Here is a 288,358-nt window from a genome sequence, read left to right as displayed (position 1 = left end):
GTACTTTATTAATGAACCATAAAGAGAAAATAATAAGGTAATTCAAGTCCTTAGTGAGCTGAAGTGTTACTGGGACTGTATGTCTCTCTTTTTTGTTTAATTTATTTATTTCTGGTTGTGCTGGATCTTTGTTGCTACATGGCTTTTTCTCTGGCTGCGGTGAGCTGGGGGCTACTCTTGGTTGCGGTGCACAAGCTTATCGCAGTGGCTGCTCTTGTTGTGGAGCACGGGCTCTAGGGCATTCCAGCTTCAGTAGCTGCGGCACATAGGCTCGCCATGTGCTGTAGAGCACAGGCTCGATACTTGTGGTTCACAGGCTTTGTTGCTTCACAGCATGTGGGATCTTCCCAGGTCAGGATCAAACCCGAGTCTCCTGCATTGGCAGGCGGATTCTTTACCCAGTGAGCCACCAGGAAAGCCCTGCATCTCTCTTAAATGAATCCAAGTAACCTTACTAGGACTGAAAAGACTTATATATATAAAATGAAGCCCTATAATGTGAAATACACCTAATTCCTTAGTCTCTTACTTCAAACTTGGGTACCTTTACCATGTTTATTGCAGCTTCAGCTTTTCTCTTTGTGATCTCAGCAGAATGGCCCGTGTTTTAGAGATAGCTTGTTAGGGATTGGTCCCTTTTATACTGTATTAATAAACTTAAAACTCTCTAGATGATAATTCAACATACAACCACAAATTCTTTACAAATAGTTATCAAACTTGACAGAATTTGTCAAAATATTTAGGATTTGAATTTAACAATGCAAGATTAATCATCAACCCAAGTTACCCTGTTAAGTAGACAAACAAATGATGTCTTTTAAATCTTGTGCTCTCCTTTACAAGTTCTCCCAATATTTAGTTGTGCTTGAGTTTTTTTATGTTTATTAAACTATAGGATAATCTTTGAGAAATGCAAAAATCACCTGTGCTAAAAGAGCTCAGGCCTTTTTAAGCTGAATAAAAAGTATCTTCCAATTTTTCTAGAATTTAAACAAAATCCCACAATTATATGCTATTTCTTAATTTCTTACTGGCATAGCAATATAAAAATGACATGCTACTAAAATGAAACAGTACAAGCAATATGTTTTAAACCTGTGTACTCTGGTAAAGAAAATCTAATCTTCCATAATGCTTCTTCAAAGTGGGGTCAGTCAGCTCTACACTTTGTATAATGTACAAGAATTTCTGTGTACCTTCACTGCGTTGTGAATTTCACATAGATGCTGTCACACATAAGGGTTGAATATGAACCACCTGGGAGGCTTCCTTTAAAGGAAGGAGTAATGGATAAACCACAAAGGGAACTCGGTTCTCACAGTGGGTATGTGGTGTTGCCTCTGAGTTAACAGACTACCATATACAGAAAACAGCAGGAGAAGTTGGCCAGGACCAAAGCTGACATCTCCAACTTGCCTTTGCCTTCCGTCAGCCTTTCAGAGCCCTGCATACTTTATCTTTGAAGGTCCTGTACCATCTGTTGAACCCTATTCCATTATTTAATATCAATGACTCTCAAGACTGATTTTGTTCATTAAAACTGTTACATTGGAACCAAATCTTTCGTACTACAGCTTATGGTTTTTCCTTGCAAAACAGAAATAAAATTTAAGCTCCATTACCTGTGTAACAATTCTTTGTACGGATGACTAAATTATTCAGTAACTTTTTCTTTCTGCCATTCAAATATTCCATCCCTTCAGCCTTAAAGAGCTTAATCTCCAAACCCCTGTGGTATCTTTGTCTCCTAGTAAACCTGCTCTTATGTTCCAAACCCTCAATAGAGCCTATTCAAAACACAATTTTGAGCAAGAACCTATTTTCAGCACATGGGATCTTTCCACATCTGTGATTTGTATGCCTCACAGTTCTGATGACTGATCCTTCCAGTGCCTTGGGGAGCAGACATTTGTCCCCAGATTTCCTTAGAAAGAGGAAGAGTTTCCCCAGATGAGCTTCAGAGGGGAAGTCCCCCTGTGTACAGTCTTCAGGTTCCTGGAGGGAGTTTTGTAGCAGACCAAACCAGCTTCCCAGGTGGCTCAGGTAGTAAGGAATCCGCCTGCCAGTGCAGGAGCCATAGGAGACTAGGATTCTATGCCTGGGTTAGGAAGATCCCCTGGAGGAGGAACCCACTCCAGGATTCTTCCCAGGATAATCCCATGAACAGAGAAGCCTGGTGGGCTACAGTCCATGGAGTCGCAGAGTCAGACATGACTGAGCAGGCAAGCAAAGCAAAGCAAACTGACAAGTATAACCCATATAAACAAAAGCCCTTCAGAGTCCTCAATAGTTTTGATGCACCTACAGATCCTGAGACCAAAAATTTTGAAAACTATAATAGCCTATTTTTAAATTAACTCCAGTGTCTCCTCAGCAGGAGCAAGGCAGGAAATGGGCAAATTTTTCTGGCCACATTGTAAGTTGCTGTATACACAATTTTGTTGATCATGGCCAAAGGCCTATTGTAGGAAGAAGTCTGTCCACACAGAGGCAGCAGTGTTTGCAAGTCTAGTAGACTATAAAACAAAGAGTTCCATTTAATTTTATATCTTATACTTTGTTAAAAAAAAAAAAAGAAATGATTGAGGTTGCATGTAACAGCTTTTGAAAGTTGTGTCCACATGAATGTAAACAAGTGATATTCTGTGACTGCCCCATGAGCACAGAAATTATTGTCACCTGTGATGGTCATATTTATGAGTCATTTTGTCCAGGCTGCAGTCTCGACTGATCAGATACTGTGTGGCTATGAAATGTTTTCGTAGATAGGTAGTGTCCATAATCGGCTGGCTTTAAAGTAAGTTATTCTAGATGAGCTGGGAAGGCTTAATTTAATCAGTTGAGAGTCTTTCCAAGCAGACATGAGACTTCCCAGGAGAAATTCTACCCATGGACAGCAACTTCAGCTCATGCCTCATGTCCTTCCTGATGGCCTTCCCTCTGGACTTCAGACTTACCTAGCCAGCCTCCACAATCACATCAGCCAGTGCCTTCTAATAAATCCTTGAATATGTATCTCCAATAGGTTTTGTTTCTCTGGTTGAACTCTTGATCCAGACTATCCTTGGAGAAACAAATGGGTGATACGGTTTATGCTACCACTTTTGAATACCATTGTAATGTTTCTAAAATATATATATACTCAAAACTGTTTAACTGTGACTTAAACATTTAAAGAATAAAGATTGCACCCCAAAGAAAGGATAGTTCATGAGTATCGTTGGCTCAGTAAGTGGACTCCCATGGACACATTTCAGGGATCGGCAAGGAGGTCCATTAAGGTGTGGAAAGAAGATATTGGAACTCATTCAGAGTGGAGGGTTTTTTATAAAAGATGAATTAAGTTTCCTCTTATTTAATATGCAGACCAACACCTTTATTCCCATCCATTTATATGGCCGTCACATGTCACCTATGTAAGTGAACATGAGAGCTACTCATGTTAAAAGGTAAAATAGTTGCGGTGAAGAATTTCATCCTTATAAGACACCGGCAGGGAGGAGCTGGTTTACTGAAGTCAGAGAAAAGGCCTGAAGCATCCGTTACGACATTGATTCTCCATGGAGAAAGGAAATTTTGAACACAACATGAGTTCTCAAAAGGAGTTAGTGAAATTCTGAAAGTTTTTAAGTACAAGTGAACTTTAAGGCTCTTTTAAATCCGGTAGTTAAATCACCATGGCATTTTCCATTTTAGATTTTCTTTCTGCCAAAATATTCAGTGCTAAGTTCCAGAATCTCTTTAGCCAAATGAATAATAAATACCAAAAAAGGGAGGCTGCTATTTCCTTTTCTAAAAAGTGAGTAAACATAGAATGCATCTATTTCTTTCTAAAAACATCAAGCAACTCAATGAATTCAGTAGAAAAGGCATTAAATGTTTGTTGTTGGGTGTGCAGTAAACTTTTGCTGTTGTTTTTTAGTTGCTCAGCCATGTCTAACTCTCTGTAGCCCCATGGACTGTAGCACGACAGGCCTCCCTGTCCGTCCCTATCTCCCAGAGTTTGCCCAAACTCATGTCCATTGAGTCGATGATGCCATCCGACCATCTCATCTTCTGTTGCCCCCTCCTCCTGCCCTCAGTCTTTCCCAACACCAGGGTTTTGCCAATGGTACAGTTAACAGTTGCAGAATGTAATTGGTTGGAATAACTGATAAACACTCTTCACCCTAGAGGAGAGTTGTGTGGGTTACCAAAGTCGGCAAACATCCTGTCTGATAAAGAGAACAAGCTGATGAACATTAAAATCATTTCACACTTTTCCTCTGCTTTTCCTGTGTGTTTCGTATTTAATAGTAAGATGTGCTGTTTGATTCTATTCTCTGATTGTGATATCAGAAACTGTTACACTATTACATAAGATTTATTGAAAATTGCCGAAAGCTATTTGTTTCTTCTGGACTCCTATGAGTCCAGCTGCCAAGAAAAGTGGTGCCTCTGCCCTGAAATCACAAGTCAACTACTTTGACAGTCAGTGGATCCCAGACATGAAGGAACAGTGAAACCTGCTCAGAAGACCACCATTCAGGATAACACACTATAGTGTTTCTCTCATACTAGATGAAATAATGGGTTATTTTCCTTTTCAGTTAGAGGCAAACTGGACCTTTAAAAAGCACTGATATTAAAAAAATAAAAAAGCACTGATATTCAGTAATAAGACAATCCAATTTTTAAATAGGCAAAGGGATTTTTAATAGACATGTTTTATTTCAAAATGAAGATACCAAAACCTTAATAAATCTAAAAGTTCTATAAAATTACTTTTAAAAATATGTATATTTCATATTGGCACAATATTATATCACTAACGGGGCTTCCCAGCTGATGCTAGGGGTAAGGAACCCACCTGTGAACACAGGCAGATGTAGAGACACGGAACTACAGCCATCATACTGTACATACTTATAACTGACAGTTTGTACAACTTGACCTGTATCTCCCCTCTGAGAAAAGTGGCCATAAGCACATGGAAAGATGATGAATGACATTAGTCACTAGGAAAATATAAAAACCATCAAAACCCTAATGAAGAGGTTGGGGGAGGGGAGAGGAATGAGTAAGCAGAGCACAGAGGACTTTGAGAGCGGTGAAACAATTCCATAGGACAACTACCACAGTGGATGCGTGTTATTTTACATCGTCTACACCACCAAGAGTGAAACCGAATATAAACTATGGACCCTGGGTGATAATGATGTGACAAAATAGGTTTCATCAATTGTAATAAATTGCAAGGTTACCACTCTGACATGTGATATTGATAAGTGGGAGAGTTGAGGTGGGGTAGACATGGATGGGAGTTTCCTGGGAACACTGTACTTTCTGCTCAACGTTGCTATGAACCTAAAAGGGCTCAAAAAATAAATAAATAAATCCTATGGGGGAAAAAAGACTCACACAAATAAATAAACCCTGTGGGGAAAAAAAAGAAACACATAATGAAGTACCATTTCACACCCACTGGGATGACTATAATCAAAACACAATGACAAGTTTGGGCACAGAAATGGAAAGTTGGAACTTGGACACACTGCTGGTGGGAATGTGAAGTGGCACAGTCTCTTTGGAAAACCGTTTGTCCATTTCTTAAAAAGTTAAACATAATACTTTCAGCTCTGCCACTCCTGTGTGTTTACTAAAAACAAAACACATGCATATGAAGACCTGCTTGTGGATAATTTGGCAGTTCTGCACATTGTTAAACATAGAGTTACCACATGACCCAGCAATTCCACTCCTAAGCATATTAGTCATCTAGGGCTTCCATAACAAAATACCACAGACTGGTTGCCTTAAAACACATACATTTATTTCTCACCGTTCTGGAGGCTAGAAGTTGGAAGATCAGGGTATCCTCCCACGGTCTCTCCTCTGTGTACATACACCCTGTGTGTGTGCATGTCATTCAGTCATGTCCGCCTCTTTGCAACCCCAAAGATTGTAGCCCACCAGGTTCCTCTGTCCATGGGATTCTCCAGGCAAAAATACTGGAGTGGGTTTTTATTTCCTTCTCCAGGGGATCTTCCCCACCCAGAGATTGAACCCGCATCTCCCACAGCTCCTGAATTTGTAGGCAGATTCTTTACCATTGAGCCAACTGGGAAACCCACTCATATACCCTTGGTGTCTCTCTTTATAAGAACACAAGTCATGTCGAATCATGGTCCCACCCTAAAACTTGTTCATGTCAGCATCATTTACAATACAGAAGTAGAAACAATACAAATACCTATCGAATGACAAATAGATAAACAAAATATTGTAAATATACAATGGAACATTATTTAGACTCAAGAAAAAAATCCCTGATACATACTATTAAAGGATGAATCTTGAAAACATTCTGAGTGAAAGAAACCAGTAGTAAAATACTATGTGCTTCTATTTATATGAAATGTCTGCTGCTGCTAAGTTACTTCAGTCGTGTCCGACTCTGTGTGACCCCATAGATGGCAGCCCACCAGGCTCCCCCATCCCTGGGATTCTCCAGGCAAGAACACTGGAGTGGGTTGCCATTTCCTTCTCCAATGCATGAAAGTGAAAAGTGAAAGTGAAGTCGCTCAGTTGTGTCCAACCCTCAGCGACCCCAAAGACTGCAGCCTTCCAGGCTCCTCCTTCATGGGATTTTCCAGGCAAGGGTACTGGAGTGAGGTGCCATTGTCTAGAATAGCCCAAATATAGAGTTAAAAAATTCATTACTGGTTGCCTAGGTCTGAGGGTGCTGGGGTATGTGGAGAGATTGCTAATAGTTATGAGGTTTCTTTATGGGAGGATGAAGATTCTAAGTTTTAAACTTAGATTGTAGTGATAGTTGCACAATTCTGTGAGTGTACTTTAAAAATTGAATAGTACACTTTAAATGGCTGGGTTTTATGGTGTGTGAATTTTACCTCAATAAAAATATTTTAAAACATTTTTTAACACAGCACAAGATTTTTTAAAAAGTCATTTGGCATGCAAAACCTTTGGCAGAGTGTATTCTCGATTAAAATGAGACAGATGGTCTTCAAAATATCAGGCACACATCGTCAAGAATATTGTACCAGGGGCCTGTGAATCTCATTGATATCTGGCAGCCACAGTTAAAATCGTGTGTGTGTGTGTATGTGTGCGTGTAGCATCTCAAATTGTTAGCTGTACTTGACACTCAAGTGAAGAGATAGCCTTGGGACTAGAATGGCTAACAAAGGCATAGAAAAAGTTCTTAGAAGTGAAATAAAGGTGGCTATTATCTTGCAAAATCTCTTTAACCCTCATGATAGTCTTATGTCGTTGTTTTAGTCCCTACATCATGTCCTACTCTTTTTGTAACCCCATGGAATATAGTCCGTCAGGCTCCCCTGTCCATGGGATTTCCCAGGCAAGAATACTGGAGTGGGTTGCCATTTCCTTCTCCAGGGGATCCTCCCAACCCAAGAATCAAACTCACATCTTGTCTCCTGTATTGCAGGCAGATTCTTTACCACTGAACCTGGGAAGCCCCATGATTTTCTTGGTAAAGCCCTAATCTGGTACACTTGCCAGTTTCTAATGAAAAATCAAATGGTCTTTCAACTCAGCTAATGACTATAAACCATGTAACCTCAAAGTAGTGTGTTCTTCCCATCTAAGAAATGCGACATAGTGCCAATGGCACTTGGCAGACATAGTGCCAAATGTTGAGCTGAACAATAGAAATGTAAGACTCAGCTAAAGGACTGCAATTGTGTTGTGAGCTATGGAATGAGCTATGAGCAACGGCATAAGCCAGGGATTCTCAACCTCAGCATTACTGACGTTTTGGACTGAATGATTCTTTCCTGGGCTGTCTCTCCTGTGCACAATAAGCTGTTTAGTCATATCTCTAGTCTCTACTCACTAGATGCTATTAGCCCACCCCACCCCCAAAATGGTGACAACCAAAAATGTTTCCAGACATAACCAAGTATCTCCTGGGGGTGCAAAATTTAGAACCACTGGCAAGTCTAGAAAGACTTATCATTTTCTATGGTAATAACATAGACCATATATTAAAAGGGAAATTCCATATATTGGACTTTTACTTCACTAGTATAAGCTCAGGTGGTTTGAAATATTCAGAATATTGTGTATGTAAGTGACCATATTCTTTGCCAAGTTTATTTGGAAGATTGTCATAGTTTGCTCTAAAATCTGATGCTGAAATGCCAACAGGGAGCCACAGGAAAAAAATTTATATTTGTATTATAGTAAAAGACTGCCCTTGGACACCTTTGGACACTTATAAATGGAAACATTTGAGAGCAATTGAAATGTAATTGTATAATCTACTTTGCTGTGTAGTAAAAGATTTGCTGTCCACTGGCAGAGAATTTGAAAATACACTCGATGTCTTTATCATTATGGGCACCAACTTGGCATAGAAGAAATCACCTTCATTGTCCTTCTAGCCTGTCAATAAGTCATCTAAGAAAAAAGGATATAATCATGTAAGTTCTGATACATTGTACTTCAAGAGATTTAAATGTGAATTTACTATGTTCTGAAACTATAGTATGGATGACATCTGCTCACACATTTAAATATGTCATATCAATGTACTATCACTGTGATGTTAGTTTTCCCACTAAAAAGTCTTCACCTACCTCAAGAAGATCATACATATACCTGATGTCTCTAGGGTTAAATGCTTCCTTTCTTTCCTTCCTCCTTTCCTTCTCCCTTCCTTCCCTCCTTCCTTCCTGCTTTCCTTCTTTCCTCCCTCTCTCCTTCCTTTTATGAGCATCACTGAGCCACTAAAGCTAACATCCTCACCCACTCTTCCAATTATTCTACAGGAAACCATGGACAAACTAGCCTCTCTTATAAGTAGAATGCAAGGCTTTACCAGGAACCTTCCCCAGAGTTCAAGTCCAAATTATTGGCTACAAATGTTCCCAAGTGGCTCAGTGATAAAAACTCTGCCTGCCAATGTAAGAGATGCAGGAGACCAGGGTTTGACCCCCGGGTCAGGAAGATCCACCAGAGCAGGAAATGACAACCCACTCCAGTATTCTTGCCTGGAAAATCCCATGGACAAAGGAGCCTGGCAGGCTACAGCCCCAGCATCACAAAAACGTCGGACCCAACTGAGTGACTGAGCATGCAAAGGAATACAAACTTACAGAAGGAAAGTGTTTTCCCCAAACTTTCAAAAAAACTACACGAAGTTGTTAATGGGAACTTTTGTTAACTAATGATATAAAATAAAGCTACTGGCTATTTTCTGTATCTCAGTAAATGGCACTCCATCTTTCCCTTACTCAAGCCAAAAATCTCAGAGTCATCCTAATCCCTTTCTCTGCTCTCATCCTTCACATCAGTCCACCTTCATCCTACATCTGGACTCCAACCACTTTTCAACACCTCCAAAGCTGCCACCAGCCCCACCGTACTTGCTCTTAACTAAGTTATTGACAGGTTCTTAGAAACTTTTCCCAACATTGCCACCAATGTGATCCTTTGAAGATAAATGACAGATAATGTCCCAGCTCCATGCAAAATTCTCTTGGTTATTCAAGTCACTCAGAAGGAAGCCTAATCATCATGAAGGCTGGCAGGCCCCATCCGATCTGTCCCCGCCGCCTCCCTGTTCTCGTCTCCCACACACCCTGTGAGTCTGTTTCATCCTCAGAGTGCTTTCTGTACCTGGAACATGCCAAGTGTGCTTTCTCGGGGCCTTTGAAATGGCTGTTCCCTCTGTCTGTGATGCTTCTCCTCCAGGTACTCGCATGGCCCTAGCTTCCCTGGTAGCTCAGACAGTAAAGAATCCACCTACAGTGTGGGAGAACTGGGTTCGATCTCTGGGTTGGGAAGATCCATTTGGAGGAGGGCATGGCAACCCACTCCAGTATTCTTGCCTGGTGAATCCCATGGACAGAGGAGCCTGGTGGGCTACAGTCCATGGAGTAGCAAAAGAGTTGGACACGACTGAAGCAACTTAGCACAGCACTCACATGGCCAACGGTCTCACTCCGAGAACTGCTGCTCAGTGTGTTCCATGCCTACAGAAACGCCTCAATGGTGTGTCTCCTTTTTAATTATAAAGACCTTAGGTTGGTCAGAATTATGATGTGGCAACTTTTCAGTGTTCTATGATGTTATATGATAAATTGAAATAGAAGAAAAGCTGCATTTGTCTGCCATCCACTTAAAAGGATCAACACATCACCATTGAATGAAACAAGTACCACTTCAAAGTGTCTGCGGAACCAACTTTAAATACAGTGTAAGAAGTAAAATAAGGATCTGTCACATGCCTCAGGGCAAATACATTTACCATTTAAATGTATGTTTCCCTGGAGAAACCCTGAGTGAATGTTAGTCTAGTTGTGTCAAAAAGCCATAATACAAGTGCCTTCAAAGCCCAGTAAAAAGAAAAAGGATGGCATTGGATCTTCAAACATACTTGCAAATTAGCTGTGCTGTAGTAATTTGTATAAAGCTTTCTCTTAAGATCAGCAGCTAAATAACACACACTACAGTAGATTATGTTTTGACCTGCAACATTGTTTTATGCAGAAATCAATGAAATCATCCCCGCTTCCAAAGATTTGATTCAGGTGGCAATTCCAAGATGTTTTTGTTGTTGTTGTTTTTACAAAGGATTTCCAGCTTTATTAATAGGGATTTATTTGAAATACATAAAAGTGGGGAGGAAGGTTCCTCCTTGTATAGATATCCTGGACTGAAAGGGCAATATGCCCCATTCTCTCCTCAGTGGTAGAGGCTACCACTTTAACAGGTGGAACCACGGCCCTCTGCAGAAGTCCAGTCATTTTATGGTCAACCAAGGACACATACCATGCATTGTTAAACTTCCTCCAAGTCAGTTAATGACTCGGAAAACAGGGAACAGATACATTTATTGTCTACATAAAAATATACTAAAGTCAATGTTAGTTTGATTGATTGAAAGTTAGAATTAACCTGTAAAAAATAAAGTGAGGGGAACAAATAAATATTCTTTTTTAATATCTGTTGGGACATTTCAAGCACCTTTCAGGTGCTATTATTACCGAGAAGACCTCTTTTCAACAAGCAGCATAGTAAATTCGGTTCTCTGGGTAGGAATTCACATTCTTTTGAAAAAGCCTGATCATTTAGTGATCTCAGTAGCATCTCAGAAATATCAGATGACAACTAATATTAACAAACTGCTTTCCAAACACTGCCTGGAGGAAAATATATATTTCTAGCTGCTCCATAATGCTTAGCATAAAATAATCATGCAAATAATTTAAAACACAAAGCTATTACCTGATGGTTCAGCAATAAAAGTATCTGTCCTCAATGCAGGAGACATAGGTGATGAGGGTTCGATCCCTGGGTTGGGAAGAACCCCTGGAGAAGGGAATGGCAATCCACTCCAGTATTCTTGCCTGGAGAATTCCGTGGGCAGAGGAGCCTGGCAGGCTACAGGCCATGAGGTCACAGAGTCGGACACAAATGAGCACAGCACTCACTTTGCAAAGTAGGTACTAAGCAGATACTTAAACTGAATTAGTGTTGCAAGCAACATGTTAGTTGTCTAATGGTGAATAACAAATTCACTTTAAGATTTAATGACTTTAAAAATTATAATTAACTTATAGCTCTCATGATTTCTGTGGATCATGAGTTTGGAAACCGCTCTCATGAGGTTGTGTTCTACGGGCTGTGGATACAGTCACTTTAAGGCACAGCTGATATGTACCCTGGACTTAATCTGTGGGATGGAATTGTTTGCTTTATTCCACTAAACTGTAGGTTTCATTCAGGATTTTTCTGTGGGGTGTTTTTTGTACTTTATTCCCAATATTTATAAAAATATTTGGCAGAACATCTTCAAACAATATTTGTTCGATGAATGATGTTATGTTTGGAAATTCTTCCCCGTTAACAAACAACATTTTTAGAACTTGATCAAATTTTTTGTTAAGAAAAAGGATGGTGTCTCATGAAACACACATCAGAGGCATTATTATTGAAGATGAATGAAAACAAACTATTATGATGCAAGATTTCTAACTTTCTCCTAAAGATAACTTTGATAATTCTTTGTAGATCCCTGTTTGTTTCCAAAGTGATATTTCAAGAAATCAGCTGTAAGGGTAATTGTTTTATAGTAGACTTAAATATATATATAATTATATATATTATATATACTTATATATTTATAGTAATATTTGTTATATATATATATATATATATTATATATATATATCTAGGCTATATGTTCTTCTTCAGCTTCAGACTGAACTTACTGAACCAGACACTAGAGCGGTGAGATGTAAAAACAAGACTCTCCTAAGACAACTACATTATCTCCCTTTGAATCTTTACTTTTGTTGTTGTTTTTAAGGACTGAGTAATGGATTCAGAGCAAGAAATCCAAGCTCCTGAATTCCTCAGCTGTGTGATATTAAACAAAGTTCTGGACTTTAACATTTCCTGAAAAATAGAAATAAAGATAATGATGTTACTTGATTTTATGCTCAGAATTGTGTCCGCATCAAAATTCGTATGTTGAGAGTCCTAACCCCCAGTATCTCAGAATGTGACCGTATTTGCAGACAGGATCCTTAGAGAGGTAATTTCGGTATAATGTCGCAAATAGACATGACTGAGCGACTGAACTGAAACTGAACTGAACTGAGGTCATATGTGTTGGTCATAATTCGATATGCTCAGCATCCTTAAAAGAAGAGGGATTGGGACACAGACACAAGCTTGCACAGAAGGAAAGCGAGGGAAGACACGGGGGAGACGTATCTGTAAGCTAAAGAGAAAGGCCTCAGAAGAAGTCAGCCTCGCTGACATGTTTATCTTGAAGTTCTAGTCTCCAAAACAGTGAGAAAATAAAATCACATTGTTTAATTTACCAGTCTGATCACAAATTCAGAGGCTTAAAATGATAGAAACAGGTTCTTTCCAGGCCTGGAAGCCAGAAGTTTGAAATCTGTCTCACTGGAGTAGAATCAAGATGGTGGTGGGGCTGCACCCCCTCGGGAAGCTCTTTGGGGATGTCCCTTCCTTGTCTCTCCCAGCTTCTGGGGCTCTGACATTCCTTGGCTTATGGCTGCGTCTCTCCAAGCTCTGCCTCCATGATCATGTCCTTTTACCTCTTTCTTCTGTCTGTGTCTTCCCTCTGCCTCTCATTTACATTGACACTTGTGATTGCATTCAGGGCCCACCAGGTTAATCCAGATAATCTTCCTCGTTGAGACCCTTCAGTTCAGTTCAGTTCATTTCAGTCGCTCAGTCGTGTCCGACTCTCACTCAACTCAAGTTCACTCAAACTCAAGTCCATCGAGTCGGTGATGCTATCCAGCCATCTCATCCTCTGTCGTCCCCTTCTCCTCTTGCCCCCAATCCCTCCAAGCATCAGAGTCTTTTCCAGTGAGTCAACTCTTCACATGAGGTGGCCAAAGTACTGGAGTTTTAGCTTCAGCATCATTCCTTCCAAAGAAATCCCAGGGCTGATCTCCTTCAGAATGGACTGGTTGGATCTCCTTGCAGTCCAAGGGAGTCTCAAGAGTCTTCTCCAACACCACAGTTCAAAAGCATCAATTCTTCGGTGCTCAGCCTTCTTCACAGTCCAACTCTCACATCCATACATGACCACAGGAAAAACCACAGCCTTGACTAGACAGACCTTTGTTGGCAAAGTAACGTCTCTGCTTTTGAATATGCTATCTAGATTGGTCATAACTTTTCTTTCAAGGAGTAAGCATCTTTTAATTTCCTGGCTGCAGTCACCATCTGCAGTGATTTTGGAGCCCAAAAAGATAAAGTCTGACCCTGTTTCCACTGTTTCCCCACCTATTTCCCATGAAGTGATGGGACCAGATGCCATGATCTTCGTTTTCTGAATGTTGAGCTTTAAGCCAACTTCTTCACTCTTCTCTTTCACTTTCATTAAGAGGCTTTTTAGTTCCTCTTCACTTTCTGCCATAAGGGTGGTGTCATCTGCATATCTGAGGTTATTGATATTTGTCCCGGCAATCTTGATTCCAGCTTGTGCTTCTTCCAGCCCACTTAGTCACTTTTATAAAGACCCTTTCCATATAAGCTACCAGTTACGGGTTCCAGGGATTAGCACCAGACATTGTTGGAAGCTGTGATTCAGCATGATTGGGGGATGCATTCAGATCCACACTGAGAGAACACAAGCTGCCTTCCTGTGATGCTGGCGTTAACAATGCTGAATGAACAAGACATTCAGTGTACCTGCTCATGTTGAGATCAGGGAGAGAAGAGGAGTGAAAAAGACAAGACTGAGACTGAAAATCCATCACAGAACATTTCTATAGGGACTTCCATTTTGAGCTTTAGCATCCTATTTTAAAGTTTTAGGGTTTACATTCTGGAGCGGAAATAAGCAATTTGGATGTAAAAGAAGGATATGGATCCAGCCAGTAAGTGTTGGCAGTCTTTAAGTGTTGTGCCCAATTTTGCCATTCACTGTAGAACTTCACGTGCCAGAATCCTGCTTTCTGCCCTCTGTCCATCCCTCCACCTGACAGAAATGACAGGTGACTGTGTAGCTGATGTTTGTGTGGGACAAGCACTTCTGACTTCTGAATCCCTGGTGGCCAAGGGCTCAGATAAGAAATGGCAACTCAGAGTCTCCTTTAACCCTTTTATGCCACTGGCGGCCTCTTCCTTTCATGGAAAATAAGAGGTGCATCTGTGTCCCCATTTTCCCAGCACATGAGCACTGCACCTTTGGCTCCTCGAATGCTACCTAAGATGAACCCTCTGCCACTTTCAAAATGAGGTCAAAAGTTGCTTACTCCTGGGGATGCTGCCAATAACGTCTGATAATAACAATGCCTCCTGGCTTCCCTGGTTGGCTCAGTGGTAAAGAATCGCCTGCTAATGCAGAAGACACAGGAGATAAAGGTTCAATCCCTGGGTCAGGAAGATCCCTGGAGAAGGGAATGGTAATCGCCTCCAGTATGCTTGCCTGGAGAACCCCATGGACAGAGGAGTCTGGCGGGCTACAGTCCATGGGGCCACAAAGAGTCAGACATGACAGTACACAGGGTTTCCCAAATGGGGCCTGCAGGTGAGTCTTAAACTCCCTGGAACCAAATTTAGAGAGCCCCCTGCTCTATACAGACCTCCCTGGTGGCTCAGACGGTAAAGTGTCTGTCTACAATGCGGGAGACCCAGGTTTGATCCCTGGGTCAGGAAGATCCCCTGGAGAAGGAAATGGCAATCCACTCCAGGACTATTGCCTGGAAAATCCCATGGACAGAGGAGCCTGGTAGGCTACAGTCCATGGGGTCGCAAAGAGTCGGACACGACTTCACTTTCACTTTCACTTTCTGCTCTATACAATCGCTCCTACTTTGTCCTGAAAAGCTCGCTGAAGCAGATGAAGCAAGATGCAGCTGAACCCAACTCTTGGAGAGACTGCCCAGACTCTTCTCCTTCAGGACGCAGCTCCCTGAGAGAAGCTGGTTCTGGAATTTACTCTGACACCCATCGCTTCTCACTGTGATTGGGATGGCAGCTTGAACTGGAATGAAAAGTAACCACTTATTTCCTTCCAAATGCATATGGGGAGGGCATTAGAGGGGTCAAAGGTGCTGAAATGTGAACTCCAAAAGGGGCTGAAGTCAGGGATGATCACAACTATAGGGAAGAAAATAGTCCAGAATAATGAAACTATAGCAGTTTATGAAAATGTGCAGTTTATGGTTCTGAACATCCCATGCTAGAAATAAACAGAAAAGCACCATGTCTCAAATTATCTGTTTCTGTTTTGAATTTTATTTATTTCATGCTTTAGATTTACTGGACTTAAAAAGAAAAAAAGGACATTAACAGAGGAAGATAGTGCCAGTAACAACTTTGCCTACTGCTAAAGACCTAGATATGTGGCAACTGAAAAAGAAACAAATAATCATTTCAGCGTAAACTGTCTCAGAAATCTGGGATATCATCAAGCCTTGGTCCCTTTGGGCTTTTCACTTGGAAAGAATGATGTGCCTTTTCTTAAAGTTGTCTTTATCCTCCAAGCCTTTTAAAATCTCATTCATAAGCTAAATGACTTTATCTTTGAACCAGATACCGAAGTGTTGCCTTGTTACAAGAGGCTTTATTATTTGTTCTGTTTTTTGTTTTGTTTTTACTGTAATTGCTATTTTTACTTTTCAAAAAATGTTCCATTTCTTTTTCAAGCATCTTTCTCAATTAAATATATTTGGGGTAAATAAAAATAGTGAGGGTTATTCAGTACTAAATGTCTTTAAGGAATAAATGTGAAGATCCCCGAATTAAAGGTCCAAAGCAAGAAAAGGTAAAAAGATGAAGAATAATGAAGCAAGAAGATGATGCTACAGGCTACAGCCCTGAGGGTTTTTGCCTTAAATTAGAGTCACAGACAAGAGGAGAAGAGGTGAACTAATTTGTCAACAAGATATGAGAATAAACCACTCATACTGAGAAATGCTTTGTGGCTTCATGAAACCACTGCCACCCTTATGATTCAAATTACTCATGTGGATAAATAATAAGTAAAAAAGATTATCATGTAAGATTTTAACACAATCTACTTAGCAACAATATCCCAATAATCCCCTGGAGGAGGAAATGGCAACCCACTCCAGTGTTCTTGCCTGGAAAATTCCATGGACAGAGGAGCCTGGCAGGCTACAATCCATGGGGTCAGAAAGAGTCAGATATGACTGAGCAGCTGAGCACAACACAACAACAACCTCAACAATACATCACGAGAAAGTCTTCAAACCCCGGTATCCTACGGAGCATAGGTCTTGCTGCCTGACAACTAGCCACTTAATGAGTCAGTAAAAGCAGCAGGAAGCAGCAGCCAGAAGATGCTGCTTGTCAAAGTTACCTTTCTAAAAATACTTAGATCACGTCATTTCCCTACTTAATACCTATTCCAGCTCCTTGTTGACAATGGAAATGTCCCAAACTCCTGAGTAGGGCACAACTGTCCTTTATTAGCTGGCCCAGCACTACATGTCTGTTCCCATCTCAGCCACTGCTGTGAACTGTATTGTTCCCCACTCCCCAAATTCATATGATGAACCCCCGGTGTGATGGAGTATGCCCTGATGGCTCAGTTGTTAAAGAACCTACCTGCAATGCAGGAGACCACCAGCAATGCAGGACACACAGGTTCAATCCCTGGGTAGGGAAGGTCCCCTGGAGGAGGTCGTGGCAATCCCCTCCAGTATTCTTGCCTGGAGAATCCCATGGACAAAGGAGCCTGGCAGGCTACAGTCCACAGGGTTGCAAAGAATCAGACGCAACTGAAGCAGCTTTCCGTACATGCACGTGGCAAAATGCCAGCTCACCAATGTCATTTTCATCCAGATGACTTAAAATATTTGTTGCTTATTGAAGGGGCTATACCACTTAAACTTGGGCAATATATTACAACATATGAGCATTTATCCATGCATTTCTTTGGAAACCTGGTCTTATATATGTCCACTTTTTACAGCTAGTCTCAGTTATAGTAAGCGTGTTGTTCTAAAAATTTCTCCTTTGGTTAACCTTTAACCAAAATTTCTGCATTCATTTTTCTTATTTTCAGGCCCCAACATAAGTCGTGCTTCATCTAAAAAGCCTTCACCCCTTCACCTGTGCTTCCTTGGGTTTTCTTTTGCACATTGATGATGGCACAGGGTATTATGAGCACTGTGGTATTTGGTCGGCTTACACAGCCGCCTCCAGGCTGCGTGGCTGTGCCAGGTGTACCTTTATATCCTATTCATTATTACAGAGTCCGACACAGTTGTTGTTCAATGTCTGATATCCTTAGAGCCAAGCTCCAGTCTAGTGAGATTTAACACTAGGCAGAGTTTGATCTTCCTCACTCATTCATGCATGCAACCAAAATTAACTGAGCACTTACCACAGGCCAGGTACCTATTTGTGGCAGAAGCTGAAAATACTGAGACTAAGACTTCGTCCCTTCTAGCTCTAGAATCCGGGAAACTTTGGTGGCATGTAAGAGAGGGTTTTCTAAGACACTCATGGAAATAGTTTGATGGAAAACAAAGACAAAATTTTCTGTACTTCTTCAGTACTCTTATACAGGCATAAAATCTCTGTTTCAGAGAGAAATGCCACATCTCATACATTCGGAACATAGAGTTTGACACTCAAAACATGAAAGTAGTTATTTAACCCTGTCTATGCGACTGGTAAACTGTACTTTAGATTTTGTGAGTACAAACATCAGACACAATACCTGTCTTTAAGTACACATTGCACTCTTCGATGATAAATACTTGTGTTAAAATAATTTTAGCAGTGTAGAGGTTTCTGTTAGCATACAACTTAAATTTAAGTTGCAAAAGGCTAAATGGTGTTTACAGATTAACAATGGTTCAATAAAAATCTACTTTCAATAACACTAATGAGACTGCAAAATATGTTTTATCATTCAGAAGGAACAGAGATAGAATTCCACTTAAGGTTTAAAAGCAGTTTATACTCTTCCTGGCATTCTGACACATGCTGCTTGTCTTTCTTTTTTTCTGTTCTTCTAATTATGGTGTTCACAGCCTGCAAAGCTGACTGGCCATTGTCAGCAAAACTTCCACAGTTTTTCATATTAGTTTGGAATCAGAAACATCAATTAGAAAGCAATTCTCTAATGTCCACTAACATGTCCTCGTTCTAACTGACATCTTATTACTGCTTAGTTGGTGACCCTTACTATACTGACTTTTCATTTCTTTGTTTTTGTACTTGTATTACAAGTGTCTTTCATTTGTCATTTGAAAAGGCGCTCCCATATTGCTTTTTGGAACACAGACAGTTTTGTACCCAAATTGGTATTATTATCTCCAGGCATTGATTTGACCAGATGGGTAAGTTATTCTGAATAATAATGATGTATACTTTATAGTACAAGTAAATACTATGTTCATAGAAAGAACAGCACTGAAAAGAGTACATTAAATTGAAATGTTAAATATTTTATTTTGATTTTCCCATAGAAACAATGTTACAATAGAGTTCCTAACCAGAAGCCCCATGCCCAAATTCTATAAATTATGTCAAATGTCATACTAAATAAAAATAAGTAGTATATCATTTGAACAGTGTCATTTTTCTAAAGTCCATATGGATCAATTAGAAAAATGCAAAAACTAACCATCAAGAGAAAATTACATTTCATATGACAGGCTAATTAGGTGAGAGGAACTTGTTGGTCTTTTGCTGAATTCCAAGTCAGGATTCACTTCTTCAAAAGCGATTGGACCTACATTTTGCTTATGTCTGCTCTTATCTAAAAGTACATGCGTGCGTGCTAAGTGTCTTCAGTTGTGTCCGATTCTTTGTGGCCCCATGGACTGTAGCCTGCCAGGCTCCTCTTTCCATGAGATTCTCCAGGTAAGAATACTGGACTGGGTAGTCATTCCCTTTTCCAGGGGATCTTCCTGACCCAGGGATCAAACCCGCATCTCTTATATCTCCTACGTTGGCGGATGGGTTCTTTACCACTAGCACCACCTGGGAAGCCCACTTATAAGTACATGCACATACAAAAGCTGCCTGAGCAGAAAGTTTGGCTCGCTTTTCATGTTTCTGGAGATTCCCATGCTGTATATTTTATACCGCCAAAATATAAGGTCCATAACAATCACAAACACAATGGTTGAGATTAGATTTGCTTGGTATTCTGCTATGAATTATATAATTGGTTAGTGAGTCACCAAGTGATGTCTGACTCTTTATGACCCCGTAGACTATAGCCACCCAGGCTTCTCTGTCCATGGGATTTCCCAGGCAAGAATACTGGAGTAGGTTGCCATTTCCTTCTCCCCAGGAATTTCCTGGATCAGGGACTGAACTCGTGTCTCCTGCATTGGCAGGCAGATTCTTTACCACTGAGCCACCAGAATTATAGCCGTGAATTATATAGACATACAGGCAAATGACTCATTTGAAAAGACCCTGATGCTGGGAATGATTGAAGGTGGGAGAAGGGGACGACAGAGGATGAGATGGTTGGATGGTATCACCAACTCAATGGACATGAGTTCGGGTAAACTCTGTGAGTTGGTGATGCACAGGGAGGCCTGGTGTGCTGCAGTCCATGGTCGCAAAGAGTCAGACACGACTGAGCAACTGAACTGAACTGACAGGCAAATGAGAAGAGCAAAGTCAGCGTAGACCACAAGTAAATTCATGTTTGTCAGCCCCGTCGTGAGGAGCCATGAAATCCAAACCACAGAACGCTGCAGGTCTCAGTGCCAGTAGTAGAAGGGCAGGATGCTCTGTCTTCCAGCATTAGTGTTTCAAACCTTTAGATTTTCTGTAGTTCTGTGATGCATTTGTTGAATATTGTAGAGGGAAGAAAGAACAGAAGAGAATTGCTCTGTTCTTTAACAGTTTTTTATTGAGGTGTACATTCACATAATAAACAGCACACAATTAAATTTTCAGCTTTATAAATTTTAACATCAAAATATCCTCATGAAACCATCACTACAGTCAAAACCATGAGCATCTCCATCATCACAAAAAGTTTTTTCATTTATTTTTGTCATCAATCCCACCCCCACCAAATCCCCTCAATAGATCTGCTTTCTGTCACTAGAGATTCATCACATTTTCTAGACTTCTGAATGAATGAAATCAAACAGAGTACACATTTTTTTTTGCCAGGCTTCTTCCCCTAAGCATAATTTTTTGAAGATTTATCCATTGTTACATGTATCAGTGACAGAGACAATCATAGTTCTCACCCTATCCATTTTTGTCTCAAAAGGATCTCTCTCCTGCATTGCCTGAGGTCTAGAAAACCATTGTTTTATATATTCAATTTTATCAAGGGCAGGATTTATGCTCCTGTTATGAAACAAACAAACAATAAAATTGAATCTGCAATGGCCAATGAACTAGCTACCTGCCACATGTAGCTATTGAATGCTTGAAATGTGGCTAATGTGACTTGGGAACAATATTTTTCATTTATTTTAGTATGGGTTAGTTTAAATTTAAAATAAACCTCCACATGTGCCTAGAGGTTGATGTATTGAGCAGTGCAGATCTGTCTCAAAGAAGTTTCCATTTCTCACCCATGAAAGTGAAGTCGTTAAGTCATGTCCAACTCTTTGCAATCCCATGGACTGTAGTCTACCAGGCTTCTCTGTCCATGGGATTTTCCAGGCAAGAGTACTGGAGTGGGTTGCCATTAGCATTTGTAAGATATTAATTCAAATCTATGAGAATCAAATAAAGGCTCCAGCTTCTCTCTAGGATTTCATTGTAGTCACTCTTTTTCCCCTTCCCCTCCAGACAGTATACACACACACACACACTCTCTCTCTCTCTCTCTCTCTCTTGCTGTTGCACTAGATGAATAGCTATTTCCTGAGTATATCTTGGGCTTCCGTGTTGCCCGGACTTTATAGCTGTGGTTTTACCTGCCTGGCATGCCCCTCCCCTTTGCCTTGCAAATGTCTCTTTCATTCTCAAAAAGTCATCTTCTCTTTCTTGCTCCCCTGGTTCCCGTGGACAGGGTCCCTGGTTCCAGTGTTGCTAGGTAAAGATGATATAAAATGGAGTATCTATCAAGTCATACACAGCGAACAGATGGAGTAGCAGGGAAAGAAACAGGAGGCAAGAATATCCAAATCCAAATCAATACCACAGAACTGCAGAGGGCATGAAGTGTCCCTAGTACCACATCAAACCTCTTTTCGAGATAAAGTTCAGCTCTGCCTCAGTTATCTGTAAGATGGTTTAGGGCATATTGCTGTTTTGAACAGGGTTGCTATAGTTCCTTCAGTTGAGAAATACAAGTTTGTGTCATAAATGTACCCCATCATCTCACGTGGAGCACAGAATTGCCAGTTTGGGGCTTTCCAGTAGAACATGATGGCTCCCCAGGACACTTGGATACGACTCTCCTGAAGGGTAGAGTTCAGGAGTCTTTACTCTGTTACTCTTCAATATGATCACGGTGTCCCTAGAGTTGGTAAGAATAGGGCAGACTACAAAAGAAACCTTTCAGGGCACTTTGGAAAGAGTGCTCTAAGTTACTTCTCATTACTAAAGGACAGCTGAGATGTGCCACTCACATACAAAGAACTTGCCCATCAAGCGGATGCAGTGAGCTAACATCCTGCAGCTTTGGTACCTTCGGGAACCTAGACAGCTCCCAGGCACTGCTTGGGCATGGCTTACAGGAGCCCTGCCATCTCTCTCCAATGCAGAGCTCCCCTTCAGTCAATCTTCCCACCACAGCTGCCTTTTGGGTTGGCCCAAAATAAAATGAAAACAGACTGATAGATGAGGGGAAAAAACAGGGGAGAGGAAGGTGGGAGAGGGCAAAATAGATGCAAGGGATAAGAGGCACAAACTTCCAGTTAGAAAATGAAGAAGCCACCAGGATGGAATATATAGCATAAGGAATATGGTCAATAGTATTTGAATAACTTCGTATGAGGACAGATGGTTACTAGAATTACTGTGGTGATCATTTCATAATGGACGCAAATGTCAAATCACCACACAGGACACCTGAAAAACAAACCTCATCAGTTTTTTCATAACCACCAAGAAGGTTGATTTAGAGAAAATTAACAGTCGAGTTGCAACCAAAAAGGCATAAAATCTGAATGTGCAGTTAACTGTTGGATCCTGTGGAAGCAAAAGCTAAAAAAAAAAAAAAAAATGGATTCTTTGGGTTTTTGTCAGTTTTTGATCTATTCTTTAGCATGCAGGGTACAGAGCCTCCCCGACAGGGGTCATTAAAGCCCTTACAGATTACAAAAGAAATCTTCTTGGCTTGCCCCACCCAAGCACACTTTTATGAACGTGTTGATCAAATAAATTTAGTTTATTTGACTAGAAACAACTGTTATCTTCTCAGACAGTGTTTCCAAAAGATAAGGTGGAAATTTTTGAGTTTTCAAGGCCATATGCAATAACATTTCCTTTTAATCAGAAACGAGATCTCAGCCAAAAGGCTGAGAAGTGATTCCCTTTCCAATCAGGAAGGAACATTACTAATGGGGTAGTTGTGACCTCTACTCAGTTATGTTCCTTATTGTCAAGTTCAATTCTTCAGCTGGGTTCAGAGTGTTACTTAAGAAAAAGTTGAGGATGTGGATCATTATTTATGACGAATTCAACATCAAACTTTTCATATCGTATTCATTTACTTCTTTTAGTCGGATTTTAGGCCTGTAATTATCCAGTAATTATCCTGTAATTATCCAGTTTGAAAACTGCTGAGTTATCCGTCACACAATGCCAGGTTTGATAGGCAAAACTCTACTAGTAACAAGAACAAATAAGAAAACAGACAAGTGCCACATCATATAGGAAGCTCTGTAATATCAGAAAGAGTTAAATCCAGTTTGGTGAGAGTAAGAAAGTAAGACAAAAACTGGAACCTGAAAAATGAGCACGGATTGGCAAGATTTCAGCAAGGTTTGGGGAAAAGGGAAAATGCTAAGTTAGAAAAAGTAGCATTTGCAAATTTCCCTGAAGCAAAAGAGACTGGATAGTGTTTAAGGTTAAGTATAGAGTTTGGAGGGCTTCTCTGGTTGCTCAGATGGTAAAGAATCTGTCTGCAATGCAGGAGACCCTTGTTTGATCCCTGGGTCAGGAAGATCCCCTAGAGAAGGGAACAGCTACACACCCCAGTATTCTTGCCTGGAAAATTCCATGGACAGAGGAGCCCTGTGGGCTACAATCCATGGATCACAGAGTTAGACACGACTAAGTGGCTGACATTACACTTTTCATAGCGTTTGGAAGAATGAGGGCAGGTGATGCTGAAAGGTAAGATTGGAGATGCAAATGGGACCAGGTCCACAAGGAAGGATGCGTTCATGGAGCCTTCACCTTTAAACTTCGTTGCTAAATCACAGGTATGCTGACTCCTCATTTATTCCCCATGACAAACACGCTTAGAAAGTGTATTGTCATTGTTATAAAAGAAATTAAATTGGCTCAGTGAAAAGTGATTTGCTACATTTATTTCATAAAGGTACTCTGTATTCTGGGCATGAGACAATCCCCTCGACATGAAAGTGACAGGTGGTCGAGGAAGGAATGTTGAGAGCCAGAAGGAATGTTGCCTTTCTTTCTGCAGCTCACAAGCTGTTCCCAAGCCACAGATTTCCACACCCTTCTGCACACCCCATTAGGAAATTCGTCCATGACTCTTGTAGGATTACACCTTAGACTGATTCCCAAGGGGGGTCTTTGGCCAAAATAAAAAGTGACTCATTCGACAGAATTAGGACCCTGAGAGTCTTGCTTCTATTTTTAAAGGTATTAGATCCAGAGAATCCAAGTTATAATGACAGACTTCATGGGTAAGTTAACTGAGTAAGAATGACAAACCAAAACTTCCCTGGAGTGTAAATTGCATAGTCACAACTACTTGGCAAGGCTAAGAACAAAGCTTGTACAGTACTTGAGTAATGTGGTGACCTGTCTGTCCTCTCCATAAAAGTACTGGTCACCAGGCTGACAGATGATAAGCTAAATCAAGATAAAAGGGTTTTAAGTAATATAAAATTAGCATTATTTTATATTGCACTTATTGCTCATTTTTCAAGGGTCCTTGCTAAGGTCCTTATAAAACAATGCCTAAAACATTGTATTAACAAATTAACATGTATTACTACATAATATGTAATAAATTAATACGTGGCAACAGCAGGATTTCTATTCTTTGAGCAAGTATAACCTTTGACTTTAGGTCTTCTCGATACCTTCAAGTTGGGAGGAATAAAACTGTTAAAAATAATGAATAAAATTATCTAGGAAACAAGTCCAGATATTTAGGTCTGTTGAGGTTTCTTATAGTTATCTGTACTCCATATCACAGTTCAACTATATCACAGTTCTGCTCTTAGCAAACTGGCAAGCTTCCCATTGGGGTTAGGGATGCAAAAAGAAATAAAAAGTATGTTCTCTCTTAAAACAAATATGACTGTGTGACTTTGCATTCCAATTAAAAATTAATGAGTATATTGGAACTTTCTCAAAATTAGGTTGGAAATCTATTGTAAACCACTTTAAGCTTTGGGGTGGAGGGGGCAGAATTTATTGCCTTAAGTAACCAGACAGGCCATTATGGGTCGGCTGTGAACAGGTTCAGGAGAACATGCACTGTCGTCAGGCTCTTTTCTCCACCTCAGCTGTGTTGCCCTCATTCCCAGGCTCTTTCAAAGGGCTGGCAAAGATGGCACCAAGCCACTCTAGACTCCATTTCCTTTATGGCTGTAGGTCCCAGTGAAAGAGAGCACCTCTCCTCTTGACAATTAGAATTCCTTGCCCACCCTTGAACTGTTTGCTGTGTGCAAGGGAGTGAAGGAGTCTTGACTGATCTGGCCTAGGTAGCTGCTACCTTGACCTTGGATGAATGAGGAGTGGGTAATGGGTTCGGTCTCCAGAGAAAAAAAAGTACAGAGTGAACAACAAAAAGAAAACAAAAAGAAAAAAATAGGTTGCAGATATCTTCTAGTTCAGTTCAGTTCAGTCGCTCAGTCGTGTCTGACTCTTTGCGACCCCATAGACTGTAGTACGCTAGGCTTCCGTGTCCATCACCTTCTAGACAGGCAATCAAATCAGAAGTTTCTTTATCAAGAGCTAAAATATATAAACATCTTTAGAAAATAATTTTCCACAGTTCTGTCCACACTTCACAAGAATATGTTATAATACTGTTTAGAAGGAAAAACTATTTGTCTGTTCTACCAAAAAGGATTATTTCAGATCACAAAAAATTTCCCAGGACACTATATTAAAACGTATTTTAAAATAGTGTATTTAAAGTCAAATGACTATCAATAGACATATTATTTGCAGTGGAAACAAAAACACTTTGCTCAAAATATGTCTTAATGGAAGTTAATTGGCTCACATACCAGGCAAAGAAAAAGAATCAGAATGACATTTTGGGAACTGACTAAAAGGTTGATCTACGTCTGAAACTTATTCATTGTGCTATACAACCAAAACCCACTAGCTTCTTGATGAAAATTCTTCAGTTCAGTTCAGTCACTCAGTCGTGTCCAATTCTTTGCGACCCCATGAATCGAGGCACACCAGGCCTCCCTGTCCATCACCAACTCCCAGAGTTCACCCAGACTCACGTCCATCGAGTCAGTGATGCCATCCAGCCATCTCATCCTCTGTCGTCCCCTTCTCCTCCTGCCCCCAATCCCTCCCAGCATCAGAGTCTTTTCCAGTGAGTCAACTCTTCGCATGAGGTGGCCAAAGTACTGGAGTTTCAGCTTTAGCATCATTCCTTCCAAAGAACACCCAGGACTGGTCTCCTTTAGAATGGACTGGTTGGATCTCCTTGCAGTCCAAGGGATTCTGTAAATCCTTAGGGTCTTCAAAACTTTCTTTGTATAAGATACATTAAATAAAATATTGACAAACATATCTTTATACATAACCTAGAGGGAGTGATCTTTATTCCATTACCGTTAAATAAAAGGATGCTTTGTTGCTGTTTAGTCGCTAAGTTATGTCTGACATTTTTGCGACCCCATGGACTGTAGCTCACCAGGCTCCTCTGCCCATGGGATTCTCCCAGCAAGTACACTGGAGTGGGTTGCCATTGCCATCTTCCTGAGCCAGGGATTGAACCTCTGCCTCCCACATTGGCAGGTGGATTATTCTTCACCTCTGAGCCACCAGGGAAGCCCTAAATAGATGCTTGCAAACATACTAAGTCACTTCATTCATGTCTGACTCTGCGACCCTATGGACTGTAGCTTACCAAGTTCCTCTGTCCATGGGATTCTCTAGGTTAAGAATACTGGAGTAGATAGCCTTTCCCTTCTCCAGGGGATCTTCCCAACCCAGGAATTGAACCGGGGTCTCCTACATTGCAGGCAGACTCTTTACCAACTGAGCTATGAGGGAAGCCCTGGAGTGGGTTGCCATTTCCTCCTCCCGGGGATCTTCTCAACCCAGGGATCGAACCTGTGTCTCTTACCTCTCCTGCATTGGCAGACAGGTTCTTTACCACTAGTGCCACCTGAGAAGCCCCAAATAGATGCCTACTCTTAATCTGTTGCTATTGAAGCCAATTTTGAGAGTGAAGACGGGAGAGAAGGAGGGGTGGAGTAGGGAGAGAGAAAAGGCTACAGAGAGAAAACAACCAATGTTTTATGTTAGACAGACAGACAGAGAGACAGAGAGAGAGAGAAAAGAAGAGAAGAAAAAACAAACCAAGAAAAAAATAAAAGAAAGATTGACTTGTGAAAAAGCTGGTACAGTATCAGACCATAAACAGAGCAGATTATACAAAAGGCATTTCACAAGTTAAACAATCCCCTAACCATCAAGGTTGTGAAAGACCAGAAACTAAAAAAGGAAGCAGTCTCTCCTCTCTCTGTATTGGTTAAGACAGAAATTCCTAGTGTCTTTGAGGCTGAATCTCAATCTCATCTTGAGTTTGATTCCCTGACATGCTCTCCAACCCCTCATTTCTTCTACAAGCGTGATATACTATCCATTCCTCATGAAATTAAAGCTAATTTTATTTTAAACACATTTTATTCCACCTTTTAATTTGCTTGGGCTACACTGTGAGCTCTTCCCAAACAGAAAGTGAGGATGTAGAGTTAGCAGATGAGAGCTGCCTGGGAAGGAGCTGACCTTTACAGGCATAGTGCGTGGTGGGCTTTTCCATCCACCCTCCCTTTCTCCACTGGGCACCTAACTATATTTAAGTATAATTTCACCCTGCATGAGCTTTTTCTAGGTAAAGACTGGTTTCTGGGTCAGAACTCTGCTCTGTGAATACTACTAAGGTCCATGTTTTGAACATACAGGCTTTGAAAATCACAATTTATCTTTTATTTTAACAGTTCTGAGCACAAGATGGTTAGGTGCTTAGATAAAAAAGAACCACAGTACCTCCTTCTCGGGCTTCCCTCCTAGCTCAGACAGTAAAGAGTCCACCTGCAATGCAGGAGATTTGGGTTTGATCCCTGGGTCAGGAAGATCCCCTGGAGAAGAGAACGGCTACCCATTCCAGTATTCTGACCTGGAGAATTCCATGGACAGAGGAGCCTGGCAGGCTACAGTCCATGGGGTCTCAAAGAGTCGGACATGACTGAGGACCTAACATACACACCTATACACCTCCTTCTCGCAGAGCAACTTATGGAATTATTACAAGCAATTTTCCCAGTGGTGGAGAAAGCAAGAAAATTAGTGCCTGGTAACCAGATGTCTGCACAAGCTGGTTTGTCTCGAATAATTATTACTAATGCCTCCTTTTACTCTCGAAAAAGTTCTGGTGTGGATGAAAAATATAAGATCACTCTACAAACAACCCTAGAGATATTTTTAAAGATACCCTTGCAGTCTGTGGACATGGATATATACTATGACACACACAAGAGTTCCTTGACAATAAGTTATTAAGGTAATTGCAATAATCAGAAGTCTGAAAACATATCACAGGCATTCACTTTATTGTCCTTTTACAGATACTGCATTTTTTTACAAACTGAAACTTTGTGGTGATGCAGTCCAAAGAAATAATGAGTGTGCTGCTCTGCGTGCAAAGTGGACTCTTGAGGAGAAAACTGCTCCTGGTGAAGATGTTGAGAAGATTGTTGAAATGACAACAAAGGATTTAAAATATTACATGAAATCAGTTGATAAAGGAGCATGGGGTTTGAGTGTGTGTGTGCTAAGTTGCTTCAGTTGTGTCTGATTCTTTGTGACCCTATGGACTGTAGCCCCACCAGGCTCCTCTGTCTATGGGATTCTCCAGGCAACAATACTGGAGAGGGTAGCCATTCCCTTCTCTGGAGGATCTTCCCAACCAAGGGATCGAAGATGCATCTCTTATGTCTCCTGCATTAGCAGGCAGGTTCTTGGAGAGGACTAATTATGAAAGAAACTCCACTATGGGAAAATGGTATCAAAGAACATTACCTGCAACAAAGACATCATTCATGAAAGCAGGAGTCACTCAATGTAACCAACTTCATTTTTTTTCTTATTTTAAGAAGTTGACATAGTCACTCCACGCTTCAGCAACCACCGCCTTGATCAGAAGCCATCAACACGGAGGTAAGATTCTTCAACAGTGAAAAGAATACAACCCACCAAAGGCAAAGATGATGGTTAGCAATAAAATATTTTTAAGTTAAAGTATGTATATTGTATCTTTAGACATAATGCTATTGCACATTTAACAGTGTAGTGTAAACATGACTTTTGTATACACTGGGAAACCAAAGCATTCTTGTGACTCACTTCATTGCCTATTCAATTAATGGTCTGGAACCAAACCTGCAATATCTCTGGGGTGTGCCTGTAAGCAATTAGTGATCCATTATCTTGTTCAGTTCTAGATTTTCCACTGAACCTGCCTGTCAGTCCTGCTGAGCCCTGAACAGTAGACAGTGAGCACATAGGCATGCAAAGAAGACAGGGCTGTCTGGGAAGCAGGGGAAAGGCTTGCACCACCCAGAAGAACTGGGAGAATATGAGCCCTGGGAAGGAACTCACGTGTTTTTAAGCGTGGAAGTCATTACAAAATGATGAGTCCGGAGGGGAGGGAAGGGGTGATAGGAAATCATATGTTGCCTCTGCCTGGTTCTGCTCCTGCCTATTTTATCTCACCTTGTGGCAAGGGGTGAGGAAGTTTTAAAAAAGCACTTAAGTTAAAAGCGCTTGTATTGCCACCGTCCAGTTTAGAATATACTCTGCCCAACATCACACCAACTGTCCAGGATGAACTGCCCCTCGTGGCCGCCCCCCACCCTCCCTGCATGTGTTTACTTCCAACTGTACAAGGGAAGTTACGGTGCAAGCATGAAGGTGACAACCGCTTGGGAGACAAGTTCCTGACAGAAGGATGGCATCGTCAGTGGTCTGTTCTGTTATCTAAACTGCAGTGGGGACACTCATAGTCGCAACTCAAACTGCGAGAACGTTTACAACCATAATCATCGCTGGAACTGCAGGGAGGAAAGAAAACCATGCGGTGAATAAACACTAGTCAGCTTAAAGAAAAGAATATTGCTCGGTATACACGCGAGTACTTTCTCCACAGCAGAAATGCCTAATTTTTAAATAAATAAATTGAAACTTATTCTTGGTTTTAAACAAACGGTTTCCTCTGGTGTTTGTTATATTGTAACACATTATGAAAGCAGATCAGCAAAGCAAGGATGTCTGCTTGGCATTACTCCTTGAGACTCTTCAGTTTTCACTGATGAAATAAGAGGAAAAAGTCACTTGTATTAGGACTCTCCAGAGAAACGAAACCAATAAGAGATATATTAAAATTTTTGTATAAAAATATATTAAAAGTTTATCTAATATAGATCATTATATATATAATTTACCATACAAATTAGACCTACATGTATATAGATATTTACATTATATATATTACCTCTTCTGTTTTTTATCTCTTCTGATATATATAAGAGAACAAGAGAGAGAGATTCATTTTAAGGAATTGCCTCATGCTGTTGTGGAGGCTGGCAAGTCCAAAATCTGCAAAGTAGGCTAGGAGGTGCAGACCTAGGCAGGAAATGCAGTTCAAGGCCACCGGCTCTCTGCTGGCTGAATTGCCTTTCTTTCTAAGAGGTCAGTCTTTTTCGATTAAAGCCTTCAACTTATTGGATGAGGCCTACTTACATTAAAGAGAGTAATCTGCTTTACCAAAGTCTACTGATTTAAATGTTATTCTCACTTAAAAAAATACACTCACAGAAATGTCTAGAATAATGTTTGACCAAGTGTCAGGATAGCGTATCCTCACCCAATGGACATATGAAATTAACCATCACAATCAGTGACCCCAGTGTGATGCTACCTTAGTCTTGGTCACACCTTCAAAGCCCACTTAATAGTCAAAGGGACTATATTTGTAACATAAATAAAAATAAGACACCTAATAGAAAATTATTTGCAATTAGTAACATGGAGCAGAGTTCTTTCCTAATTTAGTACGAAATTAATTCTCTTGATTTTGTCCAGGTTTCCTGAACTATTTTGTGAAGGATACCACCTCTAGACAAATGATCATACTGATTCAGTCTTTGCAACTGAGAAACATAATCATAAGATGTAGATAAATACAGAAGGCTACATTGACTCATTCAGACTTGCTGCTTCTGACCTGAATAAAAGAATATGCAGTGGATTTATCTCAGAACATTGTCAGGAAATCGTGTTTTTAACTTGGAAATGCAAAAGGTTTTTTTTAATAAAGCGTACTTGAAATGATATGGAAATGTGTTTCACCACCAGCACAGCCCTTCTATTTTTAATCAAGGGTAGTTTCCTAGTGTGCAGTAGTTACTCCGCACAGCCTCTAGGACAATCTTGGAATGGAGTGGTGACCCAACAGTGACTGTCCCAAGAGGTTCTCTAGATGCCAGAATACCTGAACCCCAAACAGAGGCCCCTGGGCTGACATGTGGGGCTGTCAATAGCACAGATACTTTAAATAGAAACTTGAAACTTGCTGTCCCAGAAAACCATCCCAGTGTTTATTTTTCTTTCAGAGAAAAGTAGGCTGTCAAAGAGATTTTTCAAAAATAGACTAAGACACTTACATAGTGAACTTAATATAAGTTATCTCCATATAAATGTAAGACATCACCCTGAGATGAACTGTTCTTTATAAAAGAAGTAACATTGATTCCTGGAAATGAGAACAAAATATTGTTTGTGGTGAATGATTTCTATTTGCATTTTATCCCTGGTAGTAAATAATTATTTTTACCACTTAAGATTTAGATTAATGAAAAGTGTGAAATAGTCAATGATCTTTTCTTCCTGTTATACTCTCTTGTTTTGGAGAATATTTTCTATAAAGATGATAGTTCATTCATTTTGCTCCTTCAACATATTTTGAAAGCTGTGTGCTGGCATTGTGAGATATGCCAGAGATCGGTCAAAGAGTAAGACTCAGCTCGTAACCTCAAAGAACTCCAGCGCTAGCAGGCTAGGGGAGCGGACAGGTGAGCACCATGGGTATGTGTCATGAAAACAGAGGAACAAAGACACAGGGCAGGAGGGATGAGCCTTATTCAGAGAGAAGAGGTTAATGACAGTGTCAGCCAATAAGAAATACGTAAATTCTCTAAATGTGTGCTATGTGCCCAGCACTAGATGTCATCACCTTCTTTTGCCTGCTGTTAATCCCTCAGCAATGGAGACCCTGAATCAAGTTGAAGCTGTGTTGACCTCATGGCTCTTCAAGTGGGCTTCATGGAACATGGGATCTGAAAGAGGGCCCTTCTCACAAAGCTTGATTACAAGTCAGAACAGAAGCTCCAATGAGAGGCTGCTGACTGAAGCACCATCTTTAGGAAACTCAGAGCACATCTTCCAACATCTGTCAAACATGAGGGCTATTACCCCCATTCTCCTGTCTTGACCATCCTCCATTTGAGAGGTGTGAAATAGTCTGTGTGTATTTACTTATCAACATTTATTGTTCATACCCTGCTGCCTACTTCCAGAAAGAATTTGGGAACGCTTCCTTTTGGTAAAGATATCCATATGACATGGCCATTGAAAAAATAAAACAATACATGGTAAGTAATTGAGGAGGTAGTGAGTATTTTAAGCAAGTTTGCTGCAAGTGAGCATTAAATTTACCTCTATTCGTACACTGATAGTCAAGGGGGGAAAAGGAAAGAAAGAAAGAAGGTGGGGAAGGGTGAACAAGATGGCACTCACGTAACTTTTATCATTAGATAGAAAAGAAAATTAGCAATTCAGAAAAGTCTTTACTCTTCCTCTAGGGCAAAATCCCTAAGAGAGGAATAGTGTAAAAATGTCTCTACAAAGGGAATTATGTAAGCAATATTTAGGCAAAGGATGCAGATACATGCTCTGTGTGTGGTGTGTGGGGGGGGTGTGTGTGTGTTTGTGTGTGTGGCAATATGTGTGTATAGCTGAAAGCAAATTGTTAAAGCTTCCAAAAGGTCCTTCTATAGGGAGCCAACATAATGATAATAGCTCGCATTTATTATATGTTGACACTGTACTAGAGCTTTATGTGTATTTTCTCTGATAATGTTGTAAGATAGATGCTGTTTCTCTGATAATGATGTAAGATTGATGTTCTTCCACAAGCTACTTAGAAAGGAACTTAGAGAGACCAAGGAATTTGGCTAAGTTGTAAAGCTAAGATATGGATCTGTCTCTGCCTGATCTAAAGTCTATGTTCTTTCCACTCTACCCACCAAAGCATGTAGAATTCTGTTGATTTGACGTGGAGACAGAAGTAGAACAACCTGGAAAGTGCTAATCATCATGTCCTTATATCTCCAATAACTATTGTCTAAATCCACTTTTGACACAGTCAGAAGACCAAACCATCTGAGTTTAAGATTGCTGACAAAAATCTGCAATGCTGGTATTTTGCAAAAGAAAATTTAAATGTTTTATACACCGGGACTCTAAGAAGCATAGCAGAGTTTCTTTTAAAGGAAGGTCTAGCCAGGTATATACTTTTCAAGGTGCGGACTAAATCCTATCTTCCTGCAAGGTTAGGCTGTGGGGCTGATTATGGTTAAGGCCAAAGCTTTTCTTCCTAGCCAGGTTAGCGGGCTGGATTCTACGCAATTAAGCTTAAAATAACATACGTCAGATAAGACTCTCACTTGAAAGTGACAGAAATCCGATTTGAATAAATATGGAAAAAGGATTAGTGATCTTACAAGATCAAAGGAGAGGTGAACATCCAACCACCTGAAAGGTAGAGATTGTGCCCAAGAGTCAAAAGAATTTCCCACCAGGTCTCTTTTCTCTCTCTCATTTGCTGTCTCTTTCTCTGTGCCAAGTTCTTGCACTGAGTTAGGCTTTCTCCATGTGGCAGGAAATATGATCACTCACAGTTCCCGAGTTTTACACAATTCCATCATAGGGTAGGGCTGTCTCATACAAACTACTTCTCCCTCCCCAAGAAACAAATAAACAACCCGAGGAGAACATCTTGGTTTGGTTGCCCAACTGTGGAGTACTCAACACTTTCAAGGGAACAGAGTTGATCAGAGAACTGCATGATTATAGTAGAAAGAAGAGCAATTTCCAGAGGAGTTGTTTTTCCAGAAGTCAGGAGGTGATTGGTAAAACAAACAGTAAGTACACTCCATAAGATTGTCTTGTGTCAGTGACTTTTAAAAACAGAGATTAGCAACAGTCAAGTATTTCTGTATAATAAAATAATATTTTTTAACTGATGGATTAAAATTTTCATTTGTTAATAATCTTATTGCAAAAGACATTCATGATCACTTAAAGGGATATATAAAATAAACCAGTTACCAATAATATATGACAGTAAGTCATAAACTACAAATTATATGAAAGTTGAAAAGTTAAACATGGAGGCAAAAGTAGAAGTAGAAATTAATTAGGTAAAGAGTGCAATCATACTGTTTATTTTGAGTTACAAATTTTGCTCTATAAAAGGGAATGATAAGACAATTCATGGTACCCATAAAACAAAAACAAATCTATTTCTCAAAATGACCAGGACTAGTCCTTATAGTAGGTCCAAAAGAGAAATGTTCCTGAGCTGCTTCATAAAGTAGAGAAAGTGCATTCCAATAACACAAGATCCAGAGGAGAATTAATAGAAAAATTCTCAATACAAACCCAGGGCTGCATACCCAGTACAATTCAAGAACAACAATTCTGCAGGGGATGTAACAGTCTGTTCTGGAAATACATCTCCTGGCCCTTAAGAGATTTAATCCAGTGATAGATTTCATACATTTACCCAGTGAACAAGCACTGTGGTGTGCCTACTAATTGCCAAACATGGATGTTGGAGATATAATGGGAACAAAATAGGACGGAAAAAGTGGAATGTGCGTCTTTCCTAAATCATTCTTGGACACTGCTTCTCTTAGTTGAGCTTTTAATAACAACAACAAAAAATAACCTGAATAACAAAGAATTAAAAAATGTACTCTCAGGCTTCCTGCGTGGCACGGTGGATGAGAATCCGTCGGCCAGCACAGGGGACATGGGTTCAATTCCTGGCCCAGGAAGATTTCACATTCTAGGGAGCAACTAAGCCCGTGTACAGCAACTACTGAAGCCTGAGTGCCTAGAGCCTGCAATAAGAGGAGACACCACAGTGAGAGAAGCCCATCCACCATAACTAAAGGGCAGGTCTCACTTGCAGCAGCTAGAGAAAGCAGGCGCATAGCAACAAAGATCACTGCAACCAAAAATTAATAAATAAATAAAAATTTTTTTAAATGTACTCTCTGGCAAGTGGCTGCTGCTGCTGCTAAGTCACTTCAGTCATGTCTGACTCCAGGTGGCTAGCAACATTCTATTTTGCCAATTAAGGACACAATCATATGGCTCCTGCAGGGAAGAGTGAGGGTTAGAATAGATAATTTGTGAAGAACAAAGAACTTAACAAAGACATTTTCCCTGAAACAATTCCACTTCCTCCTGGAGGTGGAGGAATTTTTGTAGGCAGAGCCAAGATCTTTCTTAGAAAATGATGACTGTCAAAAGGCTCCAACTTTCTCCACCAGATAATTTGACAATTATTTTAGTTGACCAAAAAAAAATCATAAGGCAGTATAAGTATATTTGAATGCCAATCTCAACATACTAAGATCCCTATAAAACACTCAAGAGCACCAAGTTTTTAACTACTCTCTGATATAGCCTCCAAGAGGGAATATTTGTCAAATATACATCCAGGTAAACAGACAAGACATCATACTACATTGAATATCAATAATAAAGACTGAGAGTTAGCCACCAAAAAATAACTCTGAAGTTCTATTTTGGGGGGCTCCCCTGGTAACTCAGCTGGTAAGGAATCCATCTGTAATGCAGGAGATCCCGGTTCAATTCCTGCATTGGGAATATCCACTGGAGAAGGGAATGGCTACCCATTCCAATATTCAGGCCTGGGTCCCAAAGAGTTGGAAATGACTGAGTGACTTTCACTTTCATTTCTTTTTTTTTTTTTTGGAAGGGAGGCAATAATTGAGTCAATTGCCTGTTAAAGGTCCTACATTATGTTTACAAAATTGTACCAGATATGTCTATAAAAGTACTTTCCAGAAATCTGTAGTACAGACCTGTGGACTAGCTCTCCCTTTTAAAAACTCAAGTATAGTTGATTAACAATATTGTGTTAGTTTCAGGTGTACAGCATAGTGATTCAATTAACAGATACAAATTACTATCCATAGGATAGATGTGCAACAAGGATTTACTGGACTAGTTCTTTTTTGAGCAGACTGTATCCAGATAGACCTGCCTGGTATCCGCAAAACAGGTATCCCAGATAACTCTCTATGTTGCTAATGTTAAATCATTCCTCAGAACAGAGTTACATAGCACTGACTATATATTATTATTACTATTATTATTATAATTTTAGCACCACCAGTCAATAGGTTAAGCTGATTTATGAAACTACTTTAATTCTATAAGGGTATAACTCTTACTACTTGACTTGTCAAGAGAGCATGCATCTAATTAATACAAACCGATTTATTGGCTCTGTTTATGAATGAAATTAACCTACCAGTTCTTATCTACTCTTATTTTTACAGGTAGTCTTGTGGTAAAGTGTCTAAATCTACATTGAAAGCCTGCTATTTATATTGAAATGATCAAGGTTGGCCCATGGATCTCTATTAAACCAAAAGAAGACAATAAATGATGCACAGGTATGATTTTTCAAAAGACACAGTCAAAGACATTTAAATAATAAGGAGGTTACATTTTCTGATACAAAGGACTTCATTTCCTGGCTACATACAATTTCTGAAGCATTTAGTCACTTAATATCTCAGAATGCCAGTTACCTCATGTGAAAAACAGAGATAAGAATAAGGCCTCCCAAATAAGTTGTCAGGAGAGTCAATCTAAAGGCTCTACTGAAAGTGTTCCTTGAACAGTAGTAGGGCATTGTGATAATTTTTCATGGTCAAGTTAGTAACACATGAATAAAATTCTCAAGAACAAACTTGACATTTGATTGCAACTTCTGTTGCTTGATAAAAATATTAATAGCCACAATTCTCAGGGGTTGCTAATATTCTCCAAAGGCAGATTGCAGATATTATGTGCCTTCTGGCTGCAGTATACTTATTCTTGGCAAGTATTCTTGCCAAAAAATAGAACTTGACTCTCATCAAGTGTCTAGATATAGTGACTGATGTACAGGAAATCTTTACAAAGCTGGAGGGCCATCAGTAAATTCTAGACTGAGGGAAACCCTCTAGGACAAATGACCTGGTTTCTTTAATAAAGAAACTTCAAGGAATAAAATAAAGAGAGGACAAAAAGATGGAGGAGGAAACTGGAGGTTTAAAGTGATTTAAGAGGCACACAAATCAATTGCAAATGTATGGCATAGCACCCAGTTTATTCAATAAATCCTTTTTAGGAGTTAAAAAGAGACAGGGAGAGCCCAGCATTTAAGGTAGACTTCATCAAAATCTGAAAATATATGTTACTCAAAAGACATCTTAAGGGAAGGAAAAGACATCAGCAAAACACATATAATAAAGGACTTTTATGTAGAATATAATATGAATTCTCAACACTTAAAAGAAATTAATTTGCAAGTGTCAGTTTAAAACATGGACAAATGAACAGATACTTCATCAAAACGACATGGGTGGCAAATAAGCAGATGAAAGATGCTCAATATCATTACTCACTAGGGAAATGTGAATTAAGACCATAATGAGATCCTACCATGTATCTATTAGAATGGCTAAAACTAAAAGAAAAAAAAAAAAAAACCTGACAATATCAAATACTGGGGCAGATGCAAAGCAATTGAAACGCTTATACACAGCTGCTGAGCCTGCAAAATGGTAATCCTAGAAAATAGTTTGGCAGTTTCTTACAAAGTTAAACTACACTTGTGAGTCAGCAGTCATACTCTTAGGTATTTAGCTAAATTTACTTAGAAATGTGTGTTCACACAAAAATCTGTATGTGAATGCTTATAGAGGCTTTAATCATATCAAAACTGAAAAAACCCACATATGGATGGTTAAACAAACTGTAGTGTGTCCATACAATGGAATGCTGCTGCTGATGCTGCTGCTAAGTCGCTTCAGTCGTGTCCGACTCTGTGCAACCCCATAGACAGCAGCCACCAGGCTCCTCTGTCCACGGGATTCTCCAGGCAAGAATACTGGAGTGGGTTGCCATTTCCTTCTCCCATACAATGGAATAGTACTCAGCAAAAAAATGGAGAAATTACTAATTACATAATCAACATAAATGAATCTCTCTACTTTAAATGTGTTTGAAATTTTCTCTAATACAGCATTAATGAAGATTGTTTTATTATAGCAACTAACCTAATAGTAAGTCTTAAAAATGCAGCATACTGTATATTGTTTAACATAAGTTAACATGCTTATTTAAACAAACTTTGGCCACCTGATGTGAAGAACTGACTCATTGGAAAAGACCTTGATGCTGGGAAAGATTGAAGGCTGGAGAAGAAGGGGACGACAGAGGTGGCTGGATGGCATCACCTACTCGATGGACCTGAGTTTGAATAGGTTCTGGAGTTGGTGATGGACAGGGAACTCCGGCGTGGTGCAGTCTCTGGTGTCGCAGAGTCAGACATGACTGAGCGACTGGACTGAACTGAACTGAAGTTGCACTACTTTTTGTAATGAAAGATTTTTACTAAATATTGAGTAACAATTTAATCCACCATCTTTATAGTTCTTACTATGGTCTTTTGGCCCGAACTCTGAGTACTGCTCCCTATAGTGAGAAGATTTAAAAAATAAAAATTGTGGACTCTTTTGCATGGAAACTTAGAGTTTGTTTTTTCTTGTAATAAGAACACTTGACAAGGGATCTACCCTTTAACAAATTTGTAAGTGCATAATACAATACTGTTAACCGTAGGCACAATATTGTAGAGCAGATTTCTGGAATTTATTCCTCCAGTATAACGGAAGCTTTATACGTGGTGAATAGCAGTTCCCACTTCCCCCTCCCCCAGACCCTGGCAACCATTTCTGGGTTTACATATTATACATCCAAAATAGTTAGAATCAGGATATTAAAGAGATATCAACATTCCCATGTTCATTATTACATTATTCATAATAGCCAAGATCTGGAAACAACCTAATGTCCATTGACAGGTGATTAGATTAAAAATGTGGTAGAAACATACAATGGGATATTTTTCAGCTTTAAAAAGAAGGAATTCTTGCCATGTGCAGCAACATGGATGAACCCAGAGGACATTATGTTAAGTGAAATGAGCCAGTTCCAGGGCAAGTATACAATTCCACTTATATGAGATATCGAGTGACACTTTTAAAAGAATGGACAATAATTAAAAAAATAGAACTCTTCACTCTATAAATTAAAATATATGTATATATAGAAAAATAAATCTCTGCCAGGGAAGTCAAGGCAAATATGGAAATTTAAAGTGTGAGTTGCTTTTTAAATTCCCAGATGGTACCAATCTTCACTGGAAATCCATCATGCCTGGCATCAGTTCTTATTTCCAGACACTTACTCCACCTTAAGCTAGTTGTAGTTTGATCCTAAGGTATGAAGTCCTGAGCTTCTGAGACATTATTATCACAGATTTGCCTCATAGTCTCACATTAACCTAAAATATTTTAGTGTTCAGTACAAACCATAGGCCTCTGTATATTTCTCTCATTGTTGCTGTCTGTTCTTAGAAATGTTCTCTGCTTTCTGGTTTTAGAGTGCTTTCTCTTCTAGTTAGAATGACTATAAGAGACGGGAAAGGCTACCCACTCTGGTGTTCTGGCGTAGAGAATTCCAAGGACAGTCGCAAAGAGTCGGACACAACTGAGCAACTTTCACTTTCACTTTTCATACCAATGGTACAAATTTTACTTCATGGAACCCTGCTTCAGACTCTGGAAAATGCAAATGTATTCATAGGGGAAGACAACAGACAGATATATAGGGTCTTATTACAGAGTACTCAATAGTTGGAGGAGGTCCTCTTATGATGGAGTCACTTCTGTTTTTAAAAAGTCCTCCCATTGTATATAGTCTTCAAGTCTTCAGTACGCCTCTGTTCTTCATTCCTAATGAAGTCACAGAGGACAAGAGTCAGAGCAGGAGAGTCAGGGCCACAGGCAGAGGAACACCACCAAACCCGTGGACCAAGGCCAGCCTGGCTCAGGCCAGAGCAGGAAGCAGCCAGCAGCAGCCAGGCCAGCAAGAACTTGGCATGGGTGTCCGGGTCATGCAGCCAGAGGTAAACAGGTTGGGGGAGGTCAGAGCCGAGCAGGGCCTCTCGGAGCTCACGGGACAGAAGGCTTGGCCCAGCCCTGCCTTTCCCCGTGACCAGGCATTTGTGAAGTGGTTGTATTTCAGGCACTGACTCGAGCTGCCTTGCTGTTCTCGCCTGTCTCCTGCACTTCTGAATGACAGTAAACTCCTTAGTTTTTGCCCCTTCAGCGGCTCATTCTGAATCTAAAGTTGCAGTAAATATTAATCAAATATTTAACTAATATTAATCAGGGCAAATTGCAGAAACTGTCAGTAAGCAATTTGGACTGTCAGACTTCTATGAGATATGTGGGTTATTTTTTTAAGTTTAAATGCCTCATTTCCAAACATGATATTTTTCTTGTATTAAAACATAGTATTTTTTTCCTGTGTGGTTTATAGTAGAACATTTTATGAAATACTTTATTTAAATGGAATTATGAATGAAACAAGACATTTAAATCTATGGTTCTCTAAATCACAAATATAACAAAACACTATTAGGATATAGATGACTTTTTGAGGTGTCTTTTAGTCTAAAATTAGAAACTAAACTACCTTTCTTTTTTTTTTTTTTTAACTTTACCATATTGTATTGGTTTTGCCATATATCGAAATGAATCCACCACAGGTATACATGTGTTCCCCATCCTGAACCCTCCTCCCTCCTCCCTCCCCATACCATCCCTCTGGGTCATCCCAGTGCACCAGCCCCAAGCATCCAGTATCGTGCATCGAACCTGGACTTGTGACTCGTTTCATATGTGATAACTGACTTCAATCTGGGCATCACTAAAAAAAAAAATATGAAGAAAGTGGTTTGTTTCCCTTCCAGGAGCTACTGATCCCCACAATCATAGGTATCTTTCTTGTTCCATTGAATTCCCTGGTCATTAACCCACAAATCCTTAATTCCGATAGAATGGATTCAGGACCTAGTTCCTAATCTTTTCACCACCAAAGCTTCCCAAATAGATAATTCCTTTTCTTCTTCTCTCCATGTATGCAGAAATAACACTATAAATGATAATTTCATTGCCACCCTGAGAAGGAATAATATCACTTACAAGTAAAGAAGCTCAATCTTTCCTTAGCCTCTGCAGTATATAATGTGTAGTGGCTATACCCAGATAGAGCATACCGGTGGCCTCATTAGGAATTGCTGGTTGTGAGGTGTACAACTACAGAAAGAAACCCTTATAAACACTCTGAAAAAGAAGGCATCAGTATGTTGCTCTTTTTAAGTGCGGCCTCAAAGTGGTACACGTGAACTTATTTACAAAACAGAAACAGAGTCACAGATGGAGAAAACAAACATGGTTACCAGAGGGGAAAGGGGAGGAGGGATAAATTGGGAGATTGGGATTGACATATACACACTGCAATATATAGAATAGATAATTAATAAGCTCTATATAGCATAGATCTCATCACTTCATGGGAAATAGATGGGGAAACAGTGGAAACAGGGTCAGACTTTATTTTTCTGGGCTCCAAAATCACTGCAGATGGTGACTGCAGCCATGAAATTAAAAGACGCTTACTCCTTGGAAGGAAAGTTATGACCAACCTAGATAGCATATTCAAAAGCAGAGACATTACTTTGCCAACAAAGGTCCGTCTAGTCAAGGCTATGGTTTTTCCTGTGGTCATGTATGGATGTGAGAGTTGGACTGTGAAAAAGGCTGAGCGCCAAAGAATTGGTGCTTTTGAACTGTGGTGTTGGAGAAGACTCTTGAGAGTCCCTTGGACTGCAAGGAGATCCAACCAGTCCATTCTGAAGGAGATCAGCCCTGGGATTTCTTTGGAAGGAATGATGCTAAAGCTGAAACTCCAGTACTTTGGCCACCTCATGTGAAGAGCTGACTCATTGGAAAAGACTCTGATGCTGGGAGGGATTGGGGGCAAGAGGAGAAGGGGACGACAGAGGATGAGATGGCTGGATGGCATCACTGACTCGATGGACGTGAGTCTGGGTGAACTCCGGGAGTTGGTGATGGACAGGGAGGCCTGGCGTGCTGCAATTCATGGGGTCGCAAAGAGTCGGACACGACTGAGCGACTGATCTGATCTGATCTGATCTGATATAGCATAGAGCTCTAATGGCCTATATGGGAAAAAAAATCTAAAAAGAGCAGGTATATGTAGATGCATAACTGGCTCACTTTGCTGTATACCTGAAACTAATAAGACATTGTAAATCAACATACTCCAATAAATTTTTTTTAAGTTTGTCAGACAATTAGTTTGCTGAGTTTCAGCTGTTCTGATTCTGCAGTTAACACCATGACCTTGTACAAGTATTCAGTGTCTGCTTTTAGTGTCTTTATTTATAAAACGATGGGTTAATCATCTCTAAGGTCAAACTTATTTGCTCATCTTATTCCTGAAAGAAGGAAAATACAAAACCAGTGGACCCCAGCTCTGCTTTCTGTTCTGTGGTTTTGTGTTGTGAGACCTGGAGGTCAAACTCACTTGCACGCTTCTTGCCCCTGTTTCCTCAAGTGCTAAGTAGGGATAGGTTGACTAACTCATGAGATCGATAGTGAAGTTACAATAATTGGTTATATAAACAGCTTGAAATAATTTATTATACTATAGTGTATTATACAAATGTAAGGAACCCTCCAGTTAAAATTGTGCTCAGTTGTTCAGTTGTGGCTGACTCTTTGCGACCCCATGGACTGTAGCCCGCCAATCTCCTCTGTCCATGGAATTCTTTAAGCAAGAATACTGGATGGAGCATGCACAGGGACCCATGGGGAATAAAGAGGATTTCTTTACCACTTCCCCCCTCAGTCAATTTTTTTTTACCATCCACCCGATCCGATTCCTGATCCTGAGGTCCTTATCTTTTCAGGCATCTAGGTCAAACTCAAGGATGCTTTAATGTTGCCCTTTATATCATCCCAAGTCAGGGGCCTTGTAAACCATGAGTTTGTACAACAGTTAGATTAGGTGCATTTACTTTGATGTACTTTGCATCAAGGCTAGTCCTGAAAAGTACTAGAGTAGTCCCTTGGTATCAGTGGGGCATTGGTTTCAGGACTCTGTGGATACCGAAAATTCGAGGATGCTCAAATTCTAGAGTTGGCATGCCATATATGGTAGCTCTCCATCTGCCCTAGATTAAACCAACCGACCCTATACTACTGTATTTGTTGAAAGAAAAACCTGCACACCGGTGGATCCATGCAATTTAAACCCATGTTGTTCAACAGTCAACTGTATTTTTCTCTTCTTTCCAAAGTCTGCTTTCCTCTATTTTACAAATGCATATGTTCTTTAACAAACATGAAAAGCATTTAACCAAATGTGGGAAGCAATTGAAAGTTATTCTAGTGCTGAGGCATCAGTCAGTTCTATTTCTATAATGTCCAGGAACATTATTGTGTGACCTCACTAGGAAGGGAAGAGATAATGTTGTTTATAATGTTTCTCTGCATAAAATATGCTGAGCAGTGAGTGAGCAGAATCAGGGTGTGGCTGGCTGCTTTAACTCTGGACACAGATTAGGCCCCCAGAAAAGATGACGAGGCATTTGAATTGTGGTGACATAGGCTTTAATGAATGACCTAAGTGGGTTCGCTCTAGACCTCTCCATTTCTGGTTGGAAATGAAATTAAGCTTCTGATAAGTAAACTGCAAGTCCATTTACGGTTAATTTAATTTTTTTATGTGTGTTTGTTTTCAATATCTTGTTAATTAAATCACAGTGTATGGTACTTAGGTCCTCGACTCGAATCCTGGATCACAAATTGATTTTGCTGTCCCTTCTACTCACAAATACGGATGATATGAAAATCCGTAATGCCTTGGATAACATAAAATGACAATGAAGTTAGTTCCAGGATTTCCACGAAAAGGATATTAAGGGGAATACACGTTGGCCTTCCTTTGTGTCCAAAAACTTCGTAAAACTTCTACATGGATCAAAACTTGCCCAGCACTATCAAGGAAAATTGACGAAGAGGATGTCAGAGTTGTAACCCATGCAATTCTGATTATACTACAACTTAGTGTACAAACTGGGGCTTCCCTGGTGGCTCAAACTGTAAAGAATCTGCTTGCCAATGCAGGAGACCTGGGTCCAACCCTTAGGTTGGGAAGATCCCCTGGAGAAGAAAATGGCAATCTACTCCAGTATTCTTGCCTGGGAAATCCCAGGGACAAAGGAGCCTGGTGAGCTACAGTCCAGGGGGTTGCAAGCTTAGGACATGACTTAGCAACTAAACCACCATCACTGTGCAGATTGTATGAAAACAATCAAACAGATGCAGACCTAGACCTGGGATCACTGAGACTCTCTCCAGAGTCCATCGGTGAAACAAAAAGGATATGGATATAAACTTCCAGAGCTAAATTTGGAAGCTTCCATTTCTCCTTTTAATCTTCTCACCATCCTGAGCCCCACATTTCAGATCTTCTTCAGACTTTCAACTGTCCATAATCCTTCTAAATAAAGTACTGCCTAGTCAAGGGTTATCTGTCTTTTAATAGGTGATCCTAGAAGACCTCATAGTCATCAAAGAAACACAGTGATAAATTGGTGTCCCACCCAGAGGACTTGTCTTTCACATAGCTGTGTAGACCTCAGATTTCCCAACCTTGAAGAAGACAAGACACATTCTCTGCTAGAATCTTGTTTTCTTCAAAGGAAAGTCGAGAGAGAAACCAGGAGGCCATTCCCCAGACAGTAGCTTCAGCTTAGTAAAGAATGGAGAAAGCTCTCACTCTTGAATCCTCTGAATTCTGGAGGAGAGAATTAGAAAGGCCCACTCTCATCTACACTCTGAAAGACACCTAATTTTTGTTTTACTGGGAAAACGCCCCTAAGTTCTCATTTTGGCTTTCAGTACTGATGTGACAGACCCTTTCCTATTGCAAGCCTTTCCTACATTCCTGCGGACCTGCTAGAATGATCGCTGGTATCAGCTAACACTTATTGGACCTCCCCAGTGGTCCAGTGGTTAAGACTTTGTGCTTCCACTGCAGGGGGCTTGGGTTCTACCCCTGGTTGGGGAAATAGGATCCCACATGCTGCATGGCCAGCCAAAAAAAAACACAAACAAACAAACTTCTTTCTTCCAGCCCCATCATCTATATTTTCCCTCCAGCCCCATCTTCTAAATTCTGAACACATACTGAACCGTTCGTCTACCTAGAGAGAAATGAAAGTGTGTGTGTAGGCATGCTAAGTTTCTTCGGTCGTGTCTGACTCTTTACAACCCTATGGATTGTAGACAACCAAGCTTTTCTGTCCACAGGATTCTCCAGGCAAGAATACTGCAGTGGGTTGCTGTGCCCTCCTCAGGGGATCTTCCCGATCCAGGGATCAAATCCACCATCTCTTACATCTCCTGCATTGGCAGGAGGGTCCTTTACCACTAGGGTCACCTGGGAAGCCCAGAAAAGACATGAAAGTAATGCTGGTTAATTGATTTATTCAGGAAACGCTCTGTCTAAGCAAGACAAACTAACCAGGCTTGTCACTTCAGCTATTTCACTGGGGTGGGAAACAACCCATTGATCCTGAAGATCAGCTTGCCTCTGCTCCTAGAAATATGCCAAGGTAACTGTGGGCAGGTGAAGGGCTAGCCTAATGTTATTATGCACTCTCTTTCTTTTATTCTCAACGTGTAAGGTCTTGCAAGAGAAAAGTCTGTGAAAACTTGCTGCCATCTCAAAGTACAAAATAATAATAATTTACTACTACTGGGGCAACACAAATGTCTTTTAACAAACATTTGTTTAACATCATCTGTATCATAATCCCCTGTGTTCTGGGGAAATAAGCAAAACAGACAATAAACCCTGACTCTAGGTCATTTGGGCTTACTAGATTGGTACTCCAAGGCTTAATAGAAGCATTGTTATAAATCTTGATGGTAGGACTCACCGCCTTTCACAGGCTCATCTCACAGGCTGCCTCAGTTGTGTCTGGGTTTTCCCAGGGAGTTCGACACATGTGCTCAAGAATAAACCCACTAATGATCTTCTGCACTGCCTCTTCTTCAAGGCCCAGTGCCTTCCATGAGGACATACTCTTACCCCTAGGTTTCCATAGGTAGCCCTGTCATTCTGTCAGGCTCTTCAGCAGTTTGTCCATGGTTGTACACAAATGGGAACAAATTTTCCTCTACTCAACACAATATCACAACTTGGCTTGAAGCAGCACAGAAATAGCTCTTCCAGCTTCTACTACTACATCTTCCTGGCTAAGATGCCTGACTTCACTTCTAGAATCTGCCTGAGGATAAGATGCCCAACATTACTGAGTGCTCATATGTGCCAGGCATTGTTCTAAGCACTTTATGTGGATGAACTCATTTAAACCTCACACTAGCCTATGTTAGGCGTAGGTGTGGGCTGTGCTATTACCTTTTCCACCTTAAAGATGGGGAAAATAAGGCATAGTATGTTAGTTATCTACTGGTACACAACAATTGACCACAAAGTTAGCGGTTTAAAACAATAGATACTTATGTCACATTTTCTATGGGTCACTGCATAACTTAATTGGTGCCTCTGCCTCAGGGTCTCTCATTTGGCTGCAATCAGAGTGTTGGCTAAGGTTCAGGTCTCATCTGAAGTCTTGACTGGGAAAGATCTGTTTCTGATCCCATGTATATAGCTATTGGCAAGAGTCACTTCCTCTGGGACGTTGAATTGAGGGCCTTAGTTCTTAGCTGGCGGTTGTCCTGTGGACACCCTCAGATCTCTGCCATGTGGGCCTTCCCAACCGGGTGAATTACTTCATCAAAGCAAGCAAGGGAAATAGTCTGGCAAGAAGATAAAAGTCACAGTATTTGTAGCCGAATTGTGGAAGTGATACCCCAACTCCTTTGACATATTCCATTGGTTAGAAACAAGTCACAGCTCCTGCCCACGCCCATAAGAAGAAGATTATGTAAGTGTCCATACATACAAGGAGACATGAGTCATTGGGGGCCATTTGCGGGTCTGTATGCCACATGCAGAGAGGTTAAGTAACTTACTCTCTTATCCCTTTGGGACAGCTATAACAAAATATCACAGATTAAAGTGACTTACAAATAACAGGCATTTATTTCTTCCAGTTCTGGAGACTGGAAAGTGCAAGACCATGGCACCAGCAGATTCAGTGCCTGGTAAGAGCCCTTCACTGTACCCTCACTTGGTGGAAGGAGCACAAAGACTGCTGTAGGGACTATTTTGTAAGAACACTAATTTTATTTATGAGAGCTCTGCCCCCATGACTTAATCACATCTTACAGGCCCTACCACCTAATGCCATCACCTAGGGGATTGGGTTTCAGGATATGAATTTGGGTAAGAGCCACAGACATTCCATCTACTGCACTTACCCAAGAATTAACAACTAATAGACAATTAAGTCAGCATTTGAGTCCAGGAAAACTAGCTCCAAAGGATAGTGAAGTTCAAATGGACTGTAAATTAGGCTACACTCAGAACAAGGATGTCCTCTTTTATCATCCTTGGAATGAGTCACTAAAGTAAAAGTTGCTGAAGATGGAGGCTTTTTTGTGGTTATTGATTTTTTCCCCCATACAGGTTTTCAAAAACATGAAAACAACACTATGTGACTTAAACACAATTATCTAGATTGCCCTGGGTTCACGGGTGCTCAGGAGTGTCCGACTCTGAGTGTCCACTAGACTCCTCCCTGGAATTTTCCAGGCAAGAATACTGGAGTGGGTTGCTATTTCCTCCTCCAGGGGATCTTCCGGACCCAGGGATCAAACCCATATAGCCTGCATTGCAGGTAGACTCTTTACCACTGTGCTACCCTGAAAACATACTTAGGCTGCCAGGAGCTTTAAAAAAAATAAACAGAAGATGTGGTAAGCCTGTTTCCTTCATTTTCAGGTTGCAACAACTATTGTCTACAGCTAAGTAACAACTTAGTAACAATATGCTTGTCTGATTCCAACAACTCCCTCTGAGCCCATTTCCTGTTACTAGCATGCCCTTTGACTGTAGGCATTTGATTTTGCTACCATTAAAATTGAAAAGAGGGCATAGTAGGCCTGAACACAGAATTAGTTCAGTTCAGTCGCTCAATCATGTCCGACTCTTTGCGACCCCATGAATCGCAGCACGCCAGGCCTCCCTGTCCATCTAGTCAAGGCTATGGTTTTTCTTGTGGCCATGTATGGATGTGAGAGTTGGACTGTGAAGAAGGCTGAGCGCCAAAGAATTGATGCTTTTGAACTGTGGTGTTGGAGAAGACTCTTGAGAGTCCACCAACTCCCGGAGTTCATTCAGACTCACGTCCATCGAGTCAGTGATGCCAGCCAGCCATCCTATCCTCTGTCTTCCCCTTCTCCTCCTGCCCCCAATCCCTCCCAGCATCAGAGTCTTTTCCAAAGAGTCAACTCTTCGCATGAGGTACCCAAAGTACTGGAGTTTCAGCTTTAGCATCATTCCTTCCAAAGAAATCCCAGGGCTGATCTCCTTCAGAATGGACTGGTTGGATCTCCTTGCAGTCCAAGGGACTCTCAAGAGTCTTCTCCAACACCACAGTTCAAAAGCATCAATTCTTTGGCGCTCAGCCTTCTTCACAGTCCAACTCTCACATCCATACATGACCACAGGAAAAACCATAGCCTTGACTAGATGGAACTTCGTTGGCAAAGTAATGTCTCTGCTTTTGAATATGCTATCTAGGTTGGTCATAACTTTCCTTCCAAGGAGTAAGCGTCTTTTAATTTCATGGCTGCAGTCACCATCTGCAGTGATTCTGCAGCCCAGAAAAATAAAGTCTGACACTGTTTCCACTGTTTCCCCATCTATTTCCCATGAAGTGATGGGACTGGATGCCATGATCTTCGTTTTCTGAATGTTGAGCTTTAAGCCAACTTTTTCACTCTCCTCTTTCACTTTCATCAAGAGGCTTTTGAGTTCCTTTTCACTTTCTGCCATAGGGTGGTGTCATCTGCATATCTGAGGTTATTGATATTTCTCTTGGCAATCTTGATTCCAGCTTGTGCTTCTTCCAGTCCAGCGTTTCTCATGATGTACTCTGCATATAAGTTAAACAAACAGGGTGACAATATACAGCCTTGACGTACTCCTTTTCCTATTTGGAACCAGACTGTTGTTCCATGTCCAGTTCTAACTGTTGCTTCCTGACCTGAATACAGGTTTCTCAAGAGGCAGGTCAGGTGGTCTGGTATTCCCATCTCTTGCAGAATTTTCCACAGTTTATTGTGATCCACACAGTCAAAGGCTTTGGCATAGTCAATAAAGCAGAAATAGATGTTTTTCTGGAACTCTCTTGCTTTTTCCATAATCCAGTGGATGTTGGCAATTTGATCTCTGGTTCCTCTGCCTTTTCTAAAACCAGCTTGAACATCAGGAAGTTCACGGTTCACATATTGCTGAAGCCTGGCTTGGAGAATTTTGAGCATTACCTTACTAGTGTGTGAGATGAGTGCAATTGTGTGGTAGTTTGAGCATTCTTTGGCATTGCCTTTCTTTGGGATTGGAATGAAAACTGACCTTTTCCAGTCCTGTGGCCACTGCTGAGTTTTCCAAATTTGCTGGCATATTGAGTGCAGCACTTTCACAGCATCATCTTTCAGCATTTGAAAGAGCTCAACTGGAATTCCATCACCTCCACTAGCTTTGTTCGTAGTGATGCTTTCTAAAGCCCACTTGACTTCACATTCCAGGATGTCTGGCTCTAGGTCAGTGATCACACCATCGTAATTATTTGGGTCGTGAAGATTTTTTTTGTACAGTTCTTCTGTGTATTCTTGCCACCTCTTCTTAATATCTTCTGCTTCTGTTAGGTCCATACCATTTCTGTCCTTTATCGAGCCCATCTTTGCATGAAATGTCCCCTTGATATCTCTAATTTTCTTGAAGAGATCTCTAGTCTTTCCCATTCTGTTGTTTTCCTCTATTTCTTTGATTGATCGCTGAGGAAGGCTTTCTTATCTCTTCTTGCTATTCTTTGGAACTCTGCATTCAGATGCTTATGTCTTTCCTTTTCTCCTTTGCTTTTCACTTCTCTTCTTTTCACGGCTATTTGTAAGGCCTCCCCAGACAGCCATTTTGCTTTTTTGCATTTCTTTTCCATGGGGATGGTCCTGATCCCTGTCTCCTGTACAATGTCACAAACCTCATTTCATAGTTCATCAGGCACTCTATCTATCAGATCTAGGCCTTTAAATCTATTTCTCACTTCCACTGTATAATCATAAGGGATTTGATTTAGGTCATACCTGAATGGTCTAGTGGTTTTCCCTACTTTCTTCAATTTAAGTCTGAATTTGGTAATAAGGTAATAAGGAACACTGAATAGTGAGCCTGTTTATGGGGTAACTTAAAATTGGTTTCTCCCTTATATCTAACCTATATCAAGTTTCTTTGAATAAGGCAGTGTTTATACACATAAATTAAATATCACCCTCAAGATGTGCTATCAGCTTAACAAAGTTACACATATTTATTTGTAGACCATTGATATAAGACAATGTCATTATTACCCTCACCTGCGAGAAGGCTACCTGCTTATCTGCTTATGCACAAACTATTCTACCTAGTGGTAGCTACCTGAAATATAAATGCAACACCTTAGAGGAACTCAAAAACCTTTTGGGAAATAGGATTATTCATTTGTTCCTTTATTTGATCAGTAGACATATATTCTGTACGCTAGGGCATGCTAAGTCACTTCAGTCATGTCCAACTCTTTGTTACCCTATGGTCTGTATGCTAGTAACTGTACTAATAGGCCTAATTATAATAACTAAAATTGTGAAACACTGAATGCAGATGATTGATAATATCAACAGTGTCCTATACCAAGTTTGTGGTATACAGGAACAATACCTGGGTCCTTGTTGTTCAGTTGCTCAGTCGTGTCTGACTCCTTGCGACTCCATGGACTGCAACATACCAGGCTTCCCTGTCCTTCACCATCTCCCAGAGCTTGCTGAAATTCATATCCATCAAGTCAGTGGTGCCATCGAACCATCTTGTCCTCTGTTGTCCCCTTTTCCTCATGTCCTCAATTTTTCTCAGCATCAGGTAGCCAAAGTATTGGAGCTTCAGCTTCAGCTTCAGCACCTGGGTCTTCTACTTTTCGCAAAATTCAAAGCTGCCTTGGTTCAAATCCCCTCAGTGGTAGTGGTTTAGTTGCCCAGTGGCATCCAAGTCTTGCGACCCCATGGACCGTAGCCCCCCAGGCTCCTCGGTCCATGGGATTTCCCAGGCAAGAGTACTGGAGTGGGTTGCCATTTCCCTCTCCAGGGGATCTTTCTGACCCAGGGATTGAACCCATGTGAAAAAGTGTCTCCCGCATTGCAGGCAGATTCTTTACCACTGTGTCACCTAGGAAGACTCAAATCCCCTTGATTATTTAAATAAAATGGCAAGGTTGATTTGGGGTTATGAACATTATCCTTGGCAAGCTGTTTCTAAATTACCATATAATTGTATGTTATTTGTCACATTATCCATACTTCAAATAAACTATATAAGAAATATAATTAAAGCTATTAGGTTCTAAAGTCTGGCAATTAGGTGATTCAAACTGGCTCTTTCTCTCTTCTAATTCCTTAGGCACATATCATAAAAGAGGAATGGTATCCCCCACCGCAGCCCCAGCTGGCAATTCTGATTGTCCCGTGATTTCACAGCTGCAAATCGGCCCCCACCCTTTCACACTTGTCTCAGGCCAGGGATGCTTTCTTTAATTAGTACATGACAAACTTGAGTCCTGATTTGTCTGTTGCTTTGGTCCCTGGGTTACCTGAGTGCAGGCTCGTCTAATTGGGAAAGAAAACCTACTTAACCAGTGATGCTATTTGCCTGACACTTAAAAAAGGGGAGAGTAATTTTTCTGGTTGTTGAGTTTGCTTTCTTTACTGCATTTGCACTCACTGGGAACTTCTCTCTCTTACAATTTAGTATCATGTCTAAGCTTTGTACCTACATTTCTGCTGTTATTTTCATTCTTATGGTTCTTAAACCTTCTCCAACTTGAAAATGGCCTCTTAAAAAAGCCACTAAGAGCTAAGCCTGTGAGAGACAGCCTGCAGAGTGTGATTTGAGGAGATGCAAGGCCCTCCTTTTTGAGGGCAGAGGTGAAGCAAACCAAATACTGCCCTTTCTTCCTTTTTTATTTTAAATTGTCAGGGTTGCTTAACCACTTCTCTCAGTGGTTAAGTCACATAGATGATAGCTTTGTTCTAGAAGTCCAAGTTGCGCACAGGTAGAGAAGAGAGCTTAGGTAAGGAAATCTGTGATTCCTGGCATTCTCTCTGCTTGAAACAAAAGTTTAAGACCTATTTTCTTAAAAAGTTACCAAGAGGTTTCCTGAGGAATGAGACCATAGGACAGAAAGTGAAAATGGGGATAGGATAAAATGAGAGAAGCATATGTTTTATTTGCTTTGGAAGTGACAAACAAACATTAAGCATCTATGCTATACAGGAGGTAGTCAAGGCTATGGTTTTCCAGTAGTCATGTATAGATGTGAGAGTTGGACTATAAAGAAAGCTGAGCGCCGAAGAATTGATGCTTTTGAACTGTGGTGTTGGAGAAGATTCTTGAGAGTCCCTTGGACTGCAAGGAGATCCAACCAGTCCATCCTAAAGGAGATCAGTCCTGGGTGTTCATTGGAAGGACTGATGTTGTAGCTGAAACTCCAATACTTGGGCTACCTGATACGAAGAGCTGACTTATTGGAAAAGACCTTGATGCTGGAAAAGATTGGGGGCAGGAGGAGAAGGGGACAACAGAGGATGAGATGGTTGGATGGCATCACCGACTCATTGGACATGAGTTTGGGCAGACTCCAGGAGTTGGTGATGGACAGAGAAGCCTGGCATGCTGCGATTCATGGGGTTGCAAAGAGTTAGACATGACTGAGCGACTGAACTGAATATTAGATACTGAGGGGAGATACGAAAACAATGCAAAACATGCTTCCGTGGGGCTGGAGATACTGCAGGCTGATACACACTGGTGAAGCAGGTGACAGTGGCATGAGGCAGAGGTCAAAGTGCTGCACACAGGCAGGCTGTACTACAGAAGTGCCTCACGGAGGACACGGGGTCAGAGCTTCACAGCTAAGAGGGAAGAAGTTCAGACACTATTATTACATGAGCATAGATGACTTGGAATTGGACTGTGTATAGTGTGTGATGGAGACAAGAAGGAAACTGATCAGGGTAGAATGAAAGATTTACCTCAGGCAGTTTAAGACAGGAACTGAGACTTACCCCATGAGCATTAGATAGTCATCATAGATATCTGAATAGAGAAATGACAAAATGAAATGGATGTCATAGGAAGAATGAAGTTGGTGGTGGTTTTGAGGTGGGAAGCACTGGAGGAGGAAAGACAGGTCAGGAAATAGCAGAAGTCCAAATGTGCTTAGGATGGTAACAGGAAGAAATGAACAGGATGGGAAGAAAGGATTTTTTTGTTTTTTAACGCCTGCACATAGGATATTATTGAGATGGAGGGGGCAAAGAAGACTGTGAGGTCTACCCCCTAAATGACTCAGCTTGAGAGGGGTTGAGAGTGACTCAGTGTCAGCTAGGTGACTTAGTAAAGGGGAAAACCCCAGATTTCAATAAGTATAAACACAGAATCAAGAGAATTTAAAGCTACAAAGGGCTTCAGAGATCATATATTCTAGCCCCTTCATTTGATAGGAGGTCAGCTGAGGCACAGGGCAGATGTGTCACTCAACCTAGGGCAGTGAGCAAATGTAGGGAAACCGAGGAGCAAAGGAGGGCCAGTGTAGCAGCCCATGCAGATGGCTGCCCACATCTTTTCCCACTGGGCCATCCTGCCTGCTTCACCATTCATTCTGTCTAGTTCTCAGGACAGTAGCTCTCAAACTCAGGACTAAGGACCAGGGCCCATCTACTGCCAACTTATTAATAGACAAAATAAAAATAGACTAACTTTTTCAAAAAGCTAAGTTCATTTATTTAAAGAACTAACCTTTATTAAGGGAGTATGTCCTTGTTTAATAGTTGCTGTTACAACCCCCTTTCATTTAGGAAATGAGGCACTGATATGCATGGTACAATTTTTCCTGTCTTTTTTAACACTAGCTTTTATATACTGTTAGTCATCATTTCTTTATCCTTCTCTTGCCTTGGGCAGGAGCCCTCAGGATGGACACTGGGGTAGAGGTAAGGGGAAGTGAAAGTGAAAGTTGCTCGGTCGTGTCGGACTCTTTGCAACTCTATGACTATACAGTCCATGGAATTCTCCAGGCCAGAATACTGGAGTGGGTAGCCTTTCCCTTCTCCAGGTTTCTTCCCAAACCAAGGATTGAACCCAGGTCTCCTGTATTGCAGGTGGATTCTTTGCCAGCTAGGCCACAAGAGAAGCCCATGAGGGGATATAAGGGATAACTACTACCGGGCACTTTTACTCCCTGTCCCTTGGCCTTGGACCAAGGCATGGCAGTAGTGGTGGGAAATGGACCCCAGTTCTTTGATATGGCTCTGTGATATTTCTTCAACCCTTGGTCATTTGCAAAGTAACCTGCAAAAGCAGTTTCTAGCTGCCTTTCCATTAGATCGCACTGTCTTTCCCACAAAGTCAACCTCACTGCTATGGTCTGTGTGGAGGATCATAGTCCCTCACAGAAGCAGACTTTGGTGGGCTGCTCCATCAGGGCTTCGAGACAGCTGCCTGAATCCTGCTGGGCTGAGCTTGGTCCCAGGGGAAGCAGAACTTACAAGAATCTGGACACCCCAAGAAAAAGAAATGCAAAAAGTCAAAATGGTTGTCTGAGGAGGCCTTGCAAATGACTGAAAAAAGAAGAGAAGTGAAAGGCAAAGGAGAAAAGGAAAGATAAACCCATTTGAATGCAGAGTTCCAAAGAATAGCAAGGAGAGATAAGAAAGACTTCCTAAGTGATCAATACAAAGAAATAGAGGAAAACAATAGAATGGGAAAGACTAGAGATCTCTTCAGGAAAATTAGAGATACCAAGGAAACATTTCATGCAAAGATGGGCACAATAAAGGACAGAAATGGTATGGACCTAACAGAAGCAGAAGATATTAAAAAGAGGTAGTAAGAATACACAGAAGAACTGTACAAAAAAGATCTTCATGACCCGGATAACCATGATGGTATGATCACTCATCTGGAGCCAAAGTCAAGTGAGCCTTAGGAAGCTTCACTACAAGCAAAGCTAGTGGAGGTGATGGAATTCCAGCTGAGATACTTCAAGTCCTAAAAGATGATGCTGTTAAAGTGCTGCACTCAATATGCTGGCAAATTAGGAAAACTCAGCAGTGGTCACAGGACTAGAAAAGGTCAGTTTTCATTCCAAACCCAAGAAAGGCAATGCCAGAGAATGTTCAAATTATTGCACAATTGCACTCATCTCACATGCTAGCAAAGTAATCCTCAAAATTCTCCAAGCTAAGTTTCAACAGTATGTGAACCGAGATCTTTCAGATGTCCTAAATTGCCAACATTTCAGAGATCAAATTGCCAACATCTGCTGGATCATCGAAAAAGCAAGAGAGTTCCAGAAAAACATCTACTTCTGCTTTATTGACTACACCAAAGCCTTTGACTGTGTGGATTACAACAAACTGTGGAAAATTCTTTAAGAAATGGGAGTACCAGACCACCTTACCTGCCTCCTGAGAAATCTGTATGCAGGTCAAGAGGCAACAAACAGTTAGAACCTGACATGGAACAACAGACTGGTTCCAAATTGGGAAAGGCTGTATATTGTAATCCTTCTTATTTAACCTATATGAGCCACCAGGGAAGCCCTAATATGCAGATTGCTGCTGCTGCTGCTAAGTCACTTCAGTCGTGTCCGACTCTGTGTGACCCCATAGACGGCAGCCCACCAGGCTTCCCCGTCCCTGGGATTCTCCAGGCAAGAACACTGGAGTGGGTTGCCATTTCCTTCTCCAATGCATGAAAGTGAAAAGTGAAAGTCAAGTCGCCCAGTCATGTCCGACTCTAGCGATCCCATGGACTGCAGCCTACCAGGCTCCTCCAGCCATGGGATTTTCCAGGCAAAAGTACTGGAGTGGGGTGCCATTGCCTTCTCCGAATATGCAGATTACATCATGTGAAATGCTGGGTTGGAGGAAGCACAAGCCGGAATCAAGATTGCCAGGTGAAATATCAACAATCTCAGGTATGCAGATGACACCACCCTTATGGCAGAAAACAAAGAGGAACTAAAGAGCCTACCAATGAAAGTGAAACAGGAGAGTGTAAAAGCTGGCTTAAAACTCAACATTTAAAGAATTAAGATCATAGCATCCGGTCCTATCACTTTATGGCAAATAGATGGGGAAACAGTGGAAAAAGTGAGAGACTATTTTCTTGGGCTCCAAAATCATTGCAGATGGTGACTGCAGCCATGAAATTAAAAGACGTTTGCTCCTCGGAAGAAAAGCTATGACCAGCCTAGACAGCATATTAAAAAGCAAAGACATTACTTTGTCAACAAAGCTCTGTAGAGTCAAAATTATGGCTTTTCCAGTAGTCATATATAGATGTGAGAATCACACTACATAGAAAGCAAAGCGCCGAAGAATTGATGCTTTTGAACTGTGGTGTTGGAAAAGACTCTTGAGAGTCCCTAGGACTGCAAGGAGATCCAACCAGTCCATCCTAAAGGAAATCAATCCAGAATATTCACTGGAAGGACTGATGCTGAAGCTGAAGTTCCAATACTTTGACCACTCGATGCAAAGAATTGACATTTGAAAAGACCTTGATGCTAGGAAAGATTGAAGGCAGAAGGTGCCGACAGGGGATGAGATGGTTGGATGGCCATCACCAACTCAATGGACATGAGTTTTAGTAAACTCCGGGAGTTAGTCATGGACAGGGAAGCCTTACGTGCTGCAGTCCATGAGGTCACAGAGTCGGGACACAAGTGGGTGACTGAACTGAACTGGGCCCTATATCACACAAGACTAGGGCACATTGGGTCAGCCGGCAGGAAGGCCTGCTCATCAAAGATTCAGTGACAGCTGCCGCATTTTCTAAATATGACGTAAGGGGAAGACTGCTGCACCCAGAATTAAGGTATTTGGGTTGCTTATCCTACAATTAAAAGTAGTCACTTTCAATTGGGTCTGTTTCCTGAATTCCAAAACTGCGTGCCTAGGATTCCGTTCAGGAATACAAGCTTCTAATATCGAACAGGATTCGGTAGACTTGCAGGGCAGAAGTCACGTGGAGTCCAGCTGGAACCACCCCCCCGCCGCAAGCTGAACGCGCGGAACCCAGCGAGTTCTGACTCCAGACCACACCCTCCTGCCACGTCCCTTCCGGGGAGGAGGGCGAGTGACAGTGGGAGCTCAGCGTGCGCGCCCCCGGCAGGCTCGGCGCGCGCGTCTCCGCCCGACTTGCCACAGATCCCGTCTGGGCTGGGTGGGCGGGGCACAGCGGAGAGGAGCGGAGCGGGGCGGGGCGCGCGGAGAGGACCGGCGCCCGGATAGGAGGCCGAGGAGGAGGAGTAGGGGAGAAAAGCCGGCGGCCCGGTGGGGCAGAGGGGCGAGCAGGAGGCCGGTTGCACGGGTGTGTGGGGCGCGGAGCGGCGCCGGGACAGCGGGGAGCAGCTGGGCACGGCGGCCGCGGCAGCCGGGATTTGGGCCGCGGTTCGGCCGGGCCGGCCGGTGAGTGTCGGGGGCAGTCTGCCCGGGAGGCTGGCGCGGCCCGGGCTGTGCCCGAGGGCAGAGGCGGCGGCCGAGCCGGAGGCGGCGTTGCGGCGGGCGGGCCCGGCCGGGCCTGGGGCGGAGTAAACACGGCCTCACAGGGATTCCGCGAGTCCCAGGCCGGGTCCTGGCGGCGAGAGGGCGGCGGCGGCTTGGCCTCTGCGCCCAGCCCGCTGCCCGGCCGGCCCTGGAGGCCGCCGGCAAATGGCGCCTCAGACCCCGCGGGCCGACCCCTCGGTGCCACCCGGGCTCGCGGGTCTGTGGGTGAGGGTAGGTGGGGAGAAGCCAGAGTTAAACTTAGGAAGCCCTAAGATCCTCGAAAACCCGGCTTCTCTTCCCTTTTGCAGATTAGAAACTTGCTTTGTTTGGGAACAGACGGGTGAAAGTAATGCTGAGAGGCATCGCAGACTGTCTCCACGGGATGAGTGAAGTTGGTAACTTTTCCATTCATGGAAGTGAGAGGATCTTAGTCTTAGCCTCAGTCCTTGTTTAAGAGGAATATCCTGATTTTATAGGTCTGAGGGATATGACCATTTCCAAGTTGTTTGTGTCCTGTCTCGTGGAAGTGCATTGCTGGGAAGGTAGCATAGCGTGCACGTTGAATTCAAAGTAATCTCCTTTGAGCGCGTTTTTTTACGCGTGTATTTAGAGAATAGAGCCAGAACAGCGTTTTGTTTATCATGGTTCTAGTACTCCATTCCCCGCTCTCCCTGTGTCTTGTTTTTCTTTCTGAGCCATGTCGTAAGTCTTGGATAAAAGATGCTTGGGAAGGAATTGACCTTTTATTCCATAATTACTTTGTTGACTCGGATCCAAGATGAAGTTATTTATGGGCATTCTGGTATCAGTGTAGATTAACTTAAAACTTTACATACAAAACCCCAAGCTTTCTAAGCTTTTAATTTCTGTTTGCTACATTTCAATCCATTTTTGTGTCCTTTAGAGTCCTAGAAATTCTATTAACAGATTTTGCATTTCCTCATACCTTTTAAGCTTTTCCAGAGTTGTTGACAGCCAAGAGGGAAGAGAGTAGCATAAAATGTAAGATGAGGGTTTTCCTAAGGGATCAGGTTTTCAGTTTACAGTTTTCGCTGAATCATGTTCTTTATGCTTAGTCACTGTTTCTTACTACAGAAGTTTAATCGGGGATAACATGATGTTTTGCTAACTTTTTAAGTTGCTCATTTGTTTTTATTTGGCATTTTAATGCGGTGACATAGCTCTTTTGTGTATGTGTGATTCTGGAATTGTTAGTGGGTGGAGTTTTGAGAGTGTTATCAGAGAACTGAAGTTTCCGATATAGGCAAACTTTTATGCATTCCAAGTGTACTAGGTATTTAATTTCAATCCAGTACTTTTGTATGGCTAGCATTGGAGACTTTTTTTTTTTTTTAATAAACAAAATGTCCTAATATGCTATTAAAGAAAAATAGTACATATTTTGGGATACTGTATATAGTTAGAGAGGTGCTTTAAGGTCACCAAAATAGGTCTTGTTTCATGTGTGTTTACTATTTGATAGGCTGTGTTACTAAAATGTGGCTTTTAATGGCATAAGCCTTATGCTATTTGGGGTGGTTTTGGTAACTCTTGTAACTAAGTTACCATGACTGCTTGTTTCATTAAAAGAAGTTAGCACATGCTTTGGAATGACATGGTATTTGTAGAATTTATTAATGTTCAAGTCTTCAGTCAAAAGGCTATAAAATATTATTTAATTTCAAATTTATTTTTGATGAAATAAGTGAGATTGGCTTTGGACTAGTGGTTTTTACACTATGGGTAGCTCAATAGTTAAATACAAGATAAGCATGCCTCAATTACAACCCAGTCTTTGGAAATCTTTTTCCAAAAAGGTTTGTCTTTTTTTTTTAAGAGTGGGTAATGTTAGCATTAGATCCTCATATGATTGTTTTTAATAAACTTTATAAGTATAAATGCCCTGATATAGAAATATATATATATAGATAAAGTTTTGTGCATGTGTGTGTGTCTGTTGTGTAAAGTGATCTGTCTTCTGAGCAATACTTGTTTGTGTCGTACTGGACACGCTAATAATTATAACCAACCTTTGTAGAGTACAAGGTGGTTTTCACAGTACAGTAATTACATCACGGTCACAAAGCTGAGTTCTTGGAAGCCCATTCCCCTGTTCCATGCTGCCCGTTGTAATAAGTTGAGTTCCACCATTCTGGTGGATTATTTTTATCTGAGTATCAACTCAAATAGGTTCTGGTATGAATATTAAATATTAATATTTGTTATTTTAATTTCTGATATAAGTCTGTAGTAATTTCTTTTGTTTATTTAGTGGAGAACAATTTCAAGTAGTTAGGATTTTCACTTTGAGATGTTACCTATGACCGTATTTAGAAATGCAAGATTTATGTTTTGATTATATCATAACTGGAAGGGTAAAAACTTGAAAACAAAATTCCACATAATTAGGTCATCATTCTATTAAAAAAAAAAGTCAGAACCAAAATTTAATAAAAGAATGTATACAGTGTAACCAGTTTAGCCATTTTGAACTCATCAGTAGGCCAGGTAGTTTGAGATGGGAGTTTAATGATCTTGGATTTTTCAGTCTTGGCTAGTCATCCCAGCCCCCCTTTTTATACCAATAAAGTAAAATATCCAATTGAGGTTATATTTTTATTATGGCCTTTCAAACTGAGTGCACCTATCAGTAAATCAGCAGCAATGTTTGTATTTATTGTGCAGTAGCACCTCTGACTATGCAGTAAGCATGGGACTTGCTCTGGAGGAGTTAAAACTGATTGCTAAATATGAAATTTCAGTCATAGACTTCCTGGTTAACTAATGAGCCAGTCTGTCTGTCTGTAGTTCCATTTCAGCCTTTCAGTGAAGCAACATTTTATTGTCTCAGTGGAATTTTTTTTTAATCTAATATCATTCAGTTTAGTCGCTCAGTCATGTCCGACTCTTTGCAATCCCATGGACTGCAGCACGCCAGGCTTCCCTGCCCATCACCAACTCCCAGAGCTTACTCAAACTCATATCCATCGAGTTGGTGATGCCATCCAACCGTCTCATCCTCTGTCATTCCCTTCTCCTCCTACCTTCAGTCTTGCCCAGCATCAGAGTCTTTTCCAATGAGTCAGTTCTTCACATCACGTGGCCAAAGTATTGGAACTTCAGCATCAGACCTTCCAATGAATATTCAGGACTGCTTTCCTTTAGGATGGACTGGGCTGATCTCCTTGCAGTCCAAGGGACTCTCAAGAGTCTTCTCCAACACCACAGTTCAAAAACATCAGTTCTTTGGTACTCAGCTTTCTTTACGGTCCAACTCTCGCATCCATACATGACTACTGGGAAAACCATAGCTTTAACTATACGGACCTTTGTCAGTAAAGGTCTAATATCATATTGTAATATTAAGGAAGTAGACTTATGACACTTCCTTTCCTCACCCTCTGCGTACTCAGTCACCTGCACACATGTGGAGACCTTGATTTCTGCTTTTCTTTTTGAATTGCATCCCTCTATAGTCAGTAAACTAACCAGACTGCAGGATTCATTAAAAAGTTAAAGAAAATATACAGTTAAACATTTCCTTCTGTGCCTTTTGTTATTATTTTTTAAACAATGGAAGATTGAAATTAATTTTCTTTATTTTTCCCTTTGATTTGCTTTTTTTGATGGACAGTTTAGCTTATTCCACATATAATGCCTGGAACATATGCCCTAGATGCTCAGTAAATATTTGAATACTTTTGACTTTTTGTAGAAGGTACAATGAAGTAATTTTTGATTTTGACTCAATCTGGTTGACTAATAATAGATTTATAAAGCATGTTTTTATGATGTATGTAGCTTTCCATGGATCAAGAATTGTTTTGGAATCCATTTGGTTATTTCTTGTACTATAATAATTTCACTCATATTAATAAACGAGGCTCTAATTAAGGCACAATCTTGAATACAAGGAACACTGGAGATCCCCTGGAGAAGGAAATGGAAACTCACTCCAGAATTCTTGCCTGGGAAATCCCATGGACAGAGGAGCGTGGCAGACTACAGTCCACGGGGTCATGAAAGAGTCAGGCATGACTTAGTGACTAAACAGCAAGAGCAACATGACTGGTATTACCAAGGAAAAATGCTGTGTGTGATGAACACATGAGTATATGGAATCTGTGTCTTACCTTGCCTTTGCGTATGTGGAAAAGTACCATTTAAGCTGATAAAGATTTGAGACAACAGGAAGGGGGGAGGAGAGAGAGAGAGTATGTGTGTGTGTGTCCGTATCTGTGTCTGTCTGTCTGTGAGTCAGAGGCAGACCTTAAGATCAGCCTGAGGCAGCAAGTTGTGTTGAATATTTGGATGACTTGATTTAGCATATTTTAAAATCAAGTTAATTTGCAGTTCTTTATTTATCTACGTATTGTAATGAATTTGGAAAAATAATTCTTTTTTGAAGGCAATATCTTTATGTCTAGAAATAGCCTTAAATAACAAGATCTCATTTCACTGTATGGGCAAATGCCATGTCTTAAAATTGTTTTTATGGATTACTTGTCAGCCACAGATTATGAGTTGGCCTAGAATTTCTGTTGGAGAAAATTGAAACTATTGTAAAGCATTTAATCATTTACAGTATTTTGCAGTCTAATGAAACTTTTTCCAGTCATTCAACTTTAAGTGTAAATAGATATGTTATTTGGAAGATTAAGATTCTGGTTTAGAGTTTTTTTAAAAAACTTAATATTGGGGAGTTTTAAATTAAGCTCATCTTGAGCTTGAAGCTCAGTTGTAACAATATGTTTTCTGCCGGACCTGCTGTGTCACTGTTCAACTGATAAATCAGGAATCAACATTTTAAACTTGTTTCATAGAATTCCTGAGCGATTGTGAAATACTTTTTGGAGGCATATTTAATTTGATAATAGCGATTTTGAAAGAGGATGGATCTGAAAGTTTTAAATTTTGAAAGAATACCTGAGAATACTCTTTGGGTATTGTCTAGTGCATTCTTAAAAATCTTATTTCTTAATATATTTAATTGTAAAATTGACTTAAACTTGATTGCTTCTTGGTATAACTGTTTTGTGTAAACAGCTCAGTTTACAAACAGTAAATTTGTACTGTTTTGTACATTTATATTGAGCATTACATATGTAAGTTTTTAAAAAAATAATTTAGTAAAACACTAATGTTCAAAGCAAAGTAATGTGCTATTATAATTAGAAAGGACCAAGAAGACTTTCTTGACCACAAGAGTGATTAAGTGCTGGGATAAACTACAAGCAAAGCAAAGTTGTGTAACCTCCATTCCTCAAATAACATCTTAAAATTGCATCACTGGTTACTGAAGTGCTGTCTTATTTTCTTAAACTTTTGTAAGTAAGCATATCTGTTTTTGTCCATATATATTGATCAGATATAGATTGCAGTCCTAGCTCTGCCACTTACTAGGTAGATGACCTTGGGTAAGTCACTTAGCCCTTCTGTACCTCAGTTTTCTCTGGGCTGTTACAAGGATTAAGTGACATTAACATGGTATATATTAATACCAAGAAGGATAGAGTACCTAGTTAATGTTCCTTTTTCCTTTAAGCCTACTTCAATAAATAATAAATGTTATGGACTTACCGCTGTGGATACTTGTTTTTATTATTTTTTTAAACATTTGTCCAAAGGAGGAATAGTGTGGAGGAGTCTATTTATTTTGAACCTTGAGAGCCTTCTACTTCAGCCTTTTAAAGTTGTTGCTGTTATGCATTAACTCAGTTGTTTGTAACAGTTGCTATTTTAAACACATCTGAATTAAGGGATGTTTTGAGATGTGTTCTGTCTGGTGTGGTCATGTGATGTGCATGTAACATAAAGTGTTCCTATTAGTTCTGAGAGCATTGGTCACTTCTGTTGGAACTGCTTGTATTTTTAGGTTTCTCTCTTAGTAACAGTCAAGTTTATAACCTTCAGCATGTGAGATGAACTCAGTCTAGTTGTTGCAAAATAAGAAAGCTGCAGCTGTTTTCACAATCTAATCATTCAGTAAAATTTGTCTTCTTATTAAAGTTTCTCTGCATAAGTTACAGATGTCATCAGTAGCCTGTCATTTGTTCTATTTTGACCCCTTTAGCAGTATATCTTTAATTTATAGGTCATTTCCTTGGCTTTAAATTTCATAGGGATAAACATTCAGAAGTATTCATAATTTGTAACTTTTAAAAACATTTTAAAATGTAGTTTTGTTGATAAATGTGTGCCTTGTTTTCTTCTGTCCCTGGCATCAGTACATACCATAATATCAACTCAGAACTTTGCTGCTTAATCAACAAAAACTCTGTCAAATAGCAAAAAAAAAAAAAACTTTTGCTATTTGAGTTTGAGGAAAATTAAGTCTGTCCTAGAGACAAAGAAATAGCTATCTGGGGAATAATTATTTTACATTAGCCACCTAGATGCAAGATTTGAATTTATGGAAAAAAATATTGAAAGAGCTAGCAATCTCGTATGCACTGAAGTGAAGAAAATAGGCTAAAAATTGGCTTCTTATCCAGGAAATTATTAATTTGGGGAATTTTGAGGTGAGTTACCTGTGCCATATGCAAGTGGAGGTATATAGTAAGTACGTAGCTGTAGAGATCTGAAGTTTGGACGAGGGATCTGGGCAGGAGGTACAGATAAGTTTTCAGCATATAAATGGCAATTGAAGCTTGTGAGAAATTGAGAGCACCCTGGGAGAATGTATAGATTGAACCAGAAAGAACATGGATCCTTGAAGAAGAGAAATATTTTAGAAGAAAAGATTAAGGAATAACCAGAAATAGGGGGAAAAGCAGGGAGAATGTATAGATTGAACCAGAAAGAACATGGATCCTTGAAGAAGAGAAATATTTTAGAAGAAAAGATTAAGGAATAACCAGAAATAGGGGGAAAAGCAGGGAAATGTGAGATCATAGAAACTAAAGAAAGATAGTAGTTCGGAAAGGAGGAGGAATTAGTCAACAAAGTGATGTAATGGCTAAAAAGATGAGGTCTGGAAAAAATGCCCTTTGAATTTAGCACTGGGAATCTTGATGCAGCGGTTTTAATGAGTGGTTGTAAAAATAAAGCCATGTTAGAGGGCTGAAGAGTACATGGGACGTTAACAGGCTTTGTTTATTTGTTGCTTTTCTTTTGAAAGCTTGAGTGAATAGGAACAACGTAGTAGCAAAAGCAAGATACTGCTTTATTACTTAGGGTTTAAAGAAGAAATAGTCTTCTAAGTTTTTGCTGCTAATAGGAACAAGCCATTAAAGAAGTTGAAGATTTACAGAAAAGAAGACATTGAATAGGCTTAGTAATTATAATTTAAATCGGTGTATTGTGGCATTGCTTTCTCTGTGTATAAAACTTTTCTTGATAAAAGCAGGGAAAACCATTAGTTATCTGTAATCCTTTCATGTTATTTTATGGCTGCTATTTATTTGCTTAAAATCCTCAGTGATTTCTAACTACTTGAAGTCTGAACGCTTTAGAATAACATACAGCACACTTTCCGTGATCTGTCTTATTCCTGTCTGGCCTCATCTCTCACAGGTACTTTGCATGTCACCTGTGAGCCAACAACACTGGGAGACTTGAGGGCCCCTCAGCATGTTTTGCCAGTTTTTGCGTTCTGTATTTGCATATGCTGTTACTTCAGCATTGAATACCCTTCTTCCTTTCTAACCCTACCCTCCTATGCTTAAGACTTCTCATCTTTCAAGACTGCTGTGAATTCTTCTCTACTCTCTTCTCGTATTGATTATTTTCTCTGTCGTGTTAATCATATTAAAAAGTGGCATGACTTTACTTTCATCTCTGATCTTGTGCTGTAGCTCCTTGAAAAGTGGCACTGTGTCTCCTAATCTTTATATTGCCATACCAAACACATGGTACATGGCAGTTAAGCAATAAATAAGTGTTGAGAATGGAAACCATGGCCCTCAGAAGTAAGTGATTTGCCCACTGTCACAGAACTGGAGCTAGAACTTATATTTTTTGGTTAAGTGCCCTCTATGTTTTATTAATAATAAGGCTTACTCTCTTGATTTGTTAGAGAATTTCTTAAGGCATATGTAGAAGGAGAGGTCAATAGCTGAAATCTGAATTTATGTATTTAGAAAGAATATAAAGAAAACTTCTAATCAGATTCTAGTTAAGTATTTTCATGAAATTTAGATTATTTTAGGAATATGATGAGGTCTGTGCAATGTGGGGTACATTATAATCAGTTTAATTAAGTAAAAAGATACAAGTGTTCTCTGAAATCTGGAAGTTAAATATGTATTAACTTGTTTTTGACATTAATTTATATACTAAACAATGTACTAGAATTTAAGTATTATATTTTGAAACGTTTGGCCTTTTGAGCAGATTGTTATGTGTTATGTAAAAATGAATTTTTGACTTCTTGAGTTGATTTCTTAAGTCGGTTCAAGATAGATCAATTATATGTAAAATAAACTCGTTAAATGTTTATTTTATATATTTCATTCCGTGTAAGCCAATATACCTTCATGATTTGATTTTTATTCTTAAAACATTGTTTTAAAAACCAACTGCTTTTTGCCTAACATCTTATTTCTTTTCCATCTCAATAACCAGAGCTGGACTGGCCATCATGGAGGAGGAGCTGCAGCATTCGCACTGCGTTAATTGTGTCAGTAGACGATGTATGACAAGACCAGAGCCTGGGATTTCCTGTGACTTGATTGGTTGTCCATTGGTTTGTGGAGCAGTTTTCCATGCATGTAAGGCTGATGAGCATCGACTTTTATGTCCATTTGAACGAGTGCCTTGCTTAAATAGTGACTTTGGATGTCCATTTACAATGGCTCGAAATAAAGTTGCTGAACATCTAGAAACGTGCCCTGCAAGTGTGGTGTGCTGTACCATGGAATGGAACCGATGGCCAGTTAGTTATGCAGACCGGAAATCATATGAAAATCTAAGCAGAGATGTTGATGAAGTGGCACAATTAGACATGGCCTTGGCCCTTCAAGACCAACGGATGCTCTTAGAATCTCTCAAAGTAGCCACCATGATGTCAAAAGCAACTGATAAAGTGTCAGAACCTAGAGAACAGATCTCAGTTAAACCAAGTGTCTCAGAAATACCACATACTAATGGTTTGGTGTCAGTTGATGAAGAATCTTATGGTGCACTTTATCAAGCTACTGTTGAAACAACCCGAAGTTTGGCTGCTGCTTTAGATATTCTGAATACTGCTACAAGAGACATTGGCATGCTAAGTACGAGTCTTTGTGCTTCCCTAAATGAAATGAATGAAGAGCAAAAAGCCAGGGAAGGCTTACAGAATAGAAACCAGAAAGACCAGGACCATCTTTATGAGGATGAGATGGGAGCAGTAGGTGGAATTGACCATAAGGACACGAGTCAGAATGCCCAGTTGGAACAAAATGGTTCAAGTGATTTATTATGTGACTTTAATGCCAGTTCTTATGGCACTTCTGCTCTTTGTAATGGCTTTCCTTTGGAAGATATATGTGCACAGGTCATTGAGCAGAACCAGGATTTACATACTGACTCAAAACAAAGTAACTTAACAAATGGAGAATGTGTAGCATCAGGTGGCTCTTCAGAACCTTCTAGTTCACTTTTAGTAGCAGCACAAGTTCGGGAAGTAATACCACCTAATGCTTTGCCTAATGGCACGGTTCAGCATATCCTCGTGCCAGATGATGATGAAGACTTGTGTTGGAAAAAAGTAGACTTAGGGGACCTACGGAATGTGGATGTCTTATCTTTCAGTCACCCTCCTTCATTCAAATTTCTTTCGAATTCATGTTGGTCTAAACCAAAGGAAGATAAAGCAGTAGATACATCAGATTTGGAAGTTGCGGAAGATCCAATGGGTCTCCAAGGAATAGATCTAATCACAGCAGCATTACTGTTTTGTCTAGGAGATTCTCCAGGTGGGAGGGGTATATCTGATAGTCGCATGGCTGATGTTTATCATGTTGACTTTGGGACTCAGACTTTTTCACTTCCATCTACCATTTTAGCTACAGATACAATGGTTGGGGAAATAGCTTCAGCTTCAGCTTGTGATCATGCCAACCCACAGCTTTCAAATCCAAGCCCTTTTCAGACACTGGGGCTGGACTTAGTATTGGAATGTGTCGCTAGGTACCAGCCCAAGCAGCGTCCAATGTTTACATTTGTTTGTGGACAATTATTTAGAAGAAAAGAATTTTCATCACATTTTAAGAACGTGCATGGTGACATTCATGCTGGACTCAATGGCTGGATGGAACAGAGGTGTCCTTTAGCATATTACGGTTGTACCTATTCACAGCGTAGATTTTGTCCATCAACACAAGGAGCAAAGATTATACATGACCACCATTTGCGGTCATTTGGAGTTCAGCCGTCTGTATCTACAGTGTTAGTAGAGCCTGCTAGAAACTGTGTGCTGGGTTTACATAGTGACCATCTAAGTAGTCTTCCTTTTGAAGTCCTGCAACATATTGCAGGATTTCTCGATGGCTTCAGCTTATGCCAGCTCTCATGTGTATCCAAGTTAATGAGGGATGTGTGTGGCAGTCTTCTCCAGTCTCGTGGAATGGTCATACTTCAGTGGGGGAAAAAGAAGTATCCAGAAGGAAATTCGTCATGGCAGATAAAAGAAAAGGTTGGTGTCATTTAATTGTATCAACCCCATATTTGACATATAATAGGCAGTTAATAATGTTGTTGCTGTGAAATTGATCATCCTTGTTGTGAAATTGCGTGCATGCATGCTAAGTTGCTTTAGTCATGTCCATCTCTTTGTGACCCTATGGACTGTAGCCCGCCAGGCTCCTCTGTCCATGGGATTCTTCAGGCAAGAGTACTGGAGTGGGTTACTGTGCCCTCCTCCAGGGGATCTTCTGACCCAGGGATCAAACCTGTGTCTCTTAATGTTTCCTGCACTGACACGCAGGTTCTTTACCACTAACGCCACCTGGGAAACCCATTGTGAAATTGACCATCCTTAAAAATAATTCAGTATGATGACAAACTTTTTTATAAAGATAATTAATAAAAATGTGAATACATTGTTAGAATTGTTAGTCATAATCACATATTTACTGCAGACATCCTAGAACTAGATTCTAATGTCATATGACAGAGGCCACTTGTAGTTCTTCAGTTGAGGGGTTCTGTTCCTACTTCTTCTGAAACAACTCCCTTTGCTTGAGTCCATATTAACCACCTTCTTTCTAATTTGGGCTCCATCTGAAACATTTGCACTGTAGGATGATGGAGGAATCAAGGAGAAGGTTTCTTTTTAATTGCTTGCAGTTGGCAGCTTCTGTACATTCTTAGCCCTTTCTTTCTTAGAATTTGGTTGTTACAAGTAAAACTTAAACAAGGAGACATGAAAAAAAAAAGTCTCCTACTAGCAGGTGACCAGTGGAGTATTTGGGGTATGTTGTTCAGTCCCTAAGTTGCATCTGACACATTGCAGCCCCATAGACTGCAGCAGGCCAGGCTTCCCTGTCCTTCACTATCTCCCAGGGTTTGCCCAAATTCATGTCCATTGAGTCTGTGATGCCATCCAACCATCTCATCCTCTGCTGCCCACTTCTCCTTTTGCCTTCAGTCTTTCCCAGCATCAGGATCTTTTCCAGTGAGTTGTCTCTTCACATCAAGTGGCCAAAGTATTGGGGCTTTGGCATCAGTCCTTCCAATGAGTATTCAGGGTTGATTTCCTTTAGGATTGACTAATTAGGTCTTCTTACAGTCAAAGGGACTCTTAAGAATCTTCTTCTGTATCACCACAGTTTGACAGTGTCAATTTGGGATATAGAAAACAAAATGGATGGATGTGGAGATGGCTTGCAGTGAAATAAAGGCAGTAGGATTTGTTGGTGGTGGTGGGGACTGTGGGTTTAGCACGGAACAAGGGTGTGTTGAAGATTGGAAGCTTGACCAGGAGATTTAGGCAGGTCTGGGAACAAAGCCTAGCTCCACCATTTTCCTTGTGTGATATCTTATTTTTGCCAGCTTCTGTTTGAGGCACTATCCAGTAGAAACTAGAAGGCATTACAACTGTCTTTGATTGAAAGTGTTTTTTCATTTTAGAGCATTTATAAAATGAAACTTTGATTTCATAAAGTACAAAAAACTTTAATAACCTTCATATTGGTTGAACAGGGGTCATATTTCTGGGTACTTTGTTTTTACCACCCTTAGGTTTTCTCTTATTTTTACTCATTGCTCCAGTTTTGTTTTGTTTTTTTTTCATTGCTCCAGTTTTTGAGAATTTTGCATCTGCTTCTGTGCTCTCCTGAAACTTTGACCAGTAACTGAGCACGTTAATTATTTTATGTAGAAAATTTTATAGTTGCTGTGTATATGTGAGCATGTGTTTGTCTTCATTTACTACATGATTTGGTGTATTTCTGCCGTTGGGCTGGGACACTCAGAGCATGGTCCCTTTTTGTCCTTGCCCACTAGTATTGATCTATGAGGTGAAATATTTTCTGAGGATTCTGTCACTACAGAAAATGTCATCTACTCGTGGAGTTTAAATTGCCATCATTTATACAGATTGCTTACATGTGTATATCCCTGGCCATTTTCTCCTCTGAATTCCAGGTCATTATATATAGGCACCTACTGGACATCTCCATTTGATTATCTTCAGTAAACTCAGCTTATCCAGCCTACTCCATTTCTCTACCCCTCTTAATCTCAGAAAGTTGCATTAGCATCTCTTAAGTGGCCTAAACTAGGAATTTGGGAGTTAAGGTTAGCCCCTTTCCCCCCTTTATTCCCTTCTCCTGGTATTCACACAGTTCTGCTGTCCCCCTTCTTGACGTCCCTCAGGTTCACTTCCCTTTTCTACTGCTGTTTCCCTGATTGGTCCTGCCTGCCGCTCTATTCTGGGTTACTATAGCAGCCACTTCCTTACTGGGCTTCTGTTTCCAACTGAGTCCCTCTCCAACATATTGCCTGTAGAAGACGTAGAGTGGTAAATAATTTCTTGAATACAGTTCTTACGCTGTAGTGCTTAAACACTTTTAAAATGTCTGTCCATTGCCCTGGGTTAGGGGCAGATTCCTTAATGAAACATTTAAGAGTTTTCATAATTTTGTCCTTAGTTGCCTCTTCAGTTTCCATTCCAGCCATGGAATTTACTAGTAGTTGTTGAATGTTTTCTTCTTGCTTTAAGGTGTTTGAGTACACTGTCCCTGAAACGTCCGTTTGAATGCTTGAAATGTGTAGATAGTGTGCACTTTTATTAGTTTATTTAATCTACTGTCCCTATTTATGGATTAAAAAAAACTGGTTAAGTAACTTGTCCTTGGATTCAGACCTGGGAACCTGTTTCTGGAGCTTGTGATCGTCATCTCCTTGGTATATCCTGCTTATTCTTCAGACCTTATCTTGTCAAGAAAGCCTTCTCCAAAAGTTCTTAGGTGCATTTTTTCCCAGAAATGCATTCTATAATGATATGGAATTAAGAACTGTTCATTTTACAAAAAGTTCTATAAAAATTTCCAAAAACATTGAAGTACTTGTATTCGTCAGTATTACTAAATGCCTTTACTATTTATACATAGTGAAGAGAAAGGTTCCTCTGCACAGTATCCTAGAGTGTTTTTTAGTATACTTCATATGGTGTAATGGACATTTTTTTGGAGAAAAAACACTTGTATTATCAATATCTCCTATATACATAGTCCTTTGGGTAGGATGAAAATCTAGTACAGTATATGTTATTTTAGGAAGTGACTCTAAATGTTCTATAGAAATTAAAACTTGCTTAATGAGCTAGGTTGGATATGATTTTTTAATGCTAAGTTTTTTTCTTTTTTGTTATTAGATTTCTTAAAGTCATAATGTCATAGAAGTTATCTTATAAATATTTAATAAAAAGATTTGTATCAAAACGAATTTTGTAGCAAGCCACCTGAAACTTATTTCTTATAACAGAAATGAATGTAGTTCGAGCAAGAAACATGTTTTAATTCTTATAAATTGGCTGGTTTAAATCTGAAGTAGAATTTTGTTCTAGGTATGGCGATTCAGTACTGCATTTTGTTCTGTCGATGAATGGAAGTTTGCTGACATCCTGAGCATGGCTGACCACCTGAAGAAGTGCAGTTACAACATTGTAGAGAAGCGGGAGGAAGCGATCCCACTGCCGTGTATGTGCGTGACACGAGAACTCACTAAAGAAGGACGTTCACTTCGCTCAGTTTTAAAACCTGTACTTTAAAAAGTCAAATTCCACTTGCACATACATGCAAGCTCCTAGTATAATTTCTTTGTAATATGTGACACCTTATTAATGTATTAAAGATTACAACTAGCTAAATTTATTGTCACTATGTATATAATGTTTTGAAGTGACATATATTTTTATAAAGTACTGATTAGTTGGGAAAAAGTTGCCTTAATATTTGAAATGTGTGAATTTTTTGGAACTTGCTGGACAGGGTGATTTAATTTTTGGCTACATAATTTTCAGAATTAGTATTTTTAATGGTGTGCATATTTTGGTTCTTACATTTTTTGCTTCTTAAACTAACAAGATCCTGACCAAACAATTTACTCCTCATTTTCTGTGGGTTACAACCCATGCATTCAAAAAGCAAAACTTTGATTCTGATTTTTACATCATAGGCTCTTCAGATAAAACATTCAGTTGCTTAAGCACTGCATAAAAACATTATAAAATTTTTATTTTCTAGTGTTCCCGTTACATAATTGTTGATATGGAAATGATCTGTAATGTAAACATAATATTTAAATCGTGAATGATGTTGATAATGCCATTTATCGTGTTTTAAAAATAATCCACAAAAATATTGTCTCCTTTTGTGTTTACACCTCTCATACAGAGAGTTACCATTTGCACCTTTTTTTGATTAGATGCCACATCCAAAGACTCATAGCAATATGTTACATGACAGGTTAAAGCAAAATCAAACCCAAAAAAAGCCTGTGAATTTAATTTGAAATTGTATATATTTGCTAGGAATTTGATATTTGGAGAGAAGAAAATACAGTCGACCCTTCATATCTGGATATCCATGGATTCAATCAAAGGATGGAAAATGTTTGGAAAAAAAAAATTCCATGAAATTCCAAAAAACACAACTTGAATTTGCCACTCATCTTCAACTATTTACATAGCACTTACATTATATTTGGGCTTTCCTGGTGGCTCAGACGGTAAAGTATCTGCCTGCAATGCAGGAGACATGGTTTGATCCATGGATCAGGAAGATCCCCTGGAGAAGGAAATGGCCACCCACTCCAGTATTCCTGCCTGAAGAATTCCATGGACAGAGGAGCCTGGCAAGCTACAGTACATGGGGTCGCAAAGAGTCAGACATGACTGAACAACTAACATTACACTACTACTACATTATATTTACAATTATTTACATGGTGTTTTCATTACATTCAGTTCAGTCGCTCAGTCTTGTCTGATTCTATGCGACCCTATAGACTGCAACGTGTGCCAGGCTTCCTGTCCATCACCAACTCCTGGAGCTTGCTAAAACTCATGTTCATCGAGTCGGTGATGCCATCTAACCATTTCATGCTCTGTCATCCCCTTCTCCTGCCTTCAGTCTTTGCATTAGGTACTATTAATAGTTTAGAGATGATATAAAGTGTATGGGAGGTGTGCATGGGTTATGTGCAGATACTGTGCCATTTTATATGAAGCAGTTGAACATCTGTGAATTTTGGTACTGCAGGGAGTCCTGGAACCAATCTTCTGCAGACACTGAGGGACAACTGACTGTATGCCCCATTTTAAGTTTGAGTTGGGCATGTTCTGTGAATAAATTTCAGATATTCACAGTGCAAAGGGCTTAACCTTTTTCAGAAGTGTTTAAAATTTTTGCCTTTTGGTGTTTATAAAAATCACAATTATGTTGTTTTAAGACATGTAAAAATGTGCCATTTGCTGTCCTTTTAAGATGACAATCATGAACTGCAGAGAAGCCTGTCTTGGTTGACAATCTCTTTAAAACATTTCCAGGTTAATATTCCATACACTTCTCTACCAAAAAAGTTAAGAATTGCACCTTTATGTAAAAATCAAAATTTAACAGAAATATCTTCAAGGACCTGTTCTTGAGGTATTTGATTATAGTTTTCAAATCGATTTATGCTATCATTAACCTGATATGGTCAGTTTAAAAAATGAATATATCAGTATTAAGAAATAAATGGCAAAGATGGGGACATGTACTTAAATAATTTAGGTAACTTCTGGCATTTGGTAGTCTGAAATGGTTACAAATTACATTGTTATATATAAAATTTCAAAACTCTGTTTTGTCTTCTCTTCCTACTTTTGTCCCTAAGAGTGCTCTATTGTTAACTAGATTCTTGATTCCCATATATGGCATTCGGGCTGGGAAGAGGCATTCTTTGGGCATTACAAAAGAATTCTGAATTGCTTAAAACCTGATTTGGTTGGATCAAGTCCTTATTACAGTTGAAAAATACAGCATTGAAGACTAATCAGTTGTTTTGCCTCACCTGTCATTTTAACTAGTAGAATACTTATTTCTCAGTACTTAAACTATCATTTTGAACTGTGAGATTTGAATTACATAAACAGTCTATTTCTGTGAAAAAGTCAGAAGTAAGATATCAAATACTGTAAAATATAATTCTGCCTCTTGAAGTTTTGCTGAAGAATATGTCTGGTTAGGATAGCACAAACATTAACTTTTTGTTTTATGGTTGTGCTTTTTAAAAATCCTTGTTCGTTTAAGTTTAGACTCCTTATTTTCACACTAGATCCAGAGATATTTACCATTTTTCACCTTTTATTTTCTTTTACACATCTTTGGCTGTTTTCTTTTTGTTTGTTATGCCACCATATTATTTTGTTAAAATGTTTTCTTTGTGTAGTATTTGTTCAAGTTCTAATAAAATTAATATTTTCCTTTATATGGCTCAGTAACTTGAAAAAAACCTACATTTAAAATATTCATCCTTGTTTGACAAAGTTGAGACACAGTCATACTGTTTCTATAGTGCGGTTTTCTGCATGTTATAGGAGTTGCTTGATGATTATCATTGCTCACCCATGTTTTAATGGTGAACATTATTACTATTTTTATTTAATACGGAAAACTCAATAGTTAGCTTTCTCTGCCCCTTCAGTGTCTTCTTTAAAGTAGCCCCACCTGGGGCTGTTGAATGGCTGAAGAGTTTCTGGCAATAGTATTTTTCTAAAACTTGTAGTGGGAACAATCTGTCTAGCCTTTTAAGCATGAAAAGGTTTGTGTGTTGGCCAAGTATGTTGTCATTTGAGGTCTTTATTGATTCCTTAGTCTTTGCTAGCCAGCAAGATAAAGGCAAGTATTAGGAAGGAAGGAAATACCTGAATTCACTTTTCTCCTCTGCCTTCATCCCCAGAACTGCCTATTAGCTTAATCTCAACCTTTCTTTTCCCCCTTCTCCCTCCGTCCTTGCCTCTTTCTCTCTCTCCCTCTCTTTCCCCCCTCTCTGTCCCTCTTTCCTTCTCTCTCCCTCACTCTAGCTTCTGAGGTTCACAGATCACTTAAGAGTAGTGTTTCCCAAAGTATGGTCCCTTGACCATCAGCATCACCTGGGAATTTGTTCAAAATGCAGATTTTTGGACCTTTTCACAGACTTACAGCATCTGAAACTCTGTGGTGGGAACCAGTAGTCTTGTAACAAAGGCCTCCCCAGAGGATTCTGATGCATGGTAACGTGAGAATTTAGAGGAAAGCCTGGGACATGCCCAGTTTTCTCGTGAGTAATACGTTGTTAGAACAGATACATGTGTGTATGTACCTACATGTATAGTCCCAAAATTAAGAGTAATAGTAATTTATTAGTATTACTTAAGTGATTAAATTTAATGATATATGTTGTCTTGATCTTACAGCCATATGACAAATATTAATACATTGGGTACCATGATTGTTGGACATTTTTTAAAAAGCTAGTATTTACTAGTATTTTAAATTTACTTATTACTAGTGTTTCACTAGTGTTTCTTCTGGTCGAAGTAAATTGCAGATTGTTTATTAGCACTAACAGTTAGCTTATCGTCATTCATTCTCTTGTTTAGTGATTGTAGACTCGTGAACATATTAGATTTCTAGGATAAATGGGGTAGATATAAAAAGATACTGGATTAAATTTGAAAAGAATTCTGTAGTAATTCTTTCAGTGCTATCAATAAGAGGTATTAAAGATTGGGTTTCTGATTTATCAGTAATACTGACTCTCTTTTGGTCTTTGACCCTGTGCTACATGTCCCAAGAATATTGTTACTATTATTAACTATCCTTTAACATTGAAGATTGGGATCCTTGCAGATTTGGTAGTTTATTCAACAACACTGCTAATAGATTTTTAATTTCTGGCAATTTGTATGTAGGTGTTGGTGTTTAGAAGCAAAACATGATTTCATGTTTTGCATCCCAGTCTAAAAAGACAGTTTATTTTTTAAATTTTCTAAGGGATAGTTTTGGAAACATTAAAAAATATATCATGCATGACACATCACACTGGAAAGTGATTAATTGGAACCTGTAGAGGTGAGTGTTAAGAATTACAGTAGAAAGAAATCCCTCATTCTTTCAAAAGGCTGGACAGAGCCTTCTGATGGAAATAATTTCTCTGATGTATATTTAGCTGGTTAACTAAATGTAGCTCTTTGCAGTTTTGACAAGCCTGTGAGGTCTTGGAAGCAAGAATGTGTAAGTCATGCCTTTAATCAGTTTATCAGTGACTCATCCATTGTGGTTAAAGTAATTCAGTGATATTTTTAAGATTTTGATATAAATCTGATTTCTGAACAAAAAAGTATAAGGTGTACAAAGTAAAGGCCAACTAGTAAAGTCCTTTTTAAGTAAAATAAAGGAAGAGGAAGAACAGTTTCCTTTAAAGTCATCTTTTACACTGTTTTTCCTTGATTTAAAAGCACTAAGTAAGTTCAAAAGGTAAGACCTTTCTTTTAAGTTAGCATTGTATGGATGAAAAAACCTAGGTACTGATGAGTGTATTAGAGTGAGAGCAATGTGTTCTGACACAGTTGTTTACAAATGCATAAAGAGAAGGGACATTCAGATGTAGGGAAATTATTTTGGAAAATATCGTTGCATAGAATATTTGATTCCTAACAAGTGTTTTAGAATGAGTTATTGGGTAATACCAAAAGGAAACAAAGTATTAATAGAAATCAAGTGCAGAATGCTGCTCTGAAAATCCTTTGCAAAAATATAGTCTTTTGCTGAGTTTTCAGGAGTATTTTGCTGCATCTGTGATTTGTAAAATTCTGTAAATGTATTGTCTATACATATATTTATTTGTATATGAAATCTCCATAAATCGGCCAAGTATATTTTAATAAACAACATGTTGAGATATACTAATGGAGATACATCTTGAAGTGCTGTTTTACCTTAGGACATTTCAAAACTGACGTTTTGTATTCAGAATGTTCGACATTCCAATGTGTTATGTGGGGAGTGATTTTAAATTAATTTAATAAACTACGTAGAAACGAGTTACATACAAGGATGATGCATGAACATGCTCTGTAGAAATACAATAAAATTCATTGATGAATCTCCTATTTTATAATTTTTTATTTTTGACATGCTGTACTGAAGCATCTTATTTACTATGAAGAAAAGCATTTTCTGAAGCAAACTGACAGCAGAAGTAATGGAAATCTGTTTCTTTTTCACTAACACCAGTAGAATTTTAAGCATCCCCCAATCGTATTATTAACCTGTTTGCTTGTAAATATGATAAGAAATGATCCTCCAGTACCTGAGTTGTAGTAGTGGTGTTTAATTGTTTGTTTGAAAGAAAGAAAACTGCATTTCTGTTGAACTCTTTTAAGACTAACTGACTAACCAGGTCAAATTGTCCTTTCTCAGTAAAAGCAAATTTATCAGGTTTAATTTTTCCCTTTTTCTAATACAAATTATTAGAATTTTTTACTCAGATCTTCAAACAGGTAAATAGGTAGATATATGTGTTGTTTCATCCTTGTGGTGGAGGAACTGACTAGAGTTAGATAGCTTTCTATACCCCTTCCAGTCAGAGAGTAACACTATTAAATTCTTATTCAGTGGTCTAATACAAGAACAGGAGCAATAATTTGTTCTCGTTCAAAAGATTAAAGTTGAAAAAAGAAGATCCTGCCTTTTGTTGTCCTAGATTTTTTTTTTTTCCCATTGAAGTCTTCTTTCCATATTAATTGCCATTGTTTCTTGTTTTATCCTATGACTTCAATTTTCTGATCAGGTGATCAAAAAACCCAGATTAAGCACATAGAGTTTTCAGAAACTTTTGCTGATCAGCCTATGTTTTGTCACTTGGTCAAGAAAGTTCAGATTTGATAAAGTAACTTAGTTTTTTTTAAAGTCTTCTTTTAAAGCTCACAAGTTTGTAGGGTTGAAGAATTATCAGTATTCAAGTTTCATCACATTATTTGATTAAAAGAAGTCAAGTCATAGAAATAGAAACAATAATGGGTTACTACATCTGTTCAAGAGTAAAATTACCCAGTGAATATTTAATTATGTCAACTGGATGTCTTTTATATCAACCAATAACTTTAAAAAGCTGTTAACCTATTAGAGATTTGAAATGAATAGTTTTGATTGCCTACAACATTCCAGTAGTCTAGGATTAAAAACTCTGACATATGAAATACGTTGCTTTAAATGATTACTAAATCAGTGGATATGAATTCTAAAGACTTTTATGCTGCATTTAAAGTGTTGAAGATGTATTGTTCATCGGAGCAGTGTTTAAGCACCAATCAATCCTGAAAACTTGAATTGCATTCTGAGAGGTAATTGCACTGACTTGTTAACTTACCTCAGATGTCATTTAGTTTCCAAAGTATCTTCTTTTCTTTCTGATTGACATAGTTTTCTTTATTTTAATTGCAAAAGGGTATGGTATTTCTTGAAAAACATGCTAAGCGAAAGAAGCTATACACAAAAGGCCCCATGTTGTAGGATTCAATTCCATTTATATGAAATAATCCAGAATAGGCAATTCCATTGAGAGAAATAAGATTAAGGGTTGTGCAGAGGGAATAGTAGGAAGTGACTGTCTGATTGGGTACTGGTTTCCTTTCAATAGTAAAAATATTCTAGGACAAAACATTGTGGATCACACAATGCTGTGAATGTACTGAATGCTACTAAATTGTTCATTTTTAAATGGTAAATTTATGTGTATTTTACCCCAGTGTTTTTAAAAAGAGGGAGTGTTTGCAAGTCATTACTAAAGCCAAAAAGTAAAGTGTTCTCAAGTGTGCATGCTCAAGCTGTGGTTTAGAATCAAATAACAGTGTTAGTAATGTAACACATTTATTCAGTTTAAAGTCCTGGTGAAATTCATGAATTCCATCACAGAAGTACTGCTGACAGCAGCAGAAATAAAATTGTAATTCATCTTAATTCTTCTTATATTTAAAGAACTGTTAACAGGGAGTATTGGCATCCATGTTCATTTTTCACCTTTTACATTTTCTATTGATTCTTTGCGGCACAAATCAATCACACTTTTTAAAGATCCGTATATAAAATCATGCTTTGAAAAAATGTGTATAATTTTCATGGTCATTTTTTATAGTTTTATATTTTGTGTTCCTTTTAAAGAGCAAATACACTGATGTATTAGATAAGACTAATAAATTGAACTGATGTGTATACATTTTGTATTTTGAATTGTCTTGTGGGAAAATACCTGAATCTTGGGATTAGTAGGGATTTTAATGATTTAATTTCTCACTTTGTGTTTGGAGAAATCGAACTGTTTGTCTGTGTTTGTTCATTAAACAAGAATTTCTTGAGTGCTGATGCCAGGCACTGTGTCGGCTGAATTCTGGAAGGTTATGACATGCCTCATGAATTAGTACTACCTGCTTCCTCCTCCTTCTCCTCCTATGACTACTGTGTATGTGGTAACTAAGCCAGATACACGGACAGGTGGATAAGTTCCAGAAAAGGAAAGACTTCAGGCACTTCTAAGTGTTCTTCATATATATCTTCCTCAAATTCGAAAGACATATTCTTTAGTACAGTAAAATACACATGATTCCAAAGAGTCTACTACTTGAGGAATGCATTTATTAACAGGTTTGTTTTCACGACTTTAGAAAGGAGGTATTTTTAGGTTACTTTAAGCCATTTACTTTCCATTGTGTTCTAAAGAGCTGACTCTGAAAAAGTGTTGATTAAAATTGATGTTAAAAAAGTTAAATTCACAAATAACTGTGCATCTCATGATTGGGGGTATATATGCCAACTAAGGCACAGGTGTGCTCCAACTTGAGCAATAAGTATAATTAAATGAGCTGAATAGACTGAAGCTGCCAGTATGATCTAAACTGTTAAGATAAATGGGGTAGACAAAAGGAGACTTACACCACAATAGGTCCACTTACACCCTGCAGTGAGGTCCACAGTCAAAGACTAGGAGGAAGGGAAATAATTGTGATAATTCATACTCAATTTGTTGTGATTTTTTACTTTCATGATTTATCAATTTTGTGATATTTCTACAATAGCTAGGACTTCTTATCAAAGAGGTTATTTGACCCAGATTTCCTTAATCATTACTTAATCATCATAATCTGTCTTCTTGTAGGCTACATTTCTGCACCATTTCTCAAACAGTTTATATCCTTTCACATCTCTGAGCCTTTACATATGCTTCTTTTGCCTACAATGAAAAGGGAAATTGTTAGTTGCTCGGTGTGTCTGGCTCTCTGACTCTTTGTGACCCCATGGACTCTATCCATAGAATTCTCCATTCCTTTCTCCAGAGGATCTTCCTGACCTAGGGATTGAACCCAGGTCTCCTGCACTGCAGGTAGATTTCTTTACTGTCTGAGACACCAAGGAAGTCTTGCCTAGGATGGCCTCCAAATTTTTTCGTAAACTTCAGATGCTTGGTAAGGATCCAGTTCTGATATCACCTGCTTTTTCATAGACCATCCCAAGCCAATGAGTTGCCCTCATCTATGTTCTCATCCACTTTTTAAAAAAATTGTATCTTTTTTTTCAGTATTCATTACACTGCACTGTCATTTGCTGATATCTACCCTCTAGGCAGAAACCATGTCTTAATTAGCTTTGAATCCCTGTGCCTAGCAGAAGGCCTTACACAAGGCATTCAGTAGTTGTCTGCTAAACTAATCATGAAAAACAATTGAATATTTTTAATGCTATTTCAGTTAGCTGTTAGTGGTAAAGAATCTGCCTTCCAATGCAGGAGACTCAAGAGACACAGATTCAATCCCTGCTTTGGGAAGATTCCCTGGAGGAGGAAATGGACTCAATCCCATGGACTGAGGAGCCTGGCAGGGTTCATGAGGCCACAAAAGTGTCACATACGACTGAGAACCTGTACTTACCTTTTGCTGCATAACATGCCACCCCAAAACTTCATGGCTTGAAACTAGTTTAATTAACTTATGATTAGTTGACTGGGTTTGATCTGGCCTGACTTAGCTGATCTCTATCTGGTTGGCTTATGCACCCACGGTCAGCTGATGGGTCAGCTAGAGGTTAGGTGATCTAAGACAGCATTACAGACATATCTGGCAGTTGCCAGGTTGTTGGCTGGAGTGGTGGGGATCATTAGGCCACATGTCTCTCATCATCCCTCAGGCTAGCCCAGGCTTATTCATGTGGCAGCAGCAAGAACACAAGAGAGTAAGCCCCAGTGTGCAAGCTACTGCTTGTCACCTCTGTGAATGCCCCATTTCCCAAAGCAGCTACATGCTAAGCCCAGATGCAAGGGATGGAGAAATAGATTCTGTATCTGGGTGGGAGAAGAAGCAAAGGCATGTTGCAAATGAGTGTGTGTATAGAAATGGGGAGAATCTGGCCATTTAAATCTACCACAAATGCCCAGGAAATTTCCAATCTGGTAGTCCTGCCTTTCCTCTTTAGATTTTTCTAGCAAAATCCCCTAAATATTACACACTATTCAAAAATTAAGAGCCAGTTCCAAAATGGAGGAGAGCATCATGATTTCTAAGGGCAGGGGGTGGGGCTGCACAGGTCAGAGAAGCAGCAGCAAGAGGGGAGCATTGTGGTAGAAAAGGGACTCCTTTTTATACTTTTAATGTTTACAGGATCTGTAGTCATCACCTATCTCTCATTGCTAATATTAGTAACTTGTAAGTTCTTTTTTGTTTTTCTTAACTACTTTTGGTAGGGCTTTATCTCTGAACTTTCTATCCTGTTGATTGGTCTATATGACCCCCACTCCTAGGCATATACCTGGAGAAAACCATAATTCAAAAGATACATGCAGCCTAATGTTCAATGCAGCACTGTTTACAGTAGGCAGGGCATGGAAGCAATCTAAATGGTGATCAATAGAGGAATGGATAAAGATGATGTGGTACATATATACAATGGAATACTATTCAGTCATAAAAAAGAACAAGACAATGCCATTGGCAGCAATATGGATGGACCTAGAGATGGTCATACTGAGTGAGCTAGAGAAAGACAAATATGATATCACATGAAATCTTAGAAAAGATGAGCTTGTTTACAAAACAGAAGTAGAGTCACTGATATAGAAAACAAACTTATGGTTACCAGGGAATAAGCGGTGGGAGGAGGAGAGAGAAATTGGGAGACTGGGATTAACATATGTACTGCTGCTGCTGCTATCGATTCAGTCGTGTCCGACTCTGTGTGACTCCATAGATGGCAGCCCACCAGGCTCCCCCGTCCCTGGGATTCTCCAGGCAAGAACACTGGAGTGGGTTGCCATTTCCTTCTCCAATGCAGGAAAGTTTAAAGTGAAAGTGAAGTCGCTTAGTCGTGTCCGACTCTATGCGACCCCATAGACGGCATCCCATTCCTGGGATTCTCCAGGCAAGCACAATGGAGTGGGTTGCCGTGAAAGTGAAAAGTGAAAATGAAGTCGTTCAGTCGTGTCCGACTCTTCTCGTCGCCATGGACTGCAGCCCACCAGACTCCTCAGTCCATGGGATTTTTCAGGCAAGAGTACTGGAGTGAGGTGCCATTGCCTTCTCTGGACATATGTACTACTACATATAAAATAGATAACTAATAAGGACATACTGTATAGTACAGGGAACTCTACTCAATAATTTGTAATGGCCTTCATGGGAAAAACAGTGGATATATGTATATGTATAACTGATTCTCTTGCTATATACCTGAATCTAACACAACATTATAAATCAACTATACTCCAATAAAAATTTTAAATAAAAAATTAAAAAATAATGCAAAAGATATATCCTGCAAGCAATAATCAGAAGAGTTGAGTGACTCTACTCATATCAGACAAAATAGACTTCAATAGAAATGTGTTACTAGATATGAAGAAAGATTTTATAATGATAAAATGAGCAACCCATCAAGAAGATATGACAACTATAAACCTGTGTGCATTTAATAAGGGAAACATAAGATATAAAACAAAACCTGTCAGAATTAAAAGGAAAACTAGACATTGAACAATAATAGTTAAACCTTCAATAATTCACATTCAATAATGGATAGAACAAGCATCCCAGAAAATCATCAAGGATATAGAAAACTTGATTAAATACTATTAATCAATTAGATCTAAGAGACACCTATGAAACATTCCATCTAACAATGGCAGAATACCTATTAAGTGCACATGGAGAATAATCCAATGAAGCCCATATTTTAGACATGAAACAATATATTTAAAAGGATTAAAATCACACATAATCTCTGACCACAAGGAATAAAATTGGATGTCAATAATAGAAGGAAATTTGGGAAAATCACAAATATGTGGAAACTAAGCATCACATGCCTAAATAACCAATGGATCAAATAGGAAATCACAAGGAAAATTAGAAAATAATTTGAGATGAATGAAAATAAAAACACAAAATACTGAAATAGGTTGAAGTTAAAGCAGTGCTACAAACACCTTTATAAATGTCTACATCAAAAAAAGAAACATCTCAAATATCTCAATCAATTAGCTAATCATCTACCTTAAGAACGTAAGAAAAAAAGAACAAACTAAACTCTAAGAACATAAGAAAAAAAGAACAAACTAAACTCCAAGCAAACAGAATGGAAATAATAAACTCTATAGAAGAAATAAAGGAAATGGAGAATAGAAAGTATCAACCAAACCATCAGTTAGTTTTTCAGAAAAATCAATAAAACTGACAAACCTTTCCCCAGACTGACCAAGCAAAAAAGAAAGAGGACCTAAGTTACCAGAACAAGAGATGAATGGGAGGACACTGCATCATTCCATTCGTACGAAATGTCCAGAATAGGCCAACTCATAGAGAAGGACTGAGACAAAAGGAATATATGGAGTTACTCTTTATAAGTTGGGGATTCTTCTTCAGGTAGTGAAAATATTTTGTAAAAATATACTTGAGGCTTCCCAGGTGGCTCAGTGATAAAGAATCTGCCTGGAAGGTGACACAGGAGATGCAGGTTTGATCCCTGGGTCAAAAAGATCCTCTGGAGGAGGAAATGGCAGCCCACTCCAGTATTCTTGCCTGGAAAATTCCATGGACAAGAGGAGCCTGGCAGGCTGCAGTCCATGGGGTTGGACATAGAGGTGGACATAACTGAGCATGCACATATACTACAGAGCAGTGAATTTTGCACCTAAAAAGGGTAATTTTGTGGCATAAGCTCTATCTCAATTTAAAATATCCACACACAGGATTTATTATCATTAAACTACATAGGGTATTGAAATTTTCACCTGTGCTTTATTTTGTCTGCTGTTAATTTGATCATCAAAATTGTTGTTACAAACAGAAATGTTCAGAGCATTAATCTCATTTGTGTGCTGCAAAGTAGATCTAACACTCATAATTTCCTCATTTATCTTTGCTTCCTTCTGCATTAAAAATGTATCCATGTGTAAAATTAAAAGTACAAACAACTGATTACAACATCACAACTGATAGGCACTTTGAATAATTGATAATCTAGCAACAGTAAAAGGTTCAACAGTGATAGTCACCCATTAATGAGTACAGCACAGAAAGGGACTTCAGTTATTTACCATTCTCTTCATGTTGACTCTAATATCCTCTCCTTTTTTTGCTACTCAACCAAACACTTCTGGAAAGCCAGTGAGTGGAAATGATGTTTACCTAGTGATGAACTTTAAACTGCACCATTGTCAAACTTTGGATCTTTGATACTAATAGCAAGTTAGTATGAGACACTGGAGTAGAGAACTTGAGGACAAACCCTAGTGCAAACCCCAGGCTACTGAATATTTACCTCTTAAAATAACCTCCTAAAAAATAGTTAATTCTTTATTGTATTACTGCATTCACATTGCTGCTCTCTACCATTATTCAGCTCCTTTTTCAACTCTGATCAATACTTTCTTAAGGAGGTATACTGTGAACCCTAGAAAATCCTGATATCAAAGGGTGTGTGGAAACTTTTAGTTCACTGTTCTCATTGAGGGTCAATGTCAAGAAAGTATTTTCTAAACAAAACACCAAAAGGCATGCGGAGCTACTCAGCCACTCTGCATTCCCTCAGGGTCTGGAACATCTCCATTCCTTCACTCTCAGTGGGGAAACTTGCTTGTAACATAACAGGAAACAGAAGATTCAATCAGACAGCCCAGCATGTTCCTCCCCATATTTATTCTAAATTGTTTTTTTGCATGTGTATTTATCTTTCTCTCCCCCTACCAACCTTTGTTCGTTAAAACACTCCTCCTAAGTGGTTTAAAAGGTTAATCTCTTATATTAGTGCTCTGGATCTCATCTTTCTCTCCATCCAGGGAAATACGCTCCATGCATTAGCATTTATTGCCCTGTACATTCAAATTCCATCTCCATATTAAATGTTCTCTCAGTTTGTAAATACAATTGCGTTCTTCATCTTAAGCAGAAACCTCCATGTGTGTTTCACTGCCCTCCTCCCTTTCCTCCATCCCATCATATCTCGTGGTTTATCAAGCCCCTTGAAAGAGTAGTTTACCCTCACTGTGTATTAGTTCATGTCTCATTCACTAGCCACCTTAAGCAATTTGCTTTCCCCTGCAGCAATGGCAAAGAAACCATTTTTAGTAAAGACTTTTTAATTGCCAATTCCATGAGAGTATTTTTCTGTCTTTATCTTATTTAAACACTGTGACACTTGAAACTCTTGCTTCCCTTGTCTTCTCTTAACTACTTCCTCCTATTTTCCTTTAATTTATTTTGGCTGCTCATAACTGGTCTTCTAAAGGGCATGGACTATGTCTTCTTTGTCTTTCCATTACCAAGCTCCTGCCAGGTAGAGCGGACACACAAGTAATTGTCAAATGAATGAGTAAGTGCTCCTTCTCTGTGTCAGGGCTCTTTGACACTGGGGCACACCAGAACTTCACCCTTGGCCCTTTATCCACTCATTGTAGCCAATTAACTGGGTAATTACCTTCACTTTTCACGTTCTGGCACTCCAGATTTGATACTTCCAAACAGACATGACTGAGGGACTGAACAACAACAGCAAAATCCAAACCTCCTTTAAACTCTATAGTGTTGACCTATTTGTCTTTCAGGTAACATCTCCTACATGGCCTGCAAGTACCACAGTTCAACATGGACAAAGCTTTCCTCATCTTCCTTTCCAAATCACTTCTTTAGATCTACATGAGCAAGCTCCGGGAAATAGTGAGGGACAGGGAAGCCTGGCGCGCTGCAGCCCACGGGGTCTTAAAGAGTCAGACACGACTAAGCAACTGAACAACAACAGATGTCTACATGAGTGGCTGTTAACAGCATGGATGCTGTGAGCAGACTACTTCTGTTCTCAATTAGCTAATTTCTGAGTGGAGAGTGCTTTGATTCCTTTAGTTTTCGAAAAGAAATATTCCTGAGACAGACAGTTTTCTTACTAATAGACTGTTTTTATAGCCCTCCAGTACTCTTGCCTGGAGAATCCCATGGATGGAGGAACCTGGTAGGCTGCAGTCCATGGGGTCGCTAAGAGTCGGACACGACTGAGCGACTTCACTTTCACTTTTCACTTTCATGCATTGGAGAAGGAAATGGCAACCCACTCCAGTGTTCTTGCCTGGAGAATCCCAGGGACAGGGGAGCCTCGTGGGCTGCCATCTGTGGGGTCGCACAGAGTTGGACACGACTGAAGTGACTTAGTAGCAGCAGCAGCAGCATAGCATAACCTATATGGGTCTTGGGCTTCCCTTGTGGCTCAGCTGGTAAAGAATCTGCCTGCAATGTGGGAGACGTGGGTTCAATCCCTGGGTTGGGAAGATCCCCTGGAGAAGGGAAAGGCTACCAACTCCAGTATTCTGGCCTGGAGAATTCCATGGACTGTATAGCTCATGGACTCGCAAAGAGTTGGACACAACTGAGCAACTTGCACTTTCATATGGGTCTCTGAATCTTTTCTATGCTTTGCCAAAGTCTAAAACTTCATTTTGGATTATTCTGTTTGGGGATGGACCAGAGCCTGAAGATATCACTGGGAAAAGTGTGTGTGTGTGCGTGTGCACACACGTGCAAATGTGTGTGTACACTGTTAGTGAAAAAAATTGAGAAAAGAAAAAATTCCATTTTGCCACATATATAATAAAATGTAAAAGTAAGTATCTTTTAAAATATTTTTCTATTTATCTAGAGATACAGATAGATATTGAGCATTAAAAATTTTGACCTTATCAAGCACAAATGTAATGCTTATTCCAATCGCATTGCTAGCTCCAGACAACTTGCTATGTAATTTCATCTTTTGAGTATATTTAACTACATGTCATCAGCCCATCTGCTTGTCTACAGTTTCCTCAGATACTGATTATAAATAATAACCACTTGTTTAATACTAATAACTCTAAAGATTTTACCACTTATGTAAGTAAAAAGCTAATTTGTTCATAATTTGTAGATTAAATATCCTCCTGTTATTTTTTCCCGAGGTGAACTCCTACTATCCCACTGTTCTTTTTTTAATATTATACTTCATTTTATTTTATTTATTTGGCTACACCAGGTCTTAGTTATGGCATGTGGATCTCTTTTTATGTCACGTGAACTTCATTGTTGCATGTAGGATCTAGTTCCCTGACGAGTGATTTAACCTGGGCCCCTTGCATTGGGAGTGCAGAGTCTTAGCCACTGGACCATCAGGGAAGTCCTATAGCTACTGTTCTTATCCATGTCCTTGTGATTTGGAGCTGCTCACGTCTCCTTCTTACCACAGCTAGGATGATCATTATTCTCCATCCCCAAGCCTATTAGTGCTCTTAAATACATACCCAGCCCACCCTCCCCCAACAGAGCCAAACTACACTGAAAGGTCATTATTTTTCTACCTCACTACTCTTATATTACCTCTGTTGGGCTTCCCTGGTGGCTCAGAGGTTAAAGCGTCTGCCTACAATGCGGGAGACGCGGGTTCAATCCCTGGGTGCCCTGGAGAAGGAAATGGTAACCCACTCCAGTATTCTTGCCTGGAGAATCCCATGGACAGAGAAGCCTGGTAGGCTACAGTCCACGGGGTTGCAAAGAGTAGGACACGACTGAGCGACTTCACTTGCTCACTCACTCTTATATTGCTTTCCTTTTCTTCTACTGTTGTTAGTCAGCACACACACGCACACATCCTAAATCTCTTAGGATTCGTGTTTAGGATTTTAGGATTGTGTTTTTGCTGTTTTATTAAAAAAGACTCACAAATTCTCTTTGGGATTTGTGAATCCCAAACCTCATGTATGATATTATAGTTTAATGAAATCTTTTATTCAAAATCAAATCTTAAGTGGTCAGGGATTTAAATGATATTCCTTTTGCAGAATCAGACAATTAAATTTATTTCTTTATAGTGTGCAGAAATTGAGAAAAATGCTACCTAACATCACTTTTTAAAATCATATAAGTTTCTCAGAAATCTATCATTCTTGATTTTGAGACACTAAGTTAGTAATACTGTCCAGAGTTAGTTTCATGTGTTATCTTTAGCTTAGCTAGCAATAAAAGAATCATATCTAGAAAGCTCACAAAAAAGTTACCTTGACATTTCTAATATTTTCTACTGAAGATGTGGCATGTATTACATTTGTGAACTTATATGTAATTTTACTGTTGAAAACTTTTCCCCTTAACCATAATAATTTATTTTGTATTTATCCTCAGTAAGGCCAAAGTTTAAAATAAACATGGTTTTTTATGACCTTTTTTTCTAATAAAGGATCACTTTACTGTGAAGAAAGAAAGAGAATGTGGTTCAGACATTTCAAAAGAAGTTGCTAGAAGTTACAAAGTAAGATCAATAAAATAAAAAAACATGAGTCAGAGGGCAATAAGATTAGAAAAAATAGTGATTTGACTCATGGAAATTAAGTGGAAATTAGATGGAAAGAATAAAATGGGAGAGAAAAAAAATGTATGCATAATAGGCAATGAGGAGAAGAACAATGAAAAAATATAATTTTCAAAGCTTCTATTTCAATTCATTTTGAAAAAGGTTTTACAGGGGCATTATTCCAATGATTTCAAGTTTTCTGCTTTAGAATAATATCAAACTTTGATGTTATTGCCCATCATGCATAATAATTTTTTTCTTTTTCATTTTATTCTTTCCATCTAATTTCCATAAGTTAATCACCACTTTTCTCTAATCTTCTTACCTTCTGGCCTACCTTCTTTTATTTATCTTAGCTTTAAAGTAAATTAAAATACAAAAATACAAGTGAGCTAAACATTTATCCACCAAAATGAATTTTTGTCATAACAAAAATTGGATAGACTTGAGAGGTAACCAGAAAACATATCTTACCTCTGTTAATTCGGGTATTAAATTCCTCCTACTTGATTATTTACATTATTCTGCTAATTAACACCTGTTTTCCCTAAATGACATTGTTTGACTTCCCAAGAAAGAATATGAAATTCAGTATTTATTTTAAAATAGAATTCTTTTATATTTCCTAGATTACATCAACCTCTTTAATGTATAAGTATTAAATAGTTGATTTTTTTAAATTTAGAAACATGTTTTCAAGGAAAGTGTAGATTGCTTTTTAAAGTAGTCCTCCCAAATCTCTACTTACCTCAAGTCTCAGTAATATGTTTGATGTCTCTATTAACTTAGTGTCATTTGACTGTAGCATTTATGTGGTAGCAAATAAAAGCAAAGCCTTACAAATATCTTATTAAAGAGGCCATGGGAGTCATACAGTTTTGGGTTCAAATATTGGGTCAACTCTTTCTAACTTGTAACGGAAGAATAATTTACTTAACTACTTGAGCTTCACTATCTTAGTCAACAAAATGGAATCATAATTTCTAGTTAAGAAAATTAAGGAGATTTTATTTTGTGATAAATAAAATTGTGAAAAGCAAAGGAGAAAAGGAAAGATATACCTATTTGAATGCAGAGTTCCAGAGAATAACAAGGAGAGATAAGAAAGCCTTCCTCAGCGATCAGTGCAAAGATATAGAGGAAAACTATAGAATGGGAAAGACGAGAGATCTCTTCAAGAAAATTAGAGATACCAAGGGAACATTTCATGCAAAGATGGGCTCAATAAAGGACAGAAATGGTATGGACCTAAGAGAAGCAGAAGATATTAAGAAGAGGTGGCAAGAATACACAGAAGAACTGTACAAAAAAGATCTTCATGACCCAGATAATCACGATGGTGTGATCACTGACCTAGAGCCAGACATCCTGGAATGTGAAGTCAGGTGGGCCTTAGGAAGCATCTCTATGAACAAAGCTAGTGGAGGTAATGGAATTCCAGTTAAGCTATTTCAAATCCTGAAAGATGATGCTGTGAAAGTGCTGCACTCAATATGCCAGCACATTTGGAAAACTCAGCAGTGGCCACAGAACTGGAAAAGGTCAGTTTTCACTCCAATCCCAAAGAAAGACAATGCCAAAGAATGCTCAGACTACCGCACAATTGCCCTCATCTCACACACTAGTAAAGTAATGCTCAAAATTCTCCAAGCCAGGCTTCAACAGTACGTGAACCATGAACTTCCAGATGTTCAAGCTGGTTTTAGAAAAGGCAGAGGAACCAGAGATCAAATTGCCAACATCCGCTGGATCATGGAAAAAGCAAGAGAGTTCCAAAAAAGCATCTATTTCTGCTTTATTGACTATGCCAAAGCCTTTGACTGTGTGGATCACAATAAACTGTGGAAAATTCTGCAAGAGATGGGAATACCAGACCACCTGACTTTCCTCTTGAGAAACCTGTATGCAGGTCAGGAAGCAACAGATAGAACTGGACATGGAACAACAGACTGGTTCCAAATAGGAAAAGGAGTACGTCAAGGCTGTATCTTGTCACACTGCTTATTTAACTTCTATGCAGAGTACATCATGAGAAACGCTGGACTGTAGAAAGCACAAGCTGGAATCAAGATTGCCAGGAGAAATATCAATAACCTTAGATAGGCAGATGATACCACCCTTATGGCAGAAAGTGAAGAAGAACTAAAGACCCTCCTGATGAAAGTGAAAGAGGAGAGTGAAAAAGTTGGCTTTAAAGCTGAACATTCAGAAAACAAAGATCATGGCATCTGGTCCCATCACTTCATGGGAAATAGATGGGGAAACAGTGGAAACAGTGGCTGACTTTATTTTTCTGGGCTCCAAAATCACTGTGGGTGGTGATTGCAGCCATGAAATTAAAAGACGCCTGCTCCTTGGAAGGAAAGTTATGACAAACCTAGATAGCATATTCAAAAGCATAGACATTACTTTGCCAACAAAGGTCTGTCTAGTCAAGGCTATGGTTTCTCCAGTAGTCATGTATGGATGTGAAAGTTGCACTATAAAGAAAGCTGAGCGCTGAAGAATTGATGCTTTTAAACTGTGGTGTTGGAGAAGACTCTTGAGAGTCCCTTGGACTGCAAGAAGATCCAACCAGTCCATCCTAAAGGAGGTCAGTCCTGGGTGTTCTTTGGAAGGACTGATGTTGAAGCTGAAACTCCAATACTTTAGCCACCTGATGCGGAGAGCTGACTCATTTGAAAACACCCTTTTGCTGGGAAAGATTGAGGGCAGGAGGAGAAGGGGACGACAGAGGATGAGATGGTTGGATGGCATCACCGACACAATGGACATTGGTTTGCGTGGACTCCAGGAGTTGGTGATGGACAGGGAGGCCTGGCGTACTGTGGTTCATGGGGTCGCAAACAGTCAGACATGACTGAGCGACTGAACTGAACTGAACTAAACTATTTTGTGATATAACTCAAGTTGCAGCTCAGTGACCACGACAAGGCAGCGCCTATTAAACGGCCACTTCTATTATTATTACCAAATTATTTGAGGAAATCCAAGTATTTGTGAAGGAATTTGACTTTTTCCCAAACATTTTACTTCTTTATTTGGCTATTTCACTATCTAAACAATGAGATGCATTATAGACTCTTCTATATAAACAAATATTAACCCTGTGAAATTTCTTTGTGCCTAAAATAGTTTTGAGTTGCGTATTTCTTCTTGCAAAAAAATGTCACACTTTCAATTTTTCAAGTAGAAATTGTCAAATGGATCCTATCCATAAAAGAACTGTTTTTTGAAGCCAGTAAATACAAGGGAAGTTAGCAAAATTCCCCCCATTTCACCTCCTTTCCTATCGTTACTCAGCAACCAGCTAATATTTTTGAAAAATCTCCTTTGAATACTAAATTACCATGAGATTTGTGTCTGTTGCCAAAAGGAAAATCAAATATGCAAACACAATTTCCCTAAAGGACACAGTTGAAATCTAGTTAGTATATTCTCGTTGCCTTTAAGAGACTGATGTTCTGCTCTTTCTGTTTAGGAATACCATTATGTGCTGTTACTTAAGCATAATAACTTCATAATAACATCCCTGAGACTGGGGTTGTAAATGGGAACATGTCATGGAGCCAACCCCTCCTCTTTAATACTTAATACGAGCCAGTCCTCCAGAAGCATTCCTTATTTGGTTTGAGAACACGCCACATTAAGTGTGATATGAATAAAGTACATTCTGGTTTGCCTAAGATGGATCTTGTTTAGATCTGTTCTAAGTCAGTTAGCACAGTTCATTATTTTAATACTTCTTTCCATCCTCAAAATTGACGTGCTTTGGACAATAAATTTCATAGTCATCCTAGATTTGAAAAATCGGGGGGTGGCCCAGAAGAGTCATGAAAATAATCAGAGCCATAGGAAATAAATTCTATGAAGAAATAACTAAAGGAATTCAGTTTATTTATTTGTTGAAGAAAAGAGAAAACAGGGAGGTTACACTCTTCAAGGAGAAAACACAGAAGCAGTTACTCTAAGAAGAATCAGAAATCTGTTTCTTCTTTCCCACCCAGGGCTGCATAGAATTAAAGTTCTCCCACTGGAGATATGCCATGTAGAAAGCAGAGGTTAGGAAGATGCTGCACACACTGAGTTGAATCCTAGTGAAGGTTACTTTTTCCTATTTTGGGTATTCTTTAAAGAACAAATAGAATATGAACATACTTTATGGTTTAGCAATTCGACTTTTAGTTACCTACTCCAGAGAAACTTTTGCATGTACACCAGGATGTAGATACCAGGCTGTAAACAGCTCCACTGTTTATAATAGGACCATACTAAAAATAATTTGCCTATCTATTGACAACAAAATTTATAAAATATGAAATATTCAAGCAATAAAATATACTGTACATAGACAAAAATTTAATTTCCATGACCCAATATGAATGTATCTCAAAAACACCATGTTGAACAAAAAGCTTAAGTTATAAAAGAATACATGTGCTATGGTTTCATTTACACAAAACTGAAAAAATAGGTGAAACAATTTTTTAGTATATCTGTCTTCAGAATCCTAAATCAAGGACTCAGCTCAAAAGTTAATTTGAAACTTATGAAACTACTGATATCTAATAACTATGACTTGCAAAAATGACAAATATGGTTCAATCCTATAGTTTATTTTGGGAAATAAAAATATTAGTAGCAGCAGGGAAATAGACAAGAAGTGGAAGCCGACAACATATGGTACTTTTCAAACCAGCTATTACCATGGATGACTAGAGCTTAGCCCCATCAGGGAACTCAGGGGAGCCAGAATTAACTTATTTTAGGGGCAAAGAAGTTAAGATATTTATACACCATTTCTTGTTAATTTTTATTGGAGAGCTGCTCCGGAGTTTGCAGAGATGCCAGACAGCACTGCTGACTACCTCCAACATCTCTAGTTTGATGGGAGCAGCTGAGACATATGCTACTAAAGGCATTGCCACTTGTACCGTACGCTGGAATTGCTGCAGAGACCTTTTTCTTCTGGGCTCGACCACAACTGGTAGTCTTCCAAGGGACCCAATGAACGGGCTGAGGGGATATTCTCCTGAGGTATATATTCTCCAAAATCCAAAGAGGCATAACAGAGTCTGTGTCTTTTTCTTAGTTGTAGGAATTGCAAGGTGGCAGTTCCTTACTTCCAAGGGAGTATGCTGGCACATCTCGGACTACTGACTCTCAAAACACTCTATTGGCTCCCCAAGAAGCAAGGTCAGTTGATGGCTTCACTTACCCTGTATTCTAAATAAAATCTAGCCTGCTCACCCCATTGTCTTTTTATCCCTTCCTTAATACTCCGCCTCGGCTTCCCTGGTGGCTCAGTCAGTAAAGAGTCTGCCTGCAACGTGGGAGAACTGGGTTTGATCCCTGGGTCGGGAAGATCCCCTGGAGAAGGAAATGGCCACCCACTCCAGTATTCTTGCCTGGAGAATTCCATAGACAGAGGAATCTGGTGGGCTACAGTCCATGGGCTACAGTCCATGGGGTCACAAAGAGTCAGACATGACTGAGTGACTAAATTTCTTAATACTCTGCCAAGGCAATTTCAACATTCACATCATGCACTATGCACTATCTTCCCCCCTTCCTACTCCCCACCACCCCAGATTTGAAGGAGCCATTCCTAGAATGTATTAGGACTGACTTCAGGAGTCCTTGCTAAAGATGATATATACTGAAGTACAGGAGAGGGCCTTCAAATAAATAACCCAATATCTTATCTAGCTTATATTCCACTCCCTCATTTTCAGGTATAGCTTGTCAATTTCTGCCTGTATGTTTTAGCCAGGCCCTGTAGCACATTTGATAAATGGTTTCCTCTCAGAGAAGAATAGTTCATTTCCTATCAGACTACATTGAGACTTAACCCTAGTAATTGCTAGGGAATATTAGTGGGATACTAGTAACCTCTGCCATACTATATGATGGTTATATATGTAGGAAATAAAACTATAAAGAGAAATGAGGAAATTATTATCACAAAATGAAAGTTTTCAATGTTCTTCAGTAGATATGAATGATTTAACTAGTTCTAAGAATGGTCTGGATTTGCACAGGTAGTTTTTACCTTGCCATCTCAAACTGCTGAAGCATTAGTATTATTAAAGACTAATTGAGACACATTACTGAATATCCAATTTACTAATGAACATATGCCAGCTAGGTGATCTGTGTAACCTAGCTAAGAAATAAAGCAAAATGACTTTTAAGCCCTTGCATTTTAAACATAGACTTCACTGCTTATTCTTAAGGTCAGGACTTATTCTTAAGGTTTACTTTAGCACATATTCCTGAATTCCGAAAATATCAGTCTTAAAATCCATATTGTTGACAGTTCTTTCCTTCCATTACTCTCATAACCTTTATTACAAAGGGAAAAATTAATGAGTTATTTTTACCCAGGAGGTTTGCCTGTGTGAACTAATTGTTCTTTCTTTTAATGAAAATGTAACATTCCAGATGTATATTATGTTCTTGCAAGCAACCAAATTCTTAACAATAGTGATGATGAGAATGATGGCAATAATATTTGCATAGTGTTTATTATCTGCCCAGCATTGTTCCAAGCACTTTCCCATATATGATATCTCATTTGATTTCTTCATCAACCCAGTGAAGCAGGTTCATTTTTCTTCTCCTTTTACAAGTGAAGAAAGTGAGACAGAGTTTGAGAGCTTAAACAAGATTACATAGTCGGGGATAATGAACACAAGAAACACAAGTTGAATCAGCTGACACCAAAAAAAAAGAGCAAAAAGGTACATAAAACCTAAGCACAGAAAGGCGGGAGAAGTGCTGACCTGAGAAAAAGGACTCATAGCCTTGAATAATGAGATGATTCTGTCTCTTGTCTTTGCTTCTCTTAGTGTGTCAGCTCCCTTCTCAGACTGTCCCCTTGAGGCTAGAACCTTTGATGCAGGTAGCTCTCAGCTTTAGTCTTAGAACTAATATTCAAAGAGTTTTCCTTCTCCGGTTGGGAAAGAAATCTTAATGGACCAGCTTAGATCACGTGCCATTCCTTCAACAAGGGTCAATAAACTGTATCCTGTACCTAGTTTTCTGCTGTTGCTAAGTCACTTCAGTTGTGTCCGACTCTGTGTGACCCCATAGATGGCAGCCCACCAGGCTCCCCGGTCCCTGGGATTCTCCAGGCAAGAACACTCGAGTGGGTTGCCATTTCCTTCTCCAATGCATGAAAGTGAAAAGTGAAAATGAAAAGTGAAAGTGAAGTCGCTCAGTGTGTCCGACTCTTAACAACCCCACGGACTGCAGCCTACTAGGCACCTCCATCCATGGGATTTTCCAGGCAAGAGTACTGGAGTGGGGTGCCATTGCCTTCTTCAACCTAGTTTTCTAATAAAGCTTTATTGGAACCCAACCACACTCATTATCTTACACATTGCCCATGGTGTATCTGTGTCGCAAGTTGAGTGTTGGAACAGAAACCGGGTAGTCCACAAAGCCTAAAATATTTGCTATCTGGCCCTTTACAGCAAGTTTGCTGACCTCTGCCTTGAGGCAATCACTGTGGCTGCTTGATATTAGGTCTTTATATTGTTGTCACTTCATTTCAACCATGTGTCTGGTTGTGACTACTTGTGACTGGTTTGCCCTCCAAAGTATCTTCAAAAAGTTTACAATATGATCCAGTCTAGAATCTGAAAACTTCATGTATACCAGAAAGGCAAGGAATCAGCAAAATATAAGTTTTATGCAATTGAAGAAAGAACTTATCATTAGTGAAAAGATCACAATTCCCTCTGTGTTCAGTTGCCTCAGTCGTGTCCAACTCTTTGAGACCCCATAGACTGTAGCCAGCCAGGCTCCTCTGTCCATGGGATTCTCTGGGCAAGAATACTGGAGTGGGTTGCCATTTCCTCCTTCAGGGGATCTTCCCAATCCAGAGATCGAACCCCCTTCTCCTATGTCTCCTGCACTGCAGGTAGATTCTTTACTGACTGAGCCACCTGGGAAATCCACTAAAAACTTCTAAATTTGTTTTATTCATATCTGGGTCAAAATTCTAGATGTCTATAAGGAGATTTTAATGTTAAACTTTTTCCTATTTTCATGCAAAGCAATATCCAAAAGTGCTTTTTGGGACCTGACAGAGATTGCCACAAGTAGATGAAGCAGAGTTGTTTTGTTACTAAGATACCTGCAAAAGTCTTGTTTATCACATGCCAAGTGATGCAACTAAAGGCAAGAGAGGTGCCATACCCCTTAGTATAATGGCACAATATGTAAAACTGTGACAGGCTCACGTGAACAACTGCCATCAAGGTATCAAACTTCAAATTTCAGAAGCTACTGCTTTAAACCAAAGGCGCCATGTGATTCTTTTGATAGAAAACAATGCAACTATAAGTTTAGTAAAAAGAAAAGTACCAGTATCAAAGCTTGTAGATTTGATTATCAGTGGCTTGTAAAGACATCTGAGAGACAACAGTAGAGACTTTAAGGCAATTCCATTTGTATGAAATCTCCAGAATAGGCTAATCCATAGCGATGCAAAGTTGAATGGGGATTACCAGAATATGGAGGAAGAGGGAAATTGAGACTGTTTAAGAATAGGTAAAGAACCCACCTGCCAATGCAGAAGATTCAAGACATACAGGTTCAATCCCTGGGTCGGGAAAATCCCCTTGAGAAGGAAATGGCAACCCACTCTAGTATTCTTGCCCAGAGAATCCCATGGACAGAGGAGACTTGTGGGCTACAGTCCATGATGTTGCAAAGAGGTGGACATGACTGAGCATGCACTTGCACACACATGAATATGTATGGGATCTTTTTTGGATTGATAAAAAGTTCTGGAATTAAGATTTTGGTGATAATTACACAACACAGTGAAAACATTATTATTCATCATGGATTGGGAATGTTCTGGTGAATGTATCAGTGACATGAGGTTACCAAATAGTCAGCCCTTCAGGAAAGGGAGTGAGAATAAGGAGGATAGAAATAAGAGGAAGTATGTCTCTAATAATCCTTCATGTTTTAGGAACCTAGATGTATAGGCAAAAACAAATGAATGGAAACTTAAAAAATGGTTTTATAAGCGCCTTAGTTTGCTTGTGTGTCACACAAAGAGGCTGGAATACGCAGGACCAGGAGGATCTTGAAAATCTGCAGTTCTAAATACAGTAGCTTGAATTTTTTAATTCAGGGCAATATGGTAAACTAACTATATTAAACTAATTAAATATTAAAGGCATTAATCTGGTGAAACAAATGAGTTTTTCTTTTATTCTATGGGTGAATTTCTAAATTGAATTATAGGATCAATTGCTACTCCACCTGGAACATACAGATGTAGTTAAACCACAGATTCTGTTTTTTTTTTCCTGCTGAATTTAGTGGCCCTGCAGTGACTATGTCAGAGCTGGACATTTATTGAAAATTAAAGACTCTGGAAAATCAATCCTTACCTCAAAGTGGTAATAAATCACACTTTCTAAAAAGAGTGTTGCTGCATCCCAAAGAGATTTACTTAAGAATGCACTATCAGTACCTAACCTAATACTTCAAAAAGTTTGATACCTAAATGAAATTATTAAATGTATATTAGCCTTTCCATGATTAATATTATTTGCCTGAGAGGCTTGAAGGTGATGCACTCACATATTCACTACGGAAGGTAATGAGCAAATAGCGTATTGAAATTTACCATGTGCTCATTTCTGCTGTTATACAGCAGAAAATAGCATAAATGAACTCATGTCTTTATATTGAACTAAGGTATGTGAAATGCTTCACCTCTTGATTTCAATAAGTTTCTTATTCTCTCGTTAGACATTAAACACCCAGGACATTTTCTTTTCTTTTTCATTTTCCACTTCTTTGCAATAGAATTTCCGTAACATACTTGTCTCTTTCAGAGAAGGCAATGGCAACCCACTCCAGTACTCTTGCTTGGAGAATCCAGTGGACGGAGGAGCCTGGTAGACTACAGTCCATGAGGTCGCTAAGAGTCGGACATGACTGAGTGACTTCACTTTCACTTTTCACCTTCATGCATTGGAGAAGGAAATGGCAACTCACTCCAGTGTTCTTGCTTGGAGAATCCCAGGGACAGAGGAGCCTGTTGGACTGCCGTCTATGGGGTCGCACAGAGTCGGACACGACTCATGCTACTTAGCAGCAGCAGCAGCAGCTTGTCTCTTTAACCATTGTTTTTTTTATTACAAATTGTGATATGTGGGGGCTTCCCTGGTGATCCAGTGGTTGAGACTTCACCTTCCAGCGCAGGGGGTACAGGTTCGATCCCTGGTCTACATGCCTTGTGACTAAAAAAGCAAAACAAAAAACAGAAGCAACATTGTCACACATTCAATAAAGACAGAAAAAAACCAAATTGTGGTATTTGAAACATGTGAAATAAAGTGCATGACTACTCTAAAATGTAACTGAGTGAGGCAAAATCCATGTCTGTTATATAATTATTTTAGAAAACCAACTTCCGGAATCCTTATCCTTTGCTCCTTTAAAATGCCTTTACCTTAAACATGCTTTGAGGTTTTCTGCGTCCGCTTTTGTGGGTGCAGTCCCCTGACTTGGGATATCTGTGTCCCCTTATCTCCATCTCTTGTTTGCTGTCTCTCCCAGGCTCTGCTTCCAAGTTGTTGGTGACCTGATTGTCAGACCCAACCGTCCGGGTCCTTGGTTTTTCAGTCCTGTTCGGACCTTTTTGATTTCTGTTTCTAGTTGTCAGTCATTGCTCGGTTACAAGTAATTTAGTATCCTTATATTAAAAATAATATCTGTGCTGTAAATCTATTTTTCACATGTGTTTGTCTCCAACGACTACACCATAAACTCCTTGAGGGCAAGGATCATATATTTATGAAGTCCAAGTTGCCTAATCCAGTGCTGTCGACTTCAACAGTATTTGTATATTGATTTTCTGATATGAATTGGGGGAGGGATTTGAAAAAAATGAAACGGTTATTTTTCCTATCTACCACTGTAAAGTACAAATTAGAACTTTAGTGTATGGTGAAGCGAACAAAGTCTCTTCTAGATTTTTAGAAACCAAGTTTATGTCTGTTTTCCTTTAAAAAGCAGAGTTCACAATTCACATGACTTAAAGGGGCAATACAACAGTTCACTTGCTGTTTTTTGGGTATATCCTGCAAGCTCTTTTTTTTTTCATGTGGTGGCATAGAGAGAATAGCACCTCACTCCATCTGGTTCATATTTATATTGATAAGTTGAAGTGGAAACGGCTAAGTCAGGTTCAGAAAACTGTTTCCCTCATCACAGCCTCTTCTGGCCTCCTTTTAAGGAAGGAAGCAGTAGAATTTTTGTTTCCTGCTTCATTCATCTCTTGGAGTTCCTGGAGCTACAGAATGACTGTGAAGCCTCTAGTTCTCTAAGTCTTAGCAGAGGGTGCAGACTCCTCCACTTGGTAGACCTCCAAAGGCAAATAATCTCATCATAGAGAATGTATATAACATCTGGAATACTGTTCTACATCTAGTTAGATACATTTTTTTTTTCCAGGCTGATATATATAATCTGCTTAGAGCTGTAATTTTTGCAAAGGATCTGTCCTAATGAGTGAAAATATTGATATTTACCAAACTGTGTCTAAACAGTTATCTTTTTTTTTCCACTTTTAAAAAAATAATGCTTTTTCTTCTTCCCTCTCTGCCCTCCTTCCTTCTTACACAAGCTCTGCACTGTGATACTGTGTCTATGAACATATTATGTGGCAGACTGCTGCCTTTGTTTTAGTTCATTTACTTTAAAAAATTGATGTACAATATTATGTTATAGATGTATAATACAGTGATTCACAATTTTAAAAGGTTATGCTCCATCTATAGTTATCATAAAAGATTGGCTATATTCCCCATGTTTTACAATAAATATATCCTTGTAGTCTCTTTTACATCTAATAGTTTGTCCATCTTAAACCTCTATCCCTGTATTACTTCTCCGTCTTTCTCCACCAGTGACTACTAGTGTGTCCTCTCTGTGAGTCTGCTTCTGTTTTGTTATATTCATTAGTTTGTTGTGGTCTTTAGATTCTACATGTAAGTGATACCATACGGAATTTATATTTCTGGCTTATTTCACTGAGCCTAATGTCCTTTAAGTCCATCCATGTTGCTACAGTTTTTTATGGCTGAGTAGTATTTCATTGTATATATACGTCACATCTTCTTTATCCATTCATCAGTTGTTGGATACTTAGGTTGCCCCCATATCTTAGCCATTGTAAATAATGCTGCCATGAAAACTGGAGGGCATGTTTCTTTTCAAATTAGTGCTTTTGTGTTTTTCGACTAGATACCCAGGAGTGGAATTGCTGGGTCATATGGTAGCTCTATTTTTAGTTTTTTGAGAATCCTCTGTACTATTTTCCACAGTGGCTACACAAATTTACATTCACACCGACGGTGTATGAGGGTTCCCTTTTCTCCACATCCTCGCCAACCTTTGATATTTGCGCTCTTTTTGATGACAGCTGTTTGGACAGGTGTGAGGTGACACCTTGTTGTGATCTTGGTTTACAGTTGTCTGATTATTAGCCATGTTGAGCGTCTTTTCATGTGCCTGTTGATGATCTGCATTTCCTCTTTGGGAAAATGCCTATTTAGTCCTGCCCATTTTTTAATTGGCTTGTTTTCTTACTTTGGAATCAGGGCTTTAGCTTACATATGTACCTTTGTAAGAACCGGGAATGTTTTCCTCTGGGAGAAGGAAATAGTGATGTGTGTCACCCTAGTACTCCCAGCCCCCATGGCTTTCTGTGGATTTACTCTGTGGTACTAGGCTTACCAAGGAGCAGGTGTTTTATGGGAAGAAAAAAGGACACAGATTAAAAGGGTTTGCAAGTGCAGCATGGGCTGTGTTTCAGCTCCACTGATGCCTCCAGCTCAGTGCTTCTGTGCAATATGTGAGCCGCACAACCATATGCTGGAGAAGACGTTCCTGAGTACAGTCCCTGGCTCTGTCATTTACCAGCTGTACGGCCTGAGGCAAATCAGTTAATGTTTCAGAAACTTTCATCCTTCTGTATAATGGAGATCATAATTATGTTGTGGAGGTGTGGAGAAGGTTAAGTAAGATGAGGTATGGTAGACACCCAGCACGGTACCTACCTCATAGTAGCTCAGAGCTCAATAAATGAGAAGTTATTATTATTATTATTGTATATTGTTAGGAAAAAGTATCCAAAACTTAGAAGTAAGATGCAAGTTGACTGCATGTTGGGCAGACGGGAACAGTGTCCATCAGATGCATTCAAGAATTATTTTTCCTGCCTTGATTTATGTTACTGTTTGTCATTGATTAAGACCCTACCCTTAAAGTTATATATTAAATTTTGTAAATGTTTGGTGGTTAAAGATGCAATTGATTTCTGTGTGGTGGAACAGAGAAATCTAAAGGTCACAGTTTTATTGTTCAGTGGGAAATTAATCAATTTTGTATCTAACCCAGTGATCTAGCAATTTTTTAGTGTCTATAGACTTTGTTTCTTGAATTGTTTTTCAACCATCTTTACCGTCCTGCTGGTTCCCTTATTAATTTGCAGCAGATTCATTCTGGAAAATTATACTTTGGCAATGTCCATAGTGCCTGCTTGGACAAGTATATTTCTTTAAAAAGTGGCTGGTTCCATTAATTAAAATATGAAGACGTGCCCTCCTTCTAACCTATTTCTGCATTTCCAGGGAGCCCTGAAAAGAATTAGAGATTTGGGGAAGGCCCACGGCATTTACTCAGATCCTGCTTTATCCTTTCTTTCCTCTTGAAGGCTAGTGGGGTTCCCCTCAGGTTTCTCCCTATGGTTCCCACCAATGCCTACCTTCTCTCTAGGATCCTGGCCTTTGTCCAGCTGGTGGTGGAGTAAAGGAATGTTGTCACACCAACTTTCTGCCTGCCGTTTTCTTCCCACCTCAGAAATAGGCACCCTAAACCGTTTCATGTTTAAAGTATTTATACTTAATATAGGGCTTTTTTAATAGGCCTTCCCTGGTGGCTCAGACGGTAAAATTGTCTGCCTACAATGCAGGAGACCCGGGTTCAATCTCTGGGCCAGAAAGATCCCTCTGGAGAAGGCAATAACAACCCACTCCAGTACTCTTGCCTGGAAAATCCCATGGATGGACAGAGGAGCCTGGTAGGCTACAGTCCACAGGGTGGCAAAGAGTTGGACATGACTGAGCAACTTCACTTTCACTTTCGCTGGTGGCTCAGATGGTAAAGAATCTGCCTGCAATTTAGGAGGCCTGGGTTTGATCCCTGGGTTGGGAAGATTCTCTGGAGAAGGAGATGGCAACCCACTCCAGTATTCCGGCTTGGAGAATTCCATGAAAAGAGGAGCCTGGTGGGCTACAGTCCATGGGGTTGCAAAGAGTCAGACATAACTGAGCAATTAACACACATACTTAATATAAACACATATAATACAGTGTTTAGGAAAAATATGCAAAGGGTAGATTACAGTGCATTCAAATTCTTAAAAAGTGCTGTCAGGTTTGCCTCCTGGCCTCCCCCAACCCCCAACAACTGTCCTCCTCTCCCACCTCAATCTCCATTCTCCATTTAAGGATAAACGAGCCAGCTCTGCTTTCAGCTAACCTCTTTCCTTTTTCGCAAATGCTTTGAAAGTTCCCTTGGGAGTTTTAAATCATCCCTTCTACCTACTGCTGTTTTATTCCCAAGTGTTGCGTTATCAGGCTCTCTACCCTCCTGGAGAAAGGTGTTAATTAGCTTGCCATGCAAGTTATCCAGGCCCTAGGAGGATCTTTTTACCACTGAAGGAACTCTAAGCTGGTGTCTCTAACCTCAAGGTCTGGCCACCTAGCTTGGCTCTCTCCTTTCCATAGGAAAAGTCAGCTGAGGTCATTGCCTAACAGAAACCAGGCTGACCTGCTGAATAGAAGCTCTCAATTGAGAAATTCCAGGAAGACATGTGGATTTCACAACTCAGAGAGTGGGAAGGAATGTGTGAGGGAAGGGGCAAAGTTAATGCCTTTGGAAAAGGTATGCGTTTCATTGTCATCTTAAACTTGGAGCATTTTAAAAATTAACCCTTTTGATTGTATACATTACAGAGAAACAAGCATGACAAAACTAGCTGTTGTTGACGATGCATTGAAAATGCAGTACTTCCCTATGACTGTGCGGGGGTGGGAAATGGAATTATTGGAATCTCCTGGAGATAGAAGATTTTTACATATATCAAAAAGGAACATGGATTTTTTAAATAGTTGAGTAATGTTGTGGGATTTTTGAACAAAGCCTTGGTAGAGTTCAAATCCTTCTACTGCTCCAGATACTCAAAGAGATTTCAAGTAGCTTAACCTACAGTTTTCCAAGCCGGAAGAGAAGCTGCAATATGCAAATATTTTTAAGCTGTATTCAAATTCTCGCTGGAAGGTTTTTTTGTTTGTTTTTCCTTTTGTTATTTGTTTTTTAAGCTACACAATTGGCAGTAGTATGTGACACATTTAATTCAGTATATTCTGACAAGTAATAAACTAATCCTTATAATGGTTTCTAAACTACTTGGTTGAGATATGTTATATCAGTGAGTGTGTGAATACATACACAATATTATAAGGAAAGATTTACGATAACTCACTGACTAGTGAAAGATTGCTTCAGAAAACAGAAATCACCAGATCCCAGTAATAGCTTTCCCTGAGGGAGCTTTGAAAGAGTTTACATTTGAATTGGATCCTCAAACTCTAAATTTGAGCTTATCACCCATCTGTGAAGATATATTGTAGTTATATAGAAGATAACACTACAGAAATGAAATTAAATGACAACAAATTAGTTTTGTCTTTTAAAAATTATTATCAGAATTATGTTACTCTGCTGAGCTAATTCTTGTTCTAATTCTTGCCCTAATTCAGCTGGTCATTATAGCATCAAGAATCTGATCCCGAATGGGTTTCATAAATAATCTCTTCTAATAAGTATCCTCAGTTATTGAAATGTAAAAAGAAATCTCACATAGACAACAAGGAAAAGGAGATGGAAATAACACAGCTTAATGATTGGTAAATTTTTTCATACTGCCTTCTTAAATCTGTTTCCACTGCCAACAAGATAGGCATATTAAGGCATTAAAAGTTACCGTTTTTCTATCACCTGAGGGCAAATTCACATTAAATACCAAGATATTTATGTTTTTTACAGACTCATTGATCAGTTAAGACTGCCACTTATGATTCATCTGTTCCAATTATTCCTAAGCATGAATTTTGTTACAGGAAATCATTACATAAAGTTCATTTTTTAAGAACTAATGGGGAATAACCTATTTAAATATGCTGGGATTTCAAATTCTGTAAATGATTTAATTATCAGAAAACAAATATTATATTAAATTGTCTTTAACTATGAGCTCAATGGATGTCTTTTAGCATGTGGTTCTGCCCTTTCCTTGCTGTGTTGACTAGACCTCTCTAGCCTGGTTCCTCACATATAAAAATGAGGACAACAACTGCAGTCATCTCATAAGAGTGGTGAGAGAATTAAATGAGATAATATGAATATGAAAACCCTGTGTCTGGCCCATAAGAAAGGGCTCCATAGATATTCTAATTATCACTGTTAAAAAGTTCAAATGATTGACAAAGTATGGATGAGACTTTAAAATATGTCTTTTAATCCATATCTGTCTCTCTTCCCAATTGCATTTTACCAAGGGTACAATGTAGCTAGCACTTTTATACTATATTTAAATTCATGCCAAAAATGCTGCTGCTGCTGCTAAGTCGCTTCAGTCGTGTCCGACTCTGTGCGACCCCATAGATGGTAGGCTGCTCCATACCAGGCTGCTCCACACCTGGGATTCTCCAGGCAAGAACACTGGAGTGGGTCGCCATTTCCTCCTCCAATGCATGAAAGTGAAAAGGGAAAGTGAAGTCGCTCAGTCGTGTCCGACTCTTTGCAACCCCATGGACTGCAGCCTACTAGGCTCTTCCATCCACGGGATTTTCCAGGCAAGAGTACTGGAGTGGGGTGCCATTGCCAAAAATAAGCCGTTACAAATTTTGTTTAGGGCCTTAAAAACGGTGCTTCCAACTGTTACTCAACTTCTTTATGAGGAGAGAGGAGAAAAGGAAATAATGTCTATTGAACAAATACATTGTTTTCGTTTCTTGCTAATGTTTCATCTCCAGAATGGGTAGTATTCCCTCTGGAAGAGCCAGTGGGAATAATGCCATCTGGAACCCACACAGCACGGGCAGCATGCAGAACTCAAGAAAGGTCTAGACTGCCCGCTTTCAGGGTCTTTGCATGCCCAAAGCACTCTCATTTTCCCGAAATTACCCTGAGAATATTGTGTAACAGCAATTTGAATACACTGACTCACTTCCACTGTGATTTAATGTCTACTTTGCTACCAAATTAGCCATATTTGGCCAGCTCTTCTGTCTTCACAATTTTCTTTGTGTTTATCCTTATGCTTAGCAACTAACCAAACACTGACTGGAATATCAATATTTAAAATGAAATGTATTAATAGCTTACTAATTGTTCCACTGAGAGACTGAGTTTGTAGGTTACAGATTTGTACTTCTTTGTTTTACTTATGATATTCTGAAGGCGTGAAATGTTGACTTTCTCTCCAACTATTCGCAAGCTTCAAGCAAGTGAGTGCGTGTTCAGTAGTGTCTGAATCTTTGCCACCCTATGGACTGCAGCCCACAAGCTTTTCAATACTAGTAAAAAGGTCCTTAGTTCACAGAGGATTGATATCTTAAGTGCTGGTGAATACAGACATGCCAAGACCACAGGAAAATGTTAATGAAGAATCAAAAAGTCACAAATATGTGAACAGGACAACTGGTTTTCTTAAGGCAGTGACCAAAATTAAAGCCCCTGTCCTCTGCACCCCATCCCCAACAGTTTTCTTTTGAACAAACAGCCTGTGTTTCTGGGCCCAAAATGATGTTTTAAGTTGAAAAAATATTACTGACTTTTACTGGAAGCAAATTTAAAGCAAAAGGTTTTATCTTATGCCATTTAAAAATTATCAAAGCCATAAATTTATAGTCATAGAATTACCATTTTTTATTTTTGGTTTCTTTTACCTTGGAAAAGCTTGAAAATGTTTACTGTAAACTCATTTTACACATACTAAAAGTATTATAACATTCTTCCAAAAAAAAAAAAAAGGGATCGTGTGTCATTTCAGACATCACATTGGTCTAGACAAGGGAAAAGTATGAAATGTTTTTGCATGAGATCATGGCTCTGAGTAGTGCCTCTTGCACTAACCAGAGAACTTTTAGAGCTGGAAGGGGCTTTACAGGTCATTATTTTATTTCCTCAATTCACAGGTAAGAACCTGAGGCCCAGAGAGTAAATGACCTATGGAAGGTCTGGAGTTCATGTTCCAAGGTGTCTAATAGTAAGAGTTGTTCTGATGGTCTTTTGCAGACTGTTTAGAAAGGGCAGTTTCTATTATTCTTAACACAAGACCTCTAATACATGGAATTATACAACATCCTACTAGGGCCATCCTCCAAATACAATGATTAGGGAGGTCAGGAGAGCAAATGGGAATACATTTGGGATGTACTTGGATGTACAAATGGAAATACAATCAGGATGGAGAAAGGATTATCTATCCCTGAATTTTCAGCCAACACATTAGCCAAGGTAGTAAGACTTTGCAGGGCTCTTGTTGTGCCATAAGGGGCGGCATGGTTGGGTATGAAAGTACAACATTGACCTCCTATCATGACACATACGGGCTTCCTTGGTGGCTCAGTGGTAAAGAATCTGCCTCCAAGGCATGAGACCCATGAGACGCTGGTTTGATCCCTGGATCGGGAAGATCTTCTGGAGAAGAAAATGGCAACCCACTCCAGTATTGTTGCCTGGGGAATCCCATGGACAGAGGATCCTGGCAGGTTACAGTCTATAGGGTCACAAAGAGTCAGACATGATGGAAGCGACTGAGCATGCACACATGCATAACACATACTCCCTACTTTACTGCCAGGATCATGTCTAAGGCCAGTGTGTCTCCCAGGTCATCTTACTGGTTGAGTCTAATTGTTTTCTATTCCCTTGATAGTGTATCTAGTATAGTTGACAAACCTCTGCTGGTTATAATAAATATAGTTTATCCAATCCACATTTTTATTGATGGTGGACCATCAGAATAATACCGGTTCTAATTCCTTTGCTATCTGGTTTCTAGCTTTGCTCTAGGGTTTGGTATAAATCCTTCACCTCTACCACGGTGACCTTAGTAGGGTCATTAGGAACTGAGGGTCAAGTTTGTTCAGAGTTCTGGGTCTATGTCACTAATGAGGAGGTAAAATTTTTAACAAGCTGAATAGGTAACGTTCCCAGTGGATATCTCCTAGTAGGTCTGCCCCTAGTCCATACCAATGCTCAAGAGACGGATGCTTATCTCTGGTTTGACTGTTAACAACAGTGGGTTACATTGTAGATTCCCATAATCATCTCGGGGTACCCTCCTTGCCAGGGATAATCTTTTAGTTCCACTAGGGTGGGAGCTGCTTTATATGGCTCAGCCGTGTAACCAATCCTGGGTAGTCCACCATACTTTGGCCAAACTATAGCAGGGGAGTTGGCATGGATCATTTCCTGACATGCCCGATATGGTTCAGGACAAAGGTACTTATGTTCTTCAGATAGCTGTTTTTGGCTGTGTAGGTCACCATAAGGCAAGACCTGGAAAGCATCAAATTTCAAAGTTAGGGGATCCATGCTCATGGTCACATTAATAATTAAGTTGACCTGATAAGGGCTGTCCCCAACAATCAGCATCTTGGTATATAGAATGACCAAGAAGGATATTAAGGTCTTTTCAAAGACAGCTTTGTAGGATTGGGTGCTGGACCATAGCCCATTGTTCTTTTTTGTTAGGGGATGGAGTCCCTTTGATTCTCCTGTAATGAGTCCAGCCTTTCTCTGCAGTGCGGGCAGCTGTTTCCTTCGTGAGCAGTACCTTATCAGGTCCTTCTCAGGCCAGTTTGAGTTTGTCTTCCTTCCAGGTTTTTCTCAGAACACGATCACCAGAATGATGAGGATGCATGGGAAATCCAAGGATGGAGCCTGAGCCAACCAACAGGCCCTGCAACTTAAGAGAAGGCAGAGTAGAGGAGAGGCCAAGTATATGTTTCTCAGAAATTGGTCTTTAGTTTCCATGCTTGGCAGGTCAGCAATTTGACCCAAATATGGTAACCCGTACAGCATCTCATATGGGGATAATTCAGTATTCTTACGAGGGGCAGTTCTGATTCTGAGAAGAGTAATTGGGAGGCACTTGGTCCAAGGAAATTTGGTTTCTAACATTAATTATTTATTTATTTTTCTTCATCCCTACCTACATATACCTTCTGGCTTCTCTTAATTTTTCTAAACTTCTATATTTCCAATTGTCTAATTTCTGTAATTTCTTAGAAATATCTGGCCAAATATTAGTTACAAAATGGAATTTTAACATATTTTGGCCAAGAGGATCATCTAAATTCAATCCAGAGTATTTTCTTATTTGGTCTTTTTTAACCTACTCAGAAATTCAACCAGCCCTTCATCTTTTCCTTGCTGGATGTCAAAGGCCTTAGTAATATTTTGGGATTGGGGAACTGACTCTCTGATCCCTTTTATAATTAGGTCCCTGAGATCTCTCATATTACCCCTATGTTTAGGATTGTTATTATCTCATTGTGGCTTCTTGGTTAGGGAATTTCACTTCAGCTACTAAGGCATTTGAGCCAGCTGGGTATTCCCTTTTCCAATCGGGCGGCCATCACTGCCAGAAAACACAACACCTAAGATAGACATAAGCTCGGCCCATGTGAAAATTTGGGGGCCTAGAAGTTGATCTAGCTGGTCTGCAACCCCAGGTGGATCCTCTAATAGGGGCTTCAGTTCTTTCTTCAGTTCTTGAAACTTGGAGCTGGTAAGGGGGATGTCCACAAATCCAGTTCCCTTTCCTCCTAGGGGAACTTCTCGGAGGAAGTAGAGGGCCTGAGGTTTCTCTCTTTTTGGGGGGAAGGGTAAAATTTGAATGTCCATTTTACATTGTTTTATCTCCTTCCTCAATGGAGGAAGGGAGGGGAACAGTGCTGGAGATGGTGCTGAGGCCATGGTGGCCATCTCGGTTTCCCTCTCTTCTGTTCTTGTTTCCTCTTCTATCTGAGGCAGTTCAGGCTGTTCCTGGGCAGTTCAGGCTGTAGGCCTCCTGGGTTATAAGGATGAGGCAAACCCCACCAGGCTCCCCTGTCCCTGGGATTCTCCAGGCAAGAACACTGGAGTGGGTTGCCATTTCCTTCTCCAATGCATGAGAGTGAAAAAATAAAGTTCCATCTTTAAGGGGAATAGAACCATTGGCCCCTTTCTCCAACAAAGAACATAATCTATTTCTTCCTGGGCAACCAGACTCTTGTCATTAACAAATTCTATAGGCAATTGGAAGATCCAAGCTTCATCTGACCCAAACTTAGGCCAAAATACTGATGGTTTCAACATAGGTTCTTGAGTCCAAATGAAACAGAAATACTTTACCATCTGTTGTTTCCCTTTCGTCCTAGGATTATTTCCCCAATGTTGGAGCATGTGTCCTAGGGGACCGTCTAGGGGAATCTCGTTGTTGGCCTTTTTCCCCTTGGAATCCTTCTTGCCTAAAGAAGAATTCTTACTACCCATCCCTATCATCTGATTCTTGGAGGAGGGTATGGCAACCCACTCCAGTATTCTTGCCTGGAGAATTCCACAGACAGAAGAGCCTGGTGGGCTACAGTCCATAGGTTGCAAAATCAGACACGACTGAAGCGAGTTAGCATGCACACATCTTCTCTGATTGTGTGCACTTGACTGGAGGCTCATCACCATCCCCACTCGCTCCCCCCCACCCTTCTTTCTTCAGAGGTTTCTTGCACTCTTTTCCAGTAGCTTCAATTCTGTCTCCAGCCATTTCCCTTTCCCTCGTGGGAGAAATATCCCCAGAAGAGGTACTTCTTAGCTACTGGTAGGTGTGGGTAGTTCATTCGACCTCTCCAGGTGATGTGGATCCCCGAGGAGCTCCCCAATTGTTGGAAATCTAATCCCACTCATGCCGGGGAGAATGAGAAAAATACTCGACAACAGTCTGGCGGGCAATCACACTGAGCGGGAAGTCTGCTCCCCTCCGTGTTTATCCCTGACATGTTGCACCCTACTCTGGGAGATGGTGAGGGACCGGGAGTCCTGGCGTGCTGCAGTCCTTGGGACCCTGAAGACTTGCACAGGACTGGGGAACTGAACAACAACAACTTGGATTGATGGGAGCATGGCAGCACAATCCAGAGCGATTGGCTAATTCAAGTGAAGCAGCTGCCAAGTGAGGTGGCTGGGAACAAATGAAGCAACTGGGTGGGGGAGGGGCTTCCCTGGTGGCTCAGTTGGTAAAGAATCCGCTTGCAACAGGGGAACCTATCAACACGTGCAGCTTGGCTACAGGAACTTTCCTAATTGTTGTTCAGTCGCCCAGTCCTGTCCGACTCTCTGCAACCCCATGGATTGCAGCACACCAGGCATTTCAGTCCCTCACTATCTCTGGACATTTGCCCAAGGTCATGTCCATTGCATCGGTCATGCCTCCTCCTTTGATGCCCTCTTCTCCTTCTGCCCTCAATCTTTCCCAGGATCGGGGACTTTTCCAATGAGTTGTCTGTTCGCTTCAGATGACCAAAATACCAGAGTTTCAGCTTCAGCATCAGTCCTTCCAGTGACTATTCAGGGTTGATCTCCCTTAAGATTGACTGGTTTGATCTTCTTGCTGTCCAAGAGACTTTCAGGAGTCTGGTCCAGCACCACAGTTTGAAGGCATTCTGCCTTTAGGTTCTGCCTTCCTTATGGTCCAGGTCCAGCTCTCACAACCGAAAGTGACCACTGGGAAGACCACAGCCTTGACTAAATCGGACTTTGTGGGCAGGGTAATGTCTCTGCTTTTCCACACACTAAGTTTGTCATAGCTTTCCTGGCAAGAAGCAGTCCTATTCCGATTTCATGGCTACAGTCACAGTCTGCAGTGAGTCTGGAGCCCAAGAAGAGGCAATCTGTCACTATTTCCACCCTTTTCCCTTCTATTTGCCATGCAGTACGGGAACTTAAGACTACAAAATGGAGTGGGTTTCCTAGGAAGGAAGTTAATTATATTCTTTGATAGAAAAGACCACATGATTCCTATACTCACAGAAATAATTTCGAGTCTTTTGGAAAGGTCACTGGAAAATCTCCGAGTTTATGGGGAGTTTGCTTTCCTAACCTTTTTTTTTTTTTTCCCCGCTTTCCCCGGGTCCCCAGCCAACCGCGGAGCCGCTAGAAGAGGCAGCCTCCTTCTCCCGGCGCGACGGGTCGTGGCCGCAGCGAACCACCTCCCGCGGCCAGAGGCCCCGGCCTGGATCAGGCTCGGGCTCCTGGGCCGCGTGATGCAGCCCAAAAAAGGTGCAGCCTCGCACGTGTCCCCGCCGGCGCCCGGGACCCAATCGCCGCGACCGCCTAGCGCTCGGGCCGCGTCCGCCGGTCGCAGGGACAGGGGGGACCCGGAGTCGCGCCGCCCGCCGCCGCCATGCGGTTCCGCTTCGGGGTGGTGGTGTCGCCCGCCGTGGCCGGGGCCGGGCCGGAGCTGCTGGTCGTGGGGTCCCGGCCCGAGCTGGGGCGCTGGGAGCCGAGCGGGGCCGTGCGTCTGAGGCCGGCGGGCACGGCGGCGGGCGCGGGCGCGCTGGCGCTGCAGGAGCCGGGCCTGTGGCTCGGGGAGGTGGAGCTGGCGGCCGAGGAGGCGGCGCAGGACGGGGCGGAGCCGGGCCGCGTGGACACGTTCTGGTACAAGTTCCTGAAGCGCGAGCCGGGAGGAGAGCTCTCCTGGGAAGGTACGGGGGCTGCGGTGCCGCCCTTCACCCGGGGGCCCCGGCCTCGGCCTGGGGCGGGTTCCACTGTCTCCGCCGCGGCTCCCCGGGCGCTCGGCCTGGGTCTCGGGCTTTGCCCGCCGCCCGGACTGCCCGGGCGCCCCGGGCTGACCTTGGTCTGGCCGCCCAGCTGTCGCCACCAGCCGGGCGTCCCGCTCCCGACCAGTTCCCCTGGTGGAGGCTGTGTTCCCGGTCTGCCGTCCGTTCGGTCTCTGCCCCTCCGGCCTCTTTCCCACACACCTGGGACCTGGTGTCTTGCCCCCGCTACCCCGGCGCTCGGGCCTCCGCCCGCCTGGCCCCCCGCGTCCTCTCTGAGGGCGTCCCCGGGCTCCCTGGGCCCCGCCGCTCCTGGGTTTTCCTCCTCAACTCCGCCGTGACTGTTTTTGTGCCCTCATTTTCCTGCCCCAATTCACTAAAAAATGACCCACCCAGTAAAGCTAGCCTTTTCGCTAATCCTAAACGGCACCATGCTGCTTAGTGTATTTTGTTTCTCTTCTTTTCCATTTGAGACTGAACAAATGGCAAGATGTTGAGCGTTTTCTCTTTTCGAATTTTTTTTCAAAGCACGGAAATTGTGGCTTCCCTGATGTCCCAGAAGGTAAAGAATCCGCTTGCAGTGCGGGAGAACTGGATTCGATCCCTGGATCGGGAAGATCCCCTGGAGGCTGCTGCTGCTGCTGCTAAGTCGCTTCAGTCATATGTCCGACTCTGTGCGGCCCCATAGACGGCAGCCCACCAGGCTCCCCCGTCCCTGGGATTCTCCAGGCAAGATCACCAGAGTGGGTTGCCATTTCCTTCTCCAATGCATGAAAGTGAAAAGTGAAAGTGAAGTCGCTCAGTCGTGTCCGACTCTCAGCGACCCCATGGACATGGGATTTTCCAGGCAAGAGTACTAGCGTTGGGTGCCATTGCCTTCTCCGTCCCCTGGAGGAGGGCATGGCAACCCACTCCAGTATTCGTGCCTGGAGAATCCCATGGACAGAGGAGCCTGGCGGGCTACAGCCCATGGGGTCACAAAGAGTCGGACACGACTGAGCGACTAAGCACAGCATAATTTGGCAGTGGAGATATGCTCCGATTTCTTAAAATACAAAACCAATACATGGTGGCTGGGAAAAAAAAAAGGCAAAAACATGTACAAAAATAAAAACTTGTTTGCTCCACTCACCCTAAGCCCATGTATTCCAATACATGACGTGTCTGTTTATCTCACACACAAGTTGTATATTATTCACCTTCTTGCCTCTTCTTGCTCTGCAACATGTTGTAAAATACTTTTCAGTGTTACTCCATGTAGATGTATTTCATTTTCTATGTGGTAACGAAATATTCTGTATCTACCAGTGTGCATTTAGATTGCTTTCCATCTTCTTCTGTTATAAACACTAACAGCTTAATTGAAAGTCCTTGTATAAAGTTCTCTTTGAGCATTTGGGAATGTCCTTGTAGGGTAGATTCTGACAAGTGAAACTGTTAGGTCAAAGAGTAGCCGTGTTTTACATTTCAGTAGAAGTAGTAGTGTTCGTTGCTCAGCTGTGCCCGACTCTTTGCAACCCCGTAGACTGTAGCCTGCCAGGCTCCTCTGTCCGTGGAATTTTTCAGGCAAGAATACTGGAGTGGGTTGTCATTCTCTTCTCCAGGCGATCTGCCCCACCCAGGAACCCAACCCAGGTCTCCTGCATTGCAGGCAGATTCTTTACCATCTTTACCACCAGGGAATAAGGGCTGCCAAATTATTCCCTGAAAAAGTGATGCCACTTGTAGACTCCCGCTCGTGTGTGAATGTAGACAGCCCTTTCTTTAAATGAAACGTACAGAGTAGGGGGCTGGAGTGTGTGTGGTTCAGTGGTTGTCTAAAGCGGATGAAAGGTCCCTGGGGAAGTTTATATGAAAAAGTGGGCCATTTAGTCCATGCTGCAGCTGCTAAGTCACTTCAGTCGTGTCTGACTTTGTGCGACCCCATAGATGGCAGCCAACTAGGCTCCTCTGACCCTGGGATTCTCCAGGCAAGAACACTGGAGTGGGTTGCCATTTCCTTCTCCAATGCATGAAAGTGAAAAGTGAAAGTGAAGTCGCTCAGTTGTGTCCGACTCAGCGACCCCATGGGCTGCAGCCTACCAGGCTCCTCCGTCCATGGGATTTTCCAGGCAAGAGTACTGGAGTGCCCATAGTGATGTGGAAACAAAGAATCAGCAAAGAGCATGGGTGTTCTGTAATATGTTTATATGTTGTCCTTGTTCCTCTTTTTGCACCCTACTGAGTTTCATAGTCTGGTACCATTTATTGTCCTTTTCTGTTACCATGCCAGAATTGAAAGGTGCTCTCATTGATTACGCCCTTATTTATAAGATATTCTATTATTAATAGTACTGCATATTTTCATAATGAAGTAATATCTGATAATTTTAATAAAAATTAAGATGGTTAAAAACAAAGATCTTCCCTTTCCCCAGTCCTCCTCCTTTTCTATTTTTAGTTTTTCTGAATTCTCCTAAATTCAGATATTCTTCTGAATTTCTTAATGTATCCACTTGAATTTTTCTGTGTTTAGGTTTTCTGAGAGTTGCCACATGAATTATATGTTACACTTTAAAATTAGACAATGTCTACTGACAACAGCTACTATATACGTATAAAATTAATCATCTTACTTGCTGTGAAATATGAGAAGTTTAGCTCAGGTTCATTATCTCTCCCCTCCCTGCTGATTTTTATATTATTATTTTACATTATACTCCTGTAGTTTACTGTTGATTTTCCATTATATAGAAATTTCTGTATTATGCTTCTTTTATATAGAAAGTTGCATGTGTGCATGCTAAGTCACTTCAGTCATGTCTGACACTTTTCAGCCCTATAAACTGTGGCCCCCTCCCCGGGCTCCTCTGTCCATGGGATTCTGCAGGCAAGAATACTGGAGGAGGTTGCCATGCCTTCCTCCAGGAGATCTTCCCAATCCAGGAATAGAACTTGTGTCTCTTATGTCTCTTGAATTGGCAGGCAGGTTCTTTACCATCAGCGCCACCTGGGGAGCCCATGTATATATAAAAGGTTGAGAAAAATAACACTTGCACATTCCTTTCCTTTTCTTTACTTTGGTTAATCATTGTTTCTATGTTAAGTTCTATAAAATTTATATTTTGTTTTATAATTGTTACTATGCCATTTTGTTTTAGGCTGATAGGTTGATTGGAAGAATTGTAACTTAACAGACAGCATAATGAGAAGCAGCATAGCTAACATTTAAGAGCAGGGATTCTGGAGCCAGAATGTCTAGCTTCACCAACCAGCGTGTGACCTTGGGCAAGTCACTTAACTTTACTGTGCTATTGTTGAAAGGACCAAACTGGCTAATAAATCTAATAAAGCTTAGGATAGGACATATATTAAGTGTTAAATAAGTGTTACTTGTTGTTATTTTTACTATTATGATTGGGAAATAATTATTTCAGAACCAAGTAGTGTAATTATACTAATTAAAAAGTTTAGAAATACAATTCTGTGACATGAAACCTGTGTACTAGGAGGAAAAGTTCTCTTACACTATAAATCATGCTCAGATTTTATTTAAAATGATATCAGAGTTCATTTTACTTTATATTTGAGTGGCAATGTTCTTTTACACCTTGTTTAAACTTTCTCGTTACTTATTAAAAACAGGAACAGCACATTGATCCTCAAAATTTCCTAGTTTAAATGAACTATCTGATGAATGCAAATTCCTCATTTTTTGAAAACATTCTGTTCCTTGAGGATTTGGGGGTTTTGTTCTAATTTTCACTGCTGCTGCTGCTGCTAAGTCGCTTCAGTCGTGTCCGACTCTGTGCAACCCCATAGACGGCAGCCCACCAGGCTCCCCCGTCCCTGGGATTCTCCAGGCAAGAACACTGGAGTGGGTTTCCTTCTCCAATGCATGAAAGTGAAAAGTGAAAGTGAAGTCACTCAGTCGTGTCCGACTCTTCGCCACCCCATGGACTGCAGCCTATCAGGCTCCTCCGTCCATGGGATTTTCCAATATTGATATATGTCTTTCTGAACATAGCTATCTGGGATTTATATTATTGTTGTTGCTTTTACTTGGACTCCTGTGTTAGTTGCATTGTTTAGGATTCCACATTTTCCACTTTCTTGAATATCTTAGTCCTTTCATTCAATCGCATCCTCAAATAATTTAAAAAAACAGTAACTGAGAGATAAACTACCTGAGTTCTTAGATGCCTGAAAAGGTCTCTATCTTGCTTTCACATGTGGTTAGTCATCTGGTAGAGTATTCTAGTCTCAAAATAATGTTTGCTTTGAAGGCACTGCCTCAGTACCTTCTAACACCAGATGTTAATAATTTTCATGTCAAAGTAAGCTCATTTCTTTGTTGGTACTTTTTTTTTTTTTGCTCTTTGAAGCTTAAAAACTTTTCCTTACATTATTTTATCAGGTTGTATCTCAGTCTTTTGTTGTTGTTGTTCTTATGACTTGACAATTGGTTGCCTTTTTCAATTCCAGGAATTATTTTTTTTACTAATGGAAACTATTGTTTCTTTATTTCCCCCTCTCTGTTTTCTCTGTTCTTTCCTCTGACATGTATTACTCATATACTGTACCTTCTGCTTTTATGTGAGTATCTCTTAGCATTTCTCTTGTGTTTTCCATCTTTTGTTTGGATAGATTTCCCCGACTATGTTTCCAGATCACTGTTTTGTTTTTAATACTACCCATCCCATTATTTACTTCTTATACTAGACTTAATATTTTTTTTTGACAATCATTTTTAGTCTCCCACATTTTTCTGTTAGTCTCTAATTTCTTTTTTTTCCAGAGCTGGTTTTTCTTCCGGTATGGATAATATTTAAATCTTTCTGAGGACATTAAATATAATTGATTGAATTTGTTTTTGTCTTGCATTAACTTTTTGTCCCTTTCCTCATAGCAATATTTTTTTAATGCTAAAAGTTTTCCTCAAGTGTCCAGTAATCTTTAGGTGACCATTTATTTTTATGAATAAAGGTTATGTTGATTTGTAGAAGCAACTGTGCTGGATTCCTGCTGAAGTTGCTTATGTTTATCCAAAATCGCCTCTAAATGGAAGTATACTCATGGGATATCGTGTAATTTGGCAGATCTTGTGGAGGGGAAGGTTTCTTCACTTAGGGTTAACGGGTGAGAATCCAGAGGACTCCTGGTCCTTATCATTAACAAAGTAAAACAAAACAAAGCAAACAAAAATGTGACTGTAGGTAGAAATATTTCAGTCTATTCTATTCCTGAATGGTGCTCCCTTTTTCTTTTACCTTCTAGTCAGTTGGTGAGTGAGTGAGTGAAGTCGCTCAGTCGTGTCCGACTCTTTGCGACCCCATAGACTATAGCCTACCAGGCTCCTCTGTCCATGGGATTTTCCAGGCAAGAGTACTGGAGTGGGTTGCCATTTCCTTCTCCAAGTCAGTTGGTGAGTACATAGTTATCTCAAGATCTGTTCTGTTCAGATCTCTAGACCCTACACCTCTTCTCAGGTCCTTTCCAGGAAAACCATTCTGTCCTCTATTGAGAGCATAGTTATTTCATGTTAGGGATAAGGTAGGGTGGAAGGAGGCAGGTGGGAGACCATTCCTTCAACTTTTCCACGTTGGCATCTATTTGTTAAGTCTCTTCTTACAAGTCTTCTTTTTAAAAAATATTTATTTATTTATTGATGCCATTCCCCATGGCATATAGGATCATAGTTCTCTGACCAAGGATCAAACCCATGCCCCTGCAGTGGAAATCGAGGATTCTTAACCACTGAACCACCAGGGAAGTCCCACATGTCTTTCTTAACTACTTTTTTGTTCTTTCTTTTGGCACCTGTTCCTTTCCTTATACATCTTTTATAGTTTAAAATTACATTAGTTATAGTGACTTGGACTCTGATTGTAAGCAGTAGAAGCAATATGAACAGTAGGGAGGAAGATCTCCCCCCTCCAAAAAATGTGGACTGTTTGAGAAACAGTTTGGAATGCAATAGACTGCAGGTTGGGTTTCCCTAGTAGTTCAGCTGGTAAAGAATCAGCCTGCAATGAAGGAGACCTGGGTTTGATTCCTTGGTTGGGAAGATCCCTTGGAGAATGGATAAGCTATCCACTCCAGTGTTCTTGGAGGCTGGTGGCTCAGACAGTAGAGTCCACCTGCAATGTGGGAGACCTGGGTTCGATGCCTGGGTTGGGAAGATCCCCTGGAGGAAGGCATGGCAACAGGCTGCAAGTAACAGAAAACACAACAAGCAATTGCTGAGACAAATGAGGGTTAGTTTTTGTGCTATAAAAAGTTCATAGGTAGGTATAGTGATAATGGTTCATAGCTTGTGGATATCAGGTAAGGTGCCATTGTATTTTCTTAGCTTTTCCCTCAAGGCTATAGCTGCTATTCTAATCATTGCATCTGCATTCAGTAGAATATAAGGAAGGAGAGGGAAGAGTGGAAATGTCAGCCATAGGCATCCCCTTTAATCTAGAAAGCATTAACTTTGCTGGCATTCTCCCTACCCTTCAACACACATACAGGTATACCTTGCTTTATTCCACTTCACTTTATTGAGCTTTGCAGATGTTACATTTTTTTTTTTTCTTACATTGAGGATTTGTGGCAACTTTGTGTTGAACAAGTCTATTGGTGCCATTTATAAACAACATTTGCTCACTTAATGTCTCTGTGTCACATTTTGGTAATTCTTGGAATACTTCAAACTTTTTCATTATTATTATATTTTTTATCCTTCTGGGAAAGATTCACCATCCTAGATGCCATTCAGAACATTTGTGATTCATGGAAAGAGGTCAAAATATCAATATTAATAGAAGTTTGGGAGAAGTTGATTCCAGCCTTCATGGATGACTTTGAGGGGTTCAAGACTTGGAAGAAGTATTAGCAGATATGGTGGAAATAGCAAGAGGACTCAAATTAGAAGTGGAGCCTGAAGATGTGACTCAGTTGCTTCAATCTCGTGGTAAGGCTTTCCGCATGAGGAGTTGTTTCTTATGCATGAACAAAGAATGTGGTTTCTTGAAATAGAATCTACTCCTGGGAAGATGTCATGAAGACTGCTGAAATGACAAGAGGATATTTAGAATATTACATAAACTTAATTGATAAAGCAGGAGCAGAGCTTGAGAAGATTAGCTCCAGTTTTGAAAGAAGTCCTGTCATTGGTCAAAGGCTATCAAATAGCATTGTGTGCTTCAGAAATACTGTTCGTGAAAGGAAGAGTCAATATGACGTGGCAAAATTTTACTGTTGTCTTTTTTAAAAGAAATTGCTATAGCCACTCCAGCCTTTACCAGCCACCATCCTAACAGGTCAGTAGTCATCAGCATTGAGGCAAGACCCTCCATCAGCAACCAAAATTATGACTTGGTGAAGGTACAGATGATGGTCAGCATTTTTAGCAATAGAGTATGTTTAAGGTATTTAAATTATTTTTTAAATTTGCCTTATTTTGATATTTGCTTTATTTTGATAGCCTGGAACTGAATTGGCAATGTCATTAAGGTATTCCTATAGTTCTTTTTCATATTTATAATTGAACAGAACTATTGTACTGGGCTACAACTACTGCAGAAGCCCTAACGAAAAAATCAGTCATTTCTCCAAAGAGCTCTGGTTTGTTTTATTGTAGAATGATATTAAAAACCACCCCTTCATGGATCACAGCTTTATCATTGTGAAGGAGCTATGAGCCATTCCATGCAGGGCCATCCAAGATGGACGGGTCATAGCAAAGAATTCTGACAAAATGTGGGCCACTGGAGAAAGAAATGGCAACTCACTCCAGTATTCTTGCCTGAAGAACCCCATGTACAGTCTGAAAAGGCAAAAATATAAGACACTAGAGCCCCCCCCCCCCACCAGGTCAGAAGGTGTTCAATATGCTATTGGGGGAGGACAATTACTAATAGCTCCAGTAAGAATGGAAGCGGCTGGGCCAAAGCAGGAATGATGTTCAGCTGTAGACGTGTCTGGTGGTGAAAGTAAAGTCCAATGTTGTAAAGAACAATATTGCATAGGAACCTGGAATGTTAGGTCCATGAATCAAGGAAAACTGGATGTGGTCAAGTAGGAGATGGCAAAAGTGAACATCAACATCTTAGGAATCAGTGAACTAAAATGGATGGGAATGGTGATTTTAATTCAAATGATCTACTACTGTGGCCAAGAATCCCTCAGAAGAAATGGAGTAGTCCTCACAGTCAAAAAAAGAGTAAGAAATACAGTGTGTGCTATGTGCTAAATCATTTCAGTCATGTCCAACATTTTGCGACCCTATGGACTATAGCCTGCCAGGCTCTTCTGTCCTTGGGATTCTCCAGGCAATAATCCTGGTATTGGTTGCCATTTCCTCCTCCAGGGAACCTTCCTGACCAAGGATCAGAACCTGTGTCTCTTATGTATCCTGCATTGGCAAATGCGTTCTTTACTGCTAGTGCCACCTGGGAAGCCCAAGAAATGCAGTACTTGAGTGTACTCTCCAAAAATGACAGAATGATCTCAGTTCTTTTCCAAGGAAAACCATTCAACATCACCAGTAATCCAACTCTATACTCCAAGCACTTATGCTGAAGAGCTGAAGTTGACCTGTTCTATGAAGACCTACAGCACCTTCTAGAACTAACACCAGAAAAAGATGTCATTTCATCATAGAGGATTGGAATGCAAAAGAAGAAAGTCAAGGGATACCTGGAGTAACAGGCAAGTTTGGCCTTGGAATACAAAATGAAGCAGGGCAAAGGCTAATAGAGTTTTGTCAAGAGAACACACTGGTCATAGCAAACACCATTTTCTAATAACACAAGAGTCTACTCTACACATGGGCATGACCGGATGGTCAATATTGAAATCAGATTGATTACGTTCTTTGCAGCCAAAGATAGAAAAGCTCTATGCAGTCAACAAAAACAAGATCTGAAGCTGACTGTGGCACTCTGTCTACCAGATGTAATCCCTTGAATCTGTTTGTCACCTCCACTATATAATCATGAGGGATTTGATTTAGGTCATACCTGAATGGCCTAGTGGTATTCCCTACTTTCTTCAATTTAAGACTGAATTTTGCAATAAAGATTTCCAGTTGTTTCCATGTCCTGGCTATTATAAACAGTGCTGCAATGAACATGGGGGTACATGTGTCTCTTTCAATTATGGTTTCCTTGGTGTGTATGCCCAGCAGTGGGATTGCTGGGTCATATGGCAGTTCTATTTCCAGTTTTTTAAGGAATCTCCACACTTTTCTCCACAGTGGCTGCACTAGTTTGCATTCCCACCAACAGTGTAAGAAGGTTCCTTTTTCTCCACACCCTCTCCAACATTGTTTGTAGATTTTTGGATAGCAGCCATTCTGACTGACATGAGATGGTACCTTATTGTGGTTTTGATTTGCATTTCTCTGATAATGAGTGATGTTGAACATCTTTTCATGTGTTTGTTAGCCATCTGTATGCCTTCTTTGGAGAAATGTCTGTTTAATTCTTTGGCCCATTTTTTGATTGGGTCATTTATTTTTCTGGAGTTGAGCTGCAGGAGTTGCTTGTATATTTTTGAGATTAATTCTTTGTCAGTTGCTTCATTTGCTATTATTTTCTCCCATTCTGAAACCTGTCTTTTCACTTTGCTTATAGTTTCCTTCATTGTGCAAAAGCTTTTAAGTTTAATTAGGTCCCATTTGTTTATTTTTTCTTTTATTTCCATTACTCTGGGAGGTGGGTCATAGAGGATCCTGCTGTGATTTATGTCGGAGAGTGTTTTGCCTATGTTCTTCTCTAGGAGTTTTATAGTTTCTGGTCTTATGTTTAGATCTTTAATCCATTTTGAGTTTATTTTTGTGTATGGTGTTAGAAAGTGTTCTAGTTTCATTCTTTTACAAGTGGTTGGCCAGTTTTCCCAGCACCACTTGTTAAAGAGGTTGTCTTTAATCCATCGTATATTCTTGCCTCCTTTGTCAAAGATAAGGTGTCCATAGGTGCATGGATGTATCTCTGGGGTTTCTGTTTTGTTCCGTTGATCTATATTTCTGTCTTTGTGCCAGTACCATACTTTCTTGATGACTGTGGCTTTATAGTAGAGCATGAAGTCAGGCAGGTTGATTCCTCCAGTTCCATTCTTCTTTCTCAAGATTACTTTGGCTATTCAAGGTTTTTTGTGTTTCCATACAAATTTTGAAATTACTTGTTCTAGTTCTCTGAAAAATACTGTTGGTAGCTTGGTAGGGATTGCATTGAATCTATGGATTGCTTTGGATAGTATACTCATTTTCACTATATTGATTCTTCCAGTCCATGAACATGGTATATTTCTCCATCTATTTGTGTCCTCTTTGATTTCTTTCATCAGTATTTTATAGTTTTGTATATATAGGTCTTTTGTTTCTTTAGGTAGATATATTCCTAAGTATTTTATTCTTTTCGTCACAATGGTGAATGGAATTGTTTCCTTAATTTCTCTTTCTGTTTTCTCATTGGTGGTGTATAGGAATGCAAGGAATTTCTGTGTGTTAATTTTATATCCTGCAACTTTACTATATTCATTGATTAGCTCTAGTAATTTTCTGGTGGAGTTTTTAGGGTTTTCTATGTAGAGGATCCTGTCATCTGCAAACAGTCAGAGTTTTACTTCTTCTTTTCCAATCTGGATTCCTTTTATTTCTTTTTCTGCTCTGATTACTGTGGCCAAAACTTCCAAAACTATGTTGAATAGTAGTGGTGAGAGTGGGCACCCTTGCCTTGTTCCTGACTTTGGTAGAAATGCTTTCAATTTTTCACCATTGAGGATAATGTTTGCTGTGGGTTTGTCATATATAGCTTTTGTTGTTTTGAGGTATGTTCCTTCTATTCCTGCTTTCTGGAGGGTTTTTTTTTTTTATCATATATGTATGTTGAATTTTGTCAAAGGCTTTCTCTACATCTATTGAGATAATCATATGGTTTTTATCTTTCAATTTGTTAATGGTGTATTACATTGATTGATTTGTGGATATTAAAGTATCCTTACATTCCTGGGATAAAGCCCACTTGGTCATGATGTATGATCTTTGTAATATGATGTTGGATTCTGTTAGCCTCCAATTAAAATAAATAAATTTAAAAACCCACAACATTGTAAATCAACTATGCTTGAATAAAATGAATTAAAAAGAAAGAAAAAAAAGAGCTCCAGTCTCTTCTGCAGTAGATGTAGCCCAGTACAACAGTTCTGGTTTTGTTCACTTTTTTTTTAACCATTCTAATAGATGTGTCATGGTATCTCACTGTTTTAATTTGCAATGCTCTAAAAATAAATTATGTTGAGTATTTTTGTAAATACTTATTTGCCATCTGTATAACATCTTTAATTGCAAGTCTGCTCAGTACTTTTCTCTGTTTTTTAGTTGGTTGTTTCCTTGTTAGTGATTTTTAAGAATTCTTTGTGTATTTCATATACAAATTCTTAAGAGATATGTTATCTGCAAACATTTCCTCCCTGTCTATAATTTGTCTTTTTATTCTCTTTGTAGTGTCTTTTACCATGAAAAAATTTAATTTTAATTCAGTCCAGTGTACCATTTTTTCCTTTCATGGGTTGTGCTTGTGGTTTTTGAATTAAAAAACTCTTCCCCAAATCCAAGGTTATCTAGATTTCCTCATACATTATCTTCTGGAAGTTTTATAATTTTGCACTTTATTTGCAGGTCTATAATCCATTTTGTGTTAATTTTTATGTATGGTATAAAGTCTGTATCTAGGTTTTTTTTTTTTTTTCTTTCTTCTCTATACAAAAGTGAAAGTGAAGGTGTTCAGTCATGTCCGACTCTTTGCAACCCCGTGGACTGCATATGAGTGTCTAGTTTTTCTAGCACCATTTGTTGAAAATACTATCCTGTCTTGTTTGAATTGCCTTAATCAAAAATAGGTTGACTGTATTTGTACAGATCTAGTTCTGGGCTCTTTATTTAGTTCCACTAATCTGTGTCTATTGTTGTACCATACCACACTGTGTGGATCACTGTAGCTTTATAGTAATCTTTACATAGTGTAGCATGAGTCCCCCAAGTTTGTTCTTCAGTATTGTGTTGGCTTTTCTTGGTCTTTTGCCCTTTTATATGTATTTTAGAATCAATTTGTTGAATCTACAAAATGGCTTGCTGTAATTTTGTTAGGATTGCGTTGAATCTATAGATCAAGTTCAGAAGAATTGACATATTAACACTATTAAGTCTTTCAATCTGTGAACAGGGAATACATTTCCATTTAATTAGGTCTTTGTGCAGACTTTCCTGGTAGTTCAGTGGTTAAAACTCCATGGTCCCAATGCAGGGGGCGTGGTTTTGATCCCTGGTTGGGGAACTAGATCCCGCACATGGCAACAAAGATCCCAAGTGCTGCAACTAAGACCGAGTGCAGCCAAATAAATAAATTAAAAACATGTAATTAGGTCTTTAATTTCTTTTACCAATGTTTTATAGTTTCCAAATACAGATCTTATACATGTTTCATTAGATTTATACATTTTTTTAAAATGGGTGGTGATATTTTTAATGGTGTATTTTAAAACTTTTCAATTTTAAGTTTCAATTGTTCATTGATAGTATATAGAAAAAAATGACATTTGTATCTATTGATTTTTGTTTGGATGGTAGACATTGTAATTTTACATTGTTTTCAAGAAAGTTTGGAATTTTTCTTTGTAGCAGTTCTTTATTGATTAGCTTGTCCCTTTTGAGGTTTGTCTTGAAGGTTTATAGGAGCATGGCACAGTAACTTTTACTGTAGAGCTAGTTTAGCCCCACTACTAAGCAATGATCCCTCTACATTTTCTCCTGGTTGCTTCATGTATTAAATAAGATCTTCTCACTCTATCTGATGGAAATGCAAATGTTTCCCAGCTCTCTGTGAGCTGTGCTAATTCTTTGGCTTACAATTTTTAGAAATTTTTTTTCTTATCATTTGTTATATGACTCTGTCAAATTCCAACTCATAGGCAGATAGGCATGAAACCAAAGAATCTAAGAGACCTTTATGAATATTTATGGACCTCTCCATATATCTTTCTCCTCTCTAGAATTAAGCCCTGCAAATTTTAGTCAGTTTAATCTCCTTATATTCGTATTTCTAATTCCTCAATCAGTGACACTGTTGGATGCTATTTGGGATTCCATCCCTGGGTCATGGTTCAGAAATTCTCTACAAGCAGAAATCCATGGCATTCATATTGTTCCCCTTGTCTTTTTTCCTTTTCTCAGAGATATCTGTCCTGTACTACCTTTTGTTCAACATCCAAAAAACGTTGTTCATATATTTTGCCATTTTTTAAGTTGTTGCTCTTAGAGGAAGAAGTCTCTGTAACTTGCCTGTAACAAGTCAAAGGTTGTTGCTGAGCCGTGAAAGACGCTGGGATTCTTGGCCTCCAGAGGAGAAGAATTCAATCCAGGGCCAGAGACGAGGCTTGATTGCTCAGAGTTTTTGTGTAGTAAAGTTTTATTAAAGTATAAAAGAGACAGACAGAGCTTCTGACATAGACATCAGAAGGGGGCAGAAAGAGTGCCCCTTCTGCTAGTCTTTAGCCATATGTCTGTTGCTGCTGCTACTGCTGCTAAGTCACTTCAGTCATGTCCGACTCTGTGCGACCCCATAGACGGCAACCCGCCAGGCTTCCCCGTCCCTGGGATTCTCCAGGCAAGAACACTGGAGTGGGTTGCCATTTCCTTCTCCAATGCATGAAAGTGAAAAGTGAAAGTGATGTCACTCAGTCATGTCCAACTCTTAGCGACCCCATGGACTGCAGCCTATCAGGCTCCTCCATCCATGGGATTTTCCAGGCAAGAGTGCTGGAGTGGGGTGCCATTGCCTTATGTCTGTTAGAAAACTATTAATCAGATAAAAGAGACACCTCAAGGCTGAGGGAGTTTCACCAGGCCCCTCTCTCACAACATGCATTTTTGAGATAGGATGGCACAGGTGTGTCATCCCCCAGCCATGAAGCAATTGGTATGAATACTGGTTGTTGAGCTATTATCAGCTCAAGGTTTGAGAAAAGAAAAAAAGTTAGTCTTAGGAGGAATCATTTTGAAGAAAGACAAATTCCAAAGCAAATACATAATTTTGTTAACATTGCTTAAGAAAAACATTTCCATAAGAAAAACGCATTGGTTAGCTCAAGGTTGGAGAAAAGTTAAGTTCAGGTAGAACCAGGTGTCATCATGGCAACACAGAATTTTAAGAGAAACCTGCTTTTAATTTTTTATGGAGAAGGAAAAAAAATCTGGCACTTGTAGTTTGTTTCCTCCTGCTGCTTAAGGGAGAGAGAAAAATATCTGACACTTGCAGCCTATTTCCTCCGATTGGAGACCCCTGGCCTTCTTGCCTGTTACCCTCTCACACATCTCATTCCATTTTTAAAAGTTTGCTGTTAAAATTTTTTACAGCATATTATTAAAAATTTTGCAAAATGACAATTCCTTTTCTGTTTAATTTATTTCTAATATATTTGTGTATGGGTGTATATATGTATATATGTGTGTACACACACAGACACACACACACATTAGATCTTCCCTATATCTTTCTTGTTAAAATAGGCTTTTTTATTTGGTACCATTTTCTTTCCTGCTGAAGATTCAGTTCAGTTCAGTTCAGTCAGTCAACCAGTCATGTCCGACTCTTTGCAACCCCATGAATTGCAGCACACCAGGCCTCCCTGTCCATCACCAACTCCCGGAGTTCACTCAGACTCACATCCATCGAGTCAGTGATGCTGTCCAGCCATCTCATCCTCTGTCATCCCCTTCTCCTCCTGCCCCGAATCCCTCCCAGCATCAGAGTCTTTTCCAATGAGTCAACTCTTCGCATCAGGTGGCCAAAATATTGCAGTTTCAGCTTCAACATCAGTCATTCCAATGAACACCCAGGACTGATCTCCTTTAGAATGGACTGGTTGGATCTCCTTGCAGTCCAAGGAACTCTCAAGAGTCTTCTCTAACACCACAGTTCAAAAGCATCAATTCTTCGGCACTCAGCTTTCCTCACAGTCCAGCTCTCACATCCATACGTGACCACTGGAAAAACCATAGCCTTGACTAGACGGACCTTTTTTGGCAAAGTAATGTCTCTGCTTTTCAATATGCTATCTAGGTTGGTTGTAACTTTCCTTCCAAGGCATAAATGTCTTTTAATTTCATGGTTGCAATCACCATCTACAGTGATTCTGGAGCCTCCCAAAATAAAGTCTGACACTGTTTCCACTGTTTTCCCATCTATTTCCCATGAAGTGATGGGACCAGATGCCATGATCTTAGTTTTCTGAATGTTGAGCTTTAAGCCAACTTTTTCACTCTCTTCTTTCAACAAGAGGCTTTTTAGTTCCTCTTCACTTTCTGCCATAAGAGTGGTCATCTGCATATCTGAGGTTATTGATATTTCTCCTGGCAATCTTGATTCTAGCTTGTGCTTCTTCCAGCTCAGCATTTCTCATGATGTACTCTGCATATAAGTTAAATAAGCAGGGTGACAATATACAGCTTTGACGTACTCCTTTTCCTATTTGGAACCAGTCTGTTGTTCCATGTCCAGTTCTAACTGTTGCTTCCTGACCTGCATATAGGTTTCTCAAGAGGCAGGTCAGGAGGTCTGGTATGCCCATCTCTTTCAGAATTTTCCACAGTTTATTGTGATCCACACAGTGAAAGGCTTTGGCATAGTTAATAAAGCAGAAATACATGTTTTTCTGGAACTCTCTTGCTTTTTTGATGATCCAGCGGATGTTGGCAATTTGATCTCTGGCTCCTCTTCCTTTTCTAAGACCAGCTTGAGCATCTGGAAGTGCACAGTTCACGTATTGCTGAAGCCTGGATTGGAGAATTTTGAGCATTATTTTACTAGCATATGAGATGAGTGCAATTGTGCGGTAATTTGAGCATTCTTTGGTATTGTCTTTCTTTGGGATTGGGATGAAAACTGACCTTTTCCAGTGCTGTGGCCACTGCTGAGTTTTCCAAATTTGCTGGCATATTGAGTGCAGCACTTTCATAGCATCATCTTTCAGGATTTGAAATAGCTCAACTGGGATTCCATCACCTCCACTAGCTTTGTTCATAGTGATGCTTTCTAAGGCGCACTAGACTTCACATTCCAGGATGTCTGGCTCTAGGTGAGTGATCACACCATCGTGATTATCTGGGTCATGAAGATCTTTTTTGTACAGTTCTTCTGTGTATTCTTGCCACCTCTTCTTAATATCTTCTGCTTCTCTTAGGTCCATACCATTTCTGTCCTTTATTGAGCCCATCTTTGCATGAAATATTCCATTAGTATCTCTAATTTTCTTGAAGAGATCTCTAGTCTTTCCCATTCTGTTGTTTTCTTCTATTTCTTCGCATTAATCGCTGAGGAAGGCTTTCTTATCTCTCCTTGCTATTCTTTGGAACTCTGCATTCAGATGCTTATATCTTTCCTTTTCTCCTTTGCTTTTTGCTTCCCTTCTTTCCACAGCTATTTGTAAGGCCTCCTCAGACAGCCATTTTGCTTTTTTGCATTTCTTTTTCTTGGGGATGGTCTTGATCCCTGTCTCCTCTACAATGTCACGAACCTCATTCCATAGTTCATCAGGCACTCTATCTATCAGATCTAGGCCCTTAAATCTATTTCTCACTTCCACTGTATAATCATAAGGGATTTGATTTAGGTCATACCTGAATGGTCTAGTGGTGTTCCCTACTTTCTTCAGTTTAAGTCTGAATTTGGCAATAAGTAGTTCATGATCTGAGCCACAGTCAGCTCCCCGTCTTGTTTTTCCTGACTGTATAGAGCCTCTCCATCTTTGGCTGCAAAGAATATAATCAATCTGATTTTGGTGTTGCCCATCTGGTGATGTCCATTTGTAGAGTCTTCTCTTGTGTTGTTGGAAGAGGGTGTTTGCTCTGACCAGTGCGTTCTCTTGGCAAAATGCTATTAGCCTTTGCCCTGCTTCATTCCATACTCCAAGGCCAAATTTGCCTGTTACTCCACGTGTTTCTTGACTTCCTACTTTTGCATTCCAGTCCCCTATAATGAAAAGAACATCTTTTTTGGGTGTTAGTTCTAAAAGGTCTTGTAGGTCTTCATAGAACCATTCAATCTCAGCTTCTTCAGCATTACTGGTTGGGGCAAAGGCTTGGATTACCATGGTATTGAATGGTTTGCCTTGGAAACGAACAGATTACTAACTCTTTAATTATAAAATGGCATTTGTTTCCACTTAATTACTCTCTGGATTCGACATCCTAATCTTAGATTTTAATGATCATAAATTCAACATCAAGTTATCACTATTTTTTACTCCACTTTTATTGCTATGCAAAAACTAATTTGTCTTCATGTCATATTATTTTTTTTTTGGCCATAGCTGTGATTTGTTTAGAGTAGTATTGATATGTTAAAAGTTTTAATCCTTAAATAATTGATTATTATAATTTAGGAGGATTATACAGATAAACATGCAACTTTATGTTTTTACGATAATGTGTTTTTTTGCTAAGGCTGTCATAATAAACTCCTATTGACTGGATGGCATAAACTACAGAAATTTATCGTCTCACAGTTCTGGAGGCTAGAAGTCCAAAATTAAAGTGTGGGCAGGGTTTGTTTCTTCTGAGACTCATGAGGAAAGACTGTGTTCTAGGCCTCACCCGTTGACTTACAGATGGTTGTCTCCTCCCTGTGTCTTCACATCACCTTCTATGTGTCTCTCTGTCCAAATTTACCCTTTATGCAGATACCAGTCACACTGGAATAAAGTCCACCCCAGTGCCGTCATTCTAACTTTATTACCACTGCAAGGACTCCCCAAATAAGTTTACTCTAAAGAAATGGGCATTGAGTAAGGCTTTAGCAATAGAAATTTTGGGAGGCACAATTCAACCTATAACCAGTAGTAAGTCTTTTCCAATGTATATTTAATTTATCAAACTGTTCTCTACATTCTGTATTATTAAGGCAGGTTATCATTTGTCTTTGGGTAGAAAAAATCCTTCTCTATAGTTACTTCACTGTTATTGATATTCTAGATGAAAGCACCTATTTGGAAGGCAATAGGAAGGGAAATAATAGTACAGTAGGAAGAACAAATATTTGCAATAAGATAAACCCAGGTTAGACTGCAGATTCTGCCAGAATTATTGTATTACCTTACATGAATTACCTAATGCCAGGAGTTCATTTCTTCCCTTCTACAAAAGGGTAATTAACACACCAGGGCTATTGTGAGGACTAATTTATAAAGTATCTAGAAAAACATAGTAGCTTTAAGATAGTCAGCAGTTTCTAGCAACTGAATTATCTGTGCCTTTCCATTTTTACTAAGATGAAATTTCTTGATCTTAAAGACAGTTTGTGTTTATTGAGGCACCAGTTTTAAGTAATACTGGACTACTCCATACCCTGATCCCAAACGATACCTGTGTTGCCAGTGTATTCTAGACCATGCTGCAGCCTCTGAAAAATTACTTGCACCACCCATTTCTACTATGCTTCTGCTTTTACTGTGCTATGCCTTGGTGAGGACTGGGTTTGAGTGGAGGATAGATGGATACATACTGCATAAGAGGTATTATCCACATTCCTGTCCAATTTTGTGAATACAGTTCATTCACTCTTAATTGGATAAACTTTGAGTAGAAGAAAGTTCTCCTAAATATAACTTTGGTCCTTTGTTTCACCCATTAGGAGATGAGGGTCTTTCAAGAGCATAACTATGCTTACTGCACTCAAACTATCAAATAAATCATTAAAAAGGGAACATAAATTGAGGTACCTGGTAGAGCATTACATGAAATAGCTTAATGAGATAGTTATGAAAAACAAGTATAAATAAAACTTTGAAGAGTGACTCATGAAATGCTAAGAAACAAATATTCATTTCAGCAATAGTTTATTACTGTTGAATGAAAAATTCTACTCACTAAAAATTACAATAAATTTAAGTTTACTCTTTCTTAATCATCTGAAATCATCCTAGGAAACCTGAGTTTATGTTGAACCATAACATCACCAAATTAACTCTCCTCATTTTTTGATGGATAAAGTGGGACCTATAAAGTTTAAGTGGGTGACCTAAGCTCACACACTGCTAGCCTTGTGAGAAACACTAGGCTAGAACACAAGTGTCATGATTTAGCACTTTTCCTTCCTGACAGTATCACTTCTGCTAGGCAGGGCATGGAGATTTGATGAGTTAATTTTATTATTTTTGCATTTTTAAAATTGGAGTTTAGTTGCTTTACAATGTTGTGTTAGTTTCTGCTGTGCAACGTGAATCAGCTAGTTAGGTATACATATATGCCCTCTCTCTTGAGCCTCCCTCCCACCCGCACTGCCCCACCCCTCTAGATCACCACAGAGCACTGAGCTAATCTCTGTTACCTGTTTTACACATGGTAGTGTATACATGTCAGTGCTACTCTCTCAACTCGCCCCACTCTCTCCTTCCCGCACAAGTCTGTTCTCTACATCTCTGTCTCTATTCCTGACCTGAAAATAGTTTGATGAGTGAATTTTAATATCTTGCACATAAACTCTGAGCTCTGGGACTTCATAGGTGAGCAGGAGGTCATGCTGCCTGTGTAATACCCAGGCTATCTGCACGGTCACTAAGAAGGGATTTGATGGAGAAACAATGGAGAAGTCAGTTGGGACTCGATTTATTCCACATGGTTCTTTCTTTTGACACTCTCTTAATCTTCTTCCCACTTTCTTTTCCTTCAAAATATTTTTTTAATGTGTTGTTTCAGCTAAAATGACCCAAAGTTTTGAGAACAACAGAAATGATATTGAAATAAAAATAAACGGCATTTTTCTCCCTGTTCTTGGGCCAAACCATGGTCTACCACATATCCACATATCCAAAATAAATTGTGCCAGACTAAAATAATCCAGGAATAGATGTTATTACACTTCCCTGATAGCTCAGTTGGTAAAGAATCTGCCTGCAATGCTGGAGACTCCTGTTTGATTTCCTGGGTTGGGAAGATCCACTGGAGAAGGGATAGGCTACCCACTCCAGTATTCTTGAGCTTCCCTTATGGCTCAGCTGGTAAAAAATCCACTTGCAATGTGGGACACCTGGGTTCAATCCCAGGGTTGGGAAGTTCCCCTGGAAAAGGGAAAGGCTACCCACTCCAGTATCCTGGCCTGGAGAATTCCATGGACTGTAGAGTCTGTGGGGGTCACAAAGAGTTGGACATACAGTTTCTCATTCCATCTCCCCCAGTACCTGACCCTCCATAATTTGCCAGAGAACTGAAATGAAAATGCTTGCTGTTTTTAGATGACTTATTCATGTCCTCTAGAAGCAGAATGGGGTTCTAATTTTAGTAAAAATTAAAGAAAATATCATTGCATCCTCACCCAGTGAGAAGGGAGAAATGCTCTGGAAATTTTTTTCCCTAAGAGGTGGCAGAACAACTAAAATCTGAAAGGTGCTCCTGTAGAAACAAAATGAGCTGGATAAAATATTAGTTTAAACCAGTATAACGTATTTTATGGTGGGGAATTTAGGGAAATGAAATGTATATGGTGGAGATTTTATACTCCAGTCAACATGTTTCTTTGTGTAAAGATAAAGCTCAGGAGTGTCTGGAAGATGAGAGTGAATGAGGAAAAGATTTATAAATTGTGATTTGTAGAAAGTCAGAGAATGGATAGCTTAATGAGATGAAAGAAGCCCAAGGAGATTTCAACTTTCTGTGAAAGAAACTGACTTGGCTGACAGGTCAAGTCTGAACAGCTGGGTGGGCCTCCGCTAGGCATGAGAGATAGCTGTGTCTTGGTTACCAGTGTTGGTGCCAGTGTTTCCATACCAGTTTTCACTTTCATGCATTGGAGAAGGAAATGGCAACCCACTCCAATGTTCTTGCCTGGAGAATCCCAGGGACGGGGGAGCCTGTTGGGCTGCCGTCTACGGGGTCGCACAGAGTGGGACATGACTGAAGCAACTTAGCAGCAGCAGCAGCAGCAAGCTAATGAAATTTTTCCATTATTCCAAGATGACCATCAATTTGAGTTTCTTTATTTTCTATTAAAAATTTTCTGTTTTCTGCTCTGATAGTGGGATCATGGGCCACGTGCAGCTGGCTGAGGTCGGTAGTACAGCCAGTATACAGTAGAGTGAGATACTTAACATTTTCAGTTTCATGACCTTCATTTTTTTAAATGTTAAATCATAATGTTACATTAACAAAGAGCTTTATCCAAAATTTTAGCTAATTAAAGAGAATCAGAGGAATGGTTACTTTGAAATCATTTCCTTTTTTCAGCTTACTTGTAAAAGGCTCTCTTCTATGAGAAATAATAGATTTGACCTGTTATTGACAAAATTTCTGTTGTAGTACAATCGACTTTCACTTAGCATAATGTTTTCAAAGGTTCATGCATATTGTAGCTTGTTCTAGATGTTATGTTTGTAGATTTATGCTTGTAATATAGCATTTACATTTATGTCTTTACTACATTTATGTCATATACTACTGTCTTTACTGACCACAATCGCTAAGAATCTATGAGTGTGAGAGTGTGGTGAGTGTGAGAGTCACTATCCAGAAAAAGAATAATTCAGAGTCCCATATGCATAAAATTATATTTGGGAGTTATACTGTTATTTCCGTGATCTTAGATTCAGAACTGTTCTGTTGCTGCTGCTTAGTCACTTCAGTCGTGCTGAGTCTGTGTGACACTATGGACTGTAGCCCGCCAGGCTCGTCTGTCCATGGGATTCTCCAGGCAAGAATACTGGAGTGGGTTGCCATGTCCTCCTCCATGGGATCTTCCCAACCCAGGGATTGAGCCCAGGTCTCCTGCATTGCAGGCAGGCTCTTTACCACCAAGCCATCAGGGAAGCCCTCAGAACTATACAGTATATCACTTATTAAATTCTGAGTTTGTGCAGATTCTGGGTGTTGTGCAGAACACATTGGTTTTAAGTGTTGCTTTAACACTTACTGATTCAGAATAATTATGAAGAAGAATTGAGTTAATATAGAGGAGCATTCTTTGTAAATTAAAGTGATAAATATTTTGTATTAAAAATATTAAGATTTTGTTATTGGCCTATTTATCTTTATTATTTTTTGGTTACATTTCTAATACTGTTTGTAATCAAGGAGTATCCCATAAAAATTTATTAAAAGTATTTTACCCCTGAGCTGTGTATGCTTTTTTTGCACAGACTTTTGTCTTTACTTAATTTGTTTAGAAATCTGAATCAGAAATTTTCACTTGATAATGTTATTTTTGATGGTGGTTGAAGAGGTTTTATTATTTCTCAGAGAGATGTACTTAGAATTCATTAGTGGATCAATCTAATTAGGTGTGAATAGAGAGACGTAATCCAAATCAAACTCAAAAAAGAAACTCTTCTAGGTAGTCTGCTATTGCAAAAGGGAAAGTGTCATGAAAATAAAAACGTATCAGTATCATTAAACCACCAATTTTATTATTATTTAAAACCTTACTTTGGTTTTAGCCTTTGAGAAAAAAATCTTTATTACTTTCCCTCCCTCAATTAGGCAAAAACTAAGAAATCAGAATCTGTATTGACTCGTTTATTCAATTCATTTAACAAAAAATTTTGAGGCTCAGTTATCCATCTGGAATTGCAATAGGTGCTGGGAAACATAGATGAAAAATTCACAGCCCTTGCGTTTGAGAGACATATTCTAGCTGAGAGAAAAAGACTTTTAATCAAGTAAGGACTGTGACAGAAATCTACAAATCTATATATGGTGTTATGGAGGAAGTTCATCCAGGTGGGAATTCAAGAAGGAGTTGGGAAAGTCTTTACAGAAGGGGTAGTATTTTGAACTTGGTATTTAAAGAATAATAAGTTCTTCCCTGCCCCCTTCTATCTGTAACTATGAAAATAAAAACTAGATCATTAAAAAAAAATTTGCCTGATGTGTATCCAATTGGAAATTGGTGTCCTGCCTTTATCCTCCTCAAGTGAGAGTCCTGGTTTTACTGAAGTGAGAAGGACAAAGCCCAAATCTGAGGGCTCAGAGGCATGTAAGCCATTCAACCTTTTGTAGAGGGGCTCCCTGTGTGTCCTGGGGTCAGGCGGGGTGAGCTGTAGGAAAGTAGGGTTTTGGTAAAGGAGGTGCTGCTGTAGGGGCAGCTGGTGAGGAGGGTGGTAATGGTGTCTGCAGGGGACCTGGGGGCATCTTCTGTGGGCTGATGAGGAGGGCCTTCTTTCTTGGGACTTAGAGGACTTGGGTGGAAGCAGCCTTTCTTGCCGCATTGCTCATTTTGAACCTTCTCTGTTGGCATCTTTTTCTTCAAATATAACTCAAGTAACTCTCTGGCGAAGTTTCTAGGTGCATCAGTGACCCCCACCCCAACCTTTTGGAGCATTGGAATCACCAGGGGAGCTGTTTAAAATACAGGTTTTGGGTCAAACACTGACTTAACAGAATCTCCAAAAATGATGCTTGGAAATCCATATGTTTTTAATTCAACCTTTTGGAGGATTGGAATCACCAGGGGAGCTGTTGGTTTTTCCAGTATTCATGTATGGATGTGAGAGCTGGGCTATAAAGAAAGCTGAACACTGAAGAACTGATGCTTTTGAACTGTGGTGTTGGAGAAGACTCTTGAGAGTCCCTTGGATTGCAAAGAGATCCAACCAGTCTATCCTAAAGGAAATCAGTCCTGAATATTCATTGGAAGGACTGATGCTGAAGCTGAAACTTCAATACTTTGGCCACCTGATGCAAAGAACTGACTCATTGGAAAAGACCCTGATGCTGGGAAAGATTGAATGCAAGAGGAGAAGAGGACAACAGAGGATGAGATGGTTGGATGGCATCACTGACTCAATGGACATGAGTTTGAGCAAGCTCCGGGAGTTGGTGATGGACAGGGAGGCCTGGCGTGCTGCATTCCATGGGGTTGCCAATAGTTGGACATGGCTGAGCAACTGAACTCACCTGAATAAATAAATATAATTTCTGAAAAAAAAAATACAGATTTTGGGTCAATCACAGACTTAACAGAATCTCCAAAAATGATGCTTGGGAATCCATATTTTTAACAGTTTTGTTGAGATATAATTCACATATCATACAATTCACTCCTTTAAGTTGTATAATTCAGGGGTTTTCAATATATTCACAAAGTTGTGTAACCACCAACACCCATTCTCAAATATTTTCACTACTCCAAAAAGAAACCTTGTACTCATTATTAATCAGTTCCCATTCCACCCCACACCCCTGTCCTCTGGCAAACACTATTGTACTCTCAGTCTCTATGGATTTGCCTGTTCTGGGTATTGCATGTACATGGGACCATACAGTATGCAGCCCTGTGTAACCGACTTTCACTAAGCAAGATGTTTTCAAATGTTCCTGAATCCTGTAGCATGTCTCAGCTCATCTTGCTTTAATGACTGAATCATATTTCACTCTATGAATGTACGACATTTTGTTTATTCATTGCTCAACCCTTATGGACATATGGGTTATTCTAAGTTTTGAATAATGCTGCTATAAACATTTGTGTACAATTTTGTGGGGACCGATGTTTTTACTTCTTTTGGGTATATACCCAGAAGTTAGCTGCTGAATCATATGGGAACTCCATTGTTTAACTTCTGAGGAACTGCCAAACTGTTTTCCAAAGTGACTGCAGCATTTTAAATTCCCACCAACAATGTTTCAGAGTTTCCGTTTCTCACTTGGTTGACAATGCTTGTTATTTTCTGTATTTTTTATTTTAGTCATCCCAGGGGTGTGAAGCGATGTTTCATTGTGGTTTTGATTTGCATTTCCCTAATGGCTGATGATGTTGAGTATCTTTTCCTATGCTTATTGGCCACGTGTCAATCAGAAGATACATGTGTGCTGTATATTCTTGGAGAAATTTCTATTCACATCTTTTCACTCATTTTTCATTGGGCTATTTGTCTTTCAGATGTTTAATCACTGAGAGTTTTTTTTTTTTTTAACCATCTCGGGTGACATTGATGTAGATATTTGGATGGAATAAAAACTATAGAATGGGCAGTGGGCATATTAAAGCATGAAATGCATGAATTGGTTTTGTATAGTGCTTCACTTTGTTGTAAACAAGTGGAGCAGTTTGGTTTAATGCTGATTTATTGGAATTATCTGTTAAATACATTTATCCTTTCTTGGCTAACCCTAATATTACCATATTCATCTTTCTGTGCACTACTGTTAGGTCTAAGTGCTCTTTGAGCTTCTTCCCTCAGATCACCTCTCATATTAAGTTACCTTCTTTCTTAGGAGGACCTCCTCCAATTCCATGATTATATAGCTCTAGCTCTAATCCCTCTTCTGGGTTTCAGGCTTATGTATTCCATTGTCTATGAGACTTTTTCATCTGGATGTCCTTCAAGTACTTTAAACTCAGGTTATTCAAACCTCAACTTATAATCAGCCTTTGCAAAGTTTCTTTTTCTGTTGTCATGGTTTGAAGACACTATAGCTTAGTCACTCGTGTGTAGAACATTCATACTTCTTAGACTGGAATGCCTGCATCATGAGTCTCTAAGGCATTTCCTAGGCCAAGATTTTGATTTAATAACTCTGAGATTGTCCAGGGAGTAAGAATTTTACAAGTGCTTTTGACAAGCTGCTGACTTGGAAGACCACTGTAAGAGATTCTTCAGGTGAAATATTTCAAACTGCACCTGCATCCTGTTTTATGTTCATCTTCCTGCCTCTGCAGTCAGTTTGGTTCCTTGGCATTTCAGTGACTTCTACAGGTCTAACTTCACTGCATCCTTTCTCTATTTATTCTTTCTTCCACGCTGCTGTCTTCCTAAAGCACAGATTCGATAATGTCCCATGTGTGACTGAGTATTCTTTGACGATTTCTTATTTCCTATAAAATGAGTCTAAACTTCTAGTATGACCTTTCAGTTTCCTCAAAATCTGGCAATTATTTATTTAAAAAAATTTACTTTGCCTGTACTTTCCTGCTATTTCCTAAGAACAATCTAACTTTCAGTCCACCTAGAGGCTTATTTTCTCGAAATATTTTATGCACCTCTTTATTAGTGCTGTATCCTTTTCTTGGATTTCTGTTAAAACTGTAGCAGTCTCAGATCTGTAACAAACCATGCCACATTATTCCATTGGCTTTGGGGAAATAATATGAAAACCAGTTAGAGGTAACTTCTTTAAGGAAAAGGGAATGGCAAACCACTTCAGTATTCTTGCCTTGAGAATCCCAGGAACAGTATGAAAAGGCAAAAAGATGTGACACTGAAAGATGAACTCCTCAGGTCGGTAGGTGCCCAATATGCTACTGAAGAGCAGAAAAATAGCTCCAGAATGAATGAAGAGGCTGAGCCAAAGCAAAAACAACACCCAATTGTGGATGTGTTTGGTGGTGAAAGTAAAGTCTGATGCTGTAAAGAACAATATTGCATAGGAACTGGGAATTTTAGGTCCATGAATCAAGGTAAATTGGGAGTGGTCAAACAGGAGATGGCAAGAGATATAAATATAGATTATTTAACCTCATTCAATAATTTATATTTTTTTATAAAATTAAGTACAACAAATGACTATATAATATAAAATTGTTAAATCTATCTAAAAAAAACCTTCTGATTCATGCATAACACACATACATGCATATACATACTTCTTTGGATTAGGAATGTAGGGGTTATCATCTTACTCCCTAAGGGGTGTCTGTCATGTTCCACTGATGGCATTTCTAGGCGAGCTATGAAAATAGCATGGTTTAGTGAACTCATATATCTTGGTCACCCTGCTTATTTAACGTATATGCAGAGTACATCATGTAAAATGCCAGGCTGGATAAATCACAAGCTGGAATCAAGATTGCCATGAAAAATAACAACCTCAAATATGCAGATGATACTATTTTAATGACAGAAAGTGAAGAGCCTCTTGATGAAGGTGAAAAGGAGAGTGAAAAAACTGCCTTAAAACTCAACATTCAAAAAACAAAGATCATGGCATCTAGTCCCATCACTTCATGGCAAATAGATGGGGAAAAAGTGGAAACAGTGGCAGATTTTATTTTCTTGGGCTCCAAAATCACTGCAGATGGTGACTGAAGCCATAAAATTAAAAAATGCTTGTTCCTTGAAGGAAAGCTATGGCAAACTTAGAGAGCATATTAAAAAGCAGAGATATCACTTTGTTGACAATGGTCTGTATAGTCAAAGCTGTAATTTTACCAGTAGTCATGTAAGGATATGAGAGTTGGACCATAAAGAAGGCTGAGCACTGAAGAATCAATGCTTTTGAACTGAGGTGCTAGAGAAGACTCTTGAGAGTCCCTTGGATAGCAAGGAGATCAAACTCATCAACCCTAAAGGAAATCAATCCTGAATATTCATTGGAAGATCTGATGCTGAAACTGAAGCTCCAACACTTTGGCCACCTGATGTGAAGAGCTGACTCATTGGAAAAGTCCCTGATGCTGGGAAAGATTGAGGGCAAAAAGAGAAGAGGACAATAGAGGATAAGATGGTTGGATGGCATCACTTACTCAATGGACATGAGTTTGAGCAAACTCCATGAGCTAGTGAAAGACAGGGAAGCCTGGCATGCTGCCGTCCATGGGGTCACAAAGAGTTGGACGTGACTTAGCAGCTGAACAACATGTTCATCATATATGCAATTAGTGCATATGCTGGTTCTGTTGCCCCTACTCAACTTGTACGTTTAACATATGTGTAAGTAAGGCAGCAATGATGATTGATAATAGATATAATTTGCATTTATCTAGCTCTGGTAGCCCCACCCACATAGCTATAGTTTTGTGTATATGTAGATTAAGTAACCCTGCCATGTGATGAGGGAGTAACCCTGCCATATCTGATGAGATATGGTATCCTTCCCTGAACACAGGCAGCTTCTATGAGTTTCTCTTGATAAAGTGCTGTATCCAGAACTAGGACTTAGAGTCATCACTCATACTTACAAACATTCCAAATACCTTTTCTTGGTCTACTTGTTTAATACATACTCATTTTTATTTCCCATTTATGAAACAAATATTTCAAGCCCTCTAGCCTTCTGTGAGGCAATGGCACCCCACTCCAGTACTTTTGCCTAGAAAATCCCATGGATGGAGGAGCCTGGTAGGCTGCAGTCCATGGGGTCGCTAGAGTTGGACACGACTGAGCAACTTCACTTTCACTTTTCACTTTCATGCATTGGAGAAGGAAATGGCAACCCACTCCAGTGTTCTTGCCTGGAGAATCCCAGGGATGGGAAGTCTGGTGGGCTGCCATCTATGGGTCGCACAGAGTCGGACACGACTGAAGCGACTTAGCAGCAGCAGCCTTCTGTGATAGATTTTCCTTTTATTTATTTAGCTGTGGTGGGTCTTAGTTGGGGCATGCAAACTCTTAGATGTGGCATATTGGGTTCTCTGACCAGGGATCAAACCCAGGTCCCCTGCATTGGGAGCGTTTTAGCCATGGGACCACCTGGGAAGTCCCTAACCTTTCTTTTTGGTATTTGAGTAAAGTTGCTTGAATCCCCATCCCACATATTGAGGGATCTGACCTCTTTCCTCTGTGTAACCGAGAGCCACTTTTTCTCAGCATATTTGGAACAGTTGGGGGTATGGTAGTTGATTATTGTTTACCAATATCTACATCCTTTCCCTGTGGGAGATTGTTCTTTGCCCAAATGAAGATGTATACCTTTGTCATATGGCTTGCTTTAGTCAATGAAGTGTAAGAAGAAATGATGTATGTCATTTCCTGTTGCTTTGCCTTACTTTTTTCTCTCCGACAAGAGGTTACTATTCATATTCCAAACAATGGTTCCTCTTTCTGAAGGTCCCAGCACAGAGATGACGACAACATGAAGGAGAGTCCTTACTTAGCCAATCTATAATGAGCTCTAGCACAGGAGAGAAGTAAACCTTTGTTTTTCTATGCCACTGAAAACTTGGAGTTGTCAGTTATCACAGTGTGTGTAAGTGTGTGTGTGTGTGTGTGTGTGCTGTCAGTTCAGTCATGTGTGACTGTTGCAACGCTATGGACTGTAGCCCACCAGGTTCCTCTATCCATAGGATTCTCCAAGCAAGAATACTGGAGTGTGTTGCCATGCCCTCCTCCTGGGGATCTTCCTGACCCAGGGATCAAACCTGAATCTCCTGCGGCTCCTGCATTGCAGGCAGATTCTTTACCCGGGAGCCACCAGGGAAACCCCAGTAGGGTTCTACTTTAATCTATATTTCTGAAATCCCTTGGAAATGTTTGAGAAGACCACATAATCTCTGAGTCTCACTTTTCTCCTCTGTGAAGTGCAGGTTTTGGACAAGGGTGGAGATAGAGGCTCTTTTTAGAAGGAACTGCGTGGTATCAGCAGCAGTGGAATGAGTGCCAGCAGCCCTGAGCCCTGGTGTTTGCTTTGCTGCTGGATAAATATAGGACTTTGTCAAGTCATGTAATCTGCTAGAACCTCAGACTCAGGAAAAGAGATACTCACATGTTTGTTGTCTGTCCCACTGGGTTTTTTTTTTTTGAGAAATAATATATTTGAAAGTACTTTTAAAATTATTAAGCTCTATTGTTCTAGTTGAAAAGTGGTATGAAATTCTTGCATTCGAAGATTTTATTTCTATCTTAATTCCACTGGGTGGCAGTATTTCACTTGCACTCTACTATAATTTTACAGTTTGTATATTATCTCATAGAAAAGAATTTAATCACCATCTCATTTTCTCCAAATCTTATTTCCACCCTTCCCCATCCCATGCACTCCCTCCCAAAATAATTCTGAGAATCTGTTACCATTTGTTTAAAAGTGATTGACATAAATGTGAGGACAGTCACTAAAATTTAGCAATTTATCCAGAACTTTTGGAACCCTGGTTTGATCCCTGGGTTGAGAAGATCCCCTGGAGAAGGGGATGGCTACCCACTCCAGGATTCTCTCCTGGAGAATCTCATGGACAGAGGAGCCTGGCAAGCTACGGTCCATGGGGTTGAAAAGAGTTGGACACAACTGAAGGACAAACACTTTGCTTCTTTTGGGAAGAAGCCTTAGATAGCTTAACTTAGCTCTGCTGCTGCTGCTGCTAGGTCGCTTCAGTCGTGTCCAACTCTGTTCGACCCCGTAGATGGCAGCCCACCAGGCTCTCCCGTCCCTGGGATTCTCCAGGCAAGAATACTGGAGTGGGTTGCCATTTCCTTCTCCAATGCATGAAAGTGAAAAGTGAAAGGGAAGTTGCTCAGTCGTGGCCGACTCTTCGCGACCCCATGGACCGCAGCCTACCAGGCTCCTCCGTCCATGGGATTTTCCAGGCAAGAGTACTGGAGTGGGGTACCACTGCCTTCTCTGTAACTTAGCTCAGATGTAGTTAAATTACTTTGATGTCGGTAATTAAAATCAGTTAAAAATCACCTACAAATATCTTGCTGTTGGCTTCTTTTGTGAGTGCTTTAACAATTATTTTTTTCAGTAAAGTCATATAGACATTTTTGACTGGTAATACCACTGATGCTAGTTTTATCCTATGTATCCTAAGATAATAAAGTTGTTATGCTGAATCCTTTGATGTCTATGACATATTTGTGAAACACAGTCAGGGTTCCGAATCAGTTTACCTTGTGTCAGAATTTCTTAGAAAATTAATTCTACAAGATCAGTTCAATAGGAAAAGTACAGTTGTAAAGCTTGATAAGTTATTCCTTGCTGACTTCTTTTGATATTAAGGCTTCCATATAAGGGATGGTTGGCTTCCCAGGTGGCTCAGTGCTAAAAGAATCTGCCTGCCAATGCTGGAGTCACAGGTTCCATCCCTGGGTCGGGAGATGCCCTGGAGAAGGGCATGGCTACCCACTCCAGTATTCTCACCTGGGAAATTCCATAGACAGAAGAGCCCTCCGGGTTACAGTCTGTGGGGTCGCAAAGGAGTCAGATATGACTTAGCAACTAAACAACAACAACAAAGTGATGGTCCAGGTCTACTTGAGTTGTCTTTCCATGTGGCATGAAAAAAAAAATCAAGATTCTTTAGTAACATAGTGGGTTGCTAGTTTCCACTTGGAAGGAGCCATCAGTGCAATTTCTAAACTGCCATTATTACTGCATTCTATATAAAAGAAAGTAACTCCTTTGAAAAGCTGTTTAAAAGTTGCTTGTAAAATGGTGTAAATAGAGAAATCTCTATTTTTAAATGGCTGACATTTGATAGAAAATTTAAATTTTAATTGTTTTATGTCAAATAAATTTTTCCTTTTTTAAGGAGGAAAAAAGTAATGATAGAAGGATAGATGTTTACAAATGAATTGATTTGTTAAAATGAATGTCGTTTCTTTCTCTTATGGTCATAATTATGAATCATATATCCTCTCTTCTTATGTACAGAATAGTGATAAGCTATTTGCACTGTGTGCATGAACACACACAATTTTTTTTTTTTTTTCTGGAAGATGATCCATAGCTTTTTATTGATTCTCAAAAGAATTTATGACTCCAAAAAGTTAAAAATAAACTCTGGCATTTCATCATCATTACATATTTTAAAGTAGGTTTAAAAATTTTTTTAGAATTTTTACTTCATAAAATATCAATTCTCATGTATACAAATGGAAAAATGTAGGAACAGTGTATCTTAGTTTTGTGTATCAGTGACCAGTTTTGCAAACAGACCAGGAGTGGAAGAGACAGAAAGAAGAGTAATAGTTAAGTGTTCCTACTGAGTTGTTATTTTAGCTCAGATGGTAAAGAATCTGCCTGAAATGTAGGAGACCCGGGTTCGATTCCTGGGTCAGGAAAATCCCCTAGAGAAGGAAATGGCAACCCACTCTGGTATTCTTGCCTGGAGAATTCCATTGTCAGAGGAACCTGGTGTGCTACAGTCCATGGAGTCACAAAGACTCAGACATGACTGAGAGACCAACACTTTCACAGATTAGAAAGTGACTGAGTGGCTAATAGATTAGTTAGGTGGATTCACTGAAGTTGTACAACTGACCTAAAGTACTCTGATTGATAAACCAGTAGGAACATGAGGGTAAGTGCAACTGGCGTTTCACAAGTCACTTTATTCTAGGTCCTTTCCTGCTAAATCTCTTTATTAGTAATTTAGGAAGCATGCTTGTCACACTTGCTGATAAGAGAAAACTGGGAAAGAGTTGCTATTTCATTTGAGAGAAGCATTATTCAAAATTTTAAGTCCCTCAAATAGGAATAAACCAACAAAAAACTAATAAAAGTCAAACCTTATATATGCATTAATAAATTATTCTGTAAAAATAGAGACCTAGAGAACAATTCAAAGTGAAAAGATTTGGGAGTTTCAATTAGTTCTGATTTTAGGAAGAAGTTAGTATGGTTTGATAAGAGATTGGTCAGAATTTGTAAACCAGCTGAGGTGCTGGAAAGAAATCATTGGTCTTATCTTTGGAACATGTAGATCTGAACAAAGCTGTTAAAAAAATTTGAGCTTATTTTTGAGGTATACCTGTTTTGCATATCAGTGACCAGTTTTGCAAACAGACCAGGAGTGGAAGAGAAAGAAAGAAGAGTAATAGTTAAGTGTTCCTACTGAGTTGTTATTGAACAGCAACTGTGGTAGGTACTGTGTTAAATCCTTTAAATTAAATCACTTAATTGAATTTTCTCAGAACAACCCTATGAAGTAGATAGTACTACTCTCCCTTTTTCACAAATGAGAAAACAGAGGCACAGATTGCTTAAATGACTTATTACTGTTTACAAGTAGTGAATAGTATAACTTGGAATGCAGTCTGAGTTTGAACGTAGAGTCCATACACTATCATACTGCTATGATATCCTCCCATCCAGGGGAATAGTAATATGGAGCCGAGAGTAGAGAGTTTCAACAGAGTACACACTACCATTACAAGCTGGAGGTTGGTAAAGAAAAGCGAAAAATGAATCTGAAACGATGACTTCATTTAATGTTGCCTTTTTTCCCCTCAGTAAGCTGATGAGGGTAGATGACAAACTGTAGCCCCTGAAGAATGAATAGGGAAATGAGGATATTTATTGAGAACTGAGGCAGTTAGAAGGAAAATGAGGTTGTCAGAGGTGATGGTGGGGCAGAGACTAAAGGAAAACTAGAAGAGGAGGGATTTGGGGTGGTTTAAGAGTAGGAGATTCCCTGATAGCTCAGGGGTAAAGAACCTGCCTGCCAATGCAGGAGATGCAAGAGATACAGGTTGGAACCCTGGGTTGGGAAGATAACCTGGAGAAGGAAATGGCAACCTGCTCCAGTATTCTTGCCTGGAAAATTCCATGGATGGAGGAGTCTGGTGGGCCGCAGTCCATGGGGTCACAAAGAGTCGGACACGACTGAAAGCACACACTCATAAGGCCACTCATAGGAGAGTCTGTGTTATAGTGAAGAGGTTATATTAGCACAAGACAAACACAGTCAAGAACCAGACAGCCTATATTCTCTATTTGTTTAAGGGTGGGTTGTGGGCAATTTTCAAGTGTTTAAAATATATTAAAATGCTTTTAGTTTTATTGTCAACTTATTTAAAAATATTTTACAAATAAAAATTTAATGTATTAAATACTTTTGGATTAAATCAAGGAGAAACATGAGATACCAAAAGAAATTTGGTCTATCTTCTGAGATGATTTGCTGGAGAAAGATGATGTGTTCCAACCCATTATCATCACCCTCAGCAGCCTAATTAGCCTTTGTTTTTCCCCATTTCCTCAGGATACCAGAAATCCTTATTTTTGCAGAATACCAGAAATCCTTATTTGTTTTGGTAGCAACGGGATCAGTCATTATTGCTCTAATCAGTGTGGTACTCTTACTCATCCTGGTTAATAATCGGTCTAAGGATGTCCATGTTGCCTAGTTCTAGCTAATGAGATGTAAGAGGTCTTTTGTAAAAGGCTTCCAGGAACGCTTTCAATTTTCTCATGAAAATGAACCAGGGGCTCTTCACTCTTTTTCATGACCAGTAGAGTGTCACCCTTTGAACAAGAGTTGACAGGCATGACAGCAAAGTCAATGTGTGAAGGATGGCAAAGCCGACATTTAGAAGGTACTTGGTATTTCACCAGTTCTGGCCTGCCTGGCTTTGCATCTTTTGTTACATGTGAGATCTATGTGTATTTATTGAAGTCACTGTTGGTTTTTCTGTTGCTTGCAGTCAGACATAAGATTTAGAGAAGCAAAAATCTTCATCAACTATTTTTCATACATGTGTAGTTTATGCTTTGGTAAATTTTAAGAAAATCTCTCTAATTTATTTTAACAGCTTATAATGTCTCATTAAAAAGGTTTTAATCTGGCTTATCAATTTCAGAAACAATTTAGTGTTTAAAAACATTGGGCCACTCTATCCTTTATTTCAACTAGCTGTTTATTTCTAATTTCTTTTCAGTAACTAGAGCAGTGCTTATGTGATGTTTACATTAGCTGTATCTCCATCATATAAAAAATATTTTTGTCATGGAAGAAACTAAAGCATGAAGCCACAGAGATGGTTTTCACATCGGACCTTGATCAGTTCAAGGGAATGTCTCATTAAACCATTTAGTCCACTTTCTAGAAAGCATTGACTTACTTTGGAACTACTGAAATGCCTGTGCACTGCGTGAACTGGGTCAGAACGAAGTTAAATGTAAAACAATGCTCAGTGTTTTTCAGAGTTCCTGGGATGAAGATGATTATTTTGAGTTCTTTGCATCTAAACATGGGACATTTGAGATATGGTTACTAGGGAAGGTATTGCCTTCTGCCTCAGTTTGTTTGACTTAAAGTACATAAAGATAAGGGCTTCCCAGGTGGCACCAGTGGTAAAGAACCCACCTGCCACTGCTGGAGACATAAGAGATGCAGGTCCCTTCCCTTGGTTGGGAAGATCCCCTGGAGGAGGGCATGGCAACTCACTCCAGTATTCTTGCCTGGAGAATCCTATGGACAGAGGAGCCTGACAGGCTACAGCCCATAGGGTCTCAAAGAGTCAGACATGACTGAAGTGATTTAGCACGCATGCACAAAAGATAGGTGACATGAGAGCTTTTGTCGTGGGCTTCAAGGTATGTCATACAAAGTAGTGAAATTTGGTTGAAAGCATTTGCTTCATATAGTGAGTCTAATATTAATGTAGATGCTTAATTTTTATAGTGTAACTTGGATTTGTGTTCAGACAATGAAATGCAATGAAATTTCTAGTCAAGTCTAAGAGTGCTATGGAGAGAAAAATTGACCTGACAATTTAACAATAACAAAAGTCTAGACACTACTATAAAAATTGTTTAAATGGCAGGAGGAAAATCAACATTAAAAATTAGTAGAGCAATCAGATAAAAATATATTAAATACATGAATAAACATCACTGCATGTGACATAGAAAGTAACTGCAGTATGTAGAAATATGTCCAATGATGCAGAGATGGAGCATTTTAATATTTGGATCTGCTTGTTTAATCCTTTGAGTCATGGCATAATTAGCTACCACAAGATCTGATCACTTCAAATCAGGTGGTCAAATCTTTTGGCTTCTCTCTAGATTAGCATCACATTGAATGAATTATTAATATTCAGTCTTGGTGCTTTGAGTCAAGCCTATTAAGAACAATCTAAGTTTCATATTTTCTCTAAAAATTATATAAAATGGAGAGCTTTGTTGTTGTAGTTAATTTTAAATGGAAGCATAATTGCCTAGTAATGCCATTTTGGGGATGTTTTTAAAGAGAATCTTCAATTTTTGAGATGCTTTCATTTTAAGATATGTGCATCCTTATGAATCATTAATTCATAGAAATCATCTGTAATAAAAAAGGAAGTCTGGCTTCCTAAATAATGGTTAGAAAACGTAATATTCTTTTTGGCTTTTCCAAGTCATGAAATCCGGTTGTTTTACACAGCTTGCTTTAGAATTTGGAAAGTATTATGGACCCTACAAGTCCCTATTTTGTTCTCACTCTACCCACTAAAATAGACATTTGTTCTTGTTAACTATCTCCTGCTTTAAATCATACTCATTGAAACATTATTGTGGCTAGTTAAGTATCTAAAGCATCCAGTGTTGTCATCTTTGTTATGTATCTAAAGCATCTGATATTGTCATCACAGTTTGTGATCCATCCTCTTTATCACAAAACATTTCTCACTAGATGTAGCTCACACAGATACTCCAAAATTCAGTCTTCTATATCCATGTGAAAAGTGAAAGTGAAAGTCTCTCAGTCATGTCTAACTCTTTGGGATCCCATGGACTATAGAGTCCTTGGAATTCTCCAGGCCAGAATACTGAGTGGGTAGCCTTTCCCTTCTCTAGGGGATCTTCCCAACCCAGGGATTGAACCCAGGTCTCCCACATTGCAGGTGGATTCTTCACCAGCTGAGCCACCAGGGAAACCCATGTATACACCACAAATCTATCATAGTTTCCTTTCCTAGTGAGCCAACTGCTCTTTGGAATACATCCCAACATCGCATTCCAGTCATAATGAATGGAAAATGTCCCTGGAGATTAAGCTTATTTGCAGTCCTTGAATAGTCTGCTTATGTATCAGTGTCTTCAGTTCAGTTTAGTTGTTCAGTCGTGTCTGACTCTTTGCCATCCCATGAATTGCAGCACGCCAGGCCTCCTTGTCCATCACCAACTCCCGGAGTTTACCCAAACTCATGTCCATTGAGTTGGTGATGCCATCCAGCCATCTCATCCTCTGTTGTCCCCTTCTCCTCCTACCCACAATCCCTCCCAGCATCAGAGTCTTTTCCAATGAGTCAACTCTTCACATGAGGTGGCCAAAGTATTGGAGTTTCAGCTTCAACATCAGTCCTTCCAAAGAACACCCAGGACTGATCTCCTTCAGAATGGACTGGTTGGATCTCCTTGCAGTTCAGGGGACTCTCAAGAGTCTTCTCCAACACCACAGTTCAAAAGCATCAATTCTTAGGTGCTCAGCTTTCTTCACAGTCCAACTCTCACATTCATACGTGACCACTGGAAAAACCATAGGCTGACTAGATGGACCTTTGTTGGCAAAGTAATGTCTCTGCTTTTGAATATGCTATCTAGGTTGGTCATAACTTTCCTTCCAAGGAGTAAGCGTCTTTTAATTTCATGGCTGCAGTCACCATCTGCAGTGATTTTGGAGCCCCCCAAAATAAAGTCTGACATTGTTTCCACTGTTGCCCCATCTATTTCCCATGAAGTGATGGGACCAGATGCCATGATCTTAGTTTTCTGAATGTTGAGCTTTAAGCCAACTTTTTCACTGTTCTCTTTACTTTCATCAAGAGGCTTTTTAGTTCCTCTTCACTTTCTGCCATAAGGGTGGTGTCATTTGCATATCTGAAGTTATTGATATTTCTCCTGGCAATCTTAATTCCAGCTTGTGCTTCTTCCAGCCCAGTGTTTCTCATGATGTACTCTGCATAGAAGTTAAATAAGCAGGGTGACAATATACAGCCTTGATATACTCCTTTTCCTATTTGGAACCAGTCTGTTGTTCCATGTCCAGTTCTAACTGTTGCTTCCTGACCTGCATATAGGTTTCTCAAGAGGCCGGTCAGGAGGTCTGGTATTCCCATCTCTTTCAGAATTTTCCACAGTTTATTGTGATCCACACAGTGTCTTAGGTAGTTTTAAAATTATTTTCATCATTTAGTTTAGTTTTGTTTCATTCACAAATTGCTTTGTGTAACTGTTGTCTGATCAACAATAATTTATTCATTGTGAGAATCGTGTTGTAAATTTCATTTGTCTACTTCATTTTACCCCAGGACTGGATATACAACAATCTCTCAATAATCCTTGGATAGTCCATTAACTGAATTAAATTCTAGAATATTTCATATATGTGAATGCATTCATTTGCTTGAGCTGCTATAACAATATACCATTGACTGGGTAGATTACATGATAGAAATTTATTTTCTCACAGTTCTGAAAGTTAGAAGTCCCAGATCAGAGGGCCAGCAGATTTGGTTTCTGGAGAGGACTTTTCTCCTGTTTTGTAGATGGCTGCCTTCTTGGTGTGTCCTCACATAGCCTGTCCTCAATGCCTGCATGGAGAGAGAGATTCTGGTTTCTCTTTCCCTTCTTAGAAGGGCACCAGTCCTTTTGGTTTAGGACTCCACCCTTATGTTCTCATTTAACCTGAATTCCCTAACAGCCGTATAGCCAGAGAAATTCACTTTGGGGGTTAGATTCAACATATAAATTTTGGGGGTACCTAATTTTGTTTGCAACGAAGAGATATTAAATTATTAGCAAATCTTTTAGGAAAAGAACTACTGAATTTTTTAATGCCCATAATCATTTTTTAAATTATATTTCTTCAACTTAGCTTGATCTAAACCTCAATTTAATCATGGAAAATTTCCCTCCTAATATTTTGCTCTGCATGGTTTGGCAGGTGTTAATTATGTTTTTCTTTAAATTCTTAGCTGGAACTGATCAAGGCTCTTTGGGGAGTTTTACCTAAAAGATCCCCTCTGGAGGCCTGGCAGAGAGTGAATCCAAGGCTAAGCTTTATTAATCACTCCTGCTGTTCCCGTTTTCTGCACACCTTAAGCTCAGCTTTGAGAGGACCAACGCATTACACCTGCCTAATAAACAACTGTCTAAGGATTTTTGTTGATTGTCTCATAGACTTTGAAGCATAAGTGAATGGTCTTAAGTCTGATTATTAACGAGAACAAATGAAGCCAGACCTATTACGTACAAAGGTAGGAGCCCCCTGATTTGTGGTTCTGTCCAGTAACCATCTTAAGCTGAGTAGCTTATTTTGAAGGGTTAGACAAATTTACCTGTACAGATTTACAGAAAGGATGATGCTTAGATATCGCATTTCAACTTACCATTGCCATAAAAATATCAATCACCAATAATAATCAGTTGTTTTTAACTTGAAAGACAGTCACACACACATACACACATTTGCATGCATGTGTGTGTGCACACACACACACACGCACATACAGAGGAGTCAGATGTTTGATTCATTATCATAATCATCCTGTCACATTTAGTGTTTTCCTTTCTGGTCCTCCAAATTCTAGCCTCCTTAACAATAATATTCTCATGTCTAATGTAGAAAAGCCTAATTATCTCTAAATCTAGTTCCTATTTTCATCATTGTGAAGTGATTTGTAGTCATTACTATAATTTTAAATCAAAACTTTTGGAGCTCTTTCCTGAATTTGTGGAATTGTTTTGTATTGGATTTTTCCTTGGAGTTATTTTAGCTTTAACTCATGGCAAAGGACTCGAGTATATAAACCTCCTATTATTTTAATGCAATATTGTTATACAGGAAGTGAACTTTCATCTACATACCTACCTGAATTGGTATAGAACTTTCTTCCTGCCCATAGATAGTCTTTGATTTCCTAACTTTCATTAGCCAGATATCATTTTTTTTTGCCATTAGCATGAAGTGTTGTCTACTTAACACTTTGCATTTAAGATTTTTGCATAATCAAATGAGATAAAAATCCTGTAAATAATAATATTCTTTCATAATTTTGTATTATTTATTTTCCTATTAACTTTTCTTGTTTTCTCTCTTAAAATTTTATTTTGTGGTGTGTACACAGATTCTGAAAGAGACTGTATAACTCCTTAGGTTAGATATTAACTGTGGTCTTCCTCCTTATGATACATGTATGTATCCCTGTTCCTATAGCTTGGGGAGGATGGAATGCTCTCTAAGATAACTGTGGAGAAGGGAAGATTTAAATCCGCTGGGTCTTCCTTACTTCTGCTTCCCTGCTTCTGCTCTGCTTAGCAGATATAGCTTCTTGTTGCCCTGCTTATATTGCCCTGTTATACATCAAGTCAACATTGGCAAGAAATTAAGTTTTCAAATGAATTTTCATTAATGAACTATCCTCTTTGTCTCTCCATGCAAGAAATTTGTGTGTGAATGTAGTAGGTTATATTGAAGGTTGAGGTGGGGGGGCGTTGATGAGTAGAGAGGAATATTATAGAAGGACAAACAACTTCAAATTAGGTATTAAAACACTTGCCTTTACCTGCTCTCTGGCGGTCTCACGGCCAGTGTGTTTTGATTATCAACTTCACTTTACGTAGTCTGCTGGCTGCATCTTCCCACCTCTCTTCTCTTTCTCCATCTCCCCTTTCCTTCTCTTTCTCAATCTTCACATTTTCTTTTCCTGTCCTTTCCTTCTTTGATTGCCCCCATGTCTTGTCTTCTGTGATGCAATTTAGCTGTTTCCCACCACTACTCCTAAACTCAACTATTTTCAACCATTGCCTGCTGCAATTTATCAACGTGCTCAATTGGAACAAGATCCACTCTCTCAAAGAGGCAGTTGGTTGAACAAAAATGTTTTTTTGCCTTTTATTTTGTTTTGCTTTCGCCATTGGAATAGAATATCAAAACGCCAGAGCTGGTAATGATTACACCATGTTTGTACAACTTTATGCACCAATAAGTTCTGGAGTAGGAAGTAACAGATGGGCATGAGAGCGATCTGATTTGGGTGAATTACTAGCTAAAATTAGAGATTAATGTGTTAGGTTCAAATTGATGTTCATGTGCTAGAAATAAAAACTGCAAGGTAATTAAACTCTGAAGAGGATAGATTCAAATAAAACAACATATGCAAAATAATTAGAATTTTAAGTAGACTGCTATCGAATAAATTTTGCTTGTCCCATATTTCAAACGTTCTGACTAAAAAATAAAGTCATTTTAACTTGAACTTTCAAACTTACGGAACTATTTAAAATAATGTGTTAGTCCAGAGTTTTAGACTTTTTGAGGTTTCTTACTTCCCTGGCTTTAACTGGAATGCCAGAAAGCTGTCTTCTTACTCCTTCACATTCGTCGCTTTATTTTAATTTTCGTGATTTGCCTCAATGAACAAATAACATTATGGCCAAGTCCGCGCTAAGGAAATAGGCATTTATTGTTAATTAAATGAATCCTTTTCTACTTTTCTGCCAATAACACAAGTTAGTTTATCTTGCCTTAGTGAGTTGTTTGTATGTTTATTTAAAATTAATGCTAATAAGTGACTGACAGTGGGTGGCTCCAATGGAACAGAGAATTCACTCCTGCAGGCTCCCTCCCCATCCTACCCCAACCTTCAAAGAAGCCACAAAGTTACCTTTTAACCTGACAGCGTAGCCAACTGACACCTTCACGAGGTAGAAGAGACCTGGAAAAGTTAACTAAACCTCTAGGCATAAATGATCACAGTGCTAGTGAACAATGTGTTTATTAGGATGAGATGATTGGACGGCATCACCAGTGCAATGGACATGAACTTGGGCCAACTCCAGATGTTGAAAGACAAGGAGGCCCGGTGTGCTGCAGTACATGGTTCTCAAAGAGTCTGACACAACTGGGTGACTGAACAGCTACACACTGTACTCTTAGGCCAGTCCTATGGAACAAAAAGTGGATTGGAAACCTAAAAATTCTCTAGTCTATTTGGAAAAAACAGGCAAACCAAGATTTATTTATTTTTGAATGAAACATTTTTTTGAAGTAATTTTCTTTTATTCACATGCAGTTATAAGAAATAATACAAAAAGATTCAGAGTAACTTTTGCCTTCTCTCATTGGTAACATATTCACCACCAGGATCTTCCGTGTCCTCTTTACAGCCTCACCTGATTTCTACCTTCTCTAACCCTCCGACCCCTGGCAACCACTAAACTGTTCTCCATCTCTATACATTTTTTTTCAAGAATGTTATAAAAGTGGTATTATATAATATGTGGGATTGGCATTTTTTTTCACTCAGCTTAATTTTTTGAGATTTACCCAGGTTATTGCATTATCAACAGGTCATTCCTTTTTTTTTTGGCTGAATGATGGTATGGACATACCAGAATTTGTTATTCACTCATTGAAACACATTTTCATTGCTTTTTGTGTGTTTTGGTTTTGGTTTTGTAGATTCCACATGTAAGTGAGATCATATAGTATTTGTCTTTCTCTGTCTTATTTCACTTTGCATAATCCTTTCCATCAATCCAGGTTGGATTGATACTTTGACCACCATATAATTTCCCTCGTTATCTCTAGTGCTTTTCTTTGTTTTCAGGTTCTAGTTTATATGTAATAATGTAACCACTTCTACTTTCTTTTAATTAATGCTTGCATGGTGTATCTTTTTCTATACTTTTACTTTTCACTTGCCTGTTTAATCTGAAGTGAGTTTTTCCTAGACAGCAAATAGCTGGTTCACTAAAAAAAAAAAAAATCTACTCTGAAAATCTCTGTATTTTAATGTGTATTTAGACAGTTTATGTTTAATGAGATTATTGGTATATTAGGACTTAAGTTTGCTATTTTTTTTTCATTTGTTTATGGTAATTTTCTGTTTGTTTTTTTTTTTTCTGCTTCCTTTCTCTGCCTTCTTATGGAAATATGGTTCATACTTAAACATTTTTTTGAATTCCATTTTGATTCACCTACATTATACAAACATAACTTGTCATAGATGACTGGTTTCATTATTTTGCCATATTAAATGAATTGGAGGAATCTTATTTCTTTGCCCTTCTCCATATAACTGCCTTAAATATCTCCAGCATACATGTAGGACATCAGAGAGCACTGTAATATTTGTTAGAAACTCAAGAGAAGAAAGAAAATCTACTGTATTTACCCATTTGCTTATCATGTTCTTCCTTTCTGATGTTAAACAACTTCCTTTCTATTTATAGAGATCTTCTGTTTAGGCCCCCCCCTCCCCCCCGCCACCTTTTTTTTTTTGAGAAAACTACTGACATCAGTTCAGTTCAGTCACTCAGTCGTGTCCGGCTCTTTGCGACCCCATGAATTGCAGCATGCCAGGCCTCCCTGTCCATCACCAACTCCCGGAGTTCACTCAAACTCACGTCCATCGAGTCGGTGATGCCATCCAGCCATCTCATCCTCTGTCATCTCCTTCTCCTCCTGCCCCCAATCCCTCCCAGCATCATAGTCTTTTCCAATGAGTCAACTCTTTGCATGAAGTGGCCAAAGTACTGGAGTTTGAGCTTTAGCATCAGTCCTTCCAAAGAAATCCCAGGGCTGATCTCCTTCAGAATGGACTGGTTGGATCTCCTTGCAGTCCAAGGGACTCTCAAGAGTCTTCTCCAGCACCACAGTTCAAAAGCAACAATTCTTCGGCACTCAGCTTTCTTCACAGTCAACTCTCACATCCAAACATGACTACTGGAAAAACCATAGCCTTGACTAGACAGAGTTGGCAAAGTAATGTCTCTGCTTTTGAATATACTGTCTAGGTTGGTCATAACTTTCCTTCCAAGGAGTAAGTGTCTTTTAATTTCATGGCTGCAATCACCATCTGTAGTGATTTTGGAGCCCCAAAATTCAAAGTCTGACACTGTTTCCACTGTTTCCCATGTATTTCCCATGAAGTGATGGGGGACCAGATGCCATGATCTTCGTTTTCTGAATGTTGAGCTTTAAGCCAACCTTTTCACTCTCTTCTTTCACTTTCATCAAGAGGCTTTTTAGTTCCTCTTCACTTTCTGCCATAAGGGTGGTGTCATCTGCATATCTGAGGTTATTGATATTTCTCCCAGCAATCTTGATTCCAGCTTGTGCTTCTTCCAGCTCAGCGTTTCTCATGATGTACTCTGCATAGAAGTTAAATAAGTAGGGTGACAATATACAGCCTTGACGTACTCCTTTTCCTATTTGGAACCAGACTGTTCCATGTCCAGTTCTAACTGTTGCTTCCTGACCTGCATATAGGCTTCTCAAGAGGCAGATCAGGTGGTCTGGTATGCCCATCTCTTTCAGAATTTTCCACAGTTTATTGTGGTCCACACAGTCAAAGGCTTTGTCATAGTCAATAAAGCAGAAATAGATGCTTTTCTGGAACTCTCTTGCTTTTTCCATGACCCAGTGGGTGTTGGCAATTTGATCTCTAGTTCCTCTGCCTTTTCTAAAACCAGCTTGAATATCTCGAAGTTCGCGGTTCACGTATTGCTGAAGCCTGGCTTGGAGAATTTTGAGCATTACTTTCCTAGTGTGTGAGATGAGCAATTGTGAGGTAGTCTGAGCATTCTTTGGCATTGCCTTTCTTTGGGATTGGGATGAAAACTGACCTTTTCCAGTACTGTGGCCACTGCTGAGTTTTCCAAATTTGCTGGCATATTGAGTGCAGCACTTTCACAGCATCATCTTTCAGGATTTGAAATAGCTCAACTGGAATTCCATCACCTCCACTAGCTTTGTTTGTAGTGATGCTTCCTAAGACCCACTTGACTTCACATTCCAGGATGTCTGGCCCTAGGTGAGTGATCACACCATCGTGATTATCTGGGTCGTGAAGATCTTTTTTGTAGAGTTCTTCTGTGTATTCTTGCCACCTCATCTTAATATCTTCTGCTTCTGTTAGGTCCATACCATTTCTGTCCTTTATCGAGCCCATCTTTGCATGAAATATTCCCTTGGTATCTCTAATTTTCTTGAAGAGTTCTCTAGTCTTTCCTATTCTGTTGTTTTCCTCTATTTCTTTGCATTGATCACTGAGGAAGGCTTTCTTATCTCTTCTTGCTATTCTTTGAAACTCTGAATTCAGATGCTTATGTCTTTCCTTTTCTCCTTTGCTTTTCACTTCTTTTCTTTTCACAGCTATTTGTAAGGCCTCCCCAGACAGCCATTTTGCTTTTTTGCATTTCTTTTCCATGAGAATGGTCTTGATCCCTGTCTCCTGTACAATGTCAAGAACCTCATTCCATAGTTCATCAGGCACTCTATCTATCAGATCTAGGCCTTTAAATCTATTTCTCACTTCCACTGTATAATCATAAGGGATTTGATTTATGTCATACCTGAATGGTCTAGTGGTTTTCCCTACTTTCTTCAGTTTAAGTCTGAATTTGGCTATAAGTAGTTCATGATCTGAGCCACAGTCAGCTCCCCGTCTTGTTTTTGCTGACTGTATAAAGCTTCTCCATCTTTGGCTGCAAAGAATGTAATCAATCTGATTTTGGTGTTGTCCATCTGGTGATGTCCACGTGTAGAGTCTTCTCTTGTGTTGTTAGCAGAGGGTGTTTGCTCTAACCAGTGTGTTCTCTTGGCAAAACTCTATTAGTTTTTGCCCTGCTTCATTCTGTATTCCAAGGCCAAATTTACCTGTTACTCCAGGTGTTTCTTGACTTCCTACTTTTGCATTCCAGTCCCCTATAATGAAAAGGACATCTTTTTTGGGTGTTAGTTTTAAAAGGTCTCGTAGGTCTTCATAGAACTGTTCAACTTCAGCTTCTTCAGCGTTATTGGTTGAGCATAGACTTGGATTACTGTGACATTGAATGGTTTGCCTTGGAAATGAACAGAGATCATTCTGTCGTTTTTGAGATTGCATCCAAGTACTGCATTTCCTACTCTTTTGTTGACCATAATGGCTACTCCATTTCTTCTAAGGGATTCCTGCCCGCAGTAGTAGATATAATGGTCATCTGAGTTAAAGTCACCCACTACTGACATAAGAATGATTATTTTCCCAAATTGTTATTTTTCTCTGGCTACTTTCAAGACTTTTTCTTTGTGTTTAGTTTTCAAAAATTTAATTATGATATGTTGTGGCATGGATTTCTTTTTGTTTATTCTCTTTGGAGTTTGTGCAAGTTCTTGAACCTGTATGTTTATTGGCAAATTTGGAAAATATTTAGACATATTTAGATATCATTTTTCTCAAATATTTTCCCGCTTCAAATATTTTCATTTCTTCTTCAGATGCCATTTACAGGAAAGTTACATCGTTTGCTATAGTCCTACAAGTCCCTAAGGCTCTATTTTTTTTTTTCCATCTGTGTTCTCTCTGTTGAATAATTTCTGTTCTATCTTATAGCTTGCTATTTCTTTTCTTTCTGACCTCCATTCTGCCCTTGAGCCCATCCTCTGAGGTTACTATTTCAACTGCTATATTTTTCAGTTCTAGAATTGCCATTTAGTTCCTATTTACATCTTCTATTTCCTTGATAAGACTTTGTGATTTTTCATTTCAAGTGTGTTCAATGGATTGTTGAAGCTTAAAGTCTTTGTCAGATAGTTCTAACATGTCTGTCATCTTGAGTTTAACATCTTTTGAGCATTTTGTGCCATTCAGTTTGAGATCTTTGTGAGTCTTCATATAGTGAGTGACTTTCTATTGAAGCTGGGGCATTCTGAGTATATTATAATGAGACTCTGCATCTGATCCACCTTCTAGTTCTCTGACATTGCTTTAGTAGGAGGGTGGAGGTACCACCTCATCACCCAGGTTCCCCATCCAGTTTGCATTGACAGCTGAAGGGATCAGACTCCTTGTTACTACTGAATGGGGTGGGAGCTCCCACTCTCCACTACACCTTCACTGATATGATACTTCTCTGACTGAGAGAGATAGATGTGTCTTGTTACTTCTCTTAAAAGATGTATTTGTAAAAATGAGTAATTAAAAACCCCAATTCTAGGAATGAAGAACTCTTAGGAAGTTCATGTTACATACATAATTTTTCTTGAACAGTGTAATTTATGTATATTTGAGTTCCTCAATAACTATATTTATTTAAGTTATAACATGTAAATTGTTGTCTTGTACTGATCAGCAGGAGCCATAGATATTATTCTTTCATTGCTAAAAAGTAATGCCTTCTTTTTATAGCAAATCCAATGGATTAAAAATAGTTTAGAGTAAAATAGTCCTTCCTTCCCAGTTACATTCTCCAGATATAACTACTGTTGCTAGTTAGACAGGCATCCATCCTGTCTTTAGTCTATGGTGTCAATTATACTCCCCCACCTCACTTACTCACTCCTAGTTTTCCTCTACAGCTTCTCTTTCTATTCCTCCTTTCTAATCTTATCCTTCTCTATCCAGCTGTAAAATGTTGAGATGCTTTCAAAATTGGTTCTAGAAGTCTTTTCTCCTCAATCACCATTGTTTTTCTTTGTAAGTCATCTATATCGTTGTCTCAGTTACCATTTATACTTAGATGACTTATGAACTTATTTTTCTACTTCAGATCTCGGGTCTGAGTGTCAAATCAATAACTCCAGCTCTCTACTTGACAGCTCCTTTTGTATCTAAATAGCACTCCAAGTCCCAAATGTGAAAACCAGACTGACCGTCTTTTCTTCCAACTCTGCCAGTTTTTACATCTCAGTGAATGGTATCACTATATATTGAGTTGTATTTGCCAGAAGCCTAGGAATCATTTCTGATTCTCTTTTTATCTTCACGTCCCATATCCAATTAATCATTAAATCCTGTGGCTTTTCCCTCCTGAATTGTCCCATTCCTTTCTATTTCTATCTTCAGGTTTTTATCACCTCTTACGTGGGCTAACACAGAAGTTTCCTAAGTGGACTTTCTGCTTCTAATCTCATTGTGTTTGAGTTAATTTTTTACTCTGTAACCAGAGAGATATTTTCACAATAAAAATTTGGTCATGTCAACTGCCTGATTAAAATAATTCATTTTTTTAAAATTGCTTTTATGGGAAATACCTAAATCCTTAACAAGATTTAGTACAATGCCTGTCATATAGTCAACATTCAATAAGTATTTTTGGGAGAATGAATAGCTGAAGTGAGATAGTTTGTAGTATTTGCTATTAAAATAGTATTGTTACACACATGTATGTATCCATGTATCTTTCTTTACTTTTGTTATATTTCTGTTGGATATGTCTCTAGAATTAAGATTGCTAGCATAGTTTGGTTTTCTCTATTAAATATCAAGGTTAATAAGGCAATTGGTGTAGTACCTTGTAGCCATCAAGAGAAAAAGAAGAATCTAAGCTAGGAAGATCAATGATGATTTATTTATTAAAGGGGCCATCCTGTACCCTCTGTCTGGTAAGGGGAATTATGTTCGAAAGAACTGCCCAATGACTTAAGCATTTTAAAAAATAGATTATATGCTAAATAACCTTAGATAAAATATTTTGGAAGACAGAGCAAGGAATGAATGAATCGAATTTTCATATTCATAGTAATTGTGACTTATTCCTATTTTATTTTGATTGTATGTTTTTCTTGGACTTCTCTGGTGGCTCAGATGGTAAAGAATACACCTGCAATACAGGAGACCTGGGTTCAATCTGTGGGTTGGAGATCCCCTGGAGAAGGGAATGGCAAACCACTCCAGTATTCTTGCCTGGAGAATTCCGTGGACAGAGGAGGCTGGTGGGCTATAGTCCATGGGGTTGCACAAAAGTGGACATGAGTGAGTGACTAATACTTTATATGTTTTTCTTATTAATGACAATATATGAAAATTAGGTAGTTTAAGGAAAGGATTGATTTGAAATGTGGTGGTCACATAAGAAGAGATTATAAAAGTAATGTAGAAATAACAATTTTCATAGAAATTGAGGGTCTGTTTACTAGTGTAGTGGATACCGGGCAGAATTGTGATGTAGGCAAATAATGTTATCAGAGGCATGTTGTCCTGTCTCTGCCTCTTTTGCTGCACTCCCTGGAGGGCAGAGGGTCTGTCTTGGTGCTTTTGTAGAGTAAGCAGTAGAAAACAGCCTGAAGCTATCAAGTGCCTAAAAGGTGGGGGACTAGGGGTACCAGGTTACTGATCACTCTGTACTTTGTTCTATGATCCTGGGCAAGCTGGTTAACCTCTGTGATGCTTAGTTTTCCCATCTGAACATAATACTAACTACTGATTTACATGCAAACTGGATTGGATATGGTCCTTTATTTTATTATTTATAAATGTATTTAAAAAAAAAAATTAATCTGTTGTTTGAGCTGATACTGAAACACTTTATTACTGATTTTAGTCATAAATGTGGACGGAGTCATAAATTCCAGGGAGATAAAAATATGCATCATAGGGACATAAATGGCCTTAAGAGCCCTTATCATCAGCTTGAAAAATGAAAAGTAAAAGTGTTAGTCACTCAGTCGTGTCCGACTCTTTGTGACCCCATGGACTGTAGCCCACCAGGCTCCTCTGTCCATGGAATTCTCCAGGCAAGAATACTGGAGTGGTTTTCCATTTCCTTCTCCAGGGGATTTTCATGGTCCAGGGATTGAACCCAGGTCTCCTGCATTGCAGGCAGATTCTTTACCATCTAAGCCATCTGGGAAGCCCCTTTCAGCAGCTTATCAGGATGCAGAGTGACTCATAGTGGGCTCTTAAGGCCCTGCGTGGTCCCATGAAATTCTGAGTTAATATGCTTTTGTAAATATCCATGTATCCATTGAGAGCATAGTACTCTGAAGTTAACAAGTAATTCTTTACATATTTTTACTGTGTTCTCTCTTCAGTTCAGTTGCTCAGTGGTGTCCAACTCTTTGTGACCCCATGGACTGCAGCATGCCTAACTTCCCTGTCCATCACCAACTTAGTCTATTTTTGTTTATACTGAGATGTGTAGATTATGCAGCTTTGTATTTATTTTTGTCTTGCTATTAATTTTGCATCAGCAACTCTATGACTGTTGAAGCAAAGCATTGATGTAATTGCTTTGTTTGTCATTTCTTGTTCTAGGCAACGGGCCTCACCACGACCGTTGCTGTACTTACAATGAAAACAACTTGGTGGATGGTGTTTATTGTCTCCCAATAGGACACTGGATCGAGGCCACTGGGCACACCAATGAGATGAAGCACACGACGGACTTCTATTTTAATATTGCAGGCCACCAAGCCATGCATTATTCAAGGTAAAAATAGTGCCATGTTTATAAGCATAGAAGTAGGACAAGGGTAGCATTAGGACAATGGAAGTGGTCACTGTTTAGAACTGCAGCCTCTCCCTCTGGAGGGTTATATAGGCCTGTGGTACTTTGAGGAGGTAAATTACAGTGAATTACTGTAAGAGCTCTTCTGGTTCTAGACATGAAGAATCCTTTTTATAGAATTTTTTTTACTAAATACATACTCTGGCATCAACATATTTTGACCAGACACTAGTTAACCAATTGTACTTATATAGTGTGTTAAAAATAAAAACTAGACTAAAAATAGCCTAAATCAGCTTTTGTATCTTTTACACTACTGACCAGCAGTGAAACAAAAATTGATGTCTCTTTATAAAATATGATTCAAATAAATATGTGTGAAGATCTAGACATAAGACTAGATTGGATGCTTTGTTATTTATTAACAGATTTATTTTTATTTATTTGTCTAATTATTATACTAACAGTATGTATCATAATACAAATTCAACACTGAAGAGGATACTAAATGGAAAATAAGGTTTCCTTTCATTCCCACTCACCAGAAATAATTATTTTAAACTATTTTATTGCTAGTTTTTCTGAAACTTAAATCCAAGTCTTAAATAATATGCATATATTTTATTTATTAATATGTCAATTTAAAAATAGCTTTTGAAAGAAATAATACTAATGAACTTACTTACAAAACAGAAGAGACTCACTGACTTAGAAAACAAACTTATGGTTGCCAGGGGGAAGGATATGGGGAAGTGATAGGGAATTTGAGATGGACATGTACACACTGCCATATTTAAAAATGGATAACCAACAAGGACCTTTGTATAGAACACGGAACTCTGCTTAATGTTATGTGACAGGCTGGATGGGAGGGGAATTTGGGGGAGAATGGATACGTGTATATGTATGCCTTAGTCCCTTTGCTGTTCACCTGAAATTATCACAACATTGTTAATCGACTAGACTCCAATACAAAATAAAAAGTGAAAAAAATTAAAATATTTCAGAAAAATAGAAAAAAAATAGCTTTTGACTCCATGCTATTACATGAGACAAATTTAGCTCACTTATTTTTTCATCCCTCTTCCAACCCCTACCAGGCTCATTAAAAAAATTCTTTTGTTATTTAACATCATAAAAATTCTATTTCTTGACCCATAAATTTTTGACAGTGCCCCTTGACTTTCTAATGTGTGAGATCAGAGATTTATTGTCCCTATATTTTCCTCCACATCTACTTCCACCCATTAACTTCTGTTTTTCATTATTTTTACATTTTCAAGGGTTATAGAAGTTAGATTTAATTTAGCAAATATAAATGAATCTTTTGTAGTTTGGTGATTTAAAATTTAAAACCAATATTCAACATTTAAAATTTTCTGTATGTATTATTTACTGTAGGACACACAGTGTTTGTACCATAGACAAAGATGCATTCTCATGTTCTTAAAAATTGTATTGCTTTGAATGAGAGATATAACTAATATAAACAGGGTTGTAAGGGGTAGGAGAGACGGAGAAAACAACTTCATCATAGTGTTAGGAAATGACTATTCTTCTTGGACACACTTTTCTTATAAATTCATGTTAGATGTTGGCTTTGCTAATGGATTGGATGCACAGCAGGAGGCAAAGAGTTCTGTATGACTTGTGTTTTTATGGTCTGAGCAACTGGATAAATAAGATGAGGAAGATTTAGGAGAAGAACAATTTGGAGTAGGGACTGAGATGAAAATTTTATGTTAGACATATTGCCTTTGAAATGTAGACTAGATTGCAGAAAAGAAATCCATGTGTTGTGTGGAGTTTGATCCTTCTCTCTTTCGTTGTTTGTTTAAAAAGTAACTGCTAACCCTTAATTTTTCATAGTTATTATTTGAAAGAGTAGGTTGTTTATTAGTTCTGGAGTTTCAGGGATAGGTTGGAAATGGAGATATAAACTTGGGGTTATCAATATACAGGTGACATTCAAAGTGATCAGTCTAGTTGAGACCATGTAACAAATAAGTAAAATAAAGAGAAGGAACTGGCAACCCACTCCAGTACTCTTGCCTGGAGAATCCCATGGACTAGGAGCCTGGTGGCCGATGGAGTCACAAAGAGTCAGACATGGTTGAGCCAATAGATGACATGATGAAAATAAAGAATTTACAAAGAAAAGAGTCCTCGGATTCACACAATTTAGGAATCAAGGAGAAAAAGATCAAAAGAAAAGAATGAGAAGGAACATCCGTTGAGATGTTCTGACACTTAATGAAGATGTGTTAATGGATTATTTTGCATTTTTGCTGAGCCACATTTTCTGAACCCTTTCATGTGTTGAGTCATGTCTTGGGCTCTAGGGATTTTTTTTTCTGCTATGGGATTATTTCTCCTCCTTCCTTATCTTTGTTCTGTCATTGAAGACACTCTTTATATGGATGTTAGACTGCATGGATTTATACTGTATTTTTGACTCTTTAAAAATATTTTTCAGCTTCTGGTTTTATTGCTTTACATTTTGGGAGACTTCATTGTTTATCCAGCTTACCTCATTTTTTTTTTTTTCCTCTTAATTTTGGTTCTTAATTTTCATGGGCTCTTCTTTGTTCTTTTATTCTCTTTTTGCATATTTGTTTGTTCTAGTTTATGAATGAGTACTTGCTTAAAATACTATGGAGAATTATTTTAAAGTTATCTTCTATTGCTGGAGTGATCTTATTTCCTCCTAAATCAGTTGTTCTGTATTCATTTTTGATCCTTTTCTCTTTCGTTGTTTGTTTAAAATGTAACTGCTAACCCTTAATTTTTCATAGTCATTATTTGAAAGAGTAAGTGGGCATGAATTTCATCTGCCATTACTAGCTTCTATACCTATGAGCGTGTTCACCCAGGCTGTGTGCATTTGGGCAGATCACATCTCAATGAGTGGAAGAGAAGCCTGGATAATCAGCCTGGGCCCTCCTACCACCCCTCCCGGAATGAAGAGATGGGAGGATCTGTGTGGGGCACACCTGTCACTCTGAGAACTTCCCCCCACCCCCTGCCAAGTAAACATTACAATTTTTATAAAAAAATGTTGCAATGTTTAAAGAAGGTATTTCTTCAGTTTCACATATGGTCTCATGTCTGTATATGGATTGAATATGAAACATAGTTCATGTACTCATTGTTTATGCAAGAAAGGTTACATTAAAAATTTTCTTCAAAGCAGTTTAGTTTCACTAAGTCTCTGTCCTACTGAATTTTCAGGTAATTAAACCTGTTATCTTCCTCAGGTATAAAAAGAAAAAAATATATAATATATAAAATTATATAATAATATATGTACATAAAATAGATGATAGACACAAAATATAGAATATATATATTTACACATGGGGTATTATATATATATGTAGTATATGGAGAAGGCAATGGCACCCCACTCTAGTACTCTTGCCTGGAAAATCCCATGGATGGAGGAGCCGGGTTGGCTGCAGTCCATGGGGTCGCTAAGAGTCGGACACAACTGAGTGACTTCACTTTCACTTTTCACTTTCATGCATTGGAGGAGGAAATGGCAACCCACTCTGGTGTTCTTGCCTGGAGAATCCCAGGGATGGGGGAGCCTGGTGGGCTGCCATCTATGGGGTCACACAGAGTCGGACACGACTGACGCGACTTAGCAGTAGCAGCAGCAGTATATAATACACAGATATGATACCTACATACATATATAAGTGAGAAAAAATCTCATGCTCAGAATTTTGGGCCTAACAGTATTTCTTCTATTTATTTATTTCTGTAATAGAGATAACTGGGAACTTGTAAATAAATAGCAATTGTTCATAGTGGATCTGTTGGCATCTCTCTGATTTTAAGAAGTTCCATTAATCTCCAGTGTTTCTCACAGTTCAGTCTCAAAATTACCTACTTGAAAATCAATTGGGTGGTGTGATTTTTAAAAATAAAAATCAATTGGGTGTTTTGTTTTTTAAAAATATAGATTGATGAGCCAAATCAATTCCTGGAATTTCTTTTCCAACCTCTTCATATGATTTTTTGAGACATAAAAATTTGAAAACTTCTGTGATTAGTTGAATAAAGACTAATTTAGAATTTAAAAGGGGAAGACTTTTATGCACTATCAGTTATTTCAGTCTAACTCCCCTTATAAATTTTAGCTACAATTCATCCTCACTTGAAACTGGACAAGATAAAAATTGAATTCAGTTTATGAGTTGAAAAGACAATAATAACATATTTCATTGTTAAATTGAAAACATCTAATAGCTATCTACTTACTGTACTCATTTGACATACAGTGCTAAAGTAATTTGTGGATTTGTTTTTGTTGCTGAAAGAGATGCATCCGTGATAGGTTATATGTTTGAGCATATGTAATAATAGAGATAGTCACACTCACCTAATAATTTATAATCACAAATTATCAGCCTTTAGTTTGGATATGGGAATGGAATTTTGCCTAGTTTTATTTTTATGGTTGGGGTAAAAAAATTGTGAAGTCAGTACCCTTCATAATGATAAGACTGTCAAGATCTGAAGATTTAAAAAATATCTAATAATTAAATGTTCAGTTCAGTTCAGTTCAGTTCAGTTGCTCAGTAATGTATGACTCTTTGCAACCCCATGGACTGCAGCAGACCAGGCATCCCTGTCCGTCACCAACTCCTGGAGTTTACTCAAACACGTGTCCATCGAATCAGTGATGCCATCCAACCATCTCATCCTCTGTCATCCCCTCTCCTCCTGCCTTCAATCTTTCCTAGCATCAGGGTCTTTTCCAATAAGTCAGTTCTTTGCATCAGGTGGCCAAAGGATTGGAGTTTCAGCTTTAGCATCAGTTCTTCCAATGAACACCCAGGACTGATTTCCTTTAGAATTGAATGGTTTGATCTCCTTGCAGTCCAAGGGACTCTCCAAGAGTCTTCTCCAACACCACACTTCAAAAGCATCAGTTCTTTGGTGCTCGGCTTTCTTTAGTCCAAATCTCACATCCATCCATGACCACTGGAAAAACCATAGTCTTGACTAGATGGACCTTTGCTGGCAAAATAATGTCTCTGCTTTTTAATATGTGTCTAGGTTGGTCATAACTTTCCTTCCAAGGAGTAAGTGTCTTTTAATTTCATGGCTGCAGTCACCATCTGCAGTGATTTTGGAGCCCAGAAAAATAAAGTCAGCCACTGTTTCCACTGTTTTCCCATCTATCTGCCATGAAGTGATGGGACCGGATGCCATGATCTTCATTTTCTGAATGTTGGGCTTTAAGCCAACTTTTAAAATCTCCTCTTTCACTTTCATCAAGAGGCTCTTTAGTTCTTCACTTTCTGCCATAAGAATGGTGTCATCTGCATATCTGAGATTATTGATGTTTCTTCTGGCAATCTTGATTCCAGCTTGTGCTTCTTCCAGTCCAGCATTTCTCATGATGTACTCTGCATAGAAGTTAAATAAGCAGGGTGACAATATACAGCCTTGATGTACTCCTTTTCCTATTTGGAACCAGTCTGTTGTTCCATGTCCAGTTTTAACTGTTGCTTCCTAACCTGCATACAGGATTCTCAAGAGGCAGGTCAGGTGGTCTGGTATTCCCAACCAAAATTCTGGTTTCAGAATTTTCCACAGTTTATTGTGATCCACACTGTCAAAAGTACCTTCAGATAAATGCTAAATAATGCTTCCCAGGTGGTGCAGTGGTAAAGAATCCCACTGTCAATGCAGGAGACACAAGAAATGTGGATTCAAACCCTGGGTTGGGTAGATCTCCTGGAGGAGGACATGGCATCCCAATGCAGTATTCTTGCCTGGAAAATTCCATGGACAGAGGAGCCTGGTGGGCTACAGTCCATGGGATCGCAAAGAGTCGGACATGACTGAGTGAGCACACACACAAACAATTGATAAAAAATATGACTATATTACTACTTCTTCATTTTAGTTTTTGGTATTATCTATTGCTTTCACACCACGAAAAATGAAACTGTTGCTCTTTTTTCTTCCTGTTCCTCCACAAACCTCAGTGACATCCTTCTCTTGTTCAATCCACCCAATATAGTTGTACCATCACCCTAATGAGATCAGTATCCACGTTTATTCGTATGTCTGTGTAAATGCTATTTAACACCCCTAACTGTTCACACATATCTAAGTCTTCTGTGAAGAATGTATTCCTTCCAGGTTTGCTATTGAGTATTGAAGCCATTATGGCTCCTGATCCTTTAGGTTTGAACTGTGTTTTTCCCCTCTGGAGAAGCTGTCAGAATCTTCATTTTCAGTATTGTGAAATTTAGTGATGGAATGTCTTGATGTGGCCATTGTTTTATGCATTTTGCTAAGCTCTCAGTGAGTAGATTTCCTAATTCTGTAAATTCTGAAATTCCAATTTAGGTAAACTACTTAAATTATTTCTTTGATGATTGATTTCCCTTTCTGAACCTTCTATTATTCAGATACTAGAATCCTAGTCTGAGTCTTATATTTTGCTTATCTTTGGGTATTTTTTTTTTCTGTTCTAGCAGATTTTCTTAACTTACTTAATCATCCATCACTACTATTTAGTTTTTTATTTCTGCTATCATCTTTTTGTTTTCCAGAAACTCTTCATTTAATTATCTGTGTTGCCCACTTCAGAGACTTGTTTAACCTTCCACAGAGAACACATTTCCACTCTTTATCAGGAGCAATGAGGCAAAGTGTCCCAGCTGAAGAGAGTGGGAAAATGAATCTGAGGGTCTGGCTGTGTCCTAAATAGACTTTCCAGTTCTGTGCTTTTCACTTACATCTGGAAGTATCTGGAAATCCAGTTTCTGAGCCTGTTGGGGATTCTGTAGTTCAATTCCAGTTGGTTCTCAGCTTTCTTCACTCTTGGCCTTAGAATTTGTTTTTCCTCAGTCTGTTAAATTATTCAGTCATCAATCAATTGCTTTCCAGTTTCCACAATTCTGTTGTCTTTCCTCATGTTATCTCTTTCTTGGGGTTTTATGTGTTTAATTTCCCACAGACTTTCTTTATTCTTGTTGTAAAGGGATTTGGTGAAAGTCAAGTTAGATGTGTGAAATCAATTTTTCTGCAATAAAATTAAAGTTAAATAAAGTATTCAAAATGTTTGAGATAAACTTGGTAAAGAGTAGCTCAATAAATATTAAGTACATTCTTCATTTCTAATATTTAGTTTGTATTTTGTCCTCCAACCTAAGATTCTGCCATGCCAGAATGAGATTTTAGAAATCGGTATGCACTTCCATATTCATATATTTGGTACCAAACTACATCTCCCTCATCAATAGATTTTTTTAATGCAAAAGAATGAATGTTTGCATTAAAGACACAGATAACTAACCTAATGAGACTTTAGTGGGAAGGGACTGTGCTGTCTGTATCTTGAAAAGGCTTATTGCCAATTAAACGCATTTCAAGAGCCATAAATTAGACTTTATGAGTCACACTTTAAACTCTTATAAAAATGTTATAGTTTAGAAAATGTGTTATAAAAGCACACTTATATTTTGTAGCCTCTTTGGTTTATAAAGAAAAGATATTGGGTAATTTTCAAAACTCAAAATTATTTTATACACTGTAGAATAATAATTTCACACATTTTGGATACTGTTTTATCTAGCACATTTTCCAAATGAATGGCATTAATTACCTTGGAGAAAGAGTGAGGAATTTGGTGCCAGCCTAGCTCTCTCATTTACTGCAGGGCAACCTTGGGAAAAATCCTATAACAGTTCTGAATTTCAGTCTCCTGATTTGCAAAGTGAGCTAGTTGAACTTGATGAATGCCAAAGGCAGTTCTAGAGATAATCAAGGATTACAGTTAAAGACAAAAGCATTATGCAACATTTTGCTGATACATTATATTGGCCTAATGGTGACTGTACCCCATATCAGTTTCTTTGGCTTCAGATGGAGCCACCAAATGCCTGTAATCTTGTGCTGCTTCTACATGACACTTTACTTCATTTTTATAATCCCAGGACCTACATTCATTCCCACTCTACAGAAATATTTGGAAATATACAACTTTATAGTCAGTGTACAATTAATCCTTAATAAGTATGTAAATACTTATTCAGTTAAGTTCAGTCAGTTGTGTATGACTCTTTGCAAACCCATGGACTGCAGCACACCAGGCTTCCCTGTCCATCACCAACTCCTGGAGCTTGCTCAAACTCATGTCCATTGAGTTGGTGAGGCCATCCAACCATCTCATCCTCTGTCGTCCCCTTCTCCTCTGGCCTTCAATCTTTCCCAGCATCAAGGTCTTTTCCAATGAGTCAGTTCTTCGCATCAGGTGGCCAAAGTATTGGAGTTTCAGCTTCAGCATCAGCTTCTAATAAATATTCAGGACTGATTTCCTTTAGTTGCTCAATGGTGTCCAACTCTTTGATTTCCTCTAGGATTGACTGGTTGGATCTCTTTGCAGTCCAAGGGACTCTCAAGAGTCTTCTCCAACACCACAGTTCTAAAACATCAATTCTTTGGCACTCAGTTTCTTTATGGTTCAACTCTCACATCCATACATGACTACTAGAAAAACCATAGCTTTGACTGGATGGACCTTTGTTGGCAAAGTAATTTTTCTGCTTTTTTATATGCTGTTTAGGTTGTTCCTTCTTCCAAGGAGTAAGTGTCTTTTAATTTCATTGCTGCAGTCACCATCTGTAGTGATTTTGGAGCCCAAGAAAATAAAGTGTGTCAGTGTTTCCATTGTTTCCCCATCTATTTGCCATGAAGTGATGGGACCATATACCATGATCTTTGTATTTTGAATGTTGAGTTTTAAGCCAACTTCTTCACTCTCCTCTTTCACTTTCATCAAGAGGCTCTTTAGTTCTTCTTCACCTTCTGCCATAAGGGTGGTATCATCTGCATATCTGAGGTTGTTGATATTTTTCCTGGAAATCTTGATTCCAGCTTGTGCTTTATCCAGTCATAATGATATTTTTACATTGCTCATATTTATAATCAAATTTTGACAAGGAATCTCTCTTGGAGTAAATGGGGAGTAGTCACTAAATTCTATGTGCTACAGAATTCAATTACATTGTACTGCTTTTGTAGTTCACAATCAACACATTTCTGGCCAAAGGAAGAATGTAATTCAATAGATTTTTGCATTTGATTGAATGATTTGAAATTTTTCTAAACATAAAAGCCAAGATTATAATTGATCATCATACTAGGGATAGAGAAGCAACATAATCTTCCTTCTTATTGAGTTCTTCTGATTGGGCAATGAATCCATTAATTTGCCCACAAAGGTCTGTATAGTCAAAGCTACGGTTTTTCTAGTAGTCATATGCAGATGTGAGGGTTGGATCATAAAGAAGGCTGAGCATCAAAGAATTGGTGCCTTTGAACTGTGGTGCTAGAGAAGATTCTTGAGAGTCCCTTGTACTGCAAGGAGATCAAACCAGTCAATCCTAAAAGGAAATCAACCCAGAATATTCATTGGAAGAACTGATGCTGAAGCTCCAATTCTTTGTCCACCTGATGCAAACTTCCAACTCATTGGAAAAGACCCTGATGCTGGGAAAGATTGAAGGCAAAATGAAAAGCGAGCGGCAGAGGATGCATCTGATAGATAGCATCACTGGCTCAGTAAACCTGAATTTGAGCAAACTCAGGGAGGTAGTTAAGGACAGGGAAGCCTAGCATACTACAGTCCATGGGGTTGCAAAGAGTTGGACACAACTTAGGGACTAAACATGGAGAAGGCAATGGCACCCCTGTCTAGTATTCTTGCCTGAAAAATCCCATGGATGGAGGAGCCTGGTATGCTGCAGTCCATGGGGTCGCATAGAGTCGGACATGACTGAAGTGACTTAGCAGTAGCAGCAGTAGTGACTGAACAACAATAACAGCAACAATTTAATTGTGTGAGATTTCTTTAAAGAGTTCCTTTTCCCTATATAAATAATTCTGTTTATATTTTATAAGGTCAAATTGACGGATGTCCTGTTTTTCTAATGATTGAAATACATATTTTTATTTATAAAAAATTTAAATATATTAAAATAGATTATATATCTCATGTTATATAGATTCTTATATTGGGATGATTTATTTTCAGTATCATATAAAAAATAAGTGATAAATATTAGCACCCTAAAGATAATATGAACTAATTGTAAACCTTCCCCTTAATTCTTTTTTTTTAGGAGTCATTTAAAATGTGTCTGCTAGTTTATGGAGAAGTCAGTTTCTGCTGATAGTGCTGTTGTGGCTTAAGTACAAGTATAAAAGGAAGCAGCTGGATTCTGTGCTGCCTTTTTTTATTGTCAGCAACATTGTTATTTAAATTATGATTGAAATGTCTTGTTCAGGAGACTGAGAGAGAAACTTGATTAAAAGAGAGAACTTGATTTTCAGATCTCAGGGTATGTCTATAGGAATGGTAGTAAGAAAAAAGGACTATTCTATCATATAAGTTAAGCAATTTGGATTCCTAAGTCATTATGTGGGGAAAATATGACAATTTTGCTATAAAAGACAGCAGAGAATCAAGGAAATATAGGGTAGGAGAGGGTCATATGTAAAATGGGTGCTATTACAGAATGCTTGGGTGTTAAAGACAATGATGCCATAAAGTGGAAAAAATTAATGATTTAGAGAAGAAAGGGAAGAATCATGGGGCAAAATATTTTTTGTAAACAAGAGTGATCTGAATATGTGAGAGCAAAGGTTCATCCGTGGTCTCGGAGGAAGCAGATAATGGGTATGTGTGTAGGTAGGTCAGTGAAGTAGTGAGGGCATGTGGACTGCTTCTCTTTTCTCCATGAGATAGGAACCAAGGTCATCAGATCAGAGTGAGAAGAGACAGGACTTTTAGGTTTGAGTGAGCAGTATAAGGGCTTCCCAGATGGTGCAGTGGTAAAGAATCCCCTTGCCAGTGCAGGAGGTGCAGAAGTCGCAAGTTGGATCCCTGGGTTGGGAAGATCCCCTGGAGGAGGAAATGGCAACCCACTCCAGTATTCTTGCCTGAAAAATTCCATGGACAGAGAAGCCTGGCTGGCTACAGGCTACAGTCCATGCGGTTGCAAAGAGTTGGACACGACTGTGCAGGCATACACTCACGAGCTGGGTAACTAATGGAATGTAAATGTACTGACTCATGAATTTTAATTTTTGCAAGACTCACCCAATTCCAGTATTACAGTGGCTATGACAAGCAAAGAAGTTATTCCCTCATTTAAAATGAGTACAGAAGACAGAATATTTTTGATAGTTTTCTGTGTGACTCTACCCAGATCAGAAAGTAGTCTAAGTAATTATGCTGACCATTATGGAACGTCCACTTCTAGAAGAACAGTGGTCCTACTTATCTTGGAGTCAGTGAACACACTGGGGAATGCTCTTTCCTGTTTTCAGAGGGTTGGTATATGTATATTACTTTGCCAGTCATTGATTGCAATCATTTAAATAAATTGAAAATGACTAGTTTCTTAGATCATAGTCTCATCTTTGGCCGAACAGAATGCAAAATTATGAAACCCATGGAGAAGGGAATCAATGAAGAAAGAATAGTGAAAATGTGTATGTTACATACTAAATAAGATAATCAGTTTTGCTGTTGAATATTTCTACATCATAAAAGCCCTGTTATGACTTGTACATTCAAAGATTTGTTTTGAAAAGTAAGATCTTTATTTTCATGCTTTGATAAGTTGTGAATTGCCTTTCTTGTCCTTCTTTCTCAAAGTTCTTTACATTTTTTGCTTTGAAGGTCCTGTAGACTTATTGTTCCTGATAAATAAATCAATGGTGATTAAATATTAATTTAGTTGATTAGCATATGTAAATACTAAGTGTTTCACCAAGTAGTTGATAAATACTCTGGAAAAAACACTGGATGTAGCAACACACACACACACAGACCCTAATAACACCTACTTGTTCAGGCTCTTGTTTTATAATGAAAGGATTGTTTTCTGTCCACAGGCTACAGGAAGTGTTTAACAGGAATGCTGCGGCCTTACTCTCAGATTTAGGCTAATGAAAGCAGGGAGTAGGTTTTAGAGGATGTACAGAGGATTCTACTGGGCAAGTAAAACCGAAATAATGCTTTATGTGCTCAGTTGTGCCCGACTCTTTGCAGCCCCATGGACTGTCGCCTGCTAGGCTCCTCTGCCCACAGAATTTTCCAGACAAGAATAATGGAGTGGGGTGCCATTTCCTCCATCAGGATATCTTTCCAACCCAGGGATCGAACACACATCTCTTTTGTCTCCTGCATTGGCAGATGGGTTCTTTACCACTACACCACCTGGGAAGCCCATAGAATGACAATAGGAAAGGAATTTATTCCTCCTCTACAAGAGTCTGAAAAATCTTTCTGGAAGTTACATAGGGAAAAGTATCTAAACCTAGAAACAAATATTTCTAAACACTGCAGGAAAATGAAGATTCAAAAATTGTATGAAAGCCCCTAATACATGGCAAGATTAACATGACATTAATTTAATTAAAAATCAAAACCACTTTTGGATTTGAATTTAGATGGCTTTTTATTACTTTAACTTAGAAAAGGCAAAGTAGATTTTCCTAGTATTTAGCTTTTTGAAATAGAAATAGCCTTATAAGGCATGTCATCCCATAGTTGATCTTTTATTGCTTAATTATGAAATGAATTTTAATGAAAACAACATAGCTTCCATCTGGAATTCAGTGAACTATGCCATTACAGAATAAGTTGAGTTTTAAATGAATAGGAAAGGCATCTTCTAAGATTAGACATAAAGTGAAAATGAAAGTGAAAGTCGCTCAGTCGTGTCCAACTCTTTGCGACCCCATGGATTCCATACAGTCCATGGAATTCTCCAGGCCAGAATACTGGAGTGGGAAGTCTTTCCCTTTTCCAGGGGGTCTTCCCAACCCAGTGATCGAACCCAGGTCTCCTGCATTGCAGGGGGATTCTTTACCAACTGAACTATCAGGGAAGCCTTTAGTTGTAAGGAACAACTAACTCTGACTGAAGCTGTCTCAGAGGTCTAGTAATTGCAAGGAGAAGAAATAATGAGTCTAGGAGCAAAAACCATCTTTTGTGTTGTAAGTGGTGAATCCAAACTACAGATCTTCATTAAAAATAAGAAGCCCATATATTAAAAAAAAATGCTATAGAGTAGTTCAGCACAGGTCATTTAATGGAGCATATCTATAAATAAAACACAAAATGAAGAGAAGGTGAAGCATGACTGCATGCCTAGACAGATGCAGACAGTATTTACTATCCAATTTTGGCTTAACATATTTTTTTCTTGTTGACCAATTTCTGTAGCTTATTTAAAGATGTTTGTCTCAGGCTGCCCTCTTGCTAATGCAAATAGATTTTCTGGGACAACTGAAATATTAATAGCAAATGTAGCATGCACATAAAGGTAGCTAGCGTGCTAAGACAAATTAAGGAAACGAAGTTTAACCCAGAAGTTGAAAGACCAAACATAGACTTATGATATACTAAACTGATGGGAGTTTGATACTAACAGTTTAGGACAAGGTTAAAGAGCAGTCCCCAGAGAGGCATCATCACCTGAGTGATCTTATGTCTGAGTTCAGCAGACTCTGGGAACAGACATTGTAAATCTGCTGTTTTAAGAGCTAAATGTCCGTCATTTGATGAGAGCATGAAATTGGTCCTTAAAATGAACTTGAAAATCTTCACAAAAGGCCGCTTCATGTTTCTAAAATTCTAATTCACATCTGCCCTGTAGCAGCTTCAGATCCCAACTGACCATACAGATTGTTACAAAATGCTACTTAAATTGAAAGTTAGGTCTCAGATTACGGATCAGGTGATTAAGAGAAACTAGCACAGAAGGAGAAGGAGCTAATGGAAGAAAAGAAATAAAGAATGTAAAAGAAAAAAAGCACAGAACACTGAAAAAAAATTTCTAGCATTTCCTAAAAAATTGACTAATAAATGTAAGATTCAGATTATTTTACCTGTAGAAGTACAATATTCAGTTGCTCCCATTTTTATCTATATGGTTGGGCAAATTTTATGTTGCCACCCTATCAAAGGAGTGGAGAACAAGGGTATTTTGAGACTTTAAATACTGTGCATGGCATCCTGCAGATAGAACATAGTCACACTGGATCAGGAAATTATCCCATCCAGCTTCATATGGCTCCTTTGGCAGCAGGACTGTACCTGTGTCAACTGTTTTCCATGATGATGACGCTGTGTCATCATGTTGACATATCTGGGTGTAGATCAGGCCCCTTCTCTGATGCCACCTACCCTTTTCTGGTAATGAGAGTAAAGACTCTATTTCGTTCACTGTTGTATTCCCAGTTGTGGTGCCTCCATGTTATAACCCGTGTAAAAGTTAGTTAACGATGAATCCTATAAGAAGCTTATATACTCCTTCAGTGAAGGATATATGCTTGAATTCAGCATCACATCTGTTCACTGCTTTTAAAACAATGCCTTGCACATAACTGATAGTTATAGGTGTAGAGGATCAATGCATATATCAGAGTGTCAATTGATCACAAAGCATAGAGGGGAATTTTTAGATCAAGGTAATTGAATGCTTCATGTTCGCTGTGCAGAAAAAGAACAGAGCAGGTCTAAAATAGCTTATTCTTTGAAAGACATGCTTGCAAGGTTGGCTCTCTTGCTGGTCTCTGGGAATCTAACTAGTAAACACTGCCCCCCCACCGCCGGCCCTGCCACTGCAAGACTTATAAAAAAAAATTCCCTAAAAAATAATGGTGGCTCACTACATCCAAACTGCAAAAAGATATGTTTATACTTAACACCTGCCTTCCTTCTGGGAATCTAGAGTTTTGGTACATATTAGGCAGGGCTTCCCAGGTGGCACTAGTGGTAAAGAGCCTGCCTGCCCACACAGGAAATATAAGAGATGTGGGTTTGATCCCTGGCTGGGGAAGATCACCTGGAGAAGGACATGGCAACCCACTCCAGTTTTCTTGCTTGGAAAATCCCACGGACAGAGGAGCCTAGTGGGCTACAGTTCATGGGGTCGCCAAGAGTTGGACACAACTGAAGTGACTTAGCATGCACACAGGCAGAGGATACATCCTACATCTCAGCCTCCAGTAAAATCCACTGATGGTGTCTCTAATGAGCTGCCCTGGTAGAAAATTCTACTTATTGATTTTAACAACTTGTTGCTGGAGGAATTGAGCATGCCCATGCAATTATGCTGTGTGTTTTGGGGGACTCTTGGAAGCTTGCATCTGGTTTCATCCAGCCTTCTCTATGTACCTTTTGCGGATTTTGCTTTGTATCTTTTTACTGTAATAAAATCTCAGCACAAGTACAACTATGTGCTGAGTCCTGTGAGATCATCTGGTAATCACCAAACCTGGAGTGATCTTGAGGAGCCCTGACATACTCATTTTATGGTATTCAGCCTAGGTAATGTGTTTAGCCAGTCCTGGCCAGGATTGCAGGGTCTCAGAAGGCCCATCATCACCAACCAGCAGAAGTGCAGGTAGCCTTTCAGTCTTAGACTGTTATCTGGTCATCCCCATGTGAATTCAAGGTACATCATACTTAATCTGTGTGAGTGGCCTTTTTTCTCCATCATATTTTAATGTATTCATGAAAAGCATGTGCTCTGAGTTGAACTGCCAGGTACTGAATTCCAATTTTACCACCTTCTAAGCAGTAGAGCTTTGTTACTTAACTGCTGTGCATCATCTGTAAGATAACAGTAAGCTAAAACCTTAATAGGCTGTTGCCAGGATTAAAGGAGATAAAACATTAACACACTTAGTAAGTGCCTGCTGCTGCTAAGTCACTTCAGTCGTGTCCGACTCTGTGCGGCCCCATAGATGGCAGCCCACCAGGCTCCCCCGTCCCTGGGATTCTCCAGGCAAGAACACTGGAGTGGGTTGCCATTTCCTTCTCCATTAAGTGCCTAATACACGCTTAATTATTTTCGAAACTGGCACTACGAACAAGCAACAACTTTGTCTTCCAGAATTCAGTAGGAAAATTCTCCCGGATAAAAGTTTGGGCAGATCAGTAATTTCCTTGGTCACTTATAGACAATAAAAACTCTATATTTATTTGAGTCTAAAATACAATCTTAATTTTCTACTCAGAAGTTTGTCTCCTTTGAAAAAGTCAGATCTTTCAGTTAATATAAAATGAAATCTTTTAATATTCTTGCCTTGAATTCAATCTTGCCTGCTATTAAAATCTTGTTCCTTAATTTTTGCAAATTAGAATCTAATGATAAATTAATAGTAAAAAGATAAATTTTTGTCTATCCACTTATTTTGCTGCTGCTGCTGCTAAGTCGCTTCAGTCGTGTCCAACTCTGTGCGACCCCAGCTGGCAGCCCACCAGGCTCCCCCGTCCCTGGGATTCTCCAGGCAAGAACACTGGAGTGGGTTGCCATTTCCTTCTCCAATGCATGAAAGTGAAAAGTGAAAGTGATGTCGCTCAATCGTATCCAACTCTCCTTGACTCCATGGACTGCAGCCTACCAGGCTCCTCAGTCCATGGGATTTTCCAGGCAAGAGTACTGGAGTGGGGTGCCATTGCCTTTTCCGTCCACTTATTTTACTCATTTCCAAATTAGTGTTTTTACCTTGCCTTTTATATTTAACATGTAGTTAGATTTATATTTTGTGTCAGTGGAAAAGTAGTTTTCCATTAATAGGTAAATATAGCGTGTTAATATTTAGTGTTATAAGATGCTCAGTTTTAATTATACCATTTTAAGTTTCCCGTTTTTAATGCTTTCTAAATATTTCCTGTTATTCTTTCTTTTCTAAATGATCTTCTTTCAGATAATTAGAAGATATACAGACTGTTTCTTGTCTTCCTTTAGGTTATGTTTTGAATGTGAACATACTGTTACTTCAAATTCAATTTAATCAATTGAAAGCACCCAACAGGCCTCCTCTTGAATGACTGTAGATATCATTACATAGATAGATAAAGAACCCACTCTCTCGGCTACAATCTCAGTTCTTAGTATTAATGGGTTTTTTTCTCCCTGTCCTTTACAATTATTTATTTTTAATATTGTACGGCTTTATTTTTTAGGTGATAGCACATTGTTTTGTCATTATAATCAACTCTTTAGATTTAATTACATATTTAAATAAATTGCTTGATGATCATGTCTTTCATATAGGGGCATTATCTCCTGTCTTTTTAAAATCATCCCCGGGTTAGTTAAATTAAGTTACAGGGTAGTTTTTCAAGAAGGATTCATGGGAGTTTTTTCTTAAATCTTTTACATATTTAATATGTCTTTATATTATCTTTCGGAGAAGGCAATGGCACCCCACTTCAGTACTCTTGCCTGGAGAATCCCATGGGCGGAGGAGCCTGGTAGGCTGCAGTCCATGGGGTCGCTAAGAGTCAGACACGACTGAGCGACTTCACTTCCACTTTTCATTTTCATGCATTGGAGAAGGAAATGGCAACCCACTCCAGTGTTCTTGCCTGGAGAATCCCAGGGACGGGGGAGCCTGGTGGGCTGCCAGCTGGGGTCGCACAGAGTCGGACACGACTGAAGTGACTTAGCAGCAGCAGCATATTATCTTTATACATAGATGGCATAGAGTTTTTAATTATTTTCAAATAGATTTAGATATTGTTTTTAGTCTCCTGACTTGATTATCACTATGGAGAATTTTGAAGCCAGGCTTATGTTTGGGGGATCAATGAGGATTGGTAAGATTAATTTTATTCATTTATTTATGGTCATGCTGCACAGCTTGTGGGATCATAGTTCTCTGACTGGGGATTGAACCTGAGCCTGTGGCAATGAGTGTGTGGAGTCCTAACAACTAGACCGTCAGGAAATTCCTGTTTGTAAAATTTAACGTACTTACCTTTGACTCTTTGGAACTGCCATCTTTAGGGTCAGAAGAAGTTCAAATGGTGGTTATCTTTATAATGACTAGAAAGGAGCGCGAGGAGAGTCTTCTAGGGCCTGGTAGAAATTCTGTTTCTGATTTTGGGTCCTGGCTATATGAATATTATTTATAAAAAAATCATTGAGCAGTACACTTACGTGTATTTTTAGTGTATATTACGTTTTGGTGGAAAGTTTTTTAAAGTTCATGTACTGAGTATTGCTGCTGCTGCTGCTGCTGCTGCTGCTAAGTCACTTCAGTCGTCTCCAACTCTGTGAGACCCCAGAGACCGCAACCCACCAGGCTCCCCCATCCCTGGGATTCTCCGGGCAAGAACACTGGAGTGGGTTGCCATGTCCTTCTCCAAAGGATGAAAGTGAAAAGCGAAAGTGAAGTCACTCAGTCATGTCTGACTCTTCTCAACCCTATGGACTGCAGCCCACCAGGCTCCTCCATCCATGGGATTTGCTTAGAAAACTTGATAGGGTGCAAACTCCTAACGTGTTACAAATATTAACAACCAAAACAACTTGTTGCAGCATTTCCTTTCAGTAAAGGAAGGGAAGGAAATTAAATTCCCATTAGAAGCAAACAGAAAGGGATGGTAAAGTACAGGCAAAGAAAAACAAATTTATTTATTTATTTATTATTTTTTTTTTTAATTTTTTAAACTTTTATTTTATTTTTAAACTTTACAATATTGTATTAGTTTTGCCAAACATCGAAACGAATCCGCCACAGGTATACCCGCGTTCCCCATTCTGAACCCTCCTCCCTCCCCCCTCCCCTACCCTCCCTCTGGGTTGTCCCAGTGCACCAGCCCCAAGCATCGAGTATCGTGCATCGAACCTGGACTGGCGACTCGTTTCATACATGATATTATACATGTTTCAATGCTATTCTCCCAAATTTCCCCACCCTCTCCCTCTCCCACAGAGTCCATAAGACTGATCTATACATCGGTTTCTCTTTTGCTGTCTCGTACACAGGGTTATTGTTACCATCTTTCTAAATTCCATATATATGTGTTAGTATACTGTATTGGTGTTTTTCTTTCTGGCTTACTTCACTCTGTATAATAGGTTCCACTTTTATCCATCTCAGTAGAACTGATTCAAATGTATTCTTTTTAATGGCTGAATAGTACTCCATTGTGTATATGTACCATAGCTTTCTTATCCATTCATCTGCTGATGGGCATCTAGGTTGCTTCCATGTCCTGGCTATTATAAACAGTGCTGCGATGAACATTGGGGTACACGTGTCTCTTTCCCTTCTGGTTTCCTCAGTGTGTATGCCCAGCAGTGGGATTGCTGGATCATAAGGCAGTTCTATATCCAGTTTTTTAAGGAATCTCCACACTGTTCTCCATAGTGCTTGTACTAGTTTGCATTCCCACCAACAGTGCAAGAGAGTTCCCTTTTCTCCACACCCTCTCCAGCATTCATTGCTTGTAGACTTTTGGATCGCAGCCATTCTGACTGGCGTGAAATGGTACCTCATAGTGGTTTTGATTTGCATTTCTCTGATAATGAGTGATGCTGAGCATCTTTTCATGTGTTTGTTAGCCCTCTGTATGTCTTCTTTGGAGAAATGTCTGTTTAGTTCTTTGGCCCATTTTTTGATTGGGTCATTTATTTTTCTGGAGTTGAGCTGTAGGAGTTGCTTGTATATTTTTGAGATTAGTTGTTTGTCCGTTGCTTCATTTGCTATTATTTTCTCCCATTCTGAAGGCTGCCTTTTCACCTTGCTAATAGTTTCTTTTGTTATGCAGAAGCTTTTAAGTTTAATTAGGTCCCATTTGTTTATTTTTGCTTTTATTTCCAATATTCTGGGAGGTGGGTCATAGAGGATCCTGCTGTGATGTATGTCGGAGAGTGTTTTGCCTATGTTCTCCTCTAGGAGTTTTATAGTTTCTGGTCTTACGTTTAGATCTTTAATCCATTTTGAGTTTATTTTTGTGTAAGGTGTTAGAAAGTGTTCTAGTTTCATTCTTTTACAAGTGGTTGACCAGTTTTCCCAGCACACTTGTTAAAGAGATTGTCTTTAATCCATTGTATATTCTTGCCTCCTTTGTCAAAGATAAGGTGTCCATATGTGCGTGGATTTATCTCTGGGCTTTCTATTTTGTTCCATTGATCAATATTTCTGTCTTTGTGCCAGTACCATACTGTCTTGATAACTGTGGCTTTGTAATAGAGTCTGAAGTCAGGTAGGTTGATTCCTCCAGTTCCATTCTTCTTTCTCAAGATAGCTTTGGCTATTCGAGGTTTTTTGTATTTCCATACAAATTGTGAAATTATTTGTTCTAGCTCTGTGAAGAATACCATTGGTAGCTTGATAGGGATTGCATTGAATCTATAAATTGCTTTGGGTAGTATACTCATTTTCACTATATTGATTCTTCCAATCCATGAACATGGTATATTTCTCCATCTATTAGTGTCCTCTTTGATTTCTTTCACCAGTGTTTTATAGTTTTCTATATATAGGTCTTTAGTTTCTTTAGGTAGATATATTCCTAAGTATTTTATTCTTTCCGTTGCAATGGTGAATGGAATTGTTTCCTTAATTTCTCTTTCAGTTTTCTCATTATTAGTGTATAGGAATGCAAGGGATTTCTGTGTGTTGATTTTATATCCTGCAACTTTACTATAATCATTGATTATTTCTAGTAATTTTCTGGTGGAGTCTTTAGGGTTTTCTATGTAAAGGATCATGTCATCTGCAAACAGTGAGAGTTTTACTTCTTCTTTTCCCATTTGGATTCCTTTTATTTCTTTTTCTGCTCTGATTGCTGTGGCCAAAACTTCCAAAACTATGTTGAATAGTAATGGTGAAAGTGGGCACCCTTGTCTTGTTCCTGACTTTAGAGGAAATGCTTTCAATTTTTCACCATTGAGGATAATGTTTGCTGTGGGTTTGTCATATATAGCTTTTATTATGTTGAGGTATGTTCCTTCTATTCCTGCTTTCTGGAGAGTTCTTATCATAAATGGATGTTGAATTTTGTCAAAGGCTTTCTCTGCATCTATTGAGATAATCCTATGGTTTTTGTTTTTCAATTTGTTAATGTGGTGTATAACATTGATTGATTTGCGGATATTGAAGAATCCTTGCATGCCTGGGATAAAGCCCACTTGGTCATGGTGTATGATCTTTTTAATGTGTTGTTGGATTCTGATTGCTAGAATTTTGTTAAGGATTTTTGCATCTATGTTCATCAGTGATATTGGCCTGTAGTTTTCTTTTTTTGTGGGATCTTTGTCAGGTTTTGGTATTAGGGTGATGGTGGCCTCATAGAATGAGTTTGGAAGTTTACCTTCCTCTGCAATTTTCTGGAAGAGTTTGAGCAGGATAGGTGTTAGCTCTTCTCTAAATTTTTGGTAGAATTCAGCTGTGAAGCCGTCTGGACCTGGGCTTTTGTTTGCTGGAAGATTTTTGATTACAGTTTCAATTTCCGTGCTTCTGATGGGTCTGTTAAGATTTTCTATTTCTTCCTGGTCCAGTTTTGGAAAGTTGTACTTTTCTAAGAATTTGTCCATTTCTTCCACGTTGTCCATTTTATTGGCATATAATTGTTGATAGTAGTCTCTTATGATCCTTTGTATTTCTGTGTTGTCTGTTGTGATCTTTCCATTTTCATTTCTAATTTTATTGATTTGATTTTTCTCCCTTTGTTTCTTGATGAGTCTGGCTAATGGTTTGTCAATTTTATTTATCCTTTCAAAGAACCAGCTTTTGGCTTTGTTGATTTTTGCTATGGTCTCTTTTGTTTCTTTTGCATTTATTTCTGCCGTAATTTTTAAGATTTCTTTCCTTCTACTAACCCTGGGGTTCTTCATTTCTTCCTTTTCTAGTTGCTTTAGGTGTAGGGTTAGGTTATTTATTTGACTTTTTTCTTGTTTCTTGAGGTGTGCCTGTATTGCTATGAACTTTCCCCTTAGGACTGCTTTTACCGTGTCCCCCAGGTTTTGGGTTGTTGTGTTTTCATTTTCATTCGTTTCTATGCAAATTTTGATTTCTTTTTTGATTTTTTCTGTGATTTGTTGGTTATTCAGCAGCGTGTTGTTTAGCCTCCATATGTTGGAATTTTTAATAGTTTTTCTCCTGTAATTGAGATCTACTCTTACTGCATTGTGGTCAGAAAAGATGCTTGGAATGATTTCTATTTTTTTGAATTTACCAAGGCTAGATTTATGGCCCAGGATGTGATCTATCCTGGAGAAGGTTCCATGTGCGCTTGAGAAAAAGGTAAAATTCATTGTTTTGGGATGAAATGTCCTATAGATATCAATTAGGTCTAATTGGTCTATTGTATCGTTTAACTTTTGTGTTTCCTTGTTAATTTTCTGTTTAGTTGATCTATCCATAGGTGTGAGTGGGGTATTAAAGTCTCCCACTATTATTGTGTTATTGTTAATTTCTCCTTTCATACTTGTTAGCATTTGTCTTACATATTGTGGCGCTCCCGTGTTGGGTGCATATATATTTATAATTGTTATATCTTCTTCTTGGATTGATCCTTTGATCATTATGTAGTGACCATCTTTGTCTCTTTTCACAGCCTTTGTTTTAAAGTCTATTTTATCTGATATAAGTATTGCTACTCCTGCTTTCTTTTGGTCCCTATTTGCATGGAAAATCTTTTTCCAGCCCTTCACTTTCAGTCTGTATGTGTCCCCTGTTTTGAGGTGGGTCTCTTCTAGACAACATATGTAGGGGTCTTGTTTTTGTATCCATTCAGCCAGTCTTTGTCTTTTGGTTGGGGCATTCAACCCATTTACATTTAAGGTAATTACTGATAAGTATGATCCCGTTGCCATTTACTTTATTGTTTTGGGTTTGAGTTTATACAGTTTTTGTGTTTCCTATCTAGAGAATATCCTTTAGTATTTGTTGGAGAGCTGGTTTGGTGGTGCTGAATTCTCTCAGCTTTTGCTTGTCTGAGAAGCTTTTGATTTCTCCTTCATATTTGAATGAGATCCTTGCTGGGTACAATAATCTGGGCTGTAGGTTATTTTCTTTCATCACTTTAAGTATGTCTTGCCATTCCCTCCTGGCTTGAAGAGTTTCTATTGAAAGATCAGCTGTTATCCTAATGGGAATTCCCTTGTGTGTTATTTGTTGTTTTTCCCTTGCTGCTTTTAATATTTGTTCTTTGTGTTTGATCTTTGTTAATTTGATTAATATGTGTCTTGGGGTGTTTCGCCTTGGGTTTATCCTGTTTGGGACTCTCTGGGTTTCTTGGACTTGGGTGATTATTTCCTTTCCCATTTTAGGGAAGTTTTCAACTATTATCTCCTCAAGTATTTTCTCATGGTCTTTCTTTTTGTCTTCTTCTTCTGGGACCCCTATGATTCGAATGTTGTAGCGTTTAATATTGTCCTGGAGGTCTCTGAGATTGTCCTCATTTCTTTTAATTTGTTTTTCTTTTATCCTCTCTGATTCATTTATTTCTACCATTCTATCTTCTAATTCACTAATCCTATCTTCTGCCTCTGTTATTCTACTATTTGTTGCCTCCAGAGTGTTTTTAATTTCATTTATTGCATTATTCATTTTATATTGACTCTCTTTTATTTCTTCTAGGTCCTTGTTAAACCTTTCTTGCATCTTCTCAATCTTTGTCTCCAAGCAATTTATCTGTGATTCCATTTTGATTTCAAGATTTTGGATCAATTTCACTATCATTATTCGGAATTCTTTATCAGGTAGATTCCCTATCTCTTCCTCTTTTGTTTGGTTTGGTGGGCTTTTATCCTGTTCCTTTGTCTGCTGGGTATTCCTCTGTCTCTTCATCTTGTTTAAATTGCTGAGTTTGGGGTGTCTTTTCTGTATTCTGGCAGTTTGTGGAGTTCTCTTTATTGTGGCATTTCCTCGCTCTGTGTGGGTTTGTACAGGTGGCTTGTCAAGGTTTCTTGGTTAGGGAAGCTTGTGTCGGTGTTCTGGTGAGTGGAGCTGTATTTCTTCTCTCTCCTTTCGAAGACATGGGTCGCTTTTCTGGGTGCCTGATGTCCTCTGCCGGCTTTCAGAAGTTGTTTTGTGGAATTTACTCGGCGTTTAAATGTTCTTTTGATGAATTTGTGGGGGAGAAAGTGTTCTCCCCGTCCTACTCCTCCGCCATCTTAGCTCCTCCCTCTCAACAAATTTCTTTAAATACCATTAACTGGTTTTCAGTGCTGCCGCTAAGTCACTTCAGTTGTGTCCAACTCTGTGCGACCCCATGGATGGCAGCCCACCAGGCTCCCACATCCCTGGGATTCTCCAGGCAAGAACACTGGAGTGGGTTGCCATTTCCTTCTCCAATGCATGTAAGTGAAAAGTGATTTTCAGTAGATCCACCTAAATTGTGTTTTAGATCTTTGGTACTGTACTTATTTTACTTGTTGATGTTCATCTCAAGAATGCAGTGAGGCCAAAAGATTATATTTGTAAAAGTGCTTTTTGATGTTCATTAAAACAGGATGGAAAAGCCAAAGTAATAGGAGTATAGCCTTTTTATTGATCATAAAAGGAAAATACAAAGCCTCTTATATTTGAAGCATCACTGGTCCTAGTCAGAAAATAGAATTACTTAGTGTTTCAATAAAATGGAGGGACCATACTCTTTTTATGAACAGTTAGTATCATGCCAGTTACCTGCTTTTAATATCAATGAAAAGAGGATGGATGGAGTTTTCACATACGTAATGTGTGTTGGAAACAATAAAACATATCCCAACCTTTTCTGCAGATCTCCTTTGGCCTATTTAATAAAGTAACAGAATCCTAAGTTATGAATTTTTTTACGCACTTGAGTAACTGAGAGGTCTCAATGCAGGTAGGCAAGTCACTAGGGCCGAGAGCCTAGCTCAGTCCTCCTAATCACTGCCACACTCCCTCTCCTCTTTTGGTTATTTTATATTCATGACCATTAGTCCTTCTTCCCTTATGTAAATATAAAAATATACCATTCAATTCCTGATTCTGTTTGCTGAATAGAGAAGGCAATTCATTAATACATCACTCAATATTTCTGGTTGCAGAAATGCTATGCATTGCTAAGCGGAGGAAAAGCCTCTCAGGAAAGCTTCCTTTACAATGATAGAAACAGGTGTTCTCTTTTAGTTGTCAAGTCAGCTCCCTTCTGAGAATCTCAGATAAGTGGTCCAAATTACATCTAAGAGGAAAATTCACCAAAGCATAATTACTTTTCATCAGGGTGCCACGAATAATGAAAAGAAGAGAGCACTGGAAGTATATTGTAGTCTACTTAATCACCATCATTTTAAAAAGCTGATGTAGAATTCCTTACTTCAAGACAAAATTGTGTGGCTTGGGTGGTAAATTAGGCATATTTTCTAAACACTAAATTATATTTCTTCTAATTCACATTTGGCTAAGAAAAGCTGACTAGTCTTTGTAGTAACGGAATATAAGTGATAAGGTTTGCAGCTGCAATTTCAAACAGTGCATTTTTGTCTATTCTTCAATAGCTTCCTGTGTTTCTATTCATACTGAATGAATTCCTTTCTTTATCTTTCTTGGTAAGATACATTTCAACAGGGTTGCTATCTGTGCAGGATGCAGTCAGATTCCTTATATCACCTGGCTCTCCATTCCCCTCCTCCCTTACCCCCCACTCAAAAGCTCAGCTAATGGAGAGCAATAGATTATTCATATGGGTAGAAATAGTAAAGCTTTGCCCAGTGATAAACAATTATTTGGCACAGTGGATGAGAAATTCTGGTCATCAGAATTTTACCTAGCACTTATCTGCATTTAAGAGAATTTCTGAAGCCAAATAACTTCAGTGGAGGCATAATGGGAAATCTGAGACCAATAAAACAATTTTTGACTAAGAGCTCAACCATTAATCAGCTATGGGAAAGTTGCATAAACTTTGCTGTTTATTCCTCTATAAAATTAGGATAATTACACATATATATATATAAAGAAACAAATAGCATAACAAAAGCATTTTTCTAGGAAAGCATTTTTCTAGGATTGTTCTTGATTAATCATAGTAATTATAAAGGGAATCTAATATTTTGGGGAGGATGAGTAGACTTTTGGGAAAATGATGGGAAAACATGTTCTTCCTACGTAGCACCTTTAAAGAGGGTCAAGGACTTCAGGTCACCTTCTGTTTTTCCAGTTGCTTTCCATTTTTTCCTCATCAGCAGTTCTTCTTCTGTGATCTTTGCTGTTTATCTTCCAGACCATATAATTGAGAACCTCCATATCCAGTCTCTCTTTGCCTCCAACATTGATGGCTCTTTTTTTCTGTCTCTCTCCAGCCAACTGGGTTGATGGAATAGACATGCCTATTCATAGAATACAATTTGTCTCGGTTGAGTTACTATGGAGAAGAGCTGTAGGCTTTGCTGTATATTAAACATCTTAGATGGGCATTGGCAAAGGGTCGCACAGTATATATTTTAGGCTATGTGGGCCATATGGTTTCTGTTGCAGCTACTCAACTCTTTTGTTGTAGTGTGAAAGTAGATACAGGAATATGTAAACAAATGAGAATGGCAGCGTTCCCTGAAAACTTTATTTACAAAAACAGATGGTCGGCTGGATTTAGCCCACGGGCCATAGTTTTCTGGATCTCTAAGACATGGAGATGAATCACAGGATACTCGTGTTTAAAGGGACATGGCAGTCATGTAGTCCAGCTTTCTCCAAAGTGTGATCCGTAGAAAGCTGTCCCCCTGCAACCAAAGGTTAACTGGTCAAATATATTTTGAAATGCTACATGATGAACCTCCTTCTTAAAGGTTCATCAATGCACTAGCAATACTCAGGACCCTGACTCTTTTTGGGGGGTGTAATATTAGTAGTAGAAATGGTAACTAATGCTTTAACAATGATTACTACATGGCCAGAACTATTGTAAATGTTTTTACATATATTATTTCATTTAATTTCAAAACTCTATGAAGTATGTAGTATTTTTTTTAAATTACTTACTTATTTGACTGCACTAGATCTTCTTATTTTGTTTTAGTTGCAGCATGTGGTATCTAGTTCCCTGACCGGGGATCAAACCCAGGTCCCCTGCATTGGGAGATCGGAGTCTTAGCCACTGGACCACCAGGGAATACTAACAATGTAGTATTGTTAATGCCACTTTATATTTGATGAAGCTGAGGCACTGAAAGTTTACTTAATCTGCCCAAGGTAGCATAATCAATGGTGTCCCGATTCAAATTTAGGCGGCTTGGCTCCATGGTCTGTGCTTTCAGCCACCTTTCCACCTCCGTGTAATGCCTTGACATTTCTGGAAAATAGTGTGAGCTGAGAAAGCACGTCTTTCTTCCAGTTCTCTCAGTTAACACATTGGAAAAGCAACATCTAGAGAGATTCAGGTGACTTTGCAAAGGTCAGAAGTATAATTAATGACTGAAACCAGTCTACAAGTCAATTCAGTCAGTAACTGGTACTTAAAGAAATGCTTAAATTAATCCTTTATAAAGACAGAAATCCTTTTAAAAATGAATAATCATCTCTAATTTCCCCTTTTTAATTCAGATTTTTATAATGAGCTTCATTTCAATGGGGGTAAATAAAGACTTTGATTTTTAAAAAGTAGAATTATTTTCACTTTAAAAATTCTGATAGGCAATCTCCTCTCAAGAGAAAGATGATGAATATTCATCTCTAACTCGGACCTCTTTTCTGGCTCTGAGTCCTTGATTCTCAAGCCTCAATGTATGGTAGAATCACTCAGGGTACTTGGGCAAAACAATGCTGGGCCCCACCTTACAGCTTCAGAAACTACGTTTTAACTGAGGAGCTGGTGTAGGTATTTCAAAAGCTATCCCCAGGAGATTCTCATGTGGAGCCGGGTTGTGAATCACATTTGTTATTGTGTGCTAAATTTGTCCAGCTGCATTAACAGCTTACATTTAAAATACTACATGGCATGAAATGAAACTTATGGCTATGGTCCATGGGTTATAATTAATAAAAATGTGACCACATTCCAAGCATGAGTGGAACTTTATTATTGCAGATAAATTGTACTGGTGGCTATAATATTCAATCAGTTTTATGTGAGTGGGACTTTTGGATTGACACGCATAGCTGCAGAACAAGACTACTCAAGAAACTCAGGGATTCTGGTAGGTTGCCAGGAGTCTGTGTGGCTCAAACAGAGGCTGATCTTGACTTTTTTTAAAAAAATGAAGTATAGTTGATTTACAATATTGTGGTAGTTTCAGGTGTACAGCAAAGTGATTCAGTTATTTTTTTCTGATTATTTTCCATTATAGGTTATTACATGTTTCTGAATATAATACCCTTTGCTATACAGTAAATTCTTATTGCCTATCTACTTTCTGTTAATGCCATCCTCCTAATTTGTCCCTCCTCTTTTTAATTTGATGTGACTCTTTAATACCTGGGACTTAAGGTGGAAGAAACATATTTTAAAGGATTAGGTTTTTGCCACCATTCTCTATCTACTTACAGATATTAAAATAATTTATAATAGAAGAATTTAGAGAATAAATTATGTGTAGTAAAATAATTTAGGTAGAAATTGACCATCTATGAGAGGAAATGGGATAGAAATTATTCGTGAGTTGAGATGGTCTAATTACTACTATTGAACACTAAGTTTGTCTTTAACTTTTCTGGTAGTTAATGCAAAACAAGGAAATGTGCTGGGTGAAATAGCTTTATATTATGGCTAAAAACAACTTCTGCATTTGTCTGCAGAGAAAACTGTTATTTTGAAACTAATTTCAATCAGTAATTTAACACTTATATCCTTGGGATAACGCAATTAAAAGTATCTTCACTACAGTTTCCCAAGTCATAGAAACGCTGTTCAATTGGTGATAGCTGTAAGAACCGTCACGCAGTCAAATGAACCAAGTAAAGACATTTGTTCAGTCATTCATTCACTCATTCATTTATTCAATCATCTGTTTGCTTTTAATTGCTAACATTATGATGGATACAATGTTAAATTCTGGAAATACAGTGATCAATAAGATGTCATTCTTGTTCTCAAGCGGCTCATAGTGCAGTGGAGAAAATGCTCAGAGAAACCAAAATTTTGAGTGGGAGAGGTCAGAGCCTGAAATAAAGGTGTGTGTGTGTTGTGCTGTGCTGTGCTTAGTCTATCAGTTGTGTTCAACTCTTTGCAGCCCCATGGACTGTAGCTTGCCAGGTTCCTCTGTCTGTGAGAATACTCCAGGCAAGCATACAGGAGTGGGTTGCCATGCCTTCCTCCAGGGGATCTTCCCAACCCAGGTATCCCGCAGTGCATGAAGATCCTTTTCTGTCTGAGCTACTACGGAAGCCCAAGATTACTGGCATGGGTAGCCTATCCCTTCTCCAGGGGATCTTCCCGACCCAGGAATTGAACCGGGATCTCCAGCATTGCAGGTGGATTCTTTACTAGCTGAGCTATCAGGGAAACCCCATGTGTATGTTATGGGAACACAAAGAAGGAGGACCTAAGTGAGATTGTGAGGGACCAGGGAAGACTGAATAGGTTTAATCAGATGCATGAGTAGTGAAAATGAATCCCAAGAGGAAGACCGCAGGATAAGTGGCAGAGAAGGGAGCATGCACACTGCCTCAGGAGAATTACTACTATCTCCCCTAAATGGAGAGTGGAGTTCATATGGGGAATCAGGATGAGAGACGTGTGCAGGGGTCAGATTCCCAAGGGTCAGGCTGAAGACTTGAGACTTCATATGAAAGTGATGGGTAGTCACCTTAGTATTTTAGGCAGTGAAGTCACGTGATCAGATTTGTGTTTTAGAAAGATCACTTTAGCTACAGTGTGGAAAGGAGACAGACTGGGAGGTTATTTTAGTCTATTAGTGTAATTCACTTCTAGAGTATTGAGGATCTGAAGGAAAGCAATGGGAATGGAGAACAGAGGACCGATGCTACAGCTTCAGGAGCTTGACTTATATGACTGAGATAATGGCCTGTAGGGAGGGGAAGTGGAAAGAAGGAAGAAAAGTTCCCTGGCTTAGGTGACTGGGTGACTTGTGGCACAATTCATGGGTCTCTAGAGCAACCAGGAGGATCAGGTTTATGGATCAGGAGCAAAGAGTAGAAGATGGTGGAGATGAGTTCAGGTGAAACTTATGGGAATATGAGTTGAGAATTCCAATAGAGCCTTGAGGTCTGAGCTGCAGGCAATATATTTGAAATTTACCAGCATGTAGATGGCAGTTATAGATGGAAACGTATGTTAGTGAAATAAGAGTATATAAATCAAAGAGAGACCAGAGTCTGAAATGCTGAGAAATGCACTTACAAGGCTTCTAGAGGACACAGTTTATGAAGGAAGCAGAAGCATAAGCAAGAATAAACTAGGCGTTTGTGGGATAATGGAAGTGATCAATAGGATATGTGTAACTTGGGATAATGTAATCAGGATGTAATTTGGTAATTTGCTAGGTGTAATAGGGAGGTAATTTGAGACAGAGATAGAAAGTGTTCATTAAACCGTGAAATGTCGACTGTGCCAGATGGGACTTGACAGGTGTTGGGTCCCTGGCTGCTGGACTGATTTCTCTTAGTAGGAGTCTGTAGAGGATTTATATTATTCAAGAGACAGAGATTTAGATACCAGTTATGTTTCAAAAGTTTGAAATCTGAACATTCCTCCACACACTTAAACCCAGTTGCGAATACAGAATAAGTTTCCTGAAAACTCTTGAAAACATCTAAACACAGCACAAGGTTGGGGTGATGATGTCCTTGGCCATGAAACATGGAAGAGGCAATTTTAGCTTAAACAGTGTAAGGCCAGTTTTCCCCAATGAAGCACTTAAATGAATGGAAGTTCTATATGCTCAGTGGAATGGATGACCCGAAATAAAACTGTATTGAGAAGGTCTTGCCAGAATGAATTAACTGCATATAAGAGCACCACATAACTGAATGCAATCTCGTGATGACTAGGTTGTTTGAAATTTCACCAATTTAAATGTGGCAGTTTTAGTTTGGGTATTGTTTGTATTTAATTCTCTTTGTGAATTGTATTAGAATACATGTCTGTTTATTTAAGACCACTTGGCATATCTGTGGATTTTTTCCCACATATTTATGGATTCTCAGGATGTGTGGGTAACTTTAAAGAAAACAGTAGTCTTGATTCAACCTCCTTAAGCAGGTTAATTGACTGTCATGACTGTGTTTTGGACATCATGAAATATATTTGCCCCGAATGCAGGCAGAATGAAAGAAGCAAAATTCACAGGGATTTTCTAGGTCCCAGTATTAACAATATTTATAGGTACAAAGCAGAGTTATTACTTTGATAACAAAGGTCTGTCTAGTCAAAGCTATGGTTTTTCCAGTAGTCATGTATGGATGTGAGAGCTGGGCTATAAACAAAGCTGAGCGTGGAAGAATTGATGCTTTTGAATCAATTCAAAAGTTGATTTGGTGTTGGAGAAGACTCTTGAGAGTCCCTTGGACAGCAAGGAGATACAACCAGTCCATCCTAAAGGAAATCAGTCCTGAATATTCATTGGAAGGACTGATACTGAAGCTGAAACTCCAATACTTTGGCCACCTGATGCGAAGAACTGACTCATTGCTGCTACTGCTAAGTCGCTTCAGTTGTGTCCGACTCTGTGCGACGCCATAGAAGGCAGCCCACCAGGCTCTGCCATCCCTGGGATTCTCCAGGCAAAAACACTGGAGTGGGTTGCCATTGCCTTCTCCAATGCATGAAAGTGAAAAGTGAAAGGAAGTCACTCAGTCGTGTCCAACTCTGTGCGACCCCATGGACTGAAGCCCACCAGGCTCCTCCGTCCATGGGATTTTCCAGGCAAGAGTACTGGAGTGGGGTGCCATTGCCTTCTCCGAATTGACTCATTAGAAAAGTCCTAATGCTGGGAAAGATTGAAGGTAGGAGGAGAAGGGGACATCAGAGGATGAGATGGTTGGATGGCATCACTGACTCAATCAATGGATATGAGTTTGAGTAAACTGCGGGAGTTGGTGATGGACAGGGAGGCCTGGAATGCTGCAGTCCATGGGGTCGCAAAAAGTTGGACATGACTGAGTGACTGAAATGAACTGAACTGAACTGATAGCTACAAATCTCTCTCTTCTGTACTTGCCATCCAAACTACTTACATCTCAAGTGGGAGAGGTGGTGTTTAATGTTCATCTTTCTGCAACCTTATCTAACTTCTGACACCCCTGACTGTGAAAGTGAAAGTCGCTCAGTTGTGTCAGACTCTTTTCAACCCCACGAACTATACAGTCCATGGAATTCTCCAGGCCAGAATTCTGGAGTGGGTAGCCTTTCCTTTTCCAGGGGATCTTCCCAACCCGGGAATCAAACCCGTGTCTCCCGTATTGTAGCTGAATTCTTTACCAGCTGAGCCAGAAGGGAAGCCCAAGAATACTGGAGTGACTAGCTATTCCTTCCCCAGCGGATCTTCCCGACCCAGGAGTTGAACTGGGGTCTCCTGCATTGCAGGTGGATTCTTTACCAACTGAGCTATCAGGGAAGCTCACCCCTGACAATAACACTGCTAATTGTACCAGAGCTCTCAACCATTTAAACTCCCAGGTGTTCCACAAATTTCAAGTCTTGTGTGTATCATTCCCAGTTTTCAGCATCCACATGTAAAAATACTCAAGTTTTATTTTAAAAAGACAACACAAAGGGGAATTTTTCATTCTATCAAGAGGCCAATAAGCATTGTAAATAAGAAGAAAAGAGGAATGTTTTAGAACCAAGGGAGCTTATTATGTAAATATAACCATTTGGCTTTCTACAGATTTTTCAGTGAGAAATCAAGAAAGAGGGCTAAAGAGATTTAATTTTTTTTTCTGTAATTAGTAGAATTTTTTAAAATAGCAAGCCTCTCTGCTCAGGGATTAGGTCTGTAGTATTAGTATCAACAATAGAGATAAAAGGCTTGTCTTTCTGTTTCTACTTGCAAGAGAACCTTATTTTGTTTCCTTCTCAGTACACCTGAACATTATGAATTGTATTGATCAATTGTGATGTATGGGGCTACCCTAGTGGCTCAGTGGTAAAGAATCCACCTGCCAAAGTGGGAGACTCAGGTCTCCTTGCTACTCAAGTGTGTTCCAAGAGTCAGCAGCATTGATACTATTAGAAGGGAGCTTGTGAAAATGCAGAATCTCAGGCTCTAACCTAGATTTATTGAATCACTATCTGCATCTTCTCACGACCCCAGATGATTCTTCTGTATATTAATATTTAAGAAACGCTGGTCTAGATGAATAATAACCATACAAATACCCTGAATGAAGAAAATTATAAAGAAAGCACCTGCTATGGCTCAAAGTACCTAATGGAAACCTTTTCACAATAGAACTTCCTTTTATTTCAATCAAATGATTAATGGCACTGATGAGGAATTAACATCAGAAAGAAAAACAATCATGATTTTTTTTCATTTTCCAGCCTTTTTGTATTCTAGCTGAAATAAAGACCTTCAGGTACAAAGAATAAAATTTTTAAAAGTAACTCCTTAGAGAACTGATTAAATAAATCAAATCAGTTTCACTATGTACCACTTTGTCTGCAGTGGCTTCCCTGGTGGCTCAGATGGTAAAGAATCTGCCTGCAATGCGGGAGACCTGGGTTCAATCCTTAGGTCTGGAAGATCCCCTGGAGAAGGGAATGGCAACACACTCCAGTATTCTTGCCTGGAAAATCCCCTGGACTGAGGAGCCTGGTGGGCTGCAGTCCATAGGGTTGCAAAGAGCTGGACACGAGCGAAGTGACTTAGCACGTGTGCACACACGGAAGCTTAGAGCCATTTTAGAATCTCTCCCTTTCTTCAGTCCTTTCATCTAATTAATGTGCAAATGCTGTTGGTTCCACTGCTAAAGTACATCTTGAATCAATCCACTTCTCAATCTGTGCTACTAACTCTATTCCAAGCCATCACTATTCAAAAGGTCTTTCCTCTTTCTCATAGCAGCCACACTCACCTTTTAAAAACTATAAAACAAGTCCATGTGACTTCTAGACTTAAAAATCATTCATTGACATTTCACTGCTTTTATATTCTTGTACAGATTCCTTAGTGGATCAGTGAGGCCTGGCATGGTCTTTTCCATCTGTCTCATGCCACACTTCTTCCTTATTCCTTTCACACCAGTATCGGTTCCTAAAGTATATACCTTCTTTCTCACCATTAAGCATGGTATCTCTTGCTTGTTTTTCTACATCATGTCTCGGTTTTAATGTCATCTTTTCAAGGGAACCCTTGTACATTGTTGATAGGAATGTAAATTGGCATAGCCTGTATGGAAAACTGTATGGAGGTTCCTAAAAATCTAAAACTATAGTTACCATACAATCCAGGAACCTACTCCTAGGCATGTGTGTGTGTGCGCTTAGTCGCTCAGTTGTGTCTGACTCTTTGCAACCCTATGGACTTAGCCCTCCAGGCTCCTCTGTCCATGGGATTTTTCAGGCAAGAATACTGGCTGGAGTGGCTTGCCATTTCCTCCTTCAGGGGACCTTCACGACCCAGAGACTGAACTCACGTCTCCTGTATCTCCTACATTGCAGTGGGATTCTTTACCCAGTGAGCCATATACATCCAGACAAAAGCATAAGTCAAAAAGATATATGAACCTCTGTGTTCATAGCAGCATATTCACAGTAGCCAGGACATGGAAACAATGCAAATGTCCACTGACAGATGAATGGACAAAGAAGATGAGGCACATATACACACTGGAATACACTCAGCTATAAAAAGGAACGAAATAATGCCATTTGCAGCGGTATAGATGAACCTAGAGGTTTCATGGGCTTCTCCGCATGGCTCATGGGTAAGGAATCCACCTGCAGTGCAGGAGCTGTGGATTTGATCCCTGCTTTGAGAAGATCCCCTGGAGACTTACTCCATTTTTCTTGCCTGAGACATCCCATGGACAGAGCCTGGAGGGCTATAGTCCATAGGGCTGGACCGAAGCGACTAAGCATGAGCATGGGCTTGTAGAGTCATCATACTAAGTGAAGTGCGTCGGAAAGAGAAAGACAAATACTATATGACATCACTTATACGTGGAATCTAAACTGTGACACAAATGAACTTATCTGGAAACAGAAACAGACACAGATACAGAGAATAGACGTGTGGTTGCCAAGGGGAGGGGGAGGAGGAGAGGGGTGGCGAGTGAGTTTGGAGTTAGCACATGCAAACTAGTATATCTAGAATGGATAAACAACAAGGTCCTACTGCACCGCATAAGAAACTATATTCAATATTCTATGATAAACCATAATGGAAAAGAATATAAAACAGAATGCATGGATATGTTATAACTGAATCACAGTTATAAACTGTGCAGCAAAAATTTACACAACATTGTGAACCAACTATACTTCAATTACAAAAAATGAATAATGTCACCTTTTCAGGAATGACCTTCCTGATTGTCTTATGTAAATTCTAGTTCCTCTGTGGTTCTCTGTTTAAGCTCCCTTTTTATGTAGTCTATAGCACAGTTCTGTTCAGTCACTCAGTCATGTCTGACTCTTTGTGACCCCAAGGACTGTAGCACACCAGGCTTCCCTGTCCGTCACCAACTCCAGGAGCTTGCTCAAACTCAGTGTCCATCGAGTTGGTGATGCCATCCAACCACCTCATCCTCTGTCGTCCCCTTCTTCTGCCTTCAGTCTTTCCCAACATCAAGGTATTTTCCAGTGAGTCACTTCTTCACATCAGGTGGCCAAAGTATTGGAGCTTCAGCTTCAGCATCAGTCCTGCCAATGAATATTCAGTACTGATTTCCTTTAGAATTGAATAGTTTGATCCAAGAGTCTTCTCCAACACCACAGTTCAAAAGCATCAATTCTTCGGTGCTCAGCTTTCTTTATGGTCCAACTCTCACATGCATGCATGACTACTGGTAAACCCACAGCTTTGATTAGATGGACGTTGTTGGCAAAATAATGTCTCTGCTTTTTAATATGCTGTCTAGGTTTGTCATCGCTTTTCTTCCAAGGAGCAAGTGTCTTTTAATTTCATGGCTGCCATCACCATCTGCAGTAATTTTGGAGCCCAAGAAAATAAAGCCTGTCACTGTTTGCTTCATTTCCCCATCTATTTGCCGTGAAGTGATGGGACCAGATGCCATGATTTTGTTTTTGAATGTTGAGTTTTGAGCCAACTTTTTCATTCTCCTGTTTCACTTTCAACAAGAGGCTCTTTATTTCCTTTTTGCTTTCTTCCATAAGGGTGGTGTCATTTGCATGTCTGAGGTTGTGTGATGTGATGGTGTGTGGTATGAGGTTGTGTGGTGTGAGTGTGATTACTCACCTAAAGCCAGACATCCTGGAGTCTGAAGGCATCAAGTGAGCCTTAGGAAGCATCACTACGAACAAAGCTAGTGGAGGTGATGGAATTCCAGCTGAGCTATTTCAAGTTCTAAAACATGATATTGTTAAAGTGTTGCACTCAATATGCTAGCAAATTTGGAAAACTCGGCAGTGGCCACAGGAATAGAAAGGGTCAGTTTTCATTCCAATCCCAAAGAAAGGCAGTGCCAAAGAATATTCAAACTACCACACAATTGCACTTATCTCACACGCTAGCAAAGTAATGCTCAAAATTCTCAAAGCCAGGCTTCAACAGTACGTGAACCATGAATTTGCAGATGTCCAAGCTGGATTTAGAAAAGGCAGAGGAACCAGAGATCAAATTGCTAACATCCATTAAATCATTGAAAAAGCAAGAGAATTCCAGAAAAACATCTATTTCTGCTTTATTGACTATGCCAAAGCCTTTGACTATGTGGATCACAATAAGCTGTGGAAAATTCTTTAAGAGATGGGAATGCCAGACCACCTGACCAGCCTGCTGAGAAATCTGTATGCAGGTCAAGAAGCAACATTTAGAACTGGACATGGAACAATGGACTGGTTCCAAATTGGGAAAGGAGTACGTCAGTGCTGTGTTTCATCAGCCTGCTTACTTAACCTATATGCAGAGTACATCATGCGAAATACCAGGCTGGATGAAGCGCAGGCTGGAATCAAGATTGCTGGGAGCAATATAAAAATCATCAATAGCACAATCCAAATTAATTTATAAATTCTATACATTTTGAATATTTATTTAGTTATTGCCTGTTTTCCTCAAAGAATATAGGCTCAAATAAGGGCATAACTTGACTGTTGGCTCACCATTCATGGTTCAGTACCTGGCAAAAAGCAGACATCATTACATTTTTACTGAATAGACAAGATGACTTTAAAATAAATACAAAATTCACATGCTTAATATTTTATTACTTCCTTGATCTTCTGTGGTACCTAATTCATTATGGAAGTGATTAATTTTGAACAAATCCTCTCAAGTTCATTAGTGAAGAAATATTAAACATGACATTTTACTCTTTCAAGGAATGCTCAGCACTGGAAACAAAATTAACATGCCAGTAGGATATTTTAATAGAACATTTGTTGAAATTTGTATCAACGTAACCAACTGAGGCTGCTTTATTTGTCTAGTTATTTGTCTCAGTTTGTGGTACCTTGTGATTGACTAAGAAAGTGAAGTGTGCTGCTGCTGCTGCTAAGTCACTTCAGTCGTGTCTGACTCTGTGCGACCCCATAGATGGCAGCCCACCAGGCTCCCCCGTCCCTGGGATTCTCCAGGCAAGAACACTGGAGTGGGTTGCCATTTCCTTCTCCAATGCATGATAGTGAAAAGTGAAAGTGAAGTCGCTCAGTCGTGTCAAACTCTTAGCGACCCCATGGACTGCAGCCCATCAGGCTCTTCCGTCCATGGGATTTTCCAGGCAAGAATACTGGAGTGGGTTGCCATTGCCTTCTCCACAATATGGCATATAAACCTATATTTCAGGGCAACACATATGCAAAAATAAGAAGGCCAAACTCTTTGGGATCTAAGAATCTGAAGAAGTTATGAATCTGAGAGACTGTGCTCTTATACATTTCAGGTAATTCTCCATTGTCATTCATTCTCTGAAAGCCAAGGGTCCCAAGATTCTTCTGTATTTATCAAAACTAAATACCTCCGGCCTTTAGAACTGAGTCATTATATTAAGAAAAAAGACAAAAGCACAGTCAGGGGCCTGATGGTCTCTTCTGCCATGTTATAAGTGCTCAAGTGATGGACTGAAGGACCCGAATAAAGGAGGGAGGGTGGGCAGTATTGTGTGTAAGAGAATAATTTGGCACCATAACCAAATGTTAGTTGTGTTTGTAGAATTCTGAACATCAGGATGAAAGTTGAAAAATATCTATTAAAATACTTAACTTTATGTGCACCTGATATATGGATATTTGAAGAGTCTGGTTAATTGTATATATTTTACCTTTGAATTTTAGACCCTGTATTCATTTCCTGGGGCTGCCAACAACAAAGTGCCACCAACCAGAGGGCTTGGATGCCAAACATATATTGTCTCACAGTTCTGGAGACTAAAAGTATGGGATCAATGTGTCTATAAGATTGATTTGCTCTGGAGGGCTGTAGATCGAAACCTCATTCTATCTTCACATCATCTTCTCTCCATACATGTATGTGACCAAACTTTCTCTTCTTATGACAACATTCCTATTGAATTAGCCTTCTCTCGTGGCTTCACTTTAACTTGATTACTTCTTGTAGAGAACCTATCTCCAAATACCATTACACTTTAAGGTGCACGGGGTTAAGGACTTCAACATAGGAATGTGGGAGAAATGTGATTCAACCCATAACAGACCTTCACAATTAATTTACTTATATGGCATTTTATGATATAGAAAATAAAAGAACATATGTAAAAAATGTTTGCTTCATGTGGCTAAAAACTCCATTGCACATCCAAAAAGTCTAAGAGACTAACTGCACAAAATTCACATATGCTCTCTATACTCTGCCGTCTATGACCCATAAGCAATAATAAAATTATTTTTTATTGAAGAAGTTAATTAGCCTCACTCACTAAATTAGAATTTGTCTTTAAGCAGTTATTCAGCCTTGACTGAAATCTGTTACAAGCACCCTTTTGGGGTAGAAATTTGACATTAATAACTTAACACCTGACACCAGAGAACAAATTTTCAGTGGAAGGAGCTGTACATGCTAATGAAGCTTGGAGCTTACTGGAGGTTGATTTTAATGTTTCTCTTGCTTTCTCACTAATGAGATCTAAATTATAGGACTGACAGACTTTTTCTTCACCCATTATTTAAAAGCCAGATCACATTTTAATTTCACATCAGATTGCCCACAAAATATTAAATAAGGTAAATGTAGCACAATTATCCATCTTAGGAAATGTGTTCATTTTTCTTTTTGCTCCTAAATTCTTAAGCTGGATTTTGTGAAGAACCTCAGCAAAATCTGTTTTCTCTGTCTTTGAAATGGTTCCGTGTCTGTATGGCTAAGAATAGGGTGCCACAATTCAAGAGCTGTATCTCTTAGTGTGATGAGAAATAAACAAAAGCTTATGTTCCTACATTGATGTCACCATTCCTATAGTTTTCCTAATTTTTTCTTTCCTGTGGACAAAAAATAATGCTAATTTTCACCTTTAGGAAAAGGTTATTCTGCCATTTCTTATGGCCATTAAGGATGGAATTTGCTATGTGGAGCCTATAAAACTGTCTCCTTTCTTGATATTTCTCTTGTCTTTTGCACCCTCCCCCTCCCCTTCTCTCAATACCCTGTGATGTTTTGTGCAAAGTGCTTGGGTGCTCATTTTGCCCATTGTACTCCTTATTGCCAGTGAGGGCTCCTTTGATGGACAGCTGAGATGGCAAGTGAATTCTGATTCATATGCTTCAGTAGCTGTTGTACCACAGGTCCCAGACTGACAAGGGAAGCACATGGTGTAGTATTGTGATGTAATTACCTGGAACCACAAATCTAGATTCACTCAAATGAAGGCAATTGCTTTTGATTTGCAATCCAAGAAAGGAAGGTTCCAGAATGTCAGCCATCCATGTCTTTCCCTTGGTCTTTAACCAAGTTGTGATATTACTAGGGTGGATTTTATTTAAATTCAACCGTGTTGAATCATGGTGGCAATAGTCGAAACTGAAGTGAGTAGTTTTTTTCAATAATGGTACATTCTTGGAACGCCCCTGGTGGTCCAGGGCTGAGACTGTCCTCCCGTTGCCAGGGGCCTGGATCCAAACTCTGGTCAGGAAACTAGATCCCACATGCCTCACAAAGGGTTTGCATGTCACAACTAAAGATCTTGCATGTCCCAACAACAAAAAAATAGATCCCACGTGCTGCAACTAGAGATCCTGCATTCCACATACTCTCTCACAACCGAGAGTTCCCATTACTCACTGTCTGTCCAGGAATCATTTGTCATCTTGAAATTAGTGTTGGAGAAAGTAAGAGCTTCACTTTACTGGTCCATGTGTAGAGCTAAACAAGTCCATGTCCTCTGGTCTCCATGATCTTTATTGCTACCAAAAGGTGCTGAGATTTATATACTCAGCTCCTCCTGAACATTTATTGGGATCTTCGGAGAAAGCAATGGCACCCCACTCCAGTACTCTTGCCTGGAAAATCCCATGGGCGGAGGAGCCTGGTAGGCTGCAGTCCATGGGGTCACTAAGAGTCGGACGTGACTCAGCGACTTAACTTTCACTTTTCCCTTTCATGCATTGGAGAAGGAAATGGCAACCCACTCCAGTGTTCTTGCCTGGAGAATCCCAGGGACGGAGGAGCCTGGTGGGCTGCCGTCTATGGGGTCACACAGAGTCGGACACGACTGAAGTGACTTAGCTTAGCTTAGCTCTAGCTAATGGTTCTGGAATCTAGCTGCATGTATTATGCATGTAATATGGTTAATTTCTAAGAAAATAAGATAAAAATCAATTCACAGAATCTGAGACCTCACTTTGGAGCCACGTTGTGAGTATCTCTGGGATAGATCCTGGTAATAGTTTTTATAAAAGCACCACATGTGTCTTGAATGCAAAGCCACATCTGGGTTGACTGTCCATATCCATTTGGTACAGTGCTTTCTCTTTGACCTTTCCAAATAATCTATAGTGAAGATGCCAGAAATCTCTGATGTTATTCATGATTGATAGTGAGTTATTCATAAAATAGTTCTCTGGAAGTTTTATGATGTCATTTACAATATAAGTGCAAGCTATGATTTTTATTCTGTTATTGAGTCTTTGAAGTTTGGTATATCTTGCCATTAAAACTACCTTACAGAAGATTTTTTATTCCCTAAATCCCATATTTCAACAAATTGCTTCTCACCTTTTAAAAAAAATCCTAATTTTATCATCTAAAGTATCTTTGACACCAAAAGGAGATTAAAACTGAGATGAGTAAAAATTGATTTTTAATGGTGTCAAATCATTCTCTTTTGAGTGGAGAAGTAAAAGTTTAATTACTATTTAGAAAGGACACACACGACTAGAGATGTATCACCTCCTATAAGAGACAACAAGCTGAAACAAGATGCATATCAAGGGCACATTAGCTGTCTGATTAAGCATATTCTGTGGTTCTGTGTGTTTCCAACAAGCCCAGTATTTTGTCTCCATATCCCATAGAATGGTTCTGTATAATTTACTTTACAACTTCAATTCTGTCTCCTTCAATACGCTGCTTGTTTTCAGAATTTATCTTTAGTTACCCACCTCCTAAGTTCAGGACATCTTACTTTAGAAAATCAGGAGTTATTTTATATTAATTTCTTAAATCTGTACTCTGACTCCTAGCATTTTTAGAGGACAAATTAATTATGCTATGTGAAAGTTGGAAATATCTGATATAGAAACTGGTGTTATTCATGTGTATCTGTCGGTGTGTATTGCAAGGGCTTATTTTCATTAGAAACTTGATGTGGGAAATATGTATGTTAAGGTTCCAACTTTGGGCCTCTTTATCTTTGATTTATTCTGAGTTTCTTAAGGTTACTGGTTAGTTTAAATACATTTGAAGACCAGGACTGAATGAGATGATAAAATAATGCTCTTTTTAAGCAACACAGTATGATCTATATAGTGAGTCTGGTTTAGGATTCTGATTTCTTATTTCATAGGCTCAAATGTCCTGATTTACCCTTTGTATATCTCTATGAACTCTTTGGTATTTATGCAATTGTTGCATGCTAGCCACTTTTTTTTGGTATTTATTTCCTAGTGAATACTAAATGCTCCTACTCAAAGAGTACAGTATTTAACAGAACTCCAGGTAACATTAGGAATTTAGCTTGGCTGTCATGAATATTCATTCTAATATGTAATTAGTTCACTTCAAGATTCTGCCAGTAAAAGTACATGATTGTTCAGAAGGCTGTATAACTGAGCTGTCCACTTGCTTCTTTTCCAGTTGAGTGTACATATGTATGCTCAGTTAAACCCCAAAGAATAGGTATGGCGGCCCAACACTATTACCTGCTTTGGCACCCAGCAGATTGCTGCGGGAGGAGTCTTTATGAGATACTTTGAAAGAAAGGAGGGAATGTCCAGATAGAGGAAGGTTCCAACTCTCATTACAACAGCCAGAGAGAAGAGGCAGTGACCCATAGGTGTGACATTTCCATTCCTGCAAAGACTGACTACTCAACTCACACAGTCCTGGTCAAGCATAGCTCTGGGTACGCTAAATGTGTCCCTGCTGGTGGTCTTTCTCTCAGTCCATTGGGCCCAATGGAGTGTCTGAGAATTTTTTGGAGTCAGTGATAAAGTAAAAAAACCTCTGCATCCTATGCCCCTCTTCACATGGGGTTCCCTGGTGGCTCAGACTGTAAAGAATCTGCCTGCAGTGCATGAGACCTGGGTTCAATCCCTGGGATTGGAAATTCCTCTGGAGAAGGGTGACAGAAGCAAGGTCCGATGCTGTAAAGAGCAATATTGCATAGGAACCTGGAATGTTAGGTCCATGAATCAAGGCAAATTGGAAGTGGTCAAACAGGAGATGGCAAGAGTGAACATCGACATTCTAGGAATCAGTGAACTAAGATGGACTGGAATGGGTGAATTTATCTCAGATGACCATTATATCTACTACTGTGGTCAGGAATCCCTTAGAAGAAATGGAGTAGCCATCATAGTCAACAAAAGAGTCCAAAATGCAGTTCTTGGATGCAATCTCAAAAACGACAGAATGATCTCTGTTCATTTCCAAGGCAAACCATTCAATATCACAGTAATCCAAGTCTATGCCCCGACCAGTAACGCTGAAAGGCTGAAGTTGAATGGTTCTATGAAGACCTAGAAAACCCTCCAGAACTAACACCCAAAAAAGATGTCCTTTTTATTATAGGGGACTGGAATGCAAAAGTATGAAGTCAAGAAATACTTAAAGTAACAGAAAAATTTGGCCTTGGAGTACAGAATGAAGCAGGGCAAAGGCTAATAGAGTTTTGCCAAGAGAATGCACTGGTCAGAGCAAACACCCTCTTCCGATAACACAAGAGAAGACTTTACACATGGATATCACCAGATGGGCAACACTGAAATCAGATTGATTATATTCTTTGCAGCCAAAGATGGAGAAGCTCTATACAGTCAGCAAAAACAAGGCCTGGAGCTGACTGTGGCTCAGATCATGAACTCCTTATAGCCAAATTCAGACTGAAATTGAAGAAAGTGGGGAAAACCACTAGACCATTCAGGTATGACCTAAATCAAATCCCTTATGATTATACAATGGAAGAGAGAAATAGATTTAAGAGTCTAGATCTGATAGAGTGCCTGATGAATTATGGGCAGAGGTTTGTGACATTGTACAGGAGACAGGGATCAAGATCATCGTCAAGAAAAAGAAATGCAAAAAAGCAAAATGGCTGTCTGGGGAGGCCTTACGAATAGCTGTGAAAAGAAGAGAAGCAAAAAGCAAAGGAGAAGAGGAACGATATAAGCATTCGAATGCAGAGTTCCAAAAAATAGCAAGGAGAGGTAAGAAAGCCTTCCTCAGTGATCAATGCAAAGAAATAGAGGAAGACAATAGAATGGGAAAGACTAGAGATCTCTTCAAGAAAATTAGAGATACCAAGGGAACATTTCATGCAAAGATGGGCTCAATAAAGGACAGAAATGGTATGGACCTAACAGAGCAGAAGATATTAAGAAGAGGTGGCAAGAATACACAGAAGAATTATACAAAAAAGATTTTTATGACCCAGATAATCACGATGGTGTGATCACTCACCTAGAGCCAGACATCTTGGAATGTGAAGTCAAGTCGTCATCACTACACAAGTAGTCATCACTACGAACAAAGCTAGTGGAGGTGACGAGATTCCAGTTGAACTATTTCAAATCCTGAAAGATGATGCTGTGAAAGTGCTGCACTCAATATGCCAGCAAATTTGGAAAACTCAGCAGTGGCCACAAGACTGAAAAAGGTCAGTTTTCATTCCAATCCCAAAGAAAGGCAATGCCAAAGAATGCTCAAACTACCTCACAATTGCACTCATCTCACCCGCTAGTAAAGTAATGCTCAAAATTCTCCAAGCCAGGCTTCAGCAATACATTAACCATGAACTTCCAGATGTTCAAGCTGGTTTTAGAAAAGGCAGAGGAGCCAGAGATGAAATTGCCAACATCCGCTGGATCATTGAAAAAGCAAGAGAGTTCCAGAAAAACATCTATTTCTGTTTTATTGATTATGCCAAAGCCTTTGACGGTGTAGATCACAATAAACTGGATAATTCTGAAAGAGATGGGAATACCAGACTATCTGACCTACCTCTTGAAAAACCTGTATGCAGGTCAGGAAGCAACAGTTAGAACTGGACATGGAACAACAGACTGGTTCCAAATAGGAAAAGGAGGCCATCAAGGCTGTATATTGTCACCCTGCTTATTTAACTCCTATGCAGAGTACATCATGAGAAACACTGGGCTGGAAGAAACACAAGCTGGAATCAAGATTGCCTGGAGAAATATCAGTAACCTCAGATATGCAGATGACACCACTGTTATGGCAGAAAGTGAAGAACTAAAGAGCCTCTTGATGAAAGTGAAAGAGGAGAGTGAAAAGGTTGGCTTAAAGTTCAACATTCAGAAAACGAAGATCATGGCATCTGGTCCCATCAGTTCATGGCAAATAGATGGGGAAACAGTGGAAACAGTGGCTGACTTTATTTTGGGGGGCTCTAAAATCACTGCGGATGGTGATTGCAGCCATGAAATTAAAAGACGCTTACTCCTTGGAAGGAAAGTTATGACCAACCTAAACAGCATATTCGAAGGCAATGGCACCCCACTCCAGTACTCTTGCCTGGAAAATCCCATGGACAGAGGAGCCTGGTAGGCGGCAGTCCATGGAGTCGCACAGAGTCGGACACGACTGATCGACTTCACTTTCACTTTTCACTTTCATGCATTGGAGAAGGAAATGGCAACCCACTTCAGTGTTCTTGCCTGGAGAATCCCAGGGACAGGGAAGCCTGGTGGGCTGCTGTCTATGGGGTTGCACAGAGTCGGACACGACTGAAGTGACTTAGCAGACAGCATATTAAAAAGCAGAGAGATTACTTTGTCAACAAAGGTCTGTCTAGTCAAGGCTATGGTTTTTCCAGTAGTCATGTATGGATGTGAGAGTTGGACTATAAAGAGGGCTGAGCACAGAAGAATTGATACTTTTGAACTGTGGTGTTGGAGAAGACTCTTGAGAGTCCCTTGGACTGCAAGGAGATCCAACCAGTCCATCCTAAGGGAAATTGGTCCTGGGTGTTTATTGGAAGGACTGATTTAAAGTTGAAACTGCAGTATTTTGGCCACCTGATGTGAAGAGCTGACTCATTTGAAAAGACCCTGACATTGGGAAAGATTGAAGGCAAGAGGAGAAGGGAACGGCAGAGGTTGAGATGGTTAGATGGCATCACTGACTCAGTGGACATGAGTTTGAGTGAACTCCGGGAGTTGGTGATGGACAGGGAGGCCTGTCGCGCTGCGTTTCATGGGGTCGCAAAGAGTCGGACACGACTGAACGACTGAACGACTGAACTGAACTGAACTGAACTGGAGAAGGGAATGGCTACCCACTCCAGTATTCTTGCCTGGAAAATTCCATGGACAGAAGAGGCTAGTGGGCTATAGTCCACGGGTTGCAAAGAGTTCGACATGACTGAGCAACTAACATTTTCACTTTTCCCCTCTTCAGGGCACCATGAAGTCTTTTCTGGGTTTCCAATGTTTCTCTTTGTTTAAAATTTTATCCTTTTATTTTTTCCATAATAATCTTCAATATCCACAAGGAAATTCCTGCCCCCAGATGGCATCAGATTCCACAGGTTAATTGTTTAGTCCTATAAGACACCCGCCATGCCCTCAACCTGCCCTCAGAGGTCAGTTGCAAGCCCAGGTTTGTAACCTGTGTTTCTGACTGACTGGCTACACACTAGGGATTCCCCATACCCCTCCTTAGACTTGCATTTGATTAATTTTCTACAGCACGTCACAGAACTCAAAGAAACACTTTACTTACTAGATCACCAGTTCATTATAAAAGGATGTAACTCAGGAACAGTCAGATATCAGAGATGCCTAGGGGAAGGCATGGGAAAGGAGCAGAGCTTCCATGTCCTCTGCTCTCCCTTTATCCTGTATTCACCAACCTGGAGGCTCCCCAAACTTTGCTGTTTGAGGTTTTATGGAGGCTTCATTTCATAGACCTGGTTAATGAAATCACTGGCCAAAGATGACTGATTCAATCTCCAGTCCCTCTCCCTTCCCAGGAGATCAGGGGGTGGGATGAAAATTCCAACCTTCTAATCACAAGGTTGGTAACCCTGGCAACCAGTCCCACCCTTAGCTGCATTTCAAAAATTACCTCATTAAGAAAAGACACCTTTATGGCTGTCATCACTTAGGAAATTTCAATGGATTTAGGAACTCTGTGTCAGATATGGGGATGAACAAATATATATTTCTTATAATAAATCACAGCATCACAGTATGTCTACTTATTTGTTGCTATTGTTTTTATAATGTCCTCTAATAAAAGTTTATAGTTTTTTTCTGGATTAAAGATATTCCTAGGTATTTTATAATTTTGTCATTATTTTTGAATAAGACTTCCCCTCCTCCTCCCAATCTATTACTACCTGGCTATTAGTAGCACAGAGAATGGTTATTTGATTTTTGTGTATTTTCCTTCATCCAGATAATTTAATCTTAATACTTTTAATATTGTTCATAGCTCTTATAGTTGAATCTTTTTTGACAGAGAGATATTTCTTCTTCTACATTATAGCTTTAGATGAAGCATATAGAATAATGTTGAATACTAATGGAAATAATCCTTACTTTGATTTTATTTAAAAGAAGATTGTTATTAGTTTGTCTTAATCTCATACTATTTGAAATTTTTATACAGAGCTTTAAACAGGAATGATTGCTGAATTCTAGCACATATTTTCCAGAATTTATGATATAGTCATAGGAATTTTGCCCTTAATTTGTTAGTACTTTGAAATATGTTGATGGATTTCCTAATATTGAACCACATATACATTCATGGAGGACTTATTTTAATATATTGGTAGATTTGGTTTCCTGATGCCTATACCCTGACCTTCTAGTTAATTGAATTATTTGTTTCCCTCAAAACACCACCACCAGTATTTTTGTCTTTTAATAATAATATTGGTTCTCATGTTCTTAATACAGCTTTTCCTGTGCCCAGTGTTAAAGGTTAATTGCATTTTAATACTGCATGTTTTATGCAGCTGCTATAACACCAACAATAGTTATAGTTGACTCCATGTATTCTTCTTAGGATTCTACCAAATATCTGGCTGGGTAGCTGCCCTCGCCAAGTGGAACACGTAACCATCAAACTGAAGCATGAACTAGGGGTTACAGCTGTAATGAATTTCCAGACGGAATGGGATATTGTACAGAATTCCTCAGGCTGTAACCGCTACCCAGAACCCATGACACCAGACACTATGATTAAGCTGTATAAGGAGGAAGGCTTGGCCTACATCTGGATGCCCACACCAGATATGAGCACTGAAGGTAAGTGTCCGAGGGAGCTTGTTGGATGTATTTCAGAGAAGCCCCTGTTGGTTTTTGCCTGTCTGTCTGTCTGCATATCTACCTACCTACCTGTCTATAACTGAAAACCTATATGTGAATGATAGATATGGAAAAATATAAGGTTTGGGGGTTAATATATTATATATATATGTATATGGTATAGATAAGATATATATATCTTTTGACACCTTGGCTAAGATTCTGTTTCACATTGGTTCTTTTAATTTATTTATTCATCAAACATATTTATTGTGTATCTACTATGTGTGTGGGGCCCTAGGCTGGTGGCTGGGCATTCAAAGGTGAAGAAAAGCAGGCACAGCTCCTGTCCTCATGAAGCTACAGTCCAATAGGAAAGATAAGCAGTAATCAAATGGCTGCAAATAGAAATGTAAAGCTCTGGTCAGTTTTCTGATTAGAAAGTTACATAGATGGTGCAATGAGAGCACGCACAGGCAAATCAGACCTAGGAAGAAGGGCCAGGGAGGGTCTTCTTGGGTGTGCTTGAGCTGAGATCCAAAGTGGGAGTTGGGCACAAGTGAGGTGGGCAGAGGCTTCCAGACAGAGGGAGTAGCTTGGAAAGAGTCCTCCTTGCAGGAGAGCACGTAGTGTTGTAGGAACTGAAAGATGAGCAGTGTGGCTGCCGGTCTGGGAAGCAGGGAATAGAGTCCTGCACGACTTGGGACACAAAGAAAACTTGAGACTCTATCCTTATGCAGTGAGCAGCAGTTGAAAGGGAGGGTGGCTGAGAGATGCCAAGATAACCTTTCTCCCCGCCACCCCCCAAAAGTGCCCTTTGATTGCAGTTTGGAGTACGTGGGGCTGGGCCCACAGCGGGTCTGGGGAGGCCAGTTAGGAGTTACTGCAGCAGTTACAGTGAGAGGTAAGGAGAGAGAACCGCAGCTCGGGGCAGGGTGGGGCTAGTGATGCTTCCATTTACTGCACAAACACCGGCTGAGCCTGTCTCCTGAAGAGGGAGTTAGGGTGTGACCCGGGTGCTGCCAAGAATCAGAGACAAATAAGGAACGGTTTGATCTCGTGGTAAGAGGCAGTAAGGCAAGTTCAAAGCTAATTAAAGTGCAAAGAAGAAGGTAATGAGGATGAGTCACACGGGCTAGGAGGCTTATGGTGTGGGAGGAGAATTTCTGCAGAGAAGCAGAGGGAGGCCATGTGAGTGTCCTGGGATTTGAGGTGGGTGTGGCAGGTCAATGTAGAGGGAGAAAGGGCATGCCGGGTGGGAGAAACAACCAAGGCACAGAGGCGTGGGGTTTTAGAGGAATAATCTGTATTTCAGCCTGGTTGGGGAATAGGGTTCTTGAAGGAAAGGAGTGGAGATCTCTGAATCCAAGAGAACAAGCTACTCGAATAATATCAATCAGAGGCCAGCAGAGGGCAGCAGAGAGCTATGGACTAGCGCAGAATGAGGGCATTACAGTTCAGTTCAGTCTGCGACCCCATGGACTGCAGCATGCCAGGCCTCCCTGTCCATTACCCACTCCGGGAGCTTGCTCAAATGCATGTCCATCGAGTCGGTGATGCCATCCAACCATCTCATCCTCTGTCGTCCCCTTCTCCTCCTGTCTTCAACCTTTTCCAGCATCAGGGTCTTTTCCAATGAGTCAGCTCTTCGCATCAGGTGGCCAAAGTATTGGAGTTTCAGCTTCAGCATCAGTCCTTCTGAGGGCATTTGGTGAACTGCTATTCTGGAGGAAAGAAGGAAGACAGTGATGCCCAGCAAGGAAAAGTTTCTATCATCAGTCGTCTTCCCCGCAAAATGCATTATGTATCAAACTCTGGTTTGAACAATTTCGAACGTTAACTCATTTAATTCTCATGACAAGAGTCCAGGCAGGTGTTATCTCCATTTTGCTGAGAAAGAGAATGAGGGACACAAAAGTTAAGTAACCTGGCTGGTGTCATACCGGAGAGACACAGCCTGGATTTCAGCACACGCAGTCAGACTCAGAATACTGCGCTTGCCACTGTGCAATGAAGCTTCTCTACATGCTCATATGGACTCTTCATGCACTTTATACAGACCACCACCCACATTTTTAACCTGCCATGTTCATCATCAGCTGGATTTAGACAAAAACATGAGTTTCTTGGTCTTCCCTGGTGGCTCAAAAGGTAAAGGATCCACCTCTAATGTGGGAGACCTGGGTTCGATTCTTTGGTTGGGAAGATTCCTTGGAGAAGGGAACGGCTACCCACTCCAGTATTCTGGCCTGGAGAATTCCATGGACTGAGGATCCTGGCAGGCTACAGTCCACGGAGTTGCAAAGAGTCGGACACAACAGAGCAACCTTCACTTTCACTTCGTGAGTTTTTAGGGAGATAGCTTGTCTCCCCAGTCAATACTCCAAGATGTAGGTGGGGACCGGGGGACTCTGACAGTCTTAGGACCTTGGCCATCTTGACTCTTTATGAATATGTATGGTCCTACTGGCCAGGCCAGGCCCCTCAGTGGGTCTGTCTGAACTGAACTATCATTGGGGATGAGGAATTATTTTTCTTTCTGAAGGTTTGGTTGGTTGGTTACTCTTCTTGGTAATGAATGCTGATCCAAAGAAGCTTGATTTAGCTTCTAGAGCTCCGTCTTTTTTCAAGGAATTAAAAAAACCCGAAACATTATTTGCACAGAAAAGCACGGTGAGCCTGGGTCGTATTCGCCCTGTCCAGTTTGCTTCTCTGGCTTCAAAACTGAGAAGGTTGCTAGGATAGTGTGCCCATGGCTTCCAGGGAGGGTTTTGATTTTCACTTCTTTGGTTGTGATCTTCTAGCTTTGTTATCCCATTGGAATAGGATGTGAGACTAGGCTCAGAGAAGCTGAGATAAATATGGCCTGCCCTACCCCATGCACTGATTACCCCAAAACCCTGCTAACTGGTAGGCAATTTGCTTGATAGTTTGGGAATATGCAGAAGCCTAAGGGAAAATGCTACCCCCAAGGAACCACTGTATTTGTATTAAAATCTCCTGGGGGTCATGGATCACCAGGACCCACGCATACAGTGGACTGTCTTTCACACTGAGGCAGTTTAGAAACAAGAGAAATGGCAGCAAAGTGAAAGCTCCCACTTGAAAAAGGCCAAAACCCAAGAGTAAAGAGTTTCTTTGGTTCAGCAAAACCTGGGGGAGTAATCAAAGGGTTAACAACCACTCCTGAATTACAGAGGAATTTTTGACCAATAGATCAATCTCCATGGCTCACAACATTAGCACAATGAACACATAGATTAATTCAGCTGAATATTTTTAGAACTCTAGAGAAAGATCCATCTGGAAGTGTTTTGAGCCACAGCATAACGCTGTCAGATAAAGTCTGAGAAGGAAGACAGTTTGTTAGGCCTGACTGTCACCACTGGTTGTCACAGACCTGTTATAATCAATTGTGCCATCGATTCTCACTCTTGTACTTTTTGTCATGCAGAAGGGTTGGGATTGTTTAGGTTTTTGTTCTCTTCTTTAAAAAAAAAAATTTTTTTTTTTTTGGTTTGTGTCTTTCACCTGAGAAACGAAAAGCTCCCACATGTAGCACTCACCTGAACACATAAAATCTGTTCACTAGAAGTAAGTTATCCTTCACACAGGAAGTACTCAGACTGTGTTTTGACCTCTGTCAGCACAGTGCCATTTATAACAAACTGTCTAGCCTGCCTCCCAAATGGGTTAATATGCTCTCCAGAGTCCTTGGCCACCCCTTTGTTGCCATGGTCTGAGTCTGTTCTCTGACTCAACACACTAAATGCAGTGTTGCCGTGAGGCAAAGACACTGACCTTGGAGCCAAGGCACCTGGGCTTGAGCCTCATCACCCTGGAGCAGCTGTGTGATACGGGCAGACTTGGGAAATGGGGAGTAATAATATCTGCCTTACAGGATTATAGCAGTAGAATAAGATAATTGATATGGAAGAGCTTTGAAAATTCCAAAGTTGGGGCCATATTATCAGTGCCAGTTCTTCCGTTTCTATTAAAGGGTGTTATAGATAACAGGGACCTTATCTATATTACAGAAAAGAAGATGCACTCAAATAAAATTGTAATATATTCAGCATTAATCTGCCTCTGGATTAAGATAGGAAAGACATGTGTGTGTGTGTTGGAAAGGCTGAAACTTGTGCCAGGAACAATTTCTTTCAAGGTCAGCCTTAGGTCAACCTCAGATATCTTCAGGGACCCCGAAAAGCCATTCCAGAGTTGGATTAACTTGGAGGAGATGTGGACCAGAAATTAGATAAGAAGGGTCTTGGACTGTCTCAGATCAAATCAGTATTAATGGTTTTGTTTTAGTTAAATTCACGTATTCAGTGAATGTTTATTGAGCATCTATGGGGAGCCAAGGCCTGTTTTAAATTCCAAAGTGAAAATCACGGAAGGTGGAGTGTTTTGCTGAACCTGCACTGGCTTTAAAATTTTCAACCTACTTGCCAACATTTAAAATTTGGAATATTTTACATTAAAAAAAAAAATCAGTGGTTCTCTCTTGCTTTGGGGGTATTGTTATTTTTAAAAATGGAAGCACTTTATTGAATTAAATTCCATCTGGAGGCTAAACATACGAAACATTCAAGTTAGGGGCTCTGGTTGACGCTGGCTTTATTGTGTGAGCCCAGATCCTGGGCACCCTCGTGTGATTCCTTGGTGGGTTATGTATAAGAAATGGAATATTTCCTGCCATATCAGTAAACAAGGATGTCAAGTCATCAGTGATTCCAGCCCTCTGATGTGAGCTTGTGAGGTCAAAGGGCACTGAGGAAGAAGAATACCCATAATCCAGAGCACTCAGACTGCAGTCACTCCCTATGGTTGAGCCCATAGGAGCTCAGGATGTGAAGAGCACAGGATACTGGCCCCAGAATAGCTCAGATGTATATGAAAGGAATGGTTCCAGTGAGCTCAGACTCTTGCATCTTCCCCTACATAGAAAAGATACATTCCTTAACTGGGGACATCTGGTTTCCTTTACTTAACAATAATCTTTTGATGTTCAAACTCCCTGCCCTTTGTTGTAAAACTTCGATATAACCTGGCAAATCCCCTCACCTCCTTGGAGCAGTTCTCTCAGGGTGACTTGAGATGCTGTCTCCTGGGCTTGAAGTCCTAAAACTTCCCATCAAATAAAACATAACTCCCAACTTTTAGGTTGTGATTATTTTTTCAAGATGACGTGTATTTGCTCAGGCTCCCTAGAATGGGTTTTCAAGCAAGAAGACAAGCACTTGTAGGGCACAGACAGCCATCTGGGTAGGGACAGAGATGCTGAGCCCCAGGGAGGGTGTCACTGTCCCATTGGGGTGACAGCTGCAGCATGACTAGGGAAGTGGGGGACAGGGGCTCACTGGGGCTTCACATTGACTGCATGGGGGCCAGCAAGCCAACCATGGACCAGCTAGGTTAGGGAAGATAGTAGTACAGAGGTTAAAAGCAGAGACTTCAGAATTTGGACGGCTGGGTTGGAGTGGCCGTTAAGGAATAACCTTGCACAAATTTCTGATATGACTGAGGGTGACATCAGTGCCAGGCCCACATTTGTTTAGAGGCGGCTGTAAAGGAGCCATTGCACACAGAGCTTAGAACAGCGCTGAGCAGATAGAAAGAGCTCAGTACATGTTTGCTGTCATCAATCAAAGTGAAGTGAAATGAAAGTCATTCAGTTGTGTCCAACTCTTTGCGACCCCATGAACTGTAGGCCACCAGGTTCCTTTGCCCATGAAATTCTCCAAGCAAGAATACTGGAGTGGGTAGCCCTTCCCTTCTCCTGGGAATCTTTCCAACCCAGGAACTGAGTCTCCCGCATTACAGGCTGATTATTTACCATCTGAGCCACCAATCAAAGCAGAGTCAAAATAAAGGAGGGCTCCAGCTGAGGCCAGGCTGAGATGGGTGGGCATCCTAGATAGGCTGGTGCCCCTTTTTATTCCTTCTGCATGTTATTTAAATAAGTGTTCAGCAGTTCTTAAGTGGGACGGCTGAGTGATTCTAGAAGACCTCTAGTGGGTGAGACCTGTGTTTAAACTGGGAGCCTTCTGGAGTTTCCGAGTGGCAGCTGACATTTACATTCCAGGATTATGTGTCTGAGCTCACTGAACCTTAAACTAACACAAATCCTTTCTCAACTTCTAAAATACCTGTTGAAGAATCTTTTACAGATAAAAAGGAAAGGGGGAAATACTAGGTCATTTTGGCCACTTGGTGTAGATCCTTCCTTGGGGTACTTCTGGCCAGAGAGAAGGTCAAGGGAGGGGATTCTGATGAGTCCATGTAGACCTGGCCAGGGCAGGCTGGTCCTGATGCTACAGAAGCTGAGCATTAACTCTGGGTCTCTGACTCCAGCAGCTCCTCCTGCCAATGGCCACTGTGGTCTACTTGTGTATTGGGCATTTACTGAAAACTCCCATTAAAAATGTTTCTGTTAATTCCCTGGCAATGAACATGGAAACTGGAGAGGCAACTGTAATGGGGAACTTGAGAAGTGATGCCAGCTGTGCCAGGAGCAGAAAGAGCCCAAGCTTCCTGGATCCATCACTGGAAGTTCCCTTCCTGACCAACAATCCTTAAACTTCTAACAACCCACCCCCCCGCACCCCCCTCCTCCATGGAAGAGAAGTTCTGCATTGGAACAGGCCTCCCAGTTACCAGCAGGGTCGCTCACACAGACCTTGGAGGTTTTGCCTCATCTGATTTTCCAAGTCAAATAGTGGACCAAATACACAGCCCTCTCCGAGACACCCAGAAGGACCGCTCTCTGATTGCATGTGGAGTCTCACAGCTTGTTTCATCGCCGGTGTTTCTTCACTGCCTCTAGGAGAGTGCTGTGAGTAACCCACTGTAAGGCAGGCGCCCAAGCTCTGTCCTCAGAGCACCCTGAACCAAGCACAGAGGCACAGATCAATTAAAGCTTATGGCACAGTTTGGACTCAGAAGTCAAGCAAGGCCTAGGGGCTAGTGTGACTTCAATTCAGATGCCCTCAGGGACTAGGCAGGGAACATGAAAGTGTGGCAACAGGCACTGGGGAGAGATGGAGCTGCAGGAACTGTGAAGTGTGCTCTGCTTAAATCACTCCTGTTAAAACTATCTCTAAACTGCCATGTGGGGCCTTTCAATTCCTTAGTCAGAGGGAGTAACAGAACGCCAGGAGCTACTAAAATCCTTTTTGGCTTCCATATAGATGTCTGACTTTGATACCATAGCAGGGTGGGCCTAAAGCTAAGGCCCCTCCTGTCACAGTAGAGTGGTCACTGGGAAGGTCTTCAGGCCACAGGGGGGGTTTTGGTAACTCTCTCCTTCTAAGGTGCTAATGCCTGATTGCAATGTGTTGTGTTGGCCCCTTCAAGGCACTTGCATTTAAAAAAAAAGGACATCTAAGGAAAGTTTAAACTTACCTAAGCAGCTTCATGGGAGAATTCTAGGCCTCAGTGAGGAAAGGGCATTTCCCACCTCTGCAGTGATCCAGTGGGATGGTAAGTGTGAAGGCTGGACAGGCCTTCTCTGTGGCCCTCGAAAGATCCCCCGCTGGGCTGTGGTGTCTCCGTGTGGGTGAGGACAGAGAGCCGCTGGAGGATGTGAGGTCATAGCACATAGAGACCCAAGTCTCTGTATAGTTTCTCTCTTCCACCCATTCTTGAAGTAATTTACAATGACCATCCTCCACCTTCCAAAAATAATCCACCAGATTCATTTTGCTCTGAGAATCTGAGAGCAGAAGAAACTCTAGGCAACTAAGAGTTTGCTGGCTTTAGGGGGCTCTCTGTGCCTAGGATGACAGAGAGGGCGTGGGTCCAGCAGGCCTCAGCAGAGCATTGTATATCCTGTTTCAGTGTGCTGAGGGGAAGACACTGGACATCTAATCATCAGGACAGGAGCCACAGGGCAGCAACACCTATAATCATAATTGCCTAGTAAAGGGAAACTGAATCAGTGTTAATACACACTGTGATGGTAATGGTGGTGGTAGTTTAGACACGAAGTCGTGTCCGACTCTTTGTGACCCCATGGACTGTAGCCCACCAGGCTCCTCTGTCCATGGGAATTGCCAGGCAAGAATGCTAGAATGGGTTGTCATTCCCTTCTCCAAGGGATCTTCCTGACCCAGGGATCGAAGCCAGGTCTCCTGTGTTGTAGGCGGATTCTTTACTGCTGAGCTACCAGGGAAGCCCCAATGCACGCTGTTATCTTGAGGGGATACATAAATGCCTGGCTACCCCTCGTGTATCAATTAACAAGTTAGCCGTTCCCCTGGACAAATCAAAATTGGCTTTTGTCTGATGAGGCAGATGGACTCCTTTAACCAAAAGGGACTAATTCTGCTTGCATTTACCTGGAAGATCCTATTGGATTAAAGGAAATTCAAGTGATAGGACCTGTGAGCTTCTCTTTAAAATCCTTTAAACCTCTGCCCAGACCCCTCTGATAGACGAGAGGACCCATGCTTCTGAGGCTAGGCTCTAGTGAACTTCCCTTTGAAGGGAGGTTTGCACGATGCAGGCTCACTCAAAAGAGCAGCAAAATCCAGTGACAATTCAGATCTGACTTATTGCCTCCCGGCTGCTCTTTCCACTTTATGATGAGCAGGTTCTGCTATCGTCTCACCTTTTCCTTCTACACAAAGGAGGGAAGCAAGCTCCGCCATGCCCGCCTCTCCCGCCGAAACGCCGCGATTTCTGGGGTGCGCCGCAGGAGTGACTGTTAGGGGCGGCCGGGGTGGTTCCGGTCTCACCGGTCTGTGCTGTGCTCTCTCAACGCAGGCCGCGTCCAGATGCTGCCGCAGGCGGTGTGCCTCCTGCACGCGCTGCTGGAGAAGGGACACACGGTGTACGTGCACTGCAACGCCGGCGTGGGGCGCTCCACCGCCGCCGTGTGCGGCTGGCTGCAGTACGTGCTGGGCTGGAGCCGCAGGAAAGTGCAGTATTTCCTCGTGGCCAAGAGGCCGGCGGTGTACATTGACGAAGAAGCCCTGGCCCGCGCAGAAGAAGACTTTTATCAGAAATTCGGGAAGATTCGATCTTCCGTGTGCGGTGTGTAGGGTGATGATGGATCCGCCTCCCTCCTTCCGAGTTTCCTTAGGAAGCCTGGAGTGATGCTAGTTATTGACCTAAAAGCCAAGATTCTTCCTCGACGGAAAGACGGGTCCTGCCACCCCTACTCCCCCCACCCCCCGATCCCGACCCGCCTTCTTTAGTCTGGGGCTGACTTTCGGCTCTGCTTTGGTTGAACTGGATGTTCTTTGAAATATTTTGCAAAGGGTGCTGTGACTGATCCCGAGAAAAATCCAGGAGCAGTTGGGCTGTGCAGCGCGCTTCCAGCATCAGACGGAAAGGGAACGGGCTCAGGTCTGTGCCGGCGGGCAGATGGCACCTGCTGCACGGTCAGTGCTTTGCTGTCCTGTGGACGCACCACTGCTTTGGCTTGTTGCCTTGTGACTTGGCAGGCGGAAGAAAAGTTCGGGAGTTACCTAGATGTTACACACACACACACACACACACACACACACCCCTTTTCTGCTGAACTGAAATGGAATTATAAAGTAAGAATTGGTCAGTTGGCCAAAGAAGAGAATAGAGTGGGTGAGAGCCTGGACTATGATAAAGGGAGAGCCCCATATGGCCCAAAACGATGACTTTCTAGCTTTTTTTTTTTTGCATCCTACTTTAGAGTTGTTAGAACGTGTTCCAAAGCCTCACCTTCCTTCTGTATGCACAACCCAGTGTGATGACCTCAGTAACCTTACTATCTTTATGTGTTTTAGCTGAGGCTCTGTGCGCAGAGCTAGGGTGCCCGTGTCTCAAGGCTGGTCAGGGATGAGCTGGAGTTTATCACTCAGGTTATTTGACTCAGTGTTGTGAAAAGCACAACACCTGTGGTGTTGCCAGCACACTTTGGTGAGTTCAGTCTCTCCCAGTGGAAGGTCAATTTGTCTGCAGCAGTTTCTACAGTGAGAAATGGAGCAGTGTTCTAACAGTCACCATAGAATTCAGGAAAGTTAGTTATCCTAATTTAAACCACAGTGGGCTGTCTCTAGGCTGGAGTGGCCTGAGCCATACGTCACTCACAAGAGGAGCTGTGTTCCCAGAAGAGCCCCAAGTGCCAAAGCCCATAGTTAATTGTTTCACAGATTAGGGGTGATCCTGGTTTACCCTCAGTTTAATGCAAAACAGTTACTGTACCTCCAGACAGTGCAATTCACTATCTGGGGCTCTATAAGAAATTCAAAGATTAATAAGATTTTGCCTTCAAAAAGCTCATAGCCTAGAAGCATCCCTGTGTTCAATCAGGTGCACTGCAGGGTTGAACTGGCAATGATTGGCTGGTATGGGAAAGGGAAATAATTTTTATTGGGTGCCTCTTATGTGCTGGATGCTTTACAATCTTATGCAATGTGATCTTCATGGTACCCCATGTGGAAGGTTTTTATTATCTCTGTTATAGAGATGAGGAAACTAAGATTCACAGAGATGAAATCAACTGTCCTCAGTCATGTGGTGAATAAATAGATGAAATATGATAAGAGTTGTTTGACTCAGAGCCGTACTTTTTTCTGTTAACCTACAATGCTTATTTATTTTTCTGCTCCTTCTTTTCTTCCATAAATATTTATTGATAGTTGTGAGAGAGTCTGTTTTAGGAAGTATGGGAGCTAGAAGGACAAAAGGTGAGTTCCAGTGGAATGCAGAGGAGGGAGAGGTGTCCTGTAACTGGGACTCAGAGGAAATGGTGTTTCATTTGAGCAGAGAAGGCTAGACAGGACAAATGTATCCTGTGATTTTCAGAGTAAAATTTATAAGCTAAGATTATATAATGTGAAGACCATCTCTCTTGTTAAAAACAAGTAAAAACTACTGTGTTCAAGTAATCCATTTATAGTCAAAACGTGTTTGGTAAAATTTAATCTTAAAAATGGAATATTTCTAATTATATAAATGTGTGTGTGTGTGTGTATATGTGAATTTCTTTAATGTCTAGGAAGTCCAGCTATGTAACTTCCACTATAGAAAGACATTTTTTTGGGTAGATTTTTCCCTGTTTTGTTTTGATAGACAAAATCAGTTTAGGGTTATTAAAAAATGTTTTGGAACAACTTCCCATCCTCAATGAATGGGATGTCCAATGTATTTAAAAATCACCTGGAACTTTTGCTAAATAAAAGCATTAAAAATGACTTCTGTGTACAGGATTTTTAAAATGTTTCTAACTTAGTCTGAAATCTCAAGGAACAAACTGTTTCCTTATTTGAAAAAGAGTCAGTTGGCTGAGCTAAATTGTTTCTTCCTTATCACTCACTTTCTCATTAGCTGATCAAAATGGGCAGTTACAGGACAAAAGAAAGTCATAGGTGAGGACACCACAAAGACGTGAAGATGGAAAGCTCAAGGGTGTGTCAGAGAAAATCAAAGTGATGTTGTTCCATCAGCTGCTTGTCACTGGCATTAACAGAACTTTTCAGTCACACATTTTTCAAAGAAAATCATAACATCTCACCCAGGGTAAAGAAGTGTCCAAATAAGTTTATTTTCTCTTAGACTCAAAACATTTTCCTTTAATTATTTTGTGTGCTAATGTTAGGAAAAATTAAAAAAAGAAACACACTCTTTTGATTAACATTAAGGTACGGGTGAAAACTATTTGGTTTGACCATTTTAAGAAAAAATGTGGTTAAAATTTTGGAAACTATAGGAAGTAATGAAGGGGGGAAAAAATTGAGGATGAGCTCACTAGGAAATGAGAAATTGCCATACATGAAAAAATACTGAATAACTAAATAGAGTCAGTTTGATCAGAAGTTAGAACTGAAAATATCTTTGGAGATAATCTAGTTTGATTCTTTTTTTTACAGAGGATCGAACTCAGAGACCTCAAATGACTCTTCCTGCAGCAAAAAAAAAAAAAAAGAATTGAGGATGGGTGGAAAGGGATGAGCTAGGGAGATAGGTCAGATTTATTGCCATGTTGATGGGTTGCAGGGGAGTTTCATGGGAGTGAGAGCAGACAGTGTTGTTAGTGGGGAAGAATTGGTGGGAGGATTAATGGAACCTGGAGTAAGTGCAAGAGAAATGGCTAAAATGAGAAAAAGCAAAGAACAGCAACATTTCCAAAAGAAGAAAAAGCAGGTGTTTCCTTTTATAACGATGCTACTGGGGAGATTGAGAAGGAAGATGTGAATGTAGAAACGGGGGGTAGGGGTAGGATCAAGTATCCATCTACTTCTCTATGGGACTAGATCACAATAGGAAAAAGGATCAGCTTGCTGTAGCGTGTTGACCAAATAGAGGGGTGGGATGCACAGTGGCTTATTACCTGCTGGGAAAAAAGAGAAAATCTGAGAGGAGATAGATTAAGAATAAAAAGAGAAGGACGGGTGAAACTACCTCTCAAAACAACCAAAATAATGGCAATAATAGAACAAAGTGACAACTTGGCTCCTTCCTTCCCCAAACCCTTACTCCAGAAGTCTTCCCCAGTCCAGTTAATATAATAAGCTTGCAGAGTCTCAGGTTCAGACCTCAATGGAATTAAGTCATTCTTGCTTTTTGTTTTCTTTTTTTTCCTATTCCAGGTTTCCATTTCTGTTGATCTGATTGCTGAGAAACCTTGGTGGCATTAAGTCATTTTTTGCCCTATTTGCCCTTTCAAACCTCACATTTAATCCATCAGGAAAATCTGTTACCTCTCCTTTCGAAATATCTATATAGCCTGACTATGTTTTACCTCCTCCCTCAAACAACCCTAGGTAAACCCACCATGAAGTAGACTGGACTTCAGAAACAGCCTCCTACCTGATCTCCCTGCCTGTGTCTCACCTTGCCTCTCCTCCTGCCCTTACCATGCTCATAAGTGGCCGGGGCAATCCTATAAAATGTATGTCGGATCATACCACTCCCATGCTCACAACCTCCAGTGTCTTGCCTTGTCGCTCAGAATAAAAGGACCTCCACAACCTGGTCCCCTGTTATGTCTCTGACCTCCTACTGCTTTCTGCCTCACTCTGCTCTACCCACATTGGCTGTCATGCTCCTTGATTATTCCGTGTAGACTCCTGCGTCAGGGCACTTGCACTTACTCTTCTCTCTGCCCAGAGTGGTCTTTTTCCTTGTATGTGCAGGGCTCGCTCCCATCCCTTCTCTAGCAATGCCTCTCTGCACCACCCTACTGAAATCACCACACCCAGTCCCAGCCTCCCACTCCTCATTCTCTGCTTCATTTTTCTTCATGGAACATATTACTGGCTGGTATATCACATCATTTGCTTATTTGTTTTATTGTCTGCGTCCTCTTTACTACAAATGCGAAAATCATAAAGGCCAAATTTGTATTCGTTTTGTTTGGAGGAGGAAATGGCACCCCACTCCAGTACTCTTGCCTGGAAAATCCCATGGATGGAGGAGCCTGGTAGGTTATAGTCCATGGGGTCTAAAAGAGTCAGACATGACTGAGTGACTTCACATTAATCACAACATAGTGTTTGGTGATGTACTGACAGTGCCTGTTTTGGAGCTTGGTGTGGTTTGATGGGTTAAGGGCAAGAGTAGCTAGTAACTACTGAAAGCATACGGGGTCCATGTAAGTCTAAGTGCTTTACATATATCAGTATATTTCATCTTCCCAGCAAATCCTATAAGGTAAATATTATTACTATCCCCATTTTACAGGTAAGAAATCTAGAGTCACAGAGAAAATGTGAACTTACTCTAAGGCAAGCAGGACGGTTTCACTCCTGGTTTGGTGGTGTCCCTGCTCAGTTGCTAAGTCATGTCTGACTCTTTGCAACCCCACGGACTGTAGCCCTCTAGGCTCGTCAGTCCATGGGACTTCCCAGGCAAGAATACTGGAGTGGGTTGCCATTTCCTTTTCCAGGGGGTCTTCCTGACCCAGCAATTGGGTCTCCTTCAGTGGCAGGAGGATTCTTTACCACTGAGCCACCAAGGAAGACCTTTGGACCAAGTTTTTTTTTTTTTTTAAACAAAAACACCAAAAACATTTTGTATTTTATTCAAAACCCTAACATAAAACACATTCAGAACTTTCTTTGGTTGAATAATTAGCTATTTTTAATTATGTAAGATTATTCATAGTTTGGTAAAAATGTGCTTGTGTATTTCATATCATTCGTCTTCTACTGAGCAACTCTTGTTGTTGTTCAGCTGCTCAGTCATGTCCGACTCTTTGCGATCGAACGGACTGCAGCATGCCAAGCTTCCCTGTCCTTCACCATTTCCTGGAGTTTGCCCAAACTCATGTCCATTGAGTCGGTGAGGCCATCCAACCATCTCATCTTCTGTCATCCCCTTCTCCTTCTGCCTGCAGTCTTTCCCAGCACCAGGATCTTTTCTAGTGAGTCAACTCTTCGCATCAGATGGCCAAAGTATTGGAGCTTCAGTTTCAGCATCAGTGCTTCCAATGAATATTCAGGACCGATTTCCTTTAGAATTGACTGGTTTGATCGCCTTGCAGTCCAAAATTCTCAAGAGTCTTTTCCAACACCACAGTTCAAAAGTATCAATCCTTCGGTGCTCAGCCTTCGTTATGGTCCAAGTCTCACATCCATACATGACTACTGGAAAAACCATATCAACTCTTATCACCTTCTAAAGATGTCTTATTAGTTTTTCTTGCTTTTTTTTTCTTTGATTTCTTAGCATTTAGTGTCAACATAAAATATGTGGTTAGTTTACATTATAGTAGGCATAGAATAGTTAAACAGTTAGGCTCCTGTAACTAGAAGAAACTCCAGTACTTTGGCCACCTCATGTGAAGAGTTGGCTCATTGGAAAAGACACTGATGCTGGGAGGGATTGGGGGCAGAAGGAGAAGGGGAAGACAGAGGATGAAATGGCTGGATGGCATCACTGACTCGATGGACGTGAGTCTCAGTGAACTCCGGGAGTTGGTGATGGACAGGGAGGCCTGGCGTGCTGCCATTCATGGGGTCGCAAAGAGTCAGACACGACTGAGCAACTGAACTGAACTGAACTGAACTGAGCTAGAAGATATGATAGAGTACCTAAGAATCTGTCCAATGGGGAAAATCTTTAAACTCAAATACGATTGGGAAGTTATCATTTGCCTCAAAGGACAGAAACCAAAGAACAAAACCCAGAGACAGCTGAAGAAATATTTGGAGGCAGACAGAAAATGTGGGGCCACTCAAATAACAGGCAGGATGAATTCCTATACTATAGTCATATCAGGCATTAGAGCAACATCACTAAAGGAAATGCTACTTAGCATTCAGTGAGTAAGACTGTTGTCATTTAAAACCTGAACTGTAAATGATTAGTATTAAATGGCCTGGTATGTATTACAAAAAAGAAATTGAGAACAAACTGGACAGTGAAAGAATAAAGAGCTGAACCAAGCACGGCACAGAACAGGTAATTGTCATGGTCACACTTATCAAGGCTTTCATCAATTCCTAGTGAGAGAAAACCCAAAACTCATTGAATAAAATTTAGTTCGATAGAATATATTCTTCATTCAATAGAGATCCCTATTGTTGCTTTCTTAAAGCTAAATGACAAATCCAAAGATGGATTCATGGTCCAGACAATTGCAGTGAAGATTCTGTACCCATTGTGGGTGAACAAGATAAGCATACCCCATTTCTTACAGAATGATGTTCAAACAAAACTTTTGTCTGCCCAGCATCTCACATGTTTCAGGGGCTTAGACCATTTCTGTTTATTGTGATTACTGATATATTTGGACATATTTCTATGGTTTAGTTTTTATTTCCCAATAATTTTCTGCTTTTCTAGCCTTATTTTCTCCTTTCTTGCTTTTAGTTTTGAATTTATTTCCTGTTCTTTAAAGGAAAGCACATTAACATTGACCTACAGCCACTGGTCTTTATCCCTCCTTCCTATTGACATTATCACAATTATAATTATGAATTGTTTTTTACTTTCTTTTTCTCCTTTTTGTATTTCTGTTTTTCAGTTGTTAGGGAGGGCAAAACAAATGTTGATGAGGACACATTCTTCACTGCCAGACTTACAGGTACTACCCCATCTGATTTTCTTCCTATTTCTCTCAACTTCCATTATATGTAAGAATTTTAAGCCCAGTGAATTTCAAGGTTCCAATGAGCACATTACAGCCCATCTCCCTGCAGTATCACATCTCCTTGTTAGGTGTTTTGAGCCACAGTTTTGTTCCTTTAGGTCATCCATCAATGCACTTCCAGAAACAAGTGCTGAACGATCTCATCTGCTGGTCATCCTTCTTACTTTTCTACTCATTGTTGCAGGTGGATTTCTATCCTCAAATTTTATGTTGTAATTTCCATTCAGATGTCAGGAGGGATAGCAGGTTTGCCATGTTAAATTAGAATTTTCTCAGTCATCATCTATACTGCTGCTGCTGCTGCTGCTGCTAAGTAGCTTCAGTCGTGTCCGACTCTGTGCGACCCCGTAGACGGCAGCCCACCAGGCTCCTCCGTCCCTGAGATTCTCCAGGCAAGAACACTGGAGTGGGTTGCCATTTCCTTCTCCAATGCATGAAAGTGGAAAGTGAAAGGGAAGTCGCTCGGTTGTGTCCGACTCTTAGTGACCCCATGGACAGCAGCCTAGCAGGCTCCTCTGTCCATGGGAGTTTCCAGGCAAGAGTACTGGAGTGGGGTGCCAGTGCCTTCTCCGTCATCTATATTAGTGACACCCAAACCTCAGTCCTCAAGCTCTTTCTTGAGTCCTAGGCCCATATATCAAAAATTTTTTTCTGAACATTTTTATTTGGACATCTCCCAGGATAGCTATCAAATTCAACATGACATAAAATGAAGTTTTCTTTCTTTTACTGAGCTTCCCATATTTTCTCCTTTGGTCAGACAGTGGCCACATCTTTCTCCCAGTTGCTCAAGTCAGAAACTGAATGTCGTCTTTGCCACTTTGCTCCCATTCACCAGCCCTCTAATGATTCAACAAGTTCTTTCAATTATTTCTTTCAACTTCCTAAATATCTCTTAAGTGTTTCCACTTCCAACTATCTTCTCTGACATGCTTATTAAAACATTCTGACTTATATTCCTACGGTTATTCTTACCCTTTTCCAGACAATTCTTTGTATGGCTACCAGAGAAACTTTTCTAAAATTCAAATATGATCCTGTCTCTTTCTTGCTCAGGATTTCTCAATGGCTCCTCATTGTTCTAGGGAAAAGGTTAAAAAGTTCTTATTGTGAAATGGAGGGCTTCCCTGGTGGCTCAGTTGGTAAAGAACCCACCTGCCAGTGTAGGAAACACAAAAGACACAGGTTTGATCCCTGTATTGAGAAGATGCCCTAGAGGAGGAAATGGCAACTCATTCCAGTATTCTTGCCTGGAAAATCCCATGGAGAGAGGAGCCTGCTGGGCTACAGGCTGTGGGGCTGCAAAGGGTCAGACATGACAGAGCACTCACTCACACACACACAAAGCTTCTTATGATCCAGATCATGCCTTTCCTTCTTTCTTGTAACTTCTGTAACTATCTTTCAAGAGTACATAGTGAATTAAATATTCTATGACTTTTTCTTACCCTCTGGCTTTTGCACATACTCTTTCTCTGCCTGGAACCCTCTACCTTCCATCTACGCCTGGCCTGTTCTTTGTTCTCCAAGGTCACCTTCTCAGAGGTGTCTTCATTGGTGCTTAAAGTGGTCCTCTCCATTATTTTCATAGGACCCATGTTTGATGTTCTTCAAGCACTTACCCCAGTGGACCATAACATATTTAGGTAAGAATTGCAAATAGTGTTTAGCAACATAGGCTTTTGCACATTCTTAGATATTAATTTAGCTAAATACTTCTTTAGCACTGGTGCTCGGGTCTAATTTTAACCTAAGAGAAATGTGAAGAAAACATGTCATAATAACTTTGTTTCATGTAAGTTAATGATTGGGTAATTTATTGAAAACTACTATAAGAGGCTTGCTTTTTTTTGTTTAATATCCATTTCTGTATATACCACTAGTATTTAATGATATTCAGTTCAGTTCAGTTCAGTCACTCAATTGTGTCCAACTCTTTGTGACCCCATGAAACAGCATACCAGGCCTCCCTCTCCATCACCAACTCCCGGAGTTTACCCAAACTCATGTGCATCGAGTCGGTGATGCCATCCAGCCATCTCATCCTCTGTCGTCCCCTTCTCTTCCTGCTCCCAATCCCTCCCAGCATCAAGGTCTTTTCCAATGAGTCAACTCTTCGCATGAGGTGGCCAAAGTATTGGAGTTTCAGCCTCAGCATCAGTCCTTCCAATGAACACCCAGGACTGGTCTCCTTTAGGATGGACTGGTTGGATTTCCTTGCAGTCATAGCAAATATATATCAACATCAGAAAGCCATGATCCTAAAAATTTTATATTGCATTTTCAACCCAATCTCTTGCTGAAAATTGCATTTCTTCAATCCCCCTTTGGTCTGCCATCATAGGCTAATACTGATGGCTTTCCAAAAAGAACAGCCTTATGAAATACAATGTTATGTGTACCAAGAATATTATTGATTGTACTGTACTGCTTAGTGTTCTCACGATGAGTGATCTTGTGGAAGAAATTTCCTTCTGATCAGGGAATTAGGCACAGTTGTTTTCTTGAGCAATAAAAAGTACTTTATGTGAGTGTGAAGCTTACAAATAATTGTTTTCCTCTTCTCAGTAACAACTAGGATTATGTAATATGCATTTCTTGAACTAACTTTACTCTACCTTGTATTTCTACCCATTTTTACTCCATTGCCTCATCTTTCTTACTTATTTAAAATTTTATTTTCATTTTTCTATATTGTTTAATCCATTATAAGTGTCATATATAATTCCTTTTGGAGAAAGAGCAGTTTAAATAAATACACAAATAAAATAGTTGCCATGTTGAAGCATTTGCACAATAAAGAATGAATACTATTTGTATAAATGTCAAAAAGAAGTGAAATGTCATATGTGTTTCAGGGTAAAATTCTGTCTTTTTAGAAATGAAGATACTCTGTGTGTGTGCATGCTAAGTCACTTAAGTTGTGTCCGGCTCTTTGCAACCCTATGGACCTTAGCCCATCAAGCTTCTCTGTTCATAGGATTCTCCAGGCAAGAGTACTGGAGTGGGCTGCCATTTCCTTGTCCAAGGCCTCTTTTCCACCCCAGGGATTGACCCTACTTCTCTTATGTCTCCTGCATTGGCAGGTGGATTCTTTACCACTAGTGCCACCTGGGAAACCAGAAGATACTCTAAAAATAATATTATCCTTCATCCTTTGCTTCATGGACACAAATATCAGAGGATTGTCTCAAATCCACAGACTGTCTTCATGCCTGTGTATTGATTTGACTGATAGGTGCATTCTTACAATTAGGCAAGGATAAGCTAGAATTCAGGTCATCATTGTATGTCTAAAACTTTACAGATGGAGGGATGTGTTTTTCTTTTCCTTTTCTGGCTAATCCAACAAATTGCCTAATGTCCATAATTTCATTTATAATAAATGGAGTAAGTAATCAGATGTGAACACCTGTTCTTCTTCTATTTATTCTGTTGAGCATAAATACAGCTGCAGTCCTCAGAAAGTCATAAATAAAACTCACAACTGAAAGATTAAACAAACTAGTGATCTGTTACACTTCAGATGTCTGAATAGTGGAATTCTCTCTTCCAGAGTAAACTGCAGATCTGATAGTATTTTTATGACATTAGCAGTATTCCCTTATGAAATTAACATCATTTTAATTTTTTCCTGTATATAGTATACTGTTTTCTCCAAGGATAATCAAAAACTATTAACTTATTTCTTAAAAAGATTCAAATATCTGTACACAGAAATTTTTCAGTGTTTTAAATATATTAAGCTTATTATTTGAAAATGGAGGTGACATTCTTTGGAAGATAATAGATCATTGCATATGTAAACCAATTAGATAAAGTAGGCTTGTGTATAATCATTGGCAAGCAGTAATCAGAGTTGTGTAAAGAAAAATTTTTTATTATTAAGTTATTTAAATAGTTCTGATTAAGCATGAGAAAGAACAACTGATATATTTCAAGTGTCTTTTGCAAAGTGATTTTGAAGTATCTATAAGCAAATGTCTCAGTTTGAAGTATTTGCCAATAGTCTTTCTCCAGGAATTTGTTGTTAGCACAGAATAGGTTTTATCCCTCAGTGGTCTACTTTTTTTTAAGATCAAAGAGAAAACTTTTCTGATTCATATGATATACGATTTTTGATTGCCATTTTTAATAAAATAAATAGAAGATACATAAACAAAATCCACATTTTAGTCAGAAATCAATCTTCCCTCAGCTCATAATAAAAATGTTATCAATGAGATATTTTGAAAAAATAAAAAAGAGAGAAACCTGGTTTAGGAATAGTGAAAAAAAATCTAGGGTATTTATATAAGCCCACCATTTGCTGTTGTTGCTAAAAGACTAACAAAATGATGCACTGATTTTAAACACAAAAACATACAAACAAGGAGCACTGAGGTCTCGACCACATAAAGTATTTAGTACGTAATTTTTGTTTTGACCACGAGTTCATTGAAGAATTATGCTGTTTTGTTAACAAGTTTGCAGTAGAATATTGACATTTACAGATCAGACAGTTTTCCAAAGAGGATTTCTGATTTCTTCAGAAGTATGGATAGAGAAAACAACATCCAGAGATTGCTTTGTGGGCTTCCCTGATAGCTCAGTTGGTAAAGAATCAGCCTGCAATGCAGGAGACCCCAGTTCAATTCCCGGGTTGGGAAGATCCCCTGGAGAAGGAAAAGGCTACCCACTCCAGTATTCTGGCCTGGAGACTCCATAGACTTCATAGTCCGTGGGATCTCTTTGTACTAGTAAATTCAACTTTTGAACAATCGTGCAAATGCTTACTATTTTTTAGGTAGTATTTGGGACTTCCACTTAATATTCACAATGGTTTTATTAAATGGATGCAAGTATCAAACTATATGTAAACGAGCTTGGGACAATTCATTTGGAGAGAAGAAGACTATGGAAAGAAATAACACTCCAAATATTTGAAGGACTGACATATAAATAAGGCAGTTTTTGCACTTGCACTTGCTTCTCCAGAGGCCAATAGAAATGTTCATGGCTGGGAGTTATATGGTGGTGGTTTTGGGGTTGGGAAGATCCCCTGGAGAAGGGAATGGCAACCCACTCCAGTATTCTTGCTGGGAGAATTCCATGGACAGAGGAGCCTGGCAGACTACAGTCCATGGGGTTGCAAAGAGTTGGACATGACTGAGAGACTAACACTTTCAATTTTGGCTTTCTTTAAGGAATAACTTTCTGAACAGAATTGGAGAATGTAAAACAGATTTGCTTTGTGATATAATGAGTTTTGCACCACTAAATGATTTTAAACTAGAAGTTGAAAACTCTGCCTCTACAAATATTTTAAAGAGGATTGGTTCCTAGATGGAAGACTTGATCTTATGACTTCTGAGGTCCTTTTCAAAGTTAACAATCTATGCTTCTAATGAATGATTTATGTCAACTTTCAATTTCTTCTTTTCCCTTGAACATTGAAAGCTACAAACTGACATTTACCAAGGCTGTCAAAGGACATGAGAGGACAGTACAGATGTCCTACCATGCTCAAAGAGAAACCTAAATGCTTAGTTGGCTCTTGCTCCTCCCTAATGATGTTGGAGAAGATAGTGTAAAGGAAGGCATGAATGAATGAACAGATAAATAAATAAGTATAAGCCTTCTGTTGAGATGCAAGTGTTCACATTATGTATGTAGGCAACACTGGAATAACATATCTGAAGCCAAATGGAATGAGCTGCAGAGAACTTCTCTAATGAGATGAACTTTAAAGGCAAAAGAAGCTCATAGCGTGCAGGAGAGAAGAGGCCATCTTTGCCATACGAGTCAATCTCTGAAATAATTTGGAGTTCATATAAGTGTCTTTATTGACTATAAATTGTTATCTTCTCTGTGCATTTTCCATGTAAGATGTTTATTTGGAATTCATGAAAATTTTACTTTAAAACATCTCTAACGACAATCCAACCTGGTGTCAGGAAAACTTATTTAAATATGATCATTTCTGGACACAGTTCTAGTTTATTGGCAGACAATTCTATGGTTTATGTTCATGCATACATACTAAGCTGCTTCAGTTGTGTCCGGCTCTTTGCAACCCTTTGGACTGTAGCCCACCAGGCTCCTCTGTCCATGCGATTCTTGAAAGATAAGGTATATTGACTGATCAGTTCCCTTTGATATAATTTACTGCTTATTCTGTTAAAGCAATTAGATATTTGTGTTAATTAGATATTTATTGTCTGTGCTGAAGTGAAGGTACTTAACTCAGGATGGGAAATGGCTTGCAGAAGTTTATCCTGAGAGTAACTTTTTGTTTTGCTGTTTTCTCTGAGGCACAGTCTATTTGTTCAACCCTGTTGTATGGCTCTCTAAAAATACATCAAACTAAAATGATCCTCAAAGCAGCACTTCTTCTGTGCTGTTTGCTGCTTAAAAATGTGTTGATTATACGAGTTTATTCTTTAGCACCACTGGAGAAGAGAGGTGACCGGATAGAGAGGTGACCGGATAAATAGGTAATGTGCATAATCCTTCTCATTTACCACGATTCAACTGTTTATGAAGTGAAACTTGTGAAACAAGTGTAAGGAATAGCAAAAGTATTTTCATATAAGTACAGAGAGCACGAGTCATTTTAGGGAAGAAAATGACATGAAAAGGGCGTTAATAAAGTAGCTTTTCTAAAAAAGATTTTTTTTGATGTGGATCATTTTTAAAGTCTTTATTGAATTTATTACAATATTGTTTCTGTTTTTTTTTTTAATGTTTTGGTTTTTTGGCATTGAGGCATGTGGGATCTTAGCTCCCCAACCAGAGATTGAACCTGCACCTTCTGCATTGGAAAGTGAAGTCTCAACCAACGTTTAACTCTGGTATTTTTGCAGCTTTGGAAGGTGTACGTTTGTGCGTGCATACACCAGTCTGTGTGTACATAAAGCCATTTTTGAAACCTATGCACTGTCTTCGCCCTGCACAGGTGAAGTGCCTGACAACGGACATGGTAATTGATAAGAGATAAAGGGTTAAGAATAGAAGGAAGCAGCAAAGGGTTTAGATAGTGAGTGTCGACCTCACATGGTATCAAGAGCTTTAAAATACAAATGGAGTTTTCCTCTTGCCTGCTCACTCTCTTGATTTATATTTCCCTGAACCTAGAGTGAGGTTCAGGGAAGGAGATCCCATGCCAGCTGAAGATTCAAGAACAGTGATATATTTTCCTCCTGATCCTCCCGTCCACCTTGCTGTCAATCAAAGCAGTTGCGTCATCATCACCTCTTTTCCGTTTCAAGCCACAAACCAGTGTCGTTTCACCTCCTCTGCATTCTGAATTCTGTTCATACATTGTATTGGTAAACTACACTGCATTTTGCTTCATGTTTCCCTCTCATATCTCTCCCACATTTTTTTCCATGCCAGATAGCTACCTGTCCCAGATGCTTTTAATTTTGTATATTGATCAATTTTAGTCTCCTCGTGGACTCCCTACCTACGGCTGTTCTGCACGTCTCACTATCGTCCTTGGGGTCAGCATTGTTTTCCTCATCCACACCTTAGCCCCTTGAAGTTCTTCCTAAAATGTTCTTGGTCATTTCCCCAAAAGGGTTACAGTGTCTTGTCACTGACATGTTCTCCAGAATTGGGCTTCACTGGTGGCTCAGACAGTAAAGAATCTGCCTGCCGTGCAGGAGACTCAGGTTTGATCTCTGGGTTGGGAGGATCCCCTGGAGAAGAGAACAGCTACCCACTCTAGTACTCTTGCTTGGAGAATTAAGATGCACATAGCATTCATCACAGTCTCTCACGGACAAACTTTGGACTTCATTTCCTTACTTCTGTTCTTCAGTTCATGTGTCTTTAATCTTATTAGATCAGTTCAGTCGCTCAGTCGTGTCCAACTCTTTGCGGCCCCATGGACTGCAGCATACCAGGCTTCTCTGTCCATCACGAACTCCTGGAGCTTACTCAAACTCATGTCCATCGAGTTGGTGATGCCATCCAACAATCTCTTCCTCTGTCATCCCCATCACCTCCTGCCTTCAACCTTTCCCAACATCAGGGCCTTTTCAGATGAGTCAGTTCTTCGCATTAGGTGGCCAAAGTATTGGAGTTTCAGCTTCAGCATCAGTCCTTCCAATGAATATTGAGGACTGATTTCCTTCAGGATGGACTGGTTGTATCTCCTTGCAGTCCAAGGGACTCTCAAGAGTCTTCTCTAATGCCACATTTCAAAAGCATCAGTTCTTTGGTACTCAGCTTTCTTTATGGTCCAATTCTCACATCCATATATGACTACTGGAAAAATCATACCTTTGACTAGACAGGGCTTTGTTGGCAAAGTAATGTTTCTGCTTTCTAATATGCTGTCTAGGTTGGTCATAACTTTCCTTCCAAGGAGCAGGCGTCTTTTAATTTCATGGCTGCAGTCACCATCTGCAGTGATTTGGGAGCCCCAAAAATAAAGTCCCTACTGTTTCCACTGTTTCCCCGTCTATTTGCCATCAAGAGATAGGACCAGATACCTTGATCCTGGTTTTCTAAATGTTGAGTTTTAAGCCAACTTTTTCACTCTCCTCTTTCACTTTCCTCAAGAGACTCTTTAGTTCTTCTTCACTTTCTGCCATAAGTGTGGTGTCATCTGTGTATCTGAGGTTATTGATATTTCTCCCGGCAGTCTTGATTCCAGCTTGTGCTTCTTCCAGCCCAGCATTTCTCATGATGTACTCTGCATGTAAGTTAAATAAGCAGGGTGACAATATAGAGCCTTGACATACTCCTTTTCCTATTTGGAACCAGTCTGTTGTTCCATGTCCAGTTCTAACAGTTGCTTCTTGACCTGCATATGGGTTTCTCAGGAAGCAGGTCAGATGATCTGGTATTCCCATCCCTTGAAGAATTTTCCACAGTTTGTTATGGTCCACACAGTCAAAGGCTTTGGCATAGTTAATAAAGCAGAAGTAGATGTTTCTCTGAAATTCTCTTGCTTTTTTTGAAGATCCAATGGATGTTGGCAATTCAATCTCTGGTTCCTTTGTCTTTTCTAAATCAAGCTTAAACAACTGGAAGTTCATGGTTCACATGTGTATTGAAGCCTGATTTGGAGGATTTTGGGCATTACTTTACTAGTATGTGAGATGAGTGCAATTGTGCAGTAGTTTGAACATTCTTTGGCATTGCCTTTCTTTGGGATTGGAATGAAAACTGAACTTTTCCAGTCCTGAGGCCACTGCTGAGTTTTCCAAATTTGCTGGCATATTGAGTGCAGCACTTTCACAGCATCATCTTTTAAGATTTGAAATAGCTCAACTGGAATTCCATCACTTCCACTATCTTTGTTCATAGTGATCCTTCCTAAGGCCCACTTGACTTCACATTCCAGAAAGACTGGCTCTAGGTGAGTGATCACACCATCACAGTTATCTGGGTCATGAAGATCTTTTGTATAATTCTTTTGTGTATTCTTTCCACCTCTTCTTAATATCTTCTACTTCTGTTAGGTCCATACCATTTCTGTCCTTTATTGTGCCCAGCTTTGCATGAAATGTTCCCTTGGTATCTCTAATTTTCTTGAAGAGATCTCTAGTCTTTCCCTTCTATTCTTTTACATAATTTCTCTGCGTTGATCACTGAGGAAGACTTTCTTATCTCACTTTGTTATTCTTTGGAACTCTGCATTCCAATGGGTATATTCTTCCTTTTCTCCTTGGCCTTTAGCTTCTCTTCTTTTCTCAAACAACCATTTTGCCTTTTTGCATTTCTTTTTCTTGGGGATGATCTTGATCATTGCCTCCTGTACAATTCGTGAACCTCCATCCATTGTTCTTCAGGCACTCTGTCTATAAGATCTAATCCTTTGAATCTATTTGTCACTTTCACTGTATAATCGTAAGGGATTTGATTTAGGTCATATCTGAATGGTCATGTGGTTTTTCCTACTTTCTCCAATTTAAGTCTCAATTTGGCAATAAGGAGTTCATGACCTGAGCCACAGTCAGCTCCAGGTCTTATTTTTGCTGACTGCATAGAGCTTCTTCATCTTTGGCTGCAAAGAATATAATCAATCTGATTTCAGTATTGACCATCTGGTGATGTCCACGTGTAGTCTTCTCTTGTGTTGTTGGAAGAGGGTGTTTACTCTGACCAGTGTGTTCTCTTGGCAAAACTCTATTAACCTTTGACCTGCTTTGTTTTGCACTCTGAGGACAAATTTGCCTGTTACTCCAGGTATCTTTTGACTTCCACGTTTGCATTCCAGTCCCCTATAATGAAAAGGACATCATTTTTGGGTATTAGTTCTAGAAGGTCTTCTAGGTCTTCATAGAACCGTTCAACTTCAGCTTCTTCAGCGTTACTGGTTGGGGCATAGACTTGGATTACTCTGATATTGAATGGTTTGCCTTGGAAATGAACAGAGATCGTTCTGTCATTTTTGAGATTGCATCCAAGTACTGCATTTCAGACTCTTTTGTTGACTATGATGGCTACTCTATTTCTTGTAAGTGATTCTTTTCCGCAGTAGTAGATATAATGGTCATCTGAGTTAAATTCACCCGTTCCCGTCCATTTTAGTTCCCTGATTCCTAAAATGTTGATGTTCACTCTTGCCATTTCCTATTTGACCACTTCGAATTTGCCTTGATTCATGGACCTGACATTCCAGGTTCCTATACAATATTGCTTTTTACAGCATTGGACTTACTTCCATCACCAGTCACACCCACAACTGGGTGTTGATTTTGCTTTGGCTTCATCTCTTCATTCTTTCTGGAACTGTTTCTCCACTGATCCAGCAGCATGTTGGGCACCTACTTGCCTGGGGAGTTCATCTTTCAGTTTCCTATCTTTTTTCCTTTTTATACTGTTCATGAGGTTCTCAAGCCAAGAATATTGAAATAGTTTGCCATTCCCTTCTCCGGGGGACCATGTTTTGTCAGAACTGTCCTCCATGACCCATCCGTCTTGGATGGCCCTACATGGCATGGCTCACGGTTTCTTTGAATTAGACAAGGCTGTGATCAGTTTGGTTAGTTTTCTGTGATGTGATTTTCGAGATGGTAAGAGAGGTGTGCCTGTTCCCCTTGTCCCTTCGGTTTGGGGGTCAGGTGCTGCTTCGTTGTTGTCATCCTCACCACCTGCCATGGAGAACTGACTTTTTTGGCCGGGCGCATGCCCCATGTTCCCTCCTCTTTTGTGGGGGTTGCCTGCAGGCGTGGGAGTGATCATGGTGGGCTGGGTTGTGTGTGAAGGGGGGCCTTCGGGCTTCTCTCACACACCCCCATCCAGAGGCTGATGGATGTCTTGTTAGACAAACTTATCTCACATTCCCATGATATAGTTATTCCAGTGTAAATGCAAAGCCTTTAAGATAACAGCCTTGTAAGCCTAGATTAGGTTTTCTTTCAAATCCACCCAAGTGTGTCTCTCTTGTCATTAAATAGTCACCATCACTAGTCTTTCCTGAAGCCTTTCTGGATTAACCAGAGGGAATAGCACTTTTCTTTATGAAACGCATAATTCCTGCAAATGTCCATGGGCAACTCCATACCCCTTCCAATTTACCTTTGACCTGTTTCTAATGTCAACCCAGCATATCCATAGGTGATGTTCTTAATTGGGTATCTCAGAGATTGGTAGAGGCCATTCTGTTGCAGGATGTGTGTATGTATGCACGTGTATACGTGTGAGTCTGCAGGTTTTGAGAGGACTCAACCGAGGAACTCATGTACCTTGTGTCTAGCAAAGCAAACACACTCGTGTATATAGGTACAGAATTGATTCTTTGGGATGACAGTGAAAAGGTATTGTCAAGATATCTATCTCCTTGGCTGGCACCAGACACAATAATAATCTTTGTTTTTTTTTTTTTTTAGGTTCAAATTCTTTTTTTTTTTTTTTACACATGGATGTATGTATTCTTTTTCAAATTCTTTCCCTATTTAGATTGTTATATAATATTGGGCAGAGTTCCCTGTGCTATTCAATAGATCCTTGTGGGTTTTAAGTATAGCTGTGTGTATATTGTCAATCCCAAACTCCCTAACTATCCCTCACCCCTATCCTTCCCCACGGTAACCAAAACAGTAATGGTTTAATGAGTACGGCTCATAACAATTTTTTGATGTAGGTATTATGATTGTTCTCATTTGCTGATGAGAAAACTGAGATACAGAGAGGTTAATACCTTTTCTAAGGTAAAACAGCTTGAAAGTGTTAGAGGCAGAGGTAAAATCAGGTTTTCTGATATCACAAACCCACTCTTAACCACTGTGCCATGTTGCCATTACAGCTGATGTATTTTTTAGATTTGTATTGAAGACAAACTGTATATATTTTTTAAAGTAGAAGAATAGTATTTAAAATGGTTAATAAAAAACTATGGAGCCTTTATTTTTGTCTTGGAATAGCTCAAATGGATTCTGGTTAGCAATTTAGAAATTCTTTCTGCATAAAAGTTTAATATAATATATAAATATTTAAATTAATATTAAATGTAAACATATGCTTTAAAAAGCATATGTATTTTAAATTTACACCAGGGTATTGAGTATTATTTTTCCTACACATAAAAAATGCACCAATGTGGAAAATGAATGATGATGTCTAAAAAATAAAATAAATTGCACAGTTAAGAAATGAAAAATTAAATTACACGTATGTGCTGCCTCCAGAAGTTCATGCAGGGCACAGAAATAGCTGTGTAGGGGGCACAAGAGCCATAAGCAATTTGGTTTTTATTCATGCAGAATTAAACTTCTCTACTCTTGTTCCTGGACTTGATTTTCATTTTCTTCTTTGTCTCTTTATTGGATGTGAAATTAATAAGAATTTAGATGGTTTCTAAGGGAATTCTCAATTAGCACAAGTAAAAAACTATATGATGAATAGGTAGGGTTATAAGTGGCTTCTTTGTCGATGAATCTAAGGTGTGATGAAAGTTTCCTGTAGTTTATTTTTTCACAATTTCTTCTTCTTTTTTTCAATAAAAATTTTTTTTAATGTTTATTTATTTGGCTGCACCGCATCTTAGTTGTGCCACACAGGATCTTTCTTTTTGGTGCACGGACTCTCTAGATGTGATGCACGGCTCAGTGCTTGCAATGCATGGCTTAGTTGCTCTGAGGCATGTGAGATACCAGTTCCCCAACCAGGGCTTGAACCCACATCCCCTGCATTGCAAGGCAGATTCTTAACCACTGGACTGCCAGGGAAGTCCCCACAATTTGGTCTTAACCGTATTAAATATGCTGCCATTTGATGTATCACTTTTTGAAAGCATATTTTTTGGTTTTTTTGACCATGAAATTTTTTATTTTAAATATTTTTAATGGACATAAATGTTAAATAATGATATAAAAATTTGATGCTAATGTTACCACTCCTTTTTTTGCATCTGGAAAACAGCATAAGCAATGTGTCTTTGCTTTGAATGTCAGTTTTCCTGAATTACAGTGATGTTGGTCTATCTCTGAGCCATATATAGGAGCCATATATATTTCTTGTTGAAGCTTGCAGTCAGCATAATCATACTCGTACTTTTTTGTGGCTGAAATTTAGAATGAAGAATTCCTGTTTAGCATCCCTGTTTCAGAGAAGAGTCTAATGGAAGAGCCTGAGTTTATGAAGTACGCATGTCCTGGTACAGGGTCAGGTACCAGGGGTTGGTGATATCAAAAGTTAGAGTAGCGCCCAAACTGTTCAGAGTATGTTTCTCTGTGTTTCTATAAAAGATAGGGAAAAAACCGTTTAATACTCAAATGAGAACGTGTTAAACTGAAAAGTATTTGACTTACCATGTATGGCATGTTGGTATAATTGTTATAACTGGTGAATACATATTGTTGTTATTAGAAATTCTGAAAGGTCTCTCAAAGGAAGGTTGGCAGTTAAAGCCACTTTCCGACTTTCAGAAGCAACATTTCTATAACAAGTGGACCATGAAACATGTAATCTGTCACTGGAAAAGTTGTAAATTTAATCTTTTCCATCACATAGCTGTTCCTTTTGTTGTTATTGTTGTTCACTTGCTGAGTCATGTCCAGCTCTTTGCGACCCCATGGACCGCAGCACGCCAGGCTTCCCTGTCCTTCATCATCTCCCGGAGCTTGCTCAAACTCATGTCCAGCTGTACCTTTAAGCATCCATTACTCTTGCTGTTCCTTCCTTCCCTCTTCCCACCCCTAGTGATGCCAATAAGGCATGCCTCGCCTGGCCCCTAAGCAGGTGGTTACAAGCCCCCTCTCTCCTCATCTCTCCAGCCTATCTGATATTACTTCCTGGTTGTGACTTACTCTCATGGTTGGGCTGACAGTATTCTAAGTTCCAGATGCAATATGATTGAATAGAAAAAATTTGATGTATATGGTGCTCCGTCCAAAATTTGACACAAAAAGGGACCTGTTTCCACATGGCAAAAATACCCAAGGAATGAATCCCTAGTAGTGAAATGTGTGATAGGCTGACAGTCTTGGTGAGTTCATCTTTAGAGGCCAGTGGACCTCATTGGTGTTTCTCAAACTCAGATCTTTTTCTACATACTTATATTTAAGGTCCTCATGGTCATTTGAAAGTAAGGTTGGAGGGAGTTGGAGGTAATATAGTCTATCTGATGCTTTCCAAAAAAAAGTAATATTATTGCCTAAGGAATGTATATTTTGCATGATGATATGAGAAAGAAGCAGCTACTCTCATTTATCCATTGTTTTCAAACTACCTTTCTTTTCTGTTTCTTTAAAACAACTTGATGAACTATTTGATTTATGAAAATTATTCTCAGGCTCTGCTGCTAAGTCACTTCAGTCGTGTCTGACTCTTTGCGACCCCATAGACGGCAGCCCACGAGGCTTCCCCGTCCCTGGGATTCTCCAGGCAAGAACACTGGAGTGGGTTGCCATTTCCTTCTCCAATGCATGAAAGTGAAAAGTGAAAAGGAAGTCACTCAGTCGTGTCCGACTCTTAGCAACCCCATGGACTGCAGCCTACTAGGCTCCTCCGTCCATGGGATTTTCCAGGCAAGAGTACTGGAGTGGGGTGCCATTGCCTTCTCCGTTCTCAGGCTCTAAATGCCACTAAATAAATTATTTATTTGGAAGATTGCTAGAAAGCCTAATGGGCTTGCCTGATGACTCAGCAGTAAAGAATCCACCTGCAATGCAGGAGACATGAATTCGACCCCTGGGTTGGGAAGATCCCCTGAAGAAAGAAATGGCAACCCACTTCAGTATTCTTGCCTGGGAAATCCCATGGACAAAGGAATCTGGCAGGCTACAGTCCATGGGATCCTAAGAGTTGGACATGACTTAGCGACTGAACGATCACCACCATAAAACTAAGTGGAGAAAGTTTTATTTATGAGGAAAGCATTATTTCATGTTGGATAGAGTATTTCAAGATACTCTTTTGTGTCTGGGTTAGATTTTTTCCAATGGTTATATTTTGTAGATTCAATATAGAAAACAGAATCATTCAAATATATGTCTTTTATTCTTTACCAGAAATCACATTTGTTAAAAGAGAATTATCATAAATGGTCTAATGTGCCCAAAATCTAATACATTGTTCTTGAATGTAATAGTAAATTCCTAAAGGAAAGTTTCAACTCTTTGTATACAGTAAGACTATCCAGCAGGCATAATCACATTTCTCAAATTCTCAAGAAGTACAAACTATTTTATTTCTTAAAATGATGTTTTAAAAATGCACACACATTTTAAGCATTTTTTTTCCCATGGCCCCAGAAGAGCATAAAGTCTTGTTATCCAATTAGGTTTCTGTAAATAAATGTTTTATTGCTTATAAATCTGTTGAGTAAAAATAAAATAATCGGCAAAATTCTACCCTATATATTTTTATGAAATTTCTCCCCATTATATTTTTATATTTTAAAATTCTCCCCTATATATTTTTATGAAATTTACCCTGAAGGTCCTTTTTTTTCTCATTTAAGTTGCTTAAGATATTGTTAGTGATTTGGGATATGAGAGTGTATTTTATGTTTCAAATCACATAACTTAGCTTTTTTAATTGAAAGGGATTCTAAGAGATTGGTTTTAGAATAACTTCTTCATTCTACAGATAAAAAAAAGTTGAATCTCAAAGAAGCTATGTAAGCCATCTGATATACATGTCAGAAACACTAATTCCCAGTTCAAGGCACAGATCAGTTCAACAAACATTTATTGGGTATTTCTTAAGGATTTTTAAATAATTGAGAAATAATGTTGCCCTTCTAGGAGCTTATTATACTCTATTAGGATGTGCAGACCAGTAAATACATAATATCAATATAATGTGTGAAGTACAGTAATAAAGACAAGTGCAGGATTAAAGTATAAAAACAGAAGAATGGATTCACTTGATAAGTGATTTTATTTTTCTTCAACTAGCATTTGTTGGGTGCATGCATGCGTGCTAAGTCACTTCAGTCACGTCTGACTCTTTGCAACCCTATGGACTGTACCCTGCCAGGCTCCTCTTGTCCATGGGATTCTCCAGGCAAGAGTACTGGAGTGGGTTGCCGTTTGCTTCTCCAGGAAATACTCCTGATGGTTACCTACACGAAGTGCCAGGTGATAAGTATTGGTGAAGTAAAACTGACACAGTCTCTGATCTCAGGATTCTTAGTCTTTTGCGGGACAGATGTCAGTAAACAAATCACATAAAAATGTATGATAAAAACTGATATTGGTGTCTTGAATGCAGTTCTAGAAGGGCACACAACAAAGGGACCTGACTGACCTCCCCAAGTCAGGGAAGTCTTCCGTCACTGGGATAACCCACAAATTAAAGGGGTCAGGCTTACTGACTTTTAATAGTTAAGCAAAAAAAAAAAAAGGTTTTTCTTTTATTTAGGAATAATAGATTCTCTTCCAGATAAGATGTATAGGACAAAGCATGCGGGAAGGGGCGGGGGGGCTTCCACGTCCTTGCTGGACGTGTCACTTTTGAAGCACCTCCATGTGTTCACCTCTGAAGCTCTCCATACCCTGCCCTTTTTGGGTTTTTTATGGAGGCTTCATTACATAGGCACAATTCATTAAACCCAGTGGCTACTGGCGACTGATTCAACCTCCAGCCCCTTTCCCCTGCCAGGAGAAAGAAGGAGGGTTGTAATTTCCAACTGTTTAATCATGTGGTTGGTTCCTCTGGCAACCAGGCTTTATCCTATGGCGATGCTTCTTTCTGTGGGACACACCTGTGCATTGCAGAATATTTGGCACACCTAATCTTTGGATGTGTGTGTGTGTTTGTGTGTGTGTGTGCTTAGTTGCTCAGTCATGTCTAGCTCTTTGTGATTCCATGGACTATAGCCTGCCAGGCTCCTCTGACCATGGGATTTCCCAGGCAAGAATCCTGGAATGTGTTGCCATTTCCTTTCCTTGTGGGATCTTCCTGACCCAGGAATTGAACCCACATCTCCTACATTGACAGGCAGATTCTTTAACACTGAGCTACCTGGGAAGCCCCAATTTTTGGGTATCTAATGCCAACAGAATCTATTGTTCATTGTGAGAAATCTAAATACATATACACTTTTCCTCAAGCTCTCTGAAGAGAAATGGCACTACTTACAGCTGAAAGTTACTGTTATATTTCTTTAATAAAAATAATAAAAAATAAGGAGGACATGTAGGATGCAGAGAAAGCTGTACTCGGAAGCAAACCATAGCACTAACACCATTGCATTATTCTAAAAAAAGCAATAAATATAAACAAATTAAGCCTTTAATTTGAGAAACTAGAAAAGCAGGAGTAAAGAAAATGGAAAAATTATGAAGAACAGAAATAAATGAATTAGAAGAAAAAAGCTGAATTGATATATACGAGATCAAAAGAAGCCTCTGGCAATGTTAATCAAGAAAAAATCAGTAAAGCACAAATCTATAACATGGAAAATAATGGATATAACTACATATATTAAAATAATTTAAAAAATGAAAATACTATATAATATTATGTACACATTTGAAAATTTTAATGAAACACTTTTCCTAGCAAAATTGAAATTATGAAAGATAAGAAATCAAGAAAAAGTAACTTTGAAAAGAAAAGGAGAAATTTATCATTCAAAACATCTTCAAACAAACACACACACGACTGAAGAAATACACATTAAGCTTATATTATACAGGAGTTCTAGGAACCTTCAAGGAATAAATATTTCTATAGCATTGGAACTCTTTTATAAAAAGAATTGAAAAGTTTTGCATACAATAGTACTAAAATGGAAAATGTGAGCACACACACATATACAAATCCAGAGGACTGACTTTATTTTACCTGAAAATATAGAAGCAATATATAAAGCACCACTGGGCTTCCCTGGTGGCTCAGACGGGAAAAATACTGCCTGTAATGCAGGATACCCAGGTTCAATCCCTGGGTTGGGAAGATCCCCTGGAGAAGGGATTGGATACTCACTCCAGTATTCTTGCCTGGAGAATTCCATGGACAGAGGGAGCCTGGCGGGCTACAGTCCATTGGGTCGCAAAGAATTGGATGCAACTGAGCAGCTAACACTAACATTGCCTAACTACAGCACCACTAAATTGAAAATTGTATAATGACCAGTCATGGAAGAATGTTTTATCAGGAAATCTATTAATCTATTTTATCAAAGGATAGAAAACATTTGTCAGTCTCAACACTAATAAACATATTTGATGAATCATAATATACATTACTGATATGTTGCCTAAGAACACTAAGAGAAGGACATTACCAACCATAACACTTATATGTTATTAGCTGTTAGGGCTTTTAAGTTTCTATTATAGTTATAACTATATAATCACTGTAGTATTACTGTTTGGGATTAACATTCTTTATTAACACCGTGTTTTATTGCATTGTGTTCTGAGAGGACAGATCCCAACAGCCAGCATCATTAGTCAGAGGGCTTTCCTCTAATAGAAAGGGAAGGCCATGGTCAGAGGGCTTTCTCATTAAACCAAGATGCAAATGGGGACGCAAACAGTTGTAGCTACTATTGCACATTTTTTTCTGGAAATGCAGCTAGGTAAGCAAGCAAGAAGGAAAAAAAAAGTCTAAAAATGACTGTAAAGGAAGGCAAAACTCACTGTTATTTGCAATAATGTAACTGCTTCAAAATTTTTTCTGGAAATTAAAGAGTTGAAATGTGACTGGCTTCAAAGTCAATATAAAAGAACAGTAGTTTTGCTTCCTACCTAGAATAATAGGTGACTAGAAAACAAAGATTTAAATATGTTTATTGTTTAAAAGAATAACAAAAATGTGAAATAAAGCTAACCTAAGATGCACATGTTACATCTTTGTGCATTTGAACAAATGAGATGATGTAATCTGTGCAGTCAGTGTATAGTTAAAGCTGTTAATTCTCTTGAAATTGCAATTCAGCTAAACAGAAATCAGTGTAATACGTTCTGAGAATTTATTACATGATTTTATACTCAATCTCAAAAAAGTAAATTAATCTGAGTAACTGTAAAGTTTAAAGAAATTTAAAGGTAATATATGATTTCTATAACTAAAGATGGCTCTGTTGTCAGAGAAGAAAGATATATCAAAAGAATAAAATAAAAAATATAAAATAGATCCCTAAATTTACAATTTAATAGCAATAAATTTAAAAATTAAAGTCAGCGGGGAATACAGCTGAGTTACTATTTCAAAACATACAATAGACTAAATATTCAGATTTTAAATTACATACATGTTAAAAAAAATAAATTCCTATGGCCAAAATGACAAGACTAGAGCTAGAAGACAAATGACAGAACAGGATAAATAAGGTACAAAATATGAAAAATTCTCATAAATTCTTACTTTATGAATCATTGTTTTAAAACTTTAGAGAAACTCTAACAGAAACAAAACAAAATCACCAAAAAGAATATATATAAAATCAAAACAGCTGTCATAGGTTCTTGCAGTGGAAATAAAAATCAGATCAGCTCTCTTGAAGGTCATTTTAATAATATTCATTAAAATTCTTTAGGATATACACACCCTTAATCTGGGAATTCTATTTCTAGAACTTTATCCTAAGGAAATAATTAAATAAGCACACAAAAATATGCATGCCAAGATGATTATCCAACTTGATCCTATCCCAGTCCACAGTTCACAGTTCAGTCGCTCATTTGTGTCCAACTCTTTGTGATCCCATGGACTGCAGCAGGCCAGGCTTCCCTTTCCAGCACCAACTCCCAAAGCTTGATCAAATTCAAGTACTTCGAGTTGGTGATGTCATCCAACCATATCATCCTCTGTTGTCCCCTTCTCCTCCTGCCTTCAATCTTTCCCAGCATCAAGGTCTTTTCAAATGAGTCAGTTCTTCGGAGCAGGTGGCCAAAGTCTTGGAGTTTCAGCTTCAGCACCAGTCCTTCCAATGAATATTCAGGATTGATTTCCTTTAGGATGGACTGGTTGGATCTCCTTGCAGCCCAAGGGACTCTCAAGAGTTTTCTCCTGCACCATGGTTCAAAAGCATCAATTCTTTGGCACTCAGCTTTCTTTATAGTCCAACTCTCATATCCATACATGACTACTAGAAAAACCATAGCTTTGACTAGATCAACATTTGTTGGCAAAGTAATGTCTCTGCTTTTGAATATGCTATCTAGGTTGGTCATAGCTTTTCTTCCAAGGAGCAAGGGTCTTTTAATTTCATAGCTGCAGTCACAATCTGCAGTGATTTTGGAGCCCCAAAAAATAAAGTCTGTCACTGTTTCCTTTGTTTCCCCATCTATTTGCCATGAAGTGATGGGACCAGATGCCATGATCTTAGTTTTTTGAGTGTTGAGCTTTAAGCCAACTTTTTCAGTCTCCCCTTTCACTTTCATCAAGAGGCTCTTTAGTTCTTCTTCATTCTCTGCCATAAGGGTGGTGTCATCTGTATATTTGAGGTGATTGATATTTCTCCTGGCAATCTTGATTCCAGCTTATGCTTCATCCAGCTCAGCATTTCTCATGATGTACTCTGCATATAAGTCAAATAAGCAGGGTGATAATATATAGCCTTGACGTACTCCTTTCCCGATTTGGAACCAGTCTGTTGTCCAGTTCTAAGTGTTGCTTCCTGACCTGCATACAGGTTTCTCAGGAGGCAAATCAGGTGGTCTGGTATTCCCATCTCTTTCAGAATTTTCCACAGTTTGTTGTGAGCCACACAGTCAAAGGCTTTGGCATAGTCAATAAAGTAGAAGGAGATGTTTTTCTGGAACTCTTGCTTTTTTGATGATCCAACGGATGTTGGCAATTTGATCTCTGATTCGTCTGCCTTTTCCAAATCCAGCTTGAATATCTGCAAGTTCACAGTTCACATACTGTTGAAGCCTGGCTTGGAGAATTTTGAGCATTGCTTTGCTAACCTGTGAGATGAGTGCGGTTGTACAGTAGTTTGAACATTCTTTGGCATTGCCTTTCTTTGGAATTAGAATGAAAACTGACCTTTTCCAGTCCTGTGGCCACTGCTGCAGCACTTTCACAATATCATCTTTTAGGATTTGAAGTAGCTTAACTGGAATTCCATCACTTCTGCTGTCTTTGTTCATGGTGATGCTTCTTAAGGTCCACTTGACTTTGCATTCCAGAATGTCTGGCTCTAGGTGAGTGATCACACCATCATAGTTATCTGGGTCATGATTTTTTTGTATAGTTCTTCTGTGTATTCTTGCCACCTCTTCTTAATATCTTCTGCTTCTATTAGATCCATACCATTTCTGTCCTTTATTGTGCCCAGCTTTGCATGAAATGTTCCCTTGGTATCTATAATTTTCTTGAAGAGATCTCTAATCTTTCCCATTCTATTCTTTTACATGATTTCTCTGCACTGATCACTGAGGAAGGCTTTCTTATCTCTTTTTTTCTATTCTTTGGACTCTGCGTTCAAATGGGTATATCTTTCCTTTTCTCCTTTGCCTTTCACTTCTCTTCGTTTCTCAGCTATTTGTAAGGCCTCCTCAGACAACCATTTTGCCTTTTTGCATTTCTTTTTCTTGGGGATGGTCTTAACACTACCTCCTGTACAATGTCATGAACCTCCATCCACAGTTCCTCAGGCACTCTATCAGATCTAATCCCTTGAATCTATTTGTCACTTCCCCTGTATAATCATAGGGGATTTGATTTAGGTCATACCTGAATGGTCTAGTGGTTTTCCCTACTTTCTTCAATATATATCCTGGTATAAATCTTTTAAAAGCATTTATGGATTCAATTCCCTAATATCTTATTAAATATTCTTCATGTATATTCATGAGCAATGTTGGCTTACAGATTTCCTTTCTTATAATGTCAGTCTGATTTTGGTATTCAGGTAATGCTACCATCATAGATCAAGTTAGCAAGTGTTTCCTCTGTTTTTGTTTTCTGGAAGAAATTTTTGATGAATTGGTATCATTTCTTACTTAAATGTGTGAAAAAATTCCCTAGTGAAACTATCAGGGCCTGGTGCTTTCCTTTTTAAGGTTATTGATTATTAATTCATTTATCTAATAGGTCTAATAATAAGCAAAGTACTTATGAATATATTCATAAAATTATTTCTCCATGCATGAGTTTTGACAGTTTATACCTTTCAAGAAATTGGTCAGTTACATCTAAATTATCAAAATTGTGGACATACAGTTATTTCATAGGATTCCTTTCTTATTTTTTTAATATTCATAGAATCCGTAACAACCCATCTTTTATTTCTTATTTTGTTAATTTGTGTCCTCCCTCTTCTTGTCTCCTTTTTTCCCTCCCTTCCTTCACCTCTCTCTCTCTCTCTTGTCATTTTATTGATATTTTCAAAGGACCAGCTTTTGGTTTTATTGATTTTCTCTGTTATTTACCTGTTTTCAATTTTATTGATTTCTGCTCTAAAGTTTTTTATTAAGTTCAATATATTTTTAGTTGAAGTAATTTACTGATGTATAACATATTGATTCACAATTTTTAAAGGTTCTACTCCATTTATAGTTATTATATTGGCTATATACCCTGCACTGTAAAATACATCTTTGTAACTTATCTATTTTATACATAACACTTTGTACCTCTTAATCCCCTATTCCTATCCTGCCGCTTTTCTGTTTATTTTGGAGAACATTCTGGCCGTATTTCAAGATGATTACTCTCCTTCCCCTTGCTAGAACTGTGAGGAGATCTCTGTTGGTTCTTTTCCATGAAAACCATGTGAGTTTTCTGGAAGTAAAGCCCTCCGTGTGAGGGTTTCCCTTAGAAGGTGGCCCCCAGGAGTTTTTCATTCTCAGTCTAGTCCACTCTCAAAACTCCAGAAATTTGTCACAGTTACCATTTCGTGTTCCTACAGTAGATGGCTCCAGCAACTTCTGCTCAAGGTGAACAGATCTCAGCTGTGGTTGTCGGTATCCTCTTGTCTTCCCACACTTCAGAGTGGCAGTTTGCCCTGTGACTTCGGTTTTCTAATGGAGGTCATTGTTTTTTTAATTTGTGTGGCTTTCTTTTTCTCATTTTGAGGACGGGAGCGACAATTACCAAGCTCTTTATATGTCAGAACGGAAACTCAAAGTTGGGAATGCTTTTCATAAGTTTTGCTTTGCCTTTGTCCTGTGTCTTTCTTTTAAAAATCGGAATTGTACCGTGACCATGCATTGCTTGAGTCACCCAGTTATCAGTGGTCTTCTCATCCCTACTCTTGGTCTAACATCAATCAGTACATGAAACTCAGCCCCGTTACTTAGTTTCACATGAAATCCAATTGCATTTACCATTCATCATCATTCTTTTTTTTCTTCTTATTTTCGTAAGCTCTACTTAAGATTTATAGAGGCACTGAAAAGGATGACAGTCACACACTACACATCCTGCCCCTAGACAAATCCCCATGAACACAGCTCTTACAAAATCTCTCTGTCCTGTTGCTGCTTTTGGTAGTCTACTGCCCTAATGCCCTGGACGCCCTATGTACCCTCCTCAGCAATAAGACTCAGCTTCCACTTCTCAAATAAAAGTCGGATTCTACACATAATGCATCTATAATTTTGTGGAAATAAGCCCATTTGTAAATGAGAGAAATAATGAAATACTCTATGCAGTTGCATTTCTGATCATCTTTTCCTCACCAGTAGCCAGTTCCAAGAAGGTCTAATCCACCTGCACTCTCTCACAGAGGTGGGCTGCATCTGTAAACCAAACCTGGGCTGCCTCGGACTTCAGAAACATGGGCTGTTTCTACAGAATAGCACTGTCCCTTTCCCTCTGGCAAGTTTCTTTGTCACCCTCAGATTTTGTGCTCCTGTCATAGACACACCTTTTTCAAAGAGGGCTAGATCTCAGCCTTTGTTGAGGGCAAGGTCCTCTCCTAGTCATCAGTTTCCATGTTTTCTGCTGTTCCTTAGTTAGGGAGCAGCAGCTTTTGCATCTGCTACCTTTGGAGCCCTTAGAGTTCTCTTTCGTAACTAATAAATAATTTCTTGTAGTACAGTTTTTCTGTTCAAATATCAGCATGGTTTCTTTATTCTGATGGACCAGAGCCATTTGTCAATACATTGTTTCTGAGTCTTTACCTGTTTCTTTTTTGATACAAAATGTTTAAGTTTATAGACTTTAAAACATAAATCACAGACTATATTTTGGTCCCCTTTCAGTCTTTAACATCCTGCACTATTTCTGGCATGCAATAAGTACTCAAAAATAGTTTGGTGAATAACTAAATGAATAATAGTGATGATTTATTTAGCAATAACCTGGGAATGTTTATATATATTTATGATACAAAAGGAAAAACAACTTATAGCAATGAGTGACAGTTAGTATGATTTTTTTAAACTTTCATATTTCAGTATTTTCCCAAATATGAATTAGTTTGAATTGAATAAAGTTTCCTGAAGGACATTTCTCAAAAATAACTCAATTCTCCCCACATGAGAAATTTAAATTCTGTTCTCTAAGGTATTAATTCACAAAATGCATGCTTTGTCCATTCTTGTTAAGTGAAGAATATATAAGCCTCTAAAGTAAAGCTAATTTATTTTCCTGTAGCATTCATACTTTTTATTAGGTTCTTTCCAATATTAAGGGATGTTAAACTGTGAGATTATATTTTTTCCCAGAAGATAAACATGTCAATACTATACTCAGTGAAGTCTAAAAAATTCTATATCTGGCAATGAAGGCTCATTATTAAGGCATTCCAATCATCTGTATAACTCATTATGGTTCATCAGAGAAATTTATCCTGCGGCTTTTGGTGTTCATTGTCAGCAATTAAGTGTGCCCTCAATATATTTTGCAACAGAGTGAATGACAGCTAAATCTGTAAGCAGTTTTCCAAACAGACTACTATCTGATTTGTGCATGTATAACTTATATTTAATTCAGAAGCTTTATTTATGAGATTTCACCAACATTACATTTTGAAGTCTCTTGATGATAAATCGAATTATAGAGAATAAGATGGATTTGTTTAAGAAAAATGGCACACCTCTCAAGATATTAGATATTTTGGTATGTTTTATATGTCATCAAAAGTTCCTTTAACTCAAATTCTTGTTTGTTTGTTTTTTTTTTCTCCTCTTGGAAATGATATTTACAATACCTAGGACATAGAAGCAACCTAGATGTTCATCAAGAGATGAACAGATGAAGGTTTGGTACATATATACAATGAAATATTACTAAGCCATACAAAGGAATGAATCTGAGTAAGTTATAGTGAGGTGGATGGACCTAGAGCTGGTTATACATAGCGAAGTAAGTCAGAAAGAGAAAAAACAAATATTGTATATTAATGCATATATATGGCGAGTAGAAAAGTGATATTGATGAGCCTATTTGCAGGGTGCATAGAGACACAGAGAACAGACTGTGGACACAGCGAGGGAAGGAGAGGGTGGGACATATTGAGAGGGTAGCATTGCGACATATACGTTCCCGTGTGTAAAACAGAGAGTCAGTGGGAATTTGTTGTATGATGCTGGGAGCTCAACTCAGTGCTCTGTGCCAACCTAGAGGGGTGGGTTGGGGTGGGGAGTAGGAGAGAGGTTCAAGAAGGGGGCATATATGTATACCTATGACTGATTTGTATTGTTTTATGGCAAAAACCAACACAAAATTGTGAAACAATTATCCTCCAATTAAAAAATAAATATTAAAATATTAAAAAAAAAACAAACGCAAAAGAATGGAGTAAATTGAGAATTATACTCAGTAATGACAATTAGAATATATGAATGGGGTATTCACTTTGTGTGATATGTTGCAAGAAATTGCAAATAATATTCTGGTCCCAGCTTTACCTGTTTGAAAAAAATGAGTCCCTTCTCTTCCCAACTTGCTGCACTGAGAGAATTCTTATCTACAGACGTCAAGGAACAGCTGTTTACTAATGGATCACAGCAGGAGAATAAACACAGCAGCCTGGGCAGAGGATATTTTTCACTCTTGAGCAACTTGTTTCTCAATATTTTGTTCTCTGTTGTGGATTATAAAGTGTGTATGTGAGAGTAAACATCAGGCAATCACTCTTCCTCTCACTACATGAGGAATAACACTTTGAGGCACATTAGTAATTCATATATTCTGAGCCATGTGCAATGCAGTTCTTTATTGAGCAAAATGAGTACAAAATAGGAACATGGATTTGGTTTACTTTTCTCATTAATCTTAAGAACATCACGTTAAGATGGGAATATTTCTTTCAAAGCAGTCAAATCCCTGATTTAGCGGTTTCTATATTCTGCTGTATTATGTTGTTACCAATTATTGCATTCCTTTTATAATTATACAGCTATTGCAGTAGACCAAGTGAGATATTATGAGAGTGAACCAGAGGAACAATGATTGGATTAAGAATATTTCAATAAGATAAAAGTTTTCAAGTATTTAAAAAACTTCAAAGAGATCATATATAAAAGGAAATGAAAAAAAATCCCTCCAATCTAAGAACAATCATTAAATTTGGCAGTTAGAAAGGTTTTGGTAATGTTTCAGTACACTTGGGAACTATACTGTAAAGGGTAGAGACTGATAACTCTTTTCAAAGAGATTGGCATTAAAGACCATTAGAGTTCATTTGGAGTTTTGTTTCAGATAGAGTCGGCAGTATGCATTTCTTTCACTTGGGAATAATATGCAAATATTCCCATCATATGAATTTCTAAAATTTTCTGTTTGGAAGTTGGATGAGGTTTGTGGATGATGCTTAGAAATTATCATCAAATAAATAGGAAGATAGCAGAAAGCAAAGAGGGACTAAAGAGCCTCTTGATGAGGGTGAAAGAGGAGAGTGAAAAAGCTGGCTTAAAACTCAACATTCAAAACACAAAGATCATGGAATCTGGTCCCATCACTTCATGGCAAATAGATTGGGAAACAACGGAAACAGTGACAGATTTTATTTTCTTGGGCTCCAAAATCACTGCAGATGGTGAGTGCAGCCATGGAATTAAAGACGCTTACTCCTTGGAAGGAAAGCTATGATAAACCTGGACACTGTGTTAAAGAGCAGAGGCATCACTTTGCCAACAAAGGTCTGTATAGCCAAAGCTATGATTTATCCAGTAGTCATGTATGGATGTGAGAGTTGGACCATAAGGAAGGCTAATCACTGAAGAAGAATCAACAGTTTGGAATTTTGAGGCTGGAGAAGACTCTTGAGATTCTCTTGGACTGCAAGGAGGTCAAACCAGTCAATCCTAAAGTAAATCAACCCTGAATATTCACTGGAAGGACTGATGCTGAAGCTGAAGTTCCAATACTTTGGCCACATGATGCAAAGAGCAGACTCATTGGATAAGACCCTGATGCTGGGAAAGATTGAGGGCAGAAGGAGAAGGGGGTGACAGAGGATGAAATATTTGGATGGCATCGTTGACACAATGTACCTGAGTTCGAACAAACTCTGAGAGATAGTGAAGAACACGAAAGCCTGGCATGCTGCAGTTCATCAGGTTGCAAAGAGTCGGATGTGATTTAGCAACTGAAAAACAACAACAAATAGGAAAGATAATTTTGGGGGACAAGTGATTATCTTCACATCATTAAAAAATCTAAGTAAAGGAACACATTTTTGAGTGTGTATCTGGTATATAGCTTGTATATAACTTACCACATCAGTTTATCTTCAAATATCATGGCATTGACTGCTGCTCAAAAAAAGCATGCTTGGGCTGTAGTCTCAATAACACAGAGTTAATATAAGTTCAAAGCATAGATCAATAATATAGATTAATATAGTTCAAAGCATAGATCTTAAGTATTATAGTATTTAATAATACCTTGCTATTATACCTATGCTGCTTGGTTCTTTCCTGAGGCCAAGCCCGTATTCTGAGTGCCAATGTTTAGCTCAGAAAAAACATAGAAAATATAAGATATGTATTAAAAAAGACTAAAGTAATTTTTTAAAGGATTGTGAATATGATATAACAGGAACAAAAGATTTATCATCCCACATTAAAGCAAAACACTAGATAAAAAACATGAATAAATGGTTAAGATGCTATACATCAGATAATGAAGGAAACTGATGCCGAGTGATGAGAAACAAGTGGCTTGAGTTCGGTGATTGCTTCCAGAAATACTGCCTTCAAAGAGTTTTCAGGCTGAAGCCCAGGGAGGGGGAATCTAAGATACCCTGAGCTGAGGAGATGGACTGAGGATTTTTGGAGGAGGGCATGACAATCCACTCCAGCATTCTTGCCTGGAGAATCCCCACGAATGAAGGAGTCTGGAGGGCTACAGTCCATGGGGTCACACAGACTTGTACATGACTGAACCAATTTAGCATGCAGGCACACACTGAGGATTTAGGATGATCAAAGCAGCTAGAGCTTGCAAGACAGAGTACTAATAGAGATGAGAACTAGACTGAGAAAAAGAAGAAATGTGAAAATTCCCAGCATTCATGCAGGATTGGAAATTGTGCCTGTTCCTACCAACCAGACTGGAAAACCTAATAATTCATGGAAAATTGGATAAATACATAGAAAAGATTTGTGTCAGTAATTAGGCAAAATTAGCCTTAGACCAAAGCTATTCTTGTCCTGCTTGATATATTTTAAACACAAGACCCCAAAAGATCAAACTGTCTCCAAATTTTAAGGGAGTATTCCTAATTTTACAGGATACTTTGGGAAAATTGAAGATGAGGGAATTACTTTCTGACTCATTCTATGAGGCTGGCATTACCCCAAGAACAAATCAAAGATCTAACAAGAAAAATTAGGCTGTAAACCAATATCCTGCCTGAGCTTAGATGCAAAATTTCTAACCAAAATTTTAGCAAATTAAATTAATAGTATATAAAAGGAGTAATGCATCATGACTAAGTAAAGTTTATTCCAGGAATTCCAGTTTGGTTCACATATTTGAAAATTACATATTAGAAATTAAAAATTAAATCTGTATGGTTATCTTAATAGATGCAAAAATATTTGTAATAAAATCCAAAATTTATTTCTGATAAAAAAAACTGTCAGAAACAAAGAAATAAAAGGGAATATCTTGAATATTTTAAAAAGGGCATTTACAAAAACTTGGGCTGCTATCACAACTTAATGATGAAAGACTGAATGCATTTCCCTTAGGTTCGGGAACAAGACAAGTACATTCACTTTCCTTATTTTTAGCTTTGAACTGGAAGATTTAGTCAGTCCAATAAGGATAGCATTTTTCAAAAAACACTTAATTGAAATACTACAGATTGGAAAGGAAAAAGTAAAATTGTTGCTATTTGCAGAAAACATGGTCATCCATGTGGAATATATGATGAGATCTACAAAAAAGCTTCAAGAACTAATAACTTAGTAGTATTGTACTATAGAAAGCAAAATCAAAATACAAAAATCAAGTGTGTTTCTTTGTGCAAGCAATGAACAGCCAAAAATTAAATTTAAAAAGTGTTTCATTTATAATAGTATTAAAAATGAAATACTTATGGTTAAATCTGGAAAAAATGTATAAAACTCATATATTAAAAGCTGCAAAATTGAGAAAAATTAAAATAGACCTTAATAAATGGAGTGATATACAGAGTTTATGGTCTGGGAAAGTCACTATTACTAACATGTCAATTCTCCACATACAGATTCAAGCAATTCCATTCAGAAGACAGCATGCTTTTCTTTTCAGTAGAAAGTGGATAAGCTGGTTCTAAAATTCATAAGGAAATGCAAAATAAGAACAAATTTGAAAGGCTACTTGACATGAATGCTTACTATAAAGCTTCAGTTTTCAAGACAGTGTAGTAATGGCATAGAAAAGGACAAACAAATCAGTGAACCAGAATATTGAGTTCAGAAAGAGATTCAGATAGAAGTAACAACTGATTTTCAACAAGGTACAGAGGTTATTCAGGGGAGAAAGTATGGTCTTTGCAACAAATGGTGCTAGAAAAATTGGATGTATATGGGCAAAAAAATTCCAGAATAGCAACAAAATCATTGATCCATAGGCTCACACCGTAAAACAAATTAACACAAAAATGGACAATAGGCCAAAGAAATACTAAATACATAAAACTTTTGAGAGAAAATATTGGAGAAAAATCTTTGTGATACTGGGATAGACAAAATCTTAGGTATGACACAAATTCACTATCCGTAAAAAGGAGAAAAAGCAAATTAAACTGCATCAATTTTAAAACTTCTGCTCTTTGAAAGACACTCTTAAGAGAATGAAAACACAAGCCCCCAAACTGGAAGAAATATTTTCAAATGATATATGTGGTAAGAGGATCTATACAGAGACTACACTTCATCAATAAGAAAAAAATTCAACTGAATATTGAGCAAAATTTTGAGGAAGATCTTTCACCAAAGAAGAGTATCCAAAGATAGTGGGAAATTATCATATGAAAAGATGTTAAATACAATTTGCCATGCAGTTCGGTCGCTCAATTGTGTCCAACTCTTTAAGACCCCATGGACTGCAGTATGCCAGGCCTCCCTGTTCATTGCCAACTCCTGGCAATTACTCAAACTCATGTCCATTGAGTTGGTGATGCCATCCAACCATCTCATCCTCTGTCATCCCCTTCTCCTCATGCCTTCAGTCTTTCCCAGCATCAGGGTCTTTTCCACTAAGTTAGTTCTTTGCATCAGGTGGCCAAACTATTGGAGTTCAGCTTCAACATCAGTCCTTCCAATGAATATTGAGGACTGATTTCCTTTAGGATGCATTGGTTGCATCTCCTTGCTGTCTAAGGGACTCTCAAGAGTCTTCTCCAACACCACAATTCAAAAGCACCAATTCTTCAGCACTCAGCTTTCTTTATAGCCCAACTCTCACATCCATACATGACAACTGGAAAAATCATAGCTTTGACTAGATGGACCTTTGTTGGCAAAGTAATGTCTCTGCTTTCTAATATGCTGTCTAGGTTGGTCATAACTTTCCTTCCAAGAAGCAAGCGTCTTTTAATTTCATGGCTGCAATCACCATCTGCAGTGATTTTGGAGACCCCAAAAATAAAGTCAGCCACTGTTTCCACTGTTTCCCCATCTATTTGCCATGAAATGATGGGACCAGATGCCATGATCTTAGTTTTCTGAATATTGAGTTTTAAGCCAACTTTTTCACTCTCCCCTTTCATTTTCATCAAGAGGCTCTTTAGTTCTTCTTCACTTTCTGCCATAAGGATGGTGTCATCTGCCTATCTCAGATTACTGATGTTTCTCCTGGCAATCTTGATTCCAGCTTGTGTTTCATCCAGCACAGCATTTCTCATGATGTACTCTGAATATAGGTCAAATAAGCAGGGTGACAATATACAGCCTTGATGTACTCCTTTTCCTATTTGGAACCAGTCCGTTGTTCCATGTCCAGTTCTAACTGTTGTTTCCTGACCTGCATACAGATTTCTCAAGAGTAAGTCAGGTGGTCTGGTATTCCCATCTCTTTCAGAATTTTCCACAGTTTGTTGTTATCCACACAGTCAAAGGCTCTAGAGTAGTCAATAAAGCAGAAACAGATGTTTTTCTGGAACTGTCTTGCTTTTTCCATGATCCAACAGATGTTGGCAATTTGATCTCTGGTTCTCTGCCTTTTGAGGAACCAGAGATCAAATTGCCAACATCCACTAGCTTTGTTCATAGCGATGCTTCCTTCCTACAGCCCACTTGACTTCATATTCCAGGATGTCTGGCTCTAGGTGAGTGATCACACCATCGTGATTATCTGGGTCATGAGGATCTTTTCTGTACAGTTCTTCTGTGTATCCTTGCCGCCTCTTCTTAATATCTTCTGCTTCTGTTAGGTCCATAGCATTTATGTCCTTTGTTGTACCCAACTTTGCATGAAATGTTCCCTTGGTATCTCTAATTTTCTTGAAGAGATCTCTAGTCTTTCCCATCTATTGTTTTCCTCTATTTCTTTGCATTGTTCACTGAGGAAGGCTTTCTTATGTCTCCTTGATATTCTTTGGAACTCTGTATTCACAAGGGTATATCTTTCCTTTTCTCCTTTGCCTTTAGCTTCTCTTATATTCATAGCTTTTTGTAAGGGCTCCTCAGCCAACCATTTTGCCTTTTGCATTTCTCTTCCTTGAGAATGGTCTTGATCCCTGCCTCCTGTACAATGCCACAAGCCTTCATCCATAGTTCTTCAGGCACTCTGTCTATCAGATCTAATCCCTTGAATCTATTTGTCACTTCCACTGTATAATTTTAAGGGATTTGATTTAGGTCATACCTGAATGGTCTAGTGGTTTTCCCTACTTTCTTCAATTTAAGAAACTGAATTTGGCAATAAGGAGTTCATGGTCTGTGCCACAGTTAGCTCCAGGTCTTGTTATTGCTAACTGTATAGAACTTCTCCATCTTTGGTTGCAAAGAATATAATCAATCTTATTTTGGTGTTGACCATCTGGTGATGTCCATGTGTAGAGTCTTCTCTTGTGTTCTTGGAAGAGGGTGTTTGCTATGACCAGTGTGTTCTATTGGAAAAACTGTAATAATCCTTGCCCTGCTTCATGCTGTACTCCAAGGCCAAATTTGCCTGTTACTTCAGGTATTTCTTGACTTCCTACTTTTGCATTCCAGTCCCCTATGATGAAAAGGACATCTTTTTAGGGTGTTAGTTCTAGAAGGTCTTGTAGGTCTTCATAGAACTGTTCAACTTCAGCTTCTTCAACATTACTGGTCGGGGTATAGAGTTGGATTACTGTAATATTGAATGGTTTGCCTTGGAAATGAACAGAAATCATTCTGTCATTTTTGAGATGTCATCCAAGTATTGCATTTCAGACTCTTTTGTTGACTATGATGGCTACTCCATTTCTTCTAAGGGACTCTTTTCCACAGTAGTAGATATAATGGTCATCTGAGTTAAATTCACCCATTCCCATCCATTTTAGTTCTCTGATTCCTAAGATATTGATGTTCACTCTTCCCACTTCGAATTTGCCTTGATCCATAGACCTAACATTCCAGGTTCCTATGCAATATTCTTCTTTACAACATCGGACTTTACTTCCATCACCAGTGACATCACCAACTGGCTGTTTGTTTTTACTTTGGCTCCATCTCTTCATTCTTTCTGGAGTTATTTCTCTACTGATCTCCAGTAGCATATTGGGCACCTAATGACCTGGGGAGTTCATCTTTCAGTGTCCTCTTTTTGCCCTTTCATTCTGTTCATGGAGTTCTCAAGGCAAGAATACTGAAGTGATTTGCCATTCCCTTCTCCAGTGTACCACGTTTTGTTAGAACTCTTCACCATGACCCATCCATCTTGGGTGGCCCTACACAGCATGACTCATAGTTTCATTGATTTAGACAAGGCTGTGGTCCAATTGGTTAGTTTCCTGTGATTGTGGTTTTCAGTCTGTCTTCCCTCTAATGGAGAAGGATAAGAGGTTATGGAAGCTTCTGATGGGAGAGACTGACTGAAGGGGAAATTGGGTCTTGTTCTGATGGGTAGGGCCATGTTCATAAATCTTTAATCCAATTTTCTGTTGGTGGGTGGGGCTTTTCTCCCTCCCTGTTATTTACCTGAGGCCAAACTATGGTGGACGTATGAAGATAATGGCCTTCTTCAAAAGGTCCCATGCATGCACTGCTATACTTAGTGCCCCCAGCCCTGTAGCAGCCACCACCAACTCATGCCTCCCCCAGAGACTCCTGGACACTTGTGGGAAAGTCTGGGTCAGTCTTTTGCAGGGTCACTGCTCCTTTCTCCTGGATCCTGGTACAGAAGGTTCTGTTTGTGACTGCCAAGAGTCTGTTTCCCAGTCCTGTTCTGGGGGTCTATGGTGGGGTTAACAGTGACCTCCTCCAGGAGGGCTTATGCCATACCCAAGTTTGCTGCACCCAGAGCCCCTGCCCCTGTGGCAGTCCACTGCTGACCCGTACCTCCACAGGAGACACTCAGACACAGTTCTGTCTCAGTCTTTGTGGGGTCTCTGGGTCCTTGTGTGCTGGACCTCAGAGGCTTGTTTGAGCCCTCTGAGTCTTTCTGGTGGGTATCTGGTTTGATTCTAAATGTGATTTGCCATTAAGGAAATGCAAACTAAAATTATGATAAAATACTGTTACGCACCTATTAGAATGGGTAAAATGAAAAAGGTTTAACCATACCAATGTTGGAGGTGATGTCAAAGAACTGGAACTTTATATATGGCTGCTGGGAATATAAATAGTACAAAAAGTTTAGGAAAAAAATCAGTGCTTCCTTAAAATTTTAAACTCTTGGCCCCATGTGAACCCATGATTATACTCTCAGTTATTTAGCCAAATGAAATGAAAGCCATACAAAGACTTTTATAGGATCATTCCCAGGAACTTTGTTTGTAATAACCTCCAATCAAAAATAACCCAAATATCCATCATTAGGTAAATGCATAAACAAATTGTGGCATATCTATACAGTAGAATACTATTCAACACTAGAAAGAATAAACTTGATATATCCAACATAGGGCTTCCCAGATGGTGCTAGTGATAAAGAATCTTTCTGCCAATGCAGAAGACACCACAGAGGCAAGAAACGTGGGTTCCATCCTTAGGTCAGGGTCCCTTGGAGGAGGAAATGGCAACCCACTCCAGTATTCTTGCCTGAAAAATTCCTGGACAAGAGGAACCTGTTGGGCTACAGTCCCATGGAGTCACAAAGAGTTAGAGACAACTGAGCAACTGAGCACATATCCAACATGCTCAGAGATGAGGCCAGACAGAAGAGTACGCAATGTATGACTGATTCCGTTTGTATAAAACTCCAGAAAATGGAAGTAAAACAGATGAGTGATTCCCTGAGGCTGAGGAAGAACAGGAGGGAGAGATTACAAAGGAGAAATGAAGTTTTGGGGGATGAAGGATATGTTCACTATCTTAATTGTGGTGATGGTTCCATGGAGTTTACATATATCCCAACTTATCAAATTGTGCATTTTAAATATGTACAGCTCAGTATATGTCAATATTACCTTAATAAAATAGTTTTTTAAAAAGAAGCAACTCCATTCCTGGGCATATACCCAGAGAAACCTTAATTTCAAAAAAATTATGCACCCTAGTGTTCACGGCAGCACTGTTTGCAATAGCCAGAACCTGGAAGGAACCTAAATGTCCATCAACAGAGGAGTGGATAAAGAAGATGTGGCACATATGTACAGTAGAATATCACTTAGCCATAAGAAGGAACAGAATTATGCCATTTGCAGAGACATGGACAGACCTAGAGACTGTCATACAGAGTGAAGTAAGGCAGAAAGAGGAAAGCAAATATCACATATTAAGGCAAATATCACATATATGTAGAATCTAGAGAAATGGTACAGATGAACCTATCTGGAAAGCAGAAATAAAGACAGACTTAGAGAACAAATGTATGGACACTAAGGGCAGAAAAGAGGGTGGGATGAATTGGGAGATTGGGATTGATGTATATACACTGTTGATATTATAAATAAAATGGATAACTAGTGAGACCTACTGTATAGCACAGGGAACTCTACTCAGTGCTCTGTGGTCACCTAAATGGGAAAGAACTCCCCAAAAGATGATATATGTAAACAAGTATGTAATTCAATTTGCTGTACCTCAGAAAGTAAAACAGCGTTGTAAATCAACTATACTCCAATAATTTAAAAAAAAAAAAAAAGAATTGCTATTTATTCTTGTCCATTGGCTTTTAAACTGCTACATTTTTACTTTGGCTGTTTCATAAATTAGGGTAAACTACTGCTATGCTGACTCCATGAGGATATTTCTTGACTCTTAAATCTGACCTCTAGTCTCTTCCCAACTAATCTCATTAACTGGACAACAAATGACAAAAAAAAAATGCAAGACAGAAGAGGGCAGTGTTCCCCAGTCATCCATAATTATGAATTCTTTCCATTCCCATCAGGCATTGCTTCTGAGTTCAAGGACGGTAGTTTTAATCAGCCTGGGGTGAACTTATTCCAGGGAGGGACTTGTGGGGTGAGAGAGATAGGGAGGGATGGCGAGCAAGAGTATATTAAAGTCTTTGGAGGATGGGATGATGTATGTAGTTTAAAAACAAAGCAGAGCTATGTCCTATTTATGATTTTTGTTTTGATTCATGAGAGGAAGGTTTATAAAGATTGAGAAATGCTATTTTAGGATATTCCTATTACTTTTGAATTATTGGTTTTTAACTCTTTTAAGAGTTTTGAAAGCCATCCTATTACTTTTGAATTATTGGTTCTTAACTTTTAGAAGAGTTTTGAAAGCCAGAGCCTTTTTCCCCAGGAAAATGAACATGACTTGGTGTTTTGTAAAACTGTCAGGGTTCTACAGATGCAGCCCCAGATGTTTGTGGATTCCAGGCTCAGAGCCTGTATCTTCAATCACCTTGTTTTCAAACGCCCTCAGGGCTGTTTCAGGGTACTGGGACTCTGGACACAATCTGTGCTCTAGGGTCTATTTTTTAAAATAAGTCTGACTGGTAAACTTGGGAACAATGAGACTCTACAGGTCCTGTAGCCTTTTGAAAGGAAGCAGGGAGTGAGTCCTGATGAAGAATTTTGGTTTTATTTCCTGCTAGCTGTGTGATCATGGGCAAAGTATCAATACCTAACATCTTGAATCTCACACGTCCTCACTTTTAAACGTGGGGATAATAATGTCTGTCCATGGGACTTCTCTGGCAGTCCAGTGGTTAAGAATCTGCCTTGCAATGCAGGAGGTGTGGTTCGACTCCTGGTCAGGGAACCAAGGTCACACAAGTCAGGGAGCAACTAAGCCCTTACACCACCACTAGAGTCCATGCAGAGCATGACACAACAAAGACTCTGAGTGTGGCAACTAGGACCTGACATAGCTAAATAAATAAATAATCCCTTGGAGAAGAAAATGGCAACCCACTCTAGTATTCTTGCCTGGGAAAGCCATTGCACAGAGGAGCCTGTTGGGCTACAGTCCATGGGGTTGCAAAGAGTTGGACGTGACTTAGCAACTAAACAACAGCAACAAATAAATCTTAAAAAAATAATGTCTGTCCAATCTACTTTACAATTGTCATATGAGGCTTGAATAAGACATTAAAATCTGGCTGTATGCATGGAAAAACTGTCAAATGTTAATAATTATTACTCTGCCTAAGAGAATGAAAGTGAAAGTGTTAGTCGCTCAGTCGTGTCCAACTCTTTGCGATCTCATGAACTGTATCCTGCAAGGTTGCTCTGTCCATGGAATTTTCCAGGCAAGAATACTAGAGTGGGTTGCCATTTATTTCTCCAGGGAATCTTCTGCCCCAGGAATCGAATCCAGGTCTCCTACATTGCAAGTGAATTCTTTACCGTCTGAGCCACTAGAGAAGCATAGGAGAATAGGGACTACAAAAATCAAAAGGGGCTTTTAAGTAATGCATTTGAATATATGCTTTTGAATGGGGGCAAATGAAACTACTTTTCCTTCTAGAATGATCAAGAAGCAAGAGTATGAGATTGCAAGAGTACCATGCAAATGTCACAGATGAGAATCATCTGTGAATCCCCACGTTTCATTTATTTCTTAGAACGAATTTGCCATTGCCACTACGGTCATGAGAATTCTCATTAAAAGCTTCTGTAAACTGCTACTCAGGACTGCCTGCTGCGGGTTCACGAGATCCCCTGTGTTGTCATGAGTGTTCTGTCCCTTCCGTAGTCGTGATGCACATCATCGTGGACTGCCAGATGCTATCATGGAAAAATTCTAGTACCAGTGAGGAATAAAACATGTCTGAAAAATTTATGGTTGCCTAACGATAGTTTTTTAAAATACTTGTCGAGGCTGTTATTACAAGAGTGAATGTTGACAACACCAACCTTGCAGGAGTCAGGATGGAGTCGGTGCTAACGTGCCATTTTGCCTTTTCTTCCTCAAAGTGTAAAGCTTTTAAAGAGGAGTAAATTTTCCTGAACAGCATTCCAGCAATTCATATATCATTTGGTTTCAGAAACTCCATGCCTGTGGCTGCCTCCTCCCTCTTCATATTCCGTTGTATTGGCTGTGGTGACACCTCCAGTGCAGACTCATTTATAGTCTGGGCACCGGCAACCTCGAGCTGCTGGAACACCCCACGGGGAAGCAATTATTCCATCAGAGGCCTCTTATTGTCCTCATCTCGCCACTAATTTCTGCATGATTTAAATCTGCATTTGCCACCACCTATTATTTGCCTGGTACTGACACCACAGGTGCCATGATCAGAGAGGGCCTGGCTGTCTATCTTTTTCTCTCCTGCAGTGTCAGCTGGGTATTCTGACATTTGAAAAGAGAAAGCATGGAGGTGACTGTAATCTAGTTCTTGGCACGCCCTTAACAGAGCATGTGGCGCTGGATGAGAAATCGCAGGTCCCAGCCTTGTCTTCTGGTAAGTATAGATAATTTACTCAATCTTTTTGAGTCTCAGTTTCCCAATTCAGAGTCTGATGACAACATAATTCTTCAGCCCATTAGAGAATCTTATGTCCTTTTCCTAGATATCATCTTACTTTTAGCCACTTGGGAGTATCTGAAATGCAGATTTTAATTAACATGATTTTAATTAACCTAAAATGACATCAGAGAAGGCAATGGCACCCCACTCCAGTACTCTTGCCTGGAAAATCCCATGGACAGAGGAGCCTGGTGGGCTGCTGTCCATGAGGTCACTAAGAGTCGGACACGACTTCACTTTCACTTTCACTTTTCACTTTCATGCATTGGAGAAGGAAAAGGCAACTCATTCCAGTGTTCTTGCCTGGAGAATCCCAGGGACAGGGGAGCCTGGTGGGCTGCCATCTATGGGGTCGCACAGAGTCGGAGACGACTGACGCGACTTAGCAGCAGCAGCAGCAGCAAAATGACATAATTATGTGACATCCTTCCCTCATCCTGTCAAATTCTTAATCTCTGAGTCTGAAGTGTGCTCATTGACTCAGTCGTGTCTCACTCTTTGCGATCCTATGGACTGTAGCCTGCCAGGCTCCTCTGTCCATGGAATTTTCCAGGCAAGAATATTGGAGTGGGTTGCCACTTCCTTCTCCAGGGAATCTTCCCAACCCAGGGATCGAACCTGGGTCACCTGTGTCTCCTGCATTGGCAGGTGGATTTGAGACACAAGTACAGATATTTACAGTAACAGCAAGTGTGAACAGCTGGGATTCACACCACTAAGCCCTCTAAACACCCAGCCTGGACACAGAGAAAGTCACATACTCAGGGCACTGCACAGAGACAGAAGGCCAGATGTCAGACTTTGAAGGAATGACTGCTGGGCCCCCTCTGGATCATAGAAACACCAGCTGTTCCTTGGCACGGCCCTGCTTTCAGGATTAAATGTCATGATGATGGGTCGGATCCTGGTACCTGCCTCACGCTTCCCATTGGTGTGCTTGGCTGGGGGAACAGGGTGTGGCAGACACAATTGGCACCCACCGAATTCCTACATTTATGCCGTGCTACATTTCCCAGGCTCTCAGTCATCCAAATTGGGGGCTTGTCAGTTGCAATTCCAATAATGAATTTGGAGCAGGTGTGTTGTTGCCACGTACAGACTGAAGCACTAAGAGCTAGCCTGCTTCCACCAAATTTCTGTTATCTGGCTTGGCAACATGTTCCAGGTTGGTGAGCTCTAAGAAGGAGCTGGCTGTCCAACCTGTGCTGGACTGGACTTGAGCAAGAAATAAACCTTTGTTGTTTTAAGGCATCCACATTTAAGGGCTTGTCTATTGCAGTAGTGAGTGTTAATTGTTCCATGGTAAAAGATATGAGAGTGAGAACCAGTATTTGAAAGTTACCTAGAAACAATTCCAGCTCTTAAGGAAGAGTATTCTCAGAGAACTTTACAAAAATATATTGGTCAAGGAAAAAAAAAAAATATTGACCCATCCAGTGAGATAGTGAGCTCTGGGGCACGACAGAGTTTAAGAAGAGCTTGTGGGCAAGGATGCTGTTAAGTAGCTTCTGGGCATCTTCCTCCCACTTCTAGTCCCCTATCAGGAGACTTGCTAAGATGCCGCCTGTGAAAGGCTACGTGAGTCTAAGACAGCATTAACTCATTAATGATGGGTTTGTTGAAAGTGTTCCAAGCGTTGTCTCCCTTTGTCAAAGTCAACTCACTGTTCTGTGATTTTTAAGGAAGGAAAGACTTCAGACTCCACTTATTGGATGTTCACTGTCATTTTACAGGACTCCTAAAGCAGGATGACTTTGACATGCTGTAGGGCAGCAGGCACTTTTCTTTCCTAATTTACTAGATGTTTTCAGGACTTAGGCTACTCTTGCCTTTATGATTGTTGCCAGGCAACAGCCTAAAGCCCTTGGTCTAACACCCCAGAGAAATTCATCTTTTAAAAGAGTCAAACTTTAGTAGTTTCTTTTGACCCCAGTGAAAAATGAAAGATTGACTAGCATTTTGAAGGGTGGCCTGCAGTACCAGAATGTTCTTTGTTGTTTAGGGTGTTGTCAATGACTTTTTGCTTTGCTAATCTCAGGCCCCATAAAAGCAGCTCACCTTCAATAACCTGGTTTATGCTTAGGATAAGAGGTAATATGGCAGCCAAGGCAATCACCACTCAGTAGACTGTGGTTCTCACCTTAAAGGAAGAATCAGAGGAAGGAGGGGAGTGAGAAATTGAAATTGGGACCTGCATATTGAGGTGGAAAAATTCAAGATAACAAGTTCAGTCAGTTCAGTTCAGTTCAGTCGCTCAGTCGTGTCCGACTCTTTGCGACCCCATGAATCGCAGCACACCAGGCCTCCCTGTCCATCACCAACTCCCGGAGTTCACTCAAACTCACGTCCATCGAGTCGGTGATGCCATCCAGCCATCTCATCCTCTGTCATCCCCTTCTCCTCCTGCCCCCAATCCCTCCCAGCATCAGAGTCTTTTCCAATGAGTCAACTCTTCGCATGAGGTGGCCTAAGTACTGGAGTTTCAGCTTTAGCATCATTCCTTCCAAAGCAATCCCAGGGCTGATCTCCTTCAGAATGGACTGGTTGGATCTCCTTGCAGTCCAAGGGACTCTCAAGAGTCTTCTCCAACACCACAGTTCAAAAGCATCAATTCTTCAGCGCTCAGCCTTCTTCATAATCCAACTCTCACATCAATCTCACATTAGTCATGTGCAAACACAGCCTTATCTTCTTATGAACTGGCACCAACAACACAGGGACTGTCCTGAGGGCTGTTTAGAGTTTCTATTTTAAACCAAAACAATTTTTTTCAGAAAGGAATAAAAGATAAGGAGCTTAGATCTCTTCTAAGTTCCCAATGTTCTAATTTTCAGAGTTTGCTTACTCCTGGCAGACAAAGTCATGCCAATGCAGGACTAACACTCAAGTCCCCAACTTTCCAATCATTGCCTTTTGTATCTGCACCTCTGATACATTCCTTGGAGATGTACTATGCAGTTAAGTTTTGGTAGAACTTAACCACCTAAAAAAAGAAGGCCTCAGATTGTAGAGTTTCTATGGCCATCATTCATTCATTCATTGTTTCTGATCTCAATGAGCATTCATGCTTACATAAAATGTATTCCCTGACATTGACTTAAAGGAGAGATGTGCATATTTCTTGGAGAAGGCAATGGCAACCCACTCCATTGTTTTTGCCTGGAGAATCCCAGGGACGGGAGAGCCTGGTGGGCTGCTGTCTATGGGGTCGCACAGAGTCAGACATGACTGAAGCGACTTAGCAGCAGTGCATATTTTTGCTTATTAAGCATTATTAAGTGTTGCCAGGGTTTGAGTCTTAAGCAGTTATAATCCGCGATGTGCCCCCCAGTCCTGATTTCTGTTTCCTAGGGTATAATGGTTAATACTTTGGCCACCTGATGTGAAGAGCCAACTTACTGGAAAAGACTCAGATGCTGGGAAAGATTGAGGGCAGGAGGATAAGAGGGTAACAGAGGATGAGATGTTTGGATAGCATCATTGACTCAATGGCCATGAGTTTAAGCAAACTCCAGGAGATGGTGAAGGACAGGGAAGCCTGGTGTGCTGTAGTCCATGGGATCGCAAAGAGTCAGACACGGCTGAGCAACTGAACAGCAGCAACAATGGTTAATGCCTGTCTCTCTGCCTCATGAGAAGAGAGGATACAGTTCACCTCTTCTGATTTTCCAGAACTCGTCAAGGACAAGACAGAAAGCCCTTTCAGGACCAATCAGACAGGTTGATATCCATCCTTCTTTCAGGACTATGTGGATCCCACGGGGCCCACCTCTTTCCAGGAAAAGCAGTGCTTTCCTGCTCACCCTTGGCCTTCCCTTCCTGGGTCCCTGGGCTTTAGTCAGGCCCTGAGAACAAACATGCATTCTCTCATGATCAAGGCCCCTGCAGCTGCCCTGCTTGGGAAGGGGGGTTGGGGCTGCAAAGGCAGGAGCTAGGTACATGTTCTAGGATCATGTTTGTCCAGGAGTTCTAATTTGAATCTGAAGTTTATAGCGTGTTGGTTTTTTTTCTTCTCTAGACATCTCCTCCCCTCTGCTTCATAAATAGCCACCTCCTCTGGGCTTATAAATTACGTTGCAACTGCTTGGGGGCTCTGTTTTGACCTCTTATTTGCATCACCACATAAAGTCATGTTGCCATGAGCACCGCTTGTTAGTGCCATGTGTTGGGAATGAGACACACTGGAAGCAGAATCAAACAGCAGGTGAGTCAAAGCACAGTGCACCATGCCTTTGAGGATCATAAAATGGGCATTGCACTACAAAAGGTGGCCAACCTGAGGATGCCAAGCTGAGTAAGAGGACATACTCCATGGGTCCTATGCGTTGGAGGCCAAGGCTGGAGGCAAGACCCAGTCAGACAGAAGGCTTGAGGGCAAACAGGGAAATCAAAGTGCAGACCAGTCAGAGAGGGAAGCTGAGCATAGGTCCCCTGTAAGCTGAGAGCTGTGACACTCTAACACAGTCTTCACCATATAGCCCTCTCCATAGACAGAGCGCTGCCCACAGACAGAGGATGAGGTTGAAAGCTGCCTGACGCCTGTATTACAGTAGCAGGGCTGGTATGAGCCCTTCCTTTGGCATAAACATAGAAATAAGCTTCAGGCAAATTGAAAGGCCTGCAGATTAGCTGGGTGGCCTTCCTTGTAAATGTAAGCCCTGGACCTGAAGTGACTTTGTTACCTACGTGTCCACTATAAGACTTCCCACCCCTACCCCTAAACACACATATGTGCATAGTATGTGTGTGAATATATGCACATGTGTGTACATACATGTGTATATGTATGTGTATATACTATATGGTTTATATACATGAGTAATGAACATGAAATATTATATACATGATGTATGTGTCCATCCATACATATACACACTCAAAACTGAATTTTTCAAGACTCTTGTACCCTTGCCAAAGCTCCATTGATTTCCTCCTTCCTCAGGCTAGCACCCCTCCCTGCGCCCCACCACATTAGCCCCATTAGTTGCTATTTCTCGGTCATGGCTCCATGCTGTGCCTTGGGCAGCACCATAGGCTTCAAACCTTTTCAAATGCTTTCAGCTCCTCAGAACTGATTTGTTCAGTGTTCCATTTCCTAAGAACCTTTTTGGTGGGATGGGTTCTAATCTAATAAGCTGGCTCCATTAGCTGGTCATTAATGACAGTGTGTTATACTGTTTGGAGAGCATATTTGCATATTAACCTGTCCTGAGTTTTATCGCAAATGGTCTGCTGCCTGGGCCTGAATGAGAGCCAGGTAAGTGGTGCCTCAGATGCAAAATTCAAGGAGGTGTTCACACGACACTGAGAGTAAGCACCCTAGATTTATCACCTGAGGAGCTTCTCTTGCCTCCCCTGAGTTCAGGCCCTAACTGCCAGGTGATAGGAAGGTAAAGCTTTGTGATGAGCAAGAAGAGAGAAACTCTTTGTCTCCAAAATCACATTCCATAGCTATCTGCTTGCTCTAAGTATTAACTTGGGGACGCCTCAGTCTTAAATTCATTTGCTAAGTCAAAATGTAAAATGTCATATATGTTAATTTGCAAGATATTTCTTTTTAAAAAATTCTATATATTTATTTTTGGCTGCTCTGAGTCTTTGGTTGTTATGTGTGAGCTATTCTTCATTGCAGTGCACAGGTTTCTCACTGTGATGACTTCTCTAGTTGCGGAGCACAGGCTCTAGGGCACAAGCTTCAGTCCTTGTGGCAGAGAAGCTTAGCTGCCCCGCAGCATGTGGAGTCTTCCCGGCCAGGTATCAATCCTGCGTCCTCTCCATTGTCAGGAATATTCTTAACCACTGGACCACCAGGGAAGTTCCAAGATATATCTTAGTGCATAACAGTTTACAAACAGCAAAAAAGAAAAGAAAAAAGGTTCTGGGTAATAGCAACCGAAAAAAGTTGGGCACACAATAATACTGATTTGGCACTGATTTCATTTTATTTTTGTAGAATGTCACTTCTGAAATAGTATGATATTAAAAGGATAAATTTAAGATATAAAATTAGATGATCAAAAACATAAATCTTGTGAAGTCAAAGGCACAAGTATATTTCTCAAATAGATCAACTACTTTAAAGAGAAAATTCTCAACATTCCCAGGGATCCACATCACCATGGGCACATTCCACCCCACTGAGGTCCTGTGCATTTCCAGGTCCTAATGACGAATGTAATACTAACATTTGGTGACTTCCTGTCACCTTGCCTACATCAGGAGTGCAAAAGCAATGTGGTGATAATTAGGAATATGGAGTGCAATCATTTCAGAGGTTCCAGAAATCACTCTGGTCATTAACAAAATGAATAAGAAACTATTACATTACACTCTTATTAAAGGGATGGTCATTTTGAGCAATAATTGCTTTTGAAAACAAATGGGCAGTTATTTTAAACCTATTGCTAAAGCTAACTTTCTTAGCTAAAAATAAGTGATGTGAGCTTTGATGCAGGGATTCCTCATAAAGAAGCAACAATTTGCAGCCAATTAGCCAACCGTGGGCTTCCTATGTGGTGCTAGTGGTAAAGAACCCACTTGCCAATGCAGGGGATGTAAGAGATACAGATTCGATCCCTGGGTCAGGAAGATCTCCTGGAGGAGGGCATGGCAACCGACTCCAGTATTCTTGCCTGGAGACTCCCATGGACAGAGGAGCCTGGTGGGCTATATAGTCCATGGGGTTGCACAGAGTCAAACATGACTGAAGTGACTTAGCATGAGCAAAGCAAGCCACCTGTGCTATTTCTCCCCTGGGAGCCCAGGGTGCAATGGCTGCAAATAGGAGCCTTTTCGGTAGTGTATACAGCCTGTTGCCTGCATGAGTTGCCCTAAGGAACTTGAATACGACCCTTTACAGTGGACATGCAGACATGACTGGCATGCTGTCTGCAATCTAAGCTCCAGACAGGTATGTGCAGTGCCTTTGGAAAGCCCCAGGGCAGTGGCCAGGGTCCACACTGGTTAAGTCATAATGTTCATCTGCATCAAGCTGTAGAACAAGGAGCTTGTGACTGAGATCCTCTGCAGGGTCAAGTTCACGTTCTCTGACAGCCAGAAGCTCCACATCTCCAAGAAGGGATTAAATTTTCTAAATTTAATGCAGATGAATTTGAAAACATGGTGGCAGAAAAGTGGTTCATCTCAGACGGCTGTGGGGTCAAATATACCCCTATTCCTGGCCCTCTGGCAAAATGGTGGGCCCTGCACCCACGAGAACCTTGGCACTGTCCCCTCTGTACTCATGTCCATAATAAATCCTACTTTCTTGTCAGAAAAAAAAGATCCAAGGTAGGTGATTTCCCCCAGCAGGTACATAATGATGAGTTTCCAGCTTCAGAATCTTCCTTTTGTTCCATGTCCAGTTCTAACTCTTGCTTCTTGACCTCCCATTATTCTTGCTTTAAATTTAAGCTCTTGGCAGGATTTGGCCTCCCTAATACCAGACCACCTGACCTGCCTCTTGAGAAATCTGTATGCAGGTCAGGAAACAACAGTTAGATCTGGACATGGAACAACAGACTGGTTCCAGATTGGGAAAGGAATATGTCAAGGCTACATATTGTCACCCTGCTTATTTAATTTATATGCAGAGTACATCATGAGAAACACTGGGCTGGAGGAAGCACAAGCTGGAATCAAGATTGCCGGGAGAAATATCAATCACTTCAGATATGCAGATGACACCACCCTTATGGCAGAAAGTGAAGAACTAAAGAGCCTCTTGATGAAAGTGAAAGAGGAGAGTGAAAAAGTTGGCTTAAAGCTCAACATTCAGAAAATGAAGATCATGGCATCTAGTCCCATCACTTCATGGCAAATAGATGGGGAAACAGTGGAAACAGTGTCAGACTTTATTTTTGGGGGCTCCAAAATCACTGCAGATGGTGATTGCAGCCATGAAGTTAAAAGACGCTTACTCCTTGGAAGGAAAGTTATGACCAACCTAGATAGTATATTCAAAAGCAGAGACATTACTTTGCCAACAAAGGTCCGTCTAGTCAAGGTTATGGTTTTTCCAGTGGTCATGTATGGATGTGAGAGTTGGACTGTGAAGAAGGCTGAGCACCGAAGAATTGATGCTTTTGAACTGTGGTGTTGGAGAAGACTCTTGAGAGTCCCTTGGACTGCAAGGAGATCCAACCAGTCCATTCTGAAGGAGATCAGCCCTGGGATTTCTTTGGAAGGAATGATGCTAAAGCTGAAACTCCAGTACTTTGGCCACCTCATGTGAAGAGTTGACTCATTGGCAAAGACTCTGATGCTGGGAGGGATTGGGGGCAGGAGGAGAAGGGGAGGAAAGAGGATGAGATGGCTGAATGGCATCACTGACTTGATGGATGTGAGTCTGAGTAAGCTCTGGGAGTTGGTGGTGGACAAGGAGGCCTGGCGTGCTGTGATTCATGGGGTCACATAGAGTCGGACACGACTGAGCGACTGAACTGAACTGAACTGAGTGTCTGTGTGGCTTCATCAATCTCCATTTAAAATCCACTTTTGAAGGGGGGCTTGGCCTTACCCTCCATGGTGCAACCCCAAGACACTTCCTCAGAGAAGCCTTCTCTAGCAATCATCCTAAGATGACTTCATCATGATTCTCTATCTTATCACATTTTCAATGATTTAGTCCTCAGAAAAGTCTTTACTGCTTTCTGTTGTCTGCAAAACTAGTAAAACAGCAGTAGCAGTAATCTGACATTCAACACCTTCTACAAACTGACCATTGCGTCTCTACACATGTCTACCCTGCTCTTTGAGCTCCCAACTAACTAGTCTTTGCAGGTCCTGACTAGGGTATAACTGTTCCCGTTCTACCTTCTTTCTTATTGCAATTCTACTCACTTAGAAAGCCCTGACTCCTCTACTTGTTCAAGACTGATCCATCCACCAAGTCTCAGATTTAGGACTATTTCTTCCATGAACCCTGCTAAATAGTTTTAGAGCTCAATGATGACTGCCACTTCTCAACTCTTGTAGAAATATTTGCTGGCATGCTTTCTCCTTATACATTCCTTCATTCATTTCAAATAGGTAGCCAGACCCTCAGGAATTTTGCCTCGTGAGAAGTCGACAGCTTTTCCTGTGTTTTGTAAGAACGTAATCCATTGAGTTGATGATATTAGTGCCCTGGAGTAGCAGTAGAGAGAGGAGATTGTCTTTGAGAGGAAGCTAGGTGAGTGTCCTCTGATATAGGACAGGATGGAGGGAGTACTGAGGCTCACAACAGAGTGGAAGACTGGGTAGCAGTTCTAAGGCAACATCCCAGGGGCAGGGGCAAACTGATAGGACTTAGCTGTAGTTATGCCAAGGGAGGCAGCACCCAAGATGCCAGAATTCAGCCTCTGCAAGAACTGTCAAGTCCTACGCAGAGCTTCAAAGTGGCAAAAGTGTCAACGAGTCCTTGATCCTGAAGAAATCATGCAGATCAAACAATGGTATCTCAAAATAATTCATCTGAGCAGATGACCAGTAAACTACGCAGACCTGGATGCTGCATTAACTCAGGGAGCCCTTGGCACTGACTCAGGTTGAATTTCCTTTCAGTCTGGGCCAGAATAAGGTTGATCTAGAAAAGAAACATATGTGCTGTTCTTGCACACCTATTATTTTATACAAGCTACTCTAGTGATTTATTTAACTTATTAAATTAGCATGATATCTATCACTGATATTCATCCTCCTTTGTATTTGCATTATATCACCCAAGCTATGTCAGAAGCTCCTGGAGGACTGGATCATTTCAGACTCTAGTAGAATTTGCTGCATGTAAATAACAACCAGGTTTCTGTGACAGGAAGGCTAGGGATACTGTCTGGAGGACAGACTTTAGTTTCTTGGTAATAATTTCCTCATAAATAGTCCAAGTGCTGAGAAGTAGTTCACATGCATTCAGTAACCCATCAGATATTATAGAAATAAGAGGAGATATGTGAGTCAGAGAGCAGGAGGAAAAACAGATAGTTGTTAGGGCTGGCCTGACTCATGGCTATCATTTATAATAATAGCTCCTATTTGTGTGTCCTTATTGAGATGGGCTCTGCTGAATCTTCCCTTGCTTTGTTTCAGAGTTGTATGTCAGTAAAATGAGAAATCCCACTTCGAAATCAAATCTACAAATGCTCATTAATAAAAAAAAGAAAAGCAGAAGACAAAGCTGAATATAAGATATTACCCTAATTTTACCATTTGTATGACCAACCTAGACAGCATATTAAAAAGCAGAGACAGTACTTTGCTGACAAAAGTCCATTTAGTCAAAGCTTTTTCCAATTGTCATATATGGAAGTGAGAGTTGGACTATACAGATAGCTGAGCACCGAAAAATTGATGCTTTTGAACTGTGATGATGGAGAAGACTCTTAAGAGTCCCTTGGACTGGAAGGAGATCAAACCAGTCAATCCTAAAGGAAATTAATCTTGAATATTCATTGGAAGGGATGATGCTGAAGCTGAGGCTCTAATACTTCGGCCACCTGATGGGAAGAACAGATTCATTGGAAAAGACCCTGATTCTGGGAAAGATTGAAGGCAGGAGGAGAGGGGGACTACAGAGGATGAGATGGTTGGATGGCATCACTGACTAAATGAACATAAATTTGAGCAAGCTCTGGGAGTTGGTGATGGACAGGGAAGCCTGGTATGCTGCAGTCCATGGGCTCTCAAAGAGTCAGACACAGCTGAGTGACTGAACTGAACTTAACTGAATATCTATGTGCATGTGTGCCTGCGTTCTCAGACATGTCTGACTCTTTTGTGACCCTAAGGACTGTAGCCCGTCAGACTTCTCTGTCCATGGAATTTTCCAGGGAAGAATATTGAAATGGGTTGTCATTTTGAGAGAGTCAATTCCTAGGCAGATTGATAAGAAGGCCGGGGGTCCCAAAGGAGAGAGGGGTATGGGGTTCTCAAGGAGGAGGAAAGGACAAAGTTTTTCTCCTCTACATTCCTTAGGATTATATAACAATAATGTATCCTGCTTGAGGACAGTTTCTCCTTCCTGAAAGCCTTCTGGCTAATCCTGTTATCTTAAAATGTAAATTATGGAAGTGGGTCTAGTAAGATCTTTACAACCTCCAGACATTCTTTTGATACATTGTAATAACTAATTAAAAAATATATAACTCCCTTGCTAACACTAGCAAAAGGGGCACTTTTTCTGCCCCCTCTGATGTCTATGTCAGCTTTCTCTATCTCTTTTATACTTTAATAAAACTTTATTACACAACAGATCTGAGCAATCAAGCTTCGTCTCTGGCCCCAGATTGAATTCTTCTCCTTCGGAGGCCAAGAATCCCGGCATCTTTCGTGGTTCAGCAACAACATTTCGATTTCCTGTTCCATTGTGTACCTACAGTTCAGTTCAGTTCAGTCACTCAGTCATGTCCGACTCTTTGCGACCCCATGAATCGCAGCACACCAGGCCTCCCTGTCCATCACCAACTCCTGGAGTTCACTCAGACTCACGTCCATTGAGTCAGTGATGCCATCCAGCCATCTCATCCTCTGTTGTCCCCTTCTCCTCCTGCCCCCAATCCCTCCCAGCATCAGAGTCTTTGCCAATGAGTCAACTCTTCGCATGAGGTGGCCAAAGTACTGGAGTTTCAACTTTAGCATCATTCCTTCCAAAGAAATCCCAGGGCTGATCTTCAGAATGGACTGGTTGGATCTCCTTGCAGTCCAAGGGACTCTCAAGAGTCTTCTCCAACGCCACAGTTCAAAAGCATCAATTCTTTGGTGCTCAGCTTTCTTCACAGTCCAACTCTCACATCCATACATGACCACAGGAAAAACCATAGCCTTGACTAGACGAACCTTTGTTGGCAAAGTAATGTCTCTGCTTTTGAAGATGCTATCTACATATGTATGTATTTGGAGAATACACACATATGCAAATTTTTTTTGATGCGCATGTAAGTACATCTATATCTGTAACTATCCCCATAAATGTAGTCTAGTTATCTCTGGATGGTGAGATTTTTCTATATTTTCTAAAATTTCCACAATGAATATACATTTTTTAATAATCATAAAAGCAGGAAATGGTTCAATTATTTATAAGGCAAATGGATAGAGAGGCAAGATGCATTCTTTTTTGACCAATACTTTATTTATAACCAAATTAGCACAGTATTTATCCACAGTATGACATGGAACTGAGAAAAATAATTATACACGTTCAATTATTATCATACCATGATCTGTATTCCTCAGAATATTTGTAGTGAAAGATGTTTCTGAGTTGTGTTACTGACATTTGGAAATCAATAACTATTGTTCAGAAGGTATAGCAGTTTGTTTATATCTCTGTAACTAATATGTGAAAGAAAATTCAAAGTGTTTTAAAATGAAAACTATGGTTGAGGAATTTGACAAAGCTAACTTTTCAAACTGTATGACCTTGGAGCTGAGCCAGCAATAACAGTGGAGTCAGTGGTGGAGCTTCCCCATGCCTTTTGCTGTCACATCTGGTCACCACTTCCATCTGTCCATGCCCTTGAGAGAAAGTGAACGAACATTCAGTCAGCATTTCTCAAGGGCAGGCAGGAGACTTATGTGGCCCAGAGTCCATGTAAGCATTGCAGGAAGGGGAGCCTGTTCCAGGGCCTGAAAGGAGGCTCTTGTCTAACACTCAGAAATGAATCACCAGAGGAGATGTGCATGCTGACAAAGCAAGAGACTTTATTGGGAAGGGGTGCCTGCGTGGAGAGCAGTAGGGTAAGGAACCCGGGAGAAGTGCTCTGCTATATGGCTTGCAGTCCCTGGTTTTACGATAATGGGGTTAGTTTCTGGGTTGTCTCTGGCCAATCATTCTGACTCAGGTCCTTCCTGGTGGCGCATTCATTGCTCAGCCAGGATGGATGCCAATGAGAAGGATTCTGGGAGGTGGGAGGACATGTGACATCTCCTTTTGACTTTTCCCAAACTCTTCTGGTTAGTTCTGTGTTCCAAACTAACAGAGCTCTTCTGTTAGTTCTGTGTTCCTTACCAGGACCTCCTGGCACAAAATAACTCACACACATGGCTGCTATGGTGCCTGGCCAGGGTGGGCAGTTTCAGTAGCTGTGTTTCCCCTAACATAAGTGCTTGAGCATCACATGGACAAGAACCAGTGGATGTTTCTGATCTATCAAGTGTTCTTTTAAAAAACTGTTTAAATAGTAAATACAATGAGAAACTTTCACTTAAAAATACTAGATTTCCAGTTTCTATTGAATTTTACTCAGTTGGTCCATGTTAGTTGCTCAGTCATGCCTGACTCTTTGTGACACCATGGACTGTAGCTTGCCAGACTCCTCTGTCCATGGAATTCTCCAGGCAAGAATACTGGAGTGGGTAACCATTTCCTTCTCCAGAGAATCTTCCCAACCCAGGTATGGAAACTGGGTCTCCTGCACTGCAGGCAGATTCTTTACAGTCTGAGCCCCCATTGAAGCCCTGTTGAATTCTAAAAGTTTGGTAAAACCAGGCTCTTCTGTAAGGCATCACAAAAGCCGAGTATCACAGTCTCCAACTGCCTTGTTTCACACAATTCATTTACCTGCCTGGATCCTGCAGGCATTTAATTTTCAACCTATGAAAGCCTCCTCGGAGAAGGCAATAGCAACCCACTCCAGTACTCTTGCCTGGAAAATCCCATGGATGGAGGGGCCTGGTGGGCTGCAGTCCATGGGGTCGTGAAGAGTCAGACACGACTAAGCGACTTCACTTTCACTTTTCACTTTCATGCATTGGAGAAGGAAATGGCAACCCATTCCAGTGTTCTTGCCTGGAGAATCCCAGGGACGGGGGAGCCTGGTGAGCTGCCGTCTATGGGGTTGCACAGAGTCGGACACGACTGAAGCAAATTAGCAGCAGTAGCAGCATAAAAGCCTCCTAAACCGAAGACACTAGAGTTTGGACTTTGCTTTAGAATAAACATCAGACAACTTCTAATATCAGAATTGCTAAAAAGTCAGCAGTATCTCAACTGTAATTGTGACATCCATATGCTCAGAAAATTGAAAGTTTTTGCTGAACTCATTTGGCAGCTGGGCTTCCCTTGTGGCTCAGCTGGTAAAGGAATCCACCTGCAATGAGGGAGACCTGGGTTTGATCCCTGGGTTGGGAAGATCCCCTGGAGAAGGGAAAGGCTACCCACTCCAGTATTCTGGCCTAGAGAATTCCATGGACTGTATAGTCCATGGATTTTAAAGAGCTGGACATGATTGAGCAACTTTCACTTCACTTCCCTTCATTTGGCAGCTAAATTTTCTTTGAACTGATGTTAACTTTTTACAGCAGTTATAAGACATTTTGGTTTAGTCTTGGGAGTTTCATTCTTGAAAATTATCATGGACCCCAAAGTTCATTTGCTGATATGAGGTGTATCTATCCAGTTACCACATTAGAAATTAAAATGGAAAGTTAAAAAGTATTACTTTGTATTTATTTAAAAATAACAAGTTCATTACATATTAGCATAAGTGATAGTTTATGAAAATTTCTACATTTTTCCAAACCACATTTTAGTAAGAAGAGTGGAATTATTTAATATTCTTTCAAATCTCTTTTCACTCTTGCTTAATAGAGACAGCCAGATTCTCATTTCTGCTTCTACATTTAATTTACCTTACTATCACACAGCATGCAGCCCCTTGATATCTTCTCTATACATTTGTAAGAGATTAAGAGTGAAAAAGGTAAATTATTTTTATAAAAATAATTTTGACTTCATGAAGATTCCCAAGGATCCATAAATGATACTTTGACAGTGGCTGGATTATTATAATCTCTATCTCATTTAATATTAATATTCATGTGTTTCACTAGAGAAATGCTATGTTTGATTAATGGTGATACTGCAAACTTTGAGACATGTGGGGAAATGACATATAATACAGTGTCTGTACTGTATAAACTTTGTAAACTATGAAACATTTCAAATTCCACCCAACATTCTGTCCTTAAGTTAAAAAAAAAAAACTTTATTAAAATTTATTCTTGGTTATGCTGGGTCTTCCTTGCTGCATGGACTTTTCTCTAGTTGCAGAAAGTGGGGGCTGTTCTCCTGTTGCAGAGCACAGGCTCTAAAGCACATGGGCTTGAGTAGTTATGGCTCTTGGGCTCTAGAGCACAGGCTCAATAGTGGCGGTACGTGGGCTTATTTGTTCCACAGCATGTTGGCTCTTCCTGGATCAAGGATTGAACCCATGTCTCCTGCATTGGCAGGCTGATTCTTTACCACTAAGCCACCAGGGAAACCCTGTCCTTAAGTTTTGGGGATAAGCAATTATATACTTTGTAGTACTTGAATGTGCTTTCTTAAATAAGCTAGTTTCATCTTAATGATCAAAACTGAAAAAATAAACATAAGAAAAGCTCAGCGTAACACAAAGGAAGATGTGATTCAGAGAGTTAAAAAAAAAACTTGGAGCATCTGGAGATATAGCATGACTGAGATGCTGCTTTTTGATACATCTTGTTATCCACCCAACAAGTAGTTATTGATCATTCACCATGAGCACCTATTATAGTTTTAGCTCTAAATCACTGAAGTTACTTGAAGCTGGTAAAAAAAATCACACAGTTACTTGATAGAATTTTCAACAAGAAAGACTGATAAATTGGTATTTAATTTTATGGCATAGCATAATTTAGATGTTGATTTGGATTTTTGCTGGAATTGATAAGCTATGACCTGTGGCCCAAAACCTGCCCTCCATCCTTTGTAAATACACAGCCATGTCTTTTCATTTATGTACTATTCATGGCTGCTTTTGTGCTAAAGGTAGAGTTGAGTCTGAATATCTTGCAAAGCCTAAGATGTGCTATTTGGCCCTTTACAGAAAAAGTTTACCCAATCCTAACTTAGAAAATTGGCTTGAACATCCCCTAAATAACTGGAAAAAATAAGATTCAGTTTATTATATGATGAGCGCTCTATGACTCATAAATTTTGAGATATCTCTGTTGATTTCAGTTCCTAGAAAAGTGTGAATTGCATTCGAAGATTCTAAGTCAGTAGAATCCACCCTGAACAGAAATGATTTACTAAGAGGAGGGTTATATTTGCAGCAAATTGTCTTTTCCAGAAGATTTTCACTGCTAACCTCGCTGTTGTCTTCTGGGCTGATTTCCAAGGCTAAGGTCTATCTGTAGCATCGTGCACCTGTTGTAAAAGTACTTGATGTACACAGTTCAGTTCAGTTCAGTAGCTCAGTCATGTCCCTTTGCGACCCCATGGACTGCAGCATGCCAGGCTTCCCTGTCCATCACCAACTCCTGGAGCTTATTCAAGCTCATGTCCGAGTCGGTGATGCCATCCAACCATCTCACCCTCTGTCATCCCCTTTTCCTCCTGCCTTCAACCCTTCCCACCATCAGGGTCTTTTCAAATGAGTCAGTTCTTCACATCAGGTGGCCGAAGTATTGGAGCTTCAGCTTCAGCATCAGTCCTTCCAATGAATATTCAGGACTGATTTCCTTTATGATGGACTGGTTGGATCTCTTTGCAATCCAAAGGACCCTCAAGAGTCTTCTCCAACATCACAGTTCAAAAGCATCAATTCTTCAGGGTTCAGATTTCTTTATAGTCCAACTCTCACATCCATACATGACTAAGGGAAAAACCATAGCTTTGACTAGATGGATCTTTGTTGGCAAAGTCATGTCTCTGCTTTTTAATATGCTGTCTGGGTTGGTCATAGCTTTTCTTCCAAGGAACAAGCATCTTTTAATTTCGTGGCTGCAGTCACCATTTGCAGTGATTTTGGAGCCCCAGAATAAAGTCTGTCACTGTTTCCATTGTTTCTCCATCTATTTGCCATGAAGTGATGGGACCAGATGCCATGATCTTAGCTTTCTGAATGTTGAGTTTTAGTCCAACTTTTTCACTCTCCTCTTTCGCTTTCATCAAGAGGCTTTTCAGATCTTTTTCTCTTTCTGTCATAAGGGTGGTGTCATCTGCATATCTGAGGTTATTGATATTTCTCCTGGCAATCTTGATTCTAGCTTGTGCTTTATCCAGACCGGCATTTCTCAAGATGTACTCTTCATATAAGTTAAATAAGCAGGGTGACAATATGCAGCCTTGATGTATTCCTTTTCTGATTTGGAACCAGTCTGTTGTTCCTTATCCAGTTCTAACTGTTGCTTCTTGACTTGCATATAGATTTCTCAGGAGGCAGGTAAGGTGGTCTGGGATTTCCATCTCTTTCACAATTTTCCAGTTTGTTGTTATCCACACAGTCAAAGGCTTTGGCACAGTCAATAAAGCAGAAGCAGATGTTTTTCTGGTGTTCTTTTGCTTTTGATGATCCAACGGATGTTGGCAATTTGATCTCTGGTTCCTCTGCCTTTTCTAAATTCAGCTTGAACATCTGGAAGTTCACGGTTCATGTACTGTTCAAACCTGGCTTGGAGAATTTTGAGTATTTCTTTGCTAGTGGGTGAAATGAGTACAATTGTGTGTTAGTTTGAGCATTCTTTGGCATTGCCTTTCTTTGGAATTGGAATGAAAACTGACTTTTTCCAGTCCTGTGGCCACTGCTGAGTTTTCCAAATTTGCTGGCGTATTGAGTGCAGGACTTTCACAGCATCATCTTTTAGGATTTGAAATAGCTCAACTGGAATTTTATCACTTCCTCTAACTTTGTTAATAGTGATACTTTCTAAGGCCCACTTGACTTCACATTCTAGGATGTCTGGCTGTAGGTGAATGATCACACAATGGCAGTTATCTGGGTCATGATCTTTTTTGTATAGTTCTTCTGTGTATTCTTTCCACCTCTTCTTAATATCTTCTGCTTCTGTTAGGTCCATACCATTTCTGTCCTTTATTGTGTCCAACTTTGCATGAAATCTTCCCTTGGTATCTCTAATTTTCTTGAGATCTCTCGTCTTTCCCATTCTGTTGTTTTCCTCTATTTCTTTGCATTGATCCCTGAAGAAGGCTTTCTTATCTCTCTTTTATATTCTTTGGAACTCTGCATGCAAATGGTTGTATCTTACCTTTTCTCCTTTACCTTTAGCTGCCCCTTCTAAATGGATTTAAATGTTCTAGGAGTGGCTTTCAATTGCCTTTCCACCTTTGGGGCCTTGTGTTGCTCAGGGCTATCTAATTGTGAGAAGTCAATCAAGCCTCCTTCTCCTTCTCTTCCTCCCTTTTTTCCTTCTTTCAGTACAACAATGTAGATTGCAAAGCTTTATGAATTGCACACCTTAAAGTTTGGATTATGACCACAGAGAGTAGGGTGGATAGTTCAGTTCAGTTCAATTGCTCAGTCGTGTCTGACTCTTTGCAACTACATGGACTGCAGCACACTAGGCCTCCCTGTCCATCACCAGCTCCCAGAATTTACTCAAACTCTTGTCCATTGAGTCGATGATGCCATCCAACCATCTCATCCTCTGTTGTCCCCTTCTGCTCCTGCCCTCATTCTTTCCTAGCATCAGGGTGTTTTTCAATGAGTCAGCTCTTCATATCAGGCAGCCAAAGTATTGGAGTTTCAGTTTCAACATCAGTCCTTCCAGTGAACACTCAGGACTGATTTCTTTTAGGATGGACTGGTTGGATCTCCTTGCAGTCCAGGGGACTCCCAAGAGTCTTCTCCAGCACCACAGTTCAAAAGCATCAATTCTTTGGTGCTAGTTTTCTTTATAGTCCAACTCTCACATCCATACATGACTACTGGAAAAACCATAGCCTTGACTAGACGGACCTTTGTTGGCAAAGTAATGTCTCTGCTTTTGAATATGCTGTCTAGGTTGGTCATAACTTTTCTTCCAAAGAGTAACCATCTTTTTATTTCATGGCTGCAGTCGCCATCTGAAGTGATTTTAGAGCCCAGAAAAATAAAGTCAGCCACTGTTTCCACTGTTTCCCCATCTATTTCCCATGAAGTGATGGGACCAGATGCTATCATCTTAGTTTTCTGAATGTTGAGTTTTAAGCCAAGTTTTTCACTCTCCTCTTTCACTTTCATCAAGAGGCTCTTTAGCTCTTCACTTTCTGCCATAAGGGTGGTGTCATCTGCATATCTGAGGTTATTGATATTTCTCCCAGTGTGGATAATGTCTTCTTAAAGCAATGATTGTGCAAATTAGATTAATTGTGGTGAAGAGATTTGCTTCTTAGGAAGCTGGAATCAACTAATTTACCTTATTGATTTGGTCTTTACATGTTAAACAGGCTTCCCAGGTGGCACAGTGGTGAAGAATCTGCCTGTCAATGGAGGAGATGCAGAATATGTGGGTTTGATCCCTGGGTCTGGAAGATACCCTGGAGGAGGAAATGGTGACCTACGCCAGTATTCTTGCCTGGAGAATCCCATGGACAGAGGAGGCTGGTGGGCTACAGTTCATAGCATTGCAAAGAGTCATACATGACTGAGAATGCACACACTTAATTTTACATGTTAAAAGACCATCATTTTTAGGGAGAAAGTATCTTTGGAAATATGGGCCATCCCCATATAACATTATAAAAGAGGAAATTTCTCTGTTTTCCTTCTACCATCATTCAAAAAATCTCTTTCCTGCAAGTATTATTGTCCTAATTGACACTAACAATGTTGAAGATAACTAGATAATTATTATAAATCATGTAAACTAGAGGATAAGATGGTTGGATGGCATCACTGACTCGATGCACATGAGTTTTAGCAAGCTCCAGGAGTTGGTGACGGACAGGGAAGCCTGGAGTGCTGCAGGTCATGGGGCTACAAGGAATCGGACAGGACTGAGTGACTGAACTGAACTATCTTTAATTTACATAATTCTATTATTTTTATAATAGAAACTGAGACTAAGAACGCTAAGAAACTTGACCCAAATCACTTAGTCAAGAAACAGAAATTGAGATGAATCCTAGCCTTATTTATTTTCCCAAATCCTCTGCCTCTGTTGTCTGTCGGCTTGCCAGGAGCATCTACTCAATCCTGTATTGTTGTTGTTGCTGTTGTTTTGATATTTCCCTAAGCCCTGTGCATTGCCTGTTTATGTTTCCTCTCTATTTCTCACCACAACTAGCTCCCAGATAGGTTGCTGAATGTCAGAGATAAGGTAAATTAATTCACAGTGGGGCTGATTGGAACTAGTTCATTTATATATTCTACAGTGAGTTGTACATGATGTTCTTTCGCCATGCATCTTGCCTGCCTCTGAATTCTAAAAGTGAAGACAACACCCCTGACCTTGGGGAGCTCCTTACTCACAGACATGTCTACTGGACAAATATGGACCATATAATATCTCTCCTGTGTGTTGTATCTATTTTAAGAGGGATAGAGTTGTCATGTGTTGGAAAAGACTCTTGAGAGTCCCTTGGACTGCAAGGAGATCCAACCAGTCCATTCTGAAGGAGATCAGCCCTGGGATTTCTTTGGAAGGAATGATGCTAAAGCTGAAACTCCAGGACTTTGGCCACCTCATGCGAAGAGTTGACTCATTGGAAAAGACTCTGATGCTGGGAGGGATGGAGGGCAGGAGGAGAAGGGGACGACAGAGGATGAGATGGCTGGTTGGCATCACTGACTCGATGGACGTGAGTCTGAGTGAACTCCGGGAGTTGGTGATGGGCAGGGAGGCCTGGTGTGCTGCGATTCATGGGGTTGCAAAGAGTCGGACATGACTGAGTGACTGAACTGAACTGACCTGAGAGTTGTCACGATGAAACTTGAAGCACCAGCCTGCCAGCCTCATGAACTGTTAAAGAGGGGTGGGGTGAGCGGTCTAGGGTGCCCCAGGACCTGTAAGAAACAGTCCGTTTTAAACTGTTACTATGCCTACCATATTAATAATTTGGAACTTTATCAAGTTTTATCTCTTATTCAAATATAAGTTCTCTAATGTAGCCGAACAAGTTGTTTTTCTCCAGCAATATTTAGAATAACAGTTTTGGTAAAGCAAGAGGCCAGGTGACCCTTCAATCTTGAGATTTTCATCTGATTCCTGGTACCTTCTCTCTACTTCTTTTAGCAGTCATCTAATTGTACTTGTGTTTCAGTCAGTTCAGACATGGTTGTCACCAGAGATGGGGAATTTGGGGCCAAGAAATCCATTAAAATAAACCTCATTAAACTAAACCTTAGTTTCTTCTCCACCATTCACTATGTGCTATGTGCTAAGTCGCTTCAGTCATGTCCAACTCTTTGCAATCCTATGGACTGTAGCCCACCAGGCTCCTCTGTCCATGGGATTCTCCAGGCAAGAATATTGGAGTGGGTTGCCATGCCCTTCTCCAGGGGATCTTCCCAATCCAGAGATCGAACACTTGTCTCTTATGTCTCCTGCATTGGCAGGTGGGTTCTTTAGCAGTAGCGCCACCTGGGAAGCCCTTAATCACTCACTGCTGCTACTGCTGCTGCTAAGTCGCTTCAGTCATGTCCGATTCTGTGCGACCCCATAGATGGCTGCCCACCAGGCTTCCCCATCCCTGGGATTCTCCAGGCAAGAATCCTGGAATGGGTTGCCATTTCCTTCTCCAATCATTCACTACCCCAGCTCAAACCCCTTAGCCTTGTCAATTCTTCACCAATGTATCGTTTCCGTGTCCAAAAGGTATAAAAGTTTCCTGCTGTGGTCACTTTTCCAGGTCTTGATTCTCTTGCGAAGACTTCTATATATATATATATAAAGATGCAATAAAGCTTGTATGCTTTTCTCTTGTTAACCTAGCTTTGTCAATTTAATTTTCAGTCCCAGCCAGGGCCTCTAAGAAGGTTGAGGAAAATGTTGTTTTTCTTCCCTACAGCTCTATGGAATTCCTGCCAGAAAATGGATGGAAAGATTACCCTCAAAATGTATCATTTCTGAATTTAAAAATTCAGTGAAACACTGTTGTAATAATATGATACTTGCATATTTAGATACATTTTTTTTACATTTAGACAAATATGCACAGATAATCTATTAAGCTTGTTATACTTTTATTTTCTGTTTTCATATGAACATGTCTTGTTACTGGAGACAGACTAGAACTAAGACATAATATGGTTTTCTATGAGTGAAAGGCCATCTGTCTTGATCTTTTTTACATGATTATGTACAATATTTGCTAATATATACAACCAGACTTTCTGGAATGATTGCGATGTACAAATTTAAGCACAACCACAAAAAGTCCACAAAAACCATTGTAAATTTTTCGAATATATTCATTGAGGGAATAAAAATCAGAGACATAAGTAGTCATGTGATATGGTTGCATATGTTTTTAAGGAGGAGAAAGTCAGATTTCTTTTTTAATGGAGTTTTATTTATTTTGGGCCGAGCTGGGTCTTCGTTGCTCTGTGTGGGCTTTTCTCTCGTTGCAGTGGGTGGGGCTGATCTCCAGTTGTGGCGCGTGGGCTTCTCATTGCAGCGGCTTCCCTTGTTGTGGAGCATGGGTTCTTGGGCACGCAGGTTTCAGCCTTTGCAGCTCATGGTCTGTAAAGCACAGCCTCAGTAGTTGTGGTGCACGGGCTTAGCTGCTCCAAGGCATGTGGGATCTTCCTGGATGGGGGGATCAAACCCGTGTCTCCTGCATTGGCAGGCAGATTCTTTACCACTGAGCTACCAGACATGCCTGAAATTCAGATTTCTTCAGCAAATAGGTGACCATCATTCCAAGGAGAATACTACCTTGTAAGATAAGCTGAGAACTTGAAATTCTGTTTTCCAGGAAGCCTTCGTAGAGCCTGATGCCAAAGGCTGCTCTCCAGTAACCAAACGGTTTGACTCTCGTTTCCCATTTATTACCTTATATTTATAAGTGCTTCTCCTTCGCCTCTGCTTACCTCAGTCCCCAGAGCTCTAAATACTTTCTTCCTTCTAAATATTCCTTTTTAACCCTAAAGCCATGAGGAGGCCAGTAGGAGAATTTGGAAGGGATACTCATTTTCTGAGCTTAGAAAGTTTTATCACATCAGGGTCAAGCTGCAAAATAAAAACAAATTAG

At 39.7% G+C, this 288,358-nt stretch overlaps 2 protein-coding genes and 1 non-coding gene across 6 annotated transcripts; all 3 read left to right on the top strand.

Moving 5' to 3' along the window:
• The first annotated feature begins 57,769 nt into the window (after positions 1-57,769).
• Positions 57,770-79,639, top strand: FBXO30 (F-box protein 30). 3 transcript variants are annotated; one of them, XM_005211023.5, is made up of 4 exons: positions 57,770-57,899; positions 58,286-58,368; positions 66,543-68,592; positions 71,968-79,639. In XM_005211023.5, exons 3-4 carry the CDS (start codon positions 66,559-66,561, stop codon positions 72,169-72,171), a joined length of 2,238 nt encoding a protein of 745 aa, XP_005211080.1. In that variant the 5' UTR covers positions 57,770-57,899; positions 58,286-58,368; positions 66,543-66,558; the 3' UTR covers positions 72,172-79,639. The 3 variants fall into 3 exon arrangements, with proteins under 3 accessions (XP_005211080.1, XP_005211079.1, NP_001192596.1); XM_005211022.5 differs by lacking the exon at positions 58,286-58,368; NM_001205667.1 differs by lacking the exons at positions 57,770-57,899; positions 58,286-58,368 and having other exon boundaries at positions 66,559-68,592; positions 71,968-72,904.
• A 33,163-nt stretch (positions 79,640-112,802) lies between these two features.
• Positions 112,803-221,752, top strand: EPM2A (EPM2A glucan phosphatase, laforin). Of its 2 annotated transcripts, none has more exon segments than NM_001099709.2 (4): positions 112,803-113,127; positions 162,592-162,766; positions 210,331-210,572; positions 219,342-221,752. In NM_001099709.2, coding segments are annotated over 4 exon segments (996 nt in total). In that variant the 5' UTR covers positions 112,803-112,826; the 3' UTR covers positions 219,620-221,752.
• Positions 221,753-272,161: 50,409 nt separating this feature from the next.
• Positions 272,162-272,294, top strand: LOC112448161 (small nucleolar RNA SNORA70). Its single transcript, XR_003036554.1, has one exon. It is a non-coding gene; the product is annotated as a small nucleolar RNA SNORA70 (small nucleolar RNA).
• The last annotated feature ends 16,064 nt before the right edge of the window (positions 272,295-288,358 follow it).

Source organism: Bos taurus, chromosome 9, assembly GCF_002263795.3.
Source record: "Bos taurus isolate L1 Dominette 01449 registration number 42190680 breed Hereford chromosome 9, ARS-UCD2.0, whole genome shotgun sequence".
NCBI classification, from domain to species: domain Eukaryota; kingdom Metazoa; phylum Chordata; class Mammalia; order Artiodactyla; family Bovidae; genus Bos; species Bos taurus.
The sequence above is the reverse complement of the archived record's forward strand: the minus strand, read 5'-3'. Positions and strand labels throughout refer to the sequence as shown.

Excerpts from the sequence above, each read along its gene's own strand:
- EPM2A (XM_059889729.1), top strand. The coding sequence starts at position 162,705 with ATGAAGCACACGACGGACTTCTATTTTAATATTGCAGGCCACCAAGCC. Across the intron at positions 162,767-210,330 it reads CAAGCCATGCATTATTCAAG|GATTCTACCAAATATCTGGC; the intron begins GTAAAAATAGTG and ends TATTCTTCTTAG. Across the intron at positions 210,573-219,341 it reads ACCAGATATGAGCACTGAAG|GCCGCGTCCAGATGCTGCCG; the intron begins GTAAGTGTCCGA and ends CTCTCAACGCAG.
- FBXO30 (XM_005211022.5), top strand. The coding sequence starts at position 66,559 with ATGGAGGAGGAGCTGCAGCATTCGCACTGCGTTAATTGTGTCAGTAGA. Across the intron at positions 68,593-71,967 it reads CATGGCAGATAAAAGAAAAG|GTATGGCGATTCAGTACTGC; the intron begins GTTGGTGTCATT and ends ATTTTGTTCTAG.